Source organism: Polypterus senegalus, chromosome 4, assembly GCF_016835505.1.
Source record: "Polypterus senegalus isolate Bchr_013 chromosome 4, ASM1683550v1, whole genome shotgun sequence".
In the NCBI taxonomy this organism is placed as follows: domain Eukaryota; kingdom Metazoa; phylum Chordata; class Cladistia; order Polypteriformes; family Polypteridae; genus Polypterus; species Polypterus senegalus.
The window spans coordinates 190,589,225-190,836,263 of record NC_053157.1 but is presented as its reverse complement, the minus strand read 5'-3'; the positions used below and the strand labels follow the sequence as shown (position 1 = coordinate 190,836,263).

The 247,039-nt window shown below is 37.0% G+C and overlaps 2 protein-coding genes across 2 annotated transcripts; both read right to left on the bottom strand.

The window, feature by feature from the left end:
• Positions 1-20,052: 20,052 nt before the first annotated feature.
• LOC120528647 (5-hydroxytryptamine receptor 4) lies at positions 20,053-21,291 on the bottom strand. Its single transcript, XM_039752810.1, has one exon. The coding sequence runs from the start codon at positions 21,289-21,291 to the stop codon at positions 20,230-20,232; it is 1,062 nt and encodes a 353-aa protein (XP_039608744.1). The 3' UTR covers positions 20,053-20,229.
• A 64,554-nt stretch (positions 21,292-85,845) lies between these two features.
• si:dkey-37g12.1 (atrial natriuretic peptide receptor 1) lies at positions 85,846-227,701 on the bottom strand. Its single transcript, XM_039752913.1, has 27 exons — positions 227,642-227,701; positions 216,411-216,609; positions 201,789-201,910; positions 198,431-198,520; positions 195,773-195,918; positions 191,968-192,095; positions 190,966-191,112; positions 189,003-189,157; positions 178,153-178,288; positions 173,738-173,832; positions 171,619-171,763; positions 170,832-170,913; positions 155,159-155,258; positions 153,004-153,099; positions 149,669-149,746; positions 133,723-133,827; positions 133,555-133,626; positions 131,768-131,933; positions 125,799-125,951; positions 120,457-120,631; positions 109,419-109,571; positions 103,811-103,934; positions 98,209-98,277; positions 97,487-97,661; positions 93,966-94,064; positions 86,454-86,545; positions 85,846-86,074 (listed from the first exon to the last, which is right to left on the bottom strand). The coding sequence occupies exons 1-27, from the start codon at positions 227,699-227,701 to the stop codon at positions 86,012-86,014; spliced, it is 3,225 nt and encodes a 1,074-aa protein (XP_039608847.1). The 3' UTR covers positions 85,846-86,011.
• Between the last annotated feature and the right edge of the window lie 19,338 nt (positions 227,702-247,039).

Below are 247,039 nucleotides of genomic sequence, written 5' to 3'. Positions count from 1 at the left end.
ATCTTGCACCCAAGGCTGTTGGGTAGGTTCTAGCAACCATATTAGAAAAATGCAGGTTCGAAAAATGAACTGATTGATCTCTGTGTTATACATTTATTAAACTAGTGGATCATAACTACAGCAAAGTATAATTTAGGATTGTAACATAACTCACAATTGTCAGTTGTTTCAAGATCTTTTGCATAAAGATATTATAGAGAACACTATTTGTGGATAAGTGGTGAAAAGGCATCTGATATAATTATACATGACCAAAAGAGTATGTTTTATTAATGTACCAAATTAATGATTCAGACTATTTTCAGCATGCACAGATTGTCATATTTTGACGTGAAGAAAGTAAACTTGTTTTAATTCAGAAAAATGATGGCTTTAATCATATTAATAAATCTCTTTTAAACATTTAGACAGATTATAATTTAATATTTATTTATTTATGTATTTTTCAAAGTATAGTTTCTGTCCCAATACATTGGTATTTTTTTAATTAAGCTTTAAAAAAGCCAAAAAGCAAAGCTGCAAAGAAGTTTCTAAGGCAATGTGTCTGTCTGTGTGTCACTGATAGAATAGCTACTATTTTGTTAACCTATGTACTATTGACATAGCTGCAATGTTGTTTTTCTTTAAAGTAGTAAGCTGTCTCAATATGATTTATATTTCATTTAAAAGCATTTCAGCACTTTATTAAGCTAATGAATCAACAATACCTTCGTTGCCCTGTAGAGGCCACTGTTACGACATACGGAAGTCTTTTTGTTCTTCGAATTTCATTTCTTGTAAGAAAACATGCACATCTAGCATGGTTAGTTCATTGTAGCACTTACTAAAGTTGCAGTCGTGATTTGTTATGTACTTCCAAGAGTTTGTGGTGTAATTTTATATAAGTCAAATACAAAATGTATTCAGATTTTTTTCCATATGCAGTATCACAAAAACCTTTAAACTGTTTTCAATCAGATGCATTTCAATGAATGGCATACAATCATATGAAATTCTTAACTTTTATCTTTCAAACAGATGAAACATATTAACTTGAGAGTAAAAATGTATTCAAGCCAAATGTTTTCACGCCAAGTAAAACTCCTTTGTTTAGGTAACTTCAAGCCAGTTAGCATTTGGTGCTTGTTTTTGAGAAACACACGAATGTGTTTTGCAATGCTTAACCGTGTCAGTTTGCTTCTGAATTTAAGGTCACTAAGTTAGATATTAGACATTTGAAAATATACAACAAAGTTTACTCTTGTAAGAAAATAAAACAGAATCATAACGAAGTACTGTCTTAATAGCATTAATACATTATTCGTCAAGCCATTGGAGCTACAAATACACCAGGACCTTTTTTTAACATAAATAAAGATGGATTATAAGATACAAAAACAACCATACAGAAAACAAATATGTAAGGTGGTTGAAAACTCTGTATCTTGATTAATGTTTACAGATAAATTTGTAAATAGATGTTTATAATTACCTGAGAATTTAATTAATCTTTTTTTATTTATTGGGTTTCTTGTTTATTCTGTTTATCATGTGACATGTTTTATGCTATCATATGTGTAACAAAAAATGTATTTAGTGCTTAGTCATAATACGCACAAATATTATTTTCATAATGGGGTCAAATACAATATATTTGAAACACTGAGATTAACTATTATCTTTGTAAAGAAGAAAAAATAAACTGAAAAAAATCTGTTTTTTTTTTTATTCTTGTTACTTATTCAGAGATATGCCAATTAATAATCTTTTGTGATTAGAACTATCTTTGCTCCTCCTTAAATTAAATCTCTCAAATCAATTGCCAGAGTTGGGCAAATGACTGCACATTTTTGTTGGAGCCAGTCTGAAGTTCTAACATTTTCATACTTGGAAATGTTAAACCTTTGCTTAAGCAGAATTCTGTGTGAGTCTATTGTTTCTTTCTGAAGAATCTGGCAGCATAGGACTTAGTTTCTTTGGAAAATACAATTGATCTTTATTTTGGAACAGATTGACTATTTTAGAAAGTCATCTATAAAGTAAGAAATATCAAAGGAGCAGAAATGCCTATTATCTAAACACCCATCTTTTTACTAAATCCATTCAGGTTATTTCAGTATTGCAGTGAGTCACGACCTACTGTGGCATCAAGGGCAAAGTAGAAAGAAACCCTGAATAGGCTGCTAGTTTATGACAGAAAATGATCACCTACACAATGTTAGAATCACCAATCAAGTGTCCTGGAGCTGGAGCAGTGGTGATCACTTTACTACCAGAGGTGACATTAATGTTATTATGCTATAACTATAATCATAATAATGATAAGAATAATATACAGGGTGAGTCAAAATTATGTTAACATTTGAAGGGCGGTTTCAATTTATTCATAAAACATACTTCATATGTGCAAGATAATTTACAGGAATGTGTCAACCTGTTCGCCATCAAGTTCAACACACAAAAACCAACGAGTAACAGTATCATGTAAATCTGGACAGACATTTTGCAGGAAATAGATAATACCACAGTCCGTATTCTGTCCTTCAGGTCATTGATATCATGAGCTTTCCTGCTATACACGCGCTCCCCATAACTAGAAATCACAGGGTGTCAAATCAGGGGATTGTGGAGGCCATGGCAATGACCCACCATGACCTATCCATCGACCTGGAAAGGTAGTGTCGAGATAAAAATAATCCATTAATGTTAACACAATTTTGAACCATGTATTTAGGTTATATGGCTGTAAACTGAATTTCAAAAATTTGGAAATTAAAGAATGGACGAGATCTTTTGTGTCACGCACATGTTTGATATCATTGATAACCTATTGTATAATCAGAAATTTACCATCTTTTAGCAAACCCTGTTTTGACTGAAACCATAGATTGAATGATTTTTTTTAATATTAGAGAATGAATGCAGTTTTTGTGGCTTAAAAAAATCTACTGCCATGAACCTATAAAAACTCATAAACAGATGTGTGAATTCTTGGGCTATGCTTTCTTCAAATCTTATACACATTTTCAAACACTGCAACTAAAGCCTTCAGAAGTCGTTTCCTGTTTTATGCTCTTGCAGAGGGAATTGAAAACACCTGTATCAATAGGACACAGAGAGTTAAAATATATGAAAATTCAAGGTATATTTTATACTTTTCTCAGCAAATGACCTAAGGCTTTTCTACAGCTTCTATGCCAATAACAGGTGAAAGGCATCTTTAGCAAGAGCAGCAGAGCAAAACCACTATAATGGGTGAGTATCGTGACAGAGGACAAAAAAAGCAGACTATACCATCTTGTAAGAGAACAGGAAGCATCTGTTTTTGAGTGGGAAACCTGGGCCACTGAATAAACTTGATATTACTAGACCATGGGTAGATTATATGCTTAAAAACACTTGAAAAGATAATCACCATAGAGTTAGATTAAGGTACTGATGACAGGTAGCAATACTGACTAAATCTGTTGTGTGACTGTTATAGTTGCATCATGTAAGAGAGTGGTAAGAAAGATCCTCATGACCATTACAATCATATTGTATTTGCTAGCCATACCAGTGGCCTCTCTTATAAAGATTTGCGTGGATTCAAGTGTGAAAATATGCACATGTAAAAAAAAAAAAGAAAATTTGTATGCCAAAAAAAAATAAGATTAATAAAACCTGGCTTACGCACATTTCTGCTCAATTTACCTTTATAAATCACAATCATTTTGTAAACATGTGTTCTTGAACATGCCTCATACAAATAAAAACCACTATGTTGCAGATGTTTATTGACTGGTACAGCAGCTTCACTCCCTATGGTGTCCATTTTAGAACATCATCATTTTTCACTTCTCCAGATTGTCAAATATGAATATTACTCTGTATCATGTATCAGTAATCATTTAAAACTTTGTCATTTATCAAACATCAAGACGATTTTCACCTCACAACTGTCACTGATTTTGCATACTTGTAAATAGATTAAAAATTGTATTTGCAATGATTCCGTTTCCTACCATTAATGCAATGTGGTTATAGTGATGGCAACAAACAGGAAGTATTTGATCGATATTTCAATAAATCAATGGTCTTCGTTATATTTCATGAATATACATTACAGATGCTCCCTGTCTGTCGCTCACACTACTGATTGGCTCTGTCAAAAAAAAAGCCAGAAAATGAAAAACAACATCTCTTGCCTGATGGCTGAAAACTGAGTACTGATAAGTTATGGCATGACAAATGAAAAGTGAGTAGTGGTGCATGATGAGCGACTCCTGAGTAGTGATGTATGATGAGTGACTTCTGATACGTGGTACGGAGTGATACTAATGTTTGATGATTGGAGAAGTGAAAAAAGACAAAGTGCTAAAATGGACACCATACCTGACGTGTTGAGACCCAGCCACCTGCATTCAAGAGCATCTCCCTCCACTGCAGAACTGAGCACACAAGATTATGCGTGGCATTATAGCACTTCTATTGTGTGTTCTGGAAGGCTGGGAAAGGTGCCAGCATTTGAGTGGGCAGCCATTATTCCCTGGCACATGTAGTCACACATTTGCTGATGCAAAGAATAGTACAGAACATATTAAACACTGAGACCTGCCAAAGCTAGTTTGCTTTAAAATAAATGAATCACGAGTTGACCTAGGCAATGTTTGTCAGTTTCATCTTGGCATTACATATGACTTATGCATTAATGGAATGTAACAGCTTACAGTTAACAAAAGCAATGTCATTCTCGCACTTATTATGAAGGCACTAAAGTGATCTGATTACGTTAGTAGAACCAGACACTGCTGCAAATTGATTTTTTATGTTAGCAAAATATGTTATGCTTTATTCACACACATCACATGCAGTCTGGAAGTAGTGCCTCCTCATTCACCTAATGGCATCCAGCACAGTGGGCATGACGAACTGAAACTTGGTTGTGATATTCCTGACCAGTCCTCTGAGAAATTACAACAGATAGTCGATTTAAACTGACAAAAAAACAAAAAGTTCTTCAGTGAAAATGTGTAGCATTTATCCTCTTAAAGAGAAACTTGAATACAGAGCCTACATCATATTCTTCACTTTTTCTCAATTTGTCATGTCAACATACATTATAATAAAGGCTTTCTGATCTAAATTATTATTCATGGTAATTATCATTTATCTGAGTTGGCTGCATATCCCTACTTGATCGAGAGTGTCATAATTTTCCAGTGAATATGAAATGTTGCAAACGCATGGGTCAGACTTGCTGTAAATATAAGCATGTTCCCCTGTCAAGTTTTCATTTATAAATCCCAATGTTTGCTTCAAGCCTCTTTTTGTGCGTACACAAGCTTTATAAATGAGGCTCCAGGTCTGTGAAGAAGGATTGTATTCACTCTACAAAGCACAAAACTGCTATTAAGAGAGAGAGCTCCTCAGCTAGGCTGTGAAACCAGGTAACAGAGAGGAGAGAATGCTCAAATTGCAGCTATTGGAGTTTTTGTGTTTTATAACAGTTATGCATCAGTGAAAAGCCTAGTGAATGAAAAGGGTGTATGTATGGGCTAAGGGAATAATACTCATTTGTTTTATTATGTTTAAAAGTGCTTCCTTAAACCTGACCATTCTTTTCAATCAATGAAGACTTCTCCTAAGTTATAATGAATATCACTTCCTTCATTTTATCCTCAAAAGCTAATCATTCTGCAATTTAAAAAAATTCAAATTCAGCTTTGTAGCAGTGCTACAAATTAAAGGACTCATTTTCCCAGCTGCCCTTAGGGTATTTCCCTGATTGGACAACTGCAGAGGGCACAGGAGCAGCTGGGGTAACAAAGGCCCAGCAGGAACTTTAAATGGAAGCAGGCTAAACAGTAAAGGAAGTCCATTTTTTGTGTTTGTGTTCACCCGTCTGTCTTGTCTACAATACCACCTATGGAATATCAGTTCCATCCAGAATCGTTGTACCTTCAAGGATGTATGGACTATCTTGTGACTGCCTGTTGTGTAAATATGGACTGGTCAATGTGTTTCATCGGAGAGAATGCTCCCAAATCTCATCACCCCTCACTGCCCCAGGACTACTTGTAGGACTGCCTGATACATTACTTACAGAAAGCTGTTCCCTGGACCATCATTTTTTCCTCCATTCCATTTCATCTATTTGTTAAGGACTTTGTCGTGAGTGTTTATTGTTGTTTTGGTATTTGATATCATTGTTGGGGAAAAGGAAGGCTATCTGTTTATCTGTTGCTTATATTTTTGTTCTGTTTAATATACAGCTTTATACAGCTATATTTATATACTGTTTGATGTACTAATTGAAGTGTTTAAAATTATGAAGGGAATTAGTACAGTGGATCAAGACTGTTACTTTAAAATGAGTTCATCAAGAACACGGGGACACAGTTGGAAACTTGTTAAGGGTAAATTTCACACAAACATTAGGAAGTTTTTCTTTACACAAAGAACGATAGACACTGGGAATAAGCTACCAAGTAGTGTGGTAGACATGTAAAGACGTTAGGGACTTTCAAAACTCGACCTGATGTTTTCTTGGATAGGACTGTCGAGCTTTGTTGGGCTGAATGGCCTGTTCTCGTCAGAGTGTTCTAATGTTCTAATGTACTGTTGTTTCATGTCTTTGTGTGTGAGTGGTGCGAGTTGGGCCAAAGCTGGGTGCGTTCCTGGGGTCCCTGCCAAACAAACAAACAAATCACTGTCTTCAAGACAATGTGAATCTGAGTGGCTCCAGACCTCTACAGGTGTATTTTTTTTAATTTTTTTTTATTTTTACATTTACAAAAGAGAAATAAGTATTTTAAAAGCTTAGTAAGACGTTTTCTTTAGAAAAAAACAATAAAGCATGTGTCAAATGTCAATAAACCCCTTAACTTGTTTCTCTTTTTTCGAACACCAAAGTATGGTTACTCTACGCAGCTCAGAAAAAAATCAGTAGTGAAGGCATAGGAAGCTGTTTTAGCCATTAGGTTGATGAGCTGCAGGGTGTTTTATTTGGAAAGGGCCCAGCTAATAAAAACAGAGCATATTGGTGGAAGGAACATATAGAGTGAAGATGCAGTGCTGTGGATAAGTTAACCAGTAGTTACATGTATGGGTAAGTCCTATGAAGCATTAAGTCTTTTTTATCTCTTTATCTATCATACTTTGTGTCCAATCTGTTGTGTTTAACCTTCCGTATAATAAATTCCTTAGATTTTGTTATATTTTTTTATTTTTTGTTGGTCATTATTGGGTTTAGAGGTCAACTTGTGAGTGCCCTATTATATACAAGGGGCCTGAAAATTAAAAACCTTTAAATGTATCAGTGATAAAAGAAGTCTGTTCAGTGGCAAAGTGACCATGACAATGACTTTTTTATTTTGAATAAAAGTTCAAAAGGCATTTCTTTGCATATGATTGCCACAGTCTTAAAGATGTCAACCCTTCGTTTTCTTTTAAACATGAAAAATCCTTTTGCTTATCGTTATGTCTGATCTAAGGTCACCATTAGTAGCCAGCACTTCTAATTCTGGAGCCTAGCTTTTCTTCATATTTAAAACACCCAGACAACAAAATGACAACTCTTTCCAAAGCAGCGAACCATTCCCCATATCTCAATACAAATTGCTCTGACAGATTACAATAAACAACATTTTAATAGTAACTTGATCTTTTTAAAGAAGAAACCTTGCCTATTCCATTATACTTTTATTTATTTTATTTTTTTTGGAATGGTTCTAAGCACTTGTTGTACACTTGTTGTAACAAGTGTACTCATTGAGAAGGTTTTTCTTAGTTTAGAATAATTAGCTGCTGATTCCAAATTTCAAAGCTATGAGACTTTAGTTGTAAAATAAATACTGTTTTTTCTTGTGGTTTCCATTCAGTTATCTACTATACCGGCATTTGTGTTTTACTTAATTGCTGTGCTGTCTGCATAGTATTCAATTGAACAGTTTATAGTATAGACATAGTAGTTCTTAATTATGAACTTGCATTTTACTCACTTAGGTACATCAGCACACTGCATAGAATAATTTAACATTATATCCATCTATCCATTATCCAACCCGCTATATCCTAACTACAGGGTCAAGGGGGTCTGCTGGAGCCAATCTCAGCCAACACAGGGCGCAAGGCAGGAAACAAACCCCAGGCAGGGCACCAGCCCACCACAATCTATATATATAATTCACTAAGGCAAGACAACCATGGAAAGCACGCCGGAAGGGGCGTGGATTCACTGAGCCACTGACAAGTAAGACACCTATGGCGCACGCAAGATGGAGCCATGCCCACCAACTCCTGGCACCTCCAAGCCACGTTGACTGTTCATAGAGGCAAGTTTCTCGTGGAGATGAATCGCCATATGCAGCGTGTAAAACGGTTTGTGAGGGGTATCCCATGGGATCCTTAAAACAATCCTTTCCAACTGAGGTTAAAACACAATAAAGTAAGCAGTCTTTAAAAACCGAGTTTTCGGTTACGACGCATGACCGCGTGCACCATAGCAAACTTTTTTACACGCTACATACAGCAATTCGCATCCGCGACAAACATGCGTCTTCTTCACTCACGGACAATTATATGTTGCTCTCTCCAGAGTCCCATCTTTTCATTCACTTTCTGTTGTATCCTGAAACCCTCCCTTTTTAGACAACTGTGTCTTTCCAGAAGTGTTCAACCATCAATAAATAATTATGCGGCGTTTGTTATGCCGCGGCTTCACTATTGTGTTGTATTTTGCTCTCTCCAGAATTCCATCTTTTCATTCACTTACTGTTGTATTCTCACACCAACCCGTTTTAGACAACCGTGTCTTTCCAGAAGTGTTTAGCATTCAATTAATAATTATGCATGAGATTGAGTGTGTGTCTACCAGGCAGAGAGGCGTGGGTAAGCCATTGAACCCCATTCGGGCTGCAAACCGTGGAATTCCCACTAAGTGCGACTCATACGCTCCCACTGATTGTGTCCCTACCCTTTGTGCACACCCCCCTCCCACCTCACGACTACCGTGGTCGAGTGTCTTGGTGGATTATATATAGAAAATCAGCCAAAACCGCACAGAGCAGTGAGTCACAGATGCATCTGGACTGTGTAAAGACGCCAGCGACTCCAGTGACGAGTTGGAGGTGGACACATGAGCAGGTATCTGGCAGGAGAAGGCGCGATGAGGGTTTTCAGTCATGGACGATTGTGTGTTGGTTCGTTCCGTGCATTGTTACAATGTTGCTTTTCTTGCTGATTTATTACATTACTGATTTTTCAAATGTTCATTTTCTCCCTGTGCTTAAAAATCATTAAAAAACCGGCCTGATTATGCGGCGTATGCTACGCCACGGGTTGGCTAATATATATATATTTTGTTACATAGTTTACTGTCAGATAATGCAAAGAGTACGCGACACGTGTTTTGCCCTTATTTGGGCTCATCAGGCGTACACACTCCACTGCACCCCTCACGGGAATTGAACCTCGGACGAAGTCCCTTTACGCTACGCCATGGCGTGTGGTTCATTTATTTTATATATATATATATATATATATATATATATTACATATATTATACATCCCCAGCAGCACCAGATAAATGTCTGGAACCAGCCCTGGATATGGCATCAGAACATCGCAGGACCCACTGATGCACACAACTACACTCACAATCACAATGTGCCAATTTGCAGTCTCCAGTCACCCTAGGCTGCTTGAACTTGGAGATTTTGGAGGATGGAGAACTTGGTGGAAAATCAACACAGACATGGGGAGCACATAACATTTCTGCTGCAAGTGACCAAATTATGTCAAGTCAAGGCAAATAAACGTTATTGTCATTAAATCCATACATATATAGTGGAACAAAATGTATTTTTATTGACATTAGCCATGCATATCAGACATGGGCTGTCTACCCAAAACTACTTCTATTAAAAAAAAGCTAAACTGCAGGATAACATGCTGTACACAAGACAGCATATATTACAATTAGGCTGTGCAATATGGTACAATAAATACACAAAAGAGTCTTAAAACAAATAATAAATAATTACTGTATAGTTGTGTTTAAGTTACATGTCAAACAGAGAAGTAACAGCATTTATATAGATATACAGTATATAATTAGGTAAATACTAATAGAATAGTGTCTGGTTGGTAAGTACAACAAAGTGGTGACTACAATAATGCAGGTACAGGTATGGAAGAGGAGTGTTTTAAATTCGTATTCAGGAGGGAAGCTTGAGGAAGAAGCTGTTAGAGTGTCTGTCAGAACTGGCCCAGATGATATGGTACCTTTCCAAATGGCAGGGGAGGAAAGAGTCCATTAAAGGGTCAAAAAGGTCATCTACTATAACAGTGCCTGAGGTAAATGTTCTGAGCAGGATAGAAAGAGATCCTAAAGATGATCTCTACTGTTTTTACTACCCATTGTGGAGTCATGTGGTCTGACACATCACAGTTCCTAAACCAGACAGTGATATCGATGGCATCTGTGTAGAACCCAGTAAGGATTGTGGGTGCAGCCTGCCCTCAGTTTCCACAAAAATGGAGGTACTGCAATGTTTTTGTAGTTAGGGAGGCAATATTAAGGAATCAAGCTTGGTCAAAACTGATGTGCACAACAAACTTGGTGCTCCTGTATGTCTTCACAGTATGTTTATTGTGCCATATATTATGAATAGGTTCATTATTTAAGATTTGTTATGTTAGGTTATGTTCTAGCACTCATTTTGGGGGTTTCTTTAGTCCTAGAATCTGAATGTGACATTATTTTTTATCTGATATTTATGGTTTCTCTGAATCTGACAGTGATTTTTTTATATAAAGGTTACTTTTGTTTTTGTTGTTTGTCTTGTACCTCATTTGCTACTGTTTTTGCTTACTCATAATCACCACCATCATGAATTCCCATCATTTGGGCATCCTGTTTTGTTGTTAGGGGGTGTGTCCTCAGAGGTTGTGACCTTTGGTGAACAACACAACTTTGTTAAAAGGTTTCATTTGGAAGCACTTCCTTATCTGAGTTTGCAAATTCAAAACAACCCATTTATTTACTTCATTAACAATTGTTTAATCTTCTCTGATTGTTGACTTTTTGCTGAATTTTTGACATTGTTTTTGTCCCACAATTTGGCTTCAGTAACAGTGTGGATTATTTCTGGGTTTTGACTAGCTTTTTCAGTTTTAACTTTTTTTTTTCTACTAGTTACTACTCAGGTATTCTTGCTATCTAGCCTAGCATCATATTATTCTATAGCCAGGGTTTCATTTTGTTTTTATTTAATATGTTTTGTTCTATAAATGTTTTTTGAACTTGTGCTTCCTTTATGTTTAGATTCGATTATTTCTAAATGAATATTGATTTGTTTTTGTCTTGCTTTTTATTGATGTAGTATTTTTGTAGATATTGTCCTTGTTTTTATATATTGAACCCAAGATGGTGAGGCCCCATGACCCTGTAACTGTAATAAATTTAAATCCATCTTTTAAAGGAGCGGCACCACATACGCTGGCCACTGTGGCATTGACTCTTGTTCATGTTTGTTCAGTACTCCTTTGGACTGTATTCAATCAACCAAGATCGGCACATGTAACTCCTCTTTTAGGTGCACTGGCTCCCCATAGCAGCACACATTAATCTCATGTGCTTGATGTTTGCCTACTGAGTAGTCAATGAGTCAACACCTATGTATATGGAGACACTAATGAGGTCCTATGCTCCTTCTGGCCCACTCATGTCTGAACATCATCTGGTGATGCTACCAGTGTGTGGTATGAAATTTCAATCCAAACTCTTTTCATGTGTAGCACCCAGCTGGTGGAATGAGGCTGCCCATCTCCATCCAAATGGCCGACACCCTTAATGTGTTTAAGAAGTGTTTGAAGACTCTTTTGTTCTTTAAATATCTTTCGAACTGATAATGGCTTTGATAGGTTCATGTAACTAAGGAAAGATTAATTAGTTTGTGTTCTGTTTGGTTCAGAGTTCTTCACTTGTGATGATCAATTTTTTAACCTTGTCCTGTAGTACTTGTTTCAAAACAGTTGCCAAAACTGACATTTACTTGAATATGTTGATCTCTTTTGTAAGTCGCTTTGGATACAAATGTCTGCTAAGTGAATAAATATCAATGTAAATTAGTGGACTGTGCAAGTTTTGTGCTTTAGTTTTGATTTTGATAATCTTTGGGCTTGCCCCTGTTGAGTAAACTTTTTTTACATTTTGTTATTGTTTTTGGCTTTTTTTACATTTTTGTGACTAAATATTGATATATGATTGAAAATATGATTTGTTATTTTTTGAAAAGGGGTTTAATGCTTGGCGCTCCGGTTTCCTCCCACAATCCAAAGACATGCAGGTTAGGTGGATTGGCGATTCTAAATTGGCCCTAGTGTGTGCTTGGTGTGTGGGTGTGTTTGTGTGTGTCCTGCGGTGGGTTGGCACCCTGCCCAGGATTGGTTCCTGCCTTGTGCCCTGTGTTGGCTGGGATTGGCTCCAGCAGACCCCCGTGACCCTGTGTTCGGATTCAGCGGGTTAGAAAATGGATGGATGGATGGTTTAATGCTTTCACTGACCCTTTATCAGCAGTGGGCTAAGCAATTGGTTCTGATGGGCACCAGCACATATAGTGCTAGAAAGAGTACTGAAAAAGTGTACTTAAGTACAGATACTGTTATATTGATGAAATAATAATCAATTACAAGTAAAAGTACTAGTGTTAAAAAAGTACTTAAGTAAAAGTACAAAGTACTCTTCTCAAAAACTACTCAGACTACTAGTTACTTTTTAGCTATTGATATTTAATGAATTATCAGAAACCACTGAATCAAATCGGAGAACCATGTAGAAAACAGCTACTACAAATATTTTTACATTACTGATGAAGTATATGAATGGATCAAATTCAAGAAATTTGTGTTCTAAACAAATAAAGATTAAACAGGAGTTTTGCCTGTAGTATGAACTTTTACCAGACCACTGCAAACAAACATTGGTCATTGGTCCATTTGCCATCAGATACTTTTATTGGCTGCCGAAATGCCATCAACAGTTTGAATATTAATTCAAATTGTTGGCGTACTCAGGAATGAATTGTCATTTTAATAGTAGGGAAGTAGATTCCTTACTTTAATTCGTACTTAAGTACAAGTAAAATTGCAGATTTTAAAATATACTCATAAAAGTATAAGTACCCAAAAAAACGACTTAATTACAGTAACATGAATAGTTGTAATTCGTTACTTCCACCCCTGCTAGAACTGAAGGTGTCCCCATTTTGGGCTGATTCCTGACCAATCCTGTCAGAACTGGCAACCACTGTTTGGATTAAACAAGTTTGTTAATAATGGATGGAATAGAAGTGAGGGCTAACAAGATTTTTTAAAATGTACTTTCTGATATGAACACATCCACACTTACATCCTGTCTGGTTTTGTTACTAACCTGCTGTCATAAGTGCTGACCCCAGTAAACTTGAATTCGATTATGGGAGTTTAAGAATGTTATGTTATGTAATTGGAAAAGAACAAGGGTGTAGGTGTAGGAAAAACACTCTACACAGTTAACGATCAGAACACAAGAATCTGAAGCATTGTCACTGCTTGATTTCCATCATCTTACCAATGTGAATACTGGACTCTTCTGCTTGATTTTCAATTTGCATGTTATGATTTTGGTCCTATTGCCACACCATTCACTTGTTGACCTTTCCTTTGAGATAATGCCTATACTTACTCATTAATAGTAAGTGGCCTTCTAACCCCTAGAAACATCCAAGTCCTCTTAATTAAGTAACCTTTACAACTAATAGCTTCCTGCTCTCAACAGAAGGTAGAAACATCCAAACCTCTTCTATAAGGAACAGCTTTCTGCCTTTTATTAATGCATTGGAATTCTGGCTTCCTACGAACCCCCAAAGGACTTTCTCTCATTGTGGTGAACCCACTGAATAGCCTCCTGAAGGCCTTTGTCTTCTCAAGCTGGCTTGCATAGGAACTCCGTATTTGCCAGCATAGCTTTTTTCCTTTTGATGGCCAAGGTTGGCGTCTTTGACAGCTCTTTATTGTGGCCGCAACTCTTGCACGATTTGGAATCTCTTGCTAGCTGAATATTTATAAGGTAATTAATAGAAAATCTATCATTTTTGAAAGAGCATTAAGTAGTAAACTAACTAGGGAATGACCAAACGCAAACTGCACTTAAATATTCTTTCTAATATTAGCCATGCAAGACACTTAGCACTTTGTCATTAAAATGATAAATATGTATTTTTCTGTGATTACTTTTTATTTACTGAGCATTTTTTGACAAATTGTGATGAATTGCTATTTTGTTAACAGTGTGTCAATATTATCTTATAAAACAACTCTGCTGTGCATTCCTGGCTACAAACACAGTTTTCAAATATCGCACGACTGTTGATAGATGTGTTTACTTTTATTCTTTTAGTTATAAGGGAGGCCACTGAAATTATTGGTTTCATTGCTTCTGATACAAGGCAAACAGTACCTGCTCTTATTCCTTAAATTTTATGAAGAGGCCACCATTGCAGGCCTGATCACTAACAACAGTGGTTTATAGAGAAGGGATATGTCATTTGACCTAATGATGCCAGGATAATAGCCTCTCTTTTAGTGTTAGCCAAACCACTGGTCATTAACTTCAAGAAGCAGCATTCAGGCAGACCACGGTCTCATCTGCATTGAAAGGGAGGATGTGAAGTTGGACAGCAGCTTTAAATTTCATTAAGTTGTCATTACTGATATATCTCAGCTATAGTAAAGAAGGCAAACTGATGCCTTTAATTTTTAAGGAAAGTTGAGTGTTGCTGTAAATTCCTTACTGACTTGAACTGGTGGACAATGGAGTCTGTCCTCACTGGCTGCAATTTATCTTTGTAATAGTAGCAGTAGTAGTAATAGTTGCGTTGTACAGTGAAATTCTTAGTTTTATGTCCAACCAACATGTGTAGGATCTGCAAAGCTTAGGACAGCAAAGCAGTACAGGTGGCAGTAAAATCAGCTCAGAATATTACTTGCACACGTGTCCCTTCTGCCCAGGACACAACATCCACAGTCCTGAACCATGATTCTTATTCATACTGAAGATTAATAGTCAAATATTATATTTAATGTTTGGTGCTTTATTTATTGTTATTTTTCTCCAACTACTCTCTCATTGTACTGTGTACACAAGGCAATAAAAATTAATTTGAATTCCAACCATCTGGAGTGCTTCTGCTGATCTTTTTCTCTTTACTACTCTACAAACTCCTTATTATATCATTTCACTTTTTCCATCCATTCTTGGATTAAGTTTAAAATAAAAACAGCTGCCTAACTTTCCCTTTACAAATAAGCTTGCATCTTTGACTGCCCAGGAGTGTTTTATCTGTCCCTCTCACCTGAGTGTGCCAGTATACCACAGGTGCACATAAGATATGTAAGTTCAGATGTTTATTTTATCTGTATATCAATCAATATCATGGCTAGGCTTTTAGAAAGCTGTTAAGTAAGGGTTACACTTTTTATTGTTTACAGAAGTAAATTGTTTAGATCCTTGCTAGAGTCATCCTCAATAGGATCCATGATCACTTGCTTACCTATCAGTGACTGAAGCAGTCTGGATTTATGCCTAAGAAGTCTACCATAAAACGTTATCTTGGCACTGAAGGTTTTCATTGAGCGCAAACACGAATTTCAGCCGAGTTTCTTTGCAGCCTTTGTCAATTTTCGTAAAGCATTTGACTCATGAAACTTCGTGGGATCCTCCTGAATTTGCTTGATCTCATGGCCGGTGGTACTGTGAATGCTGTTCAGAGTTGATTCTGTGGTTCATCAGGGGTGTGTTCTTGCTCCTGCTCTGCTCAATACTTGCATAGACTGGGTGGTGGGCAGGGTTGTAGGGTCCAGCGGCTGGGCGGCATCTGTTTTTGATGTTGACACTCCCAGTGATGCTTTGATCTTCACAGAGTCAATCGAGACACTGATCAGGGCACTCAAGAGACTGAGTGAGGTGTCTGAGTGGTTGAGGTTGTGAGTGTCTGGAATAAAAACCAAGATCCAGGCCTTTAATAACCTCTTGGGCACAGCCATCAGCAGTGTGCCTGTTTGCAGAGAAAGTGTTGATTGCGTCAAAAGGTTTACTTACCTTGGCAGCAACATTCATGTCATTGGTTAGTCTTCCTATGAAGTCAGTAGATGGATTGAGAGAGCTTTGGGGGTCATGGTGTTGTTGGAAAGGGGTGTGTGGTGCTCCCAGTATCTATGCAAAAGGACAAATGTCCAAGTCTTTAGAGTCCTGACGGGAAAATATAAGAATTTCAGCGAATACCAAGTGGAGGCAAAGGAAAAACATACTATTTGTTCAAATAAACCGTGGTATAATCAACAAAATGAAGTTGATCGAGTGACATAGCGTGTTGGAGAAACTTGAAAGCTCACATTCACAAAATCGCACAGTGCGGAAATAAAAAGAAGTCACATATCAAAGTTGCCGTGAAAAGAAGAGTTGTAAGCCCACTGTCTGAGTGTCATATGAAAGTTTATTAGGGTACAGAGAAAAAGGCACACGGTGGGGAAAAAGCACGAAATGTCAACTTTAATCTCGAATTTTCCACTTTAATCACGTAGTTTATTTTGTCATTTAGTAGAACATTATAAACTTCATCTTAAAATCGTTTAATTAACCAGTTTCTCAAAATTACATCGTAATTAAAGTAGCACGTTAAATGCTTTGTTTTGTATTTGATCTTCTACTCGTATGTGATCTATGTGTGTGAATCACTACTTGCTTCTTAAACTGGCTCTCTTCCTCCAACTGGACACAGAGTCCATTACATTTGTGATATTACAGCTCTCTGAATAACTAAAATACTGAGATGTATACGTGATGTCATTTTCATGATGATAGGAGCTAAAGCACATTATTAAACATGTGTTTCATGAGCCTCGTGCTCATGACAAGCATTATCTTTTGTCGAAATTTGTTGTTTTTAGCTGTGTTGTTATTTTCTCTTTCTGTTTTATATTCAATATATATTACGTGCGCCCAAGAGTCCTTGCTTTTCTTTCCCCCAAGTAACCGATCGCCATACAATCAGCTCTGTAATAGACGTTAAGCCATCTGTAAGCTTAGCGCCGATTCTTCAAAACGTTTAAAGAACATTGAAATATCTTTGTAGTACATGTTTAATTATTCTATCCTTCACGACACTCCCAGTGAAGAATATAGATTATTTAAATGAAGTTAAAGTTTTATGTGTATAATTTAACAAACATATTTTGCTGCATTTCACCTTAAAAATGATATTGTCATCATATGTAAATACGCGCTTTATAAAGTGGCCCAGGTTGTGAGATATTATAACTGTAGTGCAAGTTTACAGTGGGGTGATTGTACTTATAAGTACAAACCGTTCTACAAGGAGCAATTGATTGAGTGCATTTAAAGTTCTTGGGATTAAACTGTTTCTGAACCGCGAGGTCCGTACAGGAAAGGCTTTAAAACATTTTGCAGTGGCAGAGACAGCGTGTGCTTAATGCTGTATACCGATAATTCTCTTTCCGATCAGCTGCTGCTGTGATTCACACTCAGATACAGTGATATAAATACTCCGAGTGTGCAGTGAGAGAAATATGGAAAAAGATGATCCGCTGTGGCAACTCCTAACGGGAGGAGCTGAAAGAAAAAGAAGAAGAAGAAGAAGAGAAGTGAGAGTAACAACGCTAAAGCAGTTATGGTATTTGGAATACTATGGCTGTTCCCTGGACCATTATATTGTTACAGTTAATTACAATCAGATGCATTACACTAATAAACAATATGCGGTTAGTTTCTGTGTATTTATAAAGCCGCGTCATGAAAATAATGAGTAATCACACAAGAACAGTACCATTGCTTTGACGCTGGGTGCCGCCAGTTTGCAAAACCGACGGAGAACTTGCGTCGACAAGGCATGAGGTACCGTGGAAAAGTGCGTGGCTTTACGCCAAGTGTAGGTTTTATACATCGCGATTTGAGCGTGGAAAAGTTCTTACGCATAACATTTCTGTGCGTCGCACCGTTTATACATGAGGCCCCTGGTGTTTCGTGTTTTGCTATATGTTTGTAGGACATGGACACTATTCAGTGACCTGAGATGAAGACTGGACTCCTCCAGTACTGTGTCATCAGAGAATCCTTGTGTACCACCAGTGTGACTTTGTATCAAATGACTGGTTTCTCATGGAGTCCCAAATAAGGCACATTAGCTGCATTGTGAGGGAGTGTCAGTTATGGCAGTATGGCCATGTGGTGCAATTCCCACTACAGGTTACAGGGTCCTCATTGTTGAGGACAAGAAGGGCTGGACCGGGCCAAGGGGATGTCCACATAACACCTGACTACGGCAGATAGAGGGTCATTTCTGAAGGGTGGGATGGGACAGGACTGTTAAGAAACATATACATCATGTAAAAATGGCACAATAGATAGATACTTAATTAGATAGATAGATAGATTAATCCCAAGGGGAAATTCAAATGAAATTCAATGAACGCCATGAGAATATCTTGCCAAGTTGGCCTGTTCTAAGGAAGTGTGTATCTGCACATGGTTAAACTCTCCCTGCAAGGAGACCTAATCCAGTTGTTCAAAATTCTCAAAGGCATTGATAAAGTAGGTCCAGCATTTCTATCAACTAAACAATGAATCACATACTCAAGTATACAAGTGGGCGGCACGGTGGTGTAGTGGGTTCTCCCCATGTCTGTCTTCGTGGGTTTCCTCCGGATGCTCCGGTTTCCTTCCACAGTCCAAAGACAAGCAGTTAAGGTGCATTGGTGATTCCAAATTGTCCCTAGTGTGTGCTTGGTGTGAGTGTATGTGCCCTGCAGTGGGCTGGCGCCCCACCCGGGTTTTGTTTCCTGCCTTGCACCCTGTGTTGGCTGGGATTGGCTCCAGCATATCCCCGTGACCCTGTAGTTAGGTTATTGTGGGTTGGATAATGGATGGATAGATGGAAAATAAGGGGAAATGTATTTAAGACTGGAGTTAAGAAGCACTCTTTACTCAAAGAGTTGTGGGAATCTGAAACAAACTAACAAGACATGTAGTTGAATCAGAAACCTTGACATAATTCAGGAAGTATCTAGGAGAGATATTGGGACAGCTTAGCTATTAGCTAAACAAACTTGATGGTCTAACTGGTCTCCTCTCATTATTCAAATTTCCTATGTTCTTATGCAGTGGACTCTGAGTCAAATACAGGGTTGACTGCTGTGTTGGACTGTCACACTGGAACAGCATAAAACTACCTATAATCTTGTAAAATAAGAAGCAAGTTCTGAAAATGAACGGTTGGATCGATGGATGTGACACCTTGTACATTTTTTGTGCAGCATGTAGAGAATTCTCTGTTGGATATGTGCGGGTTTGTGAACTGAGACCATAAGTAACCAATTTAACTACAAAGGAATGTCAAGCACAAGTAAAAAAATAACCTCTAATACTGAAATTGTTTGAACCAATGCCCAAGGTGTCATTGTGATTGAGTTAGTGAAACTCTATTATAGGCTAAAATAAACCTGCCCTAATTTCATTACTGGGTTTTGTTTGAAAGCCTGCAACTAGAACTGAAATAATTAAAAAAAAAAAAAAAACCTGTTCTGTTTCAGAAAATAGAGACTGCTAAGCTGTTTTGTGTTATCAGAATACCATGCACCTCTGTACAACAGCATTCACATCAAGTATTAGGTCTTTTGATATAACTAACAACACTGCTTGTTCTTTTGAAAACAGTTTTGTATGAGGAAAATCCTTTGTTAACATACTCATAGATGCAACTAAATATGAATCCAGGATGTAAATATACATTTTTCATCAAATCTTTAATTGGCAAAATAAAAAAAGGATATTAAATACATCGAACTGCATGAGTATGCATTTTATTATATGAAAAACAGGTTTCCTAAAAAGAAATGTACAAAGAACAAGTATTCTTATCGCATTAGTTAATAATGATGGCCTCAAAAAACAGCCATTGCAAAATATGAAACACATACAGTATTTACCAAGCAGTGTGCTAGAGAGTAGGAGTTCAGGGACATTCAAAGCGCAGCATGATTTTGTTTTGGAGAAATCAAAAGGATAGGATTTTGTGAGCTTTTTGGGCTGAATGGCCTGTTTTTATCACAAATGTTCTAATGGCCTAATATTCTAATGAAAGTAGTAAGGCAATGAAATAAAACTGTTAAACTGGCTAAATAAACTACCTTTAGACTACTTTAATTTGATGTTCATTCGTTTTCCTCATTTTTATCACTTGAAAGATCAGCATTGGATGACACTCCAGGAAAACAGATTTTCCAGCTAATGATGATTAAAAAAGCTGCTCTGAATGATTTATTGAAAAAGCCGTAAAGAAAAGGGTTCATGGAGGAGTTCACATAGCCAAGCCACAAGAGAATCTCCCAAATAACCATATCGGTTTGTTGCATCAAAAATGGATCAATGATGTTTAGTGTAAAGAAAGGCAACCAAAATATAAGAAATGCACCAATTATGACCCCAAGAGTCTTAGCAGCCTTTTTCTCACTCTTTTTAGAAATTTTCACCTTTGCTTTTTTACTCTTACATACATCTGAGCTCTGTTGAGCCCTTTTGTTCTCTAGTGCATTTATTTGCATTACTTGTCGTTTAGCTACTCTGTAGATGCTCCAGTAGGCAAGAAGCATTATAAACATGGGTATGTAGAAAGCGACTAGCGAAGCAGTGACTGCGTATACCTTATTGACAAAAAAGAAACAGGTGTTTGTTGGAACTTTGTTTTCTATTCCAAGCTTTTGAAGCCCCAGCATAATTGGAGCAAACGAAATCAGGAGTGGGACAATCCAGCATGTAATAATGAGAATTATAACTCTCCTTCTAGACATTTTGAAACTGTAGACCAGAGGATTGCACACAGCATAATAGCGATCAAATGCTATGCAGCTCAGATGCAAAATTGAAGCTGTGCATAGCATGACATCAAGGCTTGTATGGATCTCACAGAAAGTTGGTCCAAAATACCAACACTGTTCAATAGTTCTAATCATGCTGTATGGCATCACTATCAGACCAACCAGGAAATCTGCAATGGCCAGGGAAAGGACAAAAGAATTTGTTGGTGACTGTAGCTGTTTGAAATAAATAATGGCCAGGACTACCAGCAAATTGCCTGTCACTGTGCAGAATATGACTATTACAATGAAAGAATACAGAAGTATTTTTGAAATGGTGCTCCTCAAACATACGCAAGGTTGCAGGTCAGTGAATAAAGATGAACTGCTACTGTTAAACCATTCTGAAGAGTTTGACATCTCCTCTGGCTAGAGTGTCTGAAAAAAATAGAAAAACATTATCATTTCTTATGCAATGCTTGGATTAAAATGCACCCATAAAAGAAAGTCTGTACTTTAGCTGACACAGTATAACTGACTCCATTCATTTATCGGCATCTTACTCATTACCATCTTTTATAAAAGCAGATTTGCGTTTTTGCTTTCTCCAGTTGGCTGCATTCTGTTTTTATGATTCTTTTGAAAAGCTTTATAGTTTTAAACAAAATAGTCATGTGTAATACAGTCGGTATTACAGCTGGTGGGGGTTTCCTTAAGAGTTCCCCATCTCCCACCCCATCCCATGATCTTAAACCCCTTCTTTCCACTCTGATAAGCATGGATGACTCAAGGATGGACCCTCCTAAGACTCACACTTTTCCATCTAACATACTAACTAACTAACATGATTAATGGCATAATTGCAGGTGGGCAAGGAGGGGGAATAAACCCCTAGTAAGTGCTAAAGCTAGTGATGCCCCCCTGGAGTAATGTACTACATTACAATAAAAAAAGGAATTTCCTTTCTTATTTTAACATTGCTGAAAAACATTTCTTGAAATTTTTCCTTCTGATTTACTTACTGTATGAGCAATTGTCTCAGAAGACACTCTGCAAGATCAAATTAGGTGTCAAGGTTTGCCTTCCTTTATAATTACAAGAATTACATTCAGCCTAAACCTCTCCATTTCATTTCTATAAAATAACGTCGTCGAGTTTTGAAGGTCACTAAAGTCCTTTTGTCTATCACTCTACTTTATTTTGTGTGTCTGTGGTTCTCTGTATGAAGTACACATTTATAACTTTTGTGCTAAATTTTAAGAAGATTCCAAATATGTCTTGATGTTCTTGTTGAATTCCTTTTGAAGTAACTGTCTGGATCTACTGTATTAATTCATTTTATATATTTTCTTTCACTTCTTCCTTAAATTTACATTAAGCTTAATTTGCCTCAGATCTGCCCAAACCTTTATGCTGTCCAAGTTCCATTGTAATGATTCAACTAATTCTAGATTATATGCCCTGCAAACTAAACAAACTTGTTGCTTACTGTTTATGTATATTTAAAAATAGCAGCGGCCTCATTTCTGACCCCACTTTTAGCATCACCTAATTTTGCTTCATGCCATAATCGATTGCGTGCCTTTAATATACTGTATATAATATGTACATGTATAATACAGTATTGTATAAATTACACATAGTTGCATATTTTACATTTTATATGCAAGAAAGTCTTATAATTCACACAATACTATAGAACATCCATCTATCCATTATCCAACCCTCTATATCCTAACTACAGGGTCACGGGGGTCTGCTGGAGACAATCCCAGCCAACACAGGGCGCAAGTCAGGAATCAAACCCCGGGCAGGGTGCCAGCCCACCGCAGGGCGTGCACACACACACACCCACACCAAGCACAATTTAGAATCGCCAATACACTTAACCTGCATGTCTTTGGACTGTGGGAGGAATCTGGAGTACCAGGAGGAAACCCATGCAGACAGGGAAAGAACATACAAACTCCACGCAGGGAGGACCCAGGAAGCGAACCCGGGTCTCCTAACTGTCAAGCAGCAGTGCTACCCACTGCACCACCGTGCCTCCTTCATCCATTATCCAACCCGCTATATCCTAACTACAGGGTCACGGGGGTCTGCTGGAGCCAATCCCAGTCAACAGAGAGTGCAAGGCAGGAAACAAACCCCGAGCAGGGTGCCAGCCCACCGCAGGGCACACACACACATACACACACCAAGCACACACTAGGGACAATTTATAATCGCCAATGCACTTAATCTGCATGTCTTTGGACTGTGGGAGGAAACTGCTATAGAACATTCTAATGTAAATGAAAGGGTCCATTTTTAGTCTTTTTTAGTAAAATGGCCTTTCAGTAAAAAAAAAAAAAAATGAAACTCTGACTGTAAAATATATTAAATAATCCATTTTATTTCTGGCAGGAAATTACAAAGCACAAGGTCAGATGTTTCATTCTGTAATTCATAACAGTAATATGTTGTATTAGTTTACAATGTTAAATACCTTTTGATGTTTCCTACAAAAATAGCTTGATGCCATATTAATATGATTTTAGTAAATTGACTTTTTAGTGCTTTTCTCTAATAGCTATATGACTGGGTTTTGACTGTCATTTTTCAATTTGTCTTAGAGAACTTATGCTAATTTTCCAGCATTTCACTTTTACTGCCATGTAGGTTTTCAAATCTGTTTTCAGCATTTAGTATTATAGCTCAACAAGAATGGGTAGCATCATAATATAACTTATAAAAACTGCAATGGCGACATCTGTAGTACAAGTATATCATTACAATGGAAAGTTGTCTTTACAAGTTTGCTTAGTTAACTGACTTATCTTGTAGTTAAACATCACTTGATTTTCTACACACATCAATTCCAAAACAAGGCCATATGTGTAGTTAAACAGACAGAAGGAAATACTTACTGAAACGAAACTATGCACTGTTCAGTTTTAATTTCTGTGTCAATATACATAAAATGATTATGTTTTCAATTTTTCTTATCTTATTCATTACAAAATAACTAGAGTCATATACAGTATACAGTATATGTCAATATAGCTGTAGAAAAATTAACATTTAGTTGTTTATATATTTAAGGCCAAGGCGGTCTCCAAAGCCCAACAAGACTGCTGGATGAAGTGGGATGGTATGGAGAGGAGGAAAATTACTTGGAGGCTAATAGACTAAGTTTCATCATCAGAGCCACATACGACGTCTTGCCTTCCCTAACCAACCTACATCTTTGGCATGGAAAGGATCCAGCATGTCCCCTGTGCGCTATCCCAGCAACCCTCAAACACATACTGGTGGGTTGCAAGACCAGCTTAACTCAAGGAAGATACACCTGGCGCCACAACCAAGTGCTGAGTTGCTTGGCTGCCGAAATTGAGAACAAGAGAGTAACCATTAACGCCATGCCTCTAGAAGCGCAAAGTATCATCCCACGGAAAACAACCTTCATGCGGGATGGGGAGAAACAGCGGACCAAGCCTTTACTCCCAGATAATGGTCCATTGAACCCAGCCCGGGACTGGGAGTTGCGAGTGGACCTCAACCAGAGGCTCACCTTCCCACCCAAAATTGCGACAACTAACCTGCGTCCAGATCTTGTGCTCTGGTCCAAGTCCTGTCGGCGTGTCTTCATCGTTGAGATGACAGTCCCATGGGAGGATGCTATCAATGAGGCATTCGAACGGAAGAGGCTGTGATATGCCAGTTTAGCAGCTGAAGCAGAGGGGTGTGGGTGGAACGTCAAAGTGTGGCTAGTGGAGGTGGGATGCAGAGGGTTTGTAGCCAGTTCCACCACGAGGCTATTGAAAGAAGTAGGGATCAGAGGGCAGTCTCAACGGAAGGCAATCAAAGAGCTTGCCACTGTAGCGGAACGGAGCAGTCACTGGCTGTGGCTGAAACGTAGGGACTTAACATGGGCTGCCAATTGATCGAGTGGTGTCACCATGCTACACACACCCGGGTCTGATCAACCAGGGGTGGGCCAACCCCAGCGGAGGGTGTCTTGTGATAAGCGGCCGAAACACCCAATGAAGTCGGGGCATACAGCTGAAGATGTGTCGCATCGGTTTCACCACGCAATCTGTGGCAAATTTAATTCCACTCAAGATGACCTCTCCTTTCAACTGTTGTGCTGAAAAATTAGGGATTTTAACATCTAGTCCTAGTAAGAAATACATTTTCTTTAATATCAGTGAGTTGCCAACAGTTGTTTACTATTATTTTTGAGTGCAACTTTCATTGTAATATGTACAGTAGAGCGAATGTGGTCCTAGATGATTGGGTCTCCTCATGTACAGAAATTAAGGAGCGCAGAGAACCATGAAGGTGTTGAAATGTCCACATGCCCATTGTCTTTTCTTTGCAAAAAGTATCCAGAAGTGCAGAAGCCAGACCATGTTAATATGTGAGGTGTAAGGTGCTGTGTTCACTGGTGTTGTGTAATGTGCTGTAGACTTTCAACTTTTCATTAGGCAAACATCACTTGGGTGGCATCATAGAGAAATGATAAGATTTTTACTTCTGTTCTCTGAGCCCATCTTTTATATTACCAGTGGTTAATCTTATTCCAACAGCATTAACTTCAAGACAAGTGCAATCTCTGGATTGTACACTAGTACTTCACATTCACACTCATATGTACTCACCAATCTACTTTAACTTAATCTGCAGGAGACATTTGAATAAACCATATCTACCAAATAAAGCCTACACAGATTCAAGGATAACTATCTGGTTAATACAGGATATGAAACACAGAGTTTAATGTTTTGCCTACTTGGAAAAAACTTGCAACTGCCTGGTAGTTCTCTGGGTTATTGTGGGTAACATTAGACTAACCTGTGCTCTGTCCATTGGAGTAATGCTTTTAGAAGACATACCAACCTTGATTGAAAATACTGATTTCAGAGCCAGTCTTATGAGTCATGTTGTATTTAGCTGGTAGTTTTAACCTCACATAAAAGTTATATGTTCACTTTTATTATAACATCCTAAAGTCAACAGAGATTCCATATTCCAAAAGGTAATTTTACACTCAAGGTTTAATAAGGAGACTGGCTCAGCACTATACTGTCTCTTTCATAACTTTGCAGGTGACAAGCCCACATAATAGCTTCATACAGCTTTTTTTTTGGATGACCCTAATAATGCTAAATGGATAGGGGTATAGTGACAAACATTACACGCAGGCTTGGCTCCTTGGATTCCAGAGAACCTCATCTACTGTTTTGGGCGATATTCGCTTATCTTTGTAATAAAATCTCATAGAAGTACATTTCTGAATCACTGTTTGTTTAGCTCTTGTGAAGCCTGGGGTATGTACAAGCCGTCCTAACCCTGACACAGACAGGGAGGGGACAGATTTATCACCCAGCACACGGTTTATTTACAGTGCACAAATCACCACAGTCCAACACAGTCCCTTTTGCTGCCAGTCCTTCCACATCCACTCATCCTCAAGCTTTGTCCTATTCCTCCTGACTCTGGCTGCTGACTCCTGCCGACTGGCCCCGTTTTTATAGGACACCTGGAAGGGCTTCAGGTGTCCAATGAGCTTCTTCCAGCAGCAGTTCCGGGTTTTGGCGGAAGTGTTACCAAACAGGGCCCTGACAACGTCCATTCCCAACCTGGCAGTGGCCATGGGGCCCAACAGGGTTGAGCTTCTATGTTCACGACTCTGGAAGCCAAGAGGACTGCCCTCTGTCAGACTGGGGGAGAAATGGTCTTGAAAATACTCTCTCTCCTGGTCCATCTATAATCAGGGCGTCCCGGTCAGGTAAGGGCTCCGGCTCTCCAACAAACTCCTCAATTCAAAAAAAAAAAAAAAATAACTGACTATAACTCTACCAGAATCACAAGGGCGTTAACACTAGAATTACCAATGAAAAAACTTATAAATACGGCCCAGCTTAAATCCCTTTGCACCTCTCCGTCAGCATCTTTTGTCTTCTAAATGTGTCGATAAGCCCAAGCAGCAAGTAGCCTGCTATACCATCCCACCCACCGCCTCAGAATGGGCAAGAAGTTCTTCCAGTTCCTGCCTTGATTGATTATTTTGGATTGAGCTACCCAGATTTGTAAGGGGAAATAATTTGATGTGTGTTTTGTGTCTACAACAATCTATGTAAACACATCGTTAAAACAGAAACATTTTTCATGTTTTACTAATAAATAACATAATGTAGACATGTAGCTTTAAGGTGCTAGGGTTCTACTAAGGTCATGATCCTAGGACTTGTGCAAAATTTACTGATTAGAAAATACTTCTGCAACTGGATGGTAGTTGACAAAATATTGAATAGTGTAATTCTAATTAAAATGATTGAATAACATTTTTTAAATGTAAAATTCTGGAAACAAATTCTAGTTTAAAACCAATGTGAAGCAATGCACATACCTGGAGTAAAGATAAAAGCTAAGATCATATCCACTACACCATCACAAACGTGAACTCTCTGATTTTATCAGATTGGAATAGATATGTATTTTGTAGCAGTTCTAAAGTTCCTGGGTCCATTTTGACATTTTTGAAGTATCAATATTAAAGACAAACTTCTTTATACTGGTTTGTGGCCTTATAGTGCAATGGTTAGCACTAGTTCTTTATGGGTCGTCTCTGTCTGTGTTCATTATTTATTTGGTATATTTTATTTTTTCATTTTTATTTTTTATTTTTATTCATGGTTTCCTGCTACATTCCCAAAGACACACTGGTTAGGATAACTGGTGATTCCAAATTAAGCGATGTGTGCGTGCATAATGTGCCATGCCTGCAGCCATGGGCATAATCTTAAGTTCCTGGATAGTCATAACTTAGATGGAAAAGAAAATTGAGAAGGCATGCAATATTTTTTTTTTCAAAAGTGAAGCACTGTTTTGAAAACGGTGCCATAAAAATAAATGAATGTGCTCCGGTGCTCCAATAAATAATGAATAAATAACCTATTCAAGTTTTAAATACTTTTAAAATCACAGTTCTCCTGCATGATGTATCCTCTTCTTAGGATATCTCCATGAATCCACACCACACAGCGTGTTGCAAAATAGCAAGCCATGCAGACCTGAATTACCACCTCAGCTGACAACCCACAGCTCACCAGGGCACCTTGCCTTTCTCACGTATGCCTCCACACTGTGGATCTGCTTCTGTTCCCATGGCCTCTCTCTGTACTTATCTGCTCCTCTGTTCAGCAGAAATGAACTTCGCTATGCGCGGGAACCACCAGTAAGCCATTGTTCCTCCTTCCTTTACATCACTCAGCTCAACCAATGCTTCCTTGTCCTGTTCTTCCACCTCAGAACATTTGTTACAAGCTTTCTTCTCCTTCTGTTTTTTGTCTGCTTCTGCTTTTTTACTGCCTAGCACTTATCTATCCTTTCTTTTAATCTGTGGCAAACTCCAGCTGACACCTACAGTACATGCCATATACCAGTAATTAACTGAATACCTGTGGTCCGACATGTTAATGTGCAAGTATTCTGTTATGCCCCTGGGCCATGCTAAAAACTTGTTAAAAGCAATAATAAATTAAGCCATTAAACACCCCCTGGATTCATCCTATTACAGTATGACCATGGGTGTGTGCATGGGTGGGCCCTATGATGGACTGGTGTCATGTCAATATCTGTTTCTTGCCTTGTGGCTAGTACTGCCAGGATAGACTCTGCTCTGCCATTCTGGACTGAGTAAAGCAGGTTTGAGAATGTTACGCTGTTATGTTACTTCATATTGGGTTCTCAGATCACATAATTCTCTGAGGTGTGTAGGAAATTTTTGAGTTTGATATGAAACCTAAATGTGTGGGATGTAGAATTAATTACATCCTTGATTAATCTGTGTATTATTCACTGTAATGTAATTTACAAAAATAATTTTAAACGAAATGTTTCTGCCTTATACATAACACTCTGTCTTTCCTCTCAAAATGTGTATTACGGAGCTCCAGGAAATTGATGGATAGATGGATGCATGGAAGTAAAGCACATTATGATGGTGCTTACCGTGAAGGGTGATTCATCAGATAAGTACTCTCTTTGTGTGGAATTTTATTAAAAAGGACCATTTTTAATGCTCTTACTGTGCACTGTGATATTCTAAAGGTTAAATCTGTGATATTAGAAAAAGAGAATGGTGTAAATAAAATAATGGGAGTGTTATGGAAAAAATGTCAGATTTGGGGTGAAGTCATATGAATGAAATTCAAATGAAGACTTTAAGGCTACAGTTGATCCCTGTATTGTTATTCTTCAGGTGTTGGAAGCTATGGAATTTCCTCTTAGAAATTCTGGAGGCATGCTGAACTTTAAACTACAGAACATTTTTGAGTAATATTTTTTAAACCATCCATCAGGATTTTTTACTTCAAATTAGGAAACAATTGAATGTATGTTATTTAGACTTGTTTTTCAGACTTATGTCATCCAAAATTTTCCTATTTATAAAACTGAAATTTGGCACAAGGTTTTAGTTTAGGATAAAGACATCCTTCACCTGAAGAAAATTCAGACACTCCTTTTATCCTGATCTCTTAGTTTTGATTAGTGCTTGTAAATATTTTATATCAATGAGTCGGTGTGCTAATAGTCTATATGGCCAAGCCAACTTAGAGGTGAACACACCAGCCCACTTATATCTGCTCTTCATAGCAGAAGGGTTAGCCATAAATAAAGAAAGGCAATGTCCAATCAGTCCTGAACTGGCAATGATGACATTCGTCTTTATACAAAGTACTCTCTCACAATGTAAATGCTTACACCTTTTCCTCCTTTTTTCAATTAATACTAGCTGATTAGCCGGTAGCTTTGCTCACTGAGTGCAAGGGGAAAAAAATAAAATGTAATATTTATAAAATAAGTTATTAAGTAGTAAAACATTTTGATAAAAGAATTTGAAGAACATATAAGAAGTGTATAAATTATTAAACAGTAAAACATTTCCATAAGAGAATTTGAATGATATATAAGAAGTGTATGAATTATTAAACAGTAAAACATTAACATTGAGTACTACTGCAGTGGTTTCGGGTACACTACCTGCTTGACAACCTTGCACTACGCGCCTGTGATTTAAGAGAAATTTTTTTTTGAGAAATGTGGACACTGCCCTTCCGTGCTTAACGGGCAGAAGGTCCAAACAATTCCCAAGTCCAATACTTTACATGAAAAGGTCGATACATCTTCTTAGATGTAAACCCTCTATCTTCTTAAAAGAATTCATCACAAAAGCAACCTTGAATATTGCAGAGTTTTAGTGACCCAAACTCACCTTGAGGGACAGTAAGTAGCCGTGCACTGCAATTTACAAAGAGAGTCTTGCTTCAATAGCGCCGATTACACTCATTCGCAAAGATTTCCACTGTCCAAGGAGCCGATGGGGCACTTGAAGTGTCACAAACAGTGCGAGAAGAGAGGACGCTGCCCAAAACTGGAAAGCTTTTGACCTGGCGGAGCAGCCCGACATTCCGCGCCTACCAGCATCCACTTTGTTGTCACAACCCCTCACCACTGAAGGCGGTCTCGTCTTCACATTGTTTACAACGTGCCGCAGTTAAAAAGTAGAAAGACGCAAAGCTGTTTTCTTCATCTCTTCTACTATCAAGTACTGCCAATTAAAAAAAGTTACAATGTGGCAGTTTCCGTGACAGTCACTTGGACGAACAAATAAAACTTCTCTGTCAGAATGCGCCTGGTGGCAGACGGCTCAGCTATGGAGTCCAGAGAGGAGGGCAGGGAGAGGGCGACGCGGGGCGCACTTCTATGGGATAGACAAGTGTGTTTACTTCTTTTCAATATCAGTAAAATAACTCTCACGCAAATAATAACAATTTTTAAAGACGATATAAAAATGGCGTCCACAAATGAAGTGATTAGTTCCAGTATTATAATATGTTCTGTGGTCATACGTAATTTCCGTTTCGCGTGGTCATACGCAATTTCCGTTTCAAACGTGAAAAGAATTTTATATATATAGATTATCACTATGGACACACGCAAAAATATTTTTTTTCTTTATGTTTCCTATTGCTTTATCCTATATTTTTTTCTTATAGAGCATGACAGGATAATTTTTAAAGCAGACATTATAAAACTGTAGAAAACAGTCCTGTTGAGTAAACCTACCTGTTAATTTGAAACACTGTAGGCTTTCTCAGGAATATGTTGATAGTTTGACTCCTTCATTTCAGTCTTAATGCAGCAAATGTCTACGTTGATTGATGTTTTTCATTCACTTATGAACCTGCAAGTCAAATTAGGTAACATTGCAATCAAATCTAATAGTACAAATTTAGAAGACTACAAATTATACTGAGCTCAAAATGTTAAGAAATGTACAGCACAGGGAATTGATGCTCAAGGCACTAATAATATATTTCACCTTTCAACTTGAAAGAACTTGAGTAGAGCAGGAAGACTATAAGACATTCTCATTTTGTCTATTTTTAAATGTGTGCTCGCAGAGGTAGTAATATAACAGGAGGCCAATGTTTTATTTTGAGAGGTTTTTTTTTTTCATTTGAGTTTATATACAGTCACAGATAATTATTATTGACATGTTTAATGGCACAATTACAAAAGATCAGACCAATGCTGAAGGATAGTTTTACCCTGCAAATAACTACAGCATGCAACATTTCATCAAATTAAGGCCTCTTAGCTAAAAGCGGACTACCTTTTATACATAATTTAAAGCCAAGAGTAACATGCTTTGGAATAGAAGCATATCTCAAAATAGTGCTCGCTTTTGTTGGAATTTTTTAATGCAGGCAAGCTAACTGAATACACAAAACATTTTGTGATTCCCTGTATCATGCCATAAGGAAGGAATTACAGTTTAGATTATTTGATCAGATACAAACTGTTTTCTCCTCAAATTTCTGATTGGAAAAGCGATCATTGAATTTTCTTTGGCTACAGAGTTCAGTGACTTGCCAGCTAATTCTTAGCCAAGTGCAAGGTGTTCTAGGCTTAGTATGCAAAATAAACCAATAGCCTCAGTGTACAAACAGTTCTGCTGTGCCTTTGAGATGTCAAAATGTGAAATATTTATCTGCTTGACTAACTTTGGTTTTGAGTCAATAAACATCTGGTCATAAATATCACATCTATCAATCCATTTACTAAATTTGACTGCTATTAACTGATGTTGTGGGCAGGTAGGAATGATATAAGATGCAACAGATGCAACCTATGGATGGCACAAGCAGATTTATACATATTTTTAACTTCTTTGTTTAGTCTTATAGCAGTTTGAAAAGTCAGAGAGCTTTCATAACAAGTAGATGTTGAAACCTAAAATGCCTGTCTGTCGCATCCCCATCAGTGGCAAGATATCAGCTGCAGGATCATTAGCCGTGAGCCACCACTCCCAGATGATGTGTCTCCCTGCCATGTTCTACAGCTGGATTTAGATCTTCAGGAATTTCCTTGACTAGATATCTCATATCTTAAGTCCCCCAGCTAATGTCTTTCCTTCACAGCAACAGCCAAAAATCTCATTTCTCAGCCTCCTCAGCAAGATCTTTCTTTGGTTTTTGTAGCTTTCAGACAGTCATCCCAGTATCCTTTATGAAGCACTTTACTGAAATTCTACAAAGCCCCAGCAGCTAACCAGTCTCAAACCATTCAAAAAACACTTTCTGTTGTTCCCTGTCACCTCTTCAGCCTGACCCTAAGGCCTCAGAAAGTGCCGTTGCTGTGGAAAACATCCTTCATTGTTCCTGTTCCAAAGAAGGCAGATGCCTCTTCACCTAATGACTACAACAACAACATTTATTTATATAGCACATTTTCATACAAAAAAAATGTACCTCAAAGTGCTTTACAAAATGAAGAATAGAAAAATAGAAGACACAATAAAAAATAAGCATAAGTCAACATTAATTAACATAGAATAAGTAAGATCCAATGGCCAGGGTGGACAGAAAAAACAAAAAAAAAAACTCCAGAGGCTGGAGAAAAAAACAAAAATCTGTATGGATTCTAGACCAAGAGACCGCCCAGTCCCCTCTAGGCAAACTACCTAATATAAATCAAACAGTCCTCTTTGTATTTGACTACAGGGCACTGGCATTTACATCTCCCATCATGAAGACCTCTCAGAAGCTGGATCTGGACTATATGAATCTTTGTGTGGTAGACCACCTGAACCCACTGCAGTTTACCTATCAGACAAACATTGGAGCGGAGGATGCAATTATCTGTCTGCTCAACAAGACTTAATCTCACCTGGACAAATCTGGCAGCACTGTGAGGATTATGTTTTTTGATTTCTCTAAAGCCTTCAATATCATCCAGCAATCCCTTTTTAGGGGTAAACTCAAGATATGCAGATGGATAAGCCTATAGTGTCCTGGGTAGTGGACTATCTGTCAAGCAGATCACAGTTTGTGAGACTCAAGAACTGTGTTTTTTGATACAGATGTGAGCAACACTGGAGGACCACAAGGAACAGTCCTGTATCCTTTTGTCTTCACTCTGTAGACCCTCAAATATAAACACTAGGGGCCTCATATATAAACAGTGAGTACTCAAAAAAACCTGTGTACAGAAATGTGTAAAAGCTAAACTTGGCTTAAAGCTACACACATTTTCACGGTAGCCTTGGACCATACATATGCATGTTTCTGGTCGGTTTTGTAAATGAGATATACCCAGCGTCAAAGAAGTGGTACTTGGTCTGTGTGGTTTCCCTTTCTTTTTTAGATTCGTATTCATGGCGCAGTCTTTATCAAACACATTGAAATGGATGGTATTATCCACTTGTCATCCAGATATATAAGATTTCCTTACCCTGTGGTCGAACAGGCAAATACCACAGAACAACTCCAAGTAATATCCAGTTTTCCCAATTCAATTAGAACGGTCAACTGCACACACATCACTATAAAGGTGCCTTCAGAGAATGAATTAGCTTATATAATTTGAAGGATTTTCACTCTACTAATGTGCTGCTTGTAGTCCACAAAAAGTTTGTTGCATTGTGCAAGCATGTAATGTGCTGCATAATGTGGTACACAATCGTAGCTTGCCCATATTTAAAGAGATGAACTATGATGAACCTGATCCTGACAATCCAAATGATCTGCCAAATCAGACAGTGTTACAACTTTGCTTGAATGTAATTAGCAGAATGTTAAAACAGGTAATCAGATGCAGCATTTATTTTTAAATGCATTTCATTTAGTTTGTGGTGAATATAACATAGTACAGCATAGTACAACATTCCTTAGTTCATTGGCCACATCTCTTACTGAATGCATTATTGCATTTTGTAACTCTATAACAGTGATGATTACCCAGGAGTTTCTGAGGCAAGGGTGTATACACTGCCAGCACTTGAAGATGTGCTTGCCACGGCAGCACAATCACCACATAGATTCACATACCCAGCATGGGGGTCAGCTTTTGTAATATTGTCTGAAACAGAATAAACAGTAATACTATATCTGCTGCCTGCTTGTTTAATTTATTAAACATGAAAATTATTTATATTAGTATGGATAATGTTAAGCGAAAAAATAATGAAAACTGTCTGTCATTAATATCTTGCCAATTATTGCAGCAACTTGCTGCTCAAATGGTGTGAGCCCATAAATTCTGCTGACTCCTCCAGTGGTCTTGACATCTCAGATGGTGTGCTACAACTTGCCTTTTCACATTGAATTTGATATCTGACCACTTCTTTTTTATTTTGGGCACTGTGTGACTTTCTGAACTTGAACTTCTGAGTGCCTCTGCCACAATGTGCCACTCCATCAATTTCCTGTTGTTGCTTATACCACTGTTAAAGCCACCAAATATTACATTTTTCTTACCTCCACTTCAATAAGCAGGACCTCCACTTTGCATTCACAGAAATCCTTCTTTTCAACATGTGCTTTTGCCAATTATCTTTTAACAGAACACTGAATGGAAGAGGCTATTTATATTGATTTGCATATTCAAATAAGCAAAATTCTGAAAGGAGTTGGTGTGGGGCTGTAGACACATGCATGTGTGTTAAAATTCATGTTGATTGGGATTTATAAAGGGAAAGTGTGTAGAACTTTGCTTACACACAGCTTTATACATCTTAATTTTTTTGTGCTCACACATTTCTACTTTTGTCTGTACATTATGTTTTAGTGTGAATTCTATGCAAGGTGTTATACATGAGGCCCAAGGTTGTGTGACTTGCAGAATTTATCAGAAGACTCTGCACTAAAGCGGTGTATTAATAAAGAGAATGAGCAGAGTATAGGGGTAAGGTGGAAATGTTTGTTTCTTAGTGCAAAGAGTATTGTCTGCATCTTAACATCAGCAAAACCAAGGAACTGATTATTGACTTGCTGCACCAAAGATCCTCTATGGCAAGGTACCTTTCACCAGCTGATTTCTTGATGGTCTGAACTCCACCACCAGCCTAACTCTCTCCTGCCTATACTCCAGTGAGATGCTTTTGTGACGTCATCCATATAGCTCTTTTTTGCTCTCCCTGGGCCATGTGCCAATCAGGATGCTTTCAAAAGCAGCTATAAAAAGATTGTGAAAACTGAATATTCCATTCCTACCCCTCTAACCAGTTGCTGCCAGCTAGTTCTGTAGTTTTGATGTGGGTGGCAAATCTTCAAATCTGCATAGTAGCTCTCAGTAAATGATGGTACATGAAAAAGTCCGTAGCACAAGTAATTAGTTGATGAGGAACTGAACCAAAGGAGGTGCTTTGCCTGTTTCTTAGCCATTATGATCTGATTCCAAATTAGAGATGCATGTTCTCTGATGTTCTGCAGTAAGAATTTTGTCAGAAGAAAATCTTACCTTTCACATTTAGTAGTGCAATACTTCTAAACTGTTCTATAGAAAGAAGATAGCCACTGCTGTTTATCAGTCTACAGGAGAGATTTGATGCCTCCAGCTGACTCTTAACTTACATACTTCTTTTACAAATTGGGGACATCCTTTATAGAGGTTATAAGGAATACCATAATGTTCAGGTGCAGAGCTTGACCTTGCCCTTCTTACAACTGAAATGAAAATGATCTTGATGTACACTGACGTATTTTTCATGACATAATTGAAGGAGTGGAATGACTCAAATTTGTATCTTTTACAGTGATTCGCTTGATATTAGAAAATTCAATCTTGATGCTTAAACAGTCAAATTTAGAATCCCAGTAGAACTAGTACAGCTTTTCAAATGATGGATTCTGAATCTGTATACTTACACAACAGATTTTACCTACAGGACCAAAGGAATGTGAACTTTTATTTACAAGCAGAACATTTGTAAAAGGAGTATGTACTGATGGATGACATAGTTATTTCCCTTTAAGCATTAATTTCTCATTGTAGGGACAGAAAAGAACAAAGCTTACCAGACATAAATTGTTACTCCCACACTCTGTTTTCCCCCAGTCTCTCCAAACCAAAATCAATAGATGTCTTAAACGTTATATTAAAAATCAATCAAAACACAAACCAGTCTCAAAAGAATAGATGCTATGCAATGAATGATCATGCTAAATAATAGAGAATTTATAGTGCTTACTGTATTTGTAGCAAACATTTTGTGTCATCATTTCTGTGGATTAGTTAAGCATAATATTGTGTGGCTGAACAATCTGCCAAAGCATTTTTGCTGAATAAATAAATCACCAGATAAGTAAGGCGGAACTTCACAACTGTTTTATATATCTATTTTATGCTACACAATGGAGTTTCTTTGTTCCAGGAATTGTATTTTATAACAAATGATTTTTTTCATTTAAAGAAATTGTCAAAGGACCGAGGAGACAGCAATAAGGGTTGGGGTTTCCGGCCCCGTATATTGTACAGAACTTTTGCAAAAAAAGGAAAAACAGGTCAAGGCACAAACTAAACAGTTCATAACGCGACGCCGTCTCCTGGCGTCGCGGCCATTTTATAGGGGTGGAGCCGGAAGTGGAGGATAGCTGGGAAGGACCGCTAGGGAGGATGGGAAGGATGACGTCAGGGCAAGATGGCGGAGGAAGGGCGGAAGTACCGCACTGCGGTCAAACCAGGCCTATGGTGCTGGAAGGTCTCTTTTTCTATAAGGAAGCAGAGGGAGAAAGTTAGTACCCCGCCATTCCCTGGCGGCGAATGTTTTCCCAGGTGTTCTCGAATCAGTCCGCGGCCTCCTAATCGCCGGCGTGACACGATCCCCCTTAGCCCAGGACCGTCAGGACGGGCGGACCTAACCGAGAGGTCGTGAATACGAGAGAGAGCATCGGCATTGGCCTGAAGGGTGCCCCGCCGATAAGTGACAGTGAACTTATACGGCTGCAAGTCCAGAAACCACCTAGTGACCGCGGATTCGACTCCTTGTGCAGGGACATCCACTGAAGTGCAGCGTGGTCAGTCACCAGAGCGAATTCGCGACCCAGCAGGTAGTAACGGAGGTGGGTCACTGCCCACTTAATGGCCAAGGCCTCCCTCTCCACCGCCGCATACCGGGTCTCCCGGTCCATCAGTTTCCGGCTAAGGTACATCACAGGGTGCTCGACACCATCGACGCTTTGGCTCAGCACGGCGCCCAGGCCTGTGTCCGAAGCGTCGGTCTGGAGTATAAACGGGAGCCCAAAATCGGCGTCCGTAACACAGGTGCCGACGTTAGGGCCTTCTTTAGGTCACTGAACGCGTGTTCTGCCTTGTCGGTCCACACCACGCGAGGGGAGCGCCCTTTTTTGTCAGGTTAGTCAAGGGTGCTGCTCTTTCGGAGAAGCGGGGAACAAACCGGCGGTAGTAACCCGCAAGCCCCAAGAAAGCCTGCACCTGTTTCTTGGTATTCGGACGGGCCATTCTAAGATGTCTTTAACTTTGGAGCCCTGTGGCGCACCTGTCCTTGTCCCACGAGGTAGCCTAAATATTTGGCCTCCTTTAATCCAAAAAAACACTTTCGGGGGTTTATGCGGAGGCCGGCTTTAGCCAGTGTTCGGAGGACAGCGGCGACCTGCAATAGATGCTCCTCCCAGGTGCCGGAATAGATGACTACGTCATCCAGGTAGGCGGCACTATAGGACTGATGGGGCTTCAGCACTCTGTCTACCAGACGTTGGAAGGTCGCCGGGGCCCCGTGCAGCCCAAATGGGAGGACCTTGTACTGCCAGTGCCCGCTAGGGTGCTAAAGGCCGTTTTCCTTTGCGGATGCCGTTAAAGGAATTTGCCAATACCCTTTTGTCATGTCAGGGTAGTCAAATATCGAGCCGCACCCCAGCCGCTCAAGGAGGTCGTCAATGCGGGGCATGGGGTAGGCATCGAACTTGGAGATCTGATTCAGACGCCTAAAGTCGTTACAGAACCTCCAGGAGCCGTCCGGCTTGGAGACGAGGACAATAGGGCTGGACCAGGGACTATGGCTCTCTTCAATTATGTCCATGTCCAACATACGTTTCACCTCCAGTTCGACCTCTGCGCGTTTTGCCTCCGGAGTCTGTAGGGCCTCTCCCGGACGATTACACCGGGTCCGTGACTATATCGTGGGCAATCAGCGAGGTCCGGCCGGGTGACTCGCTCACCACCTCGGGGATGGCACGGAGGGTCTGGGATAACTCCTGCCGCTGCTTGGGGGTCAGCTCTTCTCCGAGGTTAAGGGCAGTTGTGCTCGTGAAGAGGGAGAGGGACCTATGGGAGCTGGGAAGCTCCTCTCTATCTCTCCAGGGCTTTAGCAGGTTGACATGATAGATCCTCTCGCTCGGTCGACGATTGGGCTGTTTCACCAAATAGTCGACGAGCCCCTTCCTCTCCTTAACCTCGTAAGGCCCTTGCCAGTGAGCGAGCAGCTTCGAAAGTGGGAGGTCGGGACGAGCACCATAACTCGGTCCCCGGGCGAACTCCCTGAGGACGGAGTTGCGGTTGTAACACCGGGCCTGCGCTGCTTGCGCACGAGTCACGTGTTCTTTTAGGAGGGGCCTGATCTTTGTGAGTCGGTCACGCAGTTGCGCTATGTACTCCAAAATGTTAGAGGAAGGAAGGGCCTCGGCCTCCCAGCCTTCTTTTAGGATGTCGAGGATTCCCCGGGGTTGTCGACCATATAACAATTCAAAGGGGGAGAAGCCAGTAGAGGCCTGGGGTACCTCCCGGTAAGCAAAAAGCACGAGCGGGAGGAGCTGGTCCCAGTTCCTGCCGCCCCGCTGACTACCTTGCGAGCATCTGCTTAAGCGTCTGGTTAAAGCGTTCCACCAGCCCGTCAGTTTGCGGGTGATAGACAGACGCTTTCAGGTGCTTTATCTGCAGTAATTTGGCTACCTCCCTGAACGTATCCGATGTAAAGGGCGTACCCTGGTCCGTGAGGACCTCCTTGGGTATGCCCACGCGGAAAACAAATTAACCAGTTCCCGTGCGATGCTTTTAGTATTAGCGGAGCGCAGGGGAACCGCCTCTGGGTACCGGGTGGCATAGTCCACCATGACTAGAATATATTTGTGGCCACGGGTTGAGGGCTCCAGGGGTCCTACCAGATCGACCCCTATTCTTTCAAAGGGTACATCGACTAGGGGAATAGGGACTAGAGGAGCACGGTCCCTCCTTGGAATCTGGCGGGTCTGGCACTCCGGACAGGATTGACAGAAACGCCGGACCTCCTCATTAATCCCAGGCCAGTAAAACCGGAGCTTAATTCTCTCCAGTGTTTTTTCGGCCCGAGGTGGGCGCCTAGGAGGTGAGCATGGCCAACTCGCATATCTCCCGCCGGAAGGTACGCGGAATTAGCAACAACTTCCGCACCTCGCCTCATGGGTAGCCACTCGGTACAACAGATCATTTTCAAGGACAAAGAAGGGTTCGCGGTGTGGACCCGTCCGCTGGTGAGCTGTTAGGCAGAACAACCATTCCGGCAAAGCGCAGGGAATCATCATTCCACTGTCCCTCTTAAAGGAGGCCGGCGTGGACCGAAATTGATGGTCCAGGCGCCGAGAGGGTCTTGTGGCCTGGGCTGGGAAGAGTTCCTGGCTAGTCCCTTCCCGCGGAGTCTTCGGGTCAAGGTCCGTGGCCAGGAAGGTCCCCGAAACACCAGCGCCGCTAGGGCCTGCCCTTGTGCACGGCGTGGAGGCCGCGGAGGGTGCCTTTTCCCTCATCACAAGATCCAACAAGGCCCCGAGCGCGAATGGCTTACCGCTGATTCTTTTAGACCAGTCTTGTCCCAAAATCACTGGGAAGGGGGTCAGGTAACACAGCGACCGCCATTTGGGTTGGTTCCCCCTTCCAGGTGACATAGCAGTGAGCGGAACGATATGACCTAGTCCCCCCATGCACACAAGTGACCAACAAATGCTGGTTTAACCACTGTCGCGGTAAGACAAAGCGAGCAACAATGGTAATGTTGCTGCCGGAATCAAACAAAGCTACCACGGCGTGCCCATTTAGCAACACCACTCCCGTGTTGGACTCGCCAAGGGATGCGGCGGGATACAATACCTCTCCGGCGATGTCCAGGTGCAGTCCATAGGCTCCGGGCGATGTTGTGGGGCAGTTTGGTAGCAGGTGGCCGGTCTCGCCACACTTGAAACAGCGGCGGTCCCGCTCTCTCTGGCTCTGGCTGGCGCTTCTGCAGCGCGTCGAGGGCTCGGGGTGGCCGCCCGTCCCTGCCGGTTCCCGCGAGCAGGCTTTTCTGACCCCCCAAGTCGGAGGACCGCCAACTGACGCTCCAGGACGTCGAGGAGGCCCGACATGTTTTGGTAGGCGTGTCCCCGGACCTGCTGGGCGAGGGAACTGGGCATCGCATTGACCAGGCCTTCACAGGCCACCCGCTCGACCACTTTCCGCCCGTCGGGTCCCTCTGGCCGTAGCCAGCGCCCCATCTTGCCCCAGAACTCAACGCCTGGGCGCGAAGGGCTTTTCAGGGTCAAAGACCCAGTTCCGCCATTCGCCGCCTGCTGGCCCGGCTAATGCCGTAGCGGGCCAGTATTTCGGGCTTGAGGAGGTCGTAATTAGCGGCCTCCTCCTCAGGGAGGTCATAATAGGCCCGCAGCGCGGGTCCTTCAGATATGGCGCCAGGATGGACGCCCACTGACCGCTGCCACTCGCTCCGGTGGCCGCCCTCTCAAACATGCCCAGGTAGCGCCGACGCCCTCCGAAGGGCCCATCGGGACTAAAGGAGGAGGCGGCTGCCTGGGCGGGTCTGGTCTCGCCCGTTGGGCTTCCACTAACCTGGCCTTCGTGGCCTCCAGCTCCCGGGTGGTGGCGGCTTGCGCAGCTGCAGCGCCTGGAGCTGGTCATTCATGCTTGCAGCACGTGTTGAGGTCCTGTCCCTCCGCTCATTCCGGGATCTCTATCCTGCCGACTACGCCACTTGTCAAGGACCGAGGAGACAGCAATAAGGGTTGGGGTTTCCGGCCCCGTATATTGTACAGAACTTTTGCAAAAAAAGGAAAAAAACAGGTCAAAGCACAAACTAAACAGTTCATAACGCGACGCCGTCTCCTGGCGTCGCGGCCATTTTATAGGGGTGGAGCCGGAAGTGGAGGATAGCTGGGAAGGACCGCTAGGGAGGATGGGAAGAATGACGTCAGGGCAAGATGGCGGAGGAAGGGCGGAAGTACGCGACTGCGGTCAAACCAGGCCTATGGTGCTGGAAGGTCTCTTTTCTATAAGGAAGCAGAGGGAGAAAGTTAGTACCCGCCATTCCCTGGCGAATGTTTTCCCAGGTGTTCTCGAATCAGTCCGCGGCCTCCTAATCGCTCGTGCGTGACAAAATTAATGATTAAATTAGAAGAAGCTGGTGTATGTTGTCAGTTGCATGTTGGGTCTTAATAAAACCCATCTGCTCAGGATGAATTAATTTATGCATCACTGATTGTAGCCAGGGAGCAAGTATTTTAGCCAGTAGGTTGATGTTTGAGTCCATTAATGAAATTGGTCATTTGCACATTCTGTACAATCTTTACCTTGTTTGGGCAGAGAGGCAGAAATTACAGAATTAAGAATGTGGAAGAGGGGAGAAGTCAGCTGCTTCCAGAAAGCAGAAATAAATTCTGGGGGCAACACATCATGAACTGGAAATTTCCGAGAACTCACAGAGTCCCAAGCCTCCTTCAGGTCACTTAATCTTACCAGCCTGTCAAGGGTGGAAGCTTCATCCTCAGCAAGACAAGAGAGTGAATGGTCCTTTAGGAAAGAGTAAATAACAGATGAAGGAAGAATGTAATCTGAATAAACCTGTTTATCTTATAAGAGTTATTAGTAAGGAGTCCTGTCCTTGTTATTATAAACTGAAACTGTCAAAATTGTTCAGTCCAAGAACCAAAAATGTACTTTGTTTATAACAGGAAATATAATAACAAGCCCAGGTGTGATGAACCCATTATAACTGCACAGCACAACAACAATGGGTTTAGTTCTGCACTAGTATTGGCAAAGAGAGTCTCAAGCCTCTGATCCACCACATTAGAGCAAGTACTCCCTAAATAAGAAAGGTGAGTTCCTAAATTCAAAATCAGTTGATGGGACTTGCACACAAAGTTACTAGCAAATGCAATTGTACCATCAAAATGGAAACCCTTAATGTCAAGCCAGATAAATGGTTTGTCCTGGGCAGTTCTAGTATTAATTGAGGTAACCAGATGAAAGGAGGTGGGCATTGGTTACAAGGGGTGCAAATGATCAGGAGATAAAAATATAATCCAGTTGGAACTGGGACTTAAACCTGGCAGAAAAAAATGATAATCTTTAGCCATTGGATTGTTTAATCTAAATGAGTCAACCAAACTAAGATCAGCAGTGAATTCTCACAGTGTCCAGATCTATCTAAGTGGTCCAATACAGCATTAGCATCAGCACCAATAATTAAGTCATAACATGAAATTAAAGAATTTAATTAGTTAAGTCAAAATGGAATGAACCTTGAGGGCAACCATTAAGAAGGATATTAAGGAGGCTAAAAGACAGTTGGAGATGAATATAGCAGATAAGGCGAAAGAAGACCCTAAAAGATTCTTTCAAAATATTTTAGTAGTAAAAGAATAGTCAAGGAGGAGGTGAAGTGCTTTAGAAATAGTAAAGGGAAATTAAAAGATACAAGCAGTGAAACTGCGGATGCTCTAACCTATCATTTTCACATGTGAGGAAGAGGATAACGCCCCAGTAGTAAACGAGATTCAGAAGGACTGGAAAATAGCAAATATTATCCCATTATAGAAAAAGGATGACCGGGCAAGTATAGACCAGTAAGCTTACAATATTATTTATCTTGACTTTCAGAAAGCATTTGATAAGGTGCATAATTGAGACACTGCACCCATGGAGCCATATAAGTACACGCCAGCTCAGGAGATGGGGAAAAATGAAAGAGAGGGAAAAGAGGAAAAATGAAAGAGGGAGAAAGGCTTGCAGAACAAGAGTACAGCATTGGGGCAGTGAAAGAGGACTAGCCAGCCGACTAGAGAAAGAGAGAAGGCAGTGCGGGTGGGCGGTCTAGGTACGAATTGTACCCACTGATTGGGCTGAGGGGTGGGTGTGATAGAGGTGGCATCCTCTCCAGGGATCCGTGGGACAACTGCGTGAACGTGAAGGATGATGAGAGGACAATCGACCCCAAACGGTCTTGCAGATGCCAATGAAGGAAGCCAAGATGGTGGAGCGGGATTGCACACTTCCGTGTATTTATAGGCATATTTCAATGCTGGCATTACATGATAATTTTATATGTTCTTTTTATGTTTATTTATTTATCTATACTGTAGATGTGATACTTTGCTGGGTCTATTAGTGTAAATGCGTACATTAAAAATTGAATTGAGAGATATATATATACCGTAAATTGGAGCATAGTCAATTCATTTCAACAGCTAGCTCCTTAGTTTTGCCAATGCTGATATTAAAATTGAATTTATTTGCATGGCACTGCAATAACAAGCTTAGAGTTTCTGTTGTATGTCATATTGTGTTTTAATTTAACTATACATATTTGTAATATTGAGTTGGGCTGATAAGTGGAAATTGTACAGTGGTGTGATGGGTACTTTTGAAACCTCATCGATCTGGTGTCCTGGGTTCAAATCTTGCTCCAAGATGTTCCTTCTGTGGAGTATGCATCTTCACCTAATGTCTATGTGAATTGTCCCTTGGTTTCCTCCCGTTTTACTAAAATGTGCAGGTTAGGTTAAACGTCAATTTCAAATTGTTCTCTATTTGAGTCTAAGTGTGGTATGACTAGGCCCTGCAGTAGACTAGTACCCTGTCCAGGACTGTTTCCTGCCTTGTTTCCTGTGTTGCTGGGATAGGCAAGGACCCCTTCATGACTGACATGGGCTAAGCGGGTTTAAGGATTTTAATGACTGTAAATTTATGTATGGTCCATTTGCTTTAACAAATAGATTTGCTAGTGTTACAAATTAATTTATTGTCATTGCACCAAAATACCAGGCAATTCACGTCTTCACTGTAGGCTGAGCCATCTCTTTTTCATTAGTAAACATGAAAATAAAATTTAAGTTTCATTATGTGCATCAGTACAGTCATGGGTAAACAGGATGTAAAGCTTGGGAGTAAGAACAAAAGCCTATAGGATTTATATTTTAGAACCAATGTTAAGTATGTATTTTGACATATTTTCACAGACTCGAGTGCTTCAATCAGAATTTCCTAAAATCCAGGCAGGGAGACTAACTCAGAAATCCAAACCACTGCCTTTGTGGTCAGTAAAGAGAGAAGAATCTACTGGGGTATAGTCTTTGAACATATGCATTTTCCTGTTCTCATTAACCAAAACGAATATGACCCATCGCAGCAATATGCAAACTGCCATAAATCTAAAAGAGATTTTGCGGTTAAATTGTGCCATTACAGGCCTCCTAAACCTGTACATTATAATTGATGCAGATGTTACAGTGTGACAGTCATTGAGTAAGCCCACTCTAGCTCACTTAAATAATTGTGTTTTTCAGAGAATAACAAAGTTAGAGATGCCCAAAAGGACAGCAAGGACTGTCTCAGTGACTCACAGGAGTTAGAAAATGAAGAGGTTTGTTTAGAAAATTGATTGAATTATACCATTTACAGCAAGAAAGAAAATACCAATCATATTTAAAATGGTTGAAAAGCCTTTAAAAAGTAATCTACTTCTGTTACAAGATAATGTGCAGCAAGTGATAAAATTATTTTAGAACACTTGCCACCGTTTCCATTAGGGGAACTAAGACAAATATAAGAAACCACGTGCAAACACAAAACAAAGCATTAGAAGGGGAATTAGCAATAAAAATGGACATTTGCAGTCACATGAACACTAGCAATAACATAATGTGATTTACAGCTTCACCAAGACTACCAATCACAAAAGCTGAAGTTCCAATAAATTAGAAAACTGTTAATACTTATTTATTAAAAAAGCCATTGGAATAACGTCTGTGAAAAGCAGAAACATACCGTGGTAAACACACTTCATCTTCCCATGCTGCTCATTCGTGCAAATTAATTGAGGAGTAGTTAAGGTTTATAGATGGTGTGGGATTGTGTTTATTTAGTAGGCTAATTTTTATTTGTTACTTTTCCATATTCGCATTATAATTTTACAGATTTCTCTGTAAAAAATCCTTTGTGACAATTCTCTCTATAAAAATAACAGTATTAAATAAAAAAAAAAAATAACCATTAAAGTTTTTGAAACAGCATCATTCACCAGAATATGTTATTTTTTGCATAATGGGACCTTTGCTAATGTGCTAATCTAGACAGAATTCCTCTCGTCCTTTGTTAGTAAAGAAGCAGCAACCTGTCATCCTTAATTATATTCTTTATATGAATTTTGAAACTCTTTAAGAATAAATAGGGGCAATTAAAATTTCATCTCAATACTTTCCTTCCCGAGGTCAAATTTTGATTGAGTATTGCACAGATGACATTTTTAAAATGTTCACAATATCATTACAAACCATGCTGTTTTTATTAAATTAGGAAAAATAACCTTAAAAAATACAAGGCCAATAATGTAATCACTTTTAAAGTATAACCACCTTGGTAAAGCTGGCAGCACTGTGAGGAACCTGTGTTTAGATTTGTCCAGTGACTTCTAACCATCCAGCCATCCCTGTTAAGGGGTAAGCTTAGAAATATGCCGGTGATAAGCCTATCTTTCCTTGAATAATGGAGTGTTTGTCCGGCTGTCTGCAGTTTGTGAAAATTCAAAAACTGTGTTTCTGATACAGATTTGAGTAACACTGAAGCATCACAAGCAACAATCCTGTCTCCTTTTCTCTTCATTCTGTAAACCTCAGAGTACTGTATAATTATAATAAGTCATGTCACATGCAGAAATTTTCAGATAATTCTATATGTATGAGGTGTATTGATAAGGGACATAGGAATCAATTGGAGAACTTTGTTTCTTGGTGTAGATGACATAATATCAGCAAAACCAAGGCAAGGAACTGGTGATTGACCTTTGCTGCACCAAAGAGCTTCTATGGCCAGTCACTATTCAGGAAGTGGATGTAGATGTGGTACGTTGTCTCTTAATGGAACCTATTAGATGGTATTTGAAGGATTACACAGCATTTTATCTGATCATTATCTGATCAGTATTTCAACAGTGTATTGCCAGTGGTTCAATGGCGATTGCAAACAGTAGCGGTGACAAGGGGCATCCTTGCCTGGTACCACGTTCTAGTTTAAAGTAGTCTGAACAAATGTTGTTGATACAGACTGAAGCTTCTGGATTGGTATACAGTAATTTGATCCATGAACAAATGTTCGAGCCAAACCCAAATTTCTCCAATGTAGTAAAATGGTATTTCCATTCAATCATGTCAAATGCTTTTTCTGCATCCAATGATAATAATATTTCTGGGGTGTTTGATTTAGTTGGTGAGTATATTACATTAAACAGGCAGCATTTTAACTGTATTCATCTTCCACCCTCAGTCCAGAAGAAACCAACCAACCACAACACTCTTGATATCAACACAAACCCAGTCTCCATGTTTGCCCTCTGTGGTCTCACCCACATAAAACCTCTCCAACCAGGAAGATGTCATCAACCATCATTGAAGCTTAACATGACTGCGTTTCTACATTTAACCAGACCTCATCAACATTAAATGGGTGCCTTAACCCTTTATTGATTTTTTTCCATTAACAATATCCATATTTTAAATACTTCTAAATGTAATATGTGCAAATACAGGTTTACATGCATTAAAAAATGTTTGCTTTGCCACATACTCACCATGGCTTCAAATCTGCCCCTGTTTAGCTATACAGGTTTTTCAAAACACAACTCTCTCTTTCCAAATCTTCAAAGATCTTAATGTTAGATTAATAGGTTATTCTAAATTGGCTGTGTGGATGTTTATGTGAATGAACCCTAAAATAGACTGGTGTTAAAGCTGGTTCAAACATTCTGCCTGATGCTGCTGGGAAGGGCACCACCCAGCAACCCTGAGCTGGACTATGATATTTTGGCAGGCCAAGGATTTTTGGACTGGGCAAGGTAAGCTACACGCTTTGGATGGGCAGACTATGCACTTAGAGATCGGGGTATGGCAAACCTCCTTCCAGTGGTTAGATACCGTATGGTGCGGCTGGTTTAATAATGACCAAGTAGTCTAACAATCTGGCAGTAGAAAGTGAGTGATGAAAGTCTGTGTGAGGAAATCCAAGGGGAATGAAAGTAGATGAGGGAGCCAAGGTGCTAGAAAAGGTTGCAAGCTATGGAGAGTTTGAGCAGGAATCAGAAACCTAGAGAAATCATGTGCTGGAGAGGAGATTGCAAGGAGTTGGCCACACATCTACAGTTGTATAATGGAGTATGCCTCCATGATCATCATGAGTGGATGTGATGAGGCTGCGCCAGTCTGTAATTGCTGCTTTGCAGGTGTTTTTATGGCCACTATTAGCTGGGAAACTTGCTTAAGCGCACTGAGGTGAAGTGATTATGTGCATTAAGTAAAACAATCAATAATCCTGTCATAAAAATGTGTAACAGCTGATGCTGTGTGATTTCTGGGTTAATGATTAGAGGTGCAATTTGTAGTTTATGTAATACTTAAAACTGCTTTATCTCAGTGAAGGTTTTTACAATGTACATCTTGGTAGCACAATGTTTCAATGGTTTCTTTTCATTTACGGTATTTTAATTGAAATAGTAACATATTTTTTAAAAACTTATTTTTATAGTTTATTTCCTTCTAAATGTGCAAATGTAGAAACAAATCAAGAAAATGAAGAGCTGTTTAAGTTGAATATACAATTAAATTTGACAGTGCACATGTTTTTATTTTCATCTAGACTTACTTGTATGTTTCTATTGCATTTGAATATCCAAATGCAATTTCTGCTTTATTTTAATGCCCATGCTGCAAAAAATATATATGCAAAAACTAGACAAAACAATTTAAATTGGACATGTTTTGCTTTTATTTAGCAAAAACAAACCTGCCAATGGGGTAAGCAAAATTTACTTGACAAGATTTCTTAAAGTAAGCTAAGTACAAATTTTTTGATAAGTCAATTATTCTTACAGTAAGGAAAATTAGATTTAATGTCATGATATAAATACTTTAACACTTGCTTAGATTTCATTTTTTGCAGTGCATGATTAGAACAGTTGAAAATATTGAATGAATATTGCAAATAAACAAACAAATGTAAGAAGCAGAAAGAAATATTTTCACTACATTTTAAAATAGTTGCACAAATGCAAGATGAAACAAATATTATTTTCATTTATTATAAACACTGCAATGTATACAATCAAAATATGTTTTTTTTTTTTAATTAGAAGAGTGATTAATAGATAGTGACTTTATTTTGAATCATTACAATTATCTGAAAAATATTCTAGAGATAGTCAGCTGCTGTAAATATATGCATTTTAACAGTGATTTTTTTTCAAAATTATATAGCATTATAAATGTTGCAGAACAGAGACACACATCAATACAAAAATCTGCTAGTACAGTAAATGAAATTATTGAGTAGCATACTGTTTGCTGAGAAACATTCAGCCCTTGTGCTCTGTTAACAGGTTGTGCATTTTGTGTCAGATGGTTATCATCTACTCTTTAGGCAGACAGCCTAATTTCTCAGCATTTGTGTCTGTTTGTATCATTAAAATCAGTTTAACTTATCTTTATACATAAAAAATCAATTTTAATAAATTGTTTTTCTTACCATGATCTTGTGTGTCCTAGGCAGTACTGATCCACATTTTTAACAGCTACTTATCATGTTTACTTAAATAGTTATGAGTGTCTTTTTATGCATCACCTGCAACTAGCTATCAGTGTAGCAGCAGAACCCAAACCACCTCCTACAAAGGGAATGAACAACTCTTTGTAAATGCTAATTGATGGAGCGGTACAAGTCTATAATACCATGAAGAAAGAAAACTAATTGTCAGCAAATTATGCATGTTAATCTCTTCTCTGATTTTTATACACCTGTTACATTGATTTCAGCAAATATCAAAAATAAATACCACAAAATAAAATTACTACATTTTATATTTGAAGAAGAATAAAGAAATTATTGTAAATTGTAATCCCTTTTATGCTGTTTATCCCTTGAAGTAACATTTATCTAATTTTGGGATTTTGTGAAAACTAAATGATTATTAGTTATGCTAGTTAAACCAGTTGTTTCATACTTTTTCATATGATTGTGTGTACCATATACATTATATATGTTAAATGGTGTAATTCAGACATTTCCACATCTTGTTTCAATATACAGTATATCCACAGTAGATGGGAGGTATCGGTGGGTCATGAAGATGCTATTTCCAGAGTGATTCACCAAAGCAAGCAACAACTTTTAGCTAAGCAGGCCATTGAACTTGGTAAAGCTGGGGAGAAGAAACAACACCAGGTGGCCTGCTGACAACAACACGAGACTGGCAGCTCTAGGTTGACCTAGGTAGACAGTTGAAAATGCCTAAAAGTGTCTTGCCAAGCACACTTAGACTAGATTTGTTCCTGGGAAGATCAAATTGAAGAAGCACATAAAAGAAAGCAGGCTAAGTATGAAGGGCTGTTGGCAAAGTGTAGGGGTAAGGGATTATTGGCAAGATGTCGACCCATATAAATGTGCTGCAGTGGCTTTGCAGTGCAGTGTCTTCATCAATCCCTGAAACACCTTTGCATATGGGGACTGCACAACAGAAAGGTCATCAGTAACATTATTGAAGAGACTAAATAGACTTCTACGTGGCTTTGTATCAGAAGAGCTGAACCTTGATGATGCATGCTACTTGAACAGAAGCAGGGGTTGGGGCACCTGGATGAGGTTGTCTGATGATCAAAGACCCAAAACACCCTGAGACTCTGAGTTTATCTTTGAAGTTGTGCACAAGTTGCACTGCACGGTGTATTACAAAACCAGATGTCTTAAAGTGTTATAATAGGAGACTTGGTTAACACAGAGGCTACAGATGAGAAATGATGACACATGGAAGGAATGGGAAGATAGTAAAGCACTAGATGGTGTGTGAGAGCTATGAGACAAGGAGTACTCGAAGGAGAAATAATAGAAGGCAAACTGTGAGGAAATAATCAAAGTCAGGACCAAGTTGTCACTTAATACGTCAGGCAGCAACAGGTCTGCCCTGGAGATGTGGCATTTTGAAGGTAACTACTGGAGCACAAGAAGTGAAAGGACACACTAGGCTCGAACCCCAACTGTTGAAGTAGGACCTTCAATAACCCAAAGTAAAGAGGCAGGAACTGTTGCCTAGACAGCATTTCAGGTCACCATGAGTCCAAGTAGAAGTGATGGTATAATCACAAGGCCACAAATATTTCTTTCCCACCTTGTAAGTGCATTCACATTCACATAGGAGGGGCTGTATGGGCAAACAGTATGTTCAAACATGCAGTAGGTACAGATCAGTTTCAACTGATTATTTGCCAAAGCAGAGTGAAGTTTTTTAAAGCCAAATAAGTGTATCTGACAGTGTGAATGGATATGTGTGAGAGTATTTCATTCCTGAGTGTCAGTTAACCAAATTATGTGGATACATATATAATATATACTGTAATGTGAACATTACATAGAATAATCTTCTCCATTTCTAAATGTACATTTTCAGTTTAATTCAGTTTATTTTTGTAGAGTGCTCTTCACTGTGACAAGTTTTTTTTTTTGGTAAAATACACATACATACTATAAACAACAAATTACATAATGAGTGCACATAAAAACATATTGATTGAAACAGGACATCAAAGTAGTTTAAAACTGACTGACATAACTGGAGCCCAATAATATGTGTCCATTAATTAAAGTTGTATCTATTAACTAGCATTTATCTACTGATAACTGAGTATTTTTCAATCTGATTTCTGGAATCCACCTTTGTCAACTGCATGTTAAATGAGCAATCATGAGACTGTAATAAGCAGTTAAGTGGACTATGACTTTAGCTGTAAATAGTTGGCACATCAATGTCCCTCACCACAACCATTCGGCTAACCAACCTGCTCATCTAGGATATACATGAACTAATAAAACCCAATGAAACAGTGATGTTACTTGGAGGTCTTTGTAAATTGGGGATTAAGTGTGATAAAATAAGGTCATCAGTTGGCTTATTCAAGATATCTTCTTAAACAGCTGCGTGCAGTGTTCTGTGTGTACAGTCTGATTGAAAAACAATGCTCAGAAAATGGATTACTTTTTATGAAGTCTTTTAAAAAGATGATAGGGGCTAGTAATTGAACTATGTAAACACATACTGTGCAGTGCTTGATTAAAATGATTTTAAATTAATAAATGCACACATATTTACATTTAAGCTGCTAATAGTAATTAATTGTTTCAATATGCCAACATTTTTATTAAAGAATTGTTGCATTGCTATAGACTCACAATGATTCTGTATTAAAATAATATAAAAGTACTGAATGTAATATGAAAATATAGCACTCATGATTTTTCTAAAATATCTGAAATACCTTATTTAGTATTTTCCTCTTATCTAATTAAACATGCAAAACCCTATCACTAAACACTTTGCTGTATTTTGATGAATGGTTCTATGAATAAAGAACAATGTTATAAATTAACATTATCATCTATTTTATTTTTTAACAAATGATTGTTATGTGTTGCATTCGTTCTGCCTTAAAATAGTTATTTCGAGGTTTCTTGCTGAGAAATAAATGAAAGGTGCATTTGAAATACAGATAGAAATAGCTCAATCTAATTGTAAGGTTTTCTGTTATTAACAGCACAGTGATCTGCGCTCATCTGCCAGTCATATAACAGCTACATTTCTAACATGATCATTCAATATTCTGCTTCTTCTAATAATGTAAAGTAAACTTGTTGTTCACTGTGTTAATAATCTTTTTGAAAAAGCACAACAAATATACTCTGATTCATAGAAACAATACAGCCAAGAATTTGCTAGTGTTGTTAATGGCTATTACTGCTTAAAATGGCTGATTTTTAAAATAATGGTTAATTTAGTTTAATTAATTTTTATTATTGACATATAACTTCAAAGTCCTATTTTCAGCTTGCCTTCCTTCATTGTCCTATTGGTAAACACTCTTTGCTTATCCTTAGTTAGACATGTAAAAATACTAATTGGTGATTAGAGGAACCCTTGTAACTGCATTAGTACTGCTGAAACTGGTTATTCTCTTCTCATGTGTTGCAAGGTACTGGTATTACTAAAATCAGTTCATGTTTTCAAAAATGGTAAAAATGAAACAGCTTCTCAAGAAACATGTCCATGTGTCAAATTACCAGGGAACTGAAGATTTCAATTTCTGTCTTGAGAGAAGAGTGCAAATAACAGTGAACCAAAAACCAAAAACTTGATCTTATCAGGACAGAGAAAAAGAAGTAGAAGGGCCAGATGCAAAACTACATAAGAGGATAAGGACATTAATGAATGTAGTTTGAAAAACAAACACCTTACAGGTCTTCAGTTGGCTTCTTTCTTAAATACATGCCAACTACCAAGGTTGTCTGCAGTAAATGATGACCATAATATGCTTTTCCAGTCATTTTCCTTCCAATATCTGTGTTTTTTTGACCATTTGAATCTTAAGTTTTTATATGCCAGTTCTGTTCCAGGTACGGCTTTTTCTTTGAAACTCTTAGGCCAGCATCCTAGAGTCACCTTTTCATTGAGACACCATCTGGATCACCTTTCTGGGACCCCCTTCAGAAGTCACCTTAGCACACCCTTTTTAATTGGAAGCTGTGAAACATGCTTTGTAACACTCTTTGGTATTTTATTACCAGGTCTGGACCACCTTCTAGAACACCCTTGTGTATAAGCAGCTCCAGAACACTCAACAAAATTTGGTCTTAAAACAGGAGATATGGAATGCCCTTCTCGAAAGAAAGCACAAATAACACTGGAGTAGGAAACGTGGGCCTGCTTCCATCTTGGGAAGACAATATATGAACATAACGAGGAAGAAGAAGAAAAAGAAAGAATAAGAAGAAGCTCTCATGAAACACCTTTATTTTACAGTGTGTGTGTGTGTGTGTGTGTGTGTGTCCGCATCTGCATGTCAATTAACAATTACATTTCTAATAAGATCATTCAATATTCTGCTTCTTCTACTAATATAAAGTGAACATTTTGTTCACTGTGTTAATGATCTTATTGGAAAGGGCCAACAAATACACTTTGACTAGTACAAAGAGCTATGGAAGGTGTTGTACAAGGTATTTTAATAGATTCCTAATGTACCTGGTTGTACCCAACATGTTATTGCACTAAGCAGCCAACCCGCAAATCAGAAAAATTGTCTACTTTGCCTGCTAAGCTTCAGAAATATTCCGAAACAATGAAAAAGGTACAGTATTTGATTTTTGTTGTAACAGCAGTTCACCATTTAATGTTATAGGTTAACTTCTTAACTGAGTAACAAATGTATTTTATATGATTTTTGTAATTCTGTAATAACACATAATATAACATTCTGAAATCCACTTATTTCAATTCAAGATTATGTGGATCTAGAGCCCTGCCTAGCAGCACTAAATTAAAGGTCTGTAGAATCTCTGGACAGCGTGCCACTGTACTGCAGATCCCACTCACACACACACAACACTCATACAGGGCCACTTTGGAAACGCAAATTAACCTACATGTCTTTGGACATGTGGAAAACTGCAGTACACTGAGCAAATCCCACACAGATGCAGTAAGAACATACACAATCCAAATGGAGAATTTCTGGAAAAGGTATTTTAACACAGACTGCTGGAGTGCTAACTGCTTCACCACAGTGCCACCCATAATTCTACGAAAATACTGTATATACAATAATCTATACCATTGTCCTGGACACAGAGCAGAGCATGTTAACCGAATTTTCAAACAAAAATACCATAGTATTGTAAAAGAAATATTTAGTGTGTCAGAAATATAACAGTTTGGAGCAGCTTTCTTTGCTAAGTAGTTTTACTATAACACCATACGTTTCCTTTCTGTAATATCAAGAATCACAATGACTTGCACATCATATTCAGTGCATATCAGACGTGGGGAGCATTTAAATCCTACTGGCTAATAATCAATCACTTAGCATCATGAAATTCAATTACAATCACAATAATTTTTCATGACACACTTCTTGCCAGTGTATTTAGTCAGTAATTATCTTGTGTCTTACAGGAGGCTGCCTTTTAAATGATAAATCAGACTAATTTTTAAAACAAATGACATTGTGCCAGTAATATTACTTTTGATGTAATGGAACAGTAAGTTAAACATTAATAATTCTTTACATTTACATAGCGCTTTTCTCACTAATCGAACTGCTCTCCATGCTGGGTGCACCCGGGACACAAACCCATGATCTCCTTACAATTAAATAAACCACATTCTTTCTAAAATTTATGAGATAAACATCATTTTAGAAAGGAATGCTTAGGATAAAATGACCCCTCTACTTACAGTTTTGTTTCTTTCTGATTATCAAAGGTTTCCTGAGTCCAAAGCTGACAAAAAGAAAAAAGAGAATTAAAATAAAATCTACTTCTCGTACATAAAAGAGTCCGAATGCATCAATGGGAATTTAAAAAATAGCATTCTTTATTAAGTCTTCTGAGAGTGATAATTGAGACATTAATTAGAAGCTCCTGTTTACATCACTAATAGGCTTCTTAAGCTAATCAGCTTGGGCTACCTTGACACCTGATTCTTGTTATGGAAATGTTATTTTGACATATTTGTTTATTCATAACTCTGTGAAGTAATTAAGAAGTCATGGAAGAAGTGAACACTCCAAATTTACCTTGACCTCACCAAGACTTTTGAGCTGTTGTTTTCAAACGTACAAGTTAATTAAAGTGATTGGAAGGTTAACAAATCACTCAATACACTTGAAATTAAAATGTTATTCTGTCTTGAAATCAACATAACTGAGTACACAATGTTGTGCAGGGCTGAAGAACGAGTTACAGATCTAAAGCAGAAAGTCAAAAGAGTGATTATCAGAAATCTAAATAGTAACCAAATGTTTACATTTATAATGAAAGCAAAGACCTCATTGTCATAACCCTTTACCTAAATAACTAAACCACATGCACTAGATTTTCTTTGCGTGAATGCTAAACAATCTGCAGCCATCTTAAGCAATCTCTGTGATTTTGCCATTCCATCAGCAGTCGCATGACCACCAGCCTAGTAATGTCACCCACAAGATAAATTAAAATAAAAACGTCAAATAACGAATACACATTTTTACAAATATTGCAACAAAACACTTCATTTGGGCAAAAAACTCACAATCACAGCCAGTGTCAGCATAAGCAGTTTGAATATAAAAATGTTGTAAGAGAACAGCCAATACAGCATAAATGTTTGGCGCACCAAATGGTGAACCCTGAACGACTGTTTGAAAAAAGAAACAACAAAAAAAAAACACATTTAATAAGCTTTAACATTTTCTCAGTCATAAGTCCAGCTGTGTGTGACTAAACTTGTGGAGGTTCCAGCTTTGTGGATGTCCGGCAGAGAGATAAACACCAGAAGTGATGTCAGTGGTAGTCTGCAGAGGGAGATCCAGAAGAGTCATTAGTACACAGTGCCAACCACTGGAGCGGCAGGGTGTTACCATTAATACAGCCCTTAAGTTGTACCCTATGCACACGTGCATAACAATGTATTACAAGTAGTAGTATTATTATGTCTGGAGTTAAAAATATACTACATGGTCTGGTCTCTTGGTTTTCTGAACATCCCTTAGCTTTCACAAAAATGTCACATTTTTCCCATGGAAAAAATATTTATGAAATGACTGTGGACCTCCCTGTTAGATACATATATTCTGGAGTAGTCTGCAGTGCTGTTATGAGAAACCACAGCTGTGGCGTGAACTAAATACCTGACATTTTTCAAAAAATGAAAGAAGTCCTTTTCATTTAAGGAAACAAACCGCTCCATCAGGTCAGTAATATGACACTGTATACACTTTAACATGTGAACAAGATTCTTAGTGAAAAAGATCTACATTATTTTTCATAGAAGATAGAAGCAGAATGGTTAATGTTGCTGCCTCAGCTTTAGGGGGCTGGGTGATAATTCTAACTTAGCCACTTTATATGATTTGCTTGGACATTTTTTATGTTTTATTTATTTATTTATTTTTTGCCAGGTATTCTGATTTTACTCCCACATCCTAAAGATGAGTGTAGCAGTTTAATTTGTGATTTTCAAATGTTCCTGTGTGGGTGTGTGAATGAGTATGTCCTTAGATGAACTGCACAATTTCTATTGTTGGTTCCTGTCATCTGCTTAATGCTACTAGGTAAAGCTTCACCATTAAGCAGGTTTTAAAAGCAGAAGGATAAATTAAGAGAATTAAATAGTAGAAAGTTTTCAGCTATGTAAAATATTCCCAATATACAGCATGAGACTAAAAAAGACTACTTAAAAGAAAAGATATTTGCTAATGTCAGCTATTTTTCTAATAATGTTCTTATGTTTCTAGGACACCGTAATGATATGGATGTGCCAAGTTTTCATAACAGGACCCCTTGCAATGCAATCACTAGTTGCCATGCATAGATCTCAAGTGTTTAATGATCAATGTTTTAATGCCCTGTTTTTCTTCCATAGTGCTTCCAATTCTTATTACTCTGACATCAATCGATCCATTTTCTTATCATCCATATGCTTACGTGAGACACTGTTCTGCACTCTAGATTTAGGATGAAAAGTTTATAGTATCCAAAATGTATACCTCATAAGGTTGTTACCATTCAGTTACAGTAACACCAATACCATAAAACATTAGCTGGCAGTGTCCTATCTATTACATTGCAATTAATAGTTCTCATAATTAAAGTATTTGTATTTATGATTTGAGGTAAGTGATGCTGTGCTCCTTTCCTTGTCAGCTTTCTCCAGACATCCTGAGCACGCTTTCTATTCTTTTGTTTCAGGAGCTTGTCTCCTTCTTTGCCTTGATCACACCTTCTATTTGTGAGTGGTACTGCAGTTTCTCTTCAAGGTTTTTACACACACGGTTTCTTCAGTCAATAGCAAATTTAAACCTTCTGAGGACCTGGGGCCTCATATCTTAATGGTGCGTATGCACAAAAAAGTTGCATACTCCCATTTCCATGCTCAAATTTCGATGTATAAAAGCTAAACTTGGTGTAAAGCCACTCGCATTTTCATGCCAGCTAAATGCTTGGCATACGCAAGTTCTCTGCTTGGTTTTGCAAACTGGTGGCACCCAGTATCAAAGCAGTGCTTTTGTTCAAGTGTGGTTCCCCTTTCTTTTTTAGATCCACATTCCTGACATGGCTTTATCAATTACACTGCAATTAACTGCATATTGTTTATTAGTTTAAGGCATCTGATTGTAATTTACCTGTAACAATATAATGGTCCACAGAATGGCCAAACCATTCTAAATACCATAGCTGCTTTAGCGTTGTTCCTCTCAATGCACCAACTCAGAGTATTTATCCCACTGTATCTGAGTGTGGAATCACAGCTCTACAACAGCTGATCAGAAAGAGAATTATCGGGATACAGCATCAAGCACATGCTGCCTCAGTCATGCTGTCTATTGAACTGCTCTCATACGGCAAACAATTCAGAGCCTTTCCTCACGGTTCAGAAACAGTTTCATCCCAAGAACTATAAATGCACTCAATCAGTCCATCAAGCGCTCCTTGTAGAACTATTTGTACTTATTAGTACAATCACCTCACTGTAAACTTGCACTACAAGATGCACTAAGATGAAATGCAGCAAAATATGTTTATTACGTTATACAGATAAAATGTTAACATAATTTTAATAATCTATATTGTGTAACAAAGGCGCTATATACACCCTCGACCTGACAGATTGGACTACGGAGGGACACATATAAAATAAATAAACTTTTATTTTCTTCAGCTGGAAGGCACGTCTTCCCCTGTCCCCCAGCCACAATGCAGTCCCAAAAGACCGACACACAAATTAAATGCACTTTCTCCTTTGTACCTCCACTCCTTCCAGGCAACCTTGTCCTCCTCCACCTGACTTTGGCCACTGAGAGGTGGCTGCTCGAGAATATGTTTCCCAGACGGGCTCAGGAGTCCCAGCTGCAGAACCCCCTGGCGGTGCCTGCGGAACCCAACAGGGCTGCACCCAACTCCACTTCCCATGGAGCCCTGCAGGAAACCGAGGCACTGTTCCAACCCAGGAAGGCGGCCATCCAGCGTCCAGGGGGAAGTATTGTACCGTTCAGGGCTGCTCCCCTGAATATACAGTGAAGGGGCGTCCTGGCTGGGCATGGACCCCGGCCATTTGCCACAATTGTTATTAATTAAACATGTGAAGACACGATGTCGCAATGCTAGCTAGTTCAGGAATTGTTGCTGCCTCGTTCTGTATTCTTGCTAGGGCTGGCACCACACTGGAAGGACAGATGGATAGAATAATTAAACATGTACAACGAAGATATTTCAGTGTTCCTTAAAAGTTTTAAAGAATCACCGTTCTTAGCTTACAGATGGCTTAACATCTATTACAGAGCTGATTGTGTGGCGATTGGTTACTTGGAGAAAGAAAAGGAAGGACATGAATTGTGGGTTAGTACATTTGAAAGAGACAGTACTGCTGCAATAAATTATTTCATTGAAGATCGCACACGGCGCAGCAAGCATCTTGCGGAAAGAACAATCTATGGACAGGGCGCCAGTTCATCACTATCACTGCACCACCGTGTCCCCATGTTTAATAACATGCTTTAACGCCTATCATCATGAAATGATATTAAGTATACATCTCAGTATTTTAATTATTCAGAGAGCTGTAATATCACGAATGTAATGTATTCTGTGTCCTGTAGGAGGAAGAGAAAGCCCATTTAAGAAGCACGTAGTGATTCACACATATAGAGCACATAGAAGAATACATACAATACAAAGCATTTAATGTGCTACTTTAGTTACGAAAGTATTTGAGAAACTAGTAAATTAAACTATTTAAAGATGAAGTTTATGATGTTCTACTTTAATGACAAAATAAACTATGTGATTAAAGTGGAAATGTCGAGATTAAAGTTGACATTTCAAGCTTTTTTCTCATTGTGTCCCTATTTTTCTTTTCTTTTCTCTCTACCCTAATAAGCTTTCATATGACACTCAGACAGTGGGCTACAACTCGCCTTTTCATGGTGACTTTGATATCTGACAACTTTATCTGGCGACTTTGTGAACTTGAGCTTGCGAGTTTCTCCGACACTTTATGTCACTCGATCAACTTCCTTTTGTTGTTTATACCACTGTTTAAATCAACAAATAGTACGTTTTTCCTTGCCTCCACTTGGTATTTGCTGAAATTCTTCTATTTTCCCCTGTGCTTTTGCCATTGCCTTTGCACAGTACGCTGAGGTTAAGGGCTATTTTTTATTGATTTGTATATTCAAAGAGGAGTAATTCTGGGAGGAGTTGGGGTGGGGCAGCAGGCGCTTGCACGAGGGTTACTTTTCACGCTGACAGGGATTTATGGAGCAGAAGAATGTGGAAGTTGGTGTTCTCACAGATTTATGCATCTGGATTTTTTTTTGTGCGTACGCACATTTTCAATTTTGTCTGTACTCCATGTTTTAGTATTAATTCTACACACGTAGTTATGCATGAGGCCCCTGGTGATAAGTCAGATGCTATTTTCAGCAAGACGAATACCCTCTCTCTCACTGCTTGTTCACTTGCTGTCTATCCTAAAGCAAAGTTTGGACTAATGGCACACTCATCCAACCCCAATACAGACAAGTCTTCAACCCTTTAAGTCCGACACAGTTGACCTTTAGAGTAAAGAGATTTCTCCAACTTCAGTTATGGCCACACCCTATTAGTTCCAGGATTCATCACTGTTATACAGCAGACGTTAGAACCAGGTTGAGAACTATAAATCATCTTATCAGATAAGGTATGGACTTTGCATTTCAGAAAGGGTCCCAGTCAAGTATACTGAGATGTTTTAGCTGGCATCAAGAGTGTCTACCCTGGTTTTGTGTTCTAGGTACAGCAAAACAATGTATAATGTCAGTCTGTCCTACAGACAAGAAGCTTATGTGTTTTCCACTGATCTAATATATATACTGAAAATGTACAGTACTAGTCAAACTTTTTATCGGAATTCTGTTAAATATATTTGAAAATACAGCTATGAAATTACTAGTGTTGTTAATGGCTATTACTGCTTGAAATGGCTGATTTTTAAAATAATAATTTCATTCATTATTCACATATAACTTCAAATTCTTATTTTCAGCTTGCATTTCTTCAGCGTCCTATTGGTAAACTCCCTTTGCTTATCCTTAGTTACTAATTGGTGATTAGAGGAACCCTCGTAATTGCATTAGTACTGCTGAAACTTGTTATTCTGTTCTTCTTGTGTTGCATGGTAATGGTATTACTAAAATTCAGTTCATGTTTTCAAAAATGGTGAAAATTAAACAGCTTTCTCAAGAAACATGTCTATGTGACAGATTGCCCAAGAAACTGAAGATTTCAATTACTGTCTTGCGAGAAGAGTGCAAATAACAGTGAACCAAATACCAAAAACTTGATCTTTACAGGATAGAGAAAAAGAAGCAGAAAGTCTAGATGTACAACTGCATAAGAAGATAAGGATATCAATGTATGCAGTTTGAAAAACAAACACCTTACAGGTCTACAGTTGACTTCTTCCTTTAATACATGCCAAACACCAGTGATGCCTGCAGAAAATGCAGAATGCTAACCATAATATACTTTTCCAGTCATCTTTCATCCAATGTCTGTGTTTTTCTGTCCATTTTAATCTCACCTTTTTATTTGCCAGTTCTGTTCCAGGTATGGCTTTTTCATTGAAACTCTTAGACCAGTATCCCTGAGTCATCTTTTCACTCAGACACCGTCTGGATCACCTTTCTGGGAGAGCTGTCAGTGGCCACTTTAGCGCAATGTTTTCAATTGGAAACTCTGAAACACACTTTGTAATACTCTTTGGTATTACCAGTTCTGGACTAGGGAGCACACTTGGGTATAGGTAGCTCTGGAACATTCAACCAAATTTGGTTTTAAACCAGAAGATATGAAATGCCCCTCTCAAGAGAAAACACAGTTAACAGTGAATTAGGAAACTTGAGCCTACTCCCTTCTTGGATGAGGGGGAAGATGAAGAAGAAAAACAAAGAAGAAGAAGAGGAAGAAGAAGAAGGTCTCATGTTTTTTCTAGGATTATTCCCTAGCTTGACCTTCACTTCACTGTGTGCATGTGTGTTTTTTTTTTTGTCTTTTTCAGTTCTGTGCTAATGACCCTTTAATTGTTTATTGCCTCTCCAAAGCAAATGAAGCATTGACTTCTGAGCACTTTACAAATGGTGCAGCTGTTTTTTGAAATTTGGAGGAAAAAAACATCATGCAGACACTGATATAAATAAAGTTCACAAGGTTTCAGTTTCCTGTGGTATCAGGGACAAACCTTCTCATTGTATCCACAAAGGAAAGAATGAATGCAGTTTGTCCGCAGAACCATCTTTCCAGCTGGCAAGAGGAGGATGGGGAACAGTTGTGTCCTCTGCTGCTCTGTAAAACATATGAGTATACTCAGAATTTATAAAAATGGGAAATCTAGAAACAGTAGTTAGAAATCAGGCAAAAAGGTTATAAATAGTAATCAAAGCAAGAACTGAAACAGCACGCAAAATTGGAGAAACTACTTATTACAAAATTATTAACAAAGAGGAACCACAAAACTGAAAAGAGTAATAGATGGGCTATTACATAGATGAAATAAATATATATATGTCTTCTACAACAACTCTGCATCTTGTTGGGGCAATCTGACTATACAGCGAGTTGTATACTGTAAAGATAGATAGATAGCGTTTCTTGATGCACTTCTGCTGAATAATTCGTTGGCTAAAAGTCCTGAGTGTTAGTGTGTCAAGAAGAGGATGTGCAGCATTGTTCAGAATAGCACTTTTATCAGTTTTATCTTCACTCTCTCCTTCACTGTGACTTCCATGGGGTCCAGAGTGTGTTCTATAACTGAGCGTGCCCTTTTAATTAGCTTGTTGATTTGGTGGGCCTCTCTTGAAGTGATGTTACCAGCCCAGCACACCACAGTGTAGAAAGTTACACTGGCCATCACAGAGTTAAAGAATATGTGAAGGCTGTCACTTTCCACATTAAGGGAACGCAGTCCCCTGGGAAAAAGAGCCTGCTCTTCCCTTTCTTATATAGTACCTTTGTGCTCTGAGATCAGTCCAACCAGTCATTTATTTGAAACCTCATGTACTTGTAGGAGTGGACCAGACGTAGAGGCTCTTTGGCACAGTGAAAGACAATAACTAATGTTAAGATGCACACAATTCTCTTTGCACCAAGAAACAAACTTCTCCACCTGACTCCTATACTCTGTCTCATCCCTTTTATCACACCATAAGAGTGCAATCACCTGAGCATTTTGCAAATGACATGATCTGCTGTTATGGTAGTAATAGTGTCTGTAATCGGAGGAGTACAGATTGAAGAGAAAGGAGACAGGACGTTTCCTTGTGATACTTCAGTGATGCTCACATCTGCAAACACAGTCTTTGAGTCTCACAAACTGTGGTCTGCCCGATAGACAGTCCATTATCCAGGACACCATAGGCTCATCCACATGTACAGTATATCCACAGCATTAACAGTTTCTGAAGCATAGGGACAGATTGAACAGGTTACAGACACCACAAAGTTGGTCATCATAGGCATTAAGAACTCGAGGACTGACTCCATCTGGTCCCACACCTTTTCCTGTGTGCAGTTTCTTTGGTTGTCACCTTACTTGTTCTACAGCTATATACAGTAAACATTGAGTGTAGGAGGTTGACTTGTCACTGGCCATTCCAGTTGATGTGGTAGAAGTTATTGATATAGTAGGGATGATTTGGGGAGAGAAGTCATTGGAAGAAGGTGGCAGTGGAAGGGAACATATGTTTAAAATATGGTTCAGGGCATTGGCTTTGCCCACAAACCTTTCTAGCACCCTAGCCCTGGATTATCTGAGTCCCATAATCATACCCAGTCCATTAAAGGTGTTATCTTGAACGATTTTGTTTTCTATTTAAGCTTTGTAAGCTTCCTTTCATTCACTAAGCTTTTTCTGAATACTCTCTTTTTCTCATTTAGGAGACCTTTATATTGGTGAAATCCGCATACTGAACAACACTGCACATCCTTTCTCTGACACACTAGCACTGAATACTTTTAGGCAATGAATTTTTGAGGACAATCTATCTATCTATCTATCTATCTATCTATCTATCTATCTATCTATCTATCTATCTATCTATCTATCTATCTATCTATCTATCTATCTATCTATCTATCTATCTATCTATCTATCTATCTAATGAGCTTCTTTAAAAAGTTTAATTTCCCCCTGACAAATAAAATTCTCTCTATCTATCTATTTCTGACATCCCATGAAAATACCTATTTGGGGTCAGCCCTGTTCCCTGTGTTTTACAGAGAGTGTTTGTGACATTGTGATATGCCAGCTGTTGTCACTTCCCCACCCTTTGAGTGTCCTTGTTTGCCTAAATATCATTTTCCCAATACACAACTGAATAACCAAAGGACACCAAAGACCATCTGTATGACTCCATGTCACAGTGCAAAGCTCTTTGTATTATTAACAATAAGATTCCTAATAATTCTCATCACTTTTGAAAATATTTTTGTTCTAATCTCTGTAGTGGTCCTTTGCTTTTGGTTTGGAATAATCTGTTATTCAACAACTTATTCTATGTTCCTGTATTCAAGCACAGAACTCATTGACACTTCTAGGTTCAAATACTATTGTACTAAGTGCAAGCAGAATATAATGCTTAATGAAAAAATGTGTACTCTGATTTTCTATCTTTGGGCCTTTGACAGATATCAAGCTAAATACCAATGCTATTTGCATGTGTACATGAAATTTAAATGGACAGACATTTTTAATACTTTTCAATTTCAGTTTCAGCATCTCATTATAATACTGCATTATAATTAAAGACAAACAATATTAATTCTTTCGAAACTTACTCGATTCAGATTTTCAATATTGTGTAAGTGTTTCCCCTAAATTAAACAGAGCACATCTGTGAATATAAAAAGCTTCAAGAAATGATACCACAATGCCAGAGTATTGAATTTACTTAAGATAAAAGGAGTTTCATTTAATTAGGAATATGATTAAATATATTACTAGCAGACAAGATGAAGCAGTGAATAGAAATTAACTAGAATTTTAAAATGGGAAATCTTCTTTGAATAGATGTACATCTCTGTTATTAATTGAAAGCCCTGTGACTGGAATATAGATGTCATTTACTAATATGTGGAGATGCCAGTTATACAACATTTCTGCCTCCAGAATTAATTTATTCTCTTTAATATTTTAATTAGCAGTGGATCAGTTAATAAAAGCAAATGTAATAAATTCAGAGAATAATATTTTGAATGGAACTAATTTAACAAGAAAAACTAGATTTAGATGTGAATTACTTATACTGATTTATTTATTTATTATACTGATGAGGTGGGTGCGATAGCCCAAACTAGTACTCAGATAAAAGTGCTATGATAAAAAAAACATACTCAAATAAAAGCAAACTTACTTGTTCTAAACTTTACCTGAAAAAATAAACATTATTAGCTTTAAATACAATGGATTCAAAAAGTACTCTGACCCCTTCACTTTCTGCACATTCTGTTGTGTTGCTGATTTCATTTTAAAAGGATACACCTATAAAATGTTTGGATTTTTAAAACTTTAAAAACATGCAATGAATTACCGTATTTTTCGCTCCATAAGATGCACCTGACCATAAGACGCACCTAGGTTTAGAGGAGGAAAACAAGAAAAAAAATATTCTGAAGCAAATGTTGTACTAATATATTTAATAAAATATAGCAGAATAATATTTCAACCATGTAAAGTCAACAACGGTATTAAGAACCATCATCACTGTCATTAACAAATGAGGAGAGACTTTAAGGTTCAAGCACTCTTCTAGTTTTCTGGAAACTCCAAGAACTCCTTACTGCTAGTGTCAGAATTTATGAAGCTCAGTTGCTAACAATCACTTTGCAGGAGCACGTACTTATCACGCAGCATAACCTGTCCAAATCCACCAGAGGACAAAGCACGTTTGGACCAATGCTCCCTGAAGTTATATCGCCAGTTTAGTCCCATCTCCATTTTTAATGCCACAAAGCCCTTCATCTTTTTTTTTTGTTGTGGGTTCCCACTTTGAAAAACGAAAATGCGGTGCAAGCACAGCCTGCAATTCAAAAAATTGTTCTGCTTACCTGTTTGTCTCGTCTAACAGTAGCTGAAAGGCAGCCTCAGGAAAGAACAGCCTGAAGTAGTCCAGCGGCTGGTAATCTGTCGTGTCCAAAAGCAAGCCATGCTGTCTTATGAAGTCCCGTAGCCAGTTTGGCTCCCATGGATTAATCTCTGGATATTCCTCCCACACGAACCTTGCCGTAGGTGCATCGGCTGTGAGAATGCACTCACCTGGCAGCCAATCTGCTGGAGCGGCATTGGCTGGTGTCTGATCAGTTGATGTTAGTTCCTCACTTTCTTGCTCGATCTCCTGATCACTGTCAACAAAATCAGATTCTGAAAAATCAGAGTCCGAGTCAGCGATAATGCGCAAAACATAGTCTGCTGAGTATTTTGTTTTCTACACTTGCTTCGCTCCCTCGTGAGATGTCGATGTCATCTGGCCTTTGTTTACATTTGTTTACATTTCATACATCACGCACACACAAGGATTAGATGCCGAGTCAATGTGTCTAACATTCCTCCAAGCAGAGAGAAAATGCCTGTAATGTAATGGTGAGTTTTGTAGCCATTAACAGTTGATTGTCGCCCTCTAACCCTGGATGTCGACTTTTGTCAGGTAATACACATCACGGTCTGTGACGCAATATTTGCTCCATAAGACGCACAGATTTTTCCATCCTTCTTTTGGGGGAAAAAAGTGCGTCTTATAGAGCGAAAAATATGGTATATGTACTACTTCGATAAAACTGGGATAGTTAAAACACATTTGCATTTTCCTGAAAACTTTGTAATGCTAAGTACCTCTTTATCTGGTCTGTTTCATCATTCATTCATTCTTAACTAAAGCAGTATGTAATCTCATTAGGAAATTAACAAGTGAATCAATCCGCTTGTTATTTCCAAGTTTTTCTTTATTTGCACTTTTACCTGAGATTCTATAACAGAGAGACAGTCACCCTAAGTAAATCACAAAAAACACATCTTATTTGTGAAATGTAATAAAATAATAATAGATCAATGTTGTGATATAAATATATAATTATAATGCAGGATATAAATTGGCAGAAAAGAGGCACTTTGTAGCTTTAATACCTGTAAACAATTTGAGTACATAATGAGTTAACCAATCAAACTTGTTATGTAATCGGTCACATCCTTTAAGGTGGGAAGGTGAATTCCTCTTTAACACTAACAGTACCAGAGCCTACGAGAAAACTCGTAAATCAGCCCACTTTAAATCCGTTCACACTACTCCGTCAGCGTCTTTGTCCTGTAAATCTGTAAATGTGCCGATTAAGACAAATATATGGGACATTGGTTATAAATTTATGGTACTTGTAAAAGTTAGCTTTTTTCAGTTTTATTCTCTCAATGACGATCACACTCTAACACCCCGATCTGACTCTAAGTAACAGTGCCAGAATTAAATTTATACCCGATCTGACGCTGTTTGTTTTCAAATAATATTGCATTAGTGCGATGATGTTTTCTAATTGGTACTATTCAGGTCATAAAATGTTTTCTTCAAAATATCATATTTACCTACGTCTGTGGTTTTTTGTGACATCATACACCATAAGGTGCATACTAATTCTGCGTGAGCAGGAACACTCAATAAAACTGAATAAAAAAAAAATAAAGTGACAGTGAGATACGAAGAAGGCAGATTCACGAGTGTTTGTGTGTCTGCTTTTATCCTTCCAGATCAGAGAATGTCCCGTTCCACTGCTCAAAACACCACTCACATCTACAGTTATTCCCAGTTTCAAATAAAAACTAACAGCGTCAGACCCCTAGGGCGGTAGTATGTATCGTGATCGTGAGTGAGAGAACAAAATTGAAAAAAAAAGGTAACTTTTAAAAGTACAGTACTATAAATGTACATGTTCTGTTACAGACACAAACCAAATGTATGTGTGTACTGTATAATATTAACAATAAGAGCAGCTCACTATTGAAAACAGTAAACATAGGAGGCAGTGGGGATTAAACCAGGGACTCTTGATTATAAGTCAGCAAATCTTACCACTATACCATGGAAGCCATTGTATCATCCTTGAACCTTTTGTGAAAGTGTTTATTTGATCTTGGAAACATCAGGCTTCACACATTCTATATTTTATGCAACAACAATGGCTGCTGTCCAAAGAATTGTGCAGCTGAACCAAAGATACTTTCTGAGACAATGCTGTCAAAGAAACCTAGTCGCTGGTTTCAATGCTGCTTTCCAGGCAGAAATAAACCCCTTAGACCATTTCCATAATCAACAATTAACCGATATATGCAGACTGCCCAGGGGTTAAATATTGACCCTCTTCAATCTGGAGGTGGTGTCTAGCCTGCTGTGATGTCTGCCCTGCTAGGACTGACAGGAGTTGGTGCTTAGATGTCTGCCTTGTCTCCCCTGCTGGGACCAAAAGGATGTGGTGGCTAGCCCCCAGTTTCATCTGCTCTGCTGGGACCTCCAGGAGGTGGAGCCCAGCCCCAAATTCCTCTAGTTTATGGAAGAATAATTTTAGGATAACATAGCATTCATCTTAAAGAAATAGCATAAAGGCTTAATAAATGTCAGAAACCTGTTCAGGCACACCAGGAATCCAGATAAAGGTGAAGTGAACAACAAAATGTACACTGAAATATAAGAATTGGTTTAGGAAAAATACTGAGATGGTCAAGTAAATAATGTACCTGAAGAAAGATTTATGTATTATACAAAATGTACTGAAGGATACTATATATTATTATAATGATTACTTTGTGATATCAAAATGATACTGTCATGAGCACTGACTTCAAAATATTACTTATTTGCTTTTTTCCAACTATCAAAGCTGGTGAGTTAGTGATAATATTAGATATAATGTTTACATTTAGGTGCTATTCAGAAAACAAGTAGAAGCTGCTGTCTATGTAAAGATAATTTTTACATTATAGATACTTAGGCGTGGTGGGTAGTGCTGCTGCCTCGCAGTTAGGAGAACTGGGTTCACTTCCCAGGTCCTCCCTACTTGGAGTTTGCATGTTTTCCCTGTGTCTGCGTGGGTTTCCTCTGGGTACTCCAGTTTCCTCCCACAGTCCAAAGACATGCAGGTTAGGTGCACTGGTAATTCTAAATTGTCCCACTGTGGGAAAATGGAAATGGCAAAGGAGTGCAGTGAGTTGCCAACTTTGATAAGAAGCCATAGGGGTTTAGTGAAGTCCCGGAAGATGAATTTTAGAAACTCGAAGTACTTACCAGAGAGAGTGCATCCATTAATGGGAGAAAGAGCGAGTGAGTATAGTTGCTGTAAGGGACGTGTGCCAGCTGATGTTGCTCCAAGAGGTGGGGAAGCACAATGTGAGCAGCATAGCTGCATGCCACCTGAGTGGAGGAGCGATAAGACGTCAACACGGATTGGGTGTCACAATTCCCATTGACATATAAATCTGGTGGATGGACACTAGTGGTCATCTTTTCTTTCTTGAAAGAGTTGAGAGTCTGGCACACTTCAGAGCAGCCGCATTGTGAAGGGGATCGAAGAGATTTGGAAGTCTTTTTTGTAAATATTCTTCTGATTTATTTTTCCTCCCTGAATAATTTCTGCTTTCCAAGGAGCAAAGGGAAAGATAATTTTCTTTTTGGTTTTTGTATATAGCATTTATTCATTTTTTGTACAGTTGTTTTTATCTCCTAATTCTATTTTGTTACTAAGAGCAAAACAGGAGGACTGTTTATTTTTTTTATTGTAAATATGTATTGCCTACCATTTTTCTTATTTTTATTGCTGTGTGAGTGTCATAGTTGACTGAATTTGAATTAGTGACGCTCTATTGATTTGGATTTTGGAGTTTTACTTTTTCACCTTTTAATGTTTTTGTGGGAGCATCTGTAAATAAAGCACAATTGTTATTTTCACAATATTTTGATGTCTGTGTCTTCCAACCCTCTTACCATCAATCCTGTCGGTTTGTGAACTACAAGGGCCCAAAGTGTAGCATGGTGCCAATTCCTACTGTGATGTGAGAGAGTACATATAACATATACAACTTAGTTCTAGTTATCCTCATAGGAAGAGAAAAAAATGAAACACTAAAAACCTGAAAGGCAGTGAAGTAAAATAGTTCACATCAAGTTCAGGTAAATAAACTTTTCTTAATGACATAACTTACATAATTTTCTTTGTCACTGCAGGTTGATGATTAACTACTGCAAGTTGTCATGACTTAGCAAGATGAATAAGGAAATCAACAAATACACTAATTTGTCCCTTGATTCCTGCTGAATTACTGATGTTAGAGCTGAGTAGCAGACAGTAAATAACTAATTGCTAGATGAAACTGTGGTCAAATAATGTAAAGCAAAGTATTCTTAACAGAAAGTCTTATACATATACAGTACTGTAAATACTATACACAGAGGAAAAACACAAATTCAGAATCAAAGACAAGCAAATTAAAGAAAATATATATGAGTATCAGAGATTCCTAATAATTTCAGAAACAAGAACAGTCACAGCTTGGAGACAGGACACAGAATCTCAGCAGTTTTTAACTTATTTCAGGAGACTTTCTGTCAGTCTGTTGAGGGGCATTCATTTTAACTTCTGTTGCTGCTAATTATGGATGCCTCTAATTGACTGTTTTAATCTCCATCTTTTTTGTTTCCCTTTATGGACTTCTTGTATGTAAGAGTTATTCTCCAAGTATCCTGTCAGTCCCTTTTCATGTTTGTTGGTCTTGTGAGATCAACTGAAGATTGTTCACCAGTGGGGCATTTACTTTGGTAGCGAGCAACAATAATACAGTCAAATGATTTGTGGGATTTTAAGATAAGACAGTGATTTCATATGACCAAATAAACAAGTTATTTAAAAATGATGCCCTGTTTTTCTGTATGCAATTTAGAAATGTAGTTAAAGGAGACCTACCCAACCTTCCACATCTCGCACCCATTTCAGCCTCAAAGGCCATAATAGTTACCCTTGATGAAGACTCAGATAGCATTTCAACAACATATAAAAATATGTCAATGAATCTATGCTTCAAAGATTCTAGAAAATAGAGGGAAAGGAACCTTTCAAATGGCATTTTAGAAAAGGAGTGGAACTTGGCCATACATAGAATGTACTGTAGTTCTATATGTGACAAGCATTCTATAATTCAACTAAAGGTGTTTCATGGATCACATCTATCTTGTTTAACATTGTTCAAAATATACCCAGGGCAATAGCCATATTGCAAGTGCTGCCATCTAGCTTCAGCTTCACTAGGCCATATGTTTGGCGAATGCTCTAAATGTTTGGACAAAAATGTTTTACTTCTTAGACAGCCTCAGTTTTACAATCACTCCTAATCTATCAACAGCAATATGTGTTGCACTCCTGGATGACGTAGGAATTAATCAACTGTAGTATTGAATAAAACACTACTAGCATGTACAGTAGACTTATCTCGCTCAACTGGAAGAACCTCAACCCACCTTCTATAACTGCTCTATAGCTTTATGCACCTTCTATAACTCTTCCGTAACTCAACAAATGTGCTATAAGCAATTTTCTATTTTATTTCAAACAATGAAAAATAAAATTTTCTAATAGAGGATATGTCCAAAACCTTCCTTAAACCTGGCAAGAATTTATTAACATGATTTTAGAATAAGTAGTTTGGCCTGTACTATAAGTTTGCTAATATATTTAACATATTTAATTTTTTTTTTTTTTTTGCTGAGGTCTTTCTTCTTTTTCTCCTTCTGTTAGGTTGGGGTTAGAACGTTTTGTTTTCTTTTGCATTTTTCCTTTGTAAATGTGGTTTCTGCAAAAGAAAAGAATAACCAAGGCCCTGAATTTAAACACACAGAATCCAGGGATTCTTCTACAGGCTGTGTGTCTAGGGGAGCTTTTAAAATGATTGAATTCTGTTATTCAAGAACCATTTTAATAGGCCATCCACAAGTGCTCCAAGTGCTCCCAGATCTTCTTCCAGCAGCACTTCCAGGTTTGGAGGAAGTGCTGCAACCCAGGGCTCAGCAACTGTCCTAGCGCCCCCTCGGAGGTGGCCATGGGCCCCTGCAGTGTTGAGTTTCTAAGTTCCAAAACTGTGGCCCTGCTGTGAGCCCTTGGGGTTGCCCTCTTGTGCTCTGGAGGAGATATTGCCCTGAAAATGCCCTCTGCCCTGGTCCTTCCATTACAGGAGTATGGCCGTCCACCACAATATTTAATGCAAAATAGTGTCTTAATGACAGAGTTAATTGTATAGGCGGATATACAGTGGTAGATATGAGAAAGTACTGGACAGGTGAACCAGATTAACAGACCTGGACAGCCACCAATCAGGGTCATGGGAATGACATTCAGCTAAAAACAGAATGAAGTCCCCATTCAAGACAACATGCACATTTCATTGTTTTGGACAGGAATTAAACAGCTGCTTTTCAGTTTGAGAAGTCAAGCTGAACACAAACAAAATATTAAACCAAACAAAAAGCTCTAAACGCTTGTTTCAGAGCCACTACATAATCCTGGGTTTCAGTCTCTACAGTATTAACAGAAATGCATATCTGTGGTCCATGCTGATAATGTCATAATGCCTTATAAGCCGCAACACAAACAAAACAAGGAAATGAAAGTGAACCAAAAAAAAAACAACAGTAAAAAAACAAACATTTTGCATACTTTACATATACTGATATAGCATTATTTTTGTATTACACCTATGATCATTTTTGTAGGTATGTTTATCTATTCACCCTCAAAATCTTTATTATTACTGACCTAACTTCACTATACAATATACACAACATACTATATCCCTTGTTATCTTAATGGTTATCTTTAAATTCTAGTCATGATAACTAAACCTAGCAATAACAAATCATTTGTTCCTCCAAAAGGTAAGTTTCTAGGTGTATGAATCATGTGTTTTTGCATCACTGATAACTAAAAGGTGCATTTTCTTTTTATTCATACAGGTTCTTAGAATGCTGGAACAGTTTTCCTTCAGAATCAATCTATAGACCTTTAGAAGCCTTTCTTTTAGATCTTTTGCAAGCATCCCTAAGACATGAAGCTGCCACAATGAAATGTTGTGACAATGCAGTTAGCAAGTGGATCTGAGTGGTTTACAACATACCACATGAAAGTTTTTGTTAATTCCAGGAGAACCTCACCCAGAATAGGTAAACCCTGTCCCATAGGCCTGAAATTGGTGGTCGTCACCTGTAGGCCAAGTGCTTCACATACCATGAAAGGATCCACCATGTGGGCTTATTACCAGCAAAGGTGAAGAGTGAAGGTTGGGCAGGAATTAGCAAAATAAAACTAGCCAACCCGCGGCGTACCATACACTGCATAATCAGGCCGGTTTTTTAATGATTTTTAAGCACAGGGAGAAAATTAACATTTGAAAAATCGGTAATGTAATAAATCAGGAAGAAAAGCAACATTGTAACAATGCACGGAACGAACCAACACACAATCATCCGTGACTAAAAAGTGGCGGACCGCCATCGCTCATGTGCCTACCTCCAACTCGTCACTTGAGTCGTTGTCGTCTTTGCACAGTCCAGATGCACCTGTGACTCAGACTTTCCGTGTTCCTGCAGGAGCATCTAAGAAGACGCATGTTTATCGCAGATGCGAATTGCTGTATGTAGCGTGTAAAACAGTTTGCTATGGTGCACGCGGTTGTGCGTCGTAACCAAAAAATCGGTTTTTAAAGACTGCTTACTTCATTGTGTTTTAACCTCAATTGCAAAGGATTGTTTTAAAGATCCCATGGGATACCCCTCGCAAACCGTTTTACACGCTGCATATGGCGATTCACCTTCGCGAGAAACATGCCTCAATGAACAGACATGGCCTCTACGACAGACGAATATAAACAACACCGTTTTTTCTGTGTCGTCGCGTCTGAGTTGGTGGGCGTGGCTCTGCGAGTTGTCGTCGTATCCAATGGTCTTGGAGTTGGTGGGCATGGCTCCTTCCTGCGTGCGCCATAGGTGTCTTACTTGTCGGCGGCTTAGTGAATCCACGCCGCTTTCCATGGGTGTCTTGCCTTAGTGAATTATATATATAGATACACAGTTTCCTTCATGACGTTTAGGACAAAGACCATTTTCCCTTGATTTACCCTTCTGCTCCACAGTTTAAAATTTAAAATAAAAAAATTCAGGGAATATTAAAGTGCACAATGGGGCATCATATAAAAACTGGGACATAGCAATGGTAAGCTTATTAAAGCAGTCATATTTACCGTAATACTTTGTTGCAGATCCCTTGCGTGCAATGACTGCTTGAAGTCTGTGATTCATAGACATCAGCAGGTGCTCAGGATCATCTCTAGTGATACACTGCCAAGCCTCTAATGCAGACATCTTCTGCTCCTGCTGGTTTCTGGGACTTGTCCCTTTTAAGTTTTCGCTTCATGCTCAAGGAAGGCATACTCAATTGGATTTAAATAAGCTGACTGGCCATTTTTTAGCTTTGAAAAATTCTTGTGTTGCCTTAACAGTTTGTTTGGGATTATTATCTTGTTTTAGAATGAAGTGCCATCCAGTGAGTTTGAAGACAGTTACTGGAACCTGAGTAGATAAGATGATTCCATACACCTTAGAATTCATTGTGCCACTGCTGTTAGCAGTTCTGTTATCAATGACGATAAGTGTGCCAGTACCTGTGGCAGCCATACATGCCCAAGCTATAACACCCCCACCGCATTGTTTAACAGATAAGGTGGTATACTTTGGATATTGGGCAGTTCCTTTTCGTCTCCATACTTTGGTCTTGCCATCACTCAGATACAGGTTCATCTTTGTCTCATCTACCCATGAGACCTTTTTCTAAAATTCTGCTGGCTCTTTTATGCACTTTTTTCACAAACTGTAATCTGGCCATCCTGTGTTTGTGGCTAACTAATGGTTTGCATCTTGCAATGTGGCTTCTGTATTTCTGTTTATGAAGTTTTCTCTGGATAGTAGTCTCTGACATAAACACATCTGCCTCCTGAACACATTTCTGATCTGTTAGACATGTAACATGTGGACTATGTAAGTAACGTGAGATTTTTTTTTTCTGTGGATGTTTTTCACTTAGTTTGCCACTGCAGAGCATTGGTTGCCATTGTCTTGTACTATACTGTAATTTTTTTATTTCCAAAAATTAAGAATTAATTTAAACTTTTCTTGAGGTCACTACAAACTACATGGGATAAGTAACATATAATTTTTGGGTGAAGTATTTGTTCAAAACCAGTTTTTGCACAAATGACGCTTAACAGCATTCGTGTCACATTTTGCCCAATGAATCTTGCAGTTTTTTAAAGTTTTACTGATCTGCACAAACCAAACCAACATCCTTCCGTGAGTTTGAACGTTGTTCAGCAATGGTACAGTCCCACAGTGGTGCGTCTGCTGTATGTTCAATTGATCTTGGCCTTAACTAGACTAATGGCAGAGCTTTATACGACTCAAAGCAATTTTTTTCTTCTTGTTTCCCTGTTGTGTTTGGACACATAGAAGTGCTACTGCATTCCCCAGCACACTGTATATCAGATAAGAATACTGGATTTCATAAACCAAAGGTAAGATGATTGGTTTACTGTCATTTCATCTAACAATATTGACTATTCAGTTTAGGTCATTTCTTAAAATAATATGAAATTTAATTGAATTGTGAAGTTTTAAGGTATTTATGTTCTGTATAAATTATTATTTCTACCACTAATACTTGTTTTCATTTAATTAAAATAAATGAGAAGGTGCTAATTTATTAAAACATATTTCAAAGTTATAAACAATATTACCTTTAAGTGTAAACCATGTAGAATCAGATATCCAATAGAATAAAAACAAAACACAATTTTAGCTATAATAATAATAAATATTTTACTAGAAATATATAGGTCTTATTAAGTTAAACATACAGTAAGTAGAATGATTATTGACATAATGTTACTAGTGCCTTTGTAAAGTATACGTTTTATTTATTAAATATTACAAGCATTTGCAATAAAACAGCATTGCTTACTTTAACAAAACAGAAATAATGGAAAATTTGCAAAGCATTATTAGTTAAATGAAGGAAGCCCGGAGGAGTAATTAATTTGTGCAAATAATAGCTTGTTTGTAAACCGCCAGTATCCAGAGACTTGTCTACACTAAATTACAATCTCCTCAGTACCTTTCACTTACCATGTTTAATGATTGTTTGCTTTTGAAATATGTACAGTACATTTAGTAGATAAGAAGCTTTATTTGGCCTTTTATTAATGATGGCCCATTAAAAATTAAGCTGAAAAATATTAATATCACTGGGCATATTATATGAATATAAAAACAACAAAAGATGCTTCCTTGACCTGCCTCAATTAAAGTAATCCATAACTGTTAGCAATACATTTTTAATTTACAAAATTAATAAATGATAATTCAAATAAATATTGCATAAAAATACAAGCACCTGGTTCTAGCTATTAATGCTTAAAGTGCTTAATTCACTTTTTCTGATACAATAAAATACACTTCTTCTAAATGTGTACATCTAAGAAATACTGTATTTTCATGTGTGCTCTCTGTTCTTGTTTTGTGTGGTCTGTTATGTTACCTCTCACAGAAAGCAAATTTGAGATTTTTAAAATGAATTAAGAGCTTTATTTTAAAACGTATGTTTGGCAAAATATAAAATAAAAAATGACAAAGTTTGAACTGACTATAAGTTGAGTATAAATTTTAATGCAACAAGAAAATTCTATCAAAAGAAATTTTGATAAAATTCAGAATTCCAGAACCAAAGAAGCAAGAACAGCAAATAAACATAGTAACCTTGTTCTGGAAATCTGACTAAAACATCAGTACAAAATGCATTATTAAGAACATTGTGATTTTAGGCATTATTATTATTGAGTCCCACCAAGATTAAGTTTATAAGCAGCCTGAAGATTCTGTTGCTGCGAAGTGAACTTCCATGATTTCATTTTTAAAAGTGCTTTAGCCATTAGTCAAAAATAAAAAATAAAAATTGAAGCAGTGGTAATAGATTGTAATTACGCATATACATTATTTTACTTGTGTGTTTTTTTAAGGAGTCAACCACATTTCATTTTAATGAGCCATTTACTATTTAATAAAATGTTACTTTCTATGTGTGTCACCTTCAAGGACAGGAAGTATTCGCAAGAATAAGAATTAGGTTTTCATAATGTGTAATGGGGGTCCACTTATCATTGCAGGTAGTCAAAAAGCAGACAGGAGGCAAGCAAGGCACCTTAAAATGAGAGAGTCAGAGAGAATTAGGCATTACTGCAATGCGATCGAGAGAGGAAGCAGTGAGCGAGAGACGCTGAGGCACATGAGGATACCGATGAAAGCTATAGAAAGATCATAGGCAAAAAATATCAAATTTTTAAAATGCATTCTTTTGTAATTTTAATATAAAATAAAATGTTTACTTATTAAAGAAACTGATCTTAAACTGCCTGATGATCTGTTATTAAAGTTTATCAATAATCTTAAGTGAAAATGAATGTGCAAAAATAGGATAAAAGCCTTAATGTGCCTTAAAAAGTATCACAGAACCTTTGTCATAACACAAGTACATCATATTGAAATCACTTGGACGCTAGCTCAGTTTCTCTGTGTGACTCACTTGTAGAAGGACAAATTCACTTGTAGCTTAAAATGAAAAACTGTATAAGGTCCTACTGACTGGGTTCACCATTCTCAAACGAAATGCTAGAGAACATGTGCAATGCCACCAGCTGGCAATAACAGCTCTAGAAGGGATTCACTGGAATTCTTGAGAGGTGTCACATACTTCACTGGCTACATATAAGCTGGAGTTTGAGTGTGATGACAAGATTCTCAGCAGCTGGGCTTTACTCTTCTCGAATCCCAGACATCACTAGTCATTGAGTAGGGTCAATGAGGACACCAAACAAGTGACAGTGGTGGTGCTTTTATTTCATGATTCAAAGTGCAAACAGTAGAGATCAGTCTGCAATTAATAAATAAAGCCAATAATTAATCCTGGATAAAACCCATGCCTTTCCAGAGATAAAAACCAACAATAAGTAAATTCATTGAATACATAGAATTTAAGAATAAAACAATTTGGACATTTGGTTTCTTTACCTTGATCTCCTTCCAGCCCATTGTGTCTTTCTCCCTTCACCTCTCCAGCTCACTCTTTGGGTCTTGCAGCTCAGGCTATGATGCCAACAGCTGCAGTTGCTCTCCTAGGCAGACTCTGGTCCCAACCATCATCCTTCAGTGTTGTCAGGACACATGGAGCTTAATCTCCATTATCCTGCCACCTGTCCATGGTCCAGCAGGACACCTGGAGTACTGGATTACTCCCCTTTCCTCCATGGTGCTTAGGGCTTAATGCTTAGTGCTTACTAATTACTTAGAAGACCTGAGTAAATATGGGGATTTTAATGGCTAGATGACATATATTCAGAATTCAAGATTAAAGTTGAGTAAGCTGTTTCTGCCTCCGAATAGTTTTATTCAAAGTACTGTAAGTGTGGTACTCCAAAATTTGCTACTTACACAATTGTATATATGTATATATTGCATTTTTTCTGTGGTATTCTTTTTTACGTTTATAATTTTATTTGCAAATGATTTCAGCATTCTGGGTTGTACATCGATGTGCATTGCATAAAAATCAGTTGAACTGAATTGGTGCATTGAATTTAGCCTTTACTCTTCTTCATAGTCCCTGTAGTTTGAATTCAGTAAGAATGAATCAACATTGAGTCTAGAGAAATTCTTATGAAAGAAAAGTGAGAAATCTGTATACTGAAAGAGAACATGTCTATTACAACTATAACACAGACAATGGGCTTAACAAAATCAGCAATCTGAAACATTTTTGAAAAGAAAACACTTGAACTTAGTAACCAACAACAACCGGGCTAATATTTATTCACTATTTTACGCTAATTTTGTTTTGAAGACAATAAACCTGCATGGAATAATTTATTATACTTGAGAACATTAGCTGCAGTTTACATAAAAACAAATTCTGATTACTTCATTGTAGAATGCAGAAACAGACAGACATTACTGATCCAATTTTACCCAGTTTTACGTTCATGAGTAATTTGAATATGAACATATTGTTTCACGCAAATAACTTTTCAAGACTGCTAAAATGTAATCATTTGTTTATAGCTGTCTCACCTCAGTTCAAATTCACAGAAATAACAATTCAAAAATGATTTAAACACCTATTCATATTTAACTTTAGAAATATGATGAAATGTGTTAAATAATACATTATTTACTGATCATGTCTTCATCTCACATTAGCTCTGAGAAATAATATTAGTAAAATGAAATATCCTCCCAATATTGTTTTAAATACATTCTTTTATATATATATATATAATGAACACATCAATTTCAGTTAATTTCAAAATAATCCGTTCTTACCTAGGACTGTTTCACTTATGAGGCTTCCTTTACAATAATTACAAATATGTGAAAAAAAATACATTTTAAACATGAAAAATAATGCTTTAACATACAGAGAAAAATCATGCACTACATGCAGAAGCATAAATTTATATTCATTGTAGACTGTAGGGGGTGCTCCATCTCCACCAAACCTGACACAAAAGGTTTGGATACAAGTATAAAATGAACAAGAGAGCTTTTATGGTGGGAAACTCTTCTCAGGCAAATATTTCCCATGCCATAAAAAAATGTACAAGCACAGCACAATAGCAACATGTAGCACTCTGTGATTCTCTGTCTTCTCTCTCTCTCACTCTTTGTTACTGCCTACACTGCTCCTCACAGTAACCTTTTTCCTTCTTCCCCCCATCTCTGGCTCTTGGAGAAGTGGCAGGTAGCTCCTTTTATATTGTGCCTGACTTGGCCCAGGAGCACTTCCGGGTAAGGCTGGAGCCCCACATATTAGGGCATCCCAGTCCCTGCAGCAAACCCTGGCAGCACCCATGGCAACTGAACAGGGTTGGGAAAAAAAAAAAAACTCTAGTTCTCATGGCTCTCTGTGGGAATCCATGGTGCTGCTACAACCCTGGGGGCTGCCATCTGGTGGTCCAGGGGAGATACTGTCCTGTGTATGCCATCTTCTCCGGTTCTTTCCAGTTGTCACAATATATACAAACTGTGTTGCCTGACTTCGCCCAGGATATTTTGTAAGTTAAAGGGCCTCAGTTTCAGTCTGGCAGGTGAACTGAATATATCAGAAGTACTATGTAACTAACTATGTAAGTACTTTTCTGTATACAATGTTTGCATTCTGTTATTTTTTTTTTACCAAAGGCTAATATTATTAGCTCATTTGAGCTGCTTACTGTTGAACATGCTACATTACAGTACTTGTTGGTGTTGCTGTCAAAGAGATTGCAGCAGAACTCCATAGCAAAGCAGTATTTGGTAACATTATAAAGGTGATTTAAAGTTGATTCATTCAAAGCTAAAAACTGCTAAAACTCTCAACTCTGCATTTGCATCGAAGTTTTAAATTAGTACTGCCTCTTTCTACAGTGGGTTTGAATAAATGTCTACCAAGAAACAAATTAGAAATTACTAATTACTTTTTTTCACTCAAAAGCACCACTCTGTTCTCTTCTCATCACATTCTGAAAAATAGCAACTCCATCATCGTGGTTTGGCTCCATTGGTTATCTTGCTTTTTTAATTTCCTAATTTCTTTTTTTTTTTTTTTGCAAAAAGCACTTAACACTGATCATTGATTAATATTACGAACTTAATGATGATCTGCAGGTGGACAACCTGCCGACTTTGACAACTGTTTCCAGCAGGGGGCGCACACTCCCTGGGAAGAGCTGATTAACTGATTATAAAATGTAGTCTAATCAGTTCATCTCAGATTTATTGTCACTCAACATGAAAAATGAAGTGTACGCTTGGCCAAGTGCATCACGCTGCCACTGTCTGGCTGCCCAAATCTTACTTTATACATACTAGAATATGTGAAATATAACATCACAATAGGTAATGATTAGCAAAACAGATCCTTTTGAATATGTTAGGTTTCACATGTAAGTCTGCAATAGTGAAATTTACTAAAAACAGGTATTTGGATTTTGGAACATTTTAAGTTTTTTATTTTTGGAACGGGTGTACAAAAAACAAAAAAAGATTACTCCTTAATGGTTTGGCAACACTATATACGCTGTTTTTGGCAACATATTTCTCAGAAAAGGGTCCAGATTAAATTAAACAGGGGAAAGGTATCTCTTGAAGGTACAACATGTCTAAATGGAATCCAAGATGAGACAAAAGATATACTTCAAGATAAAAGCTGTAATCTAGCGAGACAATTAAATCTGAATGTGGTTGAGAAAAAAAAGAGCAGCAGTTGCTACCTTTGATGTCAGGGGGGACTAAAGATATCAGTCATAAGCACTACATACCATGTCATGTGTTACTCATATCTGCTTATCGGTAAAAAAAATTATAGGGATCATTAATCAGAGCCCCACATGGGCAAGTGAAGTCAGGTATGGAATTTGTTGGCTCTCAAAAACTTGGATTTTGAGATAAGGATACTCAGCCTTCACTAAGAAGGCTGAGAAGGTAATGCATGTTCTATATAATGCAGGCCCTTATATAGGCTGCATTAATATTGGAGGTGAGTTAGGTTACAGGAAGATGGTATAGGTCTCTGTCTCGTTGTGCAGGGACAACAACTAGCAACTGAACATCAGCAAGATAAAAGGTTGAGCTGTAGACTTTCAGTATGCCAAGAAGCCTCTAAGACCAGTCACCATCCAGGGTGAGGACGTGGAAGTGGTGCAGAGCTATAAGTACCTGGGAGTTCACATGAACAACAAACTGGACTGGTCTGACAACACAGTGGTGCTGTACAAAAAGGGCCAAAGAGGACTGTACTTACTAAGGATGGATCTTTTGATGTGAGAAGCAAGTAGCTGAAAATGTTCTTCCAGTCCATAGTGGCCAGTGAGGTGTTCTATGCTGCAGTCTCCTGGGGAAGCAACCTTACCTCCAAAGATGCACAATGCCTGATCAAACTTATCAGGAAAGCCTGCTCCATTAAAGGGCAAACTCTGGACACACTTGATTCTATTGTGGAAAAGAGGACAATGGTAAAATTGAATGCCATTATGAAAAATCACCTCCGATCCCTTCAGGAGGCACTCTATTAGAGCACTTCTAGCTACAGGCTCATTCCACAATGGTGTACTAAGAAGTGTCTTTTTTGCCCACTGCTATCAGGCAATTCACTACTTCTACCTATTGTACATATTAAGCTTATTTATCTATTTATAATGATTGATTAGTTGATGTATTGGATGTATTATCTGCCCTGTGAGACTGTATCTTTGTGTTTATGTTTCTGCTGCTGTATGCCTCTGAATTTCCTCAGGGGATTAATACAGTTTATCCAAACTAATCTTATAGGTCCTGTGAAATAGCAGTATTAGTAGTAGTACTGTGTCTTTACTTATACAGAGAGTCCTGTGAAATTCTTGCTTGTGTGTCCAACTAACATACAGTACATCATGTCTTTCTCCGGCACCATGTAAAGATAGAGCCATGAATAACTTTGTTTTGAGAGGAGCTGCATTATCTAAGGTCTCTTTTATAAAAAAAAGTAGTACATTATTTCACAGCTCATTTATATTATAAGTTTCCAGGCTCAGGTCTGAAGTTTTTATAATGTCAGAAAATTTTACCAAAATTTTTTATTTAAATGTATTATAGTTGTTGTTCCAGTTTGAACAATTCTTGGCAGACAAATCAATGTGATTAAATATGAACTGAAATAGTTTCCTTAACAGAAACGATAATTATATTCTGAATATAAATGGCATGGTTATTAAATCTAATATTGCTTGTATATGAGCTTTCACAGTTTGGAGAAACTCCATAGAATCAAATGAGTATAGGAAGCTTACAATCAAGGTGTCAGTACATGTACCTGTATAAAGGTAGGATTACTTAAGAAAAAAACATTAGTTTAAATAATCTCTGCAGTTGTTAACCACAAACACAAATGTTCAACAATATTTCTTTTTTTGAAAGTTGTGAATAAGCTGTGCAGATAGATTTACCTGAACAGGGGTGTAACCAGTGGTTTGAAGTAGCCCACTGTGACCTGTCAGGTTTATTCCATCCTAATTATTGCCTTAAAAAGGGTTAATTAATAAAATGAATAAATACAGCTGAATTCATCCAAACCAGCTGAAAGGAAGAAACTGGTTGGGTCATGGGAAGAAACAAGTGGAAGACAACTCAGGCAGGCTTTTTGAAACTGCTGATTTGTTCCCTGTTTGGAGGTAATTGATATATGGCTAGTGGCCACTCTCTCCTATTTAGAGTTTCCCTGTGAATGTGTCCATTTTTGGTAAATGACTGTTCTTATTTTGAAACCTGAAAAAGAACAGAGCTATGACAATAACACTGGACATTAGAGCTCACCTACGGACAGATGGAAGAAATTGCACCTGTCCCTACCTAGGAAACATGCATTCTCACGGTTTCTAAAAGCAGACCAGATCCAAATGCAAGAATCCCTGACTGCATCACGATATATATAGATTTTGGTTTAGAAACGGCAGCAATCTCTAGCAAAGCTATTCTCAGGGAATATGTGCCCCCTGCTGGAAACAGTTGTCATAGTCGGTAGCACTGTCGCTAAATTACTAACATAATTAATTATTTTATTTTCTAATAGGTGCTTCAGATAATATTTGCATGGGAGGGAACTAGCTTCATGTGGGTGGTAGTCCATGGGCACCTGTGACTGAGTGAATTTTAAATCAACATCCTGGCTACATCTAGAAAGGGAGCTGGGTTCTCGGAAGTTGTTAGTTGGTGAGCTTAAAGGTAGATTTAAAATGTCAGGAAAAAGGTGTAGCAAGCAGTAGGAGAAATACTCCTTGTGATCACAATTTATACAAAGTTTTATAAAAGTTAAAATGAAACTCTTGTCTGGCATGTGACATCCATGATAACACAGATCTGAGTTTATCAAACTCTGTGGCAGCTGTTGAACTGAGATCTTCACAATGGCGAGGTTTGGTTTGGGGCTGGTAGCTAAGGAAGACCTTTTAAGAAAGAATTGGCTGCGCTTATCCAAAATACAGATGTTAAAAAGTTTGCTAGAAGTAAGAATATTAAATGAAAACAATATGGGGGATGGGATTTAGAGGAAGAACTGGCAGTGAAAGGCTGGCACTGTTGCAACTTGAACAGTATATTTTGTATAATAAACTGCTGAAAAGAATATCCACTTCATTCATAACATCATTTTGGATAAAAATTTTTAATTACCTTTCAGACAGCCTTGGACTCACAATCCCTCCTAACCCATTAACAGCTGTGTTTGAGGTTCTTCCAGATGGGTTCAAAGTGGAGAAGGACAAACAAACTGTGATTGCATTCACTACACTTCTGGCACACAGACTTATCTTGCTAAACTGGAAGAATCCTAAATCTCCTCTTTTAAGTCAGTGGGAAACCAATGTTTTATACTATTTGAAATTGGAAAAAATCAAATATTCAGTTAGAGGATCTGTACAGAATTTTTTCGAAACCTGGCAGGATCTAATCAATAATATTTTAGAACAAGCTCTTAAAGCACAGAGAAAGCAATTATCTCCTAATTTCTTTTTCTCATCTCTATTGGTCTATTAAACTCATCAGTTTAGGTATGTTCACAAGCCTTAAGTTTTACCCCATTGGCCATGCTCTCTCTCACAGGGGTGAGAGTCGACTTGTTTTTCAATCTCAATCCTATTTTTTGTAAAAATTGATCGATTTGTATGGACTGATTACAATAACATTATTAAAAAAATAAAAAATAAATAATATATCATTAAAAATCACTATGAAGGATGTTATAAAATTAGATTAAGAAAAAAAGATAACACTTTACAAGGAACAGTTAGAATGACTTTTAGAAAGTGGTAGACATTTATCAATAGTTTCCTCAATTGAATAAGCATACTAAGCCATTGAAATGGCTTAGTTGAACTAAATTGAATTTTGGATATTTCAACTTCTATGTGTGATGATTTCAAACTAAATCTCTTTTTTACTCTGCTCTGTAGAATGATTGAACTGGATAGGGAACAGAGCCTAAGGAGCAATAGTGAAGTTTTATAATCTACTGTTTGCAGGAGACTTCAACAGTAGAATTACGAGGGTCACATCACAGTAAACTTCTCAGAAATTTAACAAGGCAAAATCAGCATTTACAAAAAGTACTGCGATTAAATCATTGATAAAGCGATATGGACAATTAAAGTGTTCAAGACAATTCAAAACATACAATTTAAGATGTGATGGAGGAAGTATCACAGCCTGGACATGCATTTTCCTTCTAGAACTGGCTCAGTTGTTTTTATTGGTTGCTAATAATTTTGCTCCAAAATTGCATTTTTTTAATGTAAGACAACTTTAAAACTATCACTTATTTATAATTTGCAATCCATCGATTTCAGGCTATGATAAAGAAAGAGACAGCCATGATATCTGTAAACAATACTTAAGATCCAATTAGCAAACTATTGACTATATAAACACCTCTTAACTTGCCTAAAACAAGCAAATATATTTTATGACAAACTCCTCCATATTCATCTGCATCCTGTTTCTTTTATTACTAGCCTGTTTTATTTTAACTACTAAGTCAATCAATTAATGAATCAATTAAAACTCAATCCACATTTTTAGCAAAGAAGATGCATCTTTGCTGTATAGAAAAATATGCTGTGATGAAAACATCTTGCACAAACATACAATGAGGAGCAATTAATATGACCTGAAGTCCATGCAAGTCAAGGCCTTATCTATCATTTTAGGCACATTTGAGGTTATGAGTATGCTTGTTTTATTTGCATAAGAAATATTAGAACCATTTACAATACAACTTATGCTAACCACAAAATCAAGCATATGTCAGAGGCAAAAAAATAATAAAGAGACTTACATCACCACCACCAATCTTTGTTCTATGATACATATTCCATATATGACCATATCCATAAACTATGGAAACCTAAATAACCATATCAATAAAAAAATATCTTTCATCACTGTTAAATTTTACAGTTACTTATTTTTGTATTTTCAGATGTACATTTGTAAATTATAATAATCTTTAGGTGTAACATTTCATATTGAATATTACTTTGAGACTGCAAAGTTGCAATCATTTATTTTGTTTTTTACAACACAGAAGTGCTTTTAATGAATTTATGAGTCCAAATTGTTACATAAATTCCTTGAAAAGTTAAACATAATAAACAAATATCCAGTGTATAATTTGCATGCTTTGCATCATAGAGGAATACAGTAGTAGTCACCAGACAGATTCTCCTAGTGTTGTATCCTTTCTAAGAATATATAAAAATATCAGTTTTTGTAAAAAACATTTCAGAACATTTTCTTAAGTCTTAAATATCAGGTATGCTGCAGAAACATCTTTAATGGCAATTTTCTTCATGACATTCTTCTAAAAGCCAATATGTTCTTAAAACTCCTTTCCCCTAAAAAAGATATATGAAGAGATGTTAACCTACCTAACTTAAACAGAGGGCACAACATTTATACTATTAACAAGACAAGGCATTTAAAACATTTTTTCATTTCCAAAAAGAATGAAATAATACCATTAAAAAACATTGAAGTAATAAGAAAATGTAGACTCGCAAAAATAATTTTAACGATCTGGTATAAATTGGAAAAAAAAAAAACAATCATGCAAAAGACATTGATCTAAATAAAAACCTTAAATGCAATTTAAACTAACATCAGCTTCAGCAGGTACAATATAAAATATATATATAAAATTTTGACTTCTATTGTTTTTAAAACTAATACCTCAAAATCTTTAAAAATTTAATCATATGAGGAAAAATATGGTACCTTTATCTCAATATCACCTCGCAGCTCATACTTGAAGTTCTTAAATTTGTCAAGGAGTTCCTTTGTGGAAGTGCTAATATGAATTTTCAAAGCTGGAAAAACACAGTATTAGACAAATAATATTATTCTGAAGGGTTATTTAAGGATAGGATTTAATTGCAGTTCAACTTTTGTAGACTTTAGTACACAGTTGTCAAAAATAATTGTCCTTACATTTTAAATTAAGATCTTAATTTAGATATCAATATTCATGTTAACTTCTGGGAATATGATAATATTTTTCAAGTGTCTGTCTGATTTCTCATACCTATCTGAGCAATTTAAGCATTGTCACCAGATACCTTGAAATAAGAGTCTGGAGACAAGCCAAGGACGAGAAGGCTATATAGTGTGCATACAGTATAGCATTTGTGAAGTGATAGATTTTACTTAGCTGGTGTAAAGTACAGATGGAATAAATGTTCAAGGAATAGAGGAAATAACATCTCCCACAATAAAAATACTTTATAGACAGTTTTGTAGATGCAAGTGGGTTGTCAGGACTCGGTTACTCTCAATGATTTCAATGTTACATTTGACTATAGAGTAAATGAAGCATTACAGATTAAGCAGCTGTACATTAATTAAGCTACAGTAATACATTTACATTAATATTTTTTCTGTTTAATATTTGCATAAATAATGATTTATTATATGTAAGTCTGAAGTATATTAGTACATGATGAACTGCTTACTGCCTACAATAAGCAAATGTAATATTAAACTAATACATTTCAAAACCAACACTGAAAACTAACATTAAAGAGAAATCCAGACCACTTTCCATCTAGTCCTAGTCCTTATCTAATCCTCAATCATTTTAATTTAATTAGAGGGTTCCAGTTGATTTAGTAATTGAAGAATGCCATTTTATACTGCTCCAAGGTCTTTCAATTCTAACTCTGCCAAAACACAAGATCTGAAATTTTTGCATTTATTATATTTAATTTTAATAGAATAGGCACATACAACCAGTTTTTAAAATTAAGTTTGCAAGGGTCCTGCAAATGTTTATATTTGAGGATTAAGCAAGAGCAATGCCTTAGGCATAGATCTTGAACCAATAGATCTTTTGTATTATCTACCAAAAACAAAACATGAAACCAGAATCTCAGTTTAAACCAAAAAACCAAAACAAAAATCTGACCCTAACTAAATCTTTCTGACTGTTTGACCACTAGTCTATTGTTGGGTCTATTCATTCAAGATTTCTTAAAGTTCAGATACTTGCTTAATTTGAACAGCCATATTACATATCCTGAAGTCAGGGTCACATGCCATGTGCATCGCATGCAGCATCATAGGATTAGACACACATGAAAAAGAAATAAAATGGTGATGATAAAAACTATAAACAAATGAAAATACAATGTTAACAAAACATTAATCAAAAGCAAATGTGATAATCAAATTATTTATGCATTCTAAATAGTATTAGGCTATGAATTGGCTATAAATTATGATCACGTAGTGTTGATGGTGGATTTTAATGTACACATTGATGTAGAAACTGACACTTTTAGCAAATATTTTAAATATTTGTTAAATACAACAGGATTTTGACAGATTGTCAAAGGTCCAACTCATAATCAAAATCACACATTAGATTTAATTATAACTTACAGAGTTGAAATTCAAAATTTAAATATTAAATGAAGTTATTTCTGATCACTACATAATTATGTTTGATTTGGTTCTGCCCTTACCAATACACTCACAGTTTAAAACAATGTGAAATCTAGTTTGTAATTCTGTTTCAAAATTTGTAGATATAGTACTTTGAGTAAGTTAAGTTTAACATCAAATTTAAATGTGACAAACCAATTAGATCAGTTAACATCAGATGTGTGAAAAAAAATTTAGACTCAAATTTTAATCTGACCTTGAGAGATGCTCTGGATACAAATGGCTCCCCCTAAAACAAAAATGGTCAAAGCACATAGAAACTCACTCTGGTTCAATGAGAGCACTTCAACTCTTAAATTAGAGTGTCAAAAACTTGAGAACTTCTTTAATGAGAAAATTAAACATATAAGATCCCGGATCTCAGCATCACAGATCAAACCGCATAAAAGCTTGACAAACTCTGTCACACCTTGCATTTAACACTTCAGAAATTTTAGTCCTGTAACAAAACAGGAAATCTTAACTTTAATTTCTAAAATGAAACCTACTACTTGTTTCCTAGACCAACACAACTAGTGTCAACAAAACTAGTAAATAGTTCAATGGATGTTCTTGCAGCACTATGTTCTTAACATTATCAATAGTTCATTATTGCAAGGCACAGCATCTAATGCACTAAAAGTCAGTCATCAAGTCATTACTTAAAAAGTAAGACCTAGACCCACATATACTAAATAATCATAGACCCCTTTCAAATTTACCCTTTCTCTCTAAAATACTTGAAAAAGTAGTCCCAAATCAGCTTCTGCCACACATTATGCATCAACAAATTATTTGAAAAATTCCAGTCTGCCTTCCACACTGGTCATAGTACAGAAATGGCACTAACATTTGTTGTAAACAACATTCTGATATCCTCTGATGAAAGAAACTCCACTGCAATAATGTTAGACTTAAGCACTGCATTTGACACTATTGATAATTCTATTTTACTACACAGGCTGGGAAATGACATTGAGTTTACAAGCAATGCCTTTGCCTGGTTTAGTTCTTATTTATCAAATCAATTACAGTATGTACAGGAATGTGCTGACAGTACTCCATCATTATACACAGAATTGAGATATGGTGTCCCGCAAGGCTCAGTACTAGAACCTTTACAGTTTTCACTTTACATGCTTCCACTGGGATCTATTCAATAGAAAACATAATGTAAATTTTAACTCATACTCAGATGACACCCAGTTACACCTTTCTTTTAAACCAAATGTAGTTTCTCCAATGTTGTCTTTAATTAGTTGTGTTAGTGAATTAAGGAGTGAATGGATGAGAGCTACTTGTCTTTTGATAAAACAGAGATGCTAATAATTGGAGGGAATGATGCTGATTGCAACAATATATTGTCATCATTTAACTCGGCTGGAATCACCATTAATTTTTCGGAATCACCCCACAATCTAGGTGCTGTCTTTGACTCTAGTATGTCATTTAAAGCACACATTACAAAATTGTCCAAAACATGTTTCTTCCATCTTAAAAATGTTGGAAATTAAGGCATTTTCTAAATAAGCAGGATACTGAGAAATTAATTCATGCATTTATTTCTAGTAGGACTGACTACTGCAATGCAGTGTTCACTGGATGTCCAAATTGTCCTTTATACAGCCTTCAGTTAACCCAAAATGCTGTTGCAAGAATTATTACAAGAACAAGAAAATTCAAACACATAACTCCAGTTCTTAAATCCTTACACTGGCTTCTGGTTAGGTTTAGGGTAGATTTCAAAATCCTACTTTTAATAAGCTTTAAATAGTCAAGGTCTGGCTTACATATCTGAATTTATCACTACTTACAAACCAGAGCTCAAATTAAGATCTGAAGATGCTGGTCTGCTTATGATTCCAAGGATTAATAAAATAACAGTTTGAGGTTGAGCTTTTAGTTACAGGACCCCTAAACTGCGGAATGGTCTGCCTGCTACTGTAAGAGATGCTGTAAGTCATTTGCACTAAAACATAAGTAATGTTAGTTATAATTTGTTGCTAACCCTCACCTACTGTATTCTGTTCCTCTTACTGGTACTCAAATGTGGCACTTGGTGCCACTGCCCTACTGCCAAGTCGTTTGCCTGCCTAAGGAAAAGTCACCTCTGACGGAGAAGACCCGAAATCGTCAGGTAGAAGGGTCCTTTCATCACATTGGCTGCCCTCCACTGACTTATCTGTGGAATAGCCTGTAGGGGAGGCAGCTTGATGCCCAAGGTCTCCAGGACTCTGAACAAATCTGCATTGTATTACTTGATATCATCTACTCTTGCGTTTTGCTCTGTTCTTGTACTAGTACTATTGTACTATCGTATTGTATAGAGGATTACTTGTGTTCTGTTCTGTGGATTATATTGTATTTACCCCATTTTTTGACACCCACTGTGTACCCAACCTACATGGAAAGGGGTATCTCTTCAAATTGCCTTTCCTGAGATGTCTTTCATATTTTTCTTTACCCTACAAGGGTTTTTTGGGAGTTTTTTCTTGTCTTTTTAGAGAGTCAAGGCTGGGTGGCTGTCAAAAGGCAGGGTCTTTTAAAGCCCATTGCAACATCTCCTTGTGTGATTATAGGCTATACAAAAATAAATTGTATTGCATTATATTGTATTTTAATTGTATTGTGAGAATCCCCAATTGTCCTTCTGAAGTCCCTCTGCTTATCAGAAATTTGACTATAGTGAATGTATATTTTTATAGATATAAGACATAACTTTGTATATTTGTTTAATCTTTATTCAGTGCTTTGATACTAACTAGACATTGCCACTATCTTTTATATTGGCGTAAAGATGATCTTTTAACTTGAGGATGCAAAGATGTCATACATCATAATGCTGGCGAATCACATGACCAGCATGGACATTGTTGGCATGGCTGCTACCATAAAAATAAATTAATAAACAAGAAAATGGTAGCACCTACAAGAAAAAAAGAAGACACAAAATGGCATTGCAGTGCCAGCAGTAAAATAACATTATAAATGATTAAACATTCGCAAAATAACTGTACACACATAATATGCTTTGTAGAATTGTCACACAGGTTTTTAAACTTGAATTAAAGCAAATCCCCCCTTGTAAGGCAAATGCTTGAAACAAGTCTGGTTCTCTGGATGATAAAGATGGAATTGTCTTAGCAACCAATGGTACATGAACATCCCGAACTGGAACCTACAAAAACGCTTCAGGTTCTTATCTCCACCAATGAACCAAGAAAAAAACTCATCTTCAGTGTTGTCTGGTATCTGTTATATGCTGCCTTTAATATTCCTCTTCTTCTTCCACCTCCAAGTGGTGGGGGTTGCAGGAGTGAGGTTCAGTTTTGTTTGCAAAGAGACAAGAAGTGTACAGATTCCATTTATGACACATGATCGATGGGGTGCACCCTAAAATATCCTGCAGGAGCTCATTTATATAAACTAGTCCTATATATTTTGGAATTGCATAAAGATCAGTACATACTGTATTTGGGATTAAGGTAGTGAAGTAAACCTTTCCGGGCAGATGTCCCATGTACAGAGCCCACACCTTCTACCCTTCTTTCTAAAATTTAAGTGCTACACATGTCTTTCTTTTGGAGCACCTTTTCGGCAGACTTGTCCAATACTGACAGTTTTTTTTTTCTGGTAAGTTTTTAATTACTTCAATAATTTCCTTGAATAAATTTGTGATTAAAGTAGTGAGGCTTTAAAACCATTTAAGCATATATGGCAATATGCTGGTGACTAAGTTCCAGAAAATATTCATTGACAGTTCTGCCACTAAAAGAATATCTTTAAAATCCTTTGATAGGAAATGTTAACATTAGAAAATCTGTGTAAATAAAAAAATACCTAATAATTAAAGAAATTTGTGCGTTTTGTTGTGGGTTTCTTATACGGTTCCAGTAAAGGTTCCTGTTACTCAAATTGACGCGAAAAGGCATCTGCCTTTTGATTTTTATCATTTATTGGATATTATAAAGTTAAATAAAAGTAAGAACAGATGTGAGGTGGAGTTTATAAAATGTAATACTTTCATTTTTCATTTCTGGTATGTAATATATGCACTGTAATGAGGAAAATAAAATCTTGAAGTCAATGAAACTATGATTTTAATAAAGTAAAAAAAATGTAAGGCACACTAAATACATGGCAAGAAGTACTGCAGAGGAGTAAAAGACATATAAAGAGAAGCCTTGTGACAAATGTTATTTCTCATCCGAGGCCGGTGTTTTTTCAAGTAAATATAACACTATAGCACTACAAATTATCTTCTTCTGTTTTGTCTTTTCAATAATATTACAATGCTCCCCATCAATTTATTTTTGCAATATTTAGCAAATTCCAGTAATATAATATTTGGAAATTTAGCTTATATGGTGAAAGAAATAAGGATAGCTTGGTTTAAGGGAAGAACTATTCATTTCTCACCAGCCTATTAAAAGTCATAGCCTTGCTGCAGAAGTGATGATTTGTGTTGGAGAAGTGACACAAAATTGAGTCAGAGTGTGTCAGCATAAGTACAGACAATGTGACATGTCCATGCAGATAAAAGGTGATTAAATATATATTTTTTCTTTTTAGATGCACAAGACACTTCTCTTCATTTAATTTATTCTTCTGCCACCCAGCTTTCATTCATGTACCTTTCCCATTAACAGCTGACTTATTTTTCAACATACAGTACTGAAATGGGTTTAAAGAATATTTAACATTACATTTCAATACTTCTTTTTAAATCAAAGGTTATTTTTTCTTTTTATCTTGACACTTAAACATCTGACTCACAATCTGGTAAATGTTAATGGGTTTAACTATGCATAAACATGCACATTCTATTCTGTGTATAGTTTATTACTATGTTCATGATATATTGTGGCACTTAAATGATCACACCACAAAACAAAAAGCATAGTATCTTGTTGCCCAAAATTACATATATATGTATTTCTTCTGTGAGATGCTCTTACATGGGAAAAAATGTTTCTCAGTATGACATTGACTCATAAATCGCTTTGCTAGTATCATGAGAATGTAATTATGACACTACTGCAATGCATTTAAACATCTTTCACTGAATACAACCTCAGTTTGACTTATTTTTTATTAACTGCAATTTAATATTTGCAGTTTGTTTTAGATGAGAAGAATATTTTATTAGTGATGGTTTAAATGTATTCTCATTTACAGTAAATGGTCACCATATCCTGAATGTTAACTTTACAAATCATATTTCCCATATGATACTGAAGTCTTAAGATGACAGCAATCATACTGAAGAATAACTGTAACTGAGAAAATAGATCATAAAGGCAAAGGACAATGACATCTTAAGAATGTAACATTGAAAAATTCAACTTAGTGTGTTTACCTAATGTGGCTGTGTACATTTAAAAATGTTACTCTTATAATAGTTGTGGTCAGGGAAGTTATTTATAAAAATGCTTGCTTTATTTACTTTTTGCTTAAATGAGAGCAAAAAATTATATTTTATATCCCACAAGTCATATAACTTCAATTTCCTTAAAAATAAAAACTTATCATTTCCAGCAGTTTTTGTTAAGTAATACAAAAATGAATTATTCCAAAGAAAATGAAGCTGTGTGTAGGCTACAAACATAAGTATAATGGATCAGGTATCATTCAATATATTGTTATAGGCTAAATACTTTTTTTTAAATCAAGTTAAAATCATCAACAAAGATTGTATTATTGCATGAAGCATAAAATGTTGCTGTGTCTTAAATCTGGATTGATGTTGACAGTAATAAATGCCAAGTGCTGCTATTTAGATAAATAGTTTTACTGTAAAACACTTACGCAAGCCAGAGGATTCCATGCGTGAAGCTGTATTAACAGTATCTCCAAATAAACAATACCGTGGCATCTTCAGACCAACCACTCCAGCAACACAAGGACCTGTTTTAGAAAAATTCAAAAATTTCATTTTGAGCCAGTCCAATGAAATTGGAGGAGTAACCACCCAAAAAACTAAAGTAAAAAAAAATGAATTACACTGGTATAAATATATACAGTATGTGGAGTCAGTATCTTAAGTGCCTTATTATGCTTACAACAAACAACAAGAAACACACCACAAGATAAAAATATAAGAGTAATTAGATTTTAAAAGTTGCGTTGTGGTACAATGATGTACTCCCTTTAAGAACAAATGTATTTTGAAAGTGGTTGCATCTATTGTCAGACATGCATGCATAGGGGTCATTGTTGGGACCCTACAGAAGTAAGAACAGTGAATCCTGAAAGAGAGGTGGTGCGATTGCTATCTCCTTCTCCCTTTCTGTCTGTTGAACTAATGATAGATGGTTTAAGGACAACTGACACATCATTTCCTCCTCAAGCCCTGAAGTGCTGCTCCTTCTGCCACTATTTTAGACCTTGTAGGACTGGAAGTCAGTGTTCAGTTATGAATCTGCATCTGAGAGTAACAGAGCTCCTCTGCAAAAGTGACCTATTATTTTTAAACCAAGATGGTCTCCTTATTTCATTTGTGGCTCACCCTAGCTTTTCTTTTTCTTTCATCATTAAAAATAGTTTACTCTTTATCTTGTCCTTTAATTTTTTTCACTCCAGCTTTTGAATGAAGTTCTACATCCAGTATTAGGGATTAAACTTCAACTGTCTTGACAAGAGTTGTGACTAAAATTATTCACCCTAAACAGCCTAAATCAAATTCCTAACATGTAGTAATACTGGCTAAATGAATATAAAATGTGACATTATATATTTAGTTTTTGATTCCTCTTTTTTGATTTCTGCTAAAATATTGAAAAATGAAGTCCATAAATGTCAAGTTTTAGCTTATTTATTTCAAATAGGCTTTAGATATTCATAACTTGATTACATATTTCTGACTCCATATATACAAAAAATACATTACATTTGGGACCCCACTGCCTAATTAATCCTTACAGCTATATTTGAATGGAAATAGGCAGTACTGTTAAGCCTAACCATTGCAAATTGGTCAGAAAGTGAACTGGGCTTGGGTTGGTGATTCCTGGAATGTCCCTGGTGGCTAAGTGACCCATTTGGGCAGGTCTGGCTCAGCCAAAAAAAACTATACAAAGCTACTACATAGACTCATTAAATATGGGATGAAAGATGAAGACCAGATAGGTGTCAAATAATAATGGGACAGTCTGAGGCATACTAGACCTTGGCAACAGAAAATGGCCCTGTCTGGAGGGGAAGAAGTCAGAACGTGCACAGCAGGTTGAATAACACCAGTTAGATATAGTTGGACTCACCTGCGCACATGATTGGCTGTGGTACCAAATCACTCTTGTCAATAGTGGTCTCTCTCTCTACTGCTATGCAGTAAGCCCTTGGTAAAGGCCCAGGGATGGATGTGGGAATACTTACAAGCCCTCATCTGGGTGACTTGTTGGAGTTGGAGTTTGTTCACATTGGATGAGAGGGTCTCCTCAAGGTGATTTCAAGTTATAGACAGGAGAGCCGTGACTGCTGCTTGTATGAATGCACTAAAGAAGCTTTTATGAGACATTACATTATAAGGGTGCTTGAAATGGTACCTTGGGGCAAGGGACAAAAATCAACTTTATTGCTGCCTGAGCAGATGCCGCATGTTGTGAAGATTTGGGTGACAAGGCGATGAGCTGTCACTTGGTTATGAACTGGCTCAAACAAATGGATGACAGACCTAAAAGACCTTAATGGGTGGTAAAATTGTGATTGGAATAACTAGTGAATGCCTCTATTCAGTATATATATACTATACTATAGTTTAACTACTACCTCTGGAAGAGTTTTCCATACATCTTGGGAGCAGATAACAGTGTAGAGTTCAAACAGTCTGTATTTAAGACCTTAGCCATGCAGGCTGTGGTCAAAAAGTTAAGGATAAGTGGAATGTCATCTGGGCAAGGGTGCAGAAGTGTTAATAGCAATTATATTGGGTTCACCCCCTCGAGTTAAAGTGGAATGAAAATGATGATGATGAAATAACTAATCTAAATGAAATATAGCTATTTTACACATTAAATCTTCCAATTTATACTTTTAAGCTTTTTTTTCTTTAAACTATGTATAATATTCAAATCCAGGCCCAGTCCTACACTGAGATGGCCTCCTTTACCCTCAAAGCACCACTATAAACATGCTCTCAAAAGTAGCTGTTCTGCTGTTCAGCTTTGAAACAGTCTTTTGATGATACAGCAGTGTATGTCTTTTCTCAATCTATATTTAATGGAAAGGTGTTTTTCTGTGGTTTTGAAGGTTAGTAAAATATTTTTATTTAAATTAAAAACATTAATTAAATAGTTTTAATTGCATCCTTCTATGTGTTTAATGCTTCTTCTGATTGTGCTCTATATGAAAGTAGATCCACTGATGCATTTTACTCATCACCCAATACAATCTCTAAACTCTGTAAGAGCAACCTAACCTGCCCTGGCAGCATTGTGTTCAAAGAGGCAACACATCCTGGATGGCACATCAGTCTTTCTAAGGTCACACTCATACTAAGTCAATTTGAATTCTAACTTTCCTATCTTTGATGACGTGGGAAGAAAACTAACAGACATGGAGTTAGTAGTGTGCAAAAACAGGACTATGTGCAAAAGTCCAGTTTTACCAAGGGCTGTCTGTGCAGATGTAACATATAGCAGCAAGATTTTGCTTTGTGGATGTTTCAAACCATTTTGATTCGTATTTAATGAAAAATATTGTATTTTTTATTATGGCATTCAGTCACTCCCATCAAAAAAGCTTTTTCAATATAAGGTTTTATACTTCAGTGGCTTTCACTTTGCTGTAAATAATAGCTGTAACATTGTGCTTCATTCATCTGACAGTACACTTATATTGTGTAAATGTGTCTTTTGAGGTATCATCCATCACTGATATTTACAAACTCTACAATATCAAGACAATGGATGCAATAACTAAAAGTATTGAAAAACAGGGGGACTCTGTAAAAAGGAGGGCACTTTGCAGAAAAGTGTGAAATAGACATGTTCATATATTGTATAGTGTGTTGAGAAATAATGCCATAAAATACGTTTTGAATAAACAACTTAAAAAATAGTAATTAAGTGTTATAGTTTTATATGTAATGAGCCTTTTAATATATTGATAGTTGACTAATGCAGTCAGTATCACTCTCTAAAAACACAAATTCTACTGTTTAATGATGTCCAGCAGTTTAAATCTGTACATTTAACTTAGGATGTAAGTTTTCTGTTTTTGTGAAATAAATCCTTGTATCACTCTATTAATGACAACACAAATTTCCAGAAATAGGAGTTTCTAGACCCAATTCTGAATGATTATTATATGTTCTTGGTACTGATTCTTACCTGAATGGATACCAATCCTAACTCTTATCGAATGGCCTGGGATATGTTTGCTTTTAAAATCTTTAACACCATTTAATATCGCTAAAGACATACGGGCTATTTCTTTGGCGTGCTCATCCCCATTTCTTATTGGCAGGCCCGATACCACCATATAGGCATCACCTATGGTTTCTACCTGGAATGGAGTGAAAGAAAATTATTAATTATCAATAGTAAACTTCCCTCAAGATTTCTTTTACTTAATTGCAAAAGCTTCTTGGAAGTGCACAATGTCATTGTTAAAGTTTTTGGGTGTTTCTAAAAAGTTTTAGTGTCACCAGGCTGCTATACCCTCTGCTTGCCCCTGACACAATTGCACCCTGGGCCCTAGCCTTTTGATGCATAACTGGCAAGGCCTGAATGTCAACATCCAAATGGTCTGTTTTCTATATGAAACCTGTCACAGGTTTTATACTTTGCTTGCCACTGCTACTCAGTAGTTCTATTGACCACATCCTAGACCTTCAATCTCTGGTCCTCCTAAAGAATAAAGAACTTCTGGGACACATATAACAAATGTAGTATGTATTGCCCCAACATCAGTTGGATAGCTACTTTCTCTATTCATTTTTAAGGTTAATATTCCTTTGTCTCAATACAAGAAAATGTAGCTTTTGTAAAAAAAAAAAAAACATACTATAGTGTATATGTTCAATTAAAAAAAAATTTTTTTGGCTGCTTACCTTGTATACATCATGATGGTCAATTATGTTATCAAAGTATGTATATAGGCTATTTAACAGCTCAACAACCTGTGGAAAAATGCTGTGTGTTATTACAGTTTGTTTTAGTATAACAGTCAGTAGCTTTATAGTTGAAGATTATTAACAACTAGCAAAATACCCACGCTTCGCAGCGGTGAAGTACTGTCTTAAAAGTTTTATTAAGAAGAAAATGAAGCCTTTTAAAACTGTTGGAAAATATACCAATAATTATTTGTTAAGGATCTCTTTGTATACCACATTTTGAGTTCGGCCCTCCGGTTATAATATGACCAAGCTGTGTGCTGAGCTTACTCTTAAGCATGCAATGCACAGTTGGCCATGTGAAAAGCAATCTTGTCTCAAATTTCACAGCTTGGATTGCTGCTGTAATAATCGGTTTGAGTTTCATGGTTTGTTTCAATTACGACAGTATTTGTAGGACTTGTGTTGAAGTGACATTCAGCATCTGTTAAGCGTTGTAAGTATACAACCAGTTTCATTGATAAAATCACATCCAGCTTTTGAGAGTTTAAACATTCATAAACATCAAAGTGTCCACTACTGAAATCGTCACCTGTGAATCTAAGATGTTTAAGAGGCATTGGCGGTTGTCGAAAGGTGTAAAATATTTGGCCATTTCGGTACACTTGAAAGCGATAACCAAACAATTCAGCGGCAGCCATCAACTCACATGCAGAACCATAGGTGAAGGGCTTAAGCGTTTCACTCTTCTAGTGCTCCTGTGTAGTATAATTATCTCCTGTACCGTCATCAGTCCACACCTTGAACCTGTCCCAGTCATTCAATACATAAGACACAACGTTCCTCCGGATATCAAGAGTGAGCCTGATCTGGCCGTGCAATATGTACCAAAGAGAATGGAAAAGGTTGGTGCCATCTCCGGGCATGGAAACCACTCGGTAAGTGACAGTTGTTTGATCGATGGTAATCATCTCGATAGACATGTTAATGCGGGTACGGTTGGAATGATAAAGGAAATAGGTATCTGAACAATGTAAAGTAAGTCTAAAATATCTACACAATAACTATAATTGTAATAAATTAACAATAAAACAGCGGAGAAGCCGTGGATTAAATAAAAAGGCTGTAGCTATCAGCAGGGAGACGTGAATCCCGTGGCGAAGCAAGGTAGAGAATGTAGAGACTGGAGCGACGGACGTCCTTATATAGGAAGGCAGCCAACAACATGGGAGGCGTTGGGATGGTGGACCCAACGCCGCCTCACACGGTGACTGAGGTGCAGGCTATGGATGTATATATGTACACAAGTAGGATTCAGTTAGCGTTGGGAACCCGCGTACCAAATTTCTTGAAGATGGGCCCATAAGTAACAAAGACTGTTGAAAAGTTCAATATGGCAGCTGACAATGGCATCATACCACCGAAATAAGTACCAAATTTCAGCCTTCTACCTACATGGGAAGTTGGAAAATTAGTGACGATGGAAAGTTCAATATGGCAGCCGACAGTGGCGTCATACCATCAAAATAAGTACGTACATCGGTTTCGGTTAGCGCAGGGAAGCCGCCTACCAAATTTCATGAAGATGGGGCCATAAATAAGAAAGTTCAACATGGCGGACGTTGTCGACCGTTATGACCGTTACGTGTAGAATTTCAAAATGAAACCTGCTTAACTTTTGTAAGTAAGCTGTAAGGAATAAGCCAGCCTTCTACCTACACTGGAAGTTGGAGAATTAGTGATGAGTCAGTCAGTCAGTTGGTTCTATCATCTTATGTTCCAGGTATAACACAGATTTAGTCTTCAGCAGGTCCTAACCTTAGATAAATCTACCCTCTGTTGCCAATAAGACAATATATTTTTTTACTAATTCATAAAAAAATTATACTTTATTGTAGATGTCAATTTCAACCAAAGCAACGATTCCTCAGTACATTTCTCTCACTTCTGTCTTTTCTCTTCATTCTTTACTCCTAGATGAACAAAAGGCTTCATTGCCAAAAGGTGGCTGCAGCTTAAAAGTGACATAAACATACTCTGACATACTGTAAAGGAATAGCTGACAGACCTTACGCATTATTTATTTTACTGCTGTAATTTTATATATTGTTTAAATTGTATCATTAATTTTTTATTTTATTGATTTTAGTTAAAAGCAAATAACAATCCATAAAATTAAATCAAACTTAACAAACCAAAATTCAACCCCCACCCAAAAGAAAGAGAGGACAGCCTAATAAAGCAAATCTTTAAAAGCAACAAGGAAGGAAGAGTATCCTTTTCTCAATACAGAAGATTCATTCTAAAATGTTATTGATTAGATTCTGCCAATATTTTAAAAAGTTTTGAACAGATCCTCTAAATAAGAATTAGATTTTTTCCAATTTGAGGTAGTATAAGACATCAGTTACCCACTGAGTTAAAGGTGTTGGAGTGGGATTCTTCCAGTTGGGCAAGATAAGTCTACATACTGGTAGTGAAGTAAAGGTAATTACAGTTTGTTTGTTTTTCTCTTGTTTAAGCCCTTCTGGGAGTACACCAAACACAGCTGTTAGTGGATTAGGAAGGACTGTGACACCAAGACTGTCTGATACACATTCAAAGATTTTTGTCCAAAACAATTTTAATTTGGTGCACACCCAAAACATGTGGTCCAGTGAGGCTGGAGCTATACTGCAACGTTCAGGTTGTATCTTGCACTGGAAATATTTTGCATAGTTTAAACGGAAGATTTAAAGTTGAATAATTGAGTGTTTTGTGCATATGGAGCTAGAGTGCATTTCTGTACTTGGCTGCCTTCCACAGGTTTTCTGAAATATCAAATGAATGATCCTTACCCCATGATACCCAATAGAGAAGGGATTTTTAGGATAAAGAAGGAATTATAGAAGGGATCACTTATAGAAGGCATTTTTGAAAGGAAATGACTTTAAAATGTTTTTATAAATTGTAGAGATGCTATCTGAGTGATCACTACTTCTTCTGGTGTAGAAATAGGTGGAAGGTAAGGAAAATCGCACAGCTCTGTTTAACAAAGTTTCTGTCTTGAATGTAGTGGAAAAATTGTGTTAATGAGAAGTTAAATTTGAAGCTTATTTGCCATATGATGCAACAAAATTAATGTACAACACTCTAAATGTCTTAATCCCAGACATTTTCCAAACATTAAATACAGTGTATGTTTGAGAAGGTGGAAGAAAGTTGTTGCCATGTACAGTAGAGGTGAAACAGATAAAAGCTTCTCTGTGTTAAAGTGCTTCCTACATTGGTTCCATATTCTGAGTGAATGAAGGACAATTGGATTATTAGTATATTAATTAAATTTGGTGTTTACCGTAACACAGGGCAGGAAATATGAAGAAGTACTGCAAGATTTGAATTCTATTGCAGGCTAAGCTTTTCTATGTTCATCAGTTTTTGTCAATGTCCAGTGGCCTCATGTATAAATGGTGCGTATGCACAATAATGTTGCGTACGCTCATTTCCATGCTTACCTTGAGATGTATAAAAACTAAAAAGTTTGCATAAAGCCATGTAAATTTTCATGCCAGTCTCAGACTGTGTGTATTCACTTTTCTGCTCAGTTTTGCAAACTGGTGACTCTTAGCATCAAAACAGTGCTACTGTTTCTATGTGATTTTGCCTTTCTGTTTCATATTCACTTTCACGATGCAGACGTTAACAAACACACCAAAATTAATTGCATATTGTTTACAAATTTAATTCACTTGATGTTTATAGGCTTTCTTGCTATAGATGATGTAATGCCAGCTCATTCTTATGGTGATTCATCTCTGGCTGATGTAACTTTTCTAGCGCTACTGCAATTGCAAGGTGCGTGCAGTTGACTGCTCTGATTACATTTGGAAAATGGGATGTTGCTGCAAATTGTGCTTTGATTTTTTCCAGTTCAACCACAGTGTAAGGAAATCTTATCTATCTGGATGACAAGTGGATAATACCATTCTATACAGCTGGTAAGGCACGACTCGGTGATGTCTGTGAAATACCCAATCAGTCAGCAAGTTTACATTGAAAAACTCCTGTGGTTAAAAACCTGAGACTGGGCAGAACTTGCAAAGGAGCAGGTAGAGCACAATTCCTCAAAGTCTGCCTTTGTACAGCTGGTGCCAGTTCAGCACACAACTCCAAGAGGATAGCTCTTGGAAATCTAAATCGACTTAGAAGCCAATGGTCATCATCTGCAAGTATGTATTCTCTTCTAATTCTTCCATTTGCGGTCTTCTAACAGTGCTAAAGCACCCATGGTAGTTTCAACATTCTGCGCACCATTATATTGTTACAGAATGATTACAAGTAAATTAAATCTGTAAGTGATATGCAATTAATTTTGGTGCATTTGATAAAACCTGCATCATAAATGTGAACCTAAAAAAGGAGAGCAGACCACAGAAACAGAACTGCTTCGACACTGGGTGCCACCAGTTTGCAAAACTGAGCAGAAAAGTGCGTACGTAAGGAGGGGTCCTGCTGTTAAAATGTGAGTGGCTTTATGCCAAGTTTAGATTTTATACAACTCGAAGTGAGCATGGAAATGGCCGTACGCAACATTTTTGTACATACACACTGTTTATACATGAGGCCCCAGGTGATAAACAGCCCAAGAAGCTAGTAAAAAGGAAAAGTAAAAAAAGTGTATGTGTCTGAGCCAAATGAGCACAATGAGCTAGCAAAAGAAATTAAACCATTAATCAAAAATCAGAGTTCAAAAAATAAAACAGTGTTGCATTTCATCCAGGATCTCTGTTCCCTAGCTGAATTGTGTTTTTTGTCTTGTTTTGTTTAATCTTTTTGTTGTTTTTGGGATATTGTTTTGAGCATAATGTCTTAGTTCTATTTTGGTAATATTTTTTCTGTGCTTTTCTTATTTAATATTGTGTAATATTGTGTATCTTATTTAATATCGTATTGCTTGTTATTTCTGCAATTCAGTCTCATTATAAATATGCATTTGTTCTCTGCTCTACCTCCTACAAGTTGAGCTTAGAGAGACAGGACCAAATAATGATACTGCTGGAGAACTGACCCTAGCAGGATATAATGATCAGTATTGCTTCCCAATCTTGTCTTTGATTTGTTCTTCTTTCTTTTTTTTTTTTTTTTTTGGATTTCCTGGTTTTGTCCAGCTTATGTTTAAGGTAATGTTTCTGGTTTGTGATCTTAAGATTTGGGTTTAGGCAAAACGTATTTTGCTTCTTTGCATAATGTGTCTTTTCTTGTGTTATTTTTTTAAAATAATTTTTATATAGCTTTAAAAGACATTAAGAGAACATTGTTTGTCCTTGGTTTTTAATATTTTCCTCTTCAATTTTGGTGGAAATTTTGATATTTAAAAGCTTTTTACCCATTTTGGACCTGTGGAGGCCATAAGCCTGTACTCTGACTTTGGAACTAGGCTGCCTATAAGTGTGACTCTCCATCCCCCAAAAATGTATGAGCAAATACATATGTTTAGATTTTTTAATGTTTTTGTTTTTCAACTTAAATTGAACAACATTTTAGTAAAAGTACATGGAACAAGCATAGAACATTATTAATGCTCCATTTATACATTATGGTTCTGTGATTATGGACTTACCTGCATTGGAGTAATGCTGGCAGATATGGAGGTAAATCCAACTATATCGCTAAAATAGATTGTAACATTGTCGTAGGTCTCAGCTTCTACTGTCTTCCCAGCAACCAACTGAATGGCAACTGATCTAAAAAATTGAAAATAAAAAATCACATCTTCAGGCTAAATGCCACTCTTATACTATTATACCATTCTTATCCTAAGATAACCCCCAAAATTAAAATTTTGTGTCAGAACTAGAAAAAACATTTTCTTATGCAGTAAATAAACAAGGTTTGCACCTTTGGTAAGTTAAAGAGTGCCTTACTAAAATATGAGAATCTTTTGATACTATTTGATATGATTTTTGGTGATGTTTTGTGATTTGTAATTATAATTTGGACAATTTGGAATTTTTTTGAAAGCAAGTGTTCTGCTCTTTGCTTGGGTTTTCATAAGTTCTGGGAGGAGAGAAAAAAAGGAAGAGCACAGAGTTAAGGTCAATTGAATATTCAGTCTCTAATGTACAGTGTTAGGGAGTCTAGTATAGGTTTAGTTTTGTTCAGTATTTGCAGTGGTTAAAGCTAATGCCTCACAACTGTTAGTATTTAATTTGGCTTAAACAATGCATTTTTGGAATCTCTATAATCTATTTGTGTCTGTGTGGGTTTTCTTTTCATTTTTTTTTTAAGAAATGCATATTAAACTTACTAGTAATTGAAGAAAGGTCCTCCAATTAGACAGTGACACCAAAAAGACAACAGTGCCTCTATTATTTTTGTATATCACCGTTTTAATGTTTTTTTTTTCCCCTTGGTTGTGTCCATATTCCTGTTGTCAACAACACCCTGTTACCAGACATGTCATCTTTGCAATGGATACTGTCTTTTGTTACATAATCCCTATTTAAGCATCTCCATAGTGGATCAAAAAGTCCATAAAAAGTCCAGTCATAAAATAAGTGAGTTTAGAAAATAAATTATATGTGATATTGTGGTACACCATGTTTAAGGGTACATGGCAGTGTGCATATTTTTATTAAAAACAATGTGCTCAGGCTCAGGGGGGCATAGGTAAATTTTTTGGCAAGGCAGAGTGGCCTCTGGGTGTTGATGAGGAGATTGGCTGCATATAAATGAAGAAAAAGTGTACACAGTTTAAAGAGAAAGAAAGAAAGAAAGAAAGAAAAACAAAGTACTGCTGCAGAGATGAGGTAGACAGTCAAGAATTTTGTCCCGGGTAGAGCAAGTGGATGACTGTCACGGAGCAAGGTTGCTCTTGCAGAGCACATAGGAAGCAGGAGAGACCAACCGCTCAGAGAGATTCCTGTGGATGCTGAGGGATAGTGTCGGGAGAAGGGAACAGGGCTCATGGGCTTCTCTGCTGAATGCTGAGGGATGATGGCAGGAACTTGACTAGATATGCCTGTATTCCCAGCATAATTGACTTAGGGAGAGAATTAAATGCATACACAATGCAATTAAAAACAATAAAGTATATATGGGGTATATATATATATTTGCGCGATAGACATATGAGCGCCGACAAAATAGCGTCGATTAAAACGCGGCGTCAAAATTGCGCCGACAAAATCGCGAAAGTTTCATTAAATATGAATTACTAGTTTAAAGAATATATAATAATGTTTATTTTAGAAGTCAATATTATGAGACATGGCATGCCATCAGCACGGCACGCAGATAGTTCTTAAGATCACGCCCTGCATATGTAGGAAGAATTGCAGCAAGACGTCTTGATAGTTGAGCGTATTTAGACTTGCTGGCTGCCTGACTGCTGGTAAATCCGCTTTGTATACAACATGTTATGCTAACCCTCAACTGAGTTATTTGTTCACGGCATGCCATCAGCAGTTATAACAGTTATAACCTAGCACATAATGTGTACATAATGTGCACATACGCGTCCCACTCTCTTGGCCTCTCTCGCGATTTTGTCAGCACGCATTTGTTGAAAACCAGTTAGCAGGTTTGTCAGCGCTCATTTGTCCGTCGCGGTTTTGTCGGGGCTCATATGTCTATCGCGCTTTTGTCGGTGAACTGGAAGCATGGAGGTGTTTAGGAGAGATGGCAGTGGAGTTTTTAACCAGATTGTTTAATGGAATCTTGGAAAGTGAGAGGATGCCTGAAGAGTGGAGAAGAAGTGTACTGGTGCTGATATTTAAGAATAAGTTAGATGTGCATGACTGCAGTAAATACAGGGGAATAAAATTGATGAGCCACAGCATGAAGTTATGGGAAAGAGTTGTGAAAGCTAGGTTAAGAAGTGAGGTGATGATTAGTGAGCAGCATTATTGTTTCATGCCAAGAAAGAGCACCACAGATGCAATGTTTGCTCTGAGGGTGTTGATGGAGAATTATAGAGACGGCCAGAAGGATTTGCATTGTGTCTTTGTGGACCTGGAGAAAGCATATGGGAGGGTGTCTCATGAGGAGTTATGATATTGTATGAGGAAGTCAGGAGTGGCAGAGAAGTATGTTAGAGTTGTACAGGATATGTATGAGGGAAGTGTGACTGTGGTGAGGTCTGCGGTAAGAGTGACAGATGCATTCAAGGTGGAGGTTGGATTACATCAGGGATCGGCTCTGAGCCCTTTCTTATTTGCCATGGTGATGGACAGGTTGACAGAAGAGATTAGACAGGAGTCCCCGTGGACTATGATGTTTGCTGATGACATTGTGATCTGTAGGGAGCAGGTTGAGGAGATGCTGGAGAGGTGGAGATATGCTCTAGAGAGAAGAGGAAAGAAGGTCAGTAGGAACAAGACAGAATATATGGGTGTAAATGAGAGGAAGGTCAGTGGAATGGTGCGGATGCAGGGAGTAGAGTTGGCGAAGGTGGATGAGTTTAAATACTTGGGATCAACAGTACAGAGTAATGGGGATTGTGGAAGAGAGGTGAAAAAGAGAATGCAGGCAGGGTGGAATGGGTGGAGAAGAGTGTCAGGAGTGATTTGTGACAGATGGATATCAGCAAGAGTCAAAGGGAAGGTCTACAGGACGGTAGTGAGACCAGCTATGTTATATGGGTTGGAGATGGTGGCACTGACTAGAAAGCAGGGGATAGAGCTGGAGGCAGCAGAGTTAAAGATGCTAAGATTTGCATTGGTTGTGACGAGGATGGATAGGATTAGAAATGAGTACATTAGAGGGTCAGCTCAAGTTGAACGGTTGGGAGACAAAGTCAGAGAGGCGAGATTGTGTTGGTTTGGACTTGTGCAGAGGAGAGATGCTGAGTATATTGGGAGAAGAATGATAAGGATAGAGTTGCCAGGCAAGAGAAAAAGAGGAAGGCCTAAGAGAAGGTTTATGGATGTGGTGAGAGATGACATGCAGGTGATGGGTGTGACACAACAAGATGCAGAGGACAGAAAGATATGAAAGAAGATGATCCGCTATGGCGACCCCTAATGAGAGCAGCTGAAAGAAGAAGAAGAAAGTATATATGGGGTATAGTGGTGTTTTCATGCATGTTCTGGACACTCCCCCAAAAAGCATGAAACCAATAACAGTCCTGTTTCAAAGAGACAAAGGTTGACAAATTAATAGAAAGACCAGAATATTGCAAAATCTCATTGTGGTGAAACAAATTATATGAGGATGTTAATTGTTTTAACTGTCCATTCCTTTTAGTGGTTTCATCGATTTAAGGTCAACCCATTTTAGCTCAGGTTGATGTGGGGCATTTATTTCCAGGCATGGAATAAAGTTATAGATGATTGCTGATACTGATAATATGGCCCCACTGTATTTAGTCAGCTGAATAAAGTATGGACAATTACATATCCAGAAAAATAAAAATTATTTTGATATGAATTTGTCCATCCATTCATTTTTGTCCTCTCTTAAGGTTAAGGTGGCAGAATACTCATGTCAGTCTGTGGATCATTATTTACCTTGTAAATCAAAAATATTACAAATATGTACATTTGGAAAAGGGATGGAAATAATATCCAAGAATTTAGAAGCTACCAATACATCAACCTTTTCAGCTGCTACTTAGCAAAAGTTGCCCCTCAAAACTCTGTGTAAACAAGAAGACTTTTGAGATATGCTACTGAAACTCCAACTATCACTTTGACAGAGCTAAAGAGTTCAGTAGCTCAGACTTGAGTAATAGTGCATCATTCAGCCATATCAAGAGTCCTACATAACAATGGCCCGAGTGGAAGGGCAGCACAGAAATCACTGATGTGGAGAAAAGGATTAGGGTCAAATGAGACAATTGTAGAGCCTGTGTGGCACAAGTGAAACACAGACCATGCTATTTGAAAATTGCACTGTACAAGCGTCGAACTAACATGAAACACGGAGAACAAATGTGCCAAAATCACTCCTGTACAGTGTGCCAAGCTGGTGCATACTTACCCCTAAAGAGCTGTTATTGCCGGCTGTAGAAAATATGAAAAGAGTTGGCGAATTTGAGTTTAACATTTTTTCTTTTTTTTTTATGTAAGTTTATTTATTATAAACTCTGTACATTCACTAAAATTTTCCTTGCAAGAGAGTTACTTGGTCATGCTGGACAGCCAGCCAAGCTTAAACAAAGAGGATGTGGCAGGCTCTTCATCCTGGGATGCCAGCTGTTGGAACAGACATCCTGGCCGAAATGAATCTTCTGTTGGTGGAACAGATACAGGAAGAGCCTGTGCTTTCATACTTTCAGAACTCCTTGTAGATGATTTGGATGTCCGTGTGGAAGACATACTGAGTGGCAGGAGACCAAATCGTATTTGGCTTGAAGCTAGTGGAAGAATATTATATGGCTCTTGGGAGTTTACATAGGTGTTATGGCTGATTAAATGCTTTTTTGTACCCGTAATCAAACCAAGGAGGACAGATGTCCTCTGTAAAAGACTGGTCAGATTATTATTCAGAGGCTGAGTGAACACATCCAAATCAAATGGGTCAATGTAACTTTCCAAAGTGTCTATCACTTGCTGAATCCTAGGGTCTATCATGGCACGGCCAACCTTGCTCTCCTCCTGCCTTGAATTCAAGACCATACTGATATAACGAAGATCAAGCAGCAGCTGCAGAGCATGGTTCTGAGTCATAGGGAAGGACATATCTTGCTTGCTTTGCTTGTTTTTTGTGAGTACTTCATAAACAGCCACCACTTCTTGGAGGCAGTTTTTGAGAAGTTCTTGAAGGGTGATTTTTGGCAAGGCATGACCACCAACTCTATGTATTAAGTAATATGTATGTTTTCATTTTGTAAAAAATTGTTTCTATGATAAGTTAATGTCACATTAACACAATAATCATAAATGATAATTTGCGGTTTCAGTGCGATAAAATAAAAATATCATAGAGAGCAAACTTTAAGTATAGGACTTGTTATTCCTTAAAATTAGAGAATTTGTTAAGGTTCTGAAAGCTTTTGCATGGCACTGTAATGTCTGCCCTTGTTTTGATTTAGTAAACTATAAATAGCTTAACTATAGATTTGTTTGTGATTACACTTCTGTTTTAAAAAGCTTAATTTTCTAAAATGTTATTATCTTTGAAGATGCATTGATTTTCTTGAGCAACACAGTATGTAATATATTGAGCAGCAAAACAGATTAAGAGAAGCCTAATTTCATTTAAATATAATATTAATGAAACATTACTGTGGCAACATCTGTGTTAAGAGACTTTCTGCCTTCTGTTTCTCCTCCAGAAATTTTGCAGTTCGCTCATTCACCAGCTCTTCCAAATTGTTTGCATACTGCTCCATGCGTAACAGAAGATTGTCTAGAATGTTTTCACTTCCTCTGAACTCACTGAAAATAAATGAAACAAGCTTTATGCATTTTGTTGAAAGGTTTGCGAAAGCATCTGCTTATGTGTTTTATATGACAGTGGTACTACTCTAAGCCAAGCAAAACAAATCACAGCGTTGGGCCACTCTGTGCTTTTGTCATTATACCACAGATTATGCAAAATTACTCAATGAGCTAGAGGAGTTCAAAAATAGCAACACATGTTTTAGTTTAAAATGTACTAACCACTGACACCTTAAGCATAATTCAAAATCATGAAAATGATCACCTTATCTGGACGTTTAAATTATACAAAAGAAATATGGATACAATACCTGTAAATGTAATATTTTAATAAGAAAACATCATCCATATTATATATGAAGGGTTATATTTCACTTTTTAAGCTTCTTCTTAATTAATGCACACATTATTCAATATAAAAAATAAACTTAATTAATCAATTAAAGTTCAAATGCTAACCGGTTTCAAAGAAATAAATGGAGCCTTAGCATTTTCATCTGAGCAACGGACTCCTAAAGTGTCTTAATGAAAATTGTACATTTTAGGTAGCATGGCCCAGTAATAATAACATTCCAGTAACGGCATGTTCCAGCTGTCAGAATGAAGAAGGTGGCCTTCCGGGAAATGCTCTCTGTAGGATCTCCTAGCTCCATTGAGAGGTGCCAACAGGATACAAAGACTTCTGCAAAAGTGGTTATGAAAGCAAAAGCTTTGTGCATGACAGAAATTGAAAAGACCTTAGAGGAACATTATCAGATGGTCTTGAGGCTGTTCTGGCAAATTGTTCAATGCCTCAGAAAGGGAAGGCATGACCTTGCCCAGTCTGTGTTAAGAAGGGATGGAGAGGTGCTGATGTCTTCTGGGGAAATTTTGGAGCGGTGGAAGGAACACTTTAAGAAACTCCTCAACTTGGTACATGCTATTCTATCAGAATGCAGTCTTGGACACCTCTGCAATGGTGGCTCAAGGACTCCATGGTGGTATGGCTGGCGGGGTAGGTGAAATCCGATTGGTGATGTTAAACTGACTTGACATTGTTGGGATAGTGTAGTTAATACTCCTATTTAATGTTGCGTGGAAGGTGGGAATTGTACCTTTGAAATGACAGACTGGTGTAGTGGTCCTCGTATTTAGGAATGGTAAACAGAGGTCGTGTTCCAACTACAGATGAATTACACTTCTTAGGGGAGATTGTGTCTGATGGCTGAGTCTAAGATACATGAGGAACAATCTGGATTCTACCCTGGCAATGGAATAGTAGACAAGCTCCCTGTTGCAGCTGCAGGAAGGTGCATTGGAATATGTATGTGTTTGGTAGATCTGAAAAAAGCATGTAACCCAGTGTGTCCCTAAGCCTTTGTTGTGGGTGCTACAGGAATATGGGTTAAGAGGGCCGCTCTTTCATGCTATTCGTTCCCTATATAAATTCAGTGAGAGCTGTGTCTAAATGCTTATTGTTAAGTCAAATTCATTCACTCCATCAAGGATCTGTCTTGTCAAGATTTTCTGTCATAGCTCCTGTTTGTGGTTTTCATGAACAGGATATGAAAATGCAGCCAAGAATGTAAGGGTGTCCTGTTGGGGAGAGATGGAAGAAGGTAACATGAAATTGACAAGTCAAATGGAGCACCAGTCTGTGATGGTGAGGCAGGACCGGAGTGTAAAGAAAAAAATTAGCTTACTGGTCAATCCCTGTCCCACATGAGCTGTGGGTAGTGACTAAAAGAATGAGGTTGCAAGCACAATCAACAGAAATTAGGTTACTTTGCGTGGTGCTGGCCTGATTCTCTGTGACAGGGTGAGAAGATCAGTAATTCAGAATAGTGTCAGAGTGGATTAGCTGCTTCTCCTAATCAAGAAGTGCCAATTGAGGTGGTTTGGGTAAAGCTGTGAAGATGCCCTAGGGGCAACTCCCCTTCAAACTGCTCTGGCTATGTCCCACTGGGTGAAGACAATGTGGCAGGCCCTGTACCTGGGGACAGGAAAGTGTGGGCTGCCTTGGCCTGCTCCATAACCCTCATCAGGAAAAGAGGTTTTAAAAGATGAGATATGATGAGATGAGATATTCCAGTAATAGAAAGGATTAGCTTTTAAGTAAAAAACTGGTTGGAAGACATGTCATCAAATGTTGCAACACTCTAGGATCACTGTTGGTACCTGCATAAAAATAATTTTGATGTTCAACTATAGCATTACTTTTACCTTGAGTTGAAAAAAAAACATATGTGCAGGACAACTAACTAAATATGTGAGTACAAAAGAAAAATGAAAGGACAGAAGATTGTTTACATACAGTATAATGAACATGCAACACATGCTATGGCTTTATACATACATACAATGTATTATAAATAAATGCACAAAGTGCCACTTTGGCTTCCCTTAAGCCTGCCAGGGCAGCTCACTCATGCCATACATAAATATACATCTCACAACAGAAGACCCAATTAATGAGCAAAAGTTAAATTCTTCAAAAGACATGAACTTTGTATGTACAAAGATCTTCCTCAGCCTACAACAACCGACTACAGTTGTGGTTTGCATTTCAGTACTCTTCTGAAAGTGTTGAACTAAGACTGAAAAGAAATTTTGAGTAAGTGTTGCTAAAGCATACAGATATCTTGAAAATTGAATATTTGGAACTTAGTTATTTTGATGTTTAAAGCAAAAAATAAAAATCTGATGTCTACAGTTGTGTGTTTTTTTTAGTCACCACCACGGTCACAAAAATCAATTACTAACATATATAAACATAACTTTACCCATGTGTTCCTTTTGAATAATGCAAGCTTTACCTGGGTAATGCTAGGTTTATCCAATTTCTAGCTTTACCTGTAACATATTGTGATGGACAGATGGCGTTTCAGTCTGGCCAGGTCGTCCCTCAACTGGAAGAAAGAGCCTTTTTATAGTAGTACATCCCCTGGGATGCTAGATTGCAGCTCCCCTGGACGGAAATGGTTCCCCGGATTCCCACAGGGCAGCATGGGGCATGGAGTTCTGTTCTTCAGCCCTGTTGGGTGCCGTGGGGGCCACCAGGGGGAGCTCACCAAGAACCAGGGGATCAGTATCACAACATTAAAACGGAAGTACGTAGGAGTCTCGAGGTCGGAAACCCACAGTACTTCTGGAGCACCTGAAGAAGGCGTTTGACCTGGAGATGGAATACTTCCTGGTCATGGGCTTTAAAAGGACTTTGGGTAACCCCAGCAAGAGGAGATGGAGTTGGGTGGTAAAGGACAGAGCTGCTGGTAGTGGAGGATTGTGGATTGTTGTTATTATTATTGTTTATTAATTATTGGAAGAATTGTGGAGTGTGCGGTGCTTGGTGCACTGTATTTGAAGAATATTATTATTAAAATCTTTTTGGTGTTTTACAAGTGTGCCTTGGACGTCTGTCTGGTGGGTTCAACGAGGCAACAGCGACCTCTAGCGTCCACAACATATATATATATATATATATATATATTGTGGACCGGAGGAGGACTTTTGGCTCCTCCAGACCATGAGGGGGCATCCGTCCTGGTTATGTAGGGGGCCTCGGGTAAAGGGCTTGGATGCCCAGCCCTGTAGGGACCCGTGGCCACAGCCAGGCGACGCCCTGATGCCGGAGTATCCCGTGTGGGACCCGGTCGGGGCCGGAGCCCGGCCGGGACGCCCAGGAGGACTGGAGGAGGGCTTGTGCCTCCTCCAGACCGCAAGGGGGCGATCGTCCTGGTTGTATTGGGGGCCACGGGTAGAGGGCTTGGAAGCCCAAACCTGTAGGGGCCCTGCCCTGCAATAACCGGCCCTTCGGGGGCGGACATACCTTGTTTCTTTCAGGGAGGGACAACCCGGATCCGCGTCGGTGGCAGCAAGGGAAGCTGCGAAGTCAGAGCCGCTGCAGCTCACGGAATCACAGCAGCTGCGAGGAGGCACGTCACTGCACCCAGAGCAGGGGAGACAAGATGGCCGCTGGCCGGTTGTCCGGCCCGCTGACAGGCACGGGATTGGCCGGTGTGTCTTGTGTGCCCGCCAATGACGGTACAGAGGCGGGACCAAGGAACGCCAGTCTCGTGCCAACAAGAGACCCGATTGGGCCAGAGGGAGTGGCCTACAGGAGGCAGACGACGAGTGGAGCTGATCGACAGGTAAGCCCACCGGCGTCTGTCTCTTTTTCGCGAGCGGCTCTGCGCGAGCCGGAGGGATCCCTTCGGCCCGCCGAGTTGCCTTTGTTACAGCTGCTGGATACCATCGTCGACCGCTTGGAGCAGCTGAGGGGGAAGGCGGTCGCGTCGGGAGAGACGCCGAGTAGTACGGAGGATCGGCGCGACGCTGGAGCCTTTGGCCGACGAAGTATCGCGGGGAAGGTAAGTCTTGCCGTCCCCGTAAAGCATGAGGGGGGTTTCGCCGAACATGGCTGTGACTGTTTAAAGGAACACCGGCTTCAAGTAGGCAATTCCCCAACAGCGGACGCGGTGGCGCAGACGGCCGACGGGGCGAGGAGAGCGAACACACAGGGGGCTGATGAGTGCCCTGGGTCCTAGCGCCCTGCGCTCCAAGCCCGCCGCAGTCTCCTGTCGCTCTGCAGGGATGCAGACGGGGCTGGATTTGAGCTTTTGCCATGCTCAGACCCAGACGGTTGGAGCGTCCAAGATGAGAAGGAGGAACCGAGGGGTGAATGCGTTCCTCCACAGGAGGGCGTCACTGGGTGCGAGCGTCCGGAGAAAGGCCGTCCTCTGAGGAGGCAGAGGGAATCCCCTGGGCGGCTGGGTGAGCTGCCTGCGAGAGCGGACCCACGGACATCACAAGGATGGGCATGGGACCTGCGGCGGAGGAGCAAACCTGGCACGTCTGGGGCTGTCGATAGGGGGGAGAAGCACTGCAGAGGCCGACAGGACGCTCGGGGTGAGTGTCCGGGCAGTGCTTCTGGCCCTCCCTTTTATCTTTTCGCAGGATCGAAGCCCAGACGAGCGCTGGACCCGACGCCGTCTGGAACCTGCCCTCCTGGAATGGGTCGCTCTGCGGGAGGCCAATGGTACCCCGACTGGCGGGGACCATGGAGGCGAGAGCTGCACAGAACGGAGGGGCATGTTGGAGTCGGAGGGGGTGCCGAAAAGGGTGTCCCAGGGGGCCGTTTTGGACCCTGGGAATGTAGTAGGACCCTCTCTGGGGACGTGCTGCCCTTTCCGGGAGTGTTGCTCGGACCCGCGTGTCTTCGCTAGCGGTGGGGCACTGTGGTCCGACACCCAGGAGGACTTGTGGCTCCTCCAGACCGTGAGGGGGCATCCGTCCTGGTAATATAGGGGGCCTCGGGTAAAGGGCTTGGAATCCCAGCCCTGTAGGGACCCGTGTCCACCGCCAGGCGGCGCCCAGGTGCCTGAGGAACTCTGGAGCCCAGCACTTCCGCCACACCAGGAAGTGTTGGGGGGAAGACTTTGGGAGACACCCAGAGAGCTGCCGGCACTTCCGCCACGCTGGGGCGTGGCCAAGGGAGGAATGCTGGGAACACCTGGTGCTCATCCGGGAGCTGTATATAAGGGGCCGCCTCCCACCAGTCATTAGCAGAAGTCGGGTGGAAGAGGACGGAGCTGGAGTGAGGACTGGAGGCGGCCAGGAGAGCAAGGCACAGAGACTGTGAGGCCTGGACTTGGGGGAATCGGTGCAAGAGGCACTGGGGTTGTGAGTGCACAAAGTTTGTAAATATTTGTAAATAAACAGTGTGTTGGGTGATGAACAACATGTCTGCCTGTCTGTGCCCGGGCCAGCGTCCACAGTATGTATATATATATATATATATATATATATATATATATATACAGTGGTGTGAAAAACTATTTGCCCCTTCCTGATTTCTTATTCTTTTGCATGTTTGTCACACAAAATGTTTCTGATCATCAAACACATTTAACCATTAGTCAAATATAACACAAGTAAACACAAAATGCAGTTTCTAAATGATGGTTTTTATTATTTAGGGAGAAAAAAATCCAAATCTACATAGCCCTGTGTGAAAAAGTAATTGCCCCCTGAACCTAATAACTGGTTGGGCCACTCTTAGCAGCAATAACTGCAATCAAGCGTTTGTGATAACTTGCAATGAGTCTTTTACAGCACTCTGGAGGAATTCTGGCCCACTCATCTTTGCAGAATTGTTGTAATTCAGCTTTATTTGAGGGTTTTCTAGCATGAACCGCCTTTTTAAGGTCATGCCATAGCATCTCAATTGATTCAGGTCAGGACTTTGACTAGGCCACTCCAAAGTCTTCATTTTGTTTTTCTTCAGCCATTCAGAGGTGGATTTGCTGGTGTGTTTTGGGTCATTGTCCTGTTGCAGCACCCAAGATCGCTTCAGCTTGAGTTGACGAACAGATGGCCGGACATTCTCCTTCAGGATTTTTTGGAAGACAGTAGAATTCATGGCTCCATCTATCACAGCAAGCCTTCCAGGTCCTGAAGCAGCAAAACAACCCCAGACCATCACACTACCACCACCATATTTTACTGTTGGTATGATGTTCTTTTTCTGAAATGCTGTGTTCCTTTTACTCCAGATGTAACGGGACATTTGCCTTCCAAAAAGTTCAACTTTTGTCTCATCAGTCCACAAGGTATTTTCCCAAAAGTCTTGGCAATCATTGAGATGTTTCTTAGCAAAATTGAGAAGAGCCCTAATGTTCTTTTTGCTTAACAGTGGTTTGCGTCTTGGAAATCTGCCATGCAGGCCGTTTTTGCCCAGTCTCTTTCTTATGGTGGAGTCGTGAACACTGACCTTAATTGAGGCAAGTGAGGCCTGCAGTTCTTTAGACGTTGTCCTGGGGTCTTTGTGACCTCTCGGATGAGTCGCTCTGTGCTCTTGGGGTAATTTTGGTCGGCCGGCCACTCCTGGGAAGGTTCACCACTGTTCCATGTTTTTGCCATTTGTGGATAATGGCTCTCACTGTGGTTCGCTGGGGTCCCAAAGCTTTAGAAATGGCTTTATAACCTTTACCAGACTGGTAGATCTCAATTACTTCTGTTCTCATTTGTTCCTGAATTTCTTTGGATCTTGGCATGATGTCTAGCTTTTGAGGTGCTTTTGGTCTACTTCTCTGTGTCAGGCAGCTCCTATTTAAGTGATTTCTTGATTGAAACAGGTGTGGCAGAATCAGGCCTGGGGTGGCTACGGAAATTGAACTCAGGTGTGATACACCACAGTTAGGTTATTTTTTAACAAGGGGCAATTACTTTTTCACACAGGGCCATGTAGGTTTGGATTTTTTTCTCCCTAAATAATAAAAACCATCATTTAAAAACGGCATTTTGTGTTTACTTGTGTTATATTTGACTAATGGTTAAATGTGTTTGATGATCAGAAACATTTTGTGTGACAAACATGCAAAAGAATAAGAAATCAGGAAAGGGGCAAATAGTTTTTCACACCACTGTACATATACATATACATATACATATACATATATATATATATATATATATATATATATATATATATATATATATATATATATATATATATATATATATATATTCAGGATAAATATATACAGCATGACCACATAACAAGGATAAGAAGAAAAAATGGCTAGAGCATGCAGCATGTCTATCAGATGACCTCAAATGGCAGTGAAAGGCATTGCAGCAATCTTGACAGAGTGACCTGAAAATGCTGTGTTTCATAAGAGGTGCATGAACCACCAGTCATTAAGGACCAGAGGCCTTTAAAAGCAGTTACAACAATACATTTGACATTAGCATTAATAAGTAGCTATTAATAAACTCTGATTAACAAAAATATTGTAATATGTATGAGTGTAGCTTTTACAGTTAATGATTTAAAACTTTAAACAGTTCCTGCTGGTTTTGATAGCTGTGTTTACACCTTTTAGTAAAAACTCTACATTTAACTTTCTAGCACTGGAAAGAATTCTGAAGTGACCTGTTTAGTAACTGAATCCTTCAGCTATATATCTGAGGACTCATTGATTAATGTGGTTCTTTAAGTGTTTAAATCATCTTTTCTGTAGATCTGTATTATTTTCAGGAAACTTACATTGTGTTTTAAACATTTGGAAACACTTTTTCAAATGAGGTATTGTTCTTTAAAATGTTCCTGTTTGTTTTCTCATTATTTTGTATACTAGTAAACAGTTCCTTCAGATGGTGTAAAACATTGACTTGTCTAGAAGTAATCTCCAAAAACAAAGTAATAAGAAATTACGATTTAGTTTTGGAGTGAAATGTGGCACTTTGGTTAGTGTGGTTGCCACAGAAATATTGTGTTCTGATTATGAACCACATGTCAATCAATGTGTTTGTGAGTGGATTCATGGTCACTGCCATATTATTTGTAGTAATGACCCTGTTACTAGTAATATAATGCATGACCTGTTATGTTATCTCTTTACTACCATCCAAAACCTGGTTAGGGTGGTAATAAAGAGGCTGCCTCAGAGACCATTCTCTTTAAAAGCAACAAAAGACTCAAGGGTGCATGATAGTGATGAGTAATTAACAAATAATTTGTTCTTTTTTGAACAACTTCTCAATGAATTATACAAATCGATTCAGAGGAATTTGAAGCACCATGTGTTAAAGCGCAGATTTAATTACTGTCCATCTGATTCATGATTTTTGTTCACTTCATTTATTATTCTTTGGAGTATGAACTGAATCATTACAGGTGAATCACATCTCTGTCACCGATGATTCTCTTATTTAACATACAAGTATACAGTACAATTCAGCAACAACATATGGATATTAGAATGTATTAATTGTTTATTTTGTACAGTTCATTATTGGCATTGTTTTAAGCAATATTAAATGAATATATTTGCACCGCTTTGTATATTAACAAATTATTCTCAACCATTATTCTCAAAACTGAACCATATGAAACAATTATTTGCTTTTAACTTTACTGTAGTGCACGCTTTTTATTGCTCATTGACTGTACCTGGCATACTGTATATCATTCACTGGATCCTTCAGATCATTAACCGTGAATGAGTCTCATTCAATTCTCAGCTTGAATAGTTACTTGAAAACGAGACACACAAATCTTGCTTATTTTTGATTGTGGAACTTATTGTCTTTTTTAATTATGCATTTTCAATACGTTGTCATACATTGTATACAATATGAATTATGGAAAAATTTGGTATAATTGAATATCTATCTATCTGTATATATTAGGGGGCTCTGCCCCCTGCTCACTTCGCTCACTAACCCCAGGGTGGACACTGTGTGCTACCCACTTTGCAACTCTGCCACTCACGTATGGTGACGCGGATGTACAATTTAAATAGATTGTTATTTTCATGGGAATTGTTATATATGCATAATAGAACTAACTATTTTGCATTACAGTGAGTGATTAACCATAGTAAAAAATAGTAAAACGTTTCGTTAGAGGTATCCATTGCAATATAAGTTTTTGTTCTGTTTGGCTTTGAAATTAACATGTAAATACTTTTTAAACTTAAACTTTTACTGTAAAACTTAAGTAAAAACAATATTTGGAATCAACTTTTCATCCATATCGCATTGAATTTTGATTCTGTGTTTGGACTTACATCGTGACAATGAAATGTATAACTGCCCGTGATTAAATATTGTTTCTTTCTCTCTAGTAAATAAACCAATTATTTCAAATGTTGGTTCCTGCAATTTTTTTTATTGTCATTGCAAAATCTATGCTAACGGGAAACAGTAAACATTTTAATACGAACAGTATATCAAAATCTCCTTTGGTGTCTAATGTTATCCGCAAAATATGTACTAAATTACCTTTCTTGTTGCCTGTTAAAATTTTACATGTTAGAATTGTTCGACCAATTTTCAATACAACTAATCTTGTCCCATTGCATAGCCCATCACTCATACATAAATTACGCAATAACATTACGATACATCCTTCTTTCAACAGTAATTCGGTCGGTGGAAGACCGGACGGTGTTAATGGTTATAGATATTCTACGGGATATTGTAAATTGAAGTGTTCATCTTCTGCACCATCACCACCAACTCCTTCAGCAAAGTCTATTGATACACATTTAACCAATTTGCGATGTAACCGATGGACAAGTTTCGTGTTCATTTGTTTTACATCGTTTCTCGTTGCTAGGAGTGCCCATTTACTCATTTCTTCTGTTGATAACCCTTTGGGATAAAATTCTTCAATAAGATTTGGACATAATAAGTCTTCTTTTATTGGGAACTTAAAAGTGAGGAAAACGTAAAAAATGTATAAGAGCTCAGAGCGCAGGAACTGTGTCTGACAAAAGCATTCACACGAATGAGAGATGAGAGGACCGTGGTCATGGGCTGTTAATCGGAAATGGTTGAGAGGAGGGTGGGACCCCCTCTACCAACTTGAAAATATCTCTTGGCAATAGTCTCGTCCAAAGATTTTCTTTTAGAATCGAGATATTTATATATATATATATATATATATATATAGAGAGAGAGAGAGAGAGAGAGAGAGAGAGAGAGAGAGAGAACATATTTTTTCAATTCATTCAAGAAGAACTGTGCCACCAAAATGTTTTGCTCTATCACTGGTCCCTACCCGATTGATACATAGATGGATAGTACGAACAAATTGTATTAGTAAAGTGAATTGTAATGTCGCTCAGTAATGAAGGAGAACCAGGGACCACAAAAGAAAGTTCCAGACTAGATTACCAAGAGCACCATTATGGCTGTCACTAATCCCATACATACTATAAGGGCATGGTAGGAAGTGACCCCAAGAATGCCACATTCTAGCTACTTCTACTCAAAAGTTGGGTTGGAATAAAGTCTCAACTAGCAGGAGAAGGAGAACCAAAATGCAGAGACAAACACAAAGATGTGATTATTTTGTAAACCTAGCTACATAATGAAATAATTAAAAACTTACATGTTAGGGTCTAATTTCTTCACTGATATTTTTAAAATGGAAAAGTCAGGTCTCTCAGAAGGTTTCTCACTCCAGCAGGATTTCATTAAATTCTCCAGATTCTGAGGACAACCCACTTTATCAGTGTGGGGTCGGAAGGGATTATTGTACTCTGTCTTTATCTTTTCAACAATTTCTGCAATAAAGGCAATACATATTAACATGTGGTTTTATTGTACCATTTTTTATTATTACAATTTGAAAATATTAACTAAAATATTTTGCAAAAAAGTTTGAACAATTGAATCACCAGACCATTTGAGCCATTGTCGCTATTATGAAAAGCAATGGCTCAAGAACTTTAGACTTCAGTCCATCAAGCATGTTAGGTTGGCTCATAAATAAGACATCCAAATATCTCATCCGGACACTTTTTTTGAAGGTTTTCAAGGTTTCTGCTTTAAATACAGTTTATTCCAGATACCCAAAAATTTGTTGTGTTAAGAAGTACTTCTTGTCATTTGTCTTAAATACAGTTCCCCTTAATTCCAAGTGGTGTCCTTGAGTATGTAATCCATTTTTTTTTTTAAAGAATTCTGTTGCATTCTCTTCTCGAGGCTAAAGTAGTTTAACTCCAAGAGATTGCTAGAGCAGGACATGCTCTTTTGACCTGGTTGTTCTGTGCAACTTCAAGTGCTGCTGTGTCTTTTATGTAACCTGGCAACTAGATCTACATGCAGCATTCCAGATGAAGTCTTGTTACTACATTATATAGTCTGAGCATAATGTCCTTTGGTTTACATTCAACACACGGCAAATTTAAAGAGTTAAAATGGTCTGAATTAGTGTAAGTCATCCTAATGTATTGTAATGAAATATGATGTTTTACTTCATGAGGTAGAAGTACATAAAAATCAAGAATAGTTGTGTCACATTTTTGAAATATTAGAATTTCTCAGGTCTAGAGGGCCGAAAACAGGTGGCAACCCCAAAAAAGATTGATATCTTACATAACTTGACAGCAGGTCAAATTGTTCAGTATATTCTGTTTGGGGGTTTTTCATGCTTGTGAGTCAGGAGGTGCCGGACATTAAAAAAAAAGTTATTTCAGAGTGTTCATAAGTAATTATTTTGAACACAATATCCCTGTAAAGAAAATATGCAGAAAGACTGGACTGATGTATACATTTAAAGGTTTCATTTAACACTGCTGATTTTGTTAGTGCAGTTTTGAATTTCAGTTCCTCCTGCACATTGCTTATACCATGAGGATGTTGTGTTGACATAAACCCCTAAATCGTTTTCTGAGGTTGTTTCTTGTAGGACAGTGCCTTCCTTCTTGTATTTATAATTAATGTTCAATTTGCTTACATATACCGCTTTGTACCTTTCAATGTTAAAATACGTTTCCCACATTTTTGTTCAGTTTTGAAGATTGTTAAGCCCAGGTTTTTTAGAATTACTTCTGCTACCTCATTATCTGCTGTCTCTCTAAATTTCAAGATCATCTGCATATATCACACATCAAATACAGGTTAAGTGTCTTATTAATTTAAATTTGAAAAAGTAAGGGTTCAAAAACAGACACCCAAGGGACTCCACTGATGACTTCACCCCAGGCGGAGCACGTCCTATCTGTACTGTTTGTCTCCTACCAGTAAATCCACTTGAAATCAAGATCTGATGGCTATAGCTTCTGCTTTCCAAATAAGTGTTCAGTGTGGGATTGTATCAAAGGCTGAGAAATAGGCTATGTGCTTTGATTTTGTGAACTATTCCAGAGGCCTGTTCAAAAAAGTCTTCTTTTAATAAACCCAAGCTGGCTCTTATTGAGTGTACTATCTTCATACAGATGGTTTGTTTTTCTAATTCTTTTCTATATAGTAATTTCAATATATAAATATAGTTTCTAGAATTTAGTGTGGTATAGAAGTGAGACTTATTGGTCTGTAATAACCAGTGTAGAGGGCATGATGACAGTTTTATTTTACCAATAATAATACCAATATTGAAATGTTGAGTATTTGTCTATACCAATAACAATGCAATGTTTTTTTTTTATTTTAACAGATACTATGTTTTAAAGGAGCTATATGAGTGAATGTGCTTCGTTTAGGATGATAATCTAAAAATACCATATATAAGGTTTTCAGTTAAATACTCTACCACCCCACAGGATGAAACACAACAACATGACTTATGCAAAAATAATATTGTGTATATTTGTGAAAAATGAAATTAGAGGATTTGTAATTCTAGTATCATATACATTAAAAATCACTCAGAACAAAACTATAAAACTCTTTGTATACCTCAATATAAAGTATATAAGGTACACAACTTCATCCATCCATCCATTATCCAATCCGGTATATCCCAACTACAGGGTCATGGGGGTCTCCTGGAGCCAATCCCGGCCAACATAAGGCGCAAGGCAGGAAACAAACCCCGGGCAGGGCGCCAGCCCACCGCAGGGTGCGCACACACACACCAAGCACACACTAGGGACAATTTAGAATCGCCAATGCACCTAACCTACATGTCTTTAGACTGTGGGAGGAAACCGGAGTACCCGGAGGAAACCCACGCAGACACGGAGAGAACATGCAAACTCCACGCAGGGAGGACCCGGGAAGCGAACTTGGGTCTCCTAACAAAATGAAAATAAATAGTATTATTTTCCCAACTACTCAATAATTAAAAAGAAAACAATGGAATACTGAAAATGCCTCTGTGTGTATGTCAGTATTGATTATTGATTTAGCTGCCTCACCTTTGACAACTTCACACAAAAAAAACACTATTTACTGGTTCATCTTTTACACATCTCTCTGCGCACTGTTTTGAAAAAATTGCATTTCATCTTTCTCGGCTGTCAGCTTACTCCTTCTGTCATCAATAATATCAGAGGTATAGTGCAATAGGAAAATTAGCTTATATTAGTCAGAGTGGGGAATCAAGATTGGTTGATTTTCCCTTTAGCTTAACAGTTGTCCTTACCTTGAATAGGTGCACTTGTTGCAGTTAACTCAGTGTTACTGTTGTAATTTCCCCCAAGATTTAATCAAATGTGCCTGCAGCCTTATTTCTTACAGTGTCTGCATTTGTAAAGTACTTGAAACAATCAAAATAAATACCATATAAAATTTTAATTTAGCAGATTAAGTGAATAATCTTCCTCCTGTTATGGAACACTGATATTACTATGGACACACAATTCAATATTTCTGTATTTTACAAATCTATTTTTGCTCATTATTTCCTTGATCAGTCTTTTTGTAATTTTGAATGGCAGTTAGCTTGTTATCGTCATTAGTAAAACAGATATTCTTCTGTTTCTGTTAGAAGTTCTTTTTCAGTTAATTAATTTTTTGTGGGCTTTTCTTTAGCAATTTCCTTGAATGGCCAATTGTTGTGCAGCTTGTTCTAGGCAAGGAACCTGTTTACTGATTTTTAGCTTAACGTTTCTTTAGTGAATTATTTTGCTCAGGCATTTTTGACACCACCATTTTGTGTATCCCCTGTCATTAGACTTTATGCAGTCTAAGCCTGTAATACTTTGCTTTAAAGTTTTGATCAGTATGGCTTGTTTATATATTCGTTTTCTGATAAACACTAATTTTACTAAAATTTTCTTTGTTACTGTGAATAAAACAATTTGCTAAGTGATTATAATGTGATGCCTCACAGGAAGGAGACCCGGATTCGCTTCCTGGGTCCTCCCTGTTTGGAGTTTGCATGTTCTTCCCGTGTCTGCGTGTGTTTCCTCCGGGTGCTCTGGTTTCCTCCCACAGTCCAAAGACATGCAGGTTAGGTGCATTGGCGATCCTAAATTTGTCATTGGTGTGTGTGTGTGTGTCCTGCAGTGGGCTGGCACCCTGCCTGGGATTTGTTCCTGCCTTGCACCCTGTGTTGGCTGGGATTGGCTCCAGCAGACCCCTGTGACCCTGTAGTTAGGATATACGGGATGGGCCATGACTGATTGACGTTTTCACCTTCATCTTTTTGTTATTTTCAATCAATGTTTAGAAGCTTAAAATCTGCAATAATCACTACATTGTCTCTATTGCCAAAATCTTATGTGATTAAATGATACACAATGATATTGTTCAAAATTAGAATCTGTTGACCTGTAGCAAACTTTAATCACCAGATCTATGGATTTTTTTCCTTACTAGCACAACCCATAGAAAATTTTTCTAGATGTTTTAATCCTGAATATTATGTTTAACATATAGTGCAACACTGTCTCCTTCCTTCTTTGTCTTTCAGTGCTCTTCACTGGCAAAACAATTACTATATGTTGCAAGCTCAAACAACATCTCTTTTTAATCTTGAACTTTTAATTTAAATTTCCTGAAATCTAGCTGTGTAAGTATTGTATGCATGCCTTCCATAGTTGTTTCTGTTTTCTATACCTAACAGTTGCAACCATTTTATTGCATTCAATTCTAAGAGCAAGACACACATTATGATAAAAGACTCAATTTACAATTTCTTGTCAAATTTCAAGGTGAATTCATTATTTAAATATTTAATTTAATCCAGTGTCCATTCATAAGTTAAGGGTATGAAAAAAAACAGTGCAGAAGGAGAAAATGGACACATACACAGACAGAACATGTGAGCTGCACACAAACCAAGACTGGCCTAGGAACTGAACTGAGGTCCATTAAGCCATCCCTGAAACTGTGAGGGTGCAGCTTATCACTGTACCACATAATATAATATAATATAATGTTTACAGAAGCCTGCATATTATGTACGAAAATCAGTTTAAGTATATGCAGACATTGTATATGTACATAGTGGTGTCAGACAAGCATTAATTCCAATCGTAAAAGGAGGGTCTTCTGTTTTTCTGTTTTTTCTCTAAGCTATATGTGGATGTTGGTTCACAATGAGAAATGTTTTCATACTTTCATGCTGTATTATTAATGACAAAAACAAATTTCTTGTCACGTCACTGTACAATCACATATTACTTCACATTATGGCTTGAAGAATCCGAGTGTATGTTACTGTGTATTGCCTCTTAGCTTTCCAGCAGATGATGCTGTCATTTAAATCAATCATTGAATGCTTATCATTGTCAAATGACACAAGGAACTGTTAATAGCCTATCTCGAAGCACACACATCCTAACATTGCAGCAATTGATTTAACAGCATGATTTTAAGTTTGTGAGCAAATACTAAACAAGTGCAATAAAACAAAGCCAAGTTTAAATGAAAGCATCATACCTCAGGATTGAATTTGGTGAACTAACATGCTATAAGGTGTCAAAACTATCTACTGAACAAATATGTTCTCCTAAAATGAACTGCTATCACAATGAAAATGAAAGAAAATGGTTACTGTACCATGTGGCTGAAGAATACACCCAGGAATATAAAAGACTCCACTTTGATATACAATTTCATGCACTATTATGCCAAAACTGTATACATCTCCTTTTTGCGTCCCATTTCTTGGCATTTCTTCTCGTAGTAATTCTGGTGCTCTCCACAGTAAACCTAATAATTATACAAAGTAATTAGTAGATGTGAATACCAGTCATAAAAAATGGAAACTTTTAGAAAACAATTTTTAATTGTAGTTTGCTTTAATTAAGACAATAAGACAGGATTAAGACAGTAAAAATCCTTCATCAAAAAAGGGAAATTTCTTAAAATATACAAGTCAAAGTTGCCTTTATTTTCAACATTATCCCATTCTTTTTTTAACAAACATGTACTATATTCTCACTTTGCACATACATACATATGTCCATCCAACTGAATCCACTTGATCCAGTTTAAGGGTCTCTTAGGGCAAGAGTCCATCTCTGTAGCAAAGGGCACAAATTAGGAGCTAATCCTGGAAAAGGCACACTGAAATACACAAGGCCAATTTATAAATAATAATTAACCTACATATACCTCATGGATGAGGAAAGAAAGAAGACTACCTGGAAAAAAATACTGAAACAGTGGTCATACTTCAGACAAATGGAATGTAACTATTTTGGAGCAATGAGACAGCCATGCTAATCAATGCTCCATTATTCCATTTCTCAAGAACATGGAGACAGGCCATTATACAAGGAGAGCTTCAACCCAGCAGCATGACCATTATCTGCTCCTTTGTTTGAAAAGGAACAGGTGGAGCACTGTCAAAACCCTGCAAACTGACCTCCCAGTGGCTAGTGGTATGTATGTTTCTGACCAAACTGTCAGAAACAGACTCCATGAGCGTGGCATGAGGGCCCAATGTCCTCTAGTGGGACCTGTGCTCACAGCCCATCACCATGTAGCTACTCATGTTTTTATTTTTTCTCGCCTCGATTACTGCAACTAACTGTATTCTGGGATTAACAAATCTCTGATATACAGGTTACAACTGGTCAAAAATGCTGCCGCTTGCTTTTTGGTTGGGGCAAGAAAGTATGACTCTGTTTCTCCTATTTTAGCTTCTTTACACTGGCTGCCTGTCAGTTTTCGAATTGATTTTAAAATATTGTTGCTAGTTTTTAAATCTTTACATGGGCTTGCTCAAGCCTATTTATCTGAATTATGTGTTTTTACACCAGCCATCCAGAGTGCTTAGATCTTCTGGTCAGTTGTCTCTGGTTGTCCCTCGTACCAAATGTAAAACCAAGTGGGACAGGGCCTTTGCAGCTGCTGCTCCTCGCCTGTGGAACTCTTTACCTCATCACATAAAGGAGTCATCTACAATTGAACTGTTCAAAACAAGATTAAAAACTCACTTCTATTCACTTGCATTCCATGACCTTCAGTAAAACTGACGGTTTCCTCTTTGTGATTATAAAACATTACTTCTATTTATTATGTATCTTAATTTATGTTCATATATTTTATTACTATTTATGTTTTATGTTAACTGTTTTTCTTTCATTCTATTATTGTAAAGCACTTTGGCCACAGCATTACTGTGTTATTTTAAATGTGTTATATAAATAAATTGACATATATCTCAATTGGCATTCGCCAGAGAATTCCACATTTGGCAGGTCTGCCATTGACACCTAGGTCTCTTCATAGCTGAGAGCAGGTTTACACTGAGCCAATGTGATAAGACATGAAAGAGTCCAGAGATGTCTTGGTGAATCTTATGCAACCTGCAACATCATCCAGCATGACTGGTTTGGCGGTGGGTCAGTAAGGTCTGGGGAAGCATATCCTTTGAGAGTTGCACATACCTCCATGTGCTAGACAATGAAACTGTCACTGATGTTAGCTACTGGGATGAAATCCTCAGAGCCATTGTCAGACCTTATGCTGGTGCAATGGACCCTGGGTTCCACCTATTGCAAGTCAATGTCTGGCCTTATGCGGCCAGAGTGTGTAGGCAGTTGATGCAAGGCATTGATGCAATTGATTGGCCTGCATGTTCCCCAGACTTGAATCCAGTTGAGAACCTCTGGAACATTATGTATCAGTGCATCCAACTCCACAGACTGTCCACAAGCTCAGTGATACCCTGATCTAGTTCTCCAAAGAGCTTCCCAAGGTAACCATTTGCATCTATCTTTCGAATGCTCAGTATGCAATTTCTTGTTATCCCCAATAAATCATTTTTTAAACTTAATAACATTTTTCACATTTTGTTTGAAAATTTTGAGCTGTATACTTTAAAGTATTCATCTATTAATACAGCTATTCATCTAATTAGCTTAACACTTATATTTATCGTGTGTGAGAGAGAAAACTAAAGTACCCTGATATAAAGTATTCAGCATGCAAGGTTCACAAAAACGGTGACTGGGCACCAATTCTATTCTTCAGGAAATGTAAAAGTGCAGGATCTCATTACTACAAGGGTGAGTCAATAAATATCCACAGTTTTGTGATAATTTTGTTTGGGTTGGCTGTACAGACTCCCCCACACACATTAACAAACATGGTGTGACTCAGGTCACAGTGATCAGGTTTTGACCTTGATCAATCAGTTTCTCTTGTCCAATCTGTTTTCCATTTGCCCCTAAAAAGAGCAGCAAGCAGTGGTCTACTTTTATGGCTAGGGACCAAATTCGCCGTGGGTTCTTCAGATTCACGGTACAGTCTTGCTCAGTGATGTTGTCAACAGTGGATGTAGATGGGCATCCTGCTCCTTCTTCATTATTAAAACTTGTTCACCTATTTTTGAACTTCTTAATCCATTTGTAAACACTTCAACCCATGAAAAGCAAATTACTAGACAATACTTCTCTTTGATGCAAATGGAGAGTGGAACATCCATATTTACTCCTGGAAAACAATAAGAGAAACTGACTGGTCAAGTTTGAAAAGTTACCACTGTGACTGGATACCCACCATGTTTCTGTATGTGCACAAGAAAAGCTGTACAGCCTGACCAAATAAAATTACCACAAGAGTGTGGGCAATTATTGACTTACATTTATATATTACACACATCCATTCATTCTTCATCTCTTTCAGGATCACAGTATGGGTAGCCTATCCCATCAGCACTGGGCACAAGGCAAGAATCTTACCTGTCCATGATAAGGCTCACTACCACTCTTTAAACTTACTTCTGTCAGACCAATTCATTATTTGACTTGTCATTTGATCTAATCTGAATGTCTTTGTTAAGTGAGAAGAAAAAAAACAAAATAGCCACAGAAAAACACACATAGACATGGAGAGGATCTACAAACTCCACACTCACAGTGACAGGGTCAAGATTTGAAACCAAGACTTTAATAAAAATGGTGGCATAGTGGTGCAGTGGTAGCACTGCTCTCCTGCAGTATAGGGACCAGTATATGTGTCCTGGGTCCTCCCTGCATGGTGTTTACATGTTCTTCCCATGTCACCTTGGATTTCCTCTGGGTGCTCCAGTTTCCTTCAGCTGTCCAAAGACATGCATTTTAGATGCATTGCTGATGCTAAATTGGTGTCTATGTGTGATCTCCCTGCTATGGACTGGCACCCTGTCCAAGGTTTGTTCCTGCCTTGTGCCTTATGCTGGCTGGAATAGGTTCCAACATCCACCCACAACCCTGGGGCCTCATGTATAAACGGTGCGTACGCACAGAAATGTTGCGTAAGAACTTTTCCACGTTCAAATCGCGATGTATAAAACCTACACTTGGTGTAAAGCCACGCACTTTTCCACGGTACCTCATACCTTGTCGTACCCAAGTTCTCCGCTCGGTTTTGCAGACTGGCGGCACCCAGTGTCAAAGCTATGCTACTGTTCCTGTGTGGTTACACCTTATTTTCCTGAAGCAGGTTCATAAATACACTGAAACTAACCGCATATTGTTTATTAGTGTAATGCATCTGATTGTAATTAACTTGTAACAATATAATGGTCCAGGGAATAGCCATAGTATTCCAAATACCATAACTGCTTTAGCGTTGTTACTCTCACTGCACCTTCTTCTTCTTCTTCTTTCAGCTCCTCCCGTTAGGAGTTGCCACAGCGGATCATCTTTTTCCATATTACTCTCACTGCACCACTCGGAGTATTTATATCACTGTATCTGAGTATGAATCACAGCAGCAGCTGATTGGAAAGAATTATCGGTATACTGCTTCAAGGACACGCTGTCTCAGCCACGGCAAAACGTTTTAAAGCCTTTTCTGTACGGACCTCGCGGTTCATAAACAGTTTCATCCCAAGAACTTTAAATGCACTTAATCAATTGCACCTTGTAGAACTGTTAGTACTTATAAGTACAATCACCCCACTGTAAACTTGCACTAAAGTTATAATATCGCACAACCTGAGCCACTTTATAAAGCGCGTATTTACATATGATGACGATATAATTTTTAAGGTGAAATGCAGCAAAATATGTTTATTATATTATACAGATAAAACTTTAACTTCATTTAAATAATCTATATTCTTCACTGGGAGTGTCATGAAGGATAGATTAATTAAACATGTACTACGAAGACATTTCAATGTTCCTTAAACGTTTTGAAGAATCGGCGCTCTAAGCTTACAGATGGCTTAACTTCTATTACAGAGCTGATTGTGTGGTGATTGGGTATTTGGGGAAAGAAAAGCAAGGACTGCAGTGGCGGCTACGCCAATATATATTGAATATAAAACAGAAAGAGAAAATAACAACACAGCTAAAAACGCAGCGACAAATTTTGACAAAAATTAAATGCTTGTGTCATGAGCACGAGGCGGCTATGCAGTGTCTGCAATGGACGTGGCCATCCACCGTGCATAAGCTACCTTACTGACATTGGCGGGCAAAGGAGCCACTGATTCTTCCTCTGCCCAGTGCTACAACAAGCCTAGAGCCACCCCTGATTACTGCTGCAATAAATTATTTTATCGAAGGTCGCACACAATCACTGCGCCGTGAAACTCATGTTTAATAATGTGCTTTAACTCCTATCATCATGAAATGATATCACGTATACATCTCAGTATTTTAGTTATTCAGAGAGCTGTAATATCACGAATGTAATGGATTCTGTGTCCAGTTGGAGGAAGAGAGGAGAGCCGGTTTAAGAAGCAAGTAGTGATTCACACACATAGAGCACATAGAAGATCAAATACAAAACAAAGCATTTAACGTGCTACTTTAATTACGATGTGATTTGAGAAACTGGTTAATTAAATGATTTTAAGATGACGTTTATGATGTTCTACTTTAATGACAAAATAAACTACGTGATTAAAGTGGAAATGTCGAGATTGAAGTTGACATTTTGTGCTTTTTTCCCACTGTGTGCCTTTTTTTCTCTGTACCCTAATAAGCTTTCATATGACACTCAGACAGTGGACTACAACTCGCCTTTTCACGGTGACTTTGATATGTGACTTCTTTTTTATTTCCGGCACTGTGCGATTTTGTGAACGTGAGCCTTCAAGTTTCTCCAACACGCTATGTCACTCGATCAACTTCCTTTTGTTGATTATACCATGGTTTATTTGAACAAATAGTATGTTTTTCCTTTGCCTCCTCTTGGTATTCGCTGAAATTCTTATATTTTCCCCTGTGCTTTTCCCATTGTCTTTTCACAGAAGGCTGAGTGATTTATATTCATTTGCATATTCAAAGAGGCGTAATTCTGGGAGGAGTTGGGGCGTTACATAAAGCGCGTGCACGAGCATTACTTTTCATGCTGACCGGGATTTATGTAGCAGAAGAACGTGGAAGTTCCTGCATCTGGATTTTTCTGTGCGGAAGCACATTTCGGCTTTTGTGCTTACGCCATGTTATAGTGCGAGTTCTACGCACGGCGTTATACATGAGGCCCCTGGTCTGGATTGAGTGGGTTAGAATATGACATGACTCTAATTAAAAAAATCTTTTCTGACAAACTTTATTGAAGAACAACATCACGCTACTCACTTTGATAGCAGGCAGTAGTCTTTAAACTGGCTTCTGTATGTGGTCTCCTGAGCCCACTAAGTCCGAAGTCTGTGATTTTTAAAACAAACCTACTGTCCACCACACAGTTTGATGATGACAAGTAACCATGTGATTTGAGGGGGCTCTTGTGAAGGTAGTCCATTCCCTTGAGTAATAAAAAAAAATAATTAAAATGAAGAAGAAAGGAAGGGGTAATGCATTTAAAAGAAAATATTACAAAGCCACTTGGTTATGGAGGTTAAGGCATAGGGCAGCAAAACGTGAAGTCCTTGGTTCATTTCCCACCAGTAAATGACAGGGTCAATTTATAATTTATAATAAAATGCTATTGTACAAATGTTTACATTTACAGTACTTAATTTGGATGATGCCATTTGAGATACAATTGGTTAAATTTCTTTTGTTTTCTTCAACTGGAGAATAGGCAGGTGAAATGACTTGTTCATGGTCACAAAGTGTCAGCAACAGGATTTAACAACTTCAGGATCTGAAATCCAAAGCCTTAACCAACTACACTACACTGCCTGCCGAAAATTTGAAGAACAAAAAAAACAAAACTGTATTTAGGTATTTGTAATTCGTAATTACATTCTGCTAAATGTGTTGCCTAAATAAGTAAAAATACAAGGAATGTAAAAACATAAACAGTGGCGCAGAATTGAAATAAAATTTAGTGTCTAGTTGAAGAAGATGCAATGACAGTTTTTAAGAAGAGCTTGGATGAACTATTAGGGGAACTAAGCTATGTAAAAACTACAAATGCTTGAAAGAGTTAATTTCTTAGTTTTCCAAATAAATAAAAATATCTTATTTTTAAATTAAATATAGTGATTGTCATGTACAGCAGTCAATGAATATGGTCTGTGTTTCAATAATAATATAATATTTTGGAAAAATAAACAGAAAGATTTAAGTTAAATAACTGATGCCTTTGGCTTCAACAAACACCACAGTATATATAATGCTGCAGGAAATGGAAGGAAATAAGAAAATTAAATTAAAGATTTCTCTGTACTAATCCATGATATAACAGCCAATCTTATAACGTGTAATGTTAATGCTAAAATTGCTCAATTTCAGTAACAGAATATAATTTTCACACAGCTGCTTAGATTATGGTGTAGTCTTTTACCTTCTGTAAGTTAATATTTAATAGATCTTCTTTTGCTTTATCTGTAAAAACTGATTGTTAATTAAGCCAGTTAAGAAATAGTCTTATTACCAGCATGAACTCTTAGATAAGTTTTTCTGACCGTGCTTAACGTGCCTAAAGTACGACTGTATGACCAGACTTAGAGATATGAAACCTTAAACAGAACTTTTCTTAAACAAGAACTTTTCCTTTCTTTAATATCAATTTTTTCTGTTTTTTGTGTGAACTATTTTGCTTGGAATTTTATAAAACTTTTTTAAACAAAGATATTTGGTTTGTGGAATTATTTGGAACACTTGTCACTCTATTGCCTGAATCATCATTTGAAGCAAACTAAAAGCTGCAGAACGTTGGTCATAATTTGGGACAAACACTGGTACACCTGAATAGCTTTACAGACGTCTTTAAAACATTTTGTTTGACCACCATTCCTAGGAACGAAGATGATATTTTAAACTGCCTTTTATAACATACTACATCATCAACAGCAACATTTATTTATATAGCATGTTTTCATACAAACAATCTAGCTCAAATACTTTACAATTTGAAATAAAAGGAAGTTAATATGAAACATACAAATAGAAAGAGGTATTGTTGAATGGCATACTACCTGTACAATGTCCAGCATGAGAGAATATTTAAAGGTCCAGTCAAGCTTAATTGACATATTTTCTAAAATATCCTACAAAAAACATTTAAAAACAAAATAAATTATTGCACTTGTATTTATCCCTTCATATTTAAAAAAAAAAAAAAAGAAAAAAAATCGGTCAGATACCTGTAGACTCCCCTTTGGACAATATTCTGTTAATAAGCAGAGGTTAGGGGGATCCACACATGCACCAGTGAAGCAGCAGATGTTGGGGTGATGTAGACTATTACACTGGAAGAAAATAAAGCCATAAATTCAATGTGCAGCTTCAAATTAAAAAATATATAAATATAATATGAACACATTCCGTTGCTATTGTAACCATTTAGAATATGTGTGGCTACTGCAGAGCTAGTGTTTAGTGTTGAAAAGCCCCCAGCTAAATCAATAGCTGCTGTATTTACATGACACCATTGTCCTCACTAAAAAAATGATCTCTAACAGAACTCTAGCAGGCCTACTTATTCAGTTAACCAGAATATTTAAACTGACTTGAAAAGGATTAATCGAGCTTTTCTTTTCAAATGTCTTGACTCATTTTTTTTAACTCCTAGAATAATCTTAGATATTAGACATTTGTTTTTTGTTCTGTGCTGCCTAACATCCTATTTACTATAATTAAATATAGAATACTAGCTGTGCTACCCATCTAAGACAGGTTGAAATCTTAGTAATTAACATACGCCTCATTGCAATATGCAATACATTATGTATCTGTTATATGCCATTTGCTACGGGATTCATAAAAGCAGTGTTAATGTTTGTGATGCATCACCTTTTGGAATGACAGAGATAAAGCAACCAGATGGACACACAATCAGACACACAGACACAAACCATTTTGTTAAGGTAGATATTTAATTGTGTCATTGAACCATTGTGCTTGTCAAAACTCAATAAGACAATTAAACATGAGAAAAGATAATAATCATTCAAGGGATCAATGTTGGCTACATTAATAATTCAAGGAATTTTTCTTTTCATAACCTCTGCTTTCATATTGGAAAAGAGGGAAACATTTAGTGGCTTGGGTTGTTTCTTGGTGATATGATGCACTGAACCAGTGTGTGTGACTGGAGATATATGTGTGAATGTGGCCCATGTCTTGGGTTGCATGCTTATGGCCTAAGATGCCAAGGGAAACTTTTGCTCCATGATACTCCTGAATTGGATTACGCTGGTTAACAAGGTGAATAGTTGGATAGATGGAGTAAAGCCATTTTGTCAGTAAATTTGTGCACAACCACAATGGACTGTTGGAATCTGATGTCATCTGGCAATTTTCAAGGTACATAAATACTGCAGTTTTACAAAGCAATCAATAATAGAAGTGAAATTACTATCACACATAAAAATAATTCATGTTACTCTAACCAACACTGAGCACCTATGCACAACTGGACTTCTGCCTCCATAATGGCATGGATCTTATCTGTGGATGTTTCATTTAATTGTGTGGTTTCCTAAATTGAAATATCTTTAAAACATAACACATTATTTCACTAGAAACAAAATTAATGAACAAATATACCAGCCACTAGTCATTATACATGCTCTCATTAGCTGTTTTCATAATAGTGATAATTAACACATTTTTAGCAAAGTTTTTAAAAAGATGCATAGAACAAAAGGCTATTTTGTCTGTTCTGTGTATTGTATTGTATTGACCCCCTTCTTTTGACACCCACTGCACGCCCAACCTACCTGGAAAGGGGCCTCTCTTTGAACTGCCTTTCCCAAGGTTTCTTCCATTTTTCCCTACAAGGTTTTTTTGGGAGTTTTTCCTTGTCTTCTCAGAGAGTCAAGGCTGGGGGGCTGTCAAAAGGCAGGGCCTGTTAAAGCCCATTGCGGCACTTCCTCTAAGATTTTGGGCTATACAAAAATAAACTGTATTGTATTTTGCAAATGAATGGTTCTTTAGAATATTTATAAACTAAACATCTTTGCAATGTGATAACCACAACATTTAATGTAACATTTCAATTTAGTATAACTAAGAAGCACAAACTGTGGTCTGGCAACAGTAAGTCGTAGATTAGCAATACAGGATAAGGTAATCATACTGGTTTTATAAAGATCATTACCCAGATCCTTCATCCAGCAGAAAAGATGAAAGAGGTTGAATTTTTTTTAAATTTAAAGGTAATGCGTTCCATTCTTTTCTGTCTAATGCTTTTCCCCTTCACAGTCTATTCAGTCTTAACTCAGCTCTCCATATTTCCTTCATCTGCTGTCACCAATTTATCAATATCTTAACCTGACTTTTTCAGTTTTTTCACTTGTGCCAGACTGCCTATAGGTTTTCTGGTTTCTGTACCTTCCCATATCATCAAGTCTTGTTGGATGCTTCTCCATTCTTTCATCATGGACATAGCACCAAAACAGTAAAAGAACTGCAGACCGATACAGATATGCAAGGCCAAAGATTACATACACAGTATATCAGTTGTGGGGTACAGCCCGGACACAGACAGGCAGACATGTTGGTTCACCACGCACGTGTTTATTTACAATACTATATATTACAAAAGTGCACAAACCCAGTGCCGCAGCACCAATCACCCCTTACAGTCCTGGCCGCACTACAATGCCTTGCACAGTCCTTCTGACCGCCTCCACTCCTCTCCTCCGAGCTCCGTCCTCTTCCACCCGATAAAAGGCGGCCCCTTTTATGTACGCCCGGATAGGCTCCAGGTGCTTTCTGAGGAGCTTCCATCGACACACCCCCGTGTGGCGGAAGCACCAACTGTGTAGCCGGATGTCCTCTGGGTGTTCCAGGTCCTCTTCCCCCCAGCACTTCCTGGTGTGGTGGAAGTGCTGGGCTCCAGGTTTCTTCAGGCATTGGGGCGCCGCCTGGCGGTGGCCACGGGCCCCTACAGGGCTGGGCTTCCAAACCCTCTACCCGTGGCCCCCAATACAACCAGGGCGGTCGCCCCCTCACGATCTGGAGGAGGCACAAGCCCTCCTCCGGTCCTCCTGGACGTCCCGGCTGGGCTCCAACCCCAGCCGCCTGTGACACAGTGTATACATATAATGTAAAGAACTATTGTCTTTATGCCAATGCTTTTGTCATAAGCATATTGAAAAGGATCTTTATTATAGAGTCTCTATTCATCACAGTCTCCTAAAATCAACAAAACTAATAAAAATAAATTCATATGTTTATTCAGAATCTCCATTGAAAACAAGTGGCATCTATCAAAATTTTGTCCATACAACACTATATTCTTAAGACTGCCTGTAGTGCTTTGAATATTGAAAAGTTTTAACTAAACAAAACAATTTTAAAGTTTTATTTTAAGTAATATCTTTTAAGTTGGATGAATACAGGCACTTGAATAAAATACAGCAATTGTGGCCATGGAATGGTAAAAGACTGAAAGATGATATCTAAGTTAGCAAATCCATTTTCTGACTATTTTGGTTGTCAAATGCATTATTTTTTTAGTTGTGATGTATGCATTTACAGCATGTATTACAAGATAATGACCAAAGAAAAGAAAAATAATTGGGCACTCTAGAGTTATGGGAGACTGCAAATTGTCATTTAATAATGATTCAGGCATAATGAAATAATAAATTAGCCTGCTGTGCTCATCAGTTAAAGTGAGTTCATAAATGGAACTTTATTTAAAAAGGTTCATTAACAAACTTTCAAAGTACAAGTTACCACTTACATATAAATACTCTATATTTAAACACGAGGGAAATAATAGTGAAGCAATGTGGACGGTAATGAAAGCAATACTTGACTAAAACATAAATTAATAACTTTTGAATTCTTCACAAAACAGGAAGATGAAGTTTTGGATACTTGCTTATTAGAGGAAGATAATTTAAATGGACAATTATGTGCAGCTAATGAAACGATTTGATTAAAAATGTTGATTCGCTTCTGTGAAGTAACCTAACTCTGTCCCAAGTTTATAATTACTTTGCAGCGCCCTTAATAAATTAGCATTGTCTTATTTAAACAATATTTGTATAAAATCTATTTATAATTTGCTGCAAGTTATGACTGATGCATTCTAAGTAATATCCAGTTATAAGGTAACATTAGGCACCAATTTAATTTATTTCCTTCATAATCAAACAGTCTCAGTTTGCTAACGGTAAAAGTTTAAGTTCTTTAGATATTTCCTCATAGATCACACCCTAAGTTGTAGAACAGTGCACATTTTGAGTATGGGTTTGATTTTTCTTTTACATGGCCAGTGAGGGAGGTGCCCCTTCTGCGCTGATTTATATTACTTGTGGCTGAGAATGATGTTATGCCTCTCTTAGGCACCTCTAATCTAAAAGCTTTTTCTAGCTCTGCTCTAGTAACATAATCTCCTATTAGAATTATGGAGATCAAGCTTCACTAAGGTAGTTTCTATCTATCTATCTATCTATCTATCTATCTATCTATCTATCTATCTATCTATCTATCTATCTATCTATCTATCTATCTATCTATCTATCTATCTATCTATCTATCTATCTAAACATAACCTTGAACTAGACTCACCAAAATGCAAAATCCATGTATTTTATTTACAACCCCAATTCCAATGAAGTTGGGACGGTGTGTAAAACGCAAATAAAAACAGAATACAATGATTTGCAAATGCTTTTCATCCTATATTCAATTGAATACACTACAAAGACAAGATATCTAATGTTCAAACTGATAAACTTTATTGTTGTTTTGAAAATCTTCACTCATTTTGAATTTGATAACTGATACTGATTAAACAAGCCAGCACTCATGACCACCTGAACTTTAACCTTTTGTCACTATAACCTTCCTAAACAAATCATAAAACCCAAGACTGCAGGGCATTTATTTAAACTCTTCAATCTCAAAACTTACCTAAATTCTTAAACAAGCCGCAATTCTACCTGTTGCAGTCTTTATTTGATATTTGTATTTTTTCACCAGTGATAGTATAGACTACTAGATATTTACCTAAACTTTGAATCTTTTACTGATCTGAATCTTTATCTTTTACTTAATTTCTTTGGAATTTGCAAAACTAACTTTATTTATTAGTTGGAGTAATACAGATCTGAATGGACAAACAGAAAGGAGAAAGGCAAACACTTACTGATTATTCTTGTAATTGAATTCTTAATTCAACGTGAAGTGAGACTTTTAAGTTTGGGATGCATGCTGAGCAGAGAAAAGGGAGAGCAAAGCCAGGAATAGCAGAGAAGGAAACAACAAAAGATAGAAGAACCCAAAAATCCTAGTGAAGGCAGTCATTATGCAGCTTAATGATCACCTCAATAAACATGCTGTTCTTGATAAATTTTAGTCAGGTTTTAGAACAAATCACAGCACAGAAACTGCACTCGTTAAAGTAGTAAATGACTTGCGGGTGAATGCAGACAGAGGCCATTTATCTGTCCTCCTAGATCTGAGTGCCGCATTTAAAACCATTGATCATACTATTCTTAGAAATTGCCTTAGTCAATGGGTTGGCCTCTATGGCAGTGTCTTAAATTAGTTGCATCCTACCTTGCAGATAAAAATTTTTTTGTTAGTTGTGGTAATTACAGTATACATCAAAGACATGTGATATTCTATATGGTGTTCCACAAGGCTCTATCCTGGGTCCACTGCTCTTTTCGATTTACTTTCTTCCATTAGGTCAGATTATTTTGGGGCATAACATCAGCTACCACAGCTATACTGATGACACACAAGTGTATTTATCAATAGTGTCTGATGATCCCAACACTCTTGATTCACTGACACAATGTCTTACTTGTGTTTTTGAATGGATGAGTAGTAATTTTCTCAAACTAAATAAGGAGAAAACAGAAATTTTAGTGATTGGCAAAAATGGATATAATGAGGTTATTAGAAATAAACTTGATGCATTACGATTAAAAGTCAAGATGGAGGTAAAGAATTTAGAGGTAACTATTGATTCTGACCTGAATTTTAAATCACATATTAATCGGATTACTAGGACAGCATTTTTCCACTTAATATATAGCAAATATAGCAAAAGTTAGACCCCTTATAACATTGCAAGATGCTGAAAAATTAGTTAACACTTTTGTTTTCATTCGGCTAAATTACTGTAACTCACTCCTTTCAGGACTACCTAAAAAGACATCAATCGATTGCAATGAGTGCAGAATGCAGCTGCTAGAATCTTAACTAGGAAGAAACTAACGAAGAAAATCCGAGCAGATCTCTTCAGTTTTGATGTCACTGCATTGGTTACCTGTGTCATTTAGAATTGACTTTAAAATACTCCCTATAGTTTACAAAGCCTTAAATAATCTCTCTCCAACCTATATTTCAGAATGTCTTTCACCTTACACTACAAAACGTAACCTTAGATCTTCAAATAAATGTCTGCTTATTATTCTAAGAGCTAAACTTGAAAGAAGTGGTGAGGCAGTCTTCTGCTATTATGCACCTAAAATCTGGAATAGCTTGCCAATAGGAATTTGCCAGGCTAATACGGTGGAGCTCTTCAAAAAACTGCTAAAAACTCATTATTTTAACATGGTTTTCTCATAGCTTCATTTTAGTTTAATCCTGATACTCTGTATATGCATTTAATTATCAATATCATTCCTGATGGCTCCGTAATCCATACTAACCCCTACTTTCTCTTCTGTTCTTTTTCAGGTTTTCTGTGGTGGCGATCTGCACCACCACCACCTGATCAAAGCACCGTGATGTCACTACATTGAAGGATTAAAGGCCAGAAGTCCACATGACTGTCATCATCAAGTTCTTTGATGTGAACCTTGAAAACCATGACGACTGATTAAGGTCATTTATGTTAGGTAGAATGCCTAGAGGGGGCTGGGCAGTCTCGTTGCCTCAGAACTCCTGCAGATTTTTTTTTTTTTTTTCTCCAGCCGTCTGGAGTTTTTTTTTTTGTTTGTTTTTTCTGTCCTCCCTGGCTATCAGACCTTACTTTTAGTCTATGTTAATTAGTGTTCCCTAATTCTATTTTCTTATTTATTTTGTCTTTTTTCTCTTTCTTCATCATACAAAGCACTTTCAGCTAAATCATCCATCCATCCATTATCCAACCCGCTATATCATAACTACAGGGTCATGGGGGTCTTCTGGAGCCAATCCCAGCCAACACAGGGCACAAGGCAGGAAACAAACCCTGGGCAAGGCGCCAGCCCATCACAGGAGCTAAAATCATTTGTATGAAAATATGCTATATATATAAATGTTGTTGTTGTTGTTGTTGTGTGCTTTTAAAAAAATGAACAGGCAGGGAAGAAGAAAGATAGCAGACACACAATGAGAATGTGATTTGTACAATTACACCTGCCTGTCCAGTTGCCGAACTGGAAGATGCAACAAATTTTCTTATGTACCTGTACCTAAAACTTTCCAGAGCAATATGGCGTCACACCTGAGATTAAATTATTCACAAACAGAAATCAGCTTTCTGGGCACTACCATTCACATAATGGACGGTACTCTTATGACCTCTGATTTTTCACAAACCAACAGACAGACGGACTTATCTAAGAAATGACAGTGTCCACCCAAAGCATATACGGAACTCCATCATCTACATCCAGACAATAGTTACAATCGTATTTGCTCAGACTCAATGGATCAGGAGACACAACTGCAGAAACTCAGGACAGACCTACAAGTCAGGAGAGCTACGGTTATACCCAGAGAAATCCTTCTGGAATACAAAGGTGCAGAAACCAAGAACTGTAATTTATAATCCACATCTGGAAACACTTCGCAAAATTATGAAAGAGCTTCAACCCATGGTACAGAAAGACAATAAACTGAAGAATATATTCCCAGAACCTCCCCTCCTTAATAATAAATGATTGTCCAAAACTCTATGTATGGCTCAGCAGCAAGTGGCACATCTCCTTGCCTACAGAATAGGTGTGGCACCTGTGCACATATCTACACAACAGATCAGGTAGTTATACCACATTGCCAGCAGGAGCATAAAATAAAGGGTTCGTTCACATGCAGACCTGCTAATTTGGTCTGCCTAATCATGTGCATAAGGTGCCCCAACACTGGACTAGGAAAAACTAGTCAGACACTGCACCAGCGAATGAACTCACATAGTTTTCATATCAAACAGGACAGTGTTGATCTTCCTGTGGCAGCACACTTTAACAGTAATGGTCACAACATAAAGGATCTGAGGTGCACTGTGCTTATGGGTAATTTCAAGACCAAACAGGAGCAGAGAGAATGGGAATACAAACTTATGCTTAAATTCAATCTATACTAATAAAAGGCAAAGCCCTCACTCACTCACTCACTCACTCATCACTAATTCTCCAACTTCCCGTGTGGGTGGAAGGCTGAAATTTGGCAGGTTCATTCCTTACAGCTTCCTTACAAAAGTTGGGCAGGTTTTATATCGAAATTCTATGCGTAATGGTCATAACTGGAAGCAGTTTTTCTCCATTTACTGTAATGGAGATGAGCTTCAACGCCGTGGGGGCGGAGTTTCGTGTGACATCATCACGCCTCCCACGTAATCACGCAGTACATAGAAAACCAGGAAGACCTCAAAAAAGCGCTGAAAAAAACATGCATTATATAATTGAGAAGGCAGCGAAACAATAAGAAGCGAGCGAAAGTGACATATACAACCATATTCATGAGTTCTGCTACTTGAAACAAAGCACGATGTAAACCTACACTTTAAAATTAAGTTCATAGACAGGCTGCGCTGGCGTTTGTAATTTAGTGCCTGCCCATATAAGGCCGTCCGTCAGCGGCAATCCAATAGCAAACTGCCACGGGTAAATATTCACGGGTGAAGGACTGTGCTTATGGAGAGGAAGATGAGATGGTCAGGGTGGTGTTTGACACAAACTCAGCGAAACTGCGAGAGAAAGTTTTAAGTGCCAGGACTAAGGTAACATTAAATACAGCCATGGACATAGCACAAGATGGCACCAGCACAGCTGGGAACCTTCGATGCATGTACACCGAGTGGCTCACGTGAACTGACGCAGTGCACAGATAAAAGCAACAGTTCCAAAGAGCTGAACAAAACCGAATTACACAATTGAAAAGGCAGCAAAAATATGAAGCGCCTGATACATACAAGCATATTCATAAATCCAACTACTGCGGAAACAAAGCACACGTTGGAAAAAGTCAATGTCCCGCTAAAGGAAGACAGTGTAAAAAAACGTGCATGCAGTGTGTCAGGTCTCAGATAAAGAAGAAGACGAGCTGTTTATTGATGCAGTAAGAAACGAATCGATGAATGAAACCTGTCATCTTTACAACGATTGACAAACACGGAATGTAACTTGAACACAACACATCCTACAAATACGAACCTGATTGAAAGAAATAATGATAATCAAATCCTTGATGACAGCAACACTCAGTAACACTCACAAAACAAATACTGTATATTGACAGTCATGTTACGTTATTTTTAAAATGTTCCCTTTTCTTTTCTAGCTTTTTTAACACACTACTTCTCCGCTGCGATACGCGGGTATATATATATGTATATATATATCCCGATCTACATACTCGAATAATGGATACTTTATTCGCCATCAATGATTGTTTTGGTAAAGCCATACTCAGTGTATTCATTAGATGAACGGTAAAAAAGTAAGAGCGAGGGGAGGATGACTTATTGAGGCATGCAGGCTGTAGTGGCGTCAACTCTATCTGAATTGCGATCACATTTGAAAAAATATATCTTTTCAAGTTCTATTTAGTCCATATGTGTCAAACTCAAGGGCGCGGGCCACATCCGCCCGGCGTAATTATATCCGGCCCGAGATCATTTTATATACTGTATTATTGTTATTAATGGCCCGGTATATGAAGCGCTGGTAACACAATAAACTACAGATCCCATAATGCAGCGCTTCAGCTGCCTTGCCAACACTTACGCGTTAATCAAGTCTAGCTTATGATGCTGCAAGTTATTGCGAAGCTAGCTCACACGATGCTGAAGAGAAAAGTTGATTCTGAAAATAGAGCCTTTAAAACCGATGGGAGGCTGAGTATATGTTTACTGAACCCGTGTGTCTCATTTGTGGAGCTAATGTGGCTGTAATTACAGAATTTAATCTAAGACGGCACTATGAGACAAAACATCAGGGTAACCTGAATGCAATGCAGAAGATACAGAAAGCAGAAGAATTAAATAAGAATCTGACACTTCAGCGGACGTTTTACCGTGCACAATCACAAAGTGATTTCAAGTGAAGCTGCTTTTATGGGAGACACAAATGCACCAGTGCAATTTGCCCCACTTTCCCTGTTGCCAAGTAATGTTAAACCAAGTCGTCACTACGGTGTTCCCAAATCGCACTTTGCTGATAAACTGAGCGCACTGAGTTTGCACGGCGCTTTGGTGACTTTGAAGAACAAAAAGTCCGTCTACATGCGGCTCGAACCTTGTGCATGTTTGGTAGCACATATCTGTGTGAGAAGCTCTTCTCAGTGATAAAGACTAACAAAACAGCACACAGGAGTCGCCTCACTGATGAGCACCTGCAATCCATCCTGAGAATCTCCACAACACAGAACCTCACACCAAACATAAACGAACCTGTGGCCAAAAAGATGCCAGGCGTCCAGCTCTAAAATGACATATGAGCAAAGACAACTGAATGATTTGATTTGTTATTGCTGAAAGGAACACATTTTATTTATATTTCCAGGTTTTGTTATGCAGCATGTTCATATTTGAATTTGTATAATTTTGACAGGATATATTTTTATGGAGAGCAAAATCTTTTGGGATATTTAAAATCTAAGTTTATTTTTTATATAAAATTACATAAGAGTAAAGAAATTTGAATGTTTGTTCTTTTAACGTTTACTTTATTTCTAACTTGTATAATTTAGACAGGATATATTTTTATGGAGAGCAAAATATTATAAGTTGTTTAAGGTTTGAGTTGATTTATTCACGAATAATATTCCTGTCTGTTTTACCATTCCTACCAAAGATATTTCTGTCGACTAAATAAAAATTCCTTCTATTTAAAATTTAAATAGAACTTGAACAAATACGATAGTTCATAATATCCACGCAGACTTGCACGTAAGAGCGGAGTTATCCGTTTTAACAAGCAGCGTATTGCACTGATACGAAATAGCTGTGTGTGTATATATGTAGATATGTATGTATATGTATATATGTTTATATATGTGTGTGTGTATGTATATATATATATATATATATATGTATTTGTGTGTATATATGTAGATATATATATGTATGTATATATGTGTGTGTGTATATTTATGTGTATATGTATAGATATGTATATATATATATATGTTTATGTGTGTGTGTGTGTAAATATATATATATATATATATCTATACTAATAAAAGGCAAAGCCCTCACTCACTCACTCACTGACTCATCACTAATTCTCCAACTTCCCGTGTAGGTAGAAGGCTGAAATTTGGCAGGCTTATTCCTTACAGCTTACTTACAAAAGTTGGGCAGGTTTCATTTCGAAATTCTACGCATAAGGGTCATAACTGGAAGCTATTTTTCCCCATATAATGTAATGGAGTCTTGAGTTGGAGATGGCCGTGGGGGGCGGAGTTTCGTGTGACATCATCACGCCTCCTACGTAAGTACGTAGAGAACAAGGAAGAACTCCAAACAGCGATGAGCACAAAACGCCATTTCACAATTGAGAAGGCAGAAAAACATTATGAAGCAAATGATGCATACAAGCATATTCATAAGTACAGCTACTGCGGAAACAAAGCACGGCGTGAACCGTAAGTTTATATTAAATTAAGTTCATAGACAGGCTGCCACTAGCGTTTGTAATTTAGTGCCTGCCCATATAAGGCCGTCCATCAGCGGCAATCCAATACAAACACTGCCAGTAAATGTTCACGGGTGAAGGACTGCGCTTATGCAGAGGAAGATGAGATGGTCAGGGTGGTGTTTGGCACAAACTCATTGAAACTGCGAGAGAAACTTTTAAGTGCCGGGTCTTAGCTGACATTACACGAGATGGCACCAGTACAGCTGGGAACCTTCGATGCAAGAACACCAAGCGGCTCACGTGAACTGGACGCAATGCGCAGACAAAAGCAACAGTTCCAAAGAGTGCTGAACAAAAACCGAATTACACAATTGAGAAGGCAGCAAAAAAATATGAAGAGTCTTATACATACAATCATATTCATAAGTGCAGCTACTGCGAAACAAAGCACACGGTGGAAAAAGTGAATGTCCTGCTAAAGGAAGACAGCGTAAAAAAAAAAAAAAACGTGCATGCAGTTTGTCACGTCTCAGATAAAGAGGAAGACGAGCTGTTTATTGATGCAGTAAGGAACTAATCGATGAATGAAACCTCTTATCTTTACAACGATTGACAAACACGGAATGTAACTTGAACACATCCTACAAATACGAGCCTGATTGAAAGAAATAATGATAATCAAATCCTTGATGACAGCAACATTCAATAACACTCACAAAACAATTACTGTATATTGACAATCATGTTACGTTATTTTTAAAATGTTCCCTTTTCTTTTCATAACTTCTACTTCTCCACTGGTACACGGGTATATATATATAAATGTATATATATACCCGATCTACAATACATACTTTAGCATAGACAAGCCACACGCTGTGGCTAATTGTAGAGTCTTAAGCCTCTAACGCCAACATTCGAGGTTCGATTCGAGAGGGGGTGTACTGACTATGTACGCGCTACCTGATTCATTTTACCTTCGCATCTCCTTGGTTTGGGACGTATGAAAAAATATTAGGTTAACGCAGAATCATGTTACGTTATTTTTAAAATTTTCCCTTTCTTAGCACAAGCACAGCTGAGAAGCTTCGATGCATGTACTCCATAACGCGTTAAAAAATAACGCATTTAATCACACTTTCAATTCCAAGCAAATGGGAACTTTTGTCAATGCATGATTTCCTGGTACATCCATTACACTGATGCACACATCACAGCTACAAAAATGTTAGAGTCGGAATAAAGCGTTCCTACGACTGATCATTTCGACTACCCAGCGAAGCCTTGATAAAAGCATGGTTTTGTGCACACTGAAAAGCAAGCAAAATTAGATGCATTACAGAAAGCGGACTTTGTGGCTCTTACTGGGGATCATTGGACTTCCGTGACCGTTAGTAATTCTAATTACATCTAATTACAAAATGTTCAATGATCACACTGTTTTAGCCTAATGTACAAAATAATTTTGGCTAATGTTACTCAGAGTTTAAAGAGTAAGCTGGTCAAATTACCTTTTATGTTTCTGACTTATTTTTTTAAGAAGAAAACTGCACTTTATGTTGAAATTTTGGTTATTATTATTTAAAGACAATACTATTCTGAAAATGTACTTAAAGTACTTAAACTACCACTTTATTTTTAAGTCTGCCCAATTTTAACCAGGGATGATATTTTTGTTTCTGTTTTGAATTCAAATGCAGTTTAAAAGCTTTTTTTCAGAAATTAAAACAGCTTCAGTTTACAATATTCATGTCCATGTCTATTATTTGATTCTGTCGCCCACTAAAACCGTTTTAAATTAAAAAAAAACATTTGCGATTTGGGGCAAATTTACGTGTGCGATTACATACGATTAATCAAGATTAATTCTTACACAGCCTCTAATTAATTGGATTAATTTTTTTAATCGAGTCCCACCCCTAATATATATATGTAGATATATATATGTAGATTTGTATATATATGTGTATATACAGTATATATGTAGATATGTATATGTTGTATATACAGTATGTATATATGTGTGTGTATATATACAGTATGTGTATATATGTATATGTATATATATGTATGTGTGTATATATGCCAGCAACACTCATGACAATGACAAAACAATTACATTGTCAATCATGTTACGCTATTATTAAAATGTTTCCTTTTCTTTTTACTTCTCAATGCCAATCGCAGGTATTTTGCTATATATATATATATATATATATATATATATATATATATATATATATATATATATATATATATAAATAGATAGATAGATAGATATGACAACAACACTCATATCAATGACAAAACAATTACATTAACAATCATCTTACGTTATTTTTAAAATGTTTGCTTTTCTTTTCATAACTTCTTTAACACACTACTTCTCGCTGAAGCTGGTATTCTGCTATATATATATATATATATATATATATATATATATATATATATATATATATATATATATATATATATATGACAGCAACACTCATCACTCACAACAGTGACAAAACAATTACATTGACAATCATGTTACGTTATTTTCAAAATGTTTCCTTTTCTTTTCATTGCTTCTTTAACACTACTTCTCGCTCTGAAGCTGGTATTTTGCTAGTACTCTATAAAATGGACTGAATAGAGACAAGAGTTTTATGACCAGATATGTGGACGAACAGACTGACTGACCAGCTGACTACATCAGAGGCCTATCTCACAATCAATGCACTTCAAAAAAAACCTTACAGGACTTTCTCTAGTGATGGTTATCTTATCTCTGCATTTTATTAGTTTATTGTTCTCTTTCTTCAGGGTTAATTCATCTAAGGTTTATTCATTTTGCTAACATGTGAACAAAAAGATTGTTAAGATGAAAGAAAAAATCACTGTGCTGTCCCAATATAAGCTAGAGCATTTTTCAGTTTCTCTGTTACACCTTGCCTGATGAAGGGGCCTTAGCTGCCTAGAAAGTTTGCATTTGAAATCTATTTAGTTAGCCAATAAAAGGTGTCATTTCTCCTGTAGCAATGTAAATTAAGGGCATAAGAAATGCACCTCATCTATATGAACTGTTCTGGACTTTACATTTAAAATAGTCAAATGGCACACAGAAAAGGGTTTTGAAAATGTACTATGGATGCCCTCTGAACTTATATTATCTGGACAAGACATATTCAATTTGTGTAGAGGTGCTGATAGTAATGCTTATATTGAAAAAATGATGATTTGCTATTAACAGTTTCTTAAGATAATAATATAATATATGAGGACTGAAGTTTTACTGAATGTTTTTTCTTAGTTCTTAGTAATTGATTCAGTTTATTTTTTAGAGTTTGGTGCAGTTATTTAGGAGTATTTAAATTGGATATTTTATGAAGGGCCATAACAGCACACTGCTGAGCTTCATAAAATAAGTTAATAGTACTTTGTGCAGCAGAGTTGTTTTGGGTGTGTCATTGCAAATGTTTTGAATGCCTATGGAATGAAGAAAATTCAGCTTTTTTTAAATATTGAATTTATAAGGATCTCTATAGTTTTGTTTTCAGTTTGTCATTACAGATTTTTTATGTGTTCAGTCAATGGCAAAAGTTTCAAATAAACACAATTTAATTCTGTGTTGTAACAAAAACATGAAAAGTCTAAAAGAGAGGTGGAATTCAATATAGTTTACAGTCATTACAATAATGCATGTCTATTTTAAATTGGTTGATCATTAATAGATTATTAATATATTTCAACAAGCTGCTAATCTTCTCATTTTTAAATAATGCAAAGATTAATTTGCATGTATTTTTTCATTAAATTACTTACTCAAACACTAATAACGGTGCTGAAGAACATTTTATTTTGCCCAGAATTTTACAGATCTCATTGTAACAAGTATTTCTAAATTAACAGTAACCACGTTCTCAATATGGCATATTTGTACTACAATCAAAATCCACCAGATGGTGCCTTAAAGCTCAGAAAAAAACTGAGTAGAGCAAAAAAAAGGCAAAAATATTATGTTCTAGTAATGTAAATATCAAAATGTGTGTGATTAATTAAAATGGTGGTCTAATGATGACTTACAGATGACTTAAATCATACTGCCACTGTAAAAAAATGCTGTATTAAAATGCATCTTTCATTACTTATTTAGTTACTTTTTATCAGATTTTTTTAAGTTATTAGTTGTAGTGCCATTTACAATAAGCTGATATTTGATGGTGGCTAAAATAAAAAATTGAAAAATAACACACTCTTAGAGAAAGGCTTCAAATCAACTTGTGAGGTTAATCTATTTGCACATTCTGCATCAATATTTCCTCTATTTTCCTTTAACTTTACTTACCAGATTTAATTCAGCATGCAAGTCTTCATTCATGTTTATAGATTTCATGTGCAAGTATCGAACAAAGCATGTGTTTTCCTAAAAAAAACCAAAATATTTATATATATTTTTACTACTTAATATCCAGAAAGACTTTTTTTTTACATTTTTACAGGAAGTTGAAAATGAGATATTATCTTGATTAGGTGTACACAACAAGAGGGTGTTTATTTGCTTTATGTTGATTTAATCGGATTTCTCAATTCTCCGTAGCTCTGTAACTTTATGGGTTCTAAAACTGTATTGTGAAGAATCAGCAAATTTAAAAGAACACTTAACATAACATCTTAGTGTGCAAATCCATCTCTCTATATAAGTTTACACATAAACCTGACATCAAATGCTGCAAGAAAGCATGCCAACATCAATGTTATGTGCAGTGCAGGATGGGTTTTTTTTTCTGTTAAACAGAGCAATTAGTATATTGTAATATGCACATTTTTTATTTGTAAACTGAATTCTAATGTTTTGTGGAGATTTAGGAGTATGTGATTTATTTCACAGCTCTTTTGCTTTTTTTTTAAGTCTGTTTAAATATCCTATAAATCAGACTGTGGCTTGGCCATTTCTCTTTACATTTAACTACTTGCACAGCTATGACTTGATTAAAAATCAGTTTTGACTGCATTACAAATTTTGGTTGAAAAAGTAGTATTCTTAATAAATAAAATCAATTATTTATTATTATTTATGCTGGTTAAAGGTATTTTTGGTCTTTTTCTCCTATTGTATGAAAAACTTCACATTCCTCTGGCTATTTGCGTGATGGGATACCAGTTTATAGTGGTGGTCACTCATCCCTATGTGATGCAATATGTCAGTGCCGTTACATGGTCACTGTCTCCAATGACCCTTTCCAACTCCTTGAGATTGCACTCAACTCTTTGAAACGACAGGACAGCCATGCAGCCAGTGACAAGGCCACATCATTAGGGATCTTAACCACTTCTTGTTAGGTGGCACGGCAGGCATGTTGAGTTCTGCATTGTCAGATGGTGCAACAGGGTGTCGAATGTTCTTCTGTCATGCAGTGCCACCTAGGTGTTAAACAGTGCACTTCTGTTAATTACAAGTGAGCAGGCACACCTCCTTGTGTGGAGTTGCTGATCTTATAGCTGTTTACCACCACTGAAAAACAACTGCAAAGACCATTCCAAGTCCAGATTTCCCTCATTTAATGTTCTGTAATGCCTCTGTGATCTGCTTTGTCTTATGCCTGTACAATTTTACCACTGGCTCTGCTTCACATAGTTCACATGTGGTCAGTGACAACTCAATCTGCCACAATCTTTCCCAGATACTGTATATGAGCTAGCAACTGTGATGGCATCCATGCACCCAGACCAACGGATCCTAGCAGATGGAGAAGCATTGGTGGAGCTGCAGAGGTAGCCTGTACTGATACTGCATATGGCACTCCAGATCACAGATCTCAGCCTTGAGACTCTCCAGCAACTTTTCAGAAAAGCAATGTAGGTCCATTGTGGTGCTTGTAGTATTCAGCTCTTGATATATTTTGAAGGCAGGTCTTTTTTTAGTCTCTCTTCTGACATCCATGTACAGTAGCTCTGGCACCAAGTACTAAAATGGATCTTTTGCTCTTTATATAGCTCTTTTAGGTGACCTGCTATTCTTTAAAATAACTGTTTACCTTTGTTGCACTAGATGGAATTCTGTTTGCAACACTGCAGGCCTGCGTTTTTTTATAAGCGAACCTGCTGCTGGCTTTGAAGCTGCTCATTTACAGGACAGACTGTCAGCTCATGGAGACGACGGTGACTCATCCCTGGCTGATGCAACTTGTCAGCATCATTACAATATAAAATTAAAAAGGCTTATAATATGTTTTATAATGTGCAGACTGTTAATAGATGCTTATAATAGATACCAAATTTTGGCACAGTGGTAGTGCTGCTGCCTCGAGTAAGGCAAACAGGGGTTCCCTTCCTGGGTCTTCCCTGCAATGAGTTTGAAAAACACTTTGACTAGTGAGAAAAGCACTATATAAATGTAAAGAGTTATTATTATCATTATTAATTGTTCAAATTAAGTAGTTTCAGTTTTTTTATTATGTGATTTAAGTGTTTCAGATTTAACTAGGAATATATACAAGCAAACCAATCAAGTGAATGTGCTCTTTTATTTACTTTAGGCAGTGAATGCAAAAATGCAAAACGAATGGTTGAAAATTGAAGTCGCAACTACACCAATATTCCATCTTATTGGGAAAATACTCTTTACAGTTGCCTGGGCTTCCTTAAGTTTAAATTCACTGGATGATTGCTATTTATAAAATCACATGATACCCTAAAAGTTGAACTTGTAACCTCTTGTCATCTTTGTGATGTCTCTAAAAAAGAATTCTGGAATTAGGAGTTATTCATCAGTGAGACTGCTTCAATGGAAAGTGATATATTTCAGTGAGACACCAGCCACAATTTAGTTATTTAGGTTAAAATTGCTGATTACCATACCTATGGTCATGAGCTTTGGGTAATGAGATTGCAGGTACAAGAGGCCGAAATGACCTTTCTCCGTAGGGTGGCTGGACTCTCCCTTAGAAGGGGGTGAGCAGTGTAGACATCTGCGAGACGCATGGAGTAGAGCTGCTGACCCCCTGCATTGAGAGGAGCCAATTGACGTGGCTCGGGCATGTGATACAGATGCCTCCCGGATGCCTCCCTGTGGAGGTTTAATTGTCACAACCAGCTGGAAAGGAGATCACGGAGAAGACCCTGGGCTCGCTGAGAGGATTATATCTCCCAGATGGCCTGGGAACGCCTTGTGATTTTACAGTATGAGTTGGCAAGTGTGTCTGGGGAAAGGGACATATGGACCTCACTGCCAAGGTTATTGATTATATTTACACAGTCATTTGTTCATCCTGAGATTGTGTCATATTAATAGGGCACACACAGGTATAGAAAAAGGTACACTTTCAACATGCACAAATCCTAATAATATATCTCTCAGTATCAAGAACTATTTTACAGAAAGACTGTAGACAGCAAGTAAGTTTTGTAGATAAAATAATGGAGAAATAATTTGTCTGAATTACATATGATACAGATATATTTCCCTTTAAACATTCTTCCACATTATAAAAAATGTACGAGACTGATTTGAAAAATATGAAGATAAATCAGCAATCTTATACGTATAAATACTGCTGTACATTCCCAGAAAATGCAAATGTCTGCCAAGTGGCTTTACTAGTTGGACAGGGATGGCATCAGTAAATATATTTAGCATGTGCATTCACATGGAGACTGAAATAGTAAACTGGTGATACTTACTTTGTAAAGAGCTGTTTTAGTTATTTTCTGTTGTGTGATGTTGCCCATATTGGTCTCCGAGAATGCATTCTGGGACTTCACTGTGTAGTGAGAAAGCTATAAAGTAAAAAAAAAAAAAAAAATGCTGGATTTTAAAATGTAAATATAATCCTGTGGTTCACTTCAAAATAATGATATTATGAAAAAAAAATTCCTTTTTCTTGATGACCAAAATGCTAAAGGAAAATACTGTACATGATTATCATGGAAATATATATTACCATATTAATATATATTATAATCATGGTAAAGTATTAAAAAATGTAGAGATCTTGACAATTATTTTATTAGGAAGAGGTAACAGCTATAAAACAGCTTCACAGGTATAATAAAGTCTCATACACAATCTAGTCCATAACAGACAGAAATGGGATGTTAATTATAGTCATTTATAATTTGACATATTGAAATTATTATTTTATACAAAAGCTATGTTAAAGCATCATGGGATAATCATTTACAAAAACTTCAGCAGGATACCAATAGCAAAACCGCAATAATGTCAAAGGTTTTGTAATAGTGCTTGTAATAAAAGACTACATTTAAAATAAAGAATGATTGAGGTTTTAAAGAAGTGGAAAGGCTTCTGTGCTTACAAAGGAGTAGAAAATTGAAAGGTCTCCCTTTAAAAGACCTTGCCTGTGGTACAGAAAAAAAAGCAAGATTACAGGCAAAGCCATTTTATTCTACACTGAACTTCTCAGATGTCAGCAGCGGCTTTCACACTGGCTGAAATTGTGTGGTTGATATAAATGCATTTCTAGAAATGTCCTGACATATGATTGAGGTTTAGAAAATGAATACCAATAAATGTAATGCATTAAATGTAGAAAGCCAAAAAATATTAACTACAATTACATAAGGGGTGGAGTGAACTCATCACTGTGTATGCTCTGATTAAATTGGCAAAAGGGGACATGGGGTCTTAAAACATGTAATGTGAAGCACTAGCCCAGAAAGTTTAAAATCTATTTTTATATGAAATTGAATAAAGTATAAAGACAAGTAAAACCAAAACTAAATTCTTTGCAGCATGAAATCAACAGTGATAATATACCTGGTTGCAGGTTGTTCATAAATAGGTCGGGACATATTTACAAAATACCACTTATTGAAATATTCACATATAAGATGCAAAGTCTCATTTAAAATAGTATCAGTGCAAGCTGTTGGATCAATGAGACTACATTGTTGTTAACTGTCAAACTGTAGGAAGTACAATAAAACTCCACTCCGCAGCACCAATCACCCCTTTAAGTCCTGGCCTTCTCACAATGCCTTTCTCTGGTCTGCCTCCACTCTTCTCCTCCGAGCTCTGTCCTCTTCCACCCGACTCCAGCCATCGACTGGAGGGAGGCAGCCCCTTTTATATCCACCCGGATGTGCTCCAGGTATCCTCCAATAATGTTCCGCTGGCACTCCCCTGTGTGGCGAAAGCACTGGCTGTGTACCCGGAAGCACTCCGGGTGTCCCCGATCCTCTTCCCCCCAGCACTTCCAGGTGTGGCGGAAGTGCTGAGGTCCAGGGCTCTCCAGGCATTGGGGCGCCCCCTGGCGGTGACCACGGGCCCCTACAGGGTTGTGCTTCCAAGCTCTCTACCCGTGGTCCCCAAAGCAACAAGGGTGGTCGCCCCCTTGTGGTCTGGAGGAGGCAAGCTCTCCTCCGGTCCTCCTAGGTGTCCTGGCTGGGTAGCAGCCCCAGCCACTCACCACAATATATGTTTAAATCTATATTTGTAGCACCACCAGAATATAAAAAAGAAAACAATAAAGAGCAACACAACATCAGTAGTTTAAATTACAAGAAATATTGAATGCAAGATAAATTACAAAAAATAAGAACACAATGCTCATAATGATTTGGGCTCCAAGAAGAAAACTTGCAGAGCATTTCTCTAGCTGGTCAGCTATTCAAATTATTAGCATTTATGAGGATAGAAGGATCAATAGACAGCCATCATGGGAATATTAACACATGTAGAGTATACCCACAACAGTAATACACTATTATCTGAGAATGTTTATTTTCTTATGAATATGTCAAACAAATTGCACATAACATTACCTGATCTACTGTTTTACTGTATCCAATGTGATAAAAAATGTTTTTTTCTTACCTTATACATTGAAGAATTTTGTTTCCCTTGTATCCAGGTCAGATCATTAAAGTCAACTTTCCAGAGCATCTTTGAGGCTTTCTCTTGAAGTTTATATTTTCTGAAAAAGAAATTTTGGAATATGTGCACAGGGCAAAAATGTTGTATAAAAAAGAACTACCTAGTACCTTTACTGGACAAACTGCTTTGTGTACATCTTCATAATGTTGCTCATTCAACACTGTTGCGAACTAAAAAGGCACAAATTTGGAAGTTGCACATGAATTCCAACATCTCAAAAATGAAGTAAATCATTTAATATATTGTTTGTTAAATGCCAAAACTAACACTAACTTCACTAGATGTTTAGTTTTGATTTAAAGTGGAGCTCTATTGATGATTCATATCATAGTCAGATGTCACCTGAGGTCATTTAATAATATTCACAATAGATTTTGTATTCTGACTTGTGCAGGAATTGAAAAATAAAAAAATGAAAACTTATATCATACAGTAGATATTTTTGAAATGCAAATTTGCCATAGTTTTTTTGCATTGCATGCTATCAAATAACAAAGTTATTCATATTCAGATTGACCAAAATTGTTATATACAGACATTTTTCAACGTTCATTGTGAACCTAATAAAAAAAGAAACATACATTCTATGTTTATTTGTGTATGTCATACTATTATTGTTTATTTACAGCAGAGCTTTTCCAAAGGCAATAGGAAAAAATCAATATTACATTAAATCTGAATGCATGCCAAAATAGTTCTTGGTTCACAGGCATCTGAGAAGATAAAATTTTGTGTATAGTGAGTTTGGTAAAGAAGTACTATATGAAAAAGTAAAAATACGACAAAACCACAGTAAAGAAAAGGGATGGATCAGACAGAAAAACTGCAGATATCTGAAGCAGAAGCAAGAGCTAGTGATGCTAAGCAGTCATGAGATGTTTATAAAAGAGTCACCTGTAAATCAATAGATTTGAAGCAATCATGGGAAGCTTGTTACAATGGGAAGCAGTATTATTTTTTAGGTTATTAATCCTGCATAAAATGTGGATGGACTCAAGACTTGATGAAGTGAGGAGCAAAACCATTAAGGAACTCACAAATTAGGACAATAAATTTGAAATATAGTAGATTCAGCCAGTAGCAGGGAGAAAATAAAAAGAGTAAAACAGAAGCATGGACATTCTTGCAGGCAGATTACATTAATTCAACCACTGTAGGTGGTGGTCTACTGTAGCTTCTAGTACCTCAAATCAGAAAAGAATGCAGAGATTAATACTTAAAATGTTGTGGGTGTATACATAATTTTACATCCAGCCTTCAAGAATTTTATGCAAGAAGGGCCAGAGCAGACTGTACTTATTAAGGATACTCTGGTCTTTTGATGTATGCAGCAAACTGCTGGAAATGTCCTACCACTCCATAGTACCCAGTGTGGTGTTCTGTGCTGCAGTCTCCTGGGGAAGCAACTTGAGCTCAAAAGAATCAAAATGCTTGAACAAACATATCAGAAAAGTCTGCCCCATCACAAATTGAATCCTGGAATCATTGGAGGCTGTTGTGGAAAGGAGGATGGTGGCAAAATTGAATGCCATCATGAAAAATCCCCCCTCTCTTGCAGCACTTTTAGCCACAGGCTCATTCCAACATGGTGTGTTTAGGAGCGCCTCTGGGAGTCTTTTCTGCCCACTGCTATCAAACAATTCAATGCTTCCTCCCAACATACATCATTCAAAATTTCTTTTTTAAATATCTGCTCATGATCAATTGTATTATTTGTCCTGTGAGTCTTTATCCTTGTTTTTTATGTTTCTGCTGCTGTGCGCAGTTTATCTAATCTAATAAAGGACATATGCCATTGATGTTTTATCAAAATTATTTTATAGTGCATTACTGTTATATTATAGAACAAGAACCAATATACAGTTATAGACAACCTTATGAACTCTGGTTTACCTATCTATAATGTTAAGAATGGCAGAGGCTGTTAGTACTTTAATAAATAATATTTAGAATCGATAATCTGCTCAAAAATGATTTAACATTAGCCCTGGTATCTAGTCACAAATTATCATACAGTACTCTCTGAAGTGAAAAAAAAATCTTTAGTGAGAGCTGGAAATCTTTACATATGGAAGTTGAGTCCCTAATAGACTGCACATATGCTACGTTTTGTATGTGCCTTTTAATCAGTTCCCAACAAAATTTGGAAATGGCCAACTATTTACTATTCGTCATTTAAATATATCCTTAGATCAAAACAATATTTCTCACTCAAAAATACATGTAAAAATGTTTTTAATTGCATTTATAGTTTTACTTAAATCAGGCTTTCACTGCTTTAGTGTTTAAAAAAAGACACCCATTAGACTGAAAGTAGAAATCTGCCCTTTCAGAATTTGATATTAGACATTACATTTTCTGTAAAAAAATGAGAGCGAGATAGAGAACATTGACTGATATTTACAGTACATTAATTTTATACAGAATTATGAAATATTGTGCTTTACACAAATCACATTTAAATGTCTTATCTTGAAAACGACATCCTGAGTAAGGCTTTAATTTATTGTACTTTTGCAAAAAATACAATAAATTTGGTTTAAATGTGTATTCTTTTAATTTGAATATGTAAAGCATGCTAGTACCTTATATTGCTTATAAAGTTTGAATGTAGTTTTAGCATGCATGTATTCATGGCAGATGATTTGAAGGGAATAACAATTGCGCAAGATTTCTCCACCATAGGAATTGTAGTTAGTCATATAATTGAATTTACATGTCTTTTCTGAATATATACAGTATAATTATGCACTGTAATTTTATTAACATCCAATTGGTTCCTTACCAACCATTATTTATCACAGGTACTTCATTTTAAAGCACCAGATTACTAGGACTGCATTTTTTTCACTTAAGGAACATTACAAAAGTTAGACCACTTATAAAACTGCAAGACACTGAAAAATTAATTGATTATTTTGTTTTTAGTCTACTAGATTACGGTAATGCAATCCTGACAGGGCTACCTAAGAAAGACACTGTTTGGTTGTAATTAGTGCAGAATGCTACAAGCAAGAGTCTTAACCAGAATGTGAAAATCTGAGCACATCTCACCAGCTTTAGCATCATTACGTTTTTTACCCATGTCATTTAGTGTTGTCTTTAAAATACTACTAATGGTGTATAAAGCATTAAATATTCTTGCCATTAACAATAATTTTGAGTGCCTGTCCTCTTATACTTAAAGTCATAACCTTAGACCTTCTAATGGTGGTTTGATTATAATTCATAGACCCAAGCTTAAAAGAAGTGGTGAGGAAGTCTTTTACTGTTGAGCACAAACATCTGGGATACTGTGCCAATAGAGATCGCCAGACTAATACTGTGGAACATTAAAAAAAAAAAAAAAAACTGCTAAAATTACATTTTCTTAATTTGGCTTTTTCATAGCTACATTTTAGATGTACTCTTACTAGACTATACAGGCACAGAATTATCAGATTCTTCAGGGATTTGTAATCATTACTAATCTCCTCTTTTCTCTGCTTTCTTTGCTTGTTCTTCTGTGGTTGAGTCTTACGCCATGACCACCTGACCAAGGTACTCTCCGGCCACTTGTGATGCTGGAGTGAAGGCAAATGCTCCAGCTGTCCACGAGACTGACGTCATTGAATCGTCTCAGACAAAGCCTGTAAACAACGAGGAATGATTCAGGCACATTTATGTTAGTTAGAACTCCCAATGAGGGCTGGGCGATCTTTTGGACTTGGAACCCCTGCAGATTTTTTTTTCTTCACTTTAACTGGAGTTTTGCTTTTTCTGTCCTCCCGGCCATCTGACCTTATCACCAGAATTATCTTTAGAAACTTACAATATGATATTGTATATAAGGATGCTAGTCCTCTAATAGTTATATATCTATGTTTGATAAGATCATATGGATTTATTTATTTTTATTTATTTTTTCTTTGTTAGTTATTCATTATTATTTTTACCTAATCTTATTTATTTTTTCTTTTCTTTTAACTTTTTAACTTAACTTTGACATTTTGTAAAACACTTCGAGCTACATTCTTTGTACAAAAATGTGCTATATAAATAAAACTTTCTATCAGGTTTCCAGGACTTAAAACCTCTGTGTATTACAAGCCAACTGACTCACACAGTTACCTTACCAAACCTAAACCTCTACAGCTTCTTTCATCCCTGGCATGATCAAATCTATTTCTTTCACAGTTCTTTAGACTCCAGTGTCTGCGGTGATGAGGTTGACTTCTGTAATGAAGCACTCAGAATGAGGAGTTTATTCATCGATAGAGGATAGAGGAACCCAAATAATGAAACCTGCATCCCTCTGGTCCTCCCATTCTACCCTAACACTCTTATCTCATGCACATGTCAACAAAAAAAAAATCCCAATTTTGCAAAATGATCCTTCCACAGGAACCTTTTTTCCTAATCCTCCTTTTCCTTCCATCGACCACCTAACCTATGTAAACTTCTCATTCACAGCTCACTTCATAAGGGAGAGCCACATTCCTCACTAGGTACATTGAATTGTAGCAGGACTCAGTGTGTCACTTGGAACTATGTCACCCACAATACCCTTGTATCTGGTCCCTCTGGAAAATTTAATATTAAACAATGGGCCTCTTGCCCATTAAAATCAAAGGTATTACAAAGCCTACTTCAGAGCACTTTACATTCCTTGATCAATTGCCACACTGATCTTTCTGTTTCTTTCCTGTCACTAGGATTCAAAAACCTTTTTTAAACAAAAACAGGAGAAGCTAAGCTCATTTTAAACCTGTGATAGCACATTTCTCCAAGTCTTAATGGTAGACTAATGGCAGCTATTCCTCACCTACCCTCACCTGTTCTTTCATCTGCTCTGGCTTTGTTTCCTCCTTTCTCTTCTATACATGTTACGTTCTAATTCCATTTCACTTTCATACCTGATGAAGGCTATACAGCCCAAATGCTGTGTCTAACTTTCTTTCTTTTTCAGCATGCAAATAACATTTAACCTTGTAAGAACCTTGTTTTTTTTTTTTTTTGTTTGGTAGTACTAGGGTGTTGTACCGTGTTAGCCATTATGAATGTAGAGAAAAGCCAAGCAAAATGACACCTTTTATTGGCTAACTAAAAAAGATTATAATATGCAAGCTTTCGAGGCAACTCAGGCCCCTTCTTTGGGCAAGATTTGGAAAATGATTTGTATTAGATAAGGTCCACCCAGTTTGTCATATCAAAGAAAAAAATTAAGACAAGTAAACAAAAATCTGTACACAGAAAAAATAAGTTATATCCATCTGGGGTCCAAACAAAGCAATCAAACTAGTTCCTTGTGAAATTATATGTGGAATGTATGTATGAAGAATGACGTCTTGTATGCAACAAAGCAGAAATTATTGGAACGCAGCAAATTAAGATTTATACAAAGTAAGAATTAGAAGGTGTTAAGCTTTTTAAATGCATATTTATGCTGGTAAAGATATGAAAAGGGCCTAAAATCAACATGGAAACTATATTAAGGGATGTAAGAAAAAAATAAACAGCATGCTATGCTCTGAAAGTGTTAGTATTCTACTGACCCAGATGAAAACATGCACTCTATGTACCACACCCATAAAGACACAGATATTTTGGTTAAATCTTGTGCATCTAAAACAACAAAGGTTTTTTTTGTTAAATAAATATTTATTAATTTACAAGCCTAAGAACTCTACTTGGCTTTTGTTGAAAAATGTTATCAGTAAGGTGACTCATTATCGTAATTAGAAGCAAGTCATTATTTCTTTGTTTCACCACTATCTGTTAATCTTCCTTGGAGAGACTACCTCCGAGCTTATTAATTCACAGTTGTTTTGTCCTCTGTGTACTGCTTGGAAATCTAGCATTAGTTAGGAAGGCCTGTGACCTATAATATACTGTTAAACCAAAAGGCACCTGCTGCATTTCATTAAAGCCATGGTGCTAAAACCTTACACATAAAACAATTCATAATCTCAGTCTTGGGACATACAGTAGATTAATATGTTACATTCTGCAAAAACTAAGGGATTTTGAGACTTTTAGATACAGTTTCTTCCATAAACAATAGCACATATATTATTCCATAAGACAAGATAAGAGTTATTTTACTTTAAAATGAATTCACTTGAAATTAAATTATTTCATTAATTTTCTCAATGATGAAATGTGGAATTTACCAATAGTGGTTAAAAAAGAGTTGCTCTAATCTGAAAATGTAATGTGAAAATTTAAAATACACGAAGTTAAAATTTCTCAAAATCAAAACATCATTGCATATGCTCATGCCCTTTGTTTTAATTGGATTTATTTTGTAATCAAAATCAGTAAATATTATTTGTAGTTTGCCTAACAAATTTGTACAATAAACCATCTTCCAAAATAACTCCTGATGCTGCTGATTACAGCCAAAAAAGGAACATTTACAACATATTCAGTTTCTACTGTGTATGTATAGTAATACTAATCAGATATGCATAATTACAAGGATACTGAATATCACTCTGTCAAACAGATGAGATCACCACCACAATTCAAACCACAGGAACATTAAGTACCATTGGTGCCAGATGTTTTTTTCATTTACATGACTCTAACAGCATTCTAACTGATTAATGGTGTAGGGTGACATAGAGGGAACATTTAAGGTATGACACCGGTACTAGCCACTCTTTTGTTTCCAACTTTTAGAATGGAGAAACACCCACCAGAAAATATCTGACATTACTTCTAGGAGAACAATCATGACTTCCCCCACTTTCATCTACACAACCAAATAACCCAGACCTTAACCACAAGTAAGCATTCAGTCTAAAACCAGCTGACCAAGGGGTCAGACCTCACAGCACCTGGTGACTTGTACTTTGGTGGAGATACACTGAAATTGCTTGTTTGTTGGTGATTCACACCTTGATTTCTAATACAAGAAATTGTATAAGGCAAAATAAAGAACAAAAAAAGCCAAATTGTTAATTTTTCTTTTTGAATCCTTAAATAGGGCATTCTCTTGGACACCAGAACTTTTCTCTTGTTTAATTTATTCACAGTATATTGCTGTACAAAAACATAGAATATTTTCATGGTTGTTTAATTTAATCCAAAGGAGTCTGAGCATCGATGAGTATACAGTAACAATCAACCCTGGACAAGGAGATGGTCCACCACAGGATGTATTTACGACACCCACCTACACAGGGGCCAATTTAGAATCATCAATTAACCTTACATACACATTTTTTAGATGAAAACCACAAAACGAAAAAGAAAACCCACGCAGATACATGGAGAACATGCAAACTTTTCAAAGACAATGATCGGACACAGGATTTGAAGGCAGTACACTGAAAAAGTGAGGCATGAGTGGTAACGTCTGTATCAAAATGCTACCAAAAAACATATATTGACAAAAAATTAGCAAGTGTTTAGGTCAGGCTCCCCAAGCACAAAAGTCAGCATTGTCAGTACTATTCTCCCGTTTGAATAAATAACACAATGTTACATATATTGTAGCTGGCAGCACCAACACCAAAGTACAAGTAATAAAAAAAGCATTCCATATACAGTGATGGTCCTCCAAACAGAACTGCTGGAGAACAGTGAACCTGTACCTCAAAAAATTAAACAAAGAGGAAAAGATAAAAAAGACCAGACTGGAACATCAACTATGATGACAGTCTTAAAAATCCTTAGTAAAGCTATTCAAGCTCAGCCCTTCTTCCTCCATCCACAACGAACCTGTAACCATAGAGAGTGACCCATTCTAGTGATGCCTTGTGCCCATTCTAAGAGACCTGAAGATCCACTCAGTTTAGATTGGGAGCATATAATAAGTGGAGACATTTGGAAGTTAGAGAAGTAAGCAAATAGCACAAAAAGAAATCAATATAACATTGAATAATTCATTGTGCTTACTCTGACTGTTAGATTAGATAACATATACTTTATTAATCCCAAGGGGAAATTGAGAATTAAATTAAATTTCACCATTTCACAATTTCACAGGAAGGCTGTCAGAGAGAACATTCAACTAATGGCAATAATGTTTTTTTATTTTTTTCTACTAGTGAAGAAAAACAAGCATTTATCATAAAACTGGTTAAATGTTTGTAATCACAGTTTATCTAACTGGCAGAGCTACCCTCTAAATTTGTAGATGATCTAAAATAATATCAAGATGAAAAAAAAAGTTATGCGAAAAGACAATTTCCCTTCGGGGATTAACAAAGTACATACAAAAAAGATACGAAGGCACCTAAAGTTCCACTCCCCACCACACTAATGGCAATTTATTCTATGTGTCTATGGTTTCTTGTGTGAAGAAAAACTTTTTTTTTTAAAGACAGGAGTATTGACCAATGAATGAAAAGGAGAGAGGAGTCATCAATTGAAAAATCAGTCACATAAGGTTTTCGATTTATTGTTTAAAATGTGTGCTTCCATTCCAAAAGTAACCATTTAACATTACTGTGTTAAATGTGTGATGCATATTTTGAGCATACAACTGGATAACTGACTTGGGGCTAAAGCCATACGAATAACAAGAGATTTTTGTTCTTCTTTTCATGGACATTTTTCACATCATTTGTCATGGCAAAGTATTGGCTTCTATTATATGATAAACTGTTTTTTATCTCTGTTCTGCATTAAGATATGAAATACTTTTTTTTTCCCCCTCTGAATAGAGTAAGTAACATATAAGAAAAATATCGTGGTTGAGTGGAGTATTCCTTTAAGCATAACCTCCTTTGACTTATACTCTGCACATCATGATATAAAATCTAACATTCTGTTAGCCTTCTTAATGGCTTCTGTCTAGATGCAAATAGCGACAAGTCCACAAGAACTCCTAGACATTCTTAGTTGGGCACCCTTTAAGAGTGAGATATGTTCTTGTTACTTTATCTTCTGCTTTCTTTCTTTACCTCCTTTCACCTCTCTCTTATATTCATCCATCCATTCATTATCCAGCCCACTATATCATAACTACAGGGTCACGGGGGTCTGCTGGAGCCAATCCCAACAAACACAGGACGCAAGGCAACCTCTTACATTTATTTTGAATGCAATATATTTTATAAATCATTAATTGCTCTTGTAAAAATGCTAATAGTGTATTTAGGTTTCACTTGAAAAATATTGCCTCCTATAAAAATACATATTTACATCTAAAATTAAAAAAAACCTTGCACTCATTGCTGTTTCTTTCACTTAGGCCTTTGATCTATACTGCAGCTTCCACCATGTTGCCCCTCCTTTGGGTTTTAGCTTATTCTCAGGACCCAATATCTCAGTACCATCATTTTTAATTCTGAATTGTTTACAAGAAGAAAATGACTCGTAGCCAACCCAGGGTCATCTTACACGTGGTGGTTCTAGCATAGGCTTTAGTCCTCCTCAGCTCTGGATTGGAAAAAGCCACTTCGGAAAAAAAATTAAAATGGTAAAAAATAAGTAATTAAACTAAAAACTTTTGTGGGACTTCCAAGAGGTTTTGGTAAACGTTTCAATGAACCAGAAAGATATGGTAGGACATTTTTAACATGACTGGTCTCAGCAAGGGTATAGGAAGCATTAGCATAAGTGAGTATATTGTCAAGAGCAGGAAATAGCACTTTGAGAAACTCCTTATCTCAGTGGATTCTTTCTCCTAAAAGGTAGCGATGCAGGAAACATTGGTTGGACTTCACTGCAGTAATTAAAAAACTCCACATTGACGAGGCCACCGAGATGGATGTGATATAGCAGAAAATGCTGAAAGAAGTGGACATTTTAGAAGCATTTTGTATAAGATTCATTTTCAGTGTTGCATGGAAAGCAGGAATAATACTTTGGAACTGTTGGAGTACGATGATGGCCTCCATATTTAAAAATTGGTGGCAAGAAATTTATTTGAGTTATTGAGGAGTCACGCTTCTCCTCTTCCCTGGAAATGCCTATGCTGGGGTACTGGAATGGAGACAACATTTTTATTATGACTCTAAGTCAGACATATCACAGAAATCCAAAGCATTGCTAAAAAAACATTAAGCCCTGTGAACATCATCTTTTTACATCGTTAAACTAATTTGTTGGTCATTTCAAGGAAATCATAGCTATATGTCAGAAAAATATATGAGAATCCATAGTCCAGTTTAACAGGCAGCCTTGCCTCCACTCAGTAGAAACCAATTTGACGATAATTTTTTTTTCCTGTTTGATGATCTCAAATATTGGAAGTGAAATTTGCTTACAGCATATGTTATGCATTCTAACTTCCATAAAGTGTATCTATATTAATGAACCCATATATAAGACTGCTGAAGTTTATCATTATAGCTAATCCCATTTGTAATTTAATTTCTTACTTATTTTCTACTCAACATGGCTACCATCAAAATTAAATTTTATTGGCAGTCCTTTAATCTATGATAGCATTCTTCCTTAACAGGGCACTTAACTCATTTTTAAACAATACAAAATGAAGCGCTTCTAGTAAAGCATTCACATTCCAGCTAATTTGTTGCTTTTATATTTATTTTGTCCCTAACCCCCTGTTACTACAGTTAATTATAAAAATCTATTGCAATTTTTATTCTGAATATAATTTGAAAATTATCTCCCTAGAGTTGACTTGACTTTATAATCTACTAAGTCTGGCAGGAGACCAATGGCATATATTCTGTGGAAAAAAATGTTTTTTTGTTTTTGTTTTTGTTTCACCACTGGATGGCAGTCTTCTCTTGGAAGATAATTTGCAGTACACAAGACTTCAGTAGTTCACTGTGTTTTTAAAATGAATGCATCCATGGCGGTCTTCACTTAATCTCAGTCGCACTTTGAAACAATGAATTGCACCTAATCCTTTAACTTTATCTTTAAAGTCAAACAATAATGCAGCCTTTTTAAGCTATAAATACAAAGTATGCTTCTAAGTATTCAAACACTTTCATGTGTTAAAAAAGAGAAAAATCATTTTTTCAATCTGATATTCAATATTTAATGAAGATAATAGACACAAAAAAGGATATTTTAATCTAATTAAAAACAAAAACATGGTTTCTTAAATATGTTATTTGAATGAATTTTGAAAGAGACCTTATTAAAGTCAACTTTATAAACATCGGAACATCCTCTAGCAATTATCACAGCAAACTGACATTTTTAATAGTTTTCAATCAGTTTCTCACATCTGCTCTAAAGCATTTCTCAGCAGTTTTAATATTTGCATCAGTGATTTTTCGCTATAATGCATTTACAAGATAAACCTATGGGAGTTTTTATTAATGATATATCAAAAATTGGAAACCAGACAGATATAAATGTTTTTTAAGCTAAAACTGTCAATGAAAACCCCAGGCTACCATGCGTTTCCTCAGCCAGCAGGTAGAAAGTGACAGGATTCAAACTGCCTTCATTCATAAACTTTAATTAACACTAGAATTACCAGAGCCTACGAAAAAACTCGTAAATCCGCCCCCCTTAAATCGCTTCTTAAAACCGTTCTCACCTCTCCGCCAGCATCTTTTGTTAATCTAAATGTGCTGATAAAAGACAAGCTGCAAGTAGCCGGCTATTCCATCCCCCCACCGACTTAGAACGTGCACAAACTTCTCCCAGCTCATGCCTTGATTGATTTTCTGGGAGTGAAGTACAGTTTTAGAGTGGAAATAATAGATTGTTGTTTGGAACACACGCATTTCATGTCTGTTCCGTTTCTACAGTAATCTGTGTCAACACATTGTTAAAACAGAAACATTTTTTATATTCTAGTAGTAGATGACAAAATGTAGGCATAAACTATATAATGTATGAATCCTGAAGTCCAAATATCAAAGAAATATTTTCACAGAAGGTACAAATCTAACACAACAATTGCGCTTTTATTCAAAAATATAACTGCAGAAACAAAAAGCCGCCTTAACACGCGACTTTGACAGTTGTTTATTATGATTTCCTCTGTGGCGCAATAGACTCAGCTGCTGACTGGGAATCAAAAGGTCGCAAGTTTGATCCTGCACCTCTCCATCTTGAGAAGTAAACTGCTTTTAGTCTTACTATTTTAGAATAAAAACATACATTTGATTTCAGTCTGTAACAGCCAGTGTAATTTATGATACTTGTAAAGGTTAGCTTTGTTTTTTTTTTTTTTTAGTAAGTTTTATTATCTCGGCCGGTTCACGAGCCCAAATACACCCCATTTCCGCATCTGATACTGCTGACGCGCTGTAACAGAGGTAAACTCAGCTCCCTTCTACATCGGAGCAAGAATGCCCATACCATTTCTTGTATACTAAAGTGTCAGCAGGCACTTTTCATGGCATTACACACAGTTTTGCGCATGCCCTCTGCATACTACTTGTGACTTTAGGCTTTAGGAAGTAAGTAAATAAATAAAGGTAAATCGTGTCATAAAAGCGCAATTGTTGTGTTAGATTTGTAGCTTTTGTGAAAGTATTTGTGTGATACTTCAGGCTTCATACATTATATAGTTTATGCCTACATTTTGTCATCTACTAGTAGAATATAAAAAACGTTTCTGTTTTAACAATGTGTTTACACAGATTACTGTAGAAACGGAACAGACATGAAATGCGTGTGTTCCAAACAACGATCTATTATTTCCACTCTAAAACTCCACTTCACTCCCAGAAAATCAATCAAGGCATGAGCTGGGAGAAGTTTGTGCACATTCTAAGTCGGTGGGGGGATGGAATAGCCGGCTACTTGCAGCTTTTCTTTTATCAGCACATTTAGGCCTTGTTCACACGGGCGTTAAGTTTTTGGATAAACGAACTTGCTCTGAACGTCCTAGACGTTTATGTTGCATTTTGTGGTGGCGATCGATTGACTTCTACACCGGCATTCGTTTGTCTCTGTCTAACGCCAGCCTGCAGCCCAAATTGTAGTTTGTGTGTTAACCTGTGGAGGCAGTGTCGGGAACTGGATATGAAAGCCCTTGTCGTTTTATTTGAGGTGCCTCCTTTCAATATGGACCATTTTGCTATGTTAGATATTAATCTTCTTGTTTTAAAAATACTCGTAATACGGCGACGTAGGGAGAGAAAAATTCTCCGCCGCTACTGGGTTCATCCTCTGACTGCATAACGTCAGGTTAAAGCAGTGCTTCTCAATTATTTTCTGTCATGCTCCCCCTAGGAAGAAGAAAACATCTCGCACCCCCCGCGCGACTATAAATAGTATCATTTGTCTATAAAATTGTTATAAGTACACCGCTGCATAACACTGTATCCTTATTAACGTATAAGAGAATAAAAAAAGAAAGAAATATGGACCAATTTACAACAAAGAATAGCTTTATTAAATGTAACAGAAAAGATTTAAAGTGCATTCTAAATTCAAAAAAATTTTAAATAAAAATAAAAAAGCATGTTCCCGAGGTCAAACGCGACCCCTTGACGGAGCCACGGGGGCGCGCCCACTATTTGAGAAACACTGGGTTAAAGGAAGTTTTTTTGTGCTTTATGAAGAAATGCGAAAATTTCCGCGCAAGTTTTTTAATTACTGTCGGATGTCGGTTTCCACTTTTGATTGTCTGCTGCAGCTGGTGCAATGCCACATTGCACGCCGATCAACCAATATGCGACTTGGTGTTAGCCCCGAGAGAGACTACTTGTCACTTTGAGGTAAGGAAACAGTAGTCAAGTGTGCGCTTACACCGGTGTTATGCACTGAAATGCCCCGCCATGGATTGCCCCCCCTACATAATCATTATCAAATATTATATTAGAACATAAATTAATAGGTTCATGGTTTACAAATTACATGAGACAATAAAATAAAATAAGCAATATGAAAATATATATGTTGTATATGAAAACATAAAAATATAAATATTTTTTCATATGCAACATGTGTAAACTTATATACTGTATATCCGGTCCTCCGAAGCGTAAAATAAACGCGCAGAAAACGAACTAGAAGCGGTTTCCTTGCGTTCGTTGGGTTTTGAACGCCAAGAAAAAGCTGCATGCAACGTTTTTTTGATGCCGTATAAACGCGCTGCCGGACAAACGCACGTCACCAAAGCCAGTGTGAACACTCTCATTGACTCCTACGTGTAGAAAACACTCGGCGCTTGATCCGCTCACGGACGCACGGCGCAAAAAACGCTCGATTTTAACACCCGTGTGAACAAGGCCTTAGATTAACAAAAGACACTGGCGGAGAGCTGTGAACGATTTTAAGAAGCGATTTAAGGTGGGAAGGATTTACGAGTTTTTTCATAGGCTTTGGTAATTCTAGTGTTAAAAGCCTCCCTCAGACTGACTTAAAGGTTTTCCAATGTTGCTATTTGTCTTAGTGTCTATATAAACACAGGAAACTCCAGTTTCTGTATTACATCTTGCCTGAAGACGGGGTCCGAGTCGCCTTGAAAGCTTGCATATTGTAATTTTTCTAGTTAGCCTATAAAAGGTGTAATTTTGCTTGACTTCTTACTGCACATAATTTGGAAAGATTAATTTTTTCAGAACTCTTGGTCACAGAGAGCCAGACCTTATCCCAGGAATACTGGGCACAATGCAGAAATCATTGGGATACCACTTTATGAAATGAAATAGTAGCACTCAAACACATCCATACTTGATCAGTTTGAAACAAAAAATAAAAACCTAACAAACAAGTTAATCTAACAAGCATTGTGTTGGGCTCTACAAGGAACCTGGGCAAACGAACATAGATAGGAAAAAATGCAAACTCCACACCAACAGTTGTTGAGCGTTGAATATAACTCTAGTCTCTAGAGCTGTGAAGCAGCATTGCGTCTGACTGTGCAGAAAACTGACAGGGTGTTTTTTGTGAAATTTCAAGAAAACAAAAAAGAGCAAAGGAAATAATCCCACAATAACCTGGCCCTGATGCTTCAAATACAGGTGATGTAGTCGCCACAACCAAACTGGTGACTCGTCTTACAGGCTTGACATAGGGCGGCCTGACACTGAAATGGAGAAATGCATTGTTAACTTTTATTTCCAAAGAACTTGTAATGTCAAGTCCAAAACATTTGTGTTAATAACTTTTGTCTATTACACTTGAGTGCATAGAATGAATTCTGTATTAATGTGGCTTTTTATTTATGCATGCCATTTGTGAATAATATTGGTCTGTACTAAAGGTTACTTTAACATTTATTTATTTTACTTGTTTTTTGTTACTGCTAAACTTCATATCTGAATCTAACGTAAAGATCATGAATATTGTAAACGTAACAGGAAAAATGAATCATTTTCTCATCAAAACTGTGGGCAGAATGGTGGCTCTGAGATGGCAATTGGAAGGTTATCGGTTTGAATCCTGTAAATGCCAGAAGTGATTTCACTCTGTCTGGCCATTAACCTGCAATTTCTCCGGCCACGGTATAACGTGAACCTGCATCCAGCCCTGCGATTAGGTCCTCCAACTTGCAGGGAAAACTTGAGGGTTGGTGGCAGGATTGTTCCACTCCATTCGGACTAGTGTGGTGCTGAGGTGTCACCCGTTGCACAGCGGCACTTGGGACCTAGTTTGAGATCCTGAGGTGGTCCATTGTGTGGTGGGTGTGGCAACATACTGTATTAGTGCATGCTCCCCACCTCTCTCTTTCTCACTCTCATGAAAACTGTGGAGTAATGTACATACATTCAGCTGGTAGCAAATGTCCTACCTGTAAATCAGGCTCAGGGCAACTGTAACAATGACAAACAGGCAGCCCATTACTCCTGCTGCAATAATGATGCTGTTTGCACCTGAAATAGCATGAATGAAAAGTTAATATTGGGCCCTGTCCCAAAACTTTGCAATATATCTCTATTTTTTTATAACGTTTTAAACTCATTAGCATGTAAAAGTACATACTTAATATAATATAAAAGTAAATATGAGTACAGTTGTAAGAAATTATACAAGCATGTGTGAATGTGAGAAAAAAGTATAACCTTGAAATAATCTAAAAGAGTTACTAAACATTCACTGCAAATATACCACGAGATTAGACCTGGGGAGTAAAACCAATTAAAATAAAAATAACTATATTTTTCCTTTTTTTCTAAGATAACAGTTTCTAATTTCTTTTAAATAATATGAAACAGATTTATACCCTGCAATGATTTGGCACTAAATCTACAGTTTGGCCATACCTGTGCCCAGTCCTGCCAGGTTGGACTTGAACCCTCATGATCCTGAAGATTAGGTGCAGGTTAGATAATGGATGCAAAAATCGAGGACAGTACATTTATGACTGACATTATCAGAAACAAATTACTTCACTGACACAAGGGTACAAATCTTGGTTCCTGCAGCTTGTCTATTTTAGTAGTTGGGTTAAATTTACATAAAGGCTTTCAAGGGGAGAGGTAGAAAATCCTGATGAATTGATCAAATTAAAGTTTCAAATAGACCAATAGAATTGAACATTTTCAGTATGGAATTCAAGAATGACAAAGTCAAGATACCTTTTTGATGGTTGTTACAGAACTCTCCTTTAAATCCACACATAGGAATATCCAGTGGAACACTAGTTCTTCCTCCTGGCCATAATATTTGAAATCCAGGAACCTGTTCATAGGTTTTCTTGTTTCCAAAGTATTTAGCTACAACCTGAGTTTAAAAAATTCAGCTAATTAACATAATGAAATATATTCCATTTTTAAAATGCTAAATCTGTGTTGCCAGGCTAGACATGGAGTTAACTTCTATCGCTCCGAATGACTGCTCATGTTCTAAAACGGTGATTCTTAACCTTTTTTGAGTCACAGACCCCTTTAAGAATTGGATGAAAGCTATGGACCCCTTCCCCAGAAATATTCACCTGTATGGTGACCGCTATTTTTCTCGTGTGATGTTTCTCGTGCAACATTTTTCTCGCCATTATTTTTCTTATGCTTTATTTTTCTCACGAGTATGTAACTTATGCATTAGGCTTAGGTGAGATAAATACTTGTGAGAAAAATAATGTCGAGAGACATAATGCGTGAGAAAAATCACATGAGAAAGTTCATGTGAGAAAAATCAACAGTACCGGGCTGAATAGTGAATATAAATGTTAATTTTTATCTGACCCTCACAGACCCCCTGAAACCCATCCATGGACCTAGGGTAAAGAACCCCTGTTCTAAAAGGACAATAAAAAACAAGAACAGGAAGCACAGTATTCCTTGCTGTCTAACATAACAACAGATACACCTTATTCATTCAAGATACTCCCCATGCCCGAATACCAAAGACCTGAAGAATGTATCTGTGCCAGTACCTGATTTTACAATGTAATATTTCTTTTTATGCTTGTCTGAAGTCCCTAATCAATTATTTAAGACCAATTCCTGGTTTACCAAAATGACAGCATTTGTAGTTTGATATACTTTTATATATGAAGGAGGCTAATAAATTGGGTTAGTTTACGTAATATTTATCACACTCAGATTAAAAATATACATATACAGAGCTTGCGTATGTACAGTGTATGGTGTACTTATTTCAGTTATTTAAAGTTAATAGCAAATAAATGCACATTCTTAATTAAAGATGAAACCACTTCTTACAGCACCTGTATTCTCAATACTTATGCCAGTACTTATGGTGAACATAGTATGCAGTGATGAAAGCTGTCCACTTACAGCTCCTAGGACCTTAATTTAATTCTCACCCTGGTTGGTCTCTGTCTGGGTGGGCCATCCCGTGCATGCATCAGTGTTCTCCTGTTTTACGTCCCAAAGACATTGAGATTAGGTTAATGTGAGTGAACAGAGCAAGTGTAGCTGTGGGCTACCATTTATGTCCTACAACACACCGCACCTTACTACCATGTAATGATTTAGAAATAAGATGGATGTTATTGGTTGTTTTTAAATAGTTAGCAAGTACATGAACATGATAGAAAAACTATTAAAATAAAAGTGTGGAAGTGTAAGCAGTTCAAGTCCTTATTAAAACAAAGTAAATGCAATCAATATAGTTTTTTTCATAGTAATGTGGTAACCTCACTGTGTATAAAGACATGCTGGGTAATGAAGTATGACTTAATTTAATGTCTTATTACCAACCATTCATTTTCTAAACTTGCTTCATCATTTACATGAAGAAACCAGAACTTCCTACCCTACCAGTGTCAGGCAGAATGATGAAACCAATCCCTGATGGGACACTACTACATGAAAAGTCCAACACAGACATTTTAGAATTGCCAATTAACCTGACACAGTATTCTTTTCGAGATGTATTATCACCCTAAGGAAATCCACACAGTCATGTAAATGACACACAGGCAGTGACCAAGTAAAGAATTAAATGGGTGTAAGGCGGCTTCTTTGACCTGAGTGAGACCATGACAGCCTATGTTTTATTACCCTAAATGTGCTGCATTTGCACACACCACATTTACTACCATTAATGGTAATGATACTTTTATATCTAATGGAAAAAAACAGTTTTAAAAATAATAAACCAACTTCAAAATAAAAAAAGCTGGTACAAACCTGAAGAAAATGAAGCAATTTATAGGTAATTTCATGCTAGCCATTCACAGAGACCCTAGTCGAATATTAATAGTATTATTAGATGAGAAATATCTCTTACCACAAAGGATCCATTTTCATCATTTTGAATTTGATACATCATATAATCAGATTCTCGGTCCCCATTTTCATCGATTGTAACATCCCCTTGGATGCCTTAAAAATAATAAGCATGCAGAGGATGGTAAATATGGCCTCAAACAAGATACTGGAGTCTTGACAATGTCTGCCTTGTGAAGCAGCACATTTTTAAAAATGTTTAACAAGGTGCAGTCTACAAAGAACAGATCATTTGTAACATATTAACTGTGCATACAGTATGTGATTTCGCACAGTAAACTTCATTTTCCACAGTGTGATTCATGCAATCATACCTGCTATATGTGAATGCTGCATTTGTAAGAAAGGTTGTAAGAGGATTAAATTATGGTACAGAAAGTTAATTTTCCTAAAGTCTAAAAAATATGTTTACTTTGTGGAAGCTAAGGTGCGCCACGGAGCCCCAAACACCAAACACAATGCATAAAACAAGTCCAAGGTTCAAAACAAAGAGGATTTATTACAAGAATCGCTCAGTATAACAATTATACATGGTGTCCCTTCTTTTCTCTGCTCTTCTCTACACTGCTACTACTGAGAGGCGAGAGCTGCATGTCTCCGCTCCTGGTGCTTACTCACCTGGACAAAGAAGTCTTTTATTGAGGACCCGGGAGTACTTCCGGTGCCAGGGACTCGGCTGTTGTAAGCACTTCTGGGTCATACAGAAGTCCCAAAGCATCCCCTCAGGGTTGCACTACCAGAATACAATTCCCGGGATTCCATGCTGGTGTCTGAATGGGTAGCAAGACCCAGGGTTTCTACAACTTAGTGAATGAGGGGGACAATAATCTAGATATATTGTTCTTCCCTGTCCTTCTGTGCTATTGGTGTCCAGGCCAGGTAAGGATTCCAAACCAATTCCAGCTGCGATGCCACTTCCAATGTGTCATCCATCACAACTTATCATGATGTTAAAAATGTGCATATACAGTATAATAATACAGAAAGTACTCCAAATTGGAATTGCATTGGTATACTATAATAGCGACATCAGTAAAAAGAATTATTGAGCTTATTGAGGCTTCATATTCAAATTCAAATTCACTGTCATGTGTACATAGTTACAGCAACTTTCTTGCATGTCTCCCACAGACTAATGAGAGTAATACACTTCAAACAATAAACACAATGCATGCAACACCATACATTATGGTATACTGAATAAGAAATCAGAGTATATGAACAAGAAATGTTCATGTAGTTGTCAGTAATACAACATACATAACATGTCCTGAACAGAAGATAGCTGTGCAACAGGAATATTCTATGTTTACTTCTGTCAGGTCAACAGAAGACTGAACCTTGCTGCATTAACTCAGTCTCTTGATATACACATTTTGTAGCTTAGATTTAAGAAGATGATTTGTTCACCCCAAGGTCTTAGACTAACCCATCCATTCATCCATTTTCCAACCCGCTGAATCTGAAGACAGGGTCACAGGGGTCTGCTGGAGCCAATCCCAGCCAACACAGGGCACAAGGCAGGAACCAATCCCGGGCAGGGTGCCAACCCACCGCAGGACACACACAAACACACCCACCACACACTAGGGCCAATTTAGAATCGTCAATCCACCTAGCCTGCATGTCTTTGGACTGAGGGAGGAAACCCACGCAGACACGGGGAGAACATGTAAAATACATGCAGGGAGGACACAGGAAGCAAACCCCCCTAACTGCGCCACCGTGCCTCCCGTCTTAGACTAACTATTCATTTAATTGGTGATGACTGATTTCTGATAGCAGTTTCTGTTTACAAAACTGCCTCAGAAAAATATGCTCTTGAGACGTGACATTTCAGAAAACACCTATTTATTTGTGTTAAAAGTCTCTCTAAAGAAAGATAAATCATTTTACTTTATCAAATTACTTTACCTAAAACATTTTTTGTAGTTCTTTATTTAAACTGCCAACTAAACAGGTACCGTGAGATGATGGTGCCAATCTAGTGATAATCTTAAGTCAGCATCCATAAAAACAAACTTTAAACTATGAACCTTCACCTGAAAAAAGTAAAGAAATGTACAGAAGATGAGTACGGTGTAAACCGGGATTTTGAAAGACCGCATGTAGGTCATAAGAAGTTAAAACCAAACTTCGCTAGTACATGAAAATAATGTGAAACGATATAATCAGAAAGGGGAATTGAGTCAAAGAGAGACTAGTTCACCTATATGATAGAGCCAGGCTTGTTGTTAACAAGTCCATACAATCATTCAAGTGGAGTTTCGTATCTGTTGATCTTTATTTTATGCTTTGCATCTTCTCTTCACAATTACATAGGTAGAAAAACATTTCCGATTTGCTTTCTATATAACAAGACATGTAATACAGTAACTGTAAGCCTTAGAGCATTAGGCCAATTTTTTTTTATTTAATATCCACATGTTTATATTCTGTTACTTATAAATTCAAAATGATTTGTTGATGTTAAATGTTTATGTTTACTTAGATATTTAATATATCTGTCATTTTATTCCTTTTTTAAGTAGTATATTTAGCATTTTAGGAAGATGTCACATTTTTCTGTGATTTTATTCATTTACAGTTGCAAGGAGAGAGATTTTGGAGGACATCAGAGAAAGAACAAGTATGGAGTGTTTTTGGTGGGTGGAAGGTAGAAGATGTTGGTAGCAAGGAGATGGGACTTTTCTGATAAGGGGGAGGAAGTCCTAAAATGTAACAACATATAGAAATCTGTATTTATCTGTATATAGTCGGTGAGGTTTACATTTCAAAATTATGTGTTGTATTTATTTTGCATGTCATTTAACCACACTTCATCTGGGATTATGGAATAGGAAGCTGGGCTTTTAACTGAAGACTTAATAAGAACATGCCTATAATAAAAAGTATTAATAGATGAATGGTGATTGTGACCAAAAGGATAAACACTTGGTCTGGTTTGCCTAGTAAGGCTAACCATTGCAACACATGTCTTCTTTCCACACAGTCATGCACTTCTGGCGAAAACACCAGCTTCTGCTAACTTGGCCCCAAAGTTAACATTGCATGAATGAATAAAATCTTTAAAAGATCATCTCTTTCACAGACACACACTTATTTTGGTTGCCCCATTTTTCTGGACTTATCTTGCCAGACTGTTCCTTAAGGATGCAGCAGGTTGTGTTGGGAAGCAGGTGCTACAAAATCACGGACACTGACTCTGAGGGTGATGCCATTGGATTCTACTGAGGCCTGGATGCCTAAGGAAGCACTCGCTGTGAAGGACCACTTAGTTTTTCAAGATTACTATGCTGCACCTGTTATCAGAGAATTGAGAGAGAGTTTTCCCAGCTTTTCCTATCCCTATTAAGTTTGAAATGATTCTGGAAACATCCTCTAAGATTACATTTGTCATAGTACAAACAGTAGAGAAAGGAACTTAGTTTTCGTAGTCTTTACACGTGTGTCACATTATGAGACACCAAATGGAACATTGCAAAGCAAATATTGCTTATTATTGATAACTGTTCAGCTGACTTGCCTATTAGCCATTTGAGGTGTTTCGTAGTGCTAAAATAAACTGGGCTGAAACCCCTTTGGGTCAATTTCAGTTAATTCAGAAAGTGAAATAACCTGAACGTGGAGTATTATTTTAAGATGCTGTGGTAGGCAAGAGAGCAAGCAAATACATAAGAGAAAAGAACAGTTGCCCTTATTTGCCCTTTCTAGTATTATTTCCCCCTGCCTCGTGGCCACAAAGAACTTTATTTTAATTTGTGAAAAAATCTTCCATTTTTGAGTTTGCATATTCACCTACGGGTTTTCTCCTTTTTCGGTACTGAAATTTCCTTCCGCATTACAAAAAGATATAACTATGTTTAAATGTCAGTCCTAAATCAACATGGAGTGAGTGTACCTACAAAGGATTAGTGCCCTCTCAATGGTTGGGTCTTACCTTTTACCTATTGCTCTGGTTGTTTGTGACGCCATTATGAAAGTGTAGATTCAGAAAACAAATCAGTTAGTGGGTGTATTTATTTGTGTTTATACATAATTTATACAACATAAAAATATGTAAGTGTGCACTATAAAAAATATGGGAATAAATGGTGTTTTAACTTTGGATTTTTTTTTAAATATGGCAAAAAAGGCAAAAAGGTGAAACATTCAGAACTAATAAGTAGTTAAATATGAAGGCTATTTTTTTCTTTTCATATATACAGTGAGTTATAATAAAGATTTTACTTTCTCTATCTACTCTCTGCGTTCAGTTTATTTTGGGGGTTGACACAGACTCATCCCTTTTCCTCAAATTCTTATTTTTTTATTCAGCTCAAAATTTCTCCCACTCTCCTGCCCATACATGCAAATAAAACATACAGTTTAAAAAAAAAATTAAAATACAGTAAGTTAGAGATTCAGTTATCAGACCTGTGATGCTTCGCCCTCTCATTCTGGCTGTAATTTCAGAGCCATTGTAAGGATCCTTCCCTTCTTCCAGAACTTCGTGCAAAACCTGTGCATACAGCGTCACTGAGTCATGTGAAATGGCAGCCAGAACCGAGACCTTCAAAAGGATAAATTGCTAAGAATTAAAGCTCCGCTCAGTAATTGAGTTATTCATTTCTACAGTTGTCATTCATCTGATTCAAAAAGTCACAGCTGTTTTCTTTCAGTTTTAATCAGTTTTAATATAGTATTTCAAAATGATGTTTTTCTGATCTGTCAGATCCTAAAAATATCTAAACAAGGTTGGCTATGGATGTCATAGTGTACTCAACAGAAAATGTCAAATTGAAAATTGAAATATTTTTTCAGCTTTGAAGTAAACATTAAATTAGGTTAAAAAAAAATCTGAATGCTACAGAACTGAAATACTGTGCCCGTAACATTCTTTTCTCTTTACAACACATTCACATACAAAATCATGCACGCATAAATAAACATACTGACACAATATAAAACCCACTGAAAAATGCATGTTTTATCTTGTTTGACTTCTACTTGCAATTACTGAGGGTGAGACATATCAGTTATAACATACAGTATTCTTGGGAGTTGGTTACCTGGTGCTTCCCAGGGTGGCATTTAGTACAGGTGAGTTCTCTAAACAAGGGGATAATATTTTAGTCTCAAACAACAATTTTACTAACTAAACCAACTACGGAAGCAACTTTTAAACCTGTGCCAAGTCCCAAAAAGTCCTCATAGGGGCACTTTCCTAATAAAGAGCATGTGGAGTCACAAAATAAAAGAGGAAAAATATCTAAACAAAACATTACCTCTGGTCTTCCTCTGTATAAACTGGTATCTTTGCAAAATGTTTAAGTGATTCAAAGTGGTGGATTTGCATAATGGACACACACAGATGCACAAACACACATTCAGTTTAGTATATTCGACAATCATCAGTGCCAGCCTGAATTTTTATATTCTCTCAGGAAATATTTGCAATATACTGTACTTGCATAAATTGAATTCAAGAAATTTGCATTTTAATTTTCTCTTCATAACAGGTACACTGAAATGTGTGTTTGTGGTTGTTCTCTCAAAATATTAAAACTGTACTGTATAACTTGGCTTCAATAATCAATGTTTACTAATTCATTAAAACTCATGTATTCCCAACATTTACAGAGGCACATAAAGGGAATTTCTGAGTAAATGCTTCCAATGATGAACTGATGTCCCATTCATGGAGTATTTCTGCCTTGTACTGGAAGCTATTGGATGAAGCCTAGACTCCATACAGCCTTGTGAGTTTATAAAAAAGATGGATCACAATATTTTTAATTAATTAAACCTCTTTGGAATCACATTTTTTGGATCATTTTAATAGTGGGCATTTTAAATAATAAAATTTCAAAATGTTATACAATCTGCAGAATACGTACAGATTTTTGTGCACAAATCTGCAAATTAGACCCAGTGACACTTAATTTGGATGTGAGTGTAAGTGTGCCTCATGCTGCTGTACTTTCCAGAGCTGATTTCTTCTTTACATCAAATGTCTTCAGCATCACTTGCAGGTTTGAATGATCATGCAAGACAGATTTTTTCAAAGCAATATTCTTAGGGGAGAGATCTCTCAGGAACATTCCTTGTCTAGCACAATGCAGTATATCATTGATAAAGGCAGTTATCATACCAATGAACTTTGTAATTTTGAGACATGCCATATGAATATTTATTTTCATGGAGGTGATAAAACTACAAGGACATAGCACTTTAACAAGTGTTCACATTAGCCCAAAACAATCGTTTTTTAGCGAACCTGTTGAAATCTAGGCATCAACGAGAACAGGAACATTTACATCAGTTGTGTGTGCAGCTTGTCTAGTTAGCAAAGACAAGCAAGTCTGCTTACTTGGCAATACTAAACTGGCCAAGTGGCAGTGTGCTTGTATGGATGATTGTGCTCTGTGATGAACAAACACCCCGCTCAGAGCTGTCTTCTATCTGTGATCTGAATCTGCTAAGATGTATCCTAAAAACATCATATTCTTTCGGCTGCTCCTGTTAGGGGTTGCCACAGGAGATCATCTTTTTCATCTCTTCCTGTCTTCTGCATCTTGCTCCGTTACATCCATCACCTGCATGTCCTCTCTCACCACATCCATAAACCTTCTCTTAGGCCTTCCTCCTTGCCTGGCACCTCTAATCTTAGCATCCCTTTCCCAATATATCCAGCATCTCTCCTCTGCACATGTCCAAACCAACAGAATCTCACCTATCTGACTTTGTCTCCCAACTGTCCAACCTGAGCTGACCCTCTAACGTACTAATTTCTAATTCTGTCCATCCTCGTCACACCCAATACAAATCTTAACATCTTTAATTTTGTCACCTCCAGCTCTATCTCCTGTTTTTTTGGTCAGTGCCACAGTGTCCATCCCATATAACATAGCCAATCTCACTACCATCCTGTAGACCTTCTCTTTCACTCCTGCTGATATCGGTCTGTCACAAATTACTCCTAAAATTCTTCTCCACCCATTCCACCTGCCTGCACTCTCTTCTTCACCTCTCTTCCACAATCCCTGTTACTCTCCACTGTTGATCCCAAGTATTCAAAGTCATCCACCTTCACCAACTCTACTCCCTGCATCCTCAGAAGCACGAAGCAATTAACAGGGTCGAGTTTAAGATGACGTTTATGACAGACTACTTTAATGTTAAAATAAACTACAAGTTTAAAGTGGACTTTTCGAGATTCAAGCTGAAATTTCCACTTTAATCACAAAATAGGCATTTTCACTGTGTCCCTAACTTTTTTTTTTCTCTGTGGCTCAAATATGCTGTCGTACAATATGATGCTGTTGTGAAGGTGCAGATAAAAAAAGAAGGTGGTATATGAGACCTTTAAAATGTATCATGTCATGTTATGTCATTGTGTTATGTTGGGGAATATGTAATGCTTGAATATGAAAGCACCACAAATGCATTTGTATGTCAGCATTTTGCTTCACCACATCGAACCATTCATCCAATATCGAAGCACACACATTGATCCTGTAGGATCTGCAAAGCAGCTTTCTGTCACATGTAGATATTAAACAGAGACTCTGACTTCATGTTCCGACTTGATCACACTGTGCCTCCCGACTTTTTGCTGGTACTGCAACTTCAGCATGCATTACATTAATTTCTGATGACGTGCTCAGAGGACACATCAAATGAATGCTAAGAACATGTTATGAGCGTGAAGTATAAACTGGCCCTTAGTGTACAGACTCTGATACAACTCATCGTATGCCTTTTCTTTAGTCTTCACAACCTCTCTCTTCACCTTACGCCTTATCTCCTTGTGTTCTTGTCTACTTTCTACATCTCTTTGACTATCCCACTTCTTCGCCAACTTTTTAATTTGTATACTCTGAAGTCAACCTTACAGTCTCCTTTTCAAACTTCCACCATTTGATCCTTGCTTCTGCCCTCACACTCTTCCTCTTATTGATCTCCAGTCATCCTACAGACCACCATCCTATGCTGCCTAACTACACTTTTTCTGCCATTACTTTGCATTCTTCAATCTCATTTGATTGATCCTCCTGCATAGGATATCATCTACTTGTGTGCATCTTCCTCCACGTTTGTATGTCATATTATGTTTCTCCCTCTTCTTAAAATACATATTCACCCCAGCCATGTCCATCCTTTTCGCAAAATCCACTACCATCTGACCTTCATTCTTCTCTTTGACACCATACCTACCCATCACCTCCTCGTCTCCTCTGTTCCCTTCAACAACATGTCCATTGAAATCCACTTCAATCGCCACTTTTTGTCCCTTGGGTACATTGGCCATCACTTCATCCAACTCACTCCAGAAATCTTCTTTCTCATCCATCGCACGCCCAACTTGCAGGGCATACTGTATGCACTAACAACATTCATCATTACACCTTCAATTTCCAGTTTCATAATCATCACTCTGTCTGACACTCTTGACATAGGGTAGAGTGGGGTGATTTGTGCCAGCGGGTAAGTTGTGCCACCCCTTGTTTCTAGGGAACCATACAAGAAATTGGTCATGTGACCACACATTTTTGAAGAGTCAGCCATTTTACTTATCCTGCAAAGAAGGGAGCCTCATTGTATGAGAGGTAAGAACATTTAAGTTAAAACAAACTGTTTTTTGCCTGTCAAAGTAAATTTCTATGATCAAGGTTTTTTGATTGTTGTGTCTGAACAGTTATAGACAAGTTTGAAAACATTTCACACGTTTTAGTGCTTTGGTAAGCTACACTATGAGTCTATACAGCTAGCATGATGTTAGCTCAAAACTGCTGGATGGTGCATTTTTTCCAAAATGGTAGGGTTGGGGTGATTTGTGCCAAGGGGCCTAGGGGTTAAGTTGTGCCAGTGGCACAACTCACCCCCACTTATGAATATTTTAAACATATTATTTTATTGTAATTATAGATTGTATTCTTACAGTTTATCACTAAAACTATGCGACATTCTTAATTTCAGACTAAAAATAGAAATAGACCATCATGCCAAGGAGTTATAAGAGGAAGACAGGCAGGACTTCCACTCCTTTAGAGGACATGGACAGAGCAGTGAACGAGATGGTGAAGGGGAAGTCCATTCGTCAGGTGGCAAGGCAGATGAACATATGCAGGAGGACATTAAAATGATACATGAAGAAGAAAAAGATAGATGGAAAAGAAATAAGGCCAGGATATAAAAGAACTGGACTTGCCAATCAAGTCTTTGATGAACATATGGAGAAAGAGCTGGCAGAACATATAAAGGCACTAGCAGCAATGTTTCACGGTCTAAGTCCCATGAAATGCCATGAACTGGCTTTTGAGTTTGCACAAAGAAATGACATCGATATCCCTGCCAGCTGGATCAAAGAGGAAAAAGGAGGTTGGGTTAAGTGTGCATTTATTAAGAAAAAGTAATAGTGAACATTAATAATTATTTCTCCAGGAAATGCTCATTATAAGTTATCACCATGCACATAGTTCACAGAGAAGCAAAACTGGGTACTTATTTAGAGCGTATAGCTTACTACTTGCAACTTATGTAAACTGCAATAGATCAATAAAGGACAAACTAAGAGATATGCTAATATTTCTAATAAACTTTTAATCTTTTCTAGGACGTGATTGGTTTGCGGCCTTTAAAGCGCGCCACCAATTGTCATGCCGCACACCTGAAGCAACCTCTCTTGGTAGAGCTACCGCCTTTAATAGGCACAATGTAGGGGAGTTCTTTGATATCCAAAAAAACTTGGTGGTATAGCCAGAAGGGAGCAGAAATTTATATTCCTCTGTAGCACTGACAAGTGGGATGTTATGTAGTAGGCCAGACCTGTGAAGAGAATTGCAGTCAATTTGGTCTTCATTTGAATTTCATTTTGTTCTGAACATGTGTTCATGTGGCACTAGGCCTTGTTTAAGAAAATTGACCTTTGATGTTGTAAAATAACTTTAAATAAACCTTAAATAAGTAATTTTGTATTGTATTTGTCTAGCTTTTATATAGCATTACAGTTTCTGAGATCAAAATATACTGTTTAATAATCAATGGCACAATTTACCCCAAGGTATTCTCTCCAAAGGCACAACTTACCCCGCACCGGGGGCAAATTGCGCCACGAGACCACATTTTTTCAGACAGCTATATTTCTTAAATAGTATATTTCAGATTTCAGATTTTCAGATTTTTAGGTTTGTAGGTTTGGATTTTTTTTTCTTCCTAAATAATAAAAACCATCATTTAAAAACTGCATTTTGTGTTTACTTGTGTTATATTTGACTAATGGTTAAATGTGTTTGATGATCAGAAACATTTTGTGTGACAAACATGCAAAAGAATAAGAAATCAGGAAGGGGGCAAATAGTTTTTCACGCCACTGTACATATTTTAGTTGGAAGCATTAGTGTCATGACCTCGCTTTAAAGTAACTTTAAGTAAAAACTGGCACAACTCACCCCACTCTCCCCTACGGTTTCTTCTGAATAACCCCTACCCCATTTCTCCTCCCATCCAAATCATACTAGAACAATTTTAATCCACCTTTGATCTACGTGGCCTTATTCCCATTCCATTTAGTCTCTTGCACACACAATATGTCAGCCTTCCTACTCTCCATCACATCAGCTAACTCTCTCCACTTACCAGTCATACTGCCAACATTCCAAGTTCTTGGCCTCAGTTCCAGTATCTTTACCTTCCTCTTCTCCTTCTGCCTCTGGACACGTCTCCTCCATCCCCCAGACCTCGACCGATCTGGTATAAAAATCTGTATTGTTGGCTGCATATTGATCTGGCAAAATTTTACACCGGATGCCCTTTCTGACATAAACCTCCCCATTTATCTGGGCTTGGGACCGGCATGAAGAAACTCACTGGTTTCTGGATCCACTGTGGCAGGTCGTGTATCCTAAAAATATAAGCCACTAAATTGGATTGAGCAAGTCTCCTAATGGGAAGAGGACTTAAATGTATTTTTTTGAATTCATTATTTATTGTACTGATGAAGCATTCTGTGTGATCAAATGTGCAACCCTCTTTTTGTTGCCTTTTTTTTAATAGAGCTTGACCATTGATTTAGACATATGTATGGGATATATGATACACATTGTAGATGACTTGCCAATTTCGTATTGACCCTGTTTGACTGTGTGTTTGTTAAGACCCTGTGATAGACAGGCGAGCTTTCCAGCGTTATTATGTGCTTTGTGTCCTCTGGTATTGACATAGTCTTCAATTTCCCAAAACCCTGTATTGGATTAAGAGGGTTTGAGAATGTTAGGATATGAAAGTGTGGACTTAAATCCTAAAAGAATAGTACATGTTTCTTTACTAATCATTAACAGCTAAAAGGTAATGAAACCTGTAATTTTCAGTTTTTTAATTTAAAATTAATTTAGAACGATTTTAAAGTTTTTATTTTGAACACAATAAAACATGCAGCAGTATAAGGAGAGGTGAGTCGTGCTTGAAGGCAATGAAAGGTAATTCTTAACAGGGTTGTTTTATTTGCAAGCAGGCACAGCACATAGAGAAATATAATATTTCACAATTTCTACTGGGACTTTAATTCCGATCACAGAACATTAAATCTATAAAATTCTAAGAGAGATTAATTCCTTAGCCCAGTGCTTAAAGCTTCAGTTTGAAAAGTACATTTAATATCTCTTCTGGCAAGCAGCCATGAGTGACACTGTTAATCTGATTTTACTGTTCACTGGATTCAAAGAGTATTTTTCAGCCAGTCAAAAGCCTGCTAGTCGTGCTACCCTGAAAGTAAATAATGATGTTTATTATTATTATTATTATTAGTAGTAGTAGTAGTAGTAGTAGTAGCATTTTCAAGCTAAATGCAAAAAATTGAATGCAACATAAATCAATCTTGTAGCTCGCAGGTCCCTACAGAACATGCTTGCACAGACATTATGCCTTTGCAGCCAGAAGCAAAAAGATTAAGCTTTATCTAAATGGCGAGGTAAATATCAATGTAACTAGTTTTGGCATGTTTTAATGCTGCATTACCATTCTAGCCCCTATGCTCTCTTCCCTTACTATGACCAAGGTCAAAGCCAGGCATAACGTACCTGTATAAATATAATCTTGGAATTTGGAGATTTACATCATGTAGGGTTAAATGGAAAGGAAGCAGACTGTTTCTAAATTTTAAATTTGTATATATACAGATATAAATGTGTCTCAGAAAAAAAATATTTAAAAGCAAAAATGAAAAATTATTGCAGAGAGAGCAGCATTCAGGCAAAACTGGTAGAAATTCAGAAAACTGAAGAAAGAAAGAGAGTGTAAAGTGATAGCTGTTTTTTTAGATCGGACAAAGGGTTAACAGAATGGTGTTCACTATGGAAGAAAAAGTGTTCCATGCTCTGTAAAAATGTGATTCAAAAAGAAGATTAATGAATAAGAATGAATATTACATTAAAAGAGATGGTCTTCTAGGACGATAAAGAATAATAGTGCCTGAGATTATTTATACATTCATCATCCAATCCATTTAATCTGGTTCAGGGTGCTGGGCTCTAGAGTTTATCCTGGCAATAGCGGGCAGAAGAAAGGAAGCAACCCTGGAGGACATACCCAGTGCAAGGTATGTTCATGTACACACTCAATATCACTCACCAGTTAACTTAGCAAGCACATCTTTAGCATGTATGTGGGAGCTTTCTCCCATCCACCTCTTTCTAATCCACTGATACAGTTTAGGGTTACAGGGTCCTGGTGACTGTGTCAGCAGTACTGAGTACGAGACAGAAACCAATCCTCAGTGAGACAACAGTCCATCAGAACGGACACTTGAGCTCATCCACACTTAAACCAGCTCAATTAAAAATGGTCAGTCTCCTGTGCAAATCTTTGGGGTATAGGTGATAAAGTGATGGGGATTTAGTAGTTTAATATATAATATGAACTAATGACCCTTTTTTGTATATATGATCATTTATAGGTGCAGTAATATAACATGTGCTATGAATCTGCCATTTACAAAAAAATGGAAAGTTCACGCATGCACCAAAAGAAGCCTAACAAAAGTGGTTAGGTCAATAACAAATATTAATCATTAAGAAAATCTGATTGAACGAGTTTTACATTATTGGGTTCATAGGTACATTGTAAAATTTACACTGTTCTTTTTTTATAGAGTTTTAGATATATTGTTCAACAACTACTTACTATAATAGTGTAAATGAATGCTGCTATCCAGTTTAAGAGAATGATACTGACATTCAGAGCCAATCCAAGGATAATGTGAATCAGTTTTGCACTTGGATATTATAATATTTTAGCATTTATCAGCTTACTCTGGGATGAATTCAGTTATTCTGTAATTAGGTAAATTTGTCAAATCATTTTGGTTTTATAATGTAATCAGTACAAATACATTAATTAGATTCTTTCTCTCTCTCTAAGGGCCATGTTTTCCACCTGACTCTTTTATTTGCCATACTCAAAATCTCATTGCAACTCATGTTATTTCTAAACCATCACGTAGCGTTTCCACTGATTGTGTTTCTTTGACTTCCTCTTGCTCTCTTTCCATTGATTTTGTCCAACTCTGATGTCCCATATATTTTAACTGTCTATTTGTTTGTTTGTTTTTTTTTTACCTGCTCTCTTTTTAATACTCCTTCATTTGTTACTTTATCTTACAAGCAAATTTTCAGCATTCTTCTAAAAAATCATATCACCCTGCTCTTTGGGTCTCCCTTCCATGGTTTTGCTCACAGTCCATGTTTCACATCCATACATTAAGACACACCAAACGTAACACTTTAGAATTCACATAGAGTTCATCTTTGTTTTCATTGTTATGTGCTGGTTCATAAGTATTTGCTTTAGCTGCATCAAAGTTGTCTTTATGAGTTGGTGATCACTTCTTCGATCTTGCATTAATATGTGACCCAAGTAACAAAAGTGATCCAGTTTTTCGATATTTTCAGATTTTACCTTAAACTAACAAGTTTATTTAATTAATTCATATAATGAATTTAATTACTTAAATAGATTAGCAGCTCAACCAGTAAATTGTGGAATGGGATGTGGAACCAGATGTGTTAAGACATTCAGTGCAGGTGAAAGGTATTTTAGAAGGGTCAAGGCATAATCATTTGTACTAGTTATTATTTCTTTAAAAATGAGAAATTACAAATAAGATTTATTATAATGATCGCGCAAGCTAGAATGTTTATGTAAGAAACAAAACAGTTAGTCTAATACACAAGTGATTAAATATTGCAGTGAACCCATAGAATTAGACACCAACTTAGGCTAAGTCCCCTCTACTACATTTTCATTTAAAAATGGTGTTTTTAAACAAAATCAGTCTCTGTCCACACTAGTGATTTCACATTACTTATAAAAGTACCTCCAGCTGCAGTAAAATGTCCAAAAACACATATGGCACAAACAGGTTACACTGAACAAGCACATGTCAGTGGAAAAATCCTTGAAGGGATAGTAATGCTGCCCACCATGCGATTTTTAACAAAACTGTTGTGACCAGTAAATTAACTGCCTTTTGTGGATATACAGTATGCAATTTGAAGCTGTACAAAATGTAATTTGGATGCATACAGGTAAGTAGCATGACAAGTGCCATGGAAAGCAATGTCTTTATGTCTGCTATGTTGGAATATGGTTCTCTTTCATAAAGGATGACCAATCAGAGAATGAAACATAATGAGTAGGATCCAGTCGGGAAAGGGTTTACACAAAAAAGCACCAAAAAATCAGAGTATGATTAGAGTCTCGATCTTAAAAGTCTGCATTTTCACCCATTGACACTGCAGCATCAAGCCAATGTTTTCAAAAGTATACAGCTTTTGCAAAATTATTATTTGCGATGAGGTTTAGAAGCTGTAACCAACAGTTAAATTTATATGGCAGTGGTTATTCAGTAGATAACTCACTGATTATTGGTAGTTTGTTATTAGGAAATGAATCCGATACATAGCTAATATGAAAACAAAAAAAAAATGTATCCTGGCTTTTAACACTGGATAGTAGTAGAGATGAGTTTTTATATTATACGCAGATAATTTGTATGCATGTGGTGTGGAGGTGGAAGGCTTAGCAAACAGAGAATTAACTGTAAATGCATGGAGCAAGTGATTTAGCAGGGCAGTTGGAAGCAGCACATTGACATTATTTTGGATATGTCACATGCATATTCTTATTGGGCTGAATGACAATTTTCCTGAGATCCTTGTGTTCCTAGATTGCAATAAAAGAAGATAATCATGTACTAAAATGCATCTGAAGTATTCTTGACGTTTTACCTCTTCATCCGGTTCATAAATATATCCAAAGGTTTCCTTTGATCTTCGGATAACTTCAGCTGAGAAGTTCATGTACTTCTCATCATTAGGTTTGTAAAGTGATAGAATGAACAAGGCCTGAAAAGCTTCTTTTGCTCTTTCATCATATTGATCTCCTAGAAAATAAAGCATTATGAATGCACAACTCAATACAATGAAAAACATACTTTACTAATAATGTATGTAATCAGTACAAGAATGATATCACATTAAACAAAAGTTAGATCAAGAAATACTTTAACATCATAATACATTTTTGTTATCAGTTATTGTCCTAACATTTGAAACATTACCAACACAGCACAGCACAGTTTCATTTTAAAAATGTACTTTATATATACATTTTAGATTAATTCTTGATTATTTCTATCTTTATGAATTTTTCAGCATTCTGCACTACACTATACATATTTTTTCATTTGAGAACTTGCTTAATAATGCATTCTGAGTTTCCACCTCATCACCTTAGAGTCTTCTTCAAAGCCAAATTTCAGCATCTTTCAGCTAAACTAGTTTCAAGACATTTCTAGGCTCCCTACTTACTAAGTGATTATGAAACTATTCTGGTCAATGAAGGAGATGTCATTGAATCTACGGCTTCTGACACAGCATCAAACTATCCTGTTTTACTAAAGTTTTATTTTTTGTATAGTTGTGGACCTCAGGATGTGGCATATTAAACTGGAGATTAACCGAAAAGGAAAGGCAGCCAACTGACAAAGGCAATCTGTTACTTTGCTTGCTTAAAAGGACCGTGGATCCCCTCAAAAGTTTTATTTTCTTCATAAATGATGATAACTAGTGTTTTTCTTTTCCTGTAGTGTCAACTGGCCTTATCTTTGTTAGCTGAAACTTGTATTAGCATGACTTTGTTTACATTCTAGGCAAATATATTAACTTTTGTATTGTTTTGTTTTCATTGATTTATCTGTTTATGTGGGCAAACAGTTTATTCTGTATACTTTTCACTTATGGTACAATAATTGTAATTCTGATAATGTACATGGAGTGCAGATCACGATTTATAATAATAATCCAAATTAGGACAAGTTAGAATCTATTATATAATAAAACCCTACAGCGTGTGTTTGTGTGTGTGTATGGTTACTGTAAGGAATTTGATTGGCAACTTTGGCTTGGTCTGATTGGTCATTTTTTCTTTGGTTGCTTAGCAAACACGATTGAGACAGGAAATGCCAGGCAAGAGAGGTTTCATACACAAGCATATTGAAGAAAAATATCCTCCAAACACACAGAATACTAGCAAAAATATGAATCATGCTTTCACAGTGGATATTATTGGTAGTTAAAAAGTAGACAGGAGCCAAGAAAGGTGCCTCAAATTGACAGAGCCTTAGAAGCAGGCTTTATAGGAACATGATGATCAGAGGAAACACCTGGCTAGAGAGGTTGAGACACAAAAAATGCTCAGTGGGAACACTGAGGATACACGTAAGGCATGAGATATCAAATATTTTAAAGTGTATTCTATTACCGTAAAGGTAACATAGTATATCATAAATCACCTAAAGATGTAAGTTCATGCATTTTCTTAACTGTGAAATGGATGATAATTAAAGTGCCTTTTTACTTTTGGAGAATACCTTAGGAATGAGTTCATGTAACACCCTTAATTGACTAAGAAAAGTAGCACAATAATTCAGATTGTTAACCTTTTCTGAAATGTCTTGAGTTGTTAAATAGAAGATTTTAATGGCTAAAATGTTGCTAATCATATAATTTGTTATATAACCATGGCTGGAGCAACCTATTTGAGGTTTTCTTTAGTTAGTTTACAATACATAGCCCTAAAAAATAAACATGATAATTGCTCTTTTTAGCCTACTGTTACTGAATTTCATGATGATATTTATTTTATCATAAAAATATATTATTATATAAAACAATATACTGTAATCCGTACCTCTTTTCCAATGAAAAATGCCAAAAGTCTGTTTTTGAGAGTAGGGCTCAAAGCAAAAAAATACATATTCACCATTAATCAGACCAAGTTTGTGAGCTTCAATTAAAAAACTTCTCACCAATTCTCCTTCTGCAAATATTACGATAACTGGAAAAACAGAAGAAGTAGACATGCATAGTGCATCATTTTTCTGTTTCTAAAGGCTCTTCAACAATTCGTTCAAAAATAACCACTAGCTGGGTTAATGTTAGTGAAGAATACTTGTAATAATAAAACAGCTTGTTGGCTTCCTACAGTTGGACAGTTTTGACTGAAAATGTAAAGAAATTAAAGGCCATTACAGTCTGTTGTAAATAGCAAATAATCCAATTCTGGCAAGACCAAGACCACCAGAGCAAACGACTACTGTATAACATTTTATGCATTTATTTTACTGCTTCTTTAACAGGTACTTATGGCTCTCAGACAAACAATGTTAATTGAGAGCGTTTATTAAATTATTTTTAACCCTTACCATAAAATTCATCCAACTCAGTCCATGACTGGCTCAACATCTACTCCTCTTACGATAAGCACCACTTTTCCCTACAGCTTTCATTCAGGCAGTCTCTAATTTGCTAACTACATATTCTTACAGATAGAAAGCAACCATCATGTTATGAATTCTGTGCAGTGGTCATGTTAATGATGTCATATGAGTCAAATGATCAGATATATCTAAAGTATAGATAGATAGATAGATAGATAGATAGATAGATAGATAGATAGATAGATAGATAGATAGATAGATAGATAGATAGATAGATTTATTTTAACAGAAGCTCTTTAATTAAATAAATAGATAGATAGCACATCATAATCCTATACTGGAAAAGACCTTTACAAAGTATGTAAGAAATTCAAAGCAACAAAGTAAAACACATTCATATAAAGAAATTAGCTGAAACATTTTCAGAAAACAAAAAAGACAATTGCAAACTGAAATTAGTTGTCAGTACTCACTGCGTGACACTGATGATACCTCCTTAATGAGATTTGGAAAGGACAATGAAGTATTGAGGTAACTACCCACATTGAGTTTAAAGTATTTAAAAATTGTCAAAGTAATATTTTGCTGCTGTGCAGTGTACCTGTTGAAGTAAAATGTGAAAAGAATAAGAGAGAAGGTTATTTTTGAGAATAAACAGTATACTTCTAAATCTACAGTACTAGACACAGAATCTCATTTATAAAAGTAAGATGGACTTGACCATAAACCTGATCACAGGACAAAGGCAAAAGGCAATTTTCTGGTCCTGTTTACAATTTTAATGTACTGTATATTTTATATATGTAATTTTAAAACATATCTAGGTGTAATACATGATGCATTATCATGTGCTCAAGATAATATACCAACAGTACATGCTGTCAAAATGTGTGTCAGTGATATGGAAAGAAAAAGGAAAGAAAATCCTAAGTCTTGAAAAAATAAAATTAAAATATCAGTTAGCAGAATACACACTCAGGGGCCACTTAGTAGGGATTGAGTAGAGTACTTGAGTAAACTGAAATCACTCTCATCTTTTTGAAACCATGAGATGATACATTCTTTGTGAAATGGGGTTCTTAAAGTATCCATCTGAAAAAGGCTACCCTGGACGTTAAGGGATGCACATGGTTAGCAGCAATGATTTATTATGATGTGGCATTTAATTATTGAGAGGGCGAATATGGACAAGAAAACATTTTCCTCATCGTTACACTACCACTGACAAAGGCAGGATGGCTCCATTGATTGATGCTGTTTAAGCCAAATCTTGACCCCCATCATCTGCATGTTGTAGCAGAAATCAAGCTTTAGCAGAGAATGTGATATTTTTCTAATCTTCAGTTGTTTTTATGATCATGTGCCCAATCTAGGCTCATCTTCTAGTTTATAGTTGACCTGAGAAGAACCCAGCACAGATTTCAGTTACTTTTGTGTAAAACATATTGTGCATTCAGAGATGTACTTTTGCAAACCACCGTTGCAACAAGCTTGTTATCTAAGTATTTGTGGTTTCTCATATAATTTCAAGAAGTCTGTCCTTTTATCTTTGGCCTCTCTCATAAAAAGGGTGTTTCTCCCATAGAACTGCTGCTCACTGGATGTATTTGTTTATGGCATCATTTTCTGTAAATTACAAAGATTGTAAAGAGTTAAAACCATTAGAAGCCACCTGTTTCTGAGCACATCTGGCACAGATAACCAAAACAGCAATCATAGTGCAGAAAAATTGAATAAACCTTTGATGTTTTTAGAATTACAGGATGTCATGAACATATTTGAGAATGGAAAAGTTGCAGGTGCATTTTGCTACCAAGTGGATTGTAACAAATAATGTCAATTAAGCCAGCTCCATTATTAATGACAATGTTCATAGAACCTACATAAAATAAAATTTACCCCAAATATACTGCAAAACATTAACAATCATTTTTCCAAAGAAAAATAAAGATTTACTATAGTGTGCATCATATAGACCAATTTCACTCCTTAATAACGATGTTAAGATATTGGCAATAGTTTTAGCTAGGAAGATTGAGAAAGTGCTTCCCTTAGTAACATCAGAAGAACAAACCCGATATTTTAAATGCAGACAATCTCCCTTAAAACTGTTTAATGTGGTATACCCACCCACCCAGTTTTACTATTTTGGATGCAGAAAAGGCCTTTGAAAGAGTTGAATGGGATTACCTATTATTATACTGGACAAATTCTGATTTAGCCCCAGTATATCTGTATGGATCAAACTACTTTATACTGGTTCAAAAGCCTTAGTCCACATTAACAACAAACTGATTACTTAAAATTAGAAAAATTTCCTCAACATGAGTGCACTCTATCACCGGACAGCAGCCCTCTACCAGGCAGAACATACAGTATTTCAAGGTAGAGAATGGCTTATTTATTGCTGCTACACATGACAATTACCTTTTTCAAAGTTTTTAAAAACCTACTCAGAGTTTAACCTATGGAAAACACAAGAGATTAAGATACTTAGAGATATTTATATAGATCTCATACTGCATTTTATGAGGATTTATGTACCAAATTTAACTTTCTAGCAACATGCATTTTTCCTGTATACAAATTACAAATTTTGTTAAAAACCCTATCCAACTTTCCACATCTCACACCCGTATTTATTCCAAAGGACACACTGTTTAGTCTTGATGAAGAATCTGGCAGAACTTCAAAATATTTTAAAGAATGTGCCATTCAAAGATCCTGGGGAATGGTTGGGATAGGGTCTTTCAATTAGCTCAGAAAAGGAGTGGAACTCAGCCATACATACGTAGAGTACACTCTAGTTCTATATGTGCCAAGCATTCCATAATTCAATTCAAATCTTTTACCAATCACATTTGGGTAATTTGAAATTGTCCAAAATGTACCTAGGGTAAGAACCAGTCTTTGAGTGTTGCCATCTAGCTCTAGTGTCACTAGGCCACATGTTTGGAAATACACTAAATGAACATCCTTTTGGATAAAAATCTTTATATATTTCTCAAATAGTTTTGGTGTCACTCCTAATCCATTAACAGCAATATTTGGTGTACTCCTTGATGGCATTAAAATGTATAGGGTGAAGTGAAGTGTAGTAGTGTACACCACACTACTAGCACACACACTACTATCTTGCTTAACTAGAAGAATCCTTGAACACTTTCTATAACTCAATAAAAGTGAGATAATTGATGTTCTGTTTTATCTTAAATTGGAAAAAAATAAATTCTCTCTAAGGGGACATGTGGATATAAGGATTAATTGTTTAGTTATATTTAAAAAGTTATTTTATTTGTTTGTGACTCTATTCTTAAATAAATAAATAATTGTATCTGTTATGTTATTACTATTTGTTTGACTGAGTGATTCCATTGTAATGTTAAGGTTTTCAAAAATACTTAAAAAAAAAAGAAAAAGAAATTTCCAGAAAACTTGCAAGTAGTAGGTTCATAATAAGGTATTGGACATAACAATAATAGCCCTATCAAATGCAGTTATTCCAAGTTCATTCTATGTAACTATGATCTTTGCTAAAGAAATAAGGTATATAGTATATATAACTGTCTTTAAGAATTATAGACCAATTTCAAATTTACAATTTCATTCTATAGTTTCTGTTTTTTAATTTTCATTTTTCAAAATGTATAATTTACTTGTTTCTGAAAACTGATTTGGGTCTTTACTTGTACTTGGGCTGTTCCCTGTTTGTTGCTCTAGCCCCCAATCAGAGATTTTGTGTGCAATAATAAAGAGACATGACTCTATGCTTCAAAAATGAGGAAGATATCCTCCTTTTTGTCACAAGGTGATATAGGGACACATACAAGGAGAGCAGCAACAAAAAATGACAGAGGACCTAACACTGAAAGTGACGTGTTGCAACAATAAATTAACAAAAAAAACTGAGTGTGCTTTCACCTCCACCATCGTATTTTGATTTATAAAATTAAAAAAGTCAAAGGCTGCAGGAAAAATGGCACTTAGCAATATTGTTTCATTTTTCGAATGGGCTTGATGGTTATTTTATTCCTTTCTTTAAAAAATTTATTTGCTGGTATGTTTTTTTTTTTTTAGAAATGTATCATCTGACAGGTTTATTCTGGGAATTTCATCAGGCAATAACTCACCCTTTTAAACACACCTCTTCCACATGTTAGTCTGTTTTAATTTCTGAAGATGTAGTTTTCATATATTTTGTGGATGTGAACTATAAACATTATGCAGGTTAACTGTAAATGTTAATGAAATAAGAAATTTTAGAATTAGTTTATTTACTTGATTCCTTCTGCTGGTATAGACCAGGTTGGGATATCTTCAGCAATGATTCCAATTCGTCTCCAGCCAAAGTTCTCACAGATTTTAACAAGAAAATTTCCCATTTTGGTAAAAGGTCCAAACACTCTGGTCAACGTTGAGAATTCCTTTATAAAAATAAATAGAAAAAAAGCCTTAAAAGAAAGTTGAGAGGTTTATTTACCTCGGTAGCAGCATTCATGTTTCTGGTGACTCTTCCTATGAAGTCAGTAGTTGGGATAGCATGGGGGGGTCATGAGGTCACTGGAAAGGGATGTGTGGCACTCGCGATATCTTTGCAAAAGAACGAAGCTCCGTCTTTAGAGTCCCGGAGCTTCCTGTTTTGCTATATGGTTGTAAGACATGATCACTATCCAATGACCTGATTCTCTTTTGAGAATCCTTGGGTACTGCTGGTTTTACTTTGTGTTCAATGAGCAGTTGCTCAGAGTCCTGAATGAGTTATATTACCTGCACTATGAGGGAGTGTCAGTTATGGCGCTATGGTCAAGTTGTGCAATTCCCAGTGTCTGATCCGATTCACAGGATCTTCACTGTTAAGGACCCAAGTCACTGGACTAGGCCAAGGGGATGCCCGCGTAACACCTGGCTGTGGCAGATAGATGGTCATTTCTGGAGGGTGGGACTGGACTGTGTTTCTGTTTGTTGCTAACTGGGATCCTAAGCTGTTTCATCATGTACTGAGTAAGGCAAAACGCTGTACCAGGTCAAGCTCCTTAACCTGACCTGACCTTACCTTACCTGAGAATTATTTTTGACATTGTTGTTTTGAAGGGACTTCCATTGCTGATATTTTAACTATAAAACACTAACAAAAATGGCAAATTTGTATATTCAAGAATATTTAGACTTAAAGTTGAAGCAGACAATATCATATTTCAAATATTCAACACAACTTTTCTAGTCTATTACGTACTTCTACCTAATGAAGTAAATAATTATGAACACCCTTATGCATACCCAGAATTAGGACAGTTTAATTCTGACTTTTTAATTTCTTGTATACGTAGTATAGAAAAAGTATAACAATCGTGAGAAAATTTGACCTTGTGATGTTGATGACTTTCCATGTTTCATGTGCTCCTGAACACGTTTTGACCATTTCTGAAATTTTGTCTGCGTTTGTGTGTGTGTGTGGTTGTACGATAACTTCTGAATGTTTAGTTAGATGAGTTAGATAAATTAAATTTGGCATGTGGATGTTATATCAAAATGTTGGTTTTCTATTAACTTTTGAGCAACATACGTAAACCAGAAGTGGTACTTTACCTGAAGACATTTCAAAATTTTTCAAATAAACTGGTACATAGTTTAAATAAAAAATTAATTTAAATTTTGCATAGTAGTTTTTCATGTGAAATTGAATTATAAGAAGAGAAAAATAATTGAAATTGTAGAATTTTGTTAGTTAGGGTAAGAAACACATAGAGAATTTCACTTTAATTGGACAGCCAGAAATTATATCTTAACAGGTTTCAGCACTATTATATAAGCATTATTACCATTATATAAATAGACATAAATAATAATACATTTTGTATGATCATTACTTATTGTTAGATAAAAAATTTGACCTTGATCAGTCTGGAAGTGGTATATTGCTGACCACAAAGAAACAATCAGATTTGAAATTTCAGCTTGATTGGATTGCCAGAAGTGGTTATTTGTCATATAAACTTGAATTATTAACAAAGATAAGTGAATAAAAGTTTGCAAGAAACAGACGCATATGAAGTTTCATTATAATTGGACATCCAGAAGTGGTATCTACTTTACCTGAACAGGTATAAGGAAAGTTGAGTGGAAAACAATCCAGATTTTTTATGCTTTACATGTGGTGCTTTACAAAAGACTGGCAAATTGGCACTCATCAATGCCCTTAACAAAATAACTAACTAAAGTTAGTATATAGAAGTATACTTCTGACCTTTGGTATGGATCATCGTGACACATCTGGTATAATAAAGGTTTATTGCCTTGTAGGAAAGACATTTGTATATGCATCAAATTTGCATCTACCTTTTTTAAACAGAACTAGGGATTTTCTAGAATTTACCTCACAACTTTGATTGACTGTCATTTCTATATGCTTTCTTTACAGTTAATTCTGTGACATTGTTGAAGCAGGTTTATCTGTTAAATAAATTGTCATTTCGACATTTAGGTTCTTGTTACTGTCTTTCATAAGGCAAATTGTGTTCCACAATTGTTTTGAGCTGTGTTTTTTTATGATTTAGGTTTTGATTTTTTTGGTTTTGTGCTTAAAATACAGTATTTTTGGTGAGTTAATAGTGTTTGTGAACTTCATTGTGCTGTTTCTGAATTTCCACAAAAGGTTATTAATTCATTGGTGAAATTACGCAACTTAGTGTTGGTAAGTATTTGTGTTCAATACTTATCATGTCCTGTGTCAGGATGGTATAATAAGGTAGAGAAACATTTAACAAAATAGTACTGTGGGTGTGCAAGGAGGAAAAATGCTTTAAAGAACCATTTATGTTTCCATTTTTTTTAATGTGTAATCCATATTTAGTGGCACATTAAGTTTAAACATTTATTGTTGAAGAAATATCATTTTTGGATTTTTCTAAGACATGCCTAGAAAAAGTGGCATTTTACCTTTTTATTAAGGAATTCGGAATCAGCACAGAGAGGATTAATCACTGGAATGTTCCAGTATGCTGCTAGTCGGGCTCCATGGGAACACACCTGAGAAAAGCAATTTAAATCATTTTAAGACGCATTGTATTATTACCATAGATTATCTCAACATTCTTTTGTAAGTTGTGGAATGCACATAACTATTTTTCAAAACACGCTTTCTTTTGTATATTAGTAAATGCTGGGTTTTTCCACACATTTACTGCAGGATGAAACCTGTCTCAACACTTTACCATAAAATCTTTGAAATAAACATTTTCTTTTCTAGGTGTTCAGGTATGAACATATATTTATTTTATCTGGAAACAGAAAAATCTGACATACAGAGATAGTCACAAAATATAATTCAGAATACATTTCTTTAGAAATTGAGGCCTGTAAAGTAAATAATGCATCAAGATCAAGCATCTATTAAAAATACAGTACAGTATGACTATTTTTGAATTTTTATTTCAAAAAGATGAAACATCAGAAGGCAGGGGCTATTCATCATATTATATTAGGCACCTACTATAGTATAGTATATATAGCAGTTTTAACTAATGGAAACAGCCGAAAGAAGGAGAAGAAGAACAATAATAAAACTGCAGAAATTATTAGAACAGGGAATTGAATATGAAATATTTTTTAAAAAATGTTGTTGTGTTAATGAAATTTTCTTCCACAAACAAACAGATTAGTTTTGATGTAATGGCTTTACCCATTTTGACCAGTTATGATCCAAATTTCTCTGGTTTCCTTGGGTGTCCTTTTCCTGGGTATCATGAGAACTAGACCCATTCTTCTTGTTGGCACCCTTAGGTAATACTTTTAGGTGTTTTGCAAAGCGTTATTTTTCATCAAAATGTCTCATTTAACTTAACCATCAACTTTATCATCTTTTAAAACATTCTTTCCTTGTAATCAAGTAAACATTCTTCATTCTGTTCCCCTTATTATCCACATCAGATGTCTCGAAGACCTCACTTAGACTTGCAGATAATCTTTTAAGACACTCATACACCTTTCAGACTTTCACGCACATATTTATCCATTCATTTATCAATTTTTGAACAACCTTTCACCATTACAGAATTAGGAGGAGCAAAAGCCAAATGTTAGAAACTGACAATATGGTATAATGTGATAATCACACAAGACAGAATGGTAATCTAAAGAGCTGTGGTCTTTACTCAAAAAACGTTAAGATCAGATTTATCCTCATTTTTAAATAACTACACTATATGTATTCCCCTTATGACACTAACTTGTCTCACCTTTATAATCTACTAGGCAGTTCAGTAGTATGAAAGTTCAGATTACTAATAACAATTATAATGTTTAATTTATAGCACCTTTTTCAAATCCAAGACCATTAAACATAGTATTAGTAAGAGGACAATAAAACACAAAACCAGCAAGAAAAGTAATAATAGCAAAATAAGAAGTTCAGAAATAGTATCAACCCAAAAGGATCTAGTAAACAAAAATAAGTTAAGTATTATACTAAGCAGTAGTAATTTTTTTTCTAATAAATTAATAGCATTAAAATTGTGTCACTTTGAAACGTTTTTCAAGCGAGTGAAAAATCCCTCACTCACTCATTTACTTCTTGCAAGAGACCACAGTCTGTAGAAAACTGAGATCACAGGCTGAAAACAGACTGAGATCATTACAAAAGATGTCCCTGCACCCATTAACAATTTTGTTGTTATTCTTAAACAGCTTTCATATGGTCTTAAGCCATATGAAGGATAGAATTTCTTGTTTCGTGTGATGCATCCTACACCTCCTGTGTGAGCTGCCTTCAGTAAGTAACCAAATCAAATTCCATTGAAGTATTTTTCTACAGCTCTGTTTACTAATCTCAGTCTCAGTGAACATACACCAAAGTAATTAAACCATACATAATGTAGACACATAAACACATGAATTAGGATGAATATATATTATAAAAGAGCCATTTCAACTTCCGTAACATAAACCAATCATGACAATAGAAGTCCATTAGCATCAAACCTGAACTGTGACCAGTTGACAGGGAAGGTGAGGAAAACAAAAACTCCAGTCATCAGCATTTGTTAAGATAATAAAGTTCAGGGAATTCCATGGTCTGCAGTGTGCTGGCGCCCTGCCTAGGGTTTATTTCCTGCTTTATGCCCTGTGTTGGCTGGGATTGGCTCCAGCAGACTCCCGTGACCCTGTAGTTAGGATATGGTGGGTTGGATAATGGATGGATGGATGAATTCCATGGTGGGTTTTATAGTCAAGTCACATTAAAGTCAGAGAAAGTCAAAATTCTGGTGATTTAGCGCAACTGGCCTGTCAACCTAGTCCTGGGAATTACACAATATTATAAATATGTGCTGGGCAGTATAATATGATGGTCAGATCCTTTCATCGTTGGGTTCCAATGCTTCTGGCATCTCTGCTATCACTTTCTATGGGCATAAGCATCCACAACAGAATACCAAAAACTTAACAGAGAAGGGTCATAAATAGTTCATAATCAAATCACTTCAACTGAGTGTTCTACTCCTAGCTTGAATCTGTCTGGGAACCTTGTAACTTCATTTTGGTTCCTTTCTTTGAATCATTTGGTCACTACCCAAACTAAATAAACATAAATGAGGAAAGAAATGTAAATTGAACACATTTTCCATTTGCTTATGCCACATTTCACTACCACCATCATCATCTAGTGTAACTCCAACAGTACTTCTACCACCACAACAATCTCATATTCGATAATGCATCAATATTTTATCTTCACTTCATGAAAAAGGCTTTGAGGTAGGTGAATTTCTTTATCTTAGGTTACCTTTCCCTCAGTCTAGGGTTTTATTTTATCTTTCTGAGTGTAGCCAGGCCCAAATTTCATCTACTATTATAAAGATATTGAGTGATTTATTAGAACCTTTTTAAGGGCCGCCTGGAAGTTGTTCTCCATGCCTCCCTATATACCCTTTCGAATCACAAGCCTCACAACTCTCAAATCCTTGGTTTAGATCCTGCATATGTGAAGTTTACTCATTCTCTGTAAGTCCAGATGAATTCTATGCGGGGACTGAGACTTACTCATACAGTAAGTGTCAAAGCAATAAAGATTATACTGAATCTCAACACTCAGTTGAGAGTGTGGGTGTGTGAATGTGCCCTGCAAAAGGCCCGCACCAATGTCAAATTTAGTTCTTATCTTATGTCTGAAGCTGTTAGAGTAGCCTATGGATGTTCATGATCAATTAATCAAAGAAAAAGAACAACAAAAAAGATGAATGATACAAGGACAGCAACCTATTATATCACAGTAGTAAGCAGACACTGAAAATTTTCTTACCGAAGAGCAAGATGGTCCTATGAAGGCACTATAGTTATTTCTCCATTTTAAGTCTACAATTTTCCCTGTTCCTTTAACTGCGTCACATTCATCGTCCACAAAGTCAAAAACCAAATGATGACCTAAAAACCAAAAACAGAAAATTTACCTTCCATAATGCACAATAAAATAACATCAACATCGGCTTTTTTTGACCTTTTGGAGCATTTAAGTGCGAAGTGCTTGGTACTGTAATCGCCTGGCTACGGCGTGTTTATTGATTTGATTCAGTATATCTGTTTTTGTTTCTTTTTTGTTTTAAACCATTCATGTGATTCACAAACTTTGGTAAGTGAAAGTCTGCACATTATTACACTTTTTTCCCCAACCAATGGAATTTGATTGTACTCTAGTGTCAGTTCTGTTTTTGGATTAGGATAACAAGCAGTATGGCATGGTAGAGGAAATGGCTATGGCACTAATAACAAGTAAGATAAATACACTGGTAGATGCAATGTGATCTGCCATGCCTGTGTAGCAACAGCAATTCTTGTTTGTGGTGTTGGGTGGTGCGATTCTCTAGAGGAGAAGTAGCAAAGGAAACAGGCATTACTCTTAGCAAGATGCAGAACAATAGGGATTAAGTGTCCCTGCAAATTCTAGGATTGCCTGTTTTATGGCTTAGGGAAACATTCCATGTTAGCAACACCTTCTAACAAAGGGTTGGTGGTTGCAGTAGGAAGCATATTTTTCCTCACCACAAGAGTAACCAGAAACAGAGTTGACTCCAGATAGGGTCTTAAAGCCAGTTCACTTCACTGCTAGATCTTCAGCAAGTGCAGAGATTAGAAGAGATTAGAGAGAGTTGGTAACAAGCACTCAGTGGGTGTAAGGAAGATAGGATAGAATGAAGGACACACATGGAAAGAAAAAATGTTTCTGGGACATGATATGCTAGCATGATTAAAAAACACAAGCACTCCATGGGTAAACAGGAATGAAAGATTTGTACTAGCTAGGTGGCAGATATGTACTAGCTAGGTGGATTTAGGTGTTTTGGTGTTTCTTCTGTTATCAGGTGTGTTAATATTTACCATATTTATTAATAAAATGTGATTGCCATGTGAAACAAATATGCTACCATAATAGCCATCTGTATGAAATTTTTATAATCTCTGATTGCAGCAGTATTGTAAGTAAGTTCCTGCAAGACAATTAAATGTTTTATGGTTAACACATTTGTTTTACTTTAAATCAGAGGTGTCCAACTCCAGTCCTGGTGGGCCACAGTGGCTGCAGGTTTTCATTCTAACCATCTTCTTAATTACTGAGCTGTTTTTTTGCTGCTGATTAACTTGTTTTGCCTTAGTTTTAATTGATGTGACTCAGACCCCATAGTTGTTTCTTTTTCCTTAATGAGCAGCCAAACAATAATGAGACACAAAACAAGCCGTCACATGGCCAGCTAACCTGAAAATAAAGAAAGATGAAGGTCTCAGTTGTGTTGATCTGTTCAGGTTACCAAAACATCTTGATGGTGGTTTTAGACAAAACAGAAAATCAATACTCTTCTGTGGCAGAATGAGAGCAGCAACAATTCATTATATTCAATAATGGCTTTAATTAACAGCAAGAATTGGCTTCTCATTAAGAAACTGGTTGGAGTGAAACTGGCTGGAGTTTGAAGTTCCAATTTAGCTGCTCATCTGTTGGCTCGTTTCACATCTCATTTCTGCTTGGCTGCCATTTAATTAAGAAATTAATCAATTTTGAGGACTGAATCCTTAAAAACAGGGCTATTAAAATGAAGGGAAAATGAGTTAATTGCAAGTGAAACTACTCGCTGATTAGGAAAAGGGCTATAATGTAAAAATGCAGCCACTGCGGCCCACCAGGACTGGAGTTGGACACCCATGCTTTAAATCATTTATAAGAAACCAAAAAGATTTCTGAACAAAGAACGTCTAGAGGAAAAGGCTTTAAAGTGATTTTAACATTTTACAAAATAGTTGTCTTATCACGTGAAATACATCTTTCTGCTTCAATATGTCAGTCAGCATCAGAAGTGTCATTCCTGCATGACATTTATTATCATGCAGATATTCATTAACCGTGCAGAATTTCTCCAGATTTCACATGTTAGTTGATCTATTATGGGAGAGCAATGGTGACAAACTACCAACAGATTTAGGATTGGTTTTAGTCTTTCACTGAATGCTGCTGAAATAGCCCCCAGGCCCTTTTTTGTCATAAACTGGAAAAAAGTGTTAGTAAATGGATGGATTTATGGTTGCTGAGATTGTCTATTGGCATTACTTGCTGAAAAAGTAGTATGATGAATAGACTGCATGCAGACAAACACTTGCTAATAAAAAAGCCTTTGTGATAGGTGTTTTTTTTTTTCTTTCTTGGTTTTCAGAATAGTGTAAGGATACTTTAGGATATTTTGTTATTCCGAGTGTGTTTAGGATCACTACTGTCACAACTTACAGGCCACTGACTCCTGAATGTTTCCTGACCACAGAAATTGTGATAACAGTCTACATGTTATTCAACAGCTATTAGATAGTCATGTGGGGTTTAAAAATGATTAATTCTCATAAAAGTGGTAACTAAGTAGTTTGTGTTTTAGATTTTGGATTTTTTTAAAGTACATTGAAGTTTGTTATATCTTCTAATGCAGCTATGTAACACTGCCCAAAAGTGCGTATCGTGTTGTCATTTTTCAGTTTGCTATTACTTGGCCTGGCTTCTGTACATTGTTGAAACAAATCAAAAAGCATACTGTAATTGAAAATGGTACAGAAGAGAAAAGATGTCATTAACACTTCAAAACCAGAAATACTTTTGATATATTTAGTTTTTCAAAGTCAAAAAATATCTCATCCTTTATAATATTCATACAAAATTAACCATTTGGTCCAATGCAGTTTGTTCTTCAGACACAAATTGGAGTGGAAATGAGGCCTCTCATTTTTTTCTAATACTTCCATATCTATGTTACTTAAATATACATAAATGTATTCTTATCTAATATTTTTGTTTGCAGTGTTTTAATTACTCTTTTTATCTTCTAATGTGTTCTTCTTTTCTTGTTACTTTTTCGTTGTGATCTTGTAAAAGCACTTTGAGCTACATTCTTTGGTTGATAGTGTGCTATAGAAAAATGGTGATTTTGGAAAATGGAATTATCTATTTAGTGCTATACATTACCACTTGAGCATAGGAAAGGCACTATATAAACAACATATATTATTATTATTATTATTATTATTATTATTATTATTATATTAACAAATAGTTTACATTCATGGTTATGGATTGGAGACCACCAAAAAACAATATGATATGAGTGAGAAAATGTTCAGAAGAATAAAAGAAAATTACTTATTCATCTCAGATCCATTCCCTCATTAAAAGCACCCAGTGTGTTCTGTTTAATACTTGTGGTATGCCTTGGGTTTTAAACACATTATTCAGCTTACCATGTCTACAGGAATAATAACAGTTTATTCATTATGTATAGTCTGCAAATGGCAAATTTGGAGAATTATCTTAACTGTAATGTAGGTAGATATTTGTAAAATGTTGTGCATTTAAACACACCTTCTAGTAATGTCAGCGTATTGAACTTATTGCAGATTTTACAAACAAATGTACTTTGGGGTTCTAACTTCATGCAAACATGACACACATCAAATTACACCAGATTTATTTTTTTTACTTACATTAGTCTATGATTAAGATAACCTATACGACCCAACTTTCATCTCCACTCCATCTTCCTCACTCCCTCTTGCAAGCAAGTATTTATAAACCTTGTAGGCAGGAACACTTAACCTAAAGAGACAAAGTCTCTTTTATGTTCTGTAGCCCTTATTAAGCAGAAAGTCTGCACTGGCATAGGTTCTCATTTGCAAAGCTTACAATGAGTAACAACATTTTCCAAAAGTATATTTAAATTAAATGCAAAGCAAAACATATAAATAATATTTAATAATTCAGAAAAAAAAACACAATTTCTAGCATTAGTCTTTTGAAAGCATACAGTCATAGTAATATACATCTTCAATAATTAAAGGAAAACACATCATACCCAACATTAGTTTTTTGAAAGAATACTGTCATAGTAAATTTTTAGCTTATTTTTAACCTTCAGAAGTACAGTGCTGTTTCTTTTTTTTACTGAAATGTATGTACTTTTCATTCTTAACCTAGACTGGTTAAGCATATTATTATTTTTGAACACAAATACCCTGAGAAGATCATACTGACTCATCATCATGCTGCATAGAAAAATAAAAGATCACTTCACAGCCAGCACAGTACAATTTGTACTCTTGCTATTTGCATTATACTTTTGACAGTTTTCTTGGGGCTGGAAGAGGAAATGAGACATCCTTCAGTCATCATGAGACGTATTCAAGCTAAATTAGTCATGTAAAGCAGAATGATAAGTAAACATATTCATTTTTTGAATATCTGTAACATGGCAATTAGTGCTGAAAGAATTAGATTATGCATGCAGTAAAGGGTGAAGGAAGAACATGTAAAAGACATCATTTAAAAGATTGTGTAGGTTTCATGACAAATGTGGTTTTATGCTTCAAAATAATAATGTTTAACAGATGGGCAGATTAGAAGAGTGATGTGAAAAGCACTGAAGAGTATTGTGTTTTTTTAGCTACAGTTCCCAGATGAAATACTTTGCGTTTGGTCATGGAATCCCACCATGATCTATCCCATATTGCAAATTTGGCATTGTGGTAACTGCCAGTGGTTAGCCATCAACCTACGATGTCTGGTGGTGCAAAGGACATTAGGAGCAGCTTCCTTAAGTATGGCTTGAATAATTAGTGAAGTCCTATCCTTAGTCACACAGGAACATTGCAAAGCGGAGCATTTCCTAGTGATATTGGCTGCAGTCTCTCCCACTTAGCCCCAACTTCACCGTGCAGTACCACTGCCATACTCCACCCATCAACAGTAGTATTTTGTCATGGAATCACATCACAATCCATTCCAGGTTTCAGAATTAGCACTGTGGTAACTTCTGGTAGTCCGTTGTGAACCCATCTAGATTACAAAGGCCCTCATAAGGAACTCCGTTAACTGTGCCATGAGCAATAAGAAAACTCTTATCCACTCTTACTCTGTAACCATTGCAAAGTGGAGCACTTCCTGTTCACATCAGCTGCTTTCATACATTAGTGTTTCCATTATCTTATATATAAATGTCAACGTGTGGAAGTGTGTGTGTCTGTCTGTCTGGCCCGGAAGTGAGAGGTGGAGTCGGGGTAAGGGCTTCACCTCCGAGGAAGCCAAAAACACCCTTAGCCGCTAATAACACAAGCAAGTCCAGCACATCAGCAAAATAAAACTTCAGAAGAAAGACAAAGTCGCTTAGCCACTAACATCTGCAAAACAGTATCCCTTTTACTTTTCCTCCCGCCTCTAATATACAAGTGAGGCGAGCACGTTGGCAAAATGAAACCTCAGAAGAAAGACAAAATCGCTTAGCTGCTAACATCGAAAAAACAGTATCCCTTTTACTTTTCCTCCCGCCGCTAATACACAAGCGTCGGCAAAATGAATCCTTCTAGGAGAGTGATGCCCAGAGTCATTCCTTTCAATTACCTGACATTTCTACATTTCAATAATTATTCTGAAGATTTCAATAGTTTCTAGGACCCCGGGCTTTTCACAGCACAGGTTTACACAGCTAGTTTATATATAATGGCTGAGGCAGAATGGGGATTTGTAGTGATGTGTGTAAAGATTATAGTTCAGTTCTCATGTGCTAAAAGAAAAAGATGCCAGTTCCACATTATCCAACACCATAGGAGGGGTTGGGTAACCAGTTCACCTACATCAGCCAAACTTTAACATACAGTAAGTATTCTAAATGTCTATAGGGCATCAGAGGTATACTTATTTGTGGAACTCCTGGAATGAACTTTTTCTCCTTTACTCACATTATAATATTGTACATTAGGTTAACTTAATATATTTTTCTTTACTTTTGTGATGTGTAAATGTATTTGCACATTGATATTTTTTAACATAGATCTGTGTATTTATGCAAAAGCATGTTGCTTTTTTCATTACGTTATATTCCAAAGCAAGGGGCGCCAACTCTGGTCCTGGAGGACCACCATGGCTACAGGTTTTCATTCTAACCCTTTTCTTAATGACTGTCCTGTTTTTGCTGCTAATTAACTTATTTTGAACTAATTTGAATTGACTTGCTCTTGAAGACTCAGACCCTTTAATTATTTGTTTTTCTTTAATTAGCAGCCAAACAATAATGAGATCGAAAATGAGCCAAAATAACTGGTGTCTATCATACAATATCTCAAAATAAAGAACAATGAAGGTCTCAGGAATGTTGGTCTGCTCAAGTCCCCAAAACATGTTAACATGGCTGTTAGAAAAGAGAAAATCAACAGAAAATGTCTGCTAATGCACCATGAGAGCAGCAACAAGCCATGGAATTAAAGAACGGGTTTAATTAACGTCAAGAATTGGCACCTCATTAAGCAGCTGGGTGGAATGAAATTGGTTGGAGTTTGAGGCCCTGACTTACTTGGTCTTCTGTTGGCTCCCTCATGTTAAATTTCATTTCTGTTTGGGTGCCATTTAAGGAAAGAAATGAACCAATTCAGAGGTATGATGAAGAAATTCAGGGGAACAAATAAAAAAAAATTATTAAAATGAATTCACACAAAGTTAATTAGCAGCACAAACAGGGCACTCATTAAAAAAAATGTTAGAATAAAAACCTGCAGCCACGATGGTCCTCCAGGACCAGAGTTGGCAACCCCTGTTTCAAGTGCATCATGTGGAGTGTCTTATTAAAAAATGAACTTCGACTGAATTAACTTAGCTCCATGTAAAAACTTTTTTCATATTGCCTAGAGTTGAAATTCTATCTCACCTAGGCCCTTTATACTAGCTGCCAGTGACTGATAGATACTCTTGCAAATTCTTTTTAAAACTGGGAACAATGTGACTTGCCAGCCAATTCTTCTCTTCAAACAGCTTTCCAGGAGGCTTTAGTTATAAGATTCAAAGCCTTCTGTCTTTTGTACCATATAAGCTATTACTTTAGAAGATGAGATTATATTTTATAAACAAGCATAACGGTGGATGTGAATATGAATATTTGGTGATTCATAAGAATCTATTTTATTTTGCTAAAGCATTAACAGTTATGTCAGTATTGCAAAAAGAAAGCACAGCATTAGGAAGACAAGCAAGAAAAATGTATTGTATATTTGAGAGTGTGTTCCTTTGCTATACTCTTTAACACTTGTATCCTTAATGACTTTTGAAGAGGCAGCATATTTAACCTAAGTATGTTTGTGGGAATACAAAAGATTGTGGGATTTATTTGTTTGATTTTCAAATTTAGGTAAGTGCTAATATTTTTCTAGAGCCCTTCTGGGTGCTCATTAACAGCTTCTGGTTTTTCCAAATGCATTTTTAATGCCTTAATTGCTGCAGTTATTTAATTCTTAGAGCATTTGCTCTTTTGTAATAGTACTATATTTTCTCAAAAACTGTTATTTCTAAAACATCCTTCCACTTGAAAATACAGTAGTACAATAGAATGTCCGGTTTGTTTGTTTTTTCTATTTATGTCTCTTATTTATTTAAATCTTATTCTGCAAATATACATATGATTGCCTATCATGAACAGAATGAGTTATCCTTTGATTATTATACATAAGGTAATGATCAATTGAATCCATAAGATTCCATGAAAGATGATGCCTGCAGTTAATATTTCATCTTTTTTGCCACTGATCATTTAAAAGTAAATAAAAATTTACTAGCTTTCAATTATTAGATGACGGAAGAAGTATAAAATGTTATGTTACTACGTGTGAAACGTGCATAGATGTTTTAGATCTAGTGCCACAAATTTTAAAACAGAGCGCCCACCTTACCTCCACCCCCAATCCAAGCTGTCCCACCCTCTCAGTTTTGGGTGGCATGTCTATGTACTTTCTAAGCACTCATCCTTCCAATTCACCACCTCTGTATTCAAACTCTACAAGAATAAAAACAGAAGCTTTTGCACTTTTTCAAAAACTTTTTTGTGGTCATTGCTCATCAACTATGTATGAAAAGAGCACTACTGTCAATTTTCTTGTGGTTTTGTGTCTGCATTATTTGTTAATTAAGTGAATGGCTCGTCATATTTGCAAATTATGTGAACGCCCCATATCTAGCAAGTTTAAACTTCATTAACATTTATAAATAAGCTATCATGTAGTGTGGTAGACTGTATGACTTTAGGGACTTTCAAAACTCGACTTGATAGATAGATAGATAGATAGATAGATAGATAGATAGATAGATAGATAGATAGATAGATAGATAGATAGATAGATAGATAGATACTTTATTAATCCCAAGGGGAAATTCACATAATTCAGGAGCAGTATACTGATACAAAAAAAAATTTAAAATGCATGTAAAAACAGAAGAAATAAGTGAATAGGACTGGTGAGCTTTGTTGGGCTGTAAAGGATGGCAAATGTCCAATTGGCCATGCTATAAAAGTTGGTGTCGCAGATTTACTGACTTCCAAACTTTTGAATAATATTTATTTAACAAAAATGCTTGCAACTTCTTTAGTGAAAAAATACATCAATTCTGGTTTAGAAAACTTTTGCTTTGGTATTTGGCCAAACATTTTGCTGTTTCCAATTTTTTGATAATTATTTTTTTAATTCTTTATGGTGTCCATAAGTATGCCGATGTCTAGCCACATTATTACTTGCTGTTTCATCTAAGTGAGAGGAAATGTACTTTAAAAATTCTACATAAGACATTTATGTCAATGTTTCCAAAGTAAATGCAAACCATATTAATAGGAAATCATACAAACTAATTTCTCCTTAAAATGCAGTCCTGGCTAAGGCTCTAGAAATTAGGACCAAGGAAGTACTGCATTTCATTATTTCATATTTCCAAGCCTGTCTCATTAAGAACAGGCATTTACTATGAAAGCTACAATATGTAGTCACCATAATATATATATTGTTGGGGATGGTTGGGGCCCTTGCCCGGTGGGGACACCTTTATTAAGGAAGGACTGGGAGAGAAGCAATATCTCCCTCAGAACATGAGAGGGTAAGCCCCCTGAATTGCATCTGCACCACAGGCTTGAAGTTTGGAAGCGCAGCCCTGCTGGGGCCCGTGTCCACCACCAGGGGGCGCCTGAACAGTTTCAGAGCCCTGGACTGCAGCACTTCCGCCACACCGGGTAGTGCTGCTGGATGATCGTCAGGGAGTACCTGGAGTGCTCTCGGGTGCAGTATAAAGGAGGCCACCTCACTAAATTTGAGGAGCCAGAATTGGGAGGTGGAGGACAAAGCTTGCGGAAAAGGAGTGGAGGCCGCAAAAGGAAAGAAAGAAAGAAAAGAGAGAAAAGGACTGAGTGTTAAATGCTGTGGAGAATTGTGGGCATTGTGCTCTGTGAAAGGGCAACAAAAAGAAAACAAAAGCACGTGTTTTGGACTTGTGTGGTCTGCCAGTCTGTTTCTTGTTAGGGGGCTGTCTGACCCTCGATCTTCCACTATATATATATTTCCATCTGAAGTATTTGACTGGTTCAAATGGGACTACTTATTCATTTCAATTCAGTTCCATTTTTCATACAATGCTTTACTGAGTACAGGCTTGATATGATTGCATACACCTTTATACCATACAAATTTACAACTGTCATGCAATAAACATCAAATTGTCAATCCTTACAACATTACCTACATAAACACCCAAAAATAACATAAATTATAAAAATATAAAATCTATTAAAACTGGGATACGGCAAAGTTACAATTCTGATAATGTAGACCAAATGGTTCTCAAACTCCACCAAGGCATTCTGTGACACCATAAATACATGATGGACAATGTAAAAATAGAATTTAATCCTTTTTTTTCTTGATCACGTGGCTGCCACTGACTCTAATGTTTCTATTGACATTGAGCACTTTTTGTACGTTTGAGTTATGGCGCAGTATATCAGCATGGATTAAACTATTGTATTTTAAACCTTGAACCTCATTTAGTGGAAACAATATAAACCTTCACATTTTTGCTTTGGGATGTGTTAAGAGGGGCGGCATGGTGGTGCAGTTGTAGCGCTGCTGCCTCATAGTTAGGAAACCTGAGTTTGCTTCATTGGGTTCTCCCTGCGTGGAGTTTGCATGTTCTCCCCGTGTCTGCGTGGGTTTCCTCCCACAGTCCAAAGACATGCAGACATTGGCCATCCTAAATTGTCCCTAGTGTGTGCTTGGTGTGTATGAGTGCCTGCGGTGGGCTGGCACCCTGCCTGGGGTTTGTTTCCTGCCTTGCACCCTGTGTTGACTGGGATTGACCCCAGCAGACCTCCGTGACCCTGTAGTTAGGATACAGCAGGTTAGATAATGGATCGATGGATGGATGTGTTAAGAATGCCATTGGGGAAGACTAAGTTTTTCTAATGAAATCAAACTTTATTTACTCATTAACTTTTTTTTGCACTATTAACCAAAAATCTGGAACCTTTAAAGAATTAACTTTAATTAAAAATGTGTGTCATTTGCTGATATGGTGTTTTATATACAGTATCTAATTGGATTTATCAGTTATAAGCTCAAGGTTTAAGGACAAAACTGTGTGGAACAAATGTGGTCTGCGACATATGTGTACAGCTAGTTGAGTCTGACTTAGTGGACTTTTAAAAAAAACACAAATTAGTTCTAACCACATTAAAATGTTAATAGTTTTAAATTTTGTGCCTTGTAATGACATGCCTACTGCTGTTTAAGAGGTTATGAATATGTTTCCTCCTGACCTAGAGACACCTAAAGTAAGATATGTCAGGCTTAATCACCACCTGAAACAGCTAATACCAGCATATGGATGGGTGCTGCATTAACAGTTTTTCAGGGGATTGTGCATAATGTGGCACTATAAATTGCTCCGTACAGTTGCCTTTAATTTACATAGTTTTCTTTTTTATATCCTTTAGTTTTTGTCACCGTATTTTATGTTTTGTTTTGCGAAATCTTTATTTATTTTATATTATTTATGTAAAAAATTATTTCTTGCCACTAAGTAAAACAGTCTTTTCTGTGGTAAAATCACAACTCAAGACAACATTATATATCATAATTGAAATTTTATTTATATATATACTGCATAGGCGGGGGTGTGGAGTTGTTGAAAATGAGTTCCTGACAGTCTCACTTCAGAAAGATTAAAAACGCACATCTGACTGTTCTAATTGAATGGTAGTTAGTAATTTATAGTAATGTAAATCATACTATACACCCTTGTGTCATAAAGTATGAAAGTGCTACTGTGAATTAGAGATGTGCATCAGAACTAGGAGTCCATGGGAACAGGTATGGAACCATTTTTATGTTCATGCTGGTCAGATTTGGCTGTTAGCACTGAGACATGTGGGATGAAAAATTGCTGTTTTGATTATAAACAAAAAACAAGAAATCAGTTTAGATATTAAAATCTGTTCATACTGCCATTATTTCCAATGAGGAAAGAACAATTAAAACCAACCAGTATTGCACTGTAGAAAAGACAGGAAAGTGAGACACTTGGAGCAAACTTCCACTGCTTTTAGATTCAGAAAGAAAGGAGCTGAAAGGAGCTGTATCATCTGAGCTGTGTTTAAGGCTTCCTGGCTTACAGTTTGTAGATTGTTGTATTTTTATTAAAGTCTTAGCTACTAACAATCTGACAGATGTCATGCTGGAGTCCTAGTCCTGCTTTTTAATGTGTTGGTTTAAGGAGGGGACTTTCAAGGAGTGTGCATAAGATAACATCAGATGGAACAACACAGCTTAAAGATCAGTCAGTTGTAATAATGTGTATACACTGTTGCTGTATTATTCTTCTCAAGTGGTAGAATACAAGCATCTACAAATCTTTCTTCTTTGGTCAATGTCACTAATTCTGCTAAAAACAAAACACTTGTAAAGTTTTTTGTAAAGCAAAAAACACAGTTTTGCTGTATAATCAGTTTCACTGTTATAGTTTCACTCATCACTAGTGACAGTTAAAGGGAAGTAGACCAGGTCTATCCTCTTAACGTGTTATTGCTTTTCTGTTAAACAGAAATCGAGCTGGAGATAAAACCAAGTGGATAGAAATGTAAGATTCCCAGTTTGAAGACACCAAAGGCTGCATGTGGTCATGGTCACGCAGTGGCCGTGGAATCAGATCTACTGTATTATGGCAAGCCAAATTAACATTTAGAGATATCTCAAAATGAATTTTGGATATCTTAAAATGTAATTTATTTTAAGATATCTGAAACTCAGTTTGAGATATCTTAAAATAATTTCCTTTACTCTCCTGAGATATCTCAAATGTATTTCAAGATATCTCAAATACAGTTTCAGATATCTTAATTGTGTCTGCATTTCAAGATATCTCAAATGAATTTTCAGATATCTTAAATTGACCTTTCATGCATTTTAAGATATCTTAAATGCATTTGATATCTCAAAATCATTTCCTGTAAAAGATACTACTTGTTTATTATAAGATATCTTAAAATGTATTTGAGATATCTTGAAATGTAGGAAGTCATTTTAAGATATCTTGAAATGTATTTGAGATCATGGACAGGAAGCTGTTTTAAGATATCTGGAAATGTATTTGAGATATCTTAAATTGTATTGTAGATATCTGAAAATGCTATTAGATATCTTGAAATAATTGAGTGTAAAGATATCTTAAAATGCATTTTAGATATCTTGAAATACAATTTGAGATATCTTGAAATACATTGTTAGATATCTGAAATGGAGCAGAGACCCATTTTAAGATATCATGAAATTAATTTTAGATATCTTTGTATTTCAGATATCTGAAAAAAATGAATGATATCTTAAATGCTTTTAAGATATCTAAATTATAAGATATCTCAAAATAACTTCCTTCTCATTTTAAGATATCCCAAATTCAAGATATCTGAAATGCATTTTCAGATATCTTAAAATGACTTCCTGCACATTTCAAGATATCTCAAATTTTCAAGTAAAAAAGCAAGATATCTCAAATTCATTTTGAGTATTTAGACAGGAAGTCCCATTGAAAGAATAGGAAATGTTACAGGAAGTGATTTTGAGATATCTCAAAATGTATTTGAGATATCTTTGCACAGGAAGTTATTTTAAGATATGAAAGTATTTCGATATCTCAAAATCACAAGATATCTCGAATTGCATTAAAGATATCTTAAAATGCATTTCAGATATTTCAAAATGTACCAGGTCATATCATTTCAAGATATCTTGAAATCTATTTAAGATATCATAAAATGCTTTTTAGATATCTTAAAATAGATGCATTTTTAGATAACTGTAAGTCAATTTGAGATATCTAAAATGCATTTCCAGATATCTTAAAATCCATTTTGAGATATCTCTAAATGTTAATTCGGCTTGCCATACTGTATACTAATAAAAGGCAAAGCCCTCACTGACTCATTGACTGACTCACTCACTGACTCATCACTAATTCTCCAACTTCCCATGTAGGTAGAAGGCTGAAAATTGGCAGGCTCATTCCTTACAGCTTACTTACAAAAGTTAAGCAGGTTTCATTTGGAAATTCTACACGCAACGGTCATAACTGAATCCTGCTTACGTACATATATATGTCCATAGCATTAGAACCAGGACTGGCAGTGAATGCTGTGAGCTCGATATAGAGATCAAAATAAAAAACCCTTATTAACAAAAGACCACTCGTGCACTAGAAAAAGATGTGTTCAGCTAATTAAAGGGGTGGATTGCTTAATATTCTACTTCAAAAAATGCCTAAGAATATTTTTTTCATTCTTCTTTTCCTTCTGACTATACTGGATTTAATGTCTAGGATTCATCTCAGTACAGTGGTCAATGGTGACCCTTACTTACATCACCGATATACAGTACAGGTATTATATATACAGTACTTACTTGTATTCTGTTTTGTGTGTTGTATTTATCATATTTTTTGACCCCTATTGCATGCCCAACCAACTGGGAAGGGGGTCTCTCTCTAAACTGCCTTTCTGAAGATTTCTTTTATTTTTCTCCTACAAGGATTTTTATTTGGGAGTTTTTTTCCTTGCCTTCTTAGAGAGACAGGAGCTGTTAAAGCCCATTGAGACATTTCTTGTGTGATTCTGGGCTATACAAGAAATAAACTGTGTTATTTTTGAATATAGAAATATTCTCAGGTTTCATGCTATCTGCCATGCTGAGTGAACTCTAAGTGATTCATGTAACTGAGAAATGAAACTTTTAAAGTTGTCACCTAATGAATTTGTTAAATAAGAATGTACTTATGTCAGTTCCCCATGCCATACTACATAGCCAAAATTTTCATTTTTAGGGCTACAGCTAAATAGTGGGGTTTCTTATTCTAGCAGCACACAATTGCTTAGACTAGCTTCAGAAAAGGGATCTCCAATAATTAGTATGGTATCAGCTTACAAATTCTCCTATTACATTATTTTACCTCATTATATTTTCATCATTACATCAATTTGTGCTTGTCTCTTTACTGCTTTTTTCTTGGTAACAATTAGCAAATGTGACACTCAATGTATTTGATCCATTAACTGACCTGCAAGTAGGACTGGATCTTCATTGACTTCGTCCAGTGCGATTAAAGTCCCTGCTCCAATTCTGCCAGCGCTAAATGGAACTGAAATGTTTGGCATTGAAATTAAAATCTTGAAGTCCAGTGCACTGCAATGGATTTCCATCACTGTCACTGTTATAAAAATCTTAGCCAATGCCAACTTCATTGCTTTCTGCAAATCCTGTAAAAAAAAACCAAAAAAAACAGCACTGACCATATTGAATGCACTGAAACAACACACACACAGATTTTTCTCTCTCAGGTACCTGCCAACATCGGTAAAAATTTATTTTATGAATCTAACCTTATATAAAGTATTTATGAAAGAAAAAGTAATATGATGTACACCAAACACATTGTGTTATAGGCCAGCAACAGCATTACCTAAGTAAAATATTACAAGAAAGTTAATGAAATTAACTTTTCATGAAAGTTGCATGAAAGTTCATGCAACTTGAGAAAAAAATTAATAATCACCTGTATTATTATAGTACATAAAAGAAGATTACAGGATTAAGATGCTACAGAGCAAAAACTGGTACAATTAGCAAACAACCTAAATGTTTTCATTTTTTCTCAGTCAGGTGTCATCATAAATATATTTAAGTAAAATTTCAGTTGTCTCTCCAAACTAGTAAGGGCATCTGCTGTTTTACCAGATGTCTTCAACTTTAGATTTGTATTTCCTTTATTAGTAAGAGTGTTGTCAATGGGAATTAAGAAATTTATGAAAAAAAGTTACTTGTATCTTTAATTTAATAGAACACTTTCCATTTTTACACATATTTTGTTCACAGACCACAGTCTACAAGTAAGGTGAGGTTAATGCTTTGTTTTCTGCAAAATAATTATACAAGAACGATAACTTAGCTTAATACCAAAAATCTTGATTCTGTACATACTACACAGAGTATATCAGGCTCAATCTGTTTACATCTTTCACCACCATTAACAATTTTAAACTTATGTGATCTTTCTTAGGTACAGCTTTAATTACAATATAATAAGTCAGAGTATAGTTAACCCATAGATTAGCAGGAATATTAGCATATTAGAACAATTGTGATGAGAATTGGCCATTCTGCCCATCTATCCTATTCATCAAGTTTCCCCAAAACAGCAACATATTGAGACTGGAAGGTCCCTAAAGTCCTGCTCATCACAACACCACTTGGTAATTTATTTCTAGTGTCTGATGGAGAAAAACCGTTAAAACATTTGTGTGATATCTGCCCTTAATAAGTTTCCAACATTGTCCCTATGTTCTTGATGTAGTATTTGTTTTAATGTAACTACTAGGGTCCTCAGTGCTAATTCCATTTAATTTTAAACACTCTGATCATTTAATCTCTTAATCTCTGTTTGCTTAAACTGAAAAGGTTGACTCATTCAATCTCTCCTCATAGCTCGTATAGAGTAATTACTTTGTAAATGTACTCTATTGTAATTATCAATATGTAAGGTAAATATGCTATGGATAGTCATTGAATTCACGTAATACACATTAAACTTTCTCTCTTGTTCTGACTGCGTGAATGTGGGGTTAGCATATTGACTAAATTTAGGTTTCTTGCAGTATAAAATAGGGTGAGCTGGAACTGTTAAGTTTTAATGGAACATTGCATATACAGGTATGTGTGTACATTGTGTATACTTGTATATACACTACTTGTCAAAAGTTTTAGAGTACCTCAGGTTTTCCAGTTTTTCTTCAGATTTAATCGGTTGAAATAAAATGAATGACCTTAAAAATTGTCGAAGTAAGTGGTAAACTGACAAATGTAACTGCTAAATTTAAAGTTTAAATTAGCAAAAACTGAAAAAAGGAAATATCAGAATATTACAAATGGGCCTTCTTCAGAGAACAACTAATAGGCTACAACCTACAGATGTTCTGCAGCAATTAAAGTTAATTAAGCCTTGCAAGTTGAAGTAAACAATTTGCACAGGTGTCCCAACTTATGCTGATTACTGAAAACCCTCTGTCTGTCTTAAAGCAGAGTTGGAACAGTCTTACTACACCCTCTAAAGTACTAATTGGACAATATTAGACAGAGAAACTTGTACATTCCAATGATAATGGCAAGAAAACTGCAATTAACAAATTGAATGAGACAGAGCATTATTTCCCTTAGAACTAAAGGTTTATCATTTAGAGAAACTGCGAAAAAAAATCAGTGTCAGTGAGTACAGTGTCCTATACAATCCACAGTCATTTAGAAACTGGAAGAAACTCTGATAGGAAGAGATCTGGCAGACCCAAATACACAACCCAAGCAGAAGACAAGTATCTGAGGGTCACCAGCTTGCATGATAGGAACCTCACAGCACAACAGCTTCAAGCACAGCTTAACGGTGATTGAAAAAATCAAGTGCTGCAGGTTTGACAGTGCGAGGACAAAATAGAGCCTTGAAATACTGGCTGTGGAATACTGCAGACTGGAAGAAAGTCTTATGGACTGATGAATCAAAATTTGAAATCTTCAGTTCATCACACAGGGTGTTTGTACACCGTTCATTTGGTGAAAGGATGGTTCCTCAGTGTTTGACAGTAACACACAGTATTCTGAATCAAAAGGGTTACCACAGTTTGGCTGTTAAATCAGCAAATGGTAACTACTTTGATGAATCAAAACTCTGAATAAAATCTTGTACACACAATGATTCCTTGACTTATTTTTTGTTTGCCATTTTTTATTTCTTCTTTGCCTTGATTTCAAGAAACATTAAGACATTAAACTGCCGTACGTACTCGCGTATAAGTCGACCCAATAAATCGATCATAAAGTCAGACCCCGACTAATATGCCCGTACAAAAATGCAACACTTAGATTTTTTTATTTATTTTTTTTACATCTTTTTGCTTCGTCCAATCTCACCCCAGTTTCTCAGGCACATCAAATTTTGTTGTAGCAGCATAGTTACCAATTTTTTCACCACTTCAACGACTTTTAATTTAAAACCAGCTTCATATTTTGCTCTGATCAAACACTCCATCATAGATAAGGGATGCTCTTACGATAAAGTTTTATGACGGTGTGAGATAAAAAAACACAAAATAGTGCAAATGTTGCTTTGGAATAGTTTGGGTATTACTGTGTGGTCATGTAGGCACAATACATAAAAAAGACCGTGTCATAGCATATCATAATCTCTTGGATTATTATAAAATACCAGAAATTATATGGTAAAATCAAGCCCCGACTTAACCATGGTAGAACTTATCCACGAGTATATAAGGTACATGCATTTTCATAAAACTGAAAAAACTGAGGTGTTCTAAAACTTTTGACCAGTATTTTATAATACTATAATAATAATAATAGATATTGTATGTTGGTATAATAAAACTGTGATCATAATTTACTTAAGTCTTTAACTGCTGTCATAGGACATATTACATTTGGAAATACTTCACTAATAAAAGGAGCACTAAAAGTTTTCTCAAGTACTTTTTGAAAGATACAGTGGTGTACCATTACCCGGTAGAGAAGGATTTTAAGGAGGAAAAACTGAAATTGGTTAATTGAGCATCTTTTTCATTTTTTTCTGTCATCCTTTCCAAACCCATTTAATACATATGAGTGAAACTGACAAGGGAATCAAAATTGAAGTAGGCTAATTATCCCAGTTATTTTCTCTCTTATTGCCTGAAGTATCTGAATAAAATGAAAGGAAAATGCAAAAAATGTCTTAATCAGTTCATGCCTGATTTCTTACTTATCTTGGATTTGTCAGACAACCAACCTGAAAGCAGAAAAATGTGTGCTGGGGCCATGAATAAAATGTTTATGTTGTTTCTTAGGTTTAGATGTAAATGACTTGAGTAAACCCTTTGTTTTTAATACTATTAAGGAAGCATTTCTACAAGAAAGTATCTCATAGATCCTAAAAGTAAGCTTTAGAGTAATACTATTCATAGAACAGCCTCGATTGCCAGCATTTATATAATATATTTTTAAATGCAGCTAAAAAGTGCTCTACTTGTATTTTTCTCATCCTGAAATGTCTTTTACAGACACTGGCAGACACTGGCAACATGGTAGCATAATAAATCACTTTTGCCTTTTAAGCAAATTTTCCCAGCAAGATCTGAAAACAGCTGGAAAAACGTTTTCAGTGATTGACATCAGTGTTTAGAGGAAATGATATTTAAAAGACAGTAAGACATAATAAGGAGCTAAGTAAGACGGATGAACAGGGAAAGGAACACTGTAATTAGGTGAATTCATGTTTCATAGCTGTGCTATTTATGGAAGTAAGAAACTTCATTTTCTCTTGAATCTATAGGAAGCCAACAGCAGGTGTTGGACATTTTAAGCGTATTGCAGCTTTATCCTGTTTCTACTTAAATGAAGCTCATGGAGGTGGGATTTGATATCTTCATAAACTCTATTGCGATATGACAATAGATTCATGTAATCCAAAATATAATATATATGTATATCTGAACACTTGAAGCCACCCAGTATAATGGCCTGTTTCAGTTCTTTTCCATGTGTTACCTATTTCTTTTTATTAAACTGAGACTTCCAGCATTTGATATGGAAAGAAAAACAGAAAAACGAAAAGCTCAAGTTTTTTTCAATTGTATTTTGTTTAATTATGTGTTTTGGTACATTCAAAGTTCAGTAACAATTGCACATTCTTCATTATCACAGTTACTGTAAGTACTTAACATTTGCCTCATTTGTCTATTCAATTCTTTATGTACTATTTTTATATAACATCTGCACATTTGAATGTCCTTGTTTGTTTGCTTTGAGTACAATTTTAATTGTATAATGGAAGTAAATGCTGTTTAAGCATAATATAATGAAAATCAGTACAGCGTATGTCATATACTCATTTATAATATGACATTACTCTTAACCTTTCCCGTTAAAATGTTTAGTCACATTCTTAAACTGTAATATATTATTTTGATTTTATCAAAGTAATAAGTTACAGCTTACTATTGTATGCATTTTCCTTACTGCCTCATAGACAATTTACATTGCCTTAGATGAGTCCAGTCACCCGTAATAATCAAATTATAGACTTTTGAGATTTACCTAAGGATGTCGTTGTTGGGATGTGAAATCTCTTAAAATACATGTAGAGTGTCATAAATAACAATTAATTCCAAAGAAATGTCAGCGTGCAGTACATAAACAAACAAAATAATTATTTGTTACTTCAACTACTGTTGTTAGTGTATAATATTTAAAACATTTATACTATAGTAGAGAAGCAGAAATTAGAGGAGAGAAATAAAGCTAATGTCCGAAAAAATAAAAATGTTGCAGTACTTACAAGTTTTTCTCGAATGTATTCCTTTTTTCTTTTTAAAACAGATAGTTCTTGATCTACCTACCCTGGAAATGACTGTAAGAAGCAGAGATGAATTCTACCTTTCACTGTCGGTTAGGATGAGTCTTCCTTGCACTTTATGAATTGGCAATCACAAGTCACTCCTTGAGTCACTAGGAAACCAGCGATTATAAGTATGGATCTAAAAGCCACTGTTTTCAAATGGTGCTCTTAATTCACTTGGGAAATGACAGCTCTAACGGGGTCTGTGCCTGGAGCTTTCTCTGTTTGTTTATCTTATCAGTGGGAGTATGTAAACTGTATACACGAACAGTCATGGGAACACTTAGGACCATAAAAATGGCCACAGCAATATTAGGGTAACTATTTTTAGGTTTTGACTTCTTGTTTTCTTTAAAACTGTAGAGCATCTTGTCAAAAAGAAAACTCATTAAAGATCAAATTTTTAGCATTACCAAAGCTAGGCATGCAACCAAATTGTTCTTTTTAAGGTTCATTTCATGATTGTGGTGTATGTGGCCCTGTTTGAGTGACTTACACATAGTGTGATGACAACCAGGTGTAAGCTTCAGACAATAAAATCAACCAGCTTCTTTTACAGTGAGCAATATTATGGTTTAGTACAAAACAAAATCAACATTGTGAAATAAATAAGTAAAACAATGCTTACACCATTCATACTAAAAGGTAGTTTAAATCAGATCAGCACTGTAAATGATCGTACAGCTATGTTAGAAAACTATAGAACGTATTGCTGCAAAAAGCTGTTTAAAACAGTTTCCAGCCTGCAGTTAATTCAAAGATGCCACCATAACAAGAAATACATAGTGCATTGAATGAAATTCTGTTTTTAAGTCTCCAGATTCCTTTTCAGATAAGTTTAATTTCCATTTCAGACCCCCACTTTCTTACTAAAAGAGGTGTATATAATATATTGATTAGAATAAATCAGGTTACTGTACCATACATCTTAACATATTAATGTAGGCTGAAGAATCATGGGATATAATCTGTATAACCATAGCCATCAACTTTTTACTCTAAAGCAATAACCACTGATAAAATAGTGCTGCAATAAAAAGAGTGTCTTGTTACCTTTACTTAGTTAACTGTGCTATTAATAGATACTGCAGGCATTAAAAACTCAACTTTTTATGGTTGTATAGTTTAACAGTTTTCTTCTTAGTTCAAGTGTCTTGTTACCTTTACTTAGTTAACTGTGCAAATCTCTAAATATACAGTGGTGTAATAGATACTGCAGGCATTAAACACTCAACAGTTTTTAAATGATGGTTTTATTATTTAGGGAGAAAAAATTACATGGCCCTGTGTGGTAATTGCCCCTGAACCTAATTGTATAGTTTAACAGTTTTCTTCTTAGTTCAAGTGTATTTTTCTTTTCAACAAGGAAGGAGCTAGATTGTGAGTTTATTTTAGTTCATTTTCTAAATTTTTATAAATTGATTGCTTGGAATAAGACTCTAGAATCCACATCTACAAAGGACATCATATGCAAATCTCTAAATATATGATCAGAAACATTTTGTGTTGCAAAAGAATAAGAAATCAGGAAGGGGGCAAATAGTTTTTCACACCACTGTATGTATTTTTTGTAATCAGTGTTACTCAGGCTTTTTCATTTCATATTTTATTATTATAATTTTGTGCATACTTCAAACAGCTGTTTGAAAAATGAACCAAAGAAAATGAAAATCAAAGACACTGAAGCCAGACTGATGTGCAAACTGAAATACCTCAGAAAGAAAGTGGGAAAGTTCATATGGATGATTTCACATGTTGATAACATTCACACAGCATTTGATGATGTTAATCTGTAAAGCTCTACAAGATTTTTTAATATGCAAGTTGTCCCCCACATGTGCGTCCGAACTTGTCAAAGGTAAACACTACCACCCCAGGACACCAGGGGCGCAATCATTAACCGCCCTCTCTCCTTTTCCACCCACATCTCTGAGAGGACACTCAATGAGGGCAACTGATCCCACCCCTAAATTATAAATTCATGGCACTCCCAGAAGGAGGCGACTCATGAGCAAGCCACAAGACAAACTCCAACCCTACAACTTGACCGTTTCTAACATCAAGTTTCCTTTAGCCAACATCTAACTGTACCTTTTGTTAGTCATAGCGCCATTGAGCCCTGTAATTTTTGTTTCTGCCTTTTTCAAGTAAACAAGGTGGCACAATTAGATCCCCAGCATTTTGTTTGGTCTCCTGTATCATATTATCGATGACACAGTATTAATAGGACACAGGGAAAGCAATTGATCCATTAAGTTTTCAGATTGTTGTAGGTATGCACCAGCTGTCCATGGCCAGTTTCTGCCTTGTTCCCAATGTTATGGTCGTAGCCTCGACTCCCAGCAACCATGAATTAAATTCAGCATGTTTGAGAGTGTTATATTATCTAACTGTATTGTAATGGTGCAGACTCAAGTGTCAATATGAAGAGGCAAAAGTAAAAAGCACAGCAGCAGTGTCATGGCCTGAAATCATAGCAGTCTGAGCTGGCAGACCATTAGTCAAATGTCCAGCTTCAGGATCAGCCTTGAGAGTAGCCTGTAAATAGGGCAAACCTGGTGTGCTATTGTAAGCAGTCTTCCTATGTTAGCAAACTAATGAAAAGAGTTGTAAAATGAGTAAGAATCCACTGGGTCACCACAGGACAGGGCTGTGTTTAATTACAGTATATGATGCGTTATGAAGAACATCCAGTTTTCAAAACTTTGCAAAGAGTTAGGACACCCCCTTATAATATAAAACGTGACAGTGTATAGACTGTGAAGATGACTTCTTTCTGAAAGCGGTAAAATACAAGCAATAATTTCTAAAATAATTCTTGAGGGTAGCTGTCCAAAATGCCATTTTGTGTATGCACGAACATTCTCACAAAAGCAAAAAAAGAGTGCATGTTTCATAGATTGAAAAAATACACTCAAAAAAGATATTTTGGGAAGAAATTTTACAAGCATTACCAAAACAAACACATAGTAATGTGCTTTTTGCATGCCATTTAAAGTTTCAACTGGAAATGTAGAAATGTTTTGCAGATGTTGCACACTAAATTTAACTACAGCACAAGCTGCACTGTGTACTGAGTTTACTGTTCCATCCAACCACCTACCCTTTTTCTTTTTTTAAATCAAATTTTTGTGTAGACAGTAATAAATAGAGCAATACTTAGCAACAAGAAATAACAATATTGTATTAATTAATACATAACTTCTCCCACACCCCTTTTATTGCATAATAACAACAGAAATAGTGGTGATGGTATCTAAGAATGGGCACAATGATAAAAGCAAAGGGAGCAGACTGATACAGAAGAACAGGAAGGATGTCAGTCCATCATTTTAGCACTTTTCAGCAGTGTATGATGTAACCAGTTTTATTACTGAATTCCAGTTTTTCATCATGTCACTGGGTGCCTTTCTATACCATGATGCAGATACCCCAGGTTAAACAAATTCATTATTCCATTAATTCTGGAGGCTTTCTTTAAGCAGCAAGCAGAGTTTGACAACTGTAGTGGCCAGGCATATGAATCAGATGAGAAGAGGGGGAGGTCAAAGAGGTGTAAAAGAATAATGAATTAAGGTAAAATAGGAAATTAGTTGGATATCATCAAAGGGAAACAGCAGACAAAAAGACCAGATGGCCAGAGCAAGTTGGCAATGCCAGAAAATCTACATGAACAGGCTGGAGACACTGAGGGGAGGGAGCTGAAATGGCAAAGAGAATCAGGGCCAATGCTCATTGTTTATGGTTTAGGAAAGGTTACATACAGAATATACATAAAATAAGGATTCCTATAGAACTATATAATATTTTGAAAACAGAGAATAAAGGAGATGAGAGAAGTAACTTTCCCATTTCATTAAGTTATTTTTTTAATTACAGGTTCAGCTCAGGAGCCAACTGTGGATGAGATGTCAGTTCATCACAGAGCATTTCCACAGACGCTCACAAGTTTAGTTGGATTCTGCTAAGATAGAATTAAAATTAGGTTTGTCATACATATCTTTGAAACCAGAGTACTACATAACACTCACCATGATAATTCTGCAAAATAAATTATGTATGAAATGACAAGTTTGTAAGTCTATGAAACATCAGCAGTTGAGAAAAAACACATTAATCTATTACAAATTAAGTCTTTTTAATTTTTAAAGCTACTATAAGAGTGAACAAGGAGAATCTGAATCACAAATCCTTAATTAGGACTTAGTTTCTGTATCAGGTTACAACTGAGGAAATAGATACACAATTTTTGAAAATCTTTGCATTGTTTTTTCTTTATCCATCATGCTCAATTAATTAGTGAATCAAATATTTGTCTTGTGTATGTGTGTTTGTCAATCTTGAGTTTGAGGATGTTATTACATGAGGTCTGAGAAGAAAGCACATTTATAAATATTGTATGATTGAAATTTTAAAGGATCATATGTTATATATATATATAGTGACAGGCTAGGGCTGTATTGCTCCCTTGAACCCTCAGACCACTCATCAGACACCAGATAAAAGTCCAAATAATTGATTTATTATAATAATAACATGCACAAAGCACCTCCTCTCCACAATACTCCAATAAACAATACAATAATCCAATCCTCCACTCCCAGATGCTTAGCCACCCTGCCTCCCAACTCAGCTTGTCGGTCTGGGATTTCCCAGGGTCCTTTATAGTCCTTGACCCGGAAGTGTTTGTCCCTCAGTCCATGTGACTTTCTTTCACTTCCGGGTCAGGTAAAAACTTCTTTTCTTTATCCCGGAAGCACATCATTTCTTCTGTCCATGTGACTGGGATGTACTTCCGGGGTGTAGGGAAAATAGTCCCTGGGCCTCCCTGCGGCGACTCCTGGCGGCCCCCATGGTATCCAGCAGGGCTGTGCATTAAAAGTCCACTGTCCATAATTCCCTGCTGGCATTCGGGGCATCTCCATGCTGCAAGGAGGGCTCCAACTGGCGGCCTGGTGGTTTTGGCCAGGATGAACAGCCGGCCATGTACCACAATATATATATATATATATATATATATATATATATATATATATATATATATATATATATATATATATATATATAGTGACATGTGAGTCAGTGTCTTGCACCCTAAACCACAAGGCTGAGTCTGATTAATTTAGTAAAACCAGCTTTATTCAACTTGAAACAAGAACAGCATGCTACCACTTTTTTATACACGGATACAGCAAACGGGCATAGTGCTGTTCCCTGCATTCATAATGTTCCTTGCATCATGCATCAGTTATAGTGCGAACGCGGTTGGCTCGTAATTGTTCCACTGCGCTATGCTGCTGAGCTGTGAACCTGTGGACAAGCAGTCCTCCACAGACGTGGCAGTCATGCTTCGGCGTGTCGTCCTGTTGTAGGGGGCCCTAAGAGTTCAGAAACCTCACAATATATTGAATTTGTCTACTTCCTGTGAGCAAGACTTTAAATCAGCTCTCCTCCCATCTGTAGGTTCAAAACCACTTTGGCTTGTAGTGGCTTTTTAAAAGCCTTCCTTGCTCCAAAGTCACTTCTAGTGACAGTGGTGACCCACTTCAGTTTATGTATACCATACTAGAGCTTTGTGTATTGGCCCAAGTATATCGGCAGTCCTCAGCTAAATTCAGGCATAGAAGGCAATGGCTGAAACCACTTTCTAGGGGCTTTTCTGAATCTCAAATGACTAGGTCGTTTGAGGAGGCAACTGGATTGCTAGATCTATCAGAAGAAAAGCTTTGCTGCTACCAGGAGACAATACAGCTAGTCATACACCCTCTCTGTCTCTCTTAGGGACATTTGGAGTTTACTGACACTTGCCTCACCTCTAGGGTCTAGTGGAAATAAGCATGCTTTTGCCTGGACTGTACCTGAATTTCATCTTTGCTGGCACTCCTTCCTATGTTTTGCCCTTCACTGGCACCTAGCATTCATACAGGATGTATCATCCTGCTGCCAGTATGGCTTTTATTCATTCCTGATGGGTAAGGGGAAATTCAACGTAAGCTAATTTGTGTTTTCTATTGATTAAAGTATAGTTATGTATTTTTCTGCTTCGACTACTACTTCTGCTATGTACACAGAACTAGCACAAGCTCACCAAAAAAAGCAAACGTAAACCTTTGGGAAAGACTTTAATTTAAAGGAAAAATCAGGTGTTTTCAGCAGAAAAACACCTACACATGTAGCGCTTAGAGTTTAATGAGTAATCTAGAACTTAGGGAATAAGGAAAACACAGGCGTCAAAGTCCACTTGGTGGATAAAAGAACAAATGGAATGTGTGGCTATTTTGGAACAAAGCAAAACACTGCATATGTAAAGAAGAAGGAATCAAAATACTATACATGGAGAAAGGATAGAAAAAATGATGTGTTTATTGCATGTGGACAAACTCAATTTTTTCAATGACCAACACACACATATGAGTGAAACCACTAATTCTGAGGTAAAAAGAGTGCATTGAAAAATTCGGGCATGTAGTGCTTTGAACACCTACTACAGTGAATCTTCTTTTTAATTACACAATAATTCATCAGGTTTCTTTTAGTCATCGTCTTCAGAGTTACTTGGCATGAAACTTTGAGGACCTTGAACTTATGTTGACCTTATTTAAATAGGACTGACATTGTAGAAAGATTTATTGTTCAGAAATTAAGTATACAACAAAATAAGTTAATCTTATGTAGGTGTTGTACTCTAGGATCACCAGAGTGAGGGTAATGCCATGGTGGACCGGAATATTGCCAGGTATATTCCCTCATGCCACTATGTTTCTAAGAATCATTTTTGTGCCTTTCATTGTTCTACCCTTAATTGTAAATGCCATTTATAGTTCTAGTGCAGTGTAGGGAAAAAATTTAATGTAAATAATATATAGTTAGGGAAAAATTACTAACTACTTACTTTGGGAGGAAGTTAGAAGAGTATTTTAATGTAGGTTTTAAGAGAACTATAACAAGTGAAAGAAAAACCTTGCATTTTATAGTCTTTTAATTTAGCTTTGAACATGATTTTCTTGTGCCTGATAAATTTCTTTTCCCCTCTCTTAAAGTAATTTGAGTTTAAAAATGTAGTGGTTTTTAACTTTGCATTCTATGTTAGATATGTGTAATATCTAAACCAGTTCACCTCTAATATTTAAGAAATCCAGTTTCTAGCAGTCACAAAAAATAGTATTCATTTTCAAGTAAAATTGTTTGTAAAAACATAAAAAGAACATCTTCTGTCAGTAATGTTTTTGCTACATTGTTTAAGCCCCTGGCAAGGTGTTTCCTCTGTCCTGTGTCAAACTAGTCCAAACACTGCCCTTGCAATTAACTGCCTGCTGGGCATCACATTACAGATGAAATGTATTGACAAAAAGACATATCAGTGTCAAGGATAGTAGCACGCATCATTCCATGCAGATTCAGACATGCTACTTGAAGCTCTCAGTAATATTTTTGTTTTTCAGATATAAGGTCAAGTAAACTTAGCTTAATTTACAGTATAATTCCTGAGGAATGACATCACCATTTAAAAATTGGACAGAATATAGTGTGTTTGAATCACATTTCGTAAAGGCAGCATATGAAGGTACAATACAACTGGCTATTGTACTAATCCATAATCTAATTATTTAAATAATTATCTAGAGATACGTCTCACCCCTGAAGCTTATTTCAGAGACAGGAGGTAATTATGTGCAAACCTGTCCATGCATGGCCTCTTATAGTTAAGGCTTCAAATTTAGTATATAAACCTTAGCAATCTATTATAATAATAATAATAATAATAATAATAATATTATTATATAATTATTATTATTATTATTATTATTATTATTATTTTAAGAATAAAGTTTAAACTGTTTAAACCAAAGACATCAAGAAGCATGATGATCAGAAATGGGAAAGTAACCAGCAAGTTCCAGCTCCATGTCCACGGGAAGGTTATACCATCAATCGAGAAAAACCCAATAAAATGCCTAGGGAAGTGGTATGACACCTTGCTCATGGAATAAACCAAAGTAACCAGGACTGAGAAACTGGCAGATGAATGGCTGAGGAAGAGAGAGGCATCAGGTTTACCAGGAAAATACAAGGCCCGGCTCTTCCAGCATGGGCTGCTACTAAGACTGGTTTGACTATAATTATTGAATGATAATTTATGAAATGCCAATGACAGTAGTCAAAGGAATTCAGGGACCAGTGAGTAAACATCTTTGCAGATTCCACCAAGTTTCATGTCAGCAGGACTATATTACAAGTCTGGTCAGTTGCAGCTACCCTTATCATCAGTGGTCTAGGAGCTCAAGGTGGCAGAGTGCAGAGCTCTGTTGATGTACAAACAATCTAGTGATGGAAAAGATACAGTATGCCAGATGGTGCCATAAAAAGGTTCTCAAGGCATTGACAGATATTTTGGAGCAGGAGAGACTGAAAAAGTGTCCAACAATTGTGAGTATATGTCAGTTCGTCTAGTTTATCAGAGATAGAGAGAAACCACACTCCTTCAAAAAGACCAAGAAGAGCCTTTGGTATCTAGCCAGATCATTAGAGATGAGGGAGGACCTGGAAAGGAAGCTATATTTTCTCCAGGTCATTCAAACAACTCTAAGGCCATCCCTGGGAATAGAAGGAAGGGAAAGAAAACTAGTTCCTGGCAGGTTGGTGGAGTCAAGGAAAAGCCTCTTGTTGGCTCTGGTATAGGTGCGAGAAGATAAACTAGAAACCAGGGGAAGATGGGCAGTGATTGGCCACCACTGCCAACCCACCAACTAGAGGATGTTGTGGTTTAGGGTCGAGACATCCAATAAAAGTTGGAAGCCAACTTACGACATCTTCTCCTGGCCAAAGGTGTCATTCAGAAGAGGTTTTTGAAGGTATGGCCACTAGATGTATTAAATAGGCCCTGTTTCACTCTTTGCATTTATTGCCAAGAGTCGGGGTACACCTGAAGTAAGTCATGATCTGAAATGGTTTCATTAATAGATAATTATGCTTTGAATGTCTGCACCATGAATGGTAATTACACATAAGGAATGATTATGAAGAATGATTCCTGCAGTTAAATCTTCTGCATTTAAATAAGTTTCAGCTCCTGGTAGTTTACTGAGCAAAGTAGTAAGTCTATTGAACAGCAGTAGGTAGTTTACACCGCATGTTAGAATGCCAGAAATAAGATATATTGACATCATTTATCGAGCAGTTGTCAAAATGCACTCATCTTCTGGAAAATACCAGTAAATATGCTCTGTAATCAGTGAAGAGGAATATGTTTATAAATGTATGCAATGTTAGAGTGGAAAAGTTGTGCAGCATGATTAGTGCTGCATCTTCCAGATACCTAGGATGAAGCCCAGCATAAACTCGTGAAGCCCTGACTATATGGAGTGTCCCCTTGTCTGACTGGGTTTTGATGCTGCATTCCAAAAAATGTTCAATTTAGGTTAATTAGAAAGTCTAAGTGCTATTATGATCCAGCCCTTGGGGTTTGCTTACAATTTAAAACTCAGGGGAATACTTGATATGGTCATTTGGTCATTTGTGATGTTCTGTTTACATGTTGTGGACTTGGAGTCTTATACAGTATATTTGTTATGCACTTGAAGTAATTAGATTTGGACAGATCTGTAATGTGTGTCATTGGTTTTAATTTACCAAATTAGATAAGATGATTTGTGTAACCTTTGGGAAAATAATCCCTGACGTATAGACCTTAGGTTGCCTGAGATGCTGTATACCCTAAGAGTGCCTTTTAAAAATTGTGAATTTTCTGATGTCTATTGTATATAAGGTAAGTATCCTTTATAAGCATATGTTATGATAAAAACATTAAAGGATAAATTTCAATGTGTTATAAGTTTATTGTTTTTAGGTTGTTTGAATGTCTAGTTTTATAAAAGAAAGGACATCACTGAGCTTCAACTACACAATCATTTTAAAGTCTGCTTACCTTTTTAGGTATGTTCACACATAAAGTGAAAAGCTCCTGCTATGACAACCATGACCATCTGTCAGTTTGCCTGTCGGTCTGTCTGTCCGCATGAAACAACTTGGTTCCCAGTAGCCTGATTTTGTTGAAATGTGGCACATGTATTCTTCAAGAAAAGTTAAAAGTTTTGTTGAAATATCTTGAATAGAAAACACTGAATATTTTTTTGAAAATTAAAAAATTTCCAGTTGAAAAGCATTGGAAAATTTATGAACTCGTCCATCTTAAAATATTCTGTGCAGGCAAGTCAAAGCTCTGGTACACCAGCTCACTTCACCTTCTGCCTCAGTCAAGTTAATGGTAACAGTAAAAAGGCTAGAAAATGTATGCATGGTGTATCATTCAGGGGCATTCAGTGACTGAATTCACTGATTAGAAAGTAGGAACATTTTATACTTTTGAATTACTTTATTCAAGAGTTAGTTATTACATAACCTTGCAAGGCCAGATGTGATTCTCAAATGAGAAAACATGTCTGAGAACAACCTGTTAAAAATTGTGTATGGAACATCAGCAAAATCCTGTGCTGCAAAGGCTACATGTACAGGGCACAGTTTCTCCAATCCATGCATATTAAACTGCTGCCAGGGTTTCAGGGAGAGAGCATAAGATACTGAACAACAGACTTGACACTAAGAGAAAATACAAATCTAGAATTGCTATTATCTATTCAGGAGTTCAGTAGCACAAGATAACTGATGCTAAATGATTAATTTGCACGTTGTAATGAGTGTGCAACAGTGGAGACAGAGACAGACGCAAACACACTATTAGGCTCCACATCTTTGAGAAATGTCTCTGCCTCCTACGATATCTTTCTGTCATTTTAAATATTGTATCACTATATAACATAGCAACAGCAAACAGAGTTTACAGAAGTATTGAGTTCTATTGATACACAATGTTTTTCAGCATTGCAGCTATTTTGTCATGGCACGTTTGCATGTCCAAGTAGACAGTAGCGTCTAATTTCTTTAGCTATTCGTTTAGACGTTAAGTCAGAAGGTGGCTGTTGTGCAGTCTTATCTATTCATCTACTGGTGTCGTTAGGCCAATTTGTTGATACTTGTGTTTTAAGCACTGAAATCAGCATCTCCTGTGGTTCTTTATTATCAGTTCTCTTAATGGCAGCACTTCTGATAAAATTAGAACATTAGAACTATCTAGATGAGAAAAGGCCATTCAGTCCAACAAAGCTCACCAGTCCTATCCACTTATTTCTTCCAAAAAAACATCAAGTCGAGTTTTGAAAGTCCCTAACGTCTTACTGTCTACCACACTACTTGGTAGCTTATTCCAAGTGTCTATCGTTCTTTGTGTAAAGAAAAACTTCCTAATGTTTGTGCGGAATTTACCCTTAACAAGTTTCCAACTGTGTCCCCGTGTTCTTGATGAGCTCATTTTAAAATACAAGTCTCAATCCACTGTACTAATTCCCTTCATAATTTTAAACACTTCAATCATGTCACCTCTTAATCTTCTTTTGCTTAAACTGTAAAGGCTCAGCTCTTTTAATCTTCTCTCATAATTCACCCCCTGTAGCCCTGGAATCAGCCTAGTCGCTCTTCTCTGGACCTCTTCTAGTGCTGCTATGTCCTGTTTGTAACCTGGAGACCAAAACTGCACACAGTACTCAAGATGAGGCCTCACCAGTGCATTATAAAGGTTGAGTATAACTTCCTTGGACTTGTTGTACTCCACACATCGTGCTATATGACCTAACATTCTGTTAGCCTTCTTAATGGCTTCTGAATACTGTCTGGAAGTTGATAATGTAGAGTCCACTATGACTCCTATATCCTTCTCATAAGGTGTACTCTTGATATTTTTGTTTTCTGACCTAACATTTTTACTTCCTATGTGTAAAACTTTACATTTACAGACATTAAATTTCATCTGTCATAAATCAGATGAGACACATCATTTACTTCAAAGTTGTATTTTGGTGTTCATGCTGTATTTTCATGAATATAGCTGCCAATTCTTGCAAGCTGACATTGATTACTGCACTATCGTTATAACGCTGAAAAACAGAGATCCCCCAAAGCACCACATTACTATTCTTCTGTTGATGCCTTAGAATGCCAATGTATAATTTGTTGCTACAGAAAGGTTTTTCTCTTTCATCAGGCTATGTTTTTTTTTCAAAGAGGTTATGTTATTTTTATAACTTGCATTTTGCTCTCTGCACAAGTGGCACACATTTATGTGTGTAACAGGGTTTCTTTAGGAGACTTTTCGACTGTAGATGGTTCATTGTAAACCAGCTTGCCTTCTGTTAGACCAGGTCAACGAGAGCAGCTCTGATCATTGCAGTTCAAAATCACCGCCCCTACTTTGTACGCCAAATTCACGACACATTGGATAGGTTTAGAAATGTGACACTCAGTGAGTCATGTAATTGTTCCCACCCAGTTTAAGTAAAATTCACCTATGGGTTTCTCTAGACATATATATTATACACCTAGTTATTATATTTTTGTTTATTAAATATTTTTGTAACAATGATTCAAAAGTAATAGCAGTTAAATGTGTTAGTAGACTATAATAAATAATTGATTTCTAGCAGTACTTAACAATACCATGTAGTTACCAAAGCCAAAATATTCTTGTAATGGCTTCATAGACAGCAGATTCCAATTGAAGTGATGTAAAAATGGCAGAAATGGCAGTAATTGATGTACTATTTTTAGCTGTTTGTTGTGGAACTTCTGTGCCTAATTCTACTTCAGATTTCTTAAACATAACATTTTTGAAAAATGTACCCAATGGAGAGTTTAATTTTGTGTTGAAATCTCAAGGTAAAATTGTTGAGTGTAAAGGTGCATGATGGAGAGCAGGTCCGTCACGCACATTAGAGCTTTGCTGATACATTATAGTGTTAGAGAAATTCTGAATCGTTATAATTTAAAATAAAATAAATATTGAGTATGCATTGGTTTACTCAGTGCTTAGAGTGAGACACTTACCTATTCCTTTCTTCTTACAATAATTTAATTATCTTGTTTTATCGCTTTCTCCAAGCCAAATTACATAGTCTCCAAGTTACTATATAGTAAAATTCTAGAAAAGGTGAAAAAATAATAAAGAAACAGTCAGCAAAAAAGCTAGCAGCTTTACTTGCTCATACCCTCATATTTTCAGTTAATTATATTTAATATGCCTATTCACTGTATTTCCTGTAGAAACATAACACATTTTTTACTTGATTTGTCTCAAATAATACAGTATACTATATTAAACAGTAAAATATAATTAAACTTTAGGGATATTTTATTTTAAAATTTTCAGTATACTTTTATGTATCCTTGTGTTGTAAATAATCATTTTTTTGAAAAAAAGATCTAAGGATTTATTTCTTGAAAATGATCAGTGCTGCTCTGCTGACTTCAGTGCTACCCTGTTGCCTAATTAGAAGGCAGTGCACCTCTAATAGGTCACACTCCCAGTTAATGCCATTATGTTTCACCTCATTAGTTCTGATGAGAAAGAAAATAATTCCTTAAAATATTAAGAGCAACACTTCAATTAGCCTTGGTTACCCCCAGTCTCTGACAATGTTAAATTCAATAGGGATTGCTCAGTCTGAATTTAATGAATTCCCTTGACAGATGACACAGGCTGCCAGTTTATTTTTTCAGCACAATGAATTTCACTTGGTATATAAAAAAAGTTTAAAAGTACTTAAGTCAGAATTTAAACTTTTGAAAAGACATATATTGCTCAGGAAATTCAATTTATGTGCTGATTCTCCAAACAAACTTCCTCCTTTACAGCAAGAGAAGGTACCATAGCACTGGACATAAATTTAAAACAAAGCCAAGTGGGGTTACCAGTAACAGGGCTCATTCATGAATCATGTGTTCACCAGGGGCCTAATGTATAAATGGTGCGTATGCACAAAAATGTTACGTACAAATGTTTCCACGCTCAAATCGCAATGTATAAATCCTAAACTTGGCGTAAAGCCACGCAATTTCCACGGTAACTCATACCCTGGCGTACGCAAATTCTGCGCTCGTTTTTGCATACTGACGGCACTCAACGTCAAAGCAGTGCTACTGTTTCAGTGTGGTTTCCTTTTCTTTTTTAGATCCACATCCCTGACACGGCTTTATAAATACACTGAAATTAACTGCATATTGTTTATTACTTTAATTTATGTGATTGTAATTAACCTGTAACAATATAATGGGCCACAGAATGGTCAAACTATTCTAAATACAATAGCTGCTTTAGCGTTGTTACTCTCACTGCACCTTCTTTTTCTTCTTTCAGCTGCTCCCGTTAGGGCTTGCCACAGCGAATCATCTTTTTCCATATTACTCTCACTGCCCCACTCGGAGTATTTATATCACTGTATCTGAGTGGGGAATTACAGCTGTACAGCAGCTGATCAGAAAGAGAATTATTGGTATACAGAACCAAGCACATGCTGCCTCAGCCATGCTGTCTATTGAACTTCTCCCATACGGCAAACGCTTCAGAGCCTTTCCTTGCGGTTCACAAACAGTTTCATCCCAAGAACAATCAGTCCATCAAATGCTCCTTGTAGAACTGTTTGTACTTATTAGTACAATTACCTCACTGTAAACTTGCAATACAGGTATAATATTGCACAACCTGAGCCACTTTATAAAGCACGTATTTACATATGCTAATGATATAATTTTTAAGATGAAATGTAGCAAAATAAAACTTTAACTTAATTTAAATAATCTGTATTGTTAATAAGTAAACATGTGAGGACATAGTGTTGTAGCGCTAGCAAGGAGCTGGTGCTCCATTCACGGATTGTTCCTGCCTTGTGCTGTATTCTTGCTGGGGCTGGCACAACACTGGATGGATAGAATAATTTAACATGTACTATGAAGATATTGTAATGTTCTTTAAAAGTTTTGAAGAATCTGTGTTCTAAGTTTACAAATGGCTTAACGTCTATTACAGAGCTGATTGTGCGGCAATTCGGAGAAAAAAAAGTAAGGATAGGAATAGGGGGTTAGTATGTTTGAAAGAGACAGTACTGCTGCAGTTAAGTATTTCATCGAAGGTAGCACACGGCGCAGCAAGCATCTTACGTGAGGCATGAGCAATCACTGCGCCACCGTGTTCCCATGTTTAATAACAGGTTTTAACTCCTATCATCATTAAAACTATATGAAGTATACATCTCAGTATTGTAATTATTCAGAGAGCTGTAATATCATGAATGTAATGGATTCTGTGTCCTGTCAGAGGAAGAGAAAGCCGGTTTAAGAAGCATGTAGTGATTCACACACATAGAGCACATAGAAGATCAAATACAAAACAGAGCATTTAATGTGCTACTTTAGTTATGATGGGATTTGAGAAACTGGTAAATTAAATGATTTTAAGATGAAGTTTATGATGTTTTCTACATTAATGACAAAATAAACTACGTGATTAAAGTGGAAATTTCGAGATTAAAGTTGACATTTCGTGCTTTTTCCCAATGTGTGCCTATTTTTTTTCCTTTGTACCCTAATAAGCTTCCATATGACATTAAGACGGTGGGCTATGACTCGTCTTTTCACGATGACTTTGATATCTGACAACTTCTTTTTTATTTCGGACACTGTGCGACTTTGTGAATTTGAGCTTTCTTGTTTCTCTGACACTCTATGTCACTCGATCAACTTCCTTTTGTTGTTTATGCCATTGTTTAAACCAATAAATAGTACGTTTTTCCTTGCCTCCACTTGGTATTCACAGAAATTCTTCTATTTCCCCCCATGCTTTTGCCATTGCCTTTTCACATAACACTGAGCTTAAGGGCTATTTATATTGATTTGATATTAAAAGAGGTATAATTCTGGGAGGAGACAGGGCGGGACAGCAGGCGGGTGCATGTGTGTTACTTTTCACGCTGACCGAGATTTATGTAGCAGAAGAACATGGAAGTTGACGTTCGCACATATTTATGCATCTGGATTTTTTTTTTGCGCAAGCACATTTCCGCTTTTGTCCATACGCCATGTTAGAGTGTGAATTCTACGTACGCCGTTATGCATGAGGCCCCAGATCAGTTTAGAGTTGACAGTTTATAGCAGCAAGCATATCTCTAGATTATAGGAAGAAACAGAAATACTAAGAAAACCATATGGACACAGAAGCTAATCTCACATAGACAGAACTTAAAGCAAACCCTGAGACTGTTAGCCAGTCTGATATTATTCCACAAATCTGAGGAACTAACAAAATATTACAAAATTGTTATTTTTTTTATGATGATCTGTTGCTGATTTTAGTGAATATTGTCTTTAAACTTCATCAGCAGAATAGTTGTAGCCATTTGAGGAAATGAGAGTCCAAAACAGAACTGGAGCAATAGTACAGGTAAGGTGGTTTTAAAGTCAGAGGGCGGAAATGATGTAAATCAGGAGAGGAACCAGAAATGATGTCATGTGGGCCAGGTGGAATTTCCCGCATTAAGTCTGCACGAAGACAAGATAAAGGATTAGTGTACTCTGCCATCACTTGGTCTATCCAAGAATTACCTTCTTTTCAGCCCTTTAGCTGCCTCCCATGTGCACATGTGTGACAAGGGATAACTGAACCCACCCTCTAAGCAAAGCCTGAGATTGTGTTTGTAGGTTCAACTCAAAAAACGTTGTGTGGTATTGCCACCAGGGCCCATCACCCACAAGATGGTGGAATCGTACTGCTCAATCAAGGGTGGTCTCCTTCCTTTGCTCTTGAGTTGGCCCATGGGAGTGGTGCAGACTAGGGGTATAGTTATAGTTGTTTGCATTCATGCACCTAACAACAGTGCAGAGTACTCATTTGTTTTAGTGATATTGGATTCAGTGCTTTAAAGAACTCCATCCAGTTACTCTACGGTCCTACTGGGAAAATTCATCACTCTCAAGGGGAGAATTATTTATTGTCATTATTCATACATATAACAAAATTTTTTGTTGGTATGACTCAGCTTCAAGGCAGAATACTTTAGTTGCAGTACTATAGGCTGATGCTGCTCCTCCAGCCAAGGGAGATGTACAGTATCCCTGCTGCTAGATGCATCAAAGCATGCAAGGAAACTGTTCATGGTGTCAGGGAGCCTAGGGTCATAGCTGACCTGCTGATCGCTGTGCTTATAATTCGTTATGGTCTTTAAGCCTCTTCACATGTTCCATGGGTTGTTATTATCAAAATACTCCTTGATACGCTGTTAGAATCTGTATTTTGCCAGGTTTAATCCTTTTTTAGTTCTTTTCGGGCTTCGCTATATGCCGGCCTGTCGCCTGACCTATATGCAGCATCCCGGGCTTTAAGCAGGGACCGCACCATACTGTCCAGCCACGGTTTCTGATTTGGAAACACCCTAAAGGTCTTCGTGGGCAGGACAGCATCAGTACAGAACTGCACATAGGATAGGACAGATGATGTATATCCCTCTAGATCTGAGCCTTCTTTGAACACTCCCCAGTCAGTATGCTCAAAACAGTCCTGTAATGCTGAAGATGCCTCCTCAGTCCATACCTGTACTGTTCTGGTAGTCCGTTTCATCTTGCAGATCATGGGAGTATAGCCTGGGATCAGCTCCACTGCGATGTGGTCTGACATGCCCAGATGTGGGACTGCTACAGCCTTGTATGCTCCTAGTTTATAAATCCTCAAAATTTAGGAAGCACTGTTTTTAATTCTACATGATTAAAGTCACCAGCCACAATCACTGCTGCGTCTGGATTGGCATTCATTTGTCTGCTAATAAGACAGTACAGTTCATCCAAAGCTAATTTAGCTCGTTAGCTCGGGATATAAACAGCCACTATCAGGATGGAGGAGAAATCTCTTACCATCTTGAATGGTCTGCATTGGTCTCCAAGCAGTCTATTGCTACTTTTTTCTGAGCTAGTCATGATTATCCATAGTGAATGATATTTTTAAACATAACGATGTTCATAAGTATAAAGTGTACCAAAGGTCAATGACTTACTTTGTAGTTTTTTTATCTGAAATGAAGCTGTTTGTTCTGGACATTCTAGTACAAAAGAACTGTTAGGTACTTCTTTGTGGTGGGACAGCCCTTGAAAACCCAAATGGGTAGTGTGGAAGTTCCAGGAACAATTAACAGGTTCCTCTGTTTTGAATGAGCTCAACTCATAACTTCAAGGTAGTGGTCTGCATTTCCACCTACTCAATCCCAACTTTTGTGGTATGGGACTAAAATTGAATTGTAGTGAATGGATGGATGGATAGATAGATAGATAGATAGATAGATAGATAGATAGATAGATAGATAGATAGATAGATAGATAGATAGATAGATAGATAGATAGTGGATGCAGTGGATTCTCCATTATTGACAGGAGCCTGCTCAGTGCCCGTCGCTCTGCCACGGATGTCAAACTGTCCAGCTTCATTCCTACAATAGAGCCTGCCTTCTTCACAAGTCTGTACAGGTGTGAGGCATCCTTCTTCTTAATGCTGCCTCCCCAGCACACCACCACGTAGAAGAGGGCGCTCGCTACAACCGTCTGGTAGAACATCTGCAGGATCTTATTGGGAAGTGTACTCGGCTCTGTCCTTTCTTACACAGAGCATCAGTATTGGCAGTCCAGTCCAATTTATCATCCAGCTGCACTCCCAGGTATTTATAGGTCTGCACCCTCTGCACACAGTCACCTCTGATGATCACAGGGTCCATGAGGGGCCTGGGCCTCCTAAAATCCACCACCAGCTCATTGGTTTTGCTGGTGTTCAGTTGTAGGTGGTTTGAGTCGTACCATTTCATAAAGTCCTTGATTGGTTTCCTATACTCCTCCTCCTGCCCACTCCTGATGCAGCCCACGTGGGAAGTCCGATGTATATAGGCCTTTAAAAGCCCTTTTCTTCTGTTTCAAAAGGCCCTTGATGTCACTTGTAATCCATGGCTTGTTGTTAGCATAGCAGCGTACTGTTCTTACTGGAATTACTGTACAATGTCCATACAGAAATTGATATAGTCAGTAGTGCAGTCAACAACCTCCTCAATGTTCTTACTATATGATCCCTGCAGGATATCCCAGTCCATAGTTCCATAGTAGTCTCTCAGACTGTAATTCATGTGATGTCACCCATCTATCCATTATCCAACCCACTAAATCCCAACAACAAGGTCACAGGGATCTGCTGGAGCCAATCCCAGCCAACACAGGGTACAAGGCAGGAAATAAACCCCAGGGAGGGCACCAGCCCACACAGGGCACACACACCCACACTTGGGATAATTTAGGATCGCCAATGAACCTAACCTGCATGTCTTTAGACCATGGGAGGAAACCAGAACAAACCCGCGCTGACATGGGGAGGACATGCAAACTCCACGCAGGGAGGACCCGGGAAGCAAACCCGGATCTCCTAACTGCGAGGCAGCAGCGCTACCCACTGCTCCACCATGCCACCATGATGTCACCCTACAGGTTCAAATCTAGTGTACTGTTTTGTACACTGAACAACCCATATTAGTATCACTCTTTGTACTAGAGTCTAGGCATTTCCTTGTGTGTGCATGAAACAGGCTTCTTTGCAGAGTACAGAATTTACTTCTAACTGTGTTGTGTGGCAACTAAGCACCGTACTCTGTGTTCATACTGTGAGGGAAGGGCGTCTTCAAGTCTTCTAGATGATATTTAAGACCTTTCCAATGAATGAATGTTTAGTTGTGGTCTGTAAATAGAGCTCTATAGAAGAGTGACTGTGGGTGGATGCCAACTGATTTTTTAAGAAAACACACTGAAATTCATCCCTTTGTTAGCATCTTGTTTAAATCCTCACTTCATTCTGACTTACAGTCATATCTAATTGAAATAGCTAGTTTAAAATACCAGCGAAAGACTGCGATAAGAGACAAAATAAAACAGCTTTATATTTCAAAGAAGTTTAATGAGATTGTAAAAGGAACTATGTGATAACTGGATGTTTTTGCAATTACTAAAGCACAATTTTATATGCATTCAGTATAAAATTCAGGTGGACACCTTAATTCCTATTCCCTTGCATTCACACAGAGAATGACTCCATTGTTTATATCCGGTAATCTGTATGAAGAGATTCTGAATTAATGTGAGGCATGAATTATCTGACATTTAGTGATTGAGCCTGTCTGTGTAGTGTTAATCCCTAGATTAAAAACTAGATATTTAAGCATTATATTTATTAAAAAAATAAACAAAAAACAGGCTCCTCACCCAACTGTACTGCAAACCCTTTAATACTTCCTACGCACCATGTTAGTATCTGTAAATTAGACATTTTGAGGTACAGATGAGGTCATTTTATACCAATTAAAGCATGATAATATACTCCACAGCATAAACTAAAGGCCTGTAATGGCTAAAATATTCCATCTTGTCCAGTAATATCTTCTACCTTTAGCTGATTTACACAATGAATGCAGTGTATTGGAAACTTTAAACAGCTTTAGCTTAAAAATTGAAGCATCATGGTACTTTTAATTTGATCACCTCATGCTTAACTGCTTCCTCTTAGGTCTGCTCAGATCTAATGTAAATCTGAAGTGTCCGTGTCCCAACCCTAATGACTCAGTATAGGTATGAAACTCTATCTAGATCCAGATGGAAAATTATAACATATCAAGTAAACTGTATTATTGTGATATTTCCCTCTACTTACCCTGTACCTAATGGGTAAGTGTACTCTTCTGGTTCGTTACCGGGTTGGTCTACTGTTACACCTTAAGATTATCACACGCGTACATAGATATACACATACACACAGAAACTCAACAGTGCCCTATGAATGACACAGACACAGTTGGTTAATCTCTAGCACTTTAAATCACACAAGTGCATTATGAATAACACAATTTGCCACTCTCTTAGCACTTCAAGAGACTTACATAGACACTGAACCCAATCACAACAGTGCCCCATGAATGACACACACTCAGCTGGTTAACTTCTGGCACTTTAAGCCACACATATGCCTTAGGAATAATACAGCCTGTCTGTCTTTTAGCACATCAAGAGACTTACTTATTATCAGCACAAACAACATACAATATTTTAAATATATCTCAGATCTAAATATTACTTTTGGTCTCCAAGAATATATTCAAACATACAAAGGCTCAGCATCCTTGACTATAGGCCTTACTTTACGCTCTTTTCCCTTCTATTGGGTGGAGCTCAAACCCGTAGCCTTAATAAAACTCGCAGTACAAAGAGTATGGCAAAACTCTAGCTGCACCAGGTGCTCAAAGAAATCACCCTGATTACTTAAATCAATCTAGACATGAAGAGAAAGCATAGAAAGTTAAAAGCAGTGTGGCATTTATTACAGCAATAATAATACCAGTAGTGAAAAGCATAAAAGTAAATGTGGATAGCAAAGTCTGGATATACAGTATATAGTCTTTAGAAAAACTTTTGAAAAGTTAAAAGATCACAATGATGAATGTCCTAGATTGCTTCTGATCTAGCACTCGTAGTTGCTCATGAGATGCTTTGCCGATAATCAGATGGAAACGGAGGCAGGTTGCTCTCGCCCTCTTCTGACATCATTCTGTTATCTTCTTCTTCTGATGTTGCTCTTCAGACGAGGCATATTTATTATAAAATTCTACTGGGGGTTTCATAACTCATGATTGTTAGATATTCCGAATGGCTGGCTGTCAATATGATGAATGAATGTTCTCAAACTCTTACATTGGTTTGAAAACGTCTGTTTTCCCAAGTAGTACAGTTTTTTATGTTTTAACAATCTCCTGTCTCAAGATTTAAATCAATTTAGTCCTGGTGCCTTTACCTTCACAGGTTATAAAATCATCAATACAGCTTGAGACGTCTACTGAATTCCTGCTCAGATGAAACAAATGGTACTATGATTCAGGAAAACAGATTGCCTTTGTTGTTAGCTGTCCATGCAAATAATTAAGTTAATCTGTTTTTGTCCTGAGCAAAATATAATCAAAATATAGACCAAAATGTACAGATTTTTGTACTCCACAACATAAGCTGATGCACCTGAACAATGTAATACTACTGCTGTTTTAAAAGACACTCCCTACATTCAAATATGCAAGACTGATGCCTGAGCCCAGTGCCACATCATCCACACACGTACCCTAGGACTTCTTCTGTTCATTCCATTCCTGTCTGTTCAGTAGACTAATGAAGAGTCAACGGTAATCATAAATAGACCAGAAAAAAACAAAAGAAAAATTCTGAATGATATCAATCAAATAGAAGGAAAACAAATCTGAAAAAGATGCTGCCAAATTTAGTGGCCATTTGTTTTCTATTAAGAACATGCAGACATTTGAAAGTTAACTTTAAAATTTTCGGCTATTTATTAGTGTTTCCTCAATAGAAAGGTAAGCTTGCCTCCCTCATCTATCCTGGTTCCTCCATCATTAGCACTGGATGAACTGCCTAATAACTTCTTAAACAGCAAAAAACAAGTTAAGCTTAGTGACTTCTGTGTGCACACTGCTCATGTTCTTAACAAAAAGCTCCCAATTCTCATTAAGGCCAGTAAAACTGATTGAATTCTTAGAATCATGAAAGGCTGTGTTTTTGGAGATGATCAAGCAGCCTTGGAAGCTACTGGCACATGTTTCTTCTCTAGTGGTCAAGGGGCCAAAGGCATCCTTTTTTACCCAGGTCGTTCCTCATTTTTGTCTTTTCTGGCAGTCTTGCCTACCTTTTCCCTTTAGGAACACTAGAATTGCAGAACTTACAGGGCATTTCTAAGTGTGAAATTTAGAGTATAGATAAAGAGAAGTATAAGAAGACCAGGAAAGCAAATTGTAAAGTCAAATATATATTAAAACCCCTTACTGTATTTTCTAATTGATCACCTCAGAGCAAGGATTTAAACTGTATACAATGCACTCCTTTATTTTGGAGGCTAAAGCAGTCAAAAGTTAGCAGACAAAGACATTGAATAAACAGTATGTGACAGGTACAGCTGTCTTCTTTATCTGACCTTTCTTTAGCTGATTTGTTACTTTAAAAAAATATGTTTTTTTATTTCAGATAATATTTTTCCTATAAGGCACACTTTACCCAACAAACTGCTGAAAAATTTTTGAAAGTCATTCCTCATGAGTGGGCTTTAGTAAACAACAGTACTACTGTTTGCACCGACACACTCTTGAGCTGCCTCCTGCTAGTCTCCTGCCTTTGTTCACTTCACTAAAACATGCTTGTGCAGTGGCTGCATTTATCACTAAATACCTGTAATTTTGAAAAATGGCTTCAAAAAGTGGAAAATAATGAAAGCAATAGAAAAGATAGTGCAATTTCTTTTGTTATGTATAAATTCCCTAACAGCATTTTTCTGGGAGATAAGTCCACTGTGGTGGTCGGCCTAGGAGGTGAGCCTTCCTTCTGCACACAAATGGTGAAGACTCTTTATCTCATACTTAAGCTAATGTGCAGAAACATTTTCATTAATTACCTCATTAACAGCTTCTTAACTTGTTAATTAATGAATGAGCTGTTTTATATTATGGACATACAAGGATGATTGGTTATGGAGATGCATAAGAGTGTTTTAGCAATTTTTCAGGATATTGATGTGAATTTTCTGTGGGTCTTGGAATTAATTATTATTTTTGCCATATTTAATAAAGGGAATACTTTTTCAATATCAGATTTTCTGTTTTCTGACCTGTTTTTGGGAACAGATTAGAAGTAGATAGATAGCTAGCTACATAGATAGATAGCTAGATAGATAGATATAGTCAAAAATGAAATATCTATCTATATATATAATTTACTAAGGCAAGACAACCATGAAAAGCACGCCGGAAGGGGCGTGGATTCACTAAGCCGCAGACAATTGAGACACCTATGGCGCACACAGGAAGGAGCCACGCCCACCAACTCCAAGACCATTGGATACGACGACAACTCGCAGGGCCACGCCCACCAACTCGGACGCGACGACACAGAAAAAATGGCGTCATTTATGTTCGTCTGTCGTAGAGGCCACATGCAGTGCTGGTCAGGTTAATGTCATGTACCTCCGAGCTATGTTGACTGTTAATAGAGGCATGTTTCTCGCAGAGGTGAATCGCCATATGCAGCGTGTGAAGCGGTTTGCGAGGGGTATCCCATGGTATCCTTAAAACAATCCTTTAAAACTGAGGTTAAAGCACAATGAAGGAATCAGTCTTTAAAAACCAAGAAGTCCTGTGCCTCTGTTTCATTACCGTCTCATCTGCTTCACCAATGCAGGCCCTGCAACAGTCGAGACGCTCTGTCAGCAGCTGAACTTCTCTGTGCCTGACCGGTTCACACAGAGGCAGCGCAAGAGAAAGCCGTGCCAGAGACAGACAGAGGCACACACACAGGCAACTGGTGGGCGGCTCTCTGTGAGTTTCTCTTGCGAGTGGACACATGACGAGGCGGTGTGTATGCTTCGAGAACGAGGCTGGATGCGGCTTGCGACCGGGCACATGAGCAAGCAGTGTGTATGCTTCGAGTGCGAGGGTGGACGCTAAAGGACCATCTAGGAAAAATCATGTCGCGGATGTGATTCGCTGTATGCAGTGTGTAAAACAGTTTGTTTGTCGCAGATGTGAATCACTGTATGCGCGTGTAGAACAGTTTTGCTAGGGTGTCCCTGTGTCTTTCCAGAAGTGTTCAACCATCAATAAATAATTATGTGGCGTTTGTTATGTCGCGGGTTCACTATTGTGTTGTATTTTGCTCTCTCCAGAGTTCCATCTTTTCATTCACTTACTGTTGTACTCTCACACTAACCTGTTTTAGACAACCGTGTCTTTCCAGAAGTGTTTACCATTCAATAAATAATTATGCATGAGACTGAGCGTGTGTCTAGGTGTGGGTAAGCCGTTGAACCCCATTCGGGCTGCAAACCATGGAATTCCCACTAAGTGCGTCTCATACGCTTCCACTGTTTTCGTCCCTACCCTTAGTACACACCCCCCTCCCACACGTTGACTGTTAATAGAGGCATGTTTCTCGCGGAGGTGAATCGCCATATGCAGCGTGTAAAACTGTTTGCGAGGGTTATCCCATGGGATCATTAAAACAATCCTTTACAATTGAGGTTAAAACACAATGAAGTGAGCAGTCTTTAAAAAACGAGTTTTCGGTTACGATGCACGACGCGTGCAGCATAGCAAAGTGTTGTACACGCTACATACAGCAATTCGCATCCGCGACAAACATGCGTCTTCTTAGATGCTCCTGCACTTTGTACACACCCCCCTCCCACCTCGCTACGCTGCACGGACGATTGTGTGTTGGTTCGTTCTGTGCATTGTTACAATGTTGCTTTTCTTGCTGATTTA

Coding starts and splice junctions, on each gene's coding strand:
- si:dkey-37g12.1 (XM_039752913.1), bottom strand. CDS start 227,701: ATGCTAGGTGCCAGTGAAGGGCAAAACATAGGAAGGAGTGCCAGCAAA. Junction 178,289..189,002: donor TTTATGAACCGGATGAAGAG/GTAAAACGTCAA, acceptor ATCCTTTTGAAG/GTCTCGGTTCTGGCTGCCAT. Junction 109,572..120,456: donor AAGAAATTAGACCCTAACAT/GTAAGTTTTTAA, acceptor ATTTATTTTCAG/TGAGTTCAGAGGAAGTGAAA.
- LOC120528647 (XM_039752810.1), bottom strand. CDS start 21,291: ATGTCAAACTCTTCAGAATGGTTTAACAGTAGCAGTTCATCTTTATTC.